The sequence below is a fragment of the Cervus elaphus genome, chromosome 21 (assembly GCF_910594005.1).
Source record: "Cervus elaphus chromosome 21, mCerEla1.1, whole genome shotgun sequence".
NCBI lineage: Eukaryota > Metazoa > Chordata > Mammalia > Artiodactyla > Cervidae > Cervus > Cervus elaphus.
This window is the reverse complement of record NC_057835.1, coordinates 61629797-61846828: the sequence shown is the minus strand read 5'-3', so window position 1 is coordinate 61846828 and position 217032 is coordinate 61629797. Positions and strand designations below refer to the sequence as shown.

Here is a 217032-nt window from a genome sequence, read left to right as displayed (position 1 = left end):
CGGGCGGGCCCCCGATGCTGGCAGGCTGTCCATGCACAGAGGTGGGGCTGGAGTCACCCCTGAGCCCCAAGGCAGGTGACTTAGGAAGTGGGGCTGAAATCTGTCTCCACAACTGCATGAGCCATTATTTTACACTTTTGCCATTGGCTTTGTAAACTCAGTGTCTGCAGGACATCTGAATGGACAACACGTGCTGCCACAGCTGGGATGGAGCTGGCCTTAGCAGCTGTGGGCAACATCGGGGTAGGGCCAGGGTTGGGTTTAAACCTCCCCCATAGCTCCCACAGGAGGTCAAAGTGCATGACTACTGTGGTCCTGAAACTGGACTTCAGTGCATCTGTGCTGGTGGCCTCATGAAAACCATGCCTGAGGGACACCAGGGCCAATTGCCGGCACTCCTAAGGCTGAGGTGGGGCTGAGGGCAGTGCAGCTTTGTGAGCGCATACAGTGATGAAAGGTGACGTAGCAGAGCACACCCACTGTGAACGGCTTGGCAGAGGCCCACTCGGCTTCCTTCTCCGTGGGAGCATGCCAAACCTGCCTACCTATCACTACAGCTCAGAAACGCATCTTAAGAGACTACTGCAAGCAACTGTATTCAATAAAGTGGACAATCTCGAGGAAAAGGACAAATTCTTAGAAAGTTATAATCTCCCAAGGCTGAACCAGGAAGAAATAGAAAATAGGAACAGATCAAGCACAAGTACTGAAATTGAAACCATGATTTAAAAACTCCCAACAAACAAAAGTCCAAGACCAGAAGACTTCACAGGCGAATTTTAGCAAACATTTAGAGAAGAGTTAACACCTAAACTTCTCACACTATTTCATAAATTTGCAGAGGAAGGAATACTCCCAAACTCATTCTATAAAGCCACCATTGCTCTGATACCAAAACCAGAAAAATAAACTCCACAAAAAAAGAAAATTACAGGCCAATATCACTGATGAACATAGATGCAAAAAATCCTCAACACAATATAGCAAACCAAATCCAACATTCCATTAAAAGGATCATACACCATGATCAAGTGGAATTTATCCCAAGGATGCAAGGATTTTTCAGTATCTACCAATCAATCAGTATAGTACACCATATTGACAAATTGAAGAATAAAACCAAGTAGTCATCTCAATAGATGCAGAAAAAGCTTTTGACAAAATTCAAAACCCATTTATGATAAACACTCTCCAGAAAGCAAGCATAGAGGTAACATACCTCAAAGGCCATATATGGCAAACCCACAGCAAACATCATACTCAACAGTGAAAAACTAAAAGCATTTCCTCTAAAATCAGGAATAAGGACTTTTCAGGTGGTTCAGTGGTTAAGACTCCATGCTTCCAATGCAAGGGGCATGGGTTTGATCTTTGGTCAGGAAGTTCCACAAGCCATGCGGGGAGGCCAAAAAATAAATAAAATCAGAAAAAGAACAAAAGTGCCCACTCTTGCCATTTTTATTCAACATAGTCCTAGCCATGGCAATCAGAAAAGAAAAAGAAATAAAAGAAATCCAAATTGGAAAAGAAGTAAAACTATCACTGTAGATGACATGATGCTATACTCAGACAATCCTAATGAAGGTACCAGAAAACTACTAGAGCTCATCAAAGCATTTGGTAAAGTTGCAGGATGCAAAATTAATATACAGAAATTTGTTGCATTTCTATATGCTAATAATGAAAGAAAGAGAAATTAAGGGAACAATCTCACTTACTATTGAATTAAAAATAATAAAATACCTAGGAATAAACCTACCTAAATAGGCAAAAGACCCATACTCCAAAAACTATAAGATGCTGATGAAAAAATTGAAGAACATATAAATAAATGGAATGAAAGATACATCAAGTTCTTAGATTGGAAGAATTAATATTGTCAAAATGACTATACTACCCAAGGCAATCTACAGATTCAATGCAATCCCTATCAAATTACCAATAGCATTTTTCACAGAAATATAACAAAAAGAACTTAAATTTTTTTTAATTTTATAATTTTTTTAAAACCTTAAAATTTGTATGGAGACACAAAAGACCCCTAATAGCCAAAGCAATCTTGAGGAAGGAAAATGAAGCTGGAGGAATCAGTTTCCCTGACTTTGGACTACACTAAAAGCTTCAGCCATCAAAACAGTATGGTGTTGGCACAAAGACAGAAATTTAGATCAATGGAACAGGGTAGAAAGTCCTGAAATAAACCCACAACTATAATCAATTAATCTTGACAAAAGAGGCAAGCATATATAATGGAGAAAATATAGTCTCTTCAATATGTCATGCTGGGAAAGCTTAACAGCTACACAAAAAAGAATTAAATTAGAACATTCTCTAATACCATAAACAAAAATAAACTCAAAATGGATTAAAGACCTAAATCTAAGACTGGATACTATAAAACTCTTAAGAGGAAAACATAAGTAGAACACCCTTTGACATAAATCGGAGCAATCTCTCTTTGGACCTAGTTCCTAGAGTAAAATAAATAGACACAAGAATAAACAAGACCTAATTAAACTTTTTGCACAAAAGAAACCATAAAAGAGGAAAAGAGAACTCATAGTGGGAGAAAATGTTTTCAAAACATGCAAACAACAAGGAATTAATATCCAAAATATACAAACAGCTCATGCAACTCAGTGCCAAAAAAAAAAAAAAGAAACCAAAAAATCCAATTAAAAAAAAAATGGGCAGAAAATCTAAACAGACATTTCTCCAAAGACACAAACAGATGGTCAAAAGCACATTAAAACATGATCAACATTGTTAAGTATTAGAGAAATGCAAAACCAAACTATAGTGAGGCATCATCTCACACCAGTCACAGTGGCCATCATTAAAAAGTCTACAGACAACAAATGCTGGAGAGGGTGTGGAGAGAAGGGAACCCTCCTACACTGTTGGTGGGAATGTAAATTGGTGCATCCACTAAGGAGAACAGTATGAAGTCTCCTTTAAAAACTAAAAACAGAGCTACCATATGATCCAGCAATCCTACTCCTGAGCACATATCCAGAAAAAAAATCATAATTCAAAATGAATACATGCACTCCAATATTCACTGCAGCACTGTTTACAATAGCCATGACACAGAAGCAGCCTAAATGTCCATCGACAGAGGAATGTGTAAGGAAGATATGGTACACGCATACAATGAAATACCACTCAGACGTAAAAAATGAAATCATGCCATTTCAGCAACATGTACCTAGAGATTATCATACTAAATCCAACAGAGAAAGACAAATATCACATGACATCACTTATATGTGGAATCTTAAAAATGATACAAATGAACTTATTTTATAAAACAGAAACAGACTCAGACTTCAAATACAAACTTTGGTTACCAAAGGGGAAAGGTGGGGGAAGGGATAAATTAGGAGGTTGGGATTAACATATTCACACTACTATACATAAAATAGATAATCAACAAGGACCTCTACTCAATACTCTGTAATAACCTAAATGGTCCAAGAATCTGAAAGAGAAGAGATACATGTAAAACTGAATCCCTTTGCTGTACATCTGAAACACAACATTATAAATCAACTCCATTCCAATATAAAATAAAAAAAAATTTTAAGCTAACTGCAATTACTGCCAAGGCAGAGGAAACTAAGCAACCAAACAAACAACAAAAAAAACCCCAACCCTACAAAGAGTAGAGTCCAAATTGCTGCAATGAAGAACAAGAAAATTCATCTATTCATAGATGAATAGATCAGAAGTTGTAAAAGAGGTATAATTTATACTTCTCTTCTTTTCCAAATCCACATATTTGACTCTTGAAAAAAATGTCACTATAGATTTTTATTGATGCAGATCATTTATTCCAAGCCCTTAGGATTGTCTCCCAGAAGGTACCAAAATTTGAGCATTTGGGAAGTATGATATAAATTAGTAGTAAATATATAAACATGAGTTGGTTGCCCCAAGTGTTTTGCTACAAAATGAGTTTATAAATTGCATTAGGTTCTTTCCCATATTTTTCTTTTATGCATATGTGTGCTTGACAGGGGTTTCCCAGGTGGCTCAGTAAAGAATCTACCTGCAATGCAGGAGACCCAGGCTTAATCTCTAAGGTGAGAAGATTCCCTGGAGGAGGAAATGGCAACCCACTCCAGTGTTCTTGCCAGGAGAATCCCCATGGACAGAGGAGCCTTGGGGGCCACAGTCCACGGGGTCACAAAACTGTTGGACATGACTGAGTGACTGAGCGCATGTACTTGACAGAGTCAAGAAATAGTCTTTTCCTACCAGCAGGGGAGTTCGGAGTGAGTTTATGGAGTCCTCTTTGGGCATGCTCATCCGTTAATGAGCATCTTTGTCTAAAGATGTTGGCTGCAGAGAGAGAATTAATGAGAGGAAGAAAGATAAGCAGAGGGGCAGATCTATAACCTTTCATTTTACAGATGACAAAATAAAGAGAAGGACTCCCATTGAAATACAGGTTTTCTGCTATATTAGTGCACTAGAATCATTGATATTATGATTACACTTTATTAGTTGTGTACTGGAAAGTTCTCATAGTATATTTGTATGAATACGAGAGTAAACAGATCTGGACTTCATGAAAAGGGCTAATGTTGACTGTTTTCATTTTAAACATATTTACATTGAGAAAATGTATTTATGTATTCTCTAGATGTGAAGAGAAAACCTAAAGTGAGGAGTTCAGAAACACCATCTCATGGGTCAACACCAGTGCGCAAAATGCACCACAGGAAACTAGGATTCTGATGATGCTTTAATCAAAATGCTGGGGAGGAGGTCAAAGGGGAAATACTAAATGCACTTTCATAATGAAGAACATATAGGGATTATGTCAATATTTTAAAGAATTTCCCATTTGCTAGGGAAAATCTTTTTCCCATTTCTACTGGAAAAAAAATTGGAGTTCAAGCAAAGTTTGGATTGTAAAAAGTGAGATATAAGATTGATACACATTAATAGCATTTTAAAAATTTGCACAACTAACTTTATACCAAATATAAGATAATACTGTATACCATATAAGCATTATATATCATATAAATATTGTATATCATATAAATATTTATTCATGTCTTATTTTTATATTTTATTGTTTGCCATTATGTTGTTATTTTCATAAAATATAAACATTTTAATAGCTATTTTGTTATATAAGGGGGCAAAGTCGTCTTAAAAGAGGTTCATTTACGATTTGACATTGAATGTAAAAAGAAATGCAAGGCATGATACTGATGCTGAAATGTTTATTAATCTATTTTTTAAAATGAACTAGTTTTGTGTTTACATTTTATAAATTAAAATAAATATATATAAAGTAACCAATAAAAACAAAAACAAAAAGAAACACAGGACATCATAGTTTCCATTCCAAAGCTTAACTCTGAATCGAGTACAACAATGAAAAACCCATCAGTTACTAAAGAAGCAGGATTAAAATGGAAATGGCAGCCCACTCCAGGATTATTGCCTGGAAAATCCCATGGACGGAGGAGCCTAGTAGGCTATAGTCAGTCCGTGGGGTCGCAAAGAGTCGGACACAACTGAGCGACTTCACTTTCACTTTCTGATAGATGGGACAAATCAAAGCCACCTTTCTGAATGACTAAACCCTTTTTAGTAATATCTATGGAAAACACACTTCTATTTCTATTTGTAGCCTTTGGTGATTTTAGGAACCAAGTGGAACTTTTCTCTTCTTCCTGGGAATGTCCCACTCTTGGACAAGAACAGCCAGGTTTATTTTTTTTCTGTTCCTTTCCTCCATTTGACATTAGTAAAAGTTTTAAATATCACAACTGATTTGGCTGCAAGTGGAGAAACAGTAAAGGACAAACAGATAATCCTAAATAAAACGTCAACTTTGGTCTTGGGTTTTACACATACCAACACCACGGGAGACCATAAACAACATAATTAACATAGCAAGCTTAGCAGCACATGATGCGCAGGGTCCCAAGATAACCCTGCTTAAACCCCTCGTGGAGATCCTCTGACCCACGGGTTCACGGTTGTAAATCATAAATCAGATCACTTATCCAAAAAGTGCCCCAGAAGACTTTAGTGATAGATGAAACATTCCCCATTTTTAAAGACAAGAAATTTAAGACGCACAAAACACAAACCTCATATGTAAAATGCTAGCATCCAAAGAGATAAATGAACCGGTTCACAAATTGGGTAGAAATTCAACTATTCCTCTCTCCAATAGGACACCCCACCGAAATGTAAAACAAACTGGCTTAGTCTAGCGAAAAACAAACAAACAAACAAACATAAAGTTCCCAGCTGTACACACTGGGGTGACTTACCCTACTATATGGAGTTCGTCAGCAACCAAATGATTTGTTGCTCCAAGTGTCAAGCACTGGGGTAGTCACTGCTACTTTGGGGAATTTTGAAGCAAAGATCCTCACGACAAGTGGTCCCAGCAGCTGCTAGGGCCTTACCTGAAAATTTTCCACTCCCAGCTGGCCATCCAGCCTCTGCTTGACAAGTGACTGGAGAGAGCAACTCAGCAATGCAGCCCATCCCATAGTCTCTAACAGTTAGACTCCCCTTCCTAACACCTAGCCTAACTCTCTCTTCTGGAGTTTTAAACTTGCTGGGCTTCAGTATTACCAAGTCCAAGCTCATACTGCCTGCCACACAACAGACCAAGCTGTTGGGGCAAGGAATAGTGACTTGATTCAGAAAGCGGGCAGACCAGCAAGATGGTGAACCTATGCCCCCAACAACCATCTTGCCTGAGTTAGAACTTAGGCTTCTTTTACTGAGGCTAGTGGTAAAGAACCCACCTCCCAAGACAGACATAAAGAGACTCGGGTTTGATCCCTGGGTCTAAAAGATCCCCTGGAGGAGGGCACAGCAACCCACTCTGGTATTCTTGCCTGGAGAATCCCATGGACAGAGAAGCCTGGTGGGCTAGAGTCCATAGAGTCGCAAAGAGTTGGAAACGACTAAACCAACTTAGCACATGCACACACTAAAAGGGGAGGGTGTAAAGTCAAGCACTTCCTAGTTCCCATCAGCCTCTGGAGGGAATGTGTTAATTTCTTCCTCCCTGCAGTCATTCACAGGTGGAACTGGTCAGGATGTTTCTCGTGAGCTAAACAAAGCTTTTTAGCTTAAAGCTTATTGCCTGGGAGGCAGGGTTCCCAGAGATGGGCCATTATGTATAATGTAAGCTTATAGGCAACATCCCTTTAGTAATTAACCTGTGATAGAATACAAAGTTTCCTTCCTATTGTATTAGCATTATCTTCCAGAACTATAGGCTTCTCTGGTGGCTCAACAGTAAAGAATTTGCATGCAAGGCAGGAGCCCCAGGAGATGAGGGTTCCATTTCTGAGTCATGAAGATCCCCCAGAGGAGGGCATGCAACCTCCTCCAGTATTCTGGCCTGGAGAATCCCACAGACAGAGGAGCCTGGTGAGCTACAGTCCATGGGGTCACAAAGAGTTGGACACAACTGAAGTGACTCAGTATGCATGCATGCTAGAACTATATAACCAAGGGCTGACCTCTATTCCACACGATAGAATATTTAAAGTTAGCTATTGCAATTTTCCCCAGCTCTTAGAAGGCAGCATAACAAGTTGGCTAAAAGTACACGTTCTAGATAAAATTTTTGTTGTTCTTAAGTTGCTGAGTCATGTCCGACTCTTTTGCAACCCCATGGACTGTAACCCACCAGGCTCCTCTGTCCACGGGATTTCTCAGGCAAGAATACTCTGGTGGGTTGCCATGTCCTTGTCCAGGGATCTTTCCAGACCATATCTCCTGCATTGCAGGTGGATTCTTTACCACTCAGCCACTAAGGAAGCCACTCTAGATAAGAATGCTTGGATTCAAATATATGCTCCTTCACTTCCAGCTATATAACCTCGAGTGAGCTGCTAGCCTCTCAAGTCTGCTTTATCGGCTAATAAATGGGAAAACAGGGATAACGGTACCCAACTCCCAAAGTATTTGAGAGGATTAAATGAGATAACAGATATTAATTCAACACAGTAAGAACTCAGTATTAACCATTCTGTGGTGATGGTGATTATAATTAGCACTACCACTATTTACTCCTCTTTCCCAGGCACCTCCAATCCTTTCAACTATTTCTCATTGACTAGAAATCAATGCTTGTCCCTTAAAATGGTCTCTAGAATTAAACAGAGGATCCCAAATGGATACTGGCCCAACAATAGTATGGATACTATACTATGGCCTCTACTTGTATAAGCACAACTTATAATTCTCTTGCTTTTTTATGCAGCCCCCTCACATAGCTCTTTCAGACTGGGCTCGAGGTCAGCCAACTCTCCCAGACCCTCCTTCAGTGAACAGCTTCCTCATTCTGTCCTTGTAGAATTTTGTTTTTGGCCAACCAAAGAAGCCACATTCTTTATTTATTTTTCACTGTGCTGAGTCTTCCTGGCTGTGCCTGAGCTTTCTCTAGTTGCAGCAACTGGAGGTGATGGGACCAGATGCTATAATCTTTCTTCCCCAACCAGAGATTGAACCTTGTCACCTGCATTGGCAGGCAGATTCTTAACCACTGGACCACCAAGGAAGTCCCTAAAAGTTCATTCCCGATGAGCTATTTTTTTTCAATTGGGTTTGTTGAATATTCCAGCCTAACTTTAGCATAAACTCTGAATTATTAAGACTATCAAATGTATCTGCTTTCATTGACTGCTCTGGGTTACCTGAAAATTTGATAAAAGTGTTTCCTCTGTTTTCTTCCATTATTAAATGTTGACTAAAAGAAGGTTAAGATCAAAGCTTTGACCCTCTACTGATAATATTGCTGGACATTAATATTTATTGACATGTAATACATTATAGTTTATGAAAGTAAACATGTTAGCCGCTCAGTCATGTCCAATTCTTTGTGACCCCATGGACTGTAGCCGCCAGGCCCCTCTGTCCTTATGATTCTCCAGGCAAAAATGCTCGAAAATTGAGTTGCCATTCCCTTCTCCAGGGGATCTTCCTGACCCAGGGATTGAACCTGGGTCTCTCACATTACAGGCAGACTACTGTTGGAGCCACAAGATGCCTTTAATATATGAAATCTAACAATCCTTGTGAAGTAAATCATGTTATTATCTTTATTTTGCAGATAAGAAAACTGCAGCTCAAAGAGCTTAAATAATGTGAACAAAGTTTCCCATCAGATAAGGAGTATGCTGTGCTGTGCTTAGTCGCTGAGTTGTATCCAACTCTTTGGGACCCCGTGGGCTGTGGCCTGCCAGACTCTGTCCGTGGAATTTTCCAGGCAAGAATACTGGAGTGGAATATCCCTTCTCCAGGGATCTTCCTGACCCAGGGATCGAACCAGGGTCTCCTGCACTGCAGGTGGATTCTTTACCAGATGAGCTACCAGGGAAGCCCTACTAAGTGGTATATCCAGATGCAAACCTCTGGGGTCCCCTGACAGCAGAGTTGTTCAATCAATTACGAGACCACTTCACCTTACCATCATCCACCATGCATCTTCCCTCTTTATCCTCAGGCAATCCACAGAGTCATTCTCAAGTGACTTGCTGAAATACAGATTTACTACTTTTGTTTTATGTGCCTCTTACTGCAAGGTGCTAACAAAGCACAGGGGTGAGAGGAGAGATGGGGAAGGAGGAAGGAATTGCTGGTTATAGTACCTCTGAGTTATTATTTGAGTCTAATGAGGACATGGATATGGGCTTGGCATGAACTCAGTTCAGTTCAGTTCAGTTCAGTCGCTCAGTCGTGTCCGACTCTTTGCGACCCCATGAATCACAGCACGCCAGGCTTCCCTGTCCATCACAAACTCCCGGAGTTTACTCAGACTCATGTCCATCGAGTCGGTGATGCCATCCAGCCATCTCATTCCCTGTCATCCCCTTCTCCTCCTGCCTCCAACCCCTCCCAGCATCAGGGTCTTTTCCAATGAGTCAACTTTTCGCATCAGGTGGCCAAAGTACTGGAGTTTCAGCTTCAGCATCAGTCCTTCCAAAGAACACCCAGGACTGATCTCCTTTAGGATGGACTGGTTGGACCTCCTTGCAGTCCAAGTGACTCTCGAGAGTCTCTCCAACACCATAGTTGAAAAGCATCAATTTTTCGGCGCACAGCTTTCTTCACAGTCCAACTCTCACATCCATACATGACCACTGGAAAAATCATAGCCTTGACTAGACGGACCTTTGTTGGCAAAGTAATGTCTCTGCTTTTTAATATGCTATCTAGGTTGGTCATAACTTTCCTTCCAAGGAGTAAGTGTCTTTTAATTTCATGGCTGCAGTCATCATCTGCAGTGATTTTGGAGCCCAAAAAAGTAAAGTCTGACACTGTTTCCACTGTCTACCCATCTATTTCCCATGAGGTGATAGGACCAGATGCCATGATCTTAGTTTTCTGAATGTTAAGCTTTAAGCCAACTTTTTCACTCTCCTCTTTCACTTTCATCAAGAGGCTTTTTAGTTCCTCTTCACTCTCTGCCATAAGAGTGGTGTCATCTACATTTCTGATGATGAACTAGGTACTCACTAATGGTAGTTCTTTTCTTTATCGTGGGCATTGGATCCCGCTCTTTAGCTGTTTTTGTTTTTCTGTTTTGTCCTGCCATTTCCCGTTAAAGACTCTTCTCCCAGTCTCAGACAAAAGAAACAAGAGAGAATTAGAAAATGCTTTCATATTTTTCCACCATTACCTCTGAGCAGTGAGTCTTTGAAATCTCCTAGTCCCCAAAGCCCTAAAAAAGCCATTTTTTTCCCATTTATTTTTATTAGTTGGAGGCTAATTACTTTACAATATTGTAGTGGTTTTTGCCATACATTGACATGAATCAGCCATGGAGTTACATGTGTTCCTCATCCCGATCCCCTCTCCCGCCTCCCTCCCCACCCCGATCCCTCTGGGTCTTCCCAGTGCACCAGCCCTGAGCACTTGTCTCATGCATCCAACCTGGGCTGGTGATCTGTTTCACCCTTGATAGTATACTTGTTTCAATGCTATTCTCTCAGAACATCCCACCCTCGCCTTCTCCAACAGAGTCCCAAAGTCTGTTCTGTACATCTCTGTCTCTTTTTCTGTTTTGCATATTGGGTTATCATTACCATCTTTTTAAATTCCATATATATGTGTTAGTATACTGTATTGGTCTTTATCTTTCTGGCTTACTTCACTCTGTATAATGGGCTCCAGTTTCATCCATCTCATTAGAACTGATTCAAATGAATTTTTTTAATGGCTGAGTAATATTCCATTGTGTATATGTACCACAGCTTCCTTATCCATTCATCTGCTGATAGGCATCTAGGTTGCTTCCATGTCCTGGCTATTATAAACAGTGCTGCGATGAACATTGGGGTGCACGTGTCTTTCAGATCTGGTTTCCTCAGTGTGTATGCCCAGGAGTGGGATTGCTGGGTCATATGGCAGTTCTATTTCCAGTTTTTTAAGGAATCTCCACACTGTTCTCCATAGTGGCTGTACTAGTTTGCATTCCCACCAACAGTGTAAGAGGGTTCCCTTTTCTCCACACCCTCTGCAGCATTTACTGCTTGTATACTTTTGGATAGCAGCCATCCTGACTGGTGTGTAATGCTACCTCGTTGTGGTTTTGATTTGCATTTCTCTGATAATGAGCGATGTTGAGCATCTTTTCATGTGTTTGTTAGCCATCTGTATGTCTTCTTTGGAGAAATGTCTGTTTAGTTCCTTGGCCCATTTTTTGATTGGGTCATTTATTTTTCTGGAATTGAGCTGCGGGAGCTGCTTGTTTATTTTTGAAATTAATCCTTTGTCTGTTGCTTCATTTGCTATTATTTTCTCCCATTCTGAGGGCTGTTAAAAGAGCCATTTTTATTACCATCAGCATTTTTCCTGGTTCACCATATTCCAGCCTCTGCCACCCTTTCCATAGATACTCGCCCAGATGCCCCTTGCCTCACTGATGGACGCCTGCCTCTTCCTTTTCTCATCAGAGCTCATCAGTGGAACCTCTCTGTAATTAGATTTTTCACTTACATGTTTGGTTTATATATTTCTGTTTTGTCTGTCTTTCCCTTCTTTCTTGTTGGAATATTAGGATGATTTGTTTTTCCTTGGTTTTTGCATGCTTCTTTGGCCATTACCACACCTGCCAGGGAATCATCCTTATATCCTCTGAATTTTTCAACACATCAATTAAAAGCTCTAGGGCACTGTCTGATCATGACCAGTATCTTCCTTCTTCATTGTGATAACTATGAAATGAAATAGTGACTTACTCCCAAGAGTGTAAATGACTAGCTTCTACTTAACAAACTAGTTTTGGGGTTTTTGTTTGTTTCTGTGTTTTAGAATTGCATTCTATTGGCTGGTTCCCAGTTCTGCCACTTACTTAGTGTTCGTCCTTGACAATATCATTTATATTCTGAGTCTCAGTACCACCACTGCAAAATAGAAAGAGTAAAACTATCCAATGCTTTGGGTTGTCATAGGATTAAATGAGAGTATGTATGTAGAACACACAGCACTATGAAAGTACAAAATAAGGGCTTGCAAATTTCAACTATTATCAGTTCAGTTCAGTCGCTCAGTCATGTCCAACTCTTTGCAACGCCATGGACTGCAGCATGCCAGGCTTCCCTGTCCTTCACCAACTTAACTATTATGAGTGTAAGCAATTAATTAAAATGTCTTGAAAATTGTTTCATTCTTAGCTGGTCTGTCTCATTGACGTTACAAGTGCTCCTAAGGAAACAAACAGGTCCGTCTAAATTCAGGGCACTAACTGCTGGATATGGAGGTGGTTCTGCTGAGCTAACAGCAGACTTTGTCTAATTCCCCTCCTGGAAATGAAGGTTCTCCCAATGGATTCAGCAGCCCACTGTCAGGCCTGCACGCAAGAATGATGACAGTGAGAAATCTCGAGCAGGAAGGCAGCTCAGGGCCTTCTCAGATGGGAGCAGCTGGGCCGGCAGAGCTGGGCAGTCATCCAAAAGCTAGGACTTTAAAAATACCCTGGGAGAGTTCACTCCATATGGGCTGGCTCTGTGTGTCCTGGAGCATCGGCAATGGGAGGGGAAGTCCCAGATCCTGGACGATAACTCTAGATGGGAGCAGGGCGACCTCGGGATCCCCGTGGGCAGATCCTCACTTTCCTGTTCATGCAGCTTCTCTGGATGCTTCCTAAGCAAGAAGTGGGTCAGGCTCTTTTTTGGGTCTCACCTCCAGAGTCTGGGCTCCCCTCTGTCATAAGTCTGGCTGATGGGCTGCCAGGGACTAAAGACTTCTTGGGTGCCCACTCAAGAACATCAGGATCCCTGAAGACTCCAGCTGGGCCCTGATGTAACAGCCAGGAAGCTTATGTAAGTTGCTTGTGACATAGTAAACAAAACTAACCAAACAGAAATCAAAGCAGCCGCCCCCCCCCCCCACCAAGTCCCCAATGATGTGGGGACATGGGGGCCAGAGGAAGGACTGGTTGATCCTGAATGTTTTGAGTTCTGAGAGGTGCCGAGAACTCAAGGTTGACCATGCAGTCAATCTTTAAGTACAAAATTGGTGCCTCAAGACTGTTAGAGAAATAATTCCAAACTCACAAAACTGAAGATCTAGTTCTTCAGGAGGAGTAAAGGGCACAGTCAGGTGGGGAAACACAGGCATCCTCCACTTGGTACCACTTCACCTTCAGGAAAAACCTACATTAGTACTCTTTTCATTTTTAGTGAAAGCAAAAATAGTGTTCAGCATTTGTTAGCAGTGCCCTTATACAGTCAGTGGGCTTCCCTGATAGCTCAGTTTGATAAAGAATCTGCCTGCAATGCAGGAGACCCTAGTTCGATTCCTGGGTTGGGAAGATCCACTGGAGAAGGGATAGGCTACCCACTCCAGTATTCTTGGGCTTCCCTTGTGGCTCAGCTGGTAAAGAATCCACCTGTAATGCAGGAGACCTGGGTTCAATTCCTGGGTTGGGAAGATCCTGTGCAGAAGGGAAAGGCTACCCACTCCAGTATTCTGGCCTAGAGAATTCCATGGTACAGTCCATGGGGTTGAAAAGAGTCAGACATGACTGAGCGACTTTCACTTTCACTTCTAGAGTCAGTAGGCACACCAAGCAGCAAGAGCGACCCTGCCAAGCTCCTTCCCCAGGAAGGAACTCACTCACCATCTCAGCATCAAGCTGCCACAGCTTCGAACTGTATCTGTGAGCACCTTGCTTTACCTACATTTATTCTGTGCATCCCTTAGCAAGACAGGTCCTAAGGTAATCACTTCTTTGCTTTAAGTCATTTTACAGCTTATAAGATTTCATAGGAATATTCTACTTTGTGATGGTGGCAGAAACTTCTATTTTGAAAGCTTTCCTGGAAGTCCTGCCCAAGACTTCCAGTCTTGGCAGGGGTAAGTATTCAATATTTACCCATTAAGTGCTATGTTAGCTGTAGGATTGTTGCACATGCTCTTTATCATGTTGAGGATGCTTCCTTTTATCCTTAATTTGCTGAGGGCTTTTGTCATGAATGGATGTTAAATTTTGTCAGATGCCTTTTTCCTTCAACTGAGATAGGTCTGTGCTTTTTTTTCTCCTATGTTCTGCTAATATAATGAACTACGCTGGTAGAAACAGAATAGAACTCAAGGGTCTAAGAAACATTGAGACATCAGCAAGCAGTGATCCTGGCGGGAGACTGAAGATTGTAAAAACTTCTCGGTTCTTGGTTTCCCAGTGGTAAAATTTTCCCCCGTTTGCCACTGGTTCTTGTCTCCACTACACAACTGGGTCTTCTTAACAGTGACAACTCTAGAGAATATACTACAAGACAGTGTATTCTCTTGATTTTACTTTTAAAAAATATACATTAAATTCTTCAGGCCCCTGCAATGCCATGGTGAATCAGATACCATTCCAGGCTGCAAAGCGATACTCTGATACGCCCCAAATGTCTTCTTCTATGTCTGTTTGTCAGTTGCTAGATAAGATATGTACTAGACAGGTGCATTCAGAGGAAGAACTTGTTAATTTTCTTTAGGAAGGTTGCATAAAAGAGATGAGCTTTTCTGTTTACTGTTCACTTTTCTGTTTCAGTTTACTTATCTGTAATCAGAGGCATAGAAAACTCACTTCTGGGCCTCGGGGGTTTAAATGACAAAAGAAATGACCACATCCAACATAGTTTAGTATATAATAAGTGCTCAACCAAAGTTATTTCCTATATTAATTGGAGATTGTGTTCAGTCATAGGTAACAGAGTCCCCCGTAAAAGGAGCCTTAAAATACAGGCCTATTTTTCTTCAAGGTTACTTCCTGGTTACAAAATGGTAGCTACTGCTCCTGCCATCACAACTACATTGTAGGAATTCTGTGTTTTGTTTTATACAACTTTAAGATATCATTCCATTGTCTTCTGGCCTCTGTTATCTGTGATGAGAAGTCAGCCATTATTTGTACTCTTCTTTCTGATTTTTAAACAAATTTTTAAAAATATGACTGCTTTAAAGATTTTCTTTTCATTTTTGGTTTTCAGTGGTTTGATTACATTCTACCTAGATGTGCTTTTTTTATATTTACATTACTGTTAAGTCATTGGTAAAGTCTTTGGGTCACATCAGGCTTGTCTCATTCTATGGTAGGCAGGTCTGTTTCAGTTTTGAGTTTAGTCTTAGAGCATGACTATCCTCCTTAAGTCATGATTTTTCTGGAATAACAACTGAATGTGCAAATTACTCAAGAAGAAGTCTCCACTCTGGCTGATCTACAATTCAACATCTCCCAGCATCATCTCTCAGCTAATCTCCTCAAAATATTTGTTCTCTAAAGTCTAGCCTTTTTATATACAGTAGTGTCCGCAGCCAAGGAATTGAGGTGAATTAACATGCTGACTTCTAAGGTCACCTCTCTGTACAGCTTCCTTTTCTCAGGTATCCTGTCCAAAAATTCCAGCTGCTTCAGCAGCCCAGAATGCTGCTTCTTGACTCCTTAGCTCAGCAGGATGATGACTGTGCTTGGTCTGTACCTCCTTATGCTGAGCCAGGAAAGTGTCCCCAGATAGAAAGCCAGAATGCCCAGGAATTTCTTCCTCTCAAGCTCACAGGTCTACACTGAGTGTTGTTTCATACCTGGAAAGTGTTGCTTCATATATATTGCTCAGTTTCATAGTTGTTTTTAGAAGGAAGGTAAGTCCAGCATTACTTTTACAACTAGAAGCAGAAATCTGCAGCTAAAATGTTATTTATTTATTTTAATGGTAGTACTACTAATAATAGCATAATAACATCAACTCTTTTGGAACTCCCTGGTGGCACAGTGGATAAGAAGTTGCCTGCCAATGCAGGGGACACAGGTTCAATCCCTGGTCCAGGAAGAGTACATATGCTGTGGAGCAAATAAGCCTGTGCAACTGAGAAGCCTATGTACCGCAAGGAAGAGTAGCCTCCACTCGTTGCAACTAGAGAAAGTCTGTGCAAAGCAACCAAGATCCAGCGCAGCCAAAAATAAAAAAATAAAAATAAAATTTAAAAAATCAACTCTTTTGTGTTTTATAAGGATAAGTATATAAACTAATTTTAAATTTATAGCACATAACGAACTACATTAGCTGATTGAACCTTTTTCTAATTCCTCCTTATACCTCGAGAAGCAACTACAATCCTGTATTTCTGTTTGTCATTTTCATGTATGTCTTTATACTTTTTCTATTCATTACCATATCCTCAAACAGAAGAATGGATAAGTGACTGGAATACTTAAACGTTGCAATAGAGAGATGCTTTGGAGAGAATATACAAGTTGTATCAGAGAGAAAGATTCTAGAGATAGGAAGATGAACTAGAAGGTTGTTGAAATGGTTCATGCGATGTTGGTGAGGCAGAGGTTAGGGCAAGAGGAATAGATAAGCAGACTCAAGGGCCAATTGTAAGAAAGCGACAAAATATTTAACTCAGAGCTTGAATTTTAAGTACAGGTATTATTTAAATATTTAGAAGCATAGTTTCCAAATTAAATGCCCTGATAAGCATTTAATGAGTGTCTACTATATGCCAGGCACTGTGCCAAGCTCTGTGATTATGCTACTGAGCAATAAAATCCCTGTCGTTTCTGCTTATATTGATCCTTTTGCTCTGCCCAAAGTCCATTCAAAAGGGACAGATCTAAGCAGCTCTTTTGCAGCCTGATATTCAGCAGGAATGCTGTGGTATGGCCATGCCAGGTGTTTTCAGTCAGCACGCATTCTAATCGGTTGGCATCTTTTCTAATATATTGATTCTCCAGTTTGATTGGTTTAGGTCTGCACAGTATCAGTTATGAAGTAAGTATTTGACTCTCACCAAAAACGACCAATAATGCGGGACCCAAAAGATAAGTTGATCTTGTCATGTCATGTCTTTCTCTCAAATGAAAAACACTGAAAGAATTAACCCTACAACCCAAAATTGTGGAGCACAAAAAACATGATTAAACAGAGGAAGTTGTTAGTAGGATTTTTAAAAAGCAAACCGATGAGACTGCAATTGCATCACAGTCATGGTGTGGTATTGCAGCTCTGCCAGGATACTTTGACCAAACTTAAACTCAGAACCATCAGTCAGCTACAGACTATGTGAGGCTTCATCCTGTTTTAGATCTCTTCTCCTGAGATATCCAAAGGATCTCCTACTCACTTCACCTGACTGCTCACAGTAATTCCCTCCCCCCAATTTAAGCTGCTTTGAATGAGCCTCTACTTAACCCAAGAGACAAGCTAAAACTGTGACATAATGTACAATTCAGAATATCTGTTAAGCTGTGACATCAATCTTTTCGTCAAAAATGTTCATATGAATACTTTCATTAAGCACACACGTACACACAAACTGTGTCAGGGCAGCAATAGGCCTAATATATTAACAACAGATAAACAATCTAAAACCCAGAGACATCTTTTACCCCGCTAGTAATGAACTTTACTCAGTTCTCTTGACTCTATACACACGGTATAGAGCACTGGTTCTCAAACTTGAGTGTCCATCTAACAGGAAGACTTTGTTAAAATACAGATGTCTAGACCCCATTGCCAGAGTTCCTGAGTTGGTAGGTCTGAGAATGGGCTCAAGAATTTGCATTTCCAACAAGGATCCATGTCCTACTGGTCTGGGGACTACACTTTAAAGAGCCACTGATGTGGAGAGTTCCCAGAGCAAGTTCAAGTTCATGGCTGTCTGCATTTGTGTTTCTTTAGAGAGTCATGAGCTCTGTGGTCACTCATTACTTTACAGTGTATGTCACCCATATTCCCAGGGTTAGATGGGTATGGTGAAAAGTTGATATCCAAGAGCAAGGAGAAGGTTATAAAGGAGTCATTTCAATAATAAGATTTTCTTTCCCCTGTAAACCAGTGACAGCAGGGAGATTTGAGGGTTTCCAGTTACTGCTCCAGTACTGACTGTGTTATAAATAAACAGCCTTAAGTATACAGTTGGGATCTGACAGTATTTCTTTAATAAACCACACTGGGGAAAGCTAATGATGGTGAGCCACAGATGTTTCTAATATTTAGGTGGTCATTACCACCAGCAATACTTCTCTAATTCACATCAAATGAAATTTCATAGCCCGGTGATGGCCCATTTTTGTATTAGATGCAGACCCAAAAAGACAACAGCAATAACACTGATTATTGCTTAGACTTGATACAGCTCTCCATTTTGTCAAACTGTGAAATTCCCACATGCATTCACTTTGCTTAGTCACACAACTTTTCTGTGAATTGAGGTAATGTCCTGGAGCTTCTTCACTCAACTAGTGTTTATGGAAAAACAATAAAAGTTAGGAACTGTGTTCTGTGGGGAAGTCAAAGGTGTCCAGGATATGGTGAGTTCAAAGAGGAAAGGTTACCATAGGACAGATGAGAATCCGGCAGAAATTACTGGGATAGTAAGAATTTGAGCAAAGCAAGGACCTGAGGATTCAGAAGAGAGGAGAGTCACTGTTGGTTGGAGTGATCAGGCATCTCGGCAGGATTTTGGAGGTGGATTTGGGTTTCAAGGACTTCCCTGGTGACCCAGATGGTAAAGCATCTGCCTACAATGCAGGAGACCCAGGTTCAATCCCTGGGTTGGGAAGATCCTCTGGAGAAGGAAAGGGCAACCCATTCCAGCACTCTCGCCTGGAAAATCCCATGGACGGAGGAGCGTGGTAGGCTACAGTCCACTGGGTCGCAAAGAGTCAGACACGACTAAGCGACTTCACTCACTTGGGTTTCAACAGGCATGTGGAAAGAAAGGCAAGGACAAGGAATTAATTCTAAGTGTACCAGAGGCAAACTAGCTCAGAGTATATTTCATTTATAGTGAGTTAAGTGGTTTATTGATAATGTAAGATCCATACAAAGGAGTAGTTAGAGAGCAGATTAGAGGTGAGAAAAAAAGGGGGTCTAAATGCTAGACCAAGGACTGAGAGTTGATTCAGTAGACAGTGGTGGCACATTGAAGTTTTTGAACAAAGGAATAATACAATCTGGATATTTACTTTTATCATACTCATGAATAGCCAATGATAAAGGGAAAAGAGTTGATTATAAAGTAAAGAGAATGGAAACAGTGAGATGACTCAAGAGGTGTACTAGTCTAGGACTGATCCAGTAATGTACCTGTCTAGGGTGGACCCTGCAGTGTACTAGCCAAGGTTAAGACCCGGGAGGGACCAGTGGGAACAACACAGCAGGGTGTAAATAAAAGATGGACAACATGTGGTAACTGATGGTATAAGTTTAACTTTTGAGAAGTGTATTGGTGCCATTAGCCAAAAAAGAAGTCAGGGAAGAAGGATGTTTCAGAGTTGGGGAAGAAAATGATGAATATAAATAGAGATATTTTAGGCTCATACTTCTCTAAGTAAAGCAGAAATCTTGAAGGCAGTTGGAGAAGTGGGCACTGAGCTTCCAAAAAAAGTCAGACTGAGTTGTTGTATTAGTCAGGATAGGCCAGGTTATGTTGCTGTAAGAAGCAGCACTAAAAATCCCAGTGACTTGAAACAGCAGTGCTTATTCATAACTCACACTCCATGGCCGCTGCAATTCAGCAGGGAGGCTCCGTTCACCCTAATTACTCAGGGATGTAGTTTCATGGTGGCTTCATTTTAGGGTGTTCTTGGTGATCAGAGACTGGGCAAGGGAAACACGGGCAATCAGGAGCCAGTTCATAACACTGCTGCCTGGAAGTGACACACGCCTTTCTTCCCTTCACATTTCATCAGCAAAAGTGAGTCACATGATCATCCTTGGGCTCAGGAGAATGTAGAAAAACCACCATACACGTGCTAGAGTAAAAGAAATGCCATCTGTGTACTGCTGTTCTGACTCCCGTATGTATTTTCCATGACTGAGACCTGGAATGAAGACAGCATAGTAGATACCACCTACGATGTAAAGAGGACAGAGGGTGGGAAACAAAGCCGTAAGGACAGCAGGTAAAGGAGCACTCGGGAAGAACAGATATATAGCAGCCAAGATAAAAACAGAGAGAAGAGCGGGGGCTCAGCTTACTAGGGCTTCATTCATGAGAAGCATCACAAGAAGGGTGTGGGTGCATGCTCAGTCACTTGGGTCCAACTCTTTGCGACTCTGGACTGTAGCCCACCAGGCTCCTCTGTCCATGGGGATTCTCCAGGCAAGAATACTGGAGTGGGTTGCCATGTCCTCCTCCACGGGATCTTCCTGACCAGGGGATCAAACCCGAGTCTGCCCGCATCTCCTGCATTGCAGGCAGATTCTTTACCCACTGAGCCACCTGGGAAACCTCTCAAGAAATGTCCTCACTGCCAAATCTGAAGATTAGTCAAATAAGCAGAGGCCAATGAAAGGCTGCTGAGTCTGACCATGAAGGAGACATAGGTGACCTTCAAGAGATCTGCTTTACAGAGGCAGTGGGGCCAGATATGAAGCCAGACTGAGGAAGGAGTTATCAAAAGTCCAGACAAAGCATTGGGCTGTGGGAAAAAAAAAAGGAAGGGAAATAAGATGTTCGCTTGAGGTAGCAGCAAAATCAAAGCTGCTTTGCTAAATGAAGTCTGACAGGTTTTCATTTGTTCATTCAGTAAATGTTTATTGAACGTTTACTCTTGCCAAACACTGTTTTAGGAGCTGGGGAGAGAGTGAGCAAGATAAGTTTTCTGTTCCCACGAAGCTTATCTTCTAGTGGAGGCAGGCATCCGATAAACAAGTGAGCAGAGGAATGGATGAGTGAAAGAGATAACTTCCAATTATATTTAGTTCTGATAAAATGAAATAAACTATATCTAGTTCTTCCTTTCCTTCAAAAAGGAAGTCACAGGGTGGATGGGGAGTCTGGGCTGAAGGGTATGTCCTAGACTAGATAGGAAAGGATTCTCAGAAGGGGGTGACATATAAGCTGAATTTTCCAGGCAAGAATTCTAGAGTGGGTTGCCATGCCCTTCTCCAGGGGATCTTCCTAACCCAGGGATCAAACTTGAGTCAGTCATATTGCAGGTACATTCTTTACCAGCTGAGGCACCAGGGAAGCCTCAAAGGACAAAAAGCATCAGTCAAGGAAAGATTTCAAGCCAGAGTGCTCCATGGCAAGCAGAATCTCTGAAAGAGGGGCTTCCCTGGTGGCCCAGTGGTTAAGAATCTACATGTAAATCCATGGCTGATTCATATCAATGTATGACAAAACCCACTGGAAAAAATAATAATAATAAAAAAAAAAAGAATCCATCTTGCAGGAGACATGGGTTCGATCCCTGGTCAGGGAACTAAGATCCACATGCCTCAGGGCAACTAAGCCCATGTGCCGCAACTGGAGAGTCCATGTAACACAACAAAAGATTCCACATGATGCAAGGAAGATCCTGTGTGCCACAGCTAAGACCAGACTCAGCCAAATAAATAAATAAACAACTATTAAAAAAAAAAAGTCTCTCAAGCTGAGATCAATTTCTCATTAAAAAAAATAGGTATTAGAAGAAACATTTTAAGTAGCTGGCTATGTGTGCATGTGTGTGTGTGTTTGCATGGAAGTGTCTCTAGCAAATGAAGGTCAAATATTTGTATAAAGTCCATCTTTCTTGCATGTGACCATGAGCAGAGGGCAGATTTTCCTGGGCCTGCTCTGGGTTTTTGTGTTTTTCTTTAAGAGAAGCTTAAACGATACTGCTGAAGAGTATGACCAGTCCCAGTGGTCTTAGGAGAGCAGCCATCATGGCCATGATGATCTGAATTAAGGCAAGGAGGATGTCCAATTTTCCACCTCCCTGCTCCAACAGGCTGGGCGCAGGGTCCTCATTAGCAGAGAAGGATGCCACTTGGTCTGCATGGGCCTGTATTCCCCAGGCTTAGACCACAGCCACACTCCTCCTGTCCCAGAGTCCTGCTGACCCAGGAAATGTCCCGGGCAAATTCAGGGGCCTCTGACCTAGGGCATGAGGTCCATTCTGTTGTCTTCAGCATCTTTCTCCTGCTCCCCTCAGAGCTGACATGCAGGGTCAGCATCTTCAGGGCCAGCTGTGCTGCTCCTGTGCCCGGGCAGAAAGCCTGCTGCTGCTTGGTGACTGACACTGGAGCTGGCTCTGAGCGGAGAGGTCAGACTCAGGCTTGTGCCGGGACGGCCGAGGGTGCTTCGTGTCTTCTGCTTGGCGAGCATGGTGTGCACTCACAGCGCTAATGCCCTGTGACAGATGGAGTCCTGCATGCGCCTCATGCTTGGCTGGTCACTCCTGCAGAGAGGAGAGTCAGTGGGTAAGTGGCTCCCAGAGAATTTATTTCCACTCGTCTGAAAAGCTACGGGGCTCTGGGAGCATTTGATGATTGAGGGAGATCAACATCATGTTCGCAGCTTTTCAGCTCCCTCCCAGACAACCTGAACTAATATGTGAGAACAGTGAAAATTGGTTTCAAGGGAGACAATTCAGTTCAGTTCAGTTGCTCAGTCATGTCTGACTCTTTGCGACCCCATGGACTGCAGCACACCAGGCCTCCCTGTTCATCACCAACTCCCGGGCTTGCTCAATCTCATGTCCATCAAGTCAGTGATGCATCCAACCATCTCATCCTCTGTCATCCCCTTCTCCTCCCACCTTCAATCTTTCCCAGCATCAGGGTCCTTGCCAATGAGTCAGTTCTTCACATCAGGTGGCCAAAGTATTGGAGTTTCAGCTTCAGCATCAGTCCTTCCAATGAATATTTAGGACCGATTTCCTTTAGGATGGACTGGTTGGATCTCCTTGCAGTCCACGGGACTCTCAAGAGTCTTCTACAACACCACAGTTCAAAAACATCAATTCTTCGGCCCTCAGCTTTCTTTATGGTCCAACTCTCACATCCATACATGACTACAGGAATACTCAGGGTCAGATGACCTTGGCAGCCCCTCCTTCCTCTTTTCCATCTTCCTGGATCCGTAAGGCCAGCAAAGCATTGCCTCTAGGAAGCATCTTTTGACCTTTATTCACTATGAAGTTCTCTCTTGTCTCAAATTTGATGCTACCTACTATTTCAATTCCATTCAACCTAAAGTTACTTACCTACTACTTTGTTCCAGGCAAATTAAAATGACAGTGACACCATCCTACCCTCTTGAGGACTTGGAGGGGATCCAGGGATCCAGGGATACAGTGATCATTAGATCACTCATAGTGCATTAATATATACTGCTTTAGAGTGCTTATTCAACTCAGCTGCATGTGTATATATTTGTATTACGTAGAAATAGATATTGATATACAATTGGTTTTTCCATAAGACTAAACATTTTGAGCAGAGGAGCTGTTATCTTGTATGATCATTCACAATGTTCAGGATATAAAGCAAATGTATAATAATTCCTTTAGAAATGGAAAGGAAATGAATTTGAAGCAGTAGAGTCCTATAGTCAGAGTACCTTTTGGAAGAAAAACAGCAAGTTATTCATGTTTGTTACAACTAAACATCCATGGTTGGTTTCACTTGCACTTTTTCTACTTGAAAATAACCCCACCACTTATGCAGCAAGGACAGAACAGATTCTTGCTGCTGACCTCAGGAATATACTGTAGGCTGATCATTCCCAGGCTTATCTTTTCAAGGCAGCCAAATAGGCCAGTAAGGAGCAATGAGGGATATTCATAAAGAGAAAAAAATTAAGCTGGATTCTTACACCATCCACAAAAATAAATTCCAGATAGATTAAAGATCAAGGTGTAAAAAGAAAACCTAGATAATTAGAGTACATCTTTGTAATCCTGAGATAAGAAAGGCCTTTCTAAACAAGAAAAACCAAAACCCAAAAATCTCTGGAGGCATAAAGAAAAAGACTGACAGATTTGAGCTTATAAAATTAAAAACCTCTCTAGTAAAAAAAATAAAAAGGTCTTTAAAAAAAAAAAAAAGTCACCAAGTTGAAGAATATTATCCAAATAGATGGAAATCAGTAACAGAGGTGAATTTTTAACAAGATAACCTAACATGGGTTTGGGTGGACTCCAGGAGTTGGTGATGGACAGGGAGGCCTGGCGTGTTGTGGTTCATGGGGTTGCAAAGAGTTGGACATGACTGAGCTACTGAACTGAACTGAACCGAACCTAAAAAAAAAAAAATATTTAAAAATGACATAGGAACTTCCCTGATGATCCAGAGGCTAAGACTCCGTGTTCCCAATGCAGGGAGCCTGGGTTCAATCTCTGAGCAGGGAACTACTAATAGATTCCATAAGCCACAACTAAAAAGATCCCCCACACAGCAGGAAGATTGAACAGTGAAAAGGAAAAAATAGAGGAATGAGTTTTTTTTTCTTTTCTTTTCCTGAGAACAAAGAAGATAAAGAGAATAAGAAGCAGGCCTGAATATTTCTATTTTTTTTTTTTTTTAACTTTTAACTGCTCCTAACATGTATGTAACTAAGTTTGCTTTTCTTTTCTTTTTTTTTTTTTTTTTTAGTGGAGTGCAGTTTATTACACCGGCGGGCCCAAGGCAGAGTCTCCTCTTAGCCAAGGACCCCGACCAGCATTTGTGAAAATCTTTTATACCCCATGTGTCCAAACCCACTACCCCAATTCCCTTGAGACTTACAGAAACAAAGGAAGGGTAAATACAACTACAATAACCCCATCATTCACGTGTTATGTGTTCAAACAGTCAATAATCAATAAGCCCGCAGTTACATTCCAAATAGTTAATAACTGATAAGCCTGTGCTTACATTCTGATAGATAGTGTCCAGAGGCAGGGGTGATTAGTGTCTGTTCTTCAAGATTCCCCTGCCCAGAGGGGGGTCTTATCCTTCCATTGTCATTCCCACAGGCGCTAAGCACAGAGTTCAGAGTCCACTGGAGAGGTGGCCACGCACGATCAGCACAGACAGGCCTGAGATGGAGTCCAGGCCCTATGAATTCCTTCTTCATTCCCCCCTCTTGATGCTCTTAGTTTCCATAACGAGCACCATTTATTGAGATATATTGTACCTTAGCCCTCCTGCCACCCACATGAGAGAATGCTATCAACCTCTGGGTTACAAAATTCACAAGGCATTGTAGGAAGCAGGGTCCACAAAGCAGTATGATCAAGATTACTATAACAACAGTTCATTAGACATGGCTTTTACTTGATTTTGCATATCCTCCAAGGCAGCAGATACATCTTCAGACAGGTCAGGGATGTACACACCATTTGCCAAAGTCCCTCCTTGGGCTGCTGTGAGTATGTCTAATGCCATCCTATTTTGAATTACTGCCTTCCTCATCTGAATCTGTTCTTCGTTCAAAGCTTGAATGGCTTTAGTACTGTCTAAGAGGGCCTGTTTAATGAAATTAGTTAAGGCCTCTACCTTAACCATGATATCCGTTGTCCCTACAGAGGGTATAAACAAGGCAGCAAGATAGTCATACCATTGGAACACAGATCGTGTCCATCTTGCATGCAGATAAGGCAGGTTTACTGGAGGCTGGTGTAGGCTAGGCTTAATTCTGCCATGGGCGAAAGCAAATCCTAATGTGCAACGCCCCACCCAGCCAACTGGTAACCATGGCCATAAGTTAAGCCCACAGAGCCACTGGGTCCCATTGGGGGCTACCCAGCGGATTCCAGGATTATATTTCCAGTCGGAACCGGGCCACTGAGCAGACTGATTGGGGTGATAGGTAACTTCCAAGATTTGTTTACTTTGTTCAGGGGACAAATAACAATTCTTTTGGGTCTAGGGGATGGTCTCCAAATCCAACTTTCTGTTCTTTTTGTTCCCAGCAAATAGTAGCAGGGGCAATCAACTGTCCTTTCTCAGGAGTCATCCAGAAATATTCATCCCAGACCTGGTAGTATTGCTCAAGGCACCGGGAGTCCTGTCCCTCTTTTGTAAGGGAGCCCTTTTCCTCTCTAATTCTCATATATGAGGTATAAGCCTTTGTTATCTCCGTAAGTCTGGTGTTCATGTTAAATGTAACTCTATGTCCCTGGCCCATTGATGGCTTCTTCTAACACCAGAGGGCAAAGAAAGGTTATGGTTGATGAGAGAGAGGAAAGTTCCTTTCTGTTGTTAAAGTCCCCATAACGGAGTGACGATACCCACCAGGGGAGTCTGTCTATTACTGACAGGGGCATAACCCCACATACCCAAGTTCAAAATTGCATTGGTGAGGCCTAGCAGCAGAAGTCGTTTACCCAGCTCCATCCTGTAGAGGGCTCGTCTGGGACCTAGTTTTCTTCTTCCTCCTCAGAATGATCTTGGTTTCCCGTGGGTCGTTGGGGTCCTTCTGGGTGGTCCACTCGGCGTCCTCCGGCTCAGTGTGGTATGTCTTCTTTGCTCTGGTGTGATGGATCAAGGGACAATACCTGCAACTTTAACTGCAGTAGGGGTAATTAGAATAACATAAGGGCCCTTTCACCAAAGGGCTAGCAAATCATGTTTCCAATCTTTGACCCATACTTGGTCACCAAGTGTAAACTCATGAATCTGTTCCCCAAGGGGGAACGGCACCCTTTCTTATACAAACTTAGTTACCCGATTTATTACCTTACCCAGTTCCATCTGCTGTGAAATCCTATCCCCCCTTACCTGAGGCAAATTTGTTGACACCTGTTTTCTTATGGGAGAAGGCCTCCCATACACAATTTCGTGTAGAGAATAGCCTTGGGACTGTGGGGTCATCCTGAGTCTGAGCAGAGCCATTGGGAGCAAGTCCACTCAGGAGCAGTCAGTCTCTCTGATCCACTTGGAGAGTCTCTTTAAGTGTCCGGTTGGTTCATTCCACCATCTCAGAACTCTGGGCCTCCTCTTTGTAGATCTGTGCCTTCTTCTTCGACACCCGGTAACCTGCTTCCATCAACAGCTGGAGCAGTGCATTTGTCCCTTTCCAGCATTTTTCCTTGGTCTCAGGCAGCCAGCAGCAGGTCATCCCCCTATTGTAGGAGCTGACATCCATACTCTTCCGGATGGAATGAGTCCAGATCAGAAGCCAAGGCTTCCCCAAAGATGGCTGGGAAGTTTTTAAACCCTTGTGGGGGAGTCCAGATGAGCTGTTGTTTGGTGCTCCCCACTGGATCTTCCCATTCAAAGGCAAAGATGGGCTGTGACGCTGGGGCGAGGCATATGCAGAAGAAGGCATCCTTGAGATCTAGGCAAGTGTAAACTTTAGTCCTTGGTGGGAGGAGGCTAAGCAAGGTATAGGGGTTTGGAACAGTGGGGTGTAAAGTCACAGTAGCCTGGTTGACTAGCCTGAAATCTTGTACAGGCCTACAGTCCTGTCCTCCTTCCCTGTTGACTGGCAGGATTGGCGTATTCCAAGCCGACTGGCACTCTACTAGAATGCCTGCTTGTTTCAATCTATTGATGTAGGGCAATATGCCGGCTCGGGCCTCCATCCATAGCGGGTACCGGCGCCCTCTAACCGGGATGGTGCCTGGTTTGAGTTCCATTATCACTGGGGCGTGATGTTTAGCCAGCTTGGGGGGAGCGGGGGTTGTCTTCCACCCAGACCTCAGGGAATAATTGAGTTAGCTCCCTCATGCTCTTCTGGCCCACCCGGTTCTGCCTTCAGAGGCTCATGCAACCTCCACTCATCTTGGGTTGGTATTGAGAGAGAGGGCAAATAAGTCATAGAGTCCGTCCAGAAGGTGGGCCTCTCTCAGGGGAGAAAGTCACTTGTGCTCCTAGTTTGGAGAGCAAGTCTCTTCCCAACAGGGGTACTGGGCACTCAGGAATGTAGAGGAATTCATGAATCACCTGGTGCCCACTCCCCGCCCCATCTGACATTTTCTGGGCTGGCAAAACGATTTAGTCATCTCTTCTCCCGATACCCCAGTTACAGCGGTAGTCTTTGTGGACAGAGGTGCCACAGGTTTTGTTACTACCGACAGTTCTGCTCCTGTATCCACCATGAAGTCAATGTTTTGGTCCCCCACTTTTACGGTTACCATGGGCTCTCAGGGACCTGATATCTCTGAGCCCTGGCAGCCCTAGTTAATTTCCAGGTCAGCAAGCCCCACAACAGCAGGAGCTTCCTCTTCCTTCCTTGCCTTAGGGCATTCATTCTTCCAGTGGCCAAAAGCTCGGCGCCAGGCACACTGGTTTGGCTGTAATGGGCCCAGGGCCTCCCTTGGAACCGGCTGAAGGACTGTCCTGTCCCTGGGGCAGATGAGGTTTTCCGGAGGGCCCGAGATAGACTTTCCCAGAGCAGCAGCTTGCACTGTAAGTCTCTTGTCTGTTCTCTTTTATTCCCTCCGGCTCTCTGGCAGAGTGCGGTCTCTGCTTAATTCCAACGTCTCCCTCCCCCTCTTGTCAGTACTCACCGGGAGAGGCGGGTATAGCTTGGGCGGTTCGGTTGGAGCCGGATTCTGGAAGTGTTGGCCAGAGGCTTCTGTCACCGGGATCGGAGCCTGCCCAAACGGTGGCTCTACGAACTCCGGGAAAGCTGGCTGTTGCAGAAACTTCACCTGGCCCTGGATCAGGCATTAAGGCAGCCTCCGGTCCTGGTGAAGCACTGGGAGGCAGGCGTGTCATTATCCAGTATGCGGGAGGGGTCAGGTCATCCCCGTCCAAATCCTGTAGAATTTCCTTTTTTATCATCAGTCAATTTTTGTGCCATTAATATTTTTCCCTTTCCCTTCTGGATACAGAAACTTGTCCAAGTAGGAGGGTCTCGAGCTAACCCTAGCCATGAGTCAATAGATGGATATTGATCCAGGTGTCCTGGCTCTCCTGTGACTACTGTGTGGATTGCTTCCACTATTTTTGAGTTCACGGTGTTCTCTGCTGGCCATCCTGCTCCCATAGGGGTCCATTCGACCTCACAGAGTATGTGGAGGCAGTTAGGCTTCATCTTCACCCCATAGTCTCCTCCTAATCCCTTCTTTAAATTTTTAATCATGCACTCCAATACAGTTGCCTTAGATTCACTTTCCCCCATCTTGCTTACCTTCTCAGACCTTCTTCTACTTTTCCTTTTCATTCTGTCTACGAAGTTCTCAGTACCCTATGTACTTCTGATATTTCCACTCGGTGACACTTAAATTGCCATTCTGCCTCCTTCCTAATTGGGGCGAGAAGAGCCTTACCTGCCAGACCCCAGAGGGAGAAGGGGAATCGGCGTGTCTTCACCTGCCAGTCAGCATAGCTGAACCAGAACATCACATGGTCCAAGACTGTTTCTCCCTTAAAGTCCATTCTGCCTTGGTGGGCTTGATCAGAAACACAGATGGGTTAAATATCCCATGTCCCAGGCCATCTCCGGAAAAGCCAATTCATACTCACTTCTGTATCCCCCTCCTTCTAGCCTAACAATTCCAAGGGGGTCAAGAATTTCACAGCAGACAGGGCACCTCCTGGGGGAGGGCAGAATACAAGCATACAAGGACCAGTTTCTTATCCTAAAAATCCCCTGGCGATCGCTTAGTAATAATTTTCCCCGAGACGGCGTGGAAACACCTCCTAAACGACCTTCACAAATTTCCTTCCTAAACCCTAGCACGCTCGTCGACCTCTGTACCAAGCAATTGCCGCCTGCCTATTCCAGGCTCCTGTGGGTCCCCGCTCCTTCTAGTCCCTCCCAGGGGGGTGATCGGGCCCCCTCTTCCACCCTGCTGGGTGGGTTCCTCCTCACCTGAGCGCTCAGTTCCCCTGCTGCCGTCCACTACCTGCTGACGTGAAAGGTCCGGGCGTTGAGAAGCAGAATCCTTCCAGAGGGGCGAGGCGCCTTCCCCCCTCTAGGAGATTCAAGCCACAAAGCCTCGGGGTGGCCTCAAATGAGACCTGTCTCCTCAAAGTGAGGAGTTTCCCGGCCAATGCACCAAATGTTATAGCCACGCTTTCCGGGAAACAAACTCACTCAGAAGGACAATGCAGATAGTGGAGTGCAGTTTATTACACCGGCGGGCCCAAGGCAGAGTCTCCTCTTAGACAAGCACCCTAAGTTTGCTTTTCTGCCCCCTAACTCTGCAGGAGTTATACTTCGCACCTCTTTTCCTTTGACTCTATGCTAAACACATCCCCTATCTGGTGTTTACCCTTAAAACACCCTTCCTCTCATAGTTCGCTGTAGTTACACATCAGAAAGAAGACCACAGAGCCACCAAACTGTCAGACCCAATTACTGGGTTACCGATGCCAGCCTATTACTGTCTTTGAAACAATCCTAGAAGAAGAAATCAAAATTCTAACACCTTTGTTCCTCGTCATAGACTCCTGACTACAAGCCCTTATCTTATGTAAGCCCCTAGACTCCTCATGCAGGTGGTGGGCACAGTTCTTGAGGCCGGAGTCTATTATGTTCCCCTCTCCACTGGTTGAGAATTAAAGCCACCTTTGTACTTTCTCCAAACTCTATCTCTGTACTTGTTATTCAGCTTCAGTGGGCAGAGAAAGCCAAGATTTTGGCCAACAACAAACCAAGTGCCATAACCAAGCCCCAGCGCAGCCAAAAAATAAAATTTTTAAAAGTAAAATAAAAAATAAAGATGACATAAACAGAGAATTTATAGAAGTTTACAAATGGCCAGTAAGGTTTATCTTTTTGCCTTTCAAGGTAAGCCTGTGCTTTATTGCTGTTAGTCTGTCTGTGTCTCCATTGTAGCAAAATTCATTTTGTAATGATTTCACAAAATATAGCGCCACTCTCTGATTAAAGTATTTCAGAAAGAGTTTTATATTTTTGAGATATTTTACCTCTTCACAGTCATCTAGAAACCAGGTTTCCTCTTTATGACCTAGAAAAAGAGAGGGAAAGTTCACCAGGGTTTCAGCTTTGAGAAGCCACAAATGGAACATAAAAGTCCTGGACCATCATCACCATAACAGAACCTCCTATTCATTGCCAACAGTGAAGCCTCTTTGATTGTCACAGGAACACAGTCTTCTCAACAGAGATGAGCTGAATGTGTGTTCCTTTGGGCTTGGAGTAAACAAAGAGTTTATTTCAGCACCAGCGATGGTTCAGACCTGTCTCACTCAAAGGCAAGCTGACTTCAAATTGCACATAAAGATAGGATGCCATTGTACCCCCAGGCACTGGAGGCCTTAGCACACTCCCTTTCTCATCATCTGACCCCATTTCAGGGACAGCCAATTCTATAGTCATGTGCTGCCTTGGTCACTTGGGCATACAGATCCAAGGAAGAACCCAGAGAAATATATCTATATATCTGTGAAAAGGACTGTCAGGAGAGTTGAGAAGAGAGATTCTGAGAACTGGAGACCAACTTTGAGAGAAACAGGAACAATGGCAGCTAAGATAATGAGCCGGAAAGGTAAACGGGCACCTTATCCTAAGTGTGATTGAAAACAGAGCTAAGAAGTGGATTAAGAAGTGTTGGGTTAAGAAGTCATATGCCTGAAGTTGCTAACATCACCTTTCTTTTAGTTTCCTGTCAAGGCACAAGTGCTGGCAAAGTCAGGAGCGGTGAGGGGTGGGGGAAGAAAATGCCCTCCCATCCTTCCAGCCTTTCTCTCCCCTCCCTTAAGTGAAAATCGTGACATCCATAAATTATTGCTGGCATGTTTGGAATTCTTTAGTTCTATCTTCTTATTTACCTTAAAACATGCCAAATGCTAAAACAGGTATCCCACTCATGTTCCCTACATCATGAGTGTAAATATATGGGGCAAATTATTGTTTCTTTTATTTTGCTGTTGCTGCCCTACTATGAATAAACTCATCCTTTTTTCCTTCTCCTTCTGTATCCTCTTCAGCATAACATTAATAACCATTCCATTGTATTCATTCATAAACATGTACATATGCTATATGTTATTAAAATATGTACATATAATATAAATGATTATATACTTTAGGGGCTGTTTTATAATAAATATAAGGTATATATATTATGTATGGTTTAGAGAGTATTGTAGTGGGCGAGGTACAGAACTTGGAATTCAGCACAATACAGAAGCAAGAAAATCCTAGGGGCACTGGTCTAGAACAGGGGTCTGCAACCTCTAGGATCTAATGCCTGATGATCTGAGGTGGAGCCAATGTAATACTAATAGAAATAAAGTGCACAATAGATGTAATGCACTTGAATCATCCTGAAACTATTCCCTGCCCCATCTCCCCTGATCTGTGGAAAAACTGTCTTCCATGGAACCAGTCCCTGGAGCCAGAAAGGTTGGGGGCCACTGATTTAGAACAACAGTGCTCAGAGGGGTGAGTTCCAAGTGGGGAGGCAGATCAAAGGCCATCACAGGTATTTATAGGTTTTTAAAAGAGTTACACCCACTGAGGAAGAGGAAATTAGAAAAACAAAACCCTTCATGGCACTCAGAGAAAGACAACAGGGACAACTGTCTCTCAGACCGAGATAAGTAATCCCCTCTCTCAACCCAAGTATTGTCACTTAAGGTGATTCTCGTCTGTAGTCCCTCCATTTGGCATAAGCGAACATTAGTCGCACTCTCAACCCAGGCCTTAATTGTCATTGATAGAGTTGTAGCAAATACATATTTTACAAAGGAAAAAAAAATCACAAAACAGAAGATGAAGCAATATTTTATGAATAAATCAGTATTAAAAATAAAGACCAAAATGACAAAGACTTCAGGTATTTGGATTATCAAATGTAGAACACAATATGTTTAAAGAAGCAAAGTAGGAGTTAAAAATACTAATAAAGAGAGCAGACAGTCAGTGATAAGATTCAGATAAAATTTGAAAGATATCCAAATAGAACTTATAGGAGTAAAGACTACTATAAATGAAATATAAAATACTAATCAATGGGCTAAACAGCAGTATGGACATTGGTGAGCTGGAAGATAGGTCTAAGTAAATTATACAATAGGTGTCAAAAGAGACAGAAACTATAAATAATGGTTGAGAGCATTTAAGATAGAGTAAAATGCCAATGTACATCTAATGAGAGTTATAGGAGAAGAGGACCAAAAGAACTGATGAGAAGCAGAATTTGAAAGCAAATGAGAATGCTTTACTAATGTAAAATGTTAATAATGGGGAAACTGGGTGTGGGGTATATGTACTACTTTCTATCTATACACTATCTATGTGCTTCTATAAACCTAAAACTGTTTTAAAGTAAAAAATTTATTAGCACGTTTTTGTTGTTCAGTTGCTCAGCTATGTTGGACTCTTTGTGACCCCATGGACTGCAGGACAACAGGCTTCCCTGTCCGTTACTATCTTCCAGAGCTTGCTCAAACTCATGTATATTGAGGTGATGATGCCATCCAACCATTTCATCATCTGTCGTCCCCTTCTCCTCCTGCCTTCAATCTTTCCCAGCATCAGGCTCTTTTCCAAAGATTTGGCTCTTCACATCAGGTAACCAAAGTATTGCAGCTTCAGCTTCAGCGTCAGTCCTTCCAATGAATATTCAGGGTTGATTTCCTTTAGGATGGACTGGTTGGATCTCTTTGCTGTCCAAGGGACTCTCAAGAGTCTTCTCAAGCACCACAGTTCAAAAGCATCAGTTCTTCAGTGGTCAGTCTTGCTTATGGTTTAGCTCTCACATCCATATATGACTACTGGAAAAACCATAGCTTTGAGCAGATGGACCTTTGCTGGCAAAGTGATGTCTCTGTTCTTTAATATGCAGTCTAGGTTTGTCATAGCTTTTCTTCCAAGAAGCAAGCATCTTTTAATCTCATGGCTGCAGTCACCATCTGCAGTGATTTTGGAGACCAAGAAAACAAAGTCTGTCACTGCTTCCATTTCTTCTCCATCTATTGCCATGAAGTGATGGGACCCGATGCCATGATCTTAGTTTTTCGCTTAGATTAGCACATTTCCTCCCCCATAAAAAAAGAGAGAGAGAGACAAAGTCATTTTCCAAATACTATGAAAAACACAAATCCTCAGATTCAGGAATTCCTATGACTTCCAAGCAGAATAGCTAAAAAGAAGGTAGACAAAAGAAGGTACTTAGACAACATCATAGCAAAACTGCAGAAATCAGAGGCAATGATGTCTTTAGGATAGCCACAGTGAGAAAGGAAAGATAACCACAAACAAGTTATAATTAGGGTGACAGCTGACTTAGCAGCAACAATGGAAGTTAGAAAATAGTAAGAAAGTATCTTCAAAACGCTAAGATAAGACAGCTGTCAAGCTAGATAGATATACTTCCCAGAACTACTTCTCAAGAACAAGGGCAAAATAAAGACATTTTTAGATAAACACTGAGGAAGTTGACCTCCTAACTCTTACTAATTGAAATTCTAAAGTCTATACTATAAAGAGAGAGAGAAAGAAAGAATCCTTGATAGGTCTGAGATACAAGAAAAAAGGGTAAGTAAAATTTTTTTAAAATTCCAAATTTGGAAAAATCTAACCTTGATGTTATGAAAAATAATATCTAAATTGTGAGGGAAAAAAACAAGCTAATGCTCCCTCTGAAAACTGTAAGGGAATCCTTCTGTGTTCTTCCCAGCTTCTGGTAGTTTACTGACAATCTTTGGCATTCCCTAGCTCATGAATTGGATTCCCAGGTGGCACAGTGGTAAAGAACCTGCTTGCCACTGCAGGAGACTCAGGTTCAATCCCTGGATCAGGAAGATCCCCTGGAGGAGGAAATGGCAACCCACTCCAGTATTCTTGCCCTGAAAATCCCATGGACAGAGGAGTCTGGCAGGTTACAGTCCAAGGTCAGAGTTGCTCACGACTGAGTGACTGAGCACACTCATAGATCACTCCCTCTAATCCTCCATATTTCCACCATTTTCCTTCTCTGTGTGTCTCTGTGTTCAAATTTCCCCTTTTATAAGGACACCAGTCAAATTTGATTAGGACCCATCCTAATAACCTCATTTTAACTTGATTACCAAATAAGGTCACATTCTGGAGTTGTTCAGTTCAGTTCAGTCACTCAGTCATGTCTGACTCTTTGCGATCCCATGAATAGCAGCATGCCAGGCTTCCCTGTCCATCACCAGCTCCTGGAGTTTACTCAAACTCATGTCCATCGAGTCGGTGATGCCATCCAACCATCTCATCCTCTGTCGTCCCCTTCTCCTCCTGCCCCCAATCTCTCCCAGCATCAGGGTCTTTTCCAATGAGTCAACTCTTCGCTTGAGATGGTCAAAGTATTGGAGTTTCAGCTTCAGCATCAGTCCTTCCAAAGAACACTCAGGACTGATCTCCTTTAGGATGGACTGGTTGGATCTCCTTGCAGTCCAAGGGACTCTCAAGAGTCTTCTCCAACACCATAGTTCAAAAGCATCAATTCTTCTGCACTCAGCTTTCTTCACAGTCCAACTCTCACATCCATACATGACCACTGGAAAAACCATAGCCTTGACTAGATGGACCTTTGTTGGCAAAGTAATGTCTCTGCTTTTTAATATGCTGTCTAGGTTGGTCATAACTTTCCTTCCAAGGAGTAAGCGTCTTTTAATTTCTGGAGTTACAGAGGATAGGATTTCAAGATATTTAGTTGCGGGGGCAGGGGCAGTAGGAACAAATCAACCCATAAAATAATCCCAGTTCTAACTGGTGGTTTTAAACTCCAGACCTCACCCTTGATTCTAATTGCTACTGTATCTTTCCTTTCCACCTCCCATCCTTTCAAACCTCCCAGGCCAGTGGTGCCAAGCATGGTTCCATGTTCCTACACTGCTTATTATGGGCTAAAGTGTGTCCTCACTAAATTCACATGTTGAATCCTGACCCTCAATACTCCTGAAGATGACTGCATTTAGAAACAGAGCCTTTAGAGAGGTGATTATGTTAAAATGAAGTCAATAGGTAGAAATTTCTAGGCAGTCAGTGTAGGACTCTGAGACCTTGGCCTTGTTTTCAATTAGCCTAAAACTATGCCCTTTGCCCCAAATTCCTGGAGTGTGCCCTTGGTCTGATAAATTATTAGCACTCAGATCCAGGGAAGGGGCAGTAATTAACTTCTGTTCCATATGCCTGAGGGAAAAACAACTGGTGACCATTAATCTTAAGCCCATACTCCTGGTCTACTGAAGCATGGCCAGGGGGCATAAAAAGGGGTGGTGACTTAATCTGAGGAGCAAAAGAAGCCAAAAAGATGTTAAGCATCTTGACCTTTAAACTGACTGGTTAATTATGACATATTTTAAGGACAGGAGCCAACCAAAATTGTACAGATTAATAGTGGTAAAGACATAAAGCTGCTATAATTCCCACCTTTGGGGGGACTGCTTATCCCCTCTCAGTGTCTATGCTGAGAAGTTTGTATTTTCCTTCTCTTTAATAAATCCTATTCATTTGCTACTGTGAGTGTTTGTGTGTTCTTGAAGTTCATTCTTCGGCTCGAGAACAAGAACTTGGATTCCCATTTCAACAGGATGGGCTATAATCCAATGTGACTGATGTCTTTATGAAATGAGGATACTTGGACACAGAGAGAAACACCAGAAGGTGCACACACAGAGGAAAGACCTTGTGAGGACACGGTGAGAAGGTGGCCATCTGCGAGCCAAGGACAGAGGCCTCAGAAGAAACCAACCTGTTGCTACCTTGATCCTCAAATTCTGGTCTCCTGAACTGAAAAATACATATCTGTTGTTAAATCCACGGAGCTGTGGTGTATTGTCATGCAGCCTGAACTGACTGATCCACTGCTCAAAGCCCCTTCTGTCTGTATATGGCAATGCCCCTGGGCACTGTCCTCAGGCCTCACCCCCTCTTGCCCGATATGGGCTGTTTCTTGACTTATAGCTCTAAAAATCATGTGAGTCCATGTAGCTGTCGCCTCAGTTTAGGTAGAAGGCATGGGCAACCATGAAGTTTGTTATGTTCCCAACACTGCCTAGCACAGCCACAGGACCTGTGCTTGTGATGTGGGGCAATGGGAACAGAAGGGAAGATGAATTCCAGCAGCTGGTCTGAGACTATGGGAGCCAAGAGTGCAAAAGACGATCACGTGAACATCAAGCAGCTTGCAGAAGGAAAAGCTTTACTGAAGAGTTCCGTTGAGACTTGAAACTACTGTTTATTTTTGTAGGTCCAGCGATGGAGAAAGGAGGAAGCCAGTTCTCCTAGCCTCTTCTACCTCCACATGGCCCTGAACCTTTCCCTCCTGGGATTTCCCCTGGAAGCAGCTTCCTTTACTTTGTAGATATCCAGATGCTCCCGTACCCCATGGGGCTCTCCTTCCTCTTATGGTTCTCCACTTGTTTCCTGGTCTCTCCTGCATATCAAGAGTTAATGCAGCAAAGAGCCTTTTGTGTTGAACAACTCACCATTCTGGGCTCTGTGGACACAGTTGTGGTTGAGGTTGACATCTTGTGCCCTGGAGACCGAAGATAAGCAAACAAGAAAACTATCAGGGAGTTATGTGCTGAGAAAAAAGATGAGAAAATGAGACTGCAATTGATCAGGGATGGCTTTAGATCGGGTGGCCTTGAGTGCAACTCTTGGGATTCAGGAGCAATTGACAATTTATGATTGACAACACTTTTACTAAGGCTCTGAAAGCTCAAGACATACCAAAGAGTTTTGCCCTCTTGTCTCTAAGTTACAAAAAAGTAAATAAGTTTGCTTATCTATACCAGACAGAAGGTATAACCACATCTGGTTAAAAAATGAATAAAAAGTTCTCCCAGGTCCCATTTCCTTTGTCTATATAAAGATGATTTTTAGTCATCTGGAAATTTTCTTATCAGACCTTTGATAAGGAAAGTCAGTTCAGTCAATTCAGTCGCTCAGTCATGTCCGACTCTTTGCGACCCCATGAATCTCAGCACGCCAGGCCTCCCTGTCCATCACCAACTCCCGGAGTTTACTCAAACTCATGCCCATCGAGTCGGTGATACCATTCAGCCATCTAATCCTCTGTCGTCCCCTTCTCCTCCTGCCCCCAGCCCCTCCCAGCATCAGGGTCTTTTCTAATGAGTCAACTCTTCGCATCAGGTGGCCAAAGTACTGGAGTTTCAGCTTCAGCATCAGTTCTTCCAATGAACACCCAGGACTTATCTCCTTTAGGATGGACTGGTTGGATCTCCTTGCAGTCCAAGGGACTCTCAAGAGTCTTCTCCAACACCACAGTTCAAAAGCATCAATTTTCGGCACTCAGCTTTCTTCACAGTCCAACTCTCACATCCATACATGACCACTGGAAAAACTATAGCCTTGACTAGACGGACCTTTGTTGGCAAAGTAATGTCTCTGCTTTTTAATATGCTATCTAGGTTGATCATGACTTCCCTGGTGGCTCAGATGGTAAAAGCATCTACCTACAATGCAGGAGACCTGGGTTCGATCCCTGCGTCGGGAAGATCCTCTGGAGAAGGAAATGGAAACCCACTCCAGTACTCTTGCCTGGAAAATCCCATGGACAGAGGAGCCTGGTGGGCTACAGCCCATGGGGTCGCAAAGAGTCGGACACGACTATGCGACTTCACCTTCACCTAAGTTGGTCATAACTTTCCTTCCAAGGAGTAAGCGTCTTTTAATTTCATGGCTGCAGTCACCATCTGCAGTGATTTTGGAACCCAAAAACATAAAGTCAGCCACTGTTTCCACTGTTTCCCCATCTATTTGCCATGAAGTGATGGGACTGGATGCCATGATCTTAGTTTTCTGAATGTTGAGCTTTAAGCCAACTTTTTCACTCTCCTCTTTCACTTTCATCAAGATCTTCTTGATCTTCTTCACTTTCTGCCATAAGGGTGGTATTATCTGCATATCTGAGGTTATTGATATTTCTCCTTGCAATCTTGATTTCAGTTTGTGCTTCATCCAGCCCAGCATTTCTCATGATGTACTCTGCATATAAGTTAAATAAGCAGGGTGACAATATACAGCCTTGACGTACTCCTTTTCTTATTTGGAACCAGTCTGTTGTTCCATGTCCAGTTCTAATTGTTACTTCTGACCTTCATACAGGTTTCTCAAGAGACAGGTCACATGGTCTGGTATTCCCATCTGTTTCAGAATTTTCCACAGTTTGTTGTGATCCACACAGTCAAAGGCTTTGGCATAGTCAATAAAGCAGAAATAGATGTTTTTCTGGAACTCTCTTGCTTTTTCGATGATCCAGTGGGTGTGGGCAATTTGATCTCTGATTCCTCTGCCTTTTCTAAAACCAGCTTGAACATCTGGAAGTTCACAGTTGACGTATTGTTGAAGCCTGGCTTGGAGAATTTTGAGCATTATTTTACTGGCGTGTGAGATGAGTGCAATTGTGAGGTAGTTTGAACATTCTTTGGCATTGCCTTTCTTTGGGACTGGAATGAAAATGGACCTTTTCCAGTCCTGTGGCCACTGCTGAGTTTTCCAAATTTGCTGGCATATTGAGTGCAGCACTTTCACAACATCATCTTTTAGGATTTGAAATAGCTCAACTGGAATTCCATCACCACCACAAGCTTTGTTGGTAGCGATGCTTTCTAAGGCCCTCTTGACTTCACATTCCAGGATGTCTGGCTCTAGGTGAGTGATCACACCATCGTGATCATTTGGGTCATGAAGATCTTTTTCATACAGTTCTTCTGTGTATTCTGGTCACCTCTTCTTAATATCTTCTGCTTCTGTTAGATCCATACCATTTCTGTCCTTTATTGAGCCCATCTTTGCATGAAATGTTCCCTTGGTATCTCTAATTTTCTTGAAGAGATCTCTAGTCTTTCCCATTCTGTTGTTTTCCTCTATTTCTTTGCACTGATCATTGAAGGAGCCTTTCTTATCTCTCCTGGCTATTCTTTGGAACTCTGCATTCAAATGAGTATATCTTTCCTTTTCTCCTTTGTTTTTCACTTCTCTTCTTTTCACAGCTATTTGTAAGACCTCCCCAGATAGCCATCTTGCTTTTTTACATTTCTTTTTCTTGGGGATGATCTTGATCCCTGTCTCCTGGACAATGTCATGAACCTTCGGCCATAGTTCATCAGGCACTCTTGCCTATCAGAGCCAGTCCCTTAAATCTATTTCCCACTTCCACTGTATTATCATAAGGGATTTGATACCTAAGAACATAAACCAGGAGATACATATTTAACCTATGCTGGTACCTTCTTGAATTCCCAGACATGCAAGGACATTTAAAAGTGACTTGGGTTGGGGGGCACTTCTCTGGTGGTTCAGTAGCTAAAACTCTGAGCTCCCAATGCAGGGGGCCTGGGTCTAATTAATTAATTGACTAGTTAATTAATTTTTTTAAAGTGACTTGGGATCCCCAAGCCAGGTACTGTCCCTTAGGCCCCAACACTAAGTCCGGGGAACCCTTTCAGATGGGTACACCTTTGCCCAGGGACCAAGGGCAAGGGAACAGAGCAACCCAAGCCTTGGAGGTGCACCCCGTGGGGCTCTGCGGCAGCACTTTGTGGGAAGAACTAGGGGGGCCGGATGGGGAGCCGAAGTGATGCCAGGGGCAGCTGGAGCCTCAAGGCCTTCCCCCAACCCCTGGCCCAAAACGGCAGGAAAGAGGTCTTGGCTCCTACCATTGATGTGTTGATATTCATTCCAGGGCCAACACACTGACCTTTAGCTCAGGAAGTGGCTTCTTGGTCAGTTGCTGCTTTGGAGGGCCCTGCCAGGATTTGGAAATGAAGCAGCCGTTCTTGTAACATCCAGCCATAAATCTAAATCCCGTCCCCCCGCCTCCTTTTTTTAACTGAAACAAAATAGTGAGATAACTTGACATTTTGCGTGATTAAATGTAGTACAGATTACAGACATTGAATACCCACATCATAAGCTGCTTCATTTAAGCACAACACACATACCCGGGCTCAGCTTCATGCGATTTGAATTTCGAGAGTGCTTCTTCTCTGGCCAAAATTTTTAACATCTTAAGGTGATTAATGAACTTCAGCCTGAGGATGATCAGCCACCTGATCTCCATTTCTGGCCTCACTTGGCCAAGCAAAGGTGCCCCTCTAACCCTCGGGGAGCCCCTCTCTGAGATCTCAGTGTGGTGTGCCGACACTATGTAGTGTGTGCACACGGTGTGGTGTGTACACACGGTGTGGTGTGCAACGCCCAGATCTTGTGCCCACAGGTAATAATCCCCAAACACACTATCTGTGTTTGGTATGATGTGAGTAAGGAGATCTATGAGATTATGTTATGAATCTATGGCTAATAATGGCTACTAATAATAGCTACTACTCACTGAGTACTTCCAACATGCTGGTCACTGTTGGAAGCATGCTTTGTTTGTCTTAATTGTCCTAATTCTCATTCCTCATTTTACCAGCAAGGTAACTGAAGCCCAGAGAGGTTAAGTAACTTGCCTAAGCTCACACAGCTCTAAGTGGGGAGCCAGGATACAAACCCAGGCATCGGCGTGCACCCCATGCCTTCCATCCTTCAGATATCAGCCTTGAGATCTCTCCACCATCATTGGCCAGGAGAGATGAGAATGAGATGGTGCTAGGGAGTGATGCTGACCCAGGGATGGCTCCTCATGGGGGTGGTTGTCTCTGGGCCTGTCCCAGAGCTGGGGAGAGAGAGAGGGTGGTGTCTGGAGGCAGGAGGGATGAATACAATGGATGAATACAGTACAAAATGGCTGATCTAATTTAGAAAAAAAAAAGTCATTGCCCCATGACCCCAAGTAAGATGCAGCATTTTTAAAAGTTCACTTTCAAGAAAATTGCTGCAGACCTTAGAAAAATGAATCTAATAGAAGAAGGAGGGGGGAAAAACACAATGGGAGTCCAGTGGTTTGAGTATGAATATTCAGGGTTAAAACATCTTTTCCCCTTGAAACACAACCTCATACTGTCCTTGGTGGAAGGTCCCGTTACGTTACGTTGGTCTCAATTCTCACTCCAAAGGCTGGCTGGGCTTGTCAGGTAGGACCATCTGTGCCAATGAGGTTTCTTCCAAAGACCTGATTATGATTTTCCAGGAGATACACCTTCAAGAAGAATGCCTTCACTTCTGCTTGCTGTCTCCCTGCCTGCTTAAATACATGCCTGCCTGATACTCTAGAGACAGAACAGTGGGAGGTGGGTTATTGGGTTGTCGGATAAACCATTTCCTTTTCATACACAGCTGTAGAATCCAGGAAGTACAGAGATTCAGCCAGAAATGTTTGCAGGCTTTGCCTGAGGGCAAAACTTGCAGACCAAAGTAAAAGGCTTTGTCAAAACCACTGGGTCTAGTCTTTCCAACCTGGTGTTTGTTTTTTTCTACTCAGAAGTGGCTTGAACGAATTCACCTTCCTTTTGGTGGGTTTTCTTTTGGATATTTGTTTGGACTGACAGCATTCATACACATGCTTCTCAGTAGTTTCAACTCTCTGTGACCTAATTTAGATCAAATTGATAAATATGTACAAGATAGGTGCTGTGATGATAAGGAAAGGGGTCAGGGTGGGCTTCAAAGAGAATCATGAGAATCTCTAACTTCGGAGGCTTCCATTCAAATGAAGTCATTATCTAATGTTTAAATAGATCCATTTAAATAAACGCATAAATGCATAAAGTACAACACTGTCATTCCTGTTGTTGGAGCTGGACAGTTAAATAAAGCTGAATTAGAGATATCATTATTGGGCTGTCCCGATAGCTCAGTTGGTAAAGAATCCGCCTGCAATGCAGGAGACCTGGGTTTGCTCCCTGGGTTGGGAAGATTCCCTGGAGAAGGGAAAGGCTACCCTCTCCAGTATTATGGCCTGGAGAATTCCATGGACTGTAAGGTCCATGGGGTCACAAAGAGTCGGACATGACTGAGCAACTTTCACTTTCACTTTTCAGAGATATTATTATTAATAATAATAATGTGTCATTTCTGTCATGTAATTGATGGTGGTTTAGTCACTAAGTTGTGTATGACTCTTACAACCCCATGGACTGTAGTCCAGGAGACTCCTCTGTCCATGGGATTTCCCAGGCAAGAATACTAGAGTAGGTTGCCATTTCCTTCTCCAGGAAATCTTCCTTACCCAGGGACTGAACCCAGGTCTCCTGCATTGCAGGCAGACGATATACCGACTGAGCCAACAGGAAAGCCCACAGTAATGGCGAACACCACCATTTATTGAGCATCTACTATGTGCTTGGTGACATCATCCTATGGGAGGCACTGTCCCTGTTTGGATGACAGAAAGCAGACCGTGTGAGGCACCCAGGTCACAAAGTAGCGGCAGGCCCATCACAGGTCAGAGTCTGGAATCTGTGTTCCTGAGGACCCAGGTGAAGAAGACAAAGCACGCATAGGTGACAAATCGTGACTCACTCATGCGTGGGTGCAAAACTTGCTAGTGAATAAATCAAAATGGTAAAGGAGCTGGTGTGAGGACTTAGGTTTGAGCTCTTTCTTCAATTTCCTCACTTGACTTTAGGAACATTCTACAATAATTCTTTGCACCCCACTTTCTTCATTTCTTCCAATTTTCATACTACCAACCAGTCCATGGACATGTTGGATGGAAAATAGATGTGGAAGGCCTTTGTTAACTCCTCCTAGCTTGTATAAATACCACAGACACTAATGATGTCCATTTTAACTGCTGGTGAAGCAAGGCCTAGTATAACAATGGGTGAGTTGAGAAACAGTGCATCTAGGAGGTGGTATAAAACAGCATCAGAGTCAACCTTTGTATCCTGCAAACAAAACCTGTATCTCATTCCTTGGACTGGTGGCTCCTTGGGTCCTCCAATGCCCTGTCCTGGCAGCAAGAGTCAGTCCATGAACTCTCAGCAGAAACCACTGAGCCCCAGGAATAAAACTGCTGTTTCTGGCTAAATGGTGCAAAGCTCTATTTTCCCCCATCGCTTCCTCCTTTAAATCACAGGGAACGACAGTGAGACTTATCTGACCCATAGAACAAAATTCATCTGTGTGCAGAAAGAGGTTCAGAGAGAAACCATCTTGCTTGCCTGCCCCCCCTCCCCTTACTGACAGGGGGCCCAGATCACGGTGGGAAGATTTATAAAGTGTAATGCTGGAGCTTCAGAGCCAGTGTGGCTGCCAATGACCCCTGACACTCTCAGCCTCACTTCCCAGCATGGGCTCCTGAGGACCAGGCTGGCGTAACCACCCACATCCATTCCTCTCTGCTTAACTGGCCCACAACCGTGGCTGAGCCCCAGGGCCTGTGGTGTTGTCCCATCTCATAAGGCATGCACCTTGTCAAAGAATTCCAAAGAAATCTCTCAGCTGTCTTTCTGAAGAGATATTAAGTACCTCTGTGCCTCAAGCCACGCACATCACAGCTTGGCAGGCCTGATGAATGTGCCAGGGGTACAAAGTATACCGAGTGTACTGAGGACTTCCTCTGTACCTGACTCTATGCTCGGTGCTTTTCCAGTCCCCCCTCCTGTTCCCCCAAGCAGCCAGCAACCAAAGCTTTATCCTTATCTTGCAAGGAAACAATTTCAGGCTCAAAGAGGTAAGGGGCAGGCCAAGCAGACAGAGCTGGGATTCAAACCCACGCCTCCTTTTCTGTTGACCTTTGTTCCAGATCAGCAAGATCAAGGCTGGGATTAATCAACCATCCGGCAACCTTGTAAGAAAGGCCAAGAGCAGCTGACCCTGACATCATTGAATCAGTGGATCAACTTGGTCAGCTACCTTGTCAAAGACTTCTTGGTGTGTGCAACAAACATATATTCCTTTGTGTAAACCTCTGTAAGTCTAATTTTCTGTCCCTTGCAGCCCAGCATACTCTTGGCTGATGCAGGTCCTAACAGGCAAGAATGAAGCAGTAGCATGCCTTGTGATGGCCTGGTCATGTTGCATCTATTAATTAGTAAGTACCAAAATATGAATTCATGCGTTTACCAGGAATTAAGCTCTTACATGTGACTATGAAACTCTTGGAAATGACTACTAGACTCAGATAAATATGGTGTTTCATTTCCCAAACTAAAATGTGTGAAGGGCAGATCAAGGACCAAGTACAGAATGTGAACTAAAGTGGATGGTCCTCCAGGGAGCACAGTTGTCAGGGGCTGTGGTTCCTTGCTGTGATCCCAGGAGATATTTGCCAGGGGGTGCCAAGAGATGTGGGAAGGTGGGCCTCACACCTCCTTGCTCCTCCATTCTTTTGTCTAATAGTTGGGTGTATAACTGGCAATTTAACGCAGGGGCCAAGAGTGTAGCCTTCAGATTGTCTGGGTTCACATCTGAGTTATGAATATAATTCCAATCATGAAACTGACTCTCCATATGACTCTGGATGAGTTATTTAAACCCTCTGAACCGCTACTTCATCTCTAAACTGGGCGAATAATGCTTCATTCACGGCATTGTGATGAAGCTTAAATGAGATGCCCAGGTTATGAGCTTAACTCAGCACCTAGCATATGGCATATAATTGCTAATGTTGGTTATTATCTGAGTCTTCAGCGAGAGCAAGTGGCTATTTGTCCAGGGTGCTTTTCTTGACCTTTTAGCATCATGCTTCCCAGCTCCACAGCTCCCTTCAGGAGTCTGGCAGCCTCCACCATTAGGTTCCTAGCTGTTAACTCCCCTTGAGGTCAGAGAAGCAGGTGGTTGGGGATGGAAGGCAGTCAGAACCTTGGCCAACTCGACAGTTGAAGTTTCTGGCCAATGGCCTTGACTTTGGCAGCACTAACTCTTTTATACCTGACAAGGCAAGCTACCAAGTATCAGGTCAAGACAAGAACAGGTGTGCAAGTAGAGACCTAGCCCATGGAATAGGAACGAGGGGGTTAGGTCAGAGATACCTTGGGCGTCCCTTTCAGCCTATTATTTTGATATTGGCATAAAACTGCATGCAATAAATTTAACTCTAAGTGAGACAACGTGCTTTCCCACCCCCAGCTGACCTAAGTCTGGGCAATCTTCCTGTTAGTCAGGAGAACAAGCCATAAATCTCCCCGTGGATGCGAGTGCTGGGGACGCAATACACTCGGCTGTCGTCCTTGTGCCCAGAAAGAGTTGATGGATCCTTCCCTTCACATTTATTTCAGTGCAGTAGAATTTCAACAAGACAGAAATAGAAGACAGAAAGGTTGGTCCTGTCAAAAGCCCTTAATATAATTACGAGAGTCCAACCTCTGCATTCCCACCTCCAGGAATAATTCGGGTGCAAGAGGCCGGGAACTGCACGGAGGCGGGGGCGGGGAGGGCCGCGGGCTGAGGATGCGGTGATTAGTGTAACGGCTGCTGCTTCCCCGCAGGAAGACGCTGGGATGCTGGAGGTTCATCAAAGCCCCACTTAGAGCTCGGCTCATCCCGGACAGCCATTAGTGGCTCTAATAGCTTCAGCTGATGTGCTATGGCCGTCCCACCCCCACTCCCTTCACTGAAGGTTGGTTCTGTAGAGCTATGCCCTCCTCACCCCCACCACGCCCACAGTTGTCTGCAGAAGGTGGCCGGGACACGTAGGCAGGCCCGGGCCCGAGCATCGGGCAACCAATCAGAAAAGAGTCCCTTTTCCCTTGAACATTTGCTTTGTGTTTAATTTTCTCTCTGAAAGGCAATCTGTGGGGGGGGGGGGGGGGGGGCGGGGAAGGAAAGCCAACAGTTCCCAAAGTCCTTTAGAGCTTTCTCTTCTCCAACTTAATTTCCATTCTAATGCTCACGTAGCTCCAAATTCGGAGGGAGGCATCCGTTATTCTAACTCTGCTGTTATTCTTCCCCAGACCTTGCGGTTTGTCAGGAGCCTGTGCATCTCCATTGAGGGGTTTGGAGCAGAGTAACAGCGCTCAGGGTCAATGTAAGGGTACAGGAGGGGCCCAACATCCGGGGGAAGGTGCACCCCTTGGATGCTTTCCTCCCAGCCCCAGAAGTAGGCTTCCTTTAGCTCTGCTGCCTGCCACCGGGGCTCCGGAGTGTCCTTTCTACTCTGGTGGCCAAGCGACAGAGCCCTGAGCTCTGTACGTGGAATAGACTTGGGTCCCCAAGACGAGCTCCTCCATGAATCTGCACTTGGCCTCTGTTGACCATGGTGCTCACTGCATCTTTAAGAGGCACCTCGGTTTTGTCCTTAAAAGCACCTTCTCAAGCCAAGCCGAAGTGCTTGGGTTTGAATCTCAGAACTGCCACTTACCAGCTATGTGACCTTGGGCAAGTTCTTAACTTCTCTGTTAACTTCTCAGTTTCATCATCTATAGATCGAGTGCCAATGGTACAAGGCTATTGTTGGCATTAAATGAATTTGTTGTTGTTCAGTTGCTAAGTCGTGTCTGCCTCTTTGCAACCCCATGAACTGCCTGCAGCATGCCAGGCTTCTCTGTCCTTCACTATCTCCCGGAGTGTGATCAAACTCATGTCCATTGAGTCAGTGATGCCATCCAACCATCTTATCTCCTGTTGCCCCTTTCTCCTCCTGCCCTCAATCTTTCCCAGCATTGGGGTCTTTTCCAATGAGTCGGCTCTTCGCATCAGTTCAGTTCAGTCGCTCAGTCGTGTCTGACTCTTTGCAACCCCATGAACCACAGCACGCCAGGCCTCTCTGTCCATCACCAACTCCCGGAGTTTACTCAAACCCATATCCATCAAGTCGGTGATGCCATCCAACCATCTCATCCTCTGTCATCCTGCCCTCAATCTTTCCCAGCATCAGGGTCTTTTCTAATGAGTCAGCTCCTCACATGAGGTGGCCAAAGTATTGGAGTTTCAGCTTCAACATCAGTCCTTCCAATGAAAACCCAGGACTGATCTCCTTTAGGATGGACTGGTTGGATCTCCTTGCAGTCCAAGGGACTCTCAAGAGTCTTCTCCAACACCACAGTTCAAAAGCATCAATTTTAGGCACTCAGCTTTCTTTATAGTCTAACTCTCACATCCATACATGACCACTGGAAAAACCATAGCCTTGACTAGATGGGCCTTTGTTGGCAAAGTTATGTCTCTGCTTTTTAATATGCTGTCTAGGTTGGTCATAACTTTCCTTCCAAGGAGTAAGCATCTTTTAATTTCATGACTGCAATCACCATCTGCACTGATTTGGGGGCCCCCAAAAATAAACTACTGTTTCCCCATCTACTTGCCATGAAGTGATGGGACTGGATGCCGTGATCTTAGTTTTCTGAATGTTGAGCTTTAAGCCAACTTTTTCACTCTCCTCTTTCACTTTCATCAAGATCTTCTTGATCTTCTTCACTTTCTGCCATAAGGGTGGTATTATCTGCATATCTGAGGTTATTGATATTTCTCCTTGCAATCTTGATTTCAGTTTGTGCTTCATCCAGCCCAGCATTTCTCATGATGTACTCTGCATATAAGTTAAATAAGCAGGGTGACAATATACAGCCTTGACGTACTCCTTTTCTTATTTGGAACCAGTCTGTTGTTCCATGTCCAGTTCTAACTGTTACTTCTGACCTTCATACAGGTTTCTCAAGAGACAGGTCACATGGTCTGGTATTCCCATCTGTTTCAGAATTTTCCACAGTTTGTTGTGATCCACACAGTCAAAGGCTTTGGCATAGTCAATAAAGCAGAAATAGATGTTTTTCTGGAACTCTCTTGTGTTTTCGATGATCCAGCATCAAGTGACCAAAATATTGGAGCCTCAGGGTCAGTCCTTCCAATGAATATTCAGGGTTGATTTCCTTTAGGATTAATGGATTTGATCTTCTTCCTGTCCAAGGGACTCTCAAGAGTCTTCTCCAAAAATGAGTTTATAATAGATATAGATTGCTTGCAGGAGTGCAGGGTGCAGAGTCTGTCAGCAGTGGTGGCTATAATCATTACTACTGTTACTAGTCTCTCCTGGGGCTTGTCTGGGCGCAGAGGCTGTAGCTGCAGTTCCCAGAATGCCCAGCAGGGTGTGCCCTGCACCTCAGCAGCACAGCGTGTGAGGGCGGCAGCCGTCGCTGCTGGGTTCTCTGAATGCTTCCTACCCACATACTGGATTCTCTTGGACCAGTGGGTGCTTCCATTCCTTCACAGGCTTCCGCCTTATCCCTCCAACCCACTCAGCCTGGTGACTCCTGCAATATGACTTATTTGAGGAGTGCAGGCAGGCAGGGAGGAAATCACAGGAATTTTCTCATCCTCAGAGGGTTTCAGTTGCTGGGACAAGGCCACTCCACAAGCCGGTGGCATTTCAGGGGCTCACGTGGACATTGGCTCGACTCCCCGGGGACGCACTTGACTGCAAGGCCCTTTGGGGTGATGACCCTTGTACCAGGGCCATTCCAAGGCTGTGGAGTGTTGAGTGATGCGGATGATTCCACCAATGAATCTCTGAAAACAGATGTAAGCCTGTTTCATAACCTTCAGAGTTTGGAGACGCTCCAGGAGCGAGAAGCTGGCCTACTTTAAAGGTCTCAGAGAAGGAAGCGCCCAACTGCTCCAGACACATAATAAGCTGCCACCTTCAGGCCAAGCATGGAGGACAGAGCCTCTTCCTGAAATGCCTGGCCACCAGTTCCACCCTGATGGAACCAAATGCCTCACCGATCCGTGCCCCTGCCCAATGGCCAGGGCCAGCAACCTCACCCCAGAGACTGCGCCCTGCGGAAGTGGCGTCGTTTGTGGGCGTGTGTGGATCCTCTGTCCCCACCACATGAGGTCCCAGGCAGGAGGACATGCAGCTGTCCCTGTCAGCCCCTGCCCCCGCCCCCACCGGCATTTTCCTAACTTGTTTCGTGGCACATCACCAACTGCCCAAGTTGACTGCTCTACGGTGTAGAAATGCCAACTGGAAGTCTGCGGGCACGTCCCGTGCTCCAGGCTGCACCTGGCTTCTAGCAAGCTGAGGTGGGTCTGGCGAACCCCAGGAGTGTGGGTCTCCTGATGGCTGCACTCAGCCTTAGTGTGATCCAAATTCCATGTCTGCAACCTGACTCCCAGCCCCACACAGGGCCTCTCATGGCCTGGACTTCTCTGTCAGAGAGGCCAGGCCCTGTGTCTGCCTGTAAGTCTCTCCCCGTTCGGTCTCTGGTTGTATCACCTGGAGCATGGCTGTTTTAGGCTGTCTTTCCCTCCATCAGGAGTTTACCAGCACTGTTTCCAGCAGGCCAGACACCCCCAGATTGATCTAAGGAATTGCCAGAGTCTTTGGTGTTGGTCACTTCCCAGCTATAACCTCCTTAGGTCCTGGCTTTCCTGAGAGTCTTACTTGCCATTATCAGCAAAGGTCAAGGATCTGGGCCCCAAAGTCATGAGCCTGTCCTTCTGGAGCCTTCTCTGCCCCTGTTAAGAGATTCATCTTCATCTTCCGAGGAAGGGTGGGGTAAGAGGACAGAGCCTGACTTTGGGGCCTGATCTGGGCTCCAGAACTGGGATGCTGAGCAGCCCTGTGCAATGGATAATTCTAGCCCTCAGAAGGCCCCCCTCACAGTAAGGAGAGCGACAGCTATGAGAGTGGGTGATGACCCAGGAGGCCCCAGTCCAGGCCACGGCATACACTCAGTGCTCCTCTGATGCCTGTGAAATGATTTCCTGTTATGTAATACCAGGCTGCGGGTGAGCTTGGGCTTCTTCTGAAAGGAGGCTGGGCTTGTTTGAATTTGGGAGAAAGGGAAGGTAATGGCCTTGAACCTGGATGCCTCCTGAAAAAGCAAAAAAAAGAAAAAAAAAGATTTATCCAGAGCTCCCTGGAGCAGAAAAGCAAGGCACTGAAGAGCATTGGCAAGAGAAAGTGAAGAGGAGATAACAAGAGAGCCACATATAACGTAACGAATTTCTTTTTTTTTTTTTTTTGCCCAAAGATGGCTTACCTTCAGGCAACTTCCGGATTGTGGAGTCTCCTGACCACCCACCTTCTGTAGCCCTGGCCCCTAACTTTGCACCTCGTGGCCTTGCTCTTTGCAGGGACAGCTGATTCCCTGTGTTGATCCTTGAGATTGCAAACACTTCCATGTGTTGGGAGGGTGGTTGGCAGAAAGATGTGGTTTGTTCAAGGCATTCTGGAGCTTCAAAAGAACGAGAATTCTATGGAAGTATTGGGGGAGGGGCAGGCAGGACTTTCAGCTAACAAGGCTCCTGGGGCACCTTGGAATCCCACCATAGGTCTTTCTGCTGGTCCACTTGGTGACCAGGAAAAAAAAAAGTGAGAAGATGAACAAAGAGGCTTGTGACTGAGAGATTGGGCTGTTGAATGCATGGATTCACCCTCTTGGATCTTGGGAGGAGGTGTGCTGGCTGGAAGAGAGGTTAGTCCCACAGAGAAACCTGGTCTACGACATATCTATCCTGTCATAGGGCCTATAGTGCCTCTCCCAGGGCTGCAGAAAAGGCAGGGAAGTCTCAAGGAAGAAGACAGATGAGCTGGACAGGCATGCAGAGCAGAAGGCAGGGCTGCAGGGGAGGCTGAGCCAGTGACACGCCCTGGCTCCTTCCAGTTCTGGGGAAGACTCCCAAAGTTCAAGCACTCCCTACCCCAGGTCCATCCCGTGAGAACATCCCAAATAAAATCACAGAAGAGGATGCTGGTGCATTTCCCATGCTACACTCATAAAGTAGGCAATTTCTGTGAAACCTGAACTTCCCTCCCCCGTGATATTTGATTTAATTATTCATAACCTCCATCAGTAACTACTGATCTCCAAGGCAATGAAGGAAGATGCCCAAGGCTCTGCTGAAGAAGGTGGGGCATGCATTGAGCCTGGCCAGAGAGGTGCTGAGCCACCAGAGCCACCAGGCGTCACTTACCCACTTAGTACTCAGAGCACAAGTCCCTCCCATGAGTTATTTCTGGCCTTATCTTATCGATCCTTTTAATAGCAGGCAGTAACAATTTATTAGCAATTTTCCAGAGTCTCTGCCTCCTGGCTAGATTTTTTTCCATCCCAAGAGCTGAAGTAATATTTTTTCTAAATCTAGCCCTCTTCAGGGCACTAAGGGAGGCCAGTCTGAGTGAGTCAGGGATGCTACAGAGAAGGGAAAATTAAGACATTTTCATCTTCCTACTGCTTATTGATAAATAACTTGGTGGTTTCAATTGAACAACTAACTGTATTGGGGAAGAGGTTGGGGCGGGGTGGGGGTGGAGGTGCCGGGGAAGGATTCAGAGACCAGATGAGAACAAGCCATCTTTGATTTCCTTTTACTTAATTTTGTTTGTACTTTTTTAATTTTTAAAGGTTACTTTCCACTTCCAGTTACTACAAAATATCGGCTGTATTCCTGTTGTTGTAGAGTGCATCTTTGAGCCTGTCTGACACCCACTCCCCACCCCTGTGTTGCCCCTGCCTCTCCCGATAACCTCTGGTCTGTTCTTTCTGTCTGTAAGCAGTTTGATTTTTTTCAGATGGGTTAGGGGGTGGAAGGACAGCGCAGGTTGAGGTGGGCCAGAGTTCCTGCAGCCTAGCCTCCCTGTCCTGCTCTTGTGACTCAGACTTTTGGTGTCTCAGTTTTATCCACGACCAAACCTAAAGAAAGAAGAAGCCACTTCCCTAACTCACAACCCACAAGTTGATTCACGACTCCTCTCCTTCCGGGGAATGAAGAACTAGCGGCTGGGAAGGCACGGGCGGTTCTGCGCCCTAGGGAGGGTCTGACTGGGAGAAGAAGGAGTCCCAACTATTGCAGGAAGAAGGAGAAATTCGGCCATGCGGAGAGGGCCTGAGCAACCCTTCTGGCCGAGAGAAGGCCAGGGACTAAGAAGGTCCCACAGTCGGACCTACAGTGAGGCATTTGGGCCAGAGCTGCCTTTGAAACCAGAAGGACTGCTTCCCAGAGTAGGGACACTGGTCCGAGGTGCTTTACTCACCCCAGGAGGGCTGTGTTCTGTTATCCTCTGGTCCTCTGCCCATCACCCCACAGAAAGTAGGTCCTGGCGCTGAGCCACATTCCAGCCACCAGCTCCCAGCGCATTCCCAGTGCCAGCCCTTGCACCAACTGTCCACTAGATTCTCTAATTTGCACAATAATAGACATGACTGTGCTCAAAGCAAAACAGAGACTCAGAATGGGTAAGTGACTTGTCCAAGAGCATGCAGCGAGTAACTGGCTTCAAATGCAAGTCAATCTGCTTTATTGTTTACTTATTTTTACAGTGTTAATATTTTAGTGTTATTGACATATACTTATATAAATATATTTTTATAATTAACAGAGCTTTATTTGTAAAATTGTGTAAGATATTAAATGATTTTATGGTTAATGACTTTCATTATTGTTGAGGTTTTGTGTTCTTTGTTTTTCAAATAGTAGTGCATTTGACTCAAAATTCAAAATATACCAAAGGAATGCAGTAAAAAGTCCCCACACCTCAATCTTTGTCCTTCAGCCACCCAGGTTCCTTCTCTCTTCAGGAGCAATCATGGTTAATGTGTTCCTTGTGTATCTTTTCAGAGACAGCGGGATAGATAAAAATAATATGCCTATTCTTTTTACCCCTATTTATACAAATGGTGCATACCATATCATTCTGCTCCTCATTTTTTTTCCGATCAGTATTTCTTGGAGATCATTCCACTTCAGTGCATAAAGAGGTGGCACATTTTCTATTTATGGATCCATGATATGAAGATGACATATTAAATTCAACTATGTTTTAATCTCAAGAAGCAAATGCTTCTCCACTCTGCTATTTTATGTATTTATGTTAAAAGTTTCTCTTCTGTCTAAGTGAACTTTCCATTTTGAACCCAGATCTTCTGGGTCTAGCGTAAATTTCCAGTGCTGGAGAGCTGGTTGGTTCTTGCTGGAGAATAACCAGCAGTGAGGTGATGGATGCCAGGGTTGACCCTGCATGAGTGACTGTTTGCAGTTTGCAGAGTTTCTGCCCAGCTTCAGTCTGGCTTGCTCTACAGACTGTAGTCCCAACCTTCTGCAGTGAAGGCTCCTCAGCTCCTCCCATGGGACTGGGTTCATTGCTGTCTCCATCTGGGAATTATCCTGCTTATGCAGAAACCAGGTTTTCAAGAGTCAGTGAGCTTCAAGACTGAAAGTCTTATGAGTTCAGGGAAAAGATATTGGGAAATAACCATAACGTTCGATGTTACTCAGAGCCATTTATTTCATGATTTCTCAGTAGTAGGGATTATGAAATAATAGAATTTTTAAAAATAGGTTTTATTTTTTTAGAATGGTTTTAGGTTTACAGCAAGACTATCTTCCATTTTTTGAATGGAAAATACAGAGAGTTCCCCTTATACCCTCCGCCTTCACACGTGCACAGCCTCCCCCACTAACAACATTCTCCACCAGAGGAGAAAATTTGTTATAATCAATAATGAACCTACATTCATATATCATGATCACTCAAAGTCTATAGTTTCCATTATAAATTACTCTTGGTGTTGTACATTCAATGGGTTTGAACATATTGACATATATCCACCATTGTAGTATCATATCGCTTCATTGGCCTAAAAATTCTTTGTGCTCTACCTACTCATGACTCCCTCCTCTTTAACCCCTGGCAGTCACTGAGCTTGTACCATCCCCACAGTTTTGCCTTTTCCAGAACGTCATATAGTTGGCATCATACAGTATGTAGCCTTTTCAGAGTGGCTTCTTTCACTTAGTAGTGTGTATCTAAGCTTCCCTCATGCCTTGTCATGGCTAAATAGTTTATTTCTTCTTAACACTGAATATGCTATTGTCCAGATGTACCACAGCTTTTTTTACCTGTTCACCTACTGAAGGACACCTTGGTTGACTTCAGGTTTTCGGCAATTATGAATTAAGCTGCCACAGTCATCCATGTGCAGGTGTTTGTGTGGACTTGGGTTTTTAAGATCTTTGGGTAAATACCAAGGATTGTGTTTGCTGGATTATATGGTAAAAGGATGTCTACTTTTGTAAGAAACTGTCAAGCTGTTCTCTAATGTAGCTTTACCATTTTGCACTCCCATCAGCAATAAATGAGAGTTGGTAGAGTAGAATTTTAAAACTGAAAATGACCCTAGAGATCATCTGGTTTTACCCTGCCACATTGCAAATGAAAAACAGAAGCACAGAATGTCTTGCTTGGCAGTCAATGGCAGAGGTATCTGCAATGACTAGAACAGTGATCATAGTGTTTCTTACCCTGGCTGCTGGACATGATGCTACCAGGCAGCTTATGCGGCTGAGGAAGCAAATACTAGGCAGCTTCTCAATGTGAGCTCAGGATATTCATTAGTAATTCTACCAGTGACCATTGTAAGACATCACTACAGCTGAATGTTAGTAAAAACACTCTGGTTTTGACAGATTCTGCTATTTGACAAAATGAGTAGCGTGGTGGTTCTTAATAAATGATAGCATGATGGAAACATAAAAAAAAAAAATAAGTGTGCAACCCTGGTGGGTAAACTGTTTTCCTCGCAACAGCTCTCTCTCTGTACTAAAATTCTCATTTCATGTGTTTGAGCTCTCCACCAGATTGGGAATGCCTTGAAGTCAAAGATGATAGCTTATTCGTTTTATAGCAGGGGTCCCCAACCCTAGGGCCATGGACCGATCTGCGGCCTGTTAGGAACTGGGCCACATAACAGGAGGTGAGTGATGGAAGGTGGGGAGGACCAAAACCATCTCCTTCTCCCATCTGTGGAAGAAGGTCTGCCACGAAACCAATCCCTGGTGTCAAAAAAGCTGGGGACCGGGGATCAAACCTGTGTCTGCTGCATCGCCAGGCAGATTCTTTACCATCGTACCACCAGGGAGTCCAAAACATCAAAATATAGTTCATTATTTTTCACACAGTATGAGGTGGCATCCCATCATTACACATCTCATAGGGCTTATATTTTCACTTTGGTGTCCCTTTAGAAGGCGGTCCTCTCATACAGTCGTATCATCTGCAGGATAGACAGGTCACTGTGTTACTAGGCACCCCTGCCTGTGGCTGGAGCCCAGGTCAGCAATGAGGCTGAGAAGAGGGACAGAAGTGGGCTGTGGAGATCTCCAGAGTTGTGAAAGGGGTTTGCAATGTGACCGATACTCATAGGGACCATGTACCCATGTTAGAAGAAATGTGTTCTAATGACCAGAGGAACAGAATAGAAAGTTCTGAAATAAATATGTCTTCTCCTATGAATTTCTTATATGATGAAGCTGACATTGCTAATCAGTAGAGAAATTATGGATTGATTATTTAATAAATAACATCGGGCCAACTGGTGAGCCATTTGGATAAAAAGCAATGTTAGATCCTGTGATGGAATAATGCTTCCCGCCCCAGAGTTGTCCTGACTCCTGGAGGCTGTGTGTGGGCTACTTCACAAAGCAAACAGATATGATTGAATCATGGGTTTTAAAATTGAAGGATTATACTGGTTTATCCAGGAGGGGCCAGTGTAGTCACAAGGGTTGTAAAAGGGAGGAAGAGAGGCTCAAAATCAAAGAACAAATGTGAGGATGGAAGCAGAGTTTGGCATGATGTGATTGCTGGCTTTGCAGATCAAGGTGGACACTGGACAAAGAATGTGGGCAGACTCTAGAAGCCGGGAAAAGCAAGGACACAGATTCTTCCCTGGGACCTCTAGAAAGAAAAACAGCACTGCTGACACCTTGATTTTAATCCCCTAAGACCCATTTCAGACTTCTGACCTCCAGGATTATAAGGGAACACATTTCTATTGTTTTAAGCCACTAAGTTTTTGTGGCCATGTGTTACATCTGTAGAAAACTATTACGAGTATCCAGTTTATAACTTATCAAATAATAGTAGATAGATTAAATGTTTCAATAGGCAAACAATACAAACAAACAAACCTGGTGGTGAGAGTCGAACTACATAATTATGGCTTCAATGACAAAGAGTGGTAGCATTTAAAAATCTCTATATATTAAAAAAATAGTCCTGTAAATGAAACTAACATGCAAATTGTAAACTGGAAAAATATTTGAAATGTAGAAGATGAACAGACAATTACTTTGAATGGTAAAGGTAAGGGTGATTTTCCATAATGAATGAGCATATTTTTGGTAAAGAAGATACATATTTTAACAGAAAGAAATTTTTACTGTGGCAGCTATATTAAAAATAAATCAGAGACAGGTATGGGCACTTCACCAAAGAAGATATAGGAATGGCAAACAAGTTCATGAGAAGATGCTCCACATCATGAGTCACTAGACAAATGCAAATTAAAACTACAGTGATATACCACTGCACGCCTATTAGAGTGGGTTAAATGCAAGAGACTGACCATACCAAATGTTAGTGAAGACGTGGAGCCACTGGGCCCCTCAGGCTTTGCTGGAGAGGGTGTAAAATGGTGCAACCACTTTAGAAAACTTGAAAGATAGACACACACCTACCACATGATCCAGCCGTATCACTCCTAGGTATCTTCCCAAAAGAAATGAAAGCTTGTGTCCATCCAAAGACTTATTTGCAAATGTTCACAGCAGTTTTATTTATAATAGCCTCAAAGTGGAAACTGCCTAAGAGTCCATCAACTAGCTTATGGGTAAACAAACTGTAGTGTGTCCATTCATTGGAATAATACTCAGCAATAAAAAGGAGTGAACTATTGGTATCTGCAACAACATGGAGAAATCTCAGAATAATTACACTGCATGAAAAAAGATAAAAAAATAAAGACTACATACTGTGTAGTTCCATCTATAAAATTCTAGAAAATACAAACTAATCTATAGTGACAGAAAGCAGATCAGTGGTGGCCTATGAATGGGGTGGAGTTGCGGGGGGAGGTGGGAGGATTCACAGGGCTGCACCAGGAAACTTCTGAGGGAGTGAGTTGTTCACTATCCTGACTGTGATGATGATTTCATAGGCGTCCCCATATGTTGGAACTCACCGAATTATACAGTTTAAATATGTGCAATTTGTTGTATGTCCATTATACCTCAATAAATATTTAAAAGTGATTTGACCTTGGAAAGCGATGGAAAAAAACTTAAGTACATAATACTAAGTGGAAAAAAAAAAACCCAATCTGAAAAGGTTACATATTATGTGATTACAGCTATATGACGTTCTGGAAAGGCAAAACTATGGAGACAGAAGAAAGAACAGTGGCTGACAAAGGCTGGCAGGGAGAGAGGGATTAGCAGGTAAAACACAGGGGATTTTTAGGGCAGTGAAACTATTCTGTCTGACCGAGTGTTCACTGTTATTGCAGACACATGTGTCCAAACCCATTGAATGTAGGGCCCAAGAGTGATTTATAACATACCCTACAGGCTCTGGGTGGCTATGACGTGTCAGCGTAGATTCATCAATTGCAACACATTTTCCATTCTGGTGTGGGATGTTGACAGTGGGGGCGGTCAGGGGTGCGTGTGAGAAATCTCTGCACTGTCTACTCAGCTTTGCTGTAAACCTAAACGGCCCTGAAAAGTAGAGTTCACTTTTTTAAAACTGGCTTGAACAACTGGGGTATGTTTGGTCTCTGATATCCGGGCTCTGGGAGCAGAGGGAGTCGAGGGCTTGTTCAGGGGCTTCAGATGCTACTGACGACACGGATTCCTCCTGTCTTTGCCTCCGTCTCTCCTTGTGTTACGAAAATAGATGCAGCTTTTCAAGAAGTCGCATGCAGGCCCAGCCAGGTTTAGTAAAGATGAACTTACTTCTTTCGTATGTGTTTTTAAGAGAGAGGAAAACTCTCCTGTGAGCTCCTCATAGATTTCCCCCAGGGTCCCACTGGCCCAGGTGGGGTCCCATATCCAGGGTCTGACTGTGCGGAGTCAGGGAGAGGGAAGGGAGCGTGTTTCCCCGTGGGCATCCACCCGGGCTCTGCTGGCACTGCCAGGGCAGTGTGGCTCTGCTTGTTCCCTTCCCACTTCTCCAACTGAGGCACTCAGCCTCAGCCTCCTCTTGCTGGCTCTCTCTTACTCCACCCTCTACCCCTGAGAGGGCTGCTCATCCAGGTTCCCGCAGGTCTTTCTATATAACATCATTGTCCTTCTGTCTAGACTGGCTTATACCTGCATCTGTCTTAACAGCCAGATGTGAGCTTTTAGCATCATGTCTCTTTCATCAGGGGAGTCCCAGGACCCAGCCCAGTTACTCTTGAAAAAGTGAACTTGAATAGAAGAAAAAGCGGATGGAGCCAGAAAAGGTCCCAGAGAAGACACTTAAGGCAAAGGTGGGGGTGGGAAGTGGGAGGCGAGGAACAGCGTCCTTACAGAAGTGAGTACTAAACGCTGAAAGACTCCAGTATTGAAACAGCAGAGATGATCGAGATCTGGAATTAGAAAGGACATCCTTGGGATGAGTGCAGTAAAAATAGACCTGGGAATATCACTGTGTAATGAAAAGGAGAGACTTAGAGCTGAGACAGTGCAGCTGGCCTCATGGGACAGAATTCTGGTTTTTTCAACATATGGAACTTATTACCTCTAATAGGTTGTTCAGCAGAGACTGTCACAATTTTTAAGAGGTTAAAAGCTACTAAATGGACAAACTGATTGCACTTGTCCATGCCAGACCCTGCAGCCTCACAAAACACCTTTCTGCAGAGGGATCCCTGGGCTGGATGACTCACATGGGTCTCAAGTGAACCCTGGAGTATCTGTGCTTCATGACTCATCCAATCAAAAATCACCTCTGTGGGGCAGACATTCTTGATGCAGGAGAAAGAACAGGAGATGCTGCTGACTCTAGGACTATACAGTCATTTCAGCAGTGACTGACTGTTCCACTCCAACCAGAATTCTAGAGACGCCCTGGAAGTTCAGGCCCCAGTTTTAGTTGGCTGGTGGCCGGCAGGCGCTAGCATTGAAATCAGGTGGTTTCTGCATATCAGGACCATGGCTGTTCTGAAGCCATTTATCTGAGGGATACAGACATTCCCAAAGAGTCCAGCCCACTAACTGCAGACTTAAAGCCACTGAGAAACATTTGAGCTGAATCAGGTTAAACTACCTAGCTGAGCATAGCTTTCCAATTCTCTAAGTTCACTAGATGCACCAGAAAGAAATTTTGCAGCAACAGCTGAATCTTATCTACCTACATTCCAGCCCGCCAACCTCAAGTTGCACCCAGTTTTAGGAGTCTGTAAGGTCTAAGCCCAGATGGCTGTTTTCTCGCACTCCTAGCTTGGGCATTGCCAGGCAGCTCTCCAAACCACATTCCCGGGCTCCCTGTGATGGCCCCTGGGGGCTGGGGTCCTCCCCTCCTCCCAGGGCTTCTTCCAGCACCTGCTCCCACATTTGCTCTCCTCAAGCCAGCAACCTCTGTCTCTTCCCCTCCTCTTTGAGCAGAAGGCCCCCTCTTCTCCTTCCCCAAGACGGCTGAGACCACCCTCATCAGCTTTCTTCCTTTTCCCCCCATCTGATCTCCTTGGTGAGCTTGATATGCTGAATTTTCTCTGTTCTTCCAAAAACCAAAGCCATTACCTCTCTACTACTGCCCTCACCTCTCTGTTTCCATCCTTAGTACTACATGATAACCTTCGACTTGCCTCTCCCTTCTTCATCTCTGGTTTCTGCCACCCCCTCTTCTACTGAAGGGCCATTTCTGGGACCTCATGATCTTCCTGCCCTCACAGTCTCTAGCCAGCTTCTCATTCTCCCTTCCCTAATGCATCCCTGTCTTGGAGCCCCTACATCGCTTCTAGATTACCCAACCAGGCATTCGCGCTGGGGTCTGGACCTTCTTGTTTGAGTGAAAACATCTTGCCTCGATAGCTCTCATTTCCTTCAGGTATAAGTTGGCTCCCTGACATGATGGGCTGTCAAGGATGTGGCCCTAGTGGGCTTGCCTGCATCATTTGTAGCCGCTTGTCCCTAGCCCCTTCCACCTCAGTCACATCCAGAGTTTTGGCAATCCTCTCATTGGTCTCCCTGTGTTTGCAGGCACGATCTCCTCTGTCTGGAATGCCTCCCTTCCCACTGCACTCGCCTCTCCTCCTCGATGCAGGCAGCCATGGTCCTAATGCTTTCCCTAGTGTATTCTATGAGCTTAATGACACAGCAGCAGCCCCGGCCCTTTGAGTACTGGGGAGGTACCATGTAAGCCAACACACAACAGAGATCCTCACTCGGCTTCCATATGCTTGGATGCAACCCTGCAAGCATGTGTGTGTGTGTGCATGCACACGCTCATGCGTGCACACGCGCACACTCAGTTGCTCAGTCCTGTCCAACTTTTGCAACCCCATGGAATGTAGCTCTCCGGGCTCCTTTGTCCATGGGATTTCCCAGGCAAGAATACTGGAGTGAGTTGCCATTTCCTTCTCCAGGGGATCCTTCCAACCCAGGGATCAAACCCACATCTCTTGCATCTCCTGCATTGGTGGGCAAATTCTTTATCACTGTGGCACTTGAGAAGCCCACCTACCCTGCAAGCATATGTCTGGCTAACTCTCAGCTCTGTCTTTCTACCTCATGTCCCCTCCTACGCCCAGGTCCACATTCCCGCCTGTTCAGAGGATGGATATTTCCATCTGGTCATCTGTCTGGGACCTTGTTTCTCCAACCACATTCCTTAGGAACCAGTGCTTCTGTGCTCTTCCTGGCTCAGGTGGAAAGCTTTGATCATCACTGATTCCTTTTTTTCCTCTCCTCCAACTACCAAATTCTGTCCATTCACCTTTTATAATCTAAACAAGTGAACAAGCAAAGCCCTATATTTTTGTCTTTCCTTACTATTACTCAATCTGGTTGTGATGATTCATTTTCTGTTTCAATTTGGCTAGGCCACAGTACCCAGATATGGGGTCAAACATGAACTAGACATTACTCTGAAGATGTTTTTTAAGACTAGATGGACAATGAAGTCAGTAGACTGTGAGTAAAGCAGATTATCCTCAGATGTGGGTGGGCCTTGTCCAATCAGTTGAAGGTCTTAGGAGTGAAAAGACTGAGGTCCTCCAAGGAAGAGGGAATTCAGCCTGCAACCCACCTTTGGACCCCGGCTGCAACATCACTCTTCCTTGGGGTCTCCAGCCTGCTGGCCCACCCTGCTGACTTTAGAGGTGCCCGCTCCAAAATCATGTGAGTCAGTTCCTCAAAATAAACCTTTCTCTTTCCACACATACAGCCTATTGGTTCTGTTTTTCTGGAGAACCCTGACTAATACACTGTCCTACCTCCTAACTCAGCTCCCTGTTCCTGTGTTCACTCCCCTCCAACCCTCTCCAGTGAGGCACACTGGCTTTTTGCAATGTTAATTTACAAAATTTGCTGAATCCCTATTGCTTATTGATGGACAGCTGTGTTTCCCAAACATCAGATGTTTGTGTATCTTCACTGAGCTTGATGTGAGTTTTCAATGTGCCAGCTACACAGTTACTTGTTTTAGATTTTCCTTTGCATTGACACTTCTCAGGAATGCTTGCCTTTTGGCCAGAATGTGTGCGTTTTTAAGATAAAAGTTCTTTCAGGTATATTGTGGGTTTTAGTGAATAGGAGAAGAGCACTTTTGTGGAAGGTTTTGGGCTTTGCTAATTCCTTGCAACCCCACAAGCTGGTCCTCTTGAATTGAAGCAAAATGTCTAAGATGGGATGTCCCAGCAAGATGGAGACATATGACACAGATAGATACAGCGGTCTTGGGTCATCAAAACCAGGTTGGATGCATGGGACAAGTGCTCGGGCCTGGTGCACTGGGAAGACCCAGAGGGACTGGGTAGAGAGGGAGGTGGGAGGGAGGATCGGGATGGGGAATACATGTAAATCCATGGCTGATTCATGTCAATGTATGACAAAACCCACTACAATATTGTAAAGTAATTAGCCTCCAACTAACAAAAATAAATGGAAAAAAAAAAACAAACCAGAGGCAGCTCCTTCTTGCCTCTTCATCTGTGGATGGGAGTGGGGATGGTGAACGTTTGGTCCCCTCTCTGGGGTAGGGATGGAGGTGGGGAGTGTGAGTAACAAAAGAAGAGGAAGAAGGCAAGAGACCAGTCAAGTTTTCGTAACTCACTCCCTGGTGTTTGAAAATATCCTATTTCATTATTTTCTAGAATTTATTTCTGCAACATCTATTCCGAGGAAAACATTAGAAAGAAATATGTAGTCCTTTTGCATCAGTTACTCCCTTTGTCAATATTAAATGACTTAGTCACTTCTGTGGAGAATTAAAAAGGTTGATTCATGGTGATGTGACCCTCCCGTTACTTCTGCTTCCTTTTTCCCTCTTGTATATCAAGACTCAGAGCCCTTGGGAAGGGCCTTGCTGCACTCAGAGAAGAACCTGAGAGGAACCTGTAAGTAAACTTTCAGAATAATCTTGATTTTTGAAATTGCTTTTTTTTTTTTTAAAGAAAAAATTAAGCATTAGTAAATTGGAATAAACAGATGAGACCAGAGGAAACTTGAAGTCCCAGTTTATACCCCTGACAGTTTACCGATGAACAGAAATAGCAGAAAGAAAGCTTTTTGTTAACAATGGTCTGAGGGATCTGAATCCCTCATCGCAGGGAGGACAGCAGCTTGAGCACCTTCTTAACAAACAGCCGCGTGGACTTGCGCCACCCCAGCTTTTGAAGAATTGATCCCTTAGCCAAGGCTCGGGTCGGGGAGAGGAGCAGGACTGGCTGCGAAAGGGCTGCCAGGCCTCACAGACAATGCTGAGCTGGACTGAATTGTCCTGTAGACGCTGCTGGGTTTACCCCGATAGCTTTCATTAATCTTTCCTTTCTTGTGTGAAGGTTGCTTTCAGAGAGGAAGGTGTTCACTGGCTTTCCCAAGGCAAGAGCGATGAAAACAAAATGATGAGGAACGCACTCCACCTCTTGGCGCTGCTGGAGCTATTTGGGCAGGCTCAGAGAACAGTGCGTTCCCAACCGATTTATGAAGTTTGCAAGACTTTGAAAAAAAAAGAAAAAAAGAAATGCTCCATTCTTCTCATGTCCCCCTCTGGGGGCTCCTGGGCAGCTGCAGAATGCCAGCGCCCAGGGCGGGCTCGGCCGCTCTCCTTTGCCTTCCTTCCCGAGACCGTGGGCTGGAGGACCCTTAGAACTGAGCTCAGCCAGCTCACGGCACCTCTGCGGCCCCAGCGAGGTCAGGGGACCAGGCCAGGCCACAGGTCTGCTGTCTCCCAGCCTCACGCTCTTTTTCTATGCCTCCTCTGCCCTTTTGCCAGATTCCCTCTAGAATGAGATTCCCACCAAGCCCTGAAGTCAGTGAGAGGCTGACGGGTGCAGACTAGGTTTCCGCAGCGGATTAGCAGAACAGGCTGGAGGGGCAGAGAAAGTGCATTGGCAGCGGGCCTGGTGGGCAGGCGCCATGGGAGATGGTCTCCCTTACTGGAGATCTTGTGATGCCAGGCCAGGCGAGTGCTCCCCACGCGGGGAAGGAGGGGAGAAATGGGAAAACGCTAAGGTGCCCCTCCTCTGGATCTTTCCCCAAAGAGGGCTGTGTTGGTTTCTCCTGAACTCGCAAAAGCAGAGAGCCTGTGCGTTTCTGTCTGTCAGCCCCAGAGCGGCGCTGGTGACGTGTGTGCGTCTTTAATACACCTCCACCCAGAAGACTCCCGGGGTGGGCCACTTCAGAGGCTCTAATGGTTTTTGTCAGGGCTGTTGATTGGGCCTCGTATCTGAAGCAAGGATGCATACTTTGTGCCTCGTGAGTTAATCTGGGCCCCAAAAAATCACAGGATAACACTGGAATGTTCATCTCCCCGACACCCCAACAAAGTGGGTAAACAGAGCTCTGGGGCTAGGGGCTGGGAGCTGGGAGCCCATGCCCTCCACGCCAGGGCTTTTGCTGCGATCCCTGACATTTAATAACCCCTGGGAAAGACCATCGAATCCACTGTGTATGCATCTCCCCGCTGGTGGTTGCTGGCGTGTGCAGGTTGATGGAGGAGCCTGGCTGCTTCTGTTTCCCATGGCAACGGTTCAGCTCTGCATGGAAGCAGATAAGTGGGCTCAGGCTGCGTACACAGACCACACATTCTGCATGGCTCCCTGCTTGGACCAAGTGCTTCTCATCATTGCCCCTGCTTCTTAACTTGTTCCCTCCTACCTGGTGGCTCAGACAGTAAAGAATCTGCCTGTAATGCGGGAGACCTGGTTCAATCCCTGGGTTGGGAAGATCCCCTGGAGGAGGGCATGGTAAGCCACTCCAGTATTCTTGCCTGGAGAATCCCCATGGACAGAGGAGCCCGGCAGGCTGTAGTCCATAGGTCGCAAAGAGTCGGACCTGACTGAGCGATGACTAAGCACAGCAACCCAGCCACACAAAAATGACTTTCACCCCGTGAAAGAGAGATGGGTCCTCAGTGATAGTCTTCTGTGGACTCCAGCTGTGGGTTCTTGGCCCCAGGGTGTGGTGAAACTGGCGTTTAGGGGTAAAGGCAGAAAAGTGGTCATTATTCTTGGGATATTGCTGTTGGTAAAAGCAAAGAACAGGTACATGGTCCTGGGGAGACACTGACAGGGAGTCAGGAGATAAACATTGTTGCTAATGGAGGCATGATACAGGGCAACCACAGGTTAAAGAGATCCGGTGAGACTTTTAGGTGCTGCCGAAGAAGCAGTGGAGGAGAGGGGGCGCTCAATCCAGCAGCACAAGAGAAGGGAATAAAATAGAGCTGGAGATCTTTGGGCAGAAATAAATATTCCCAAGGCATAAAGAAAAACATTTATGCATGAGACGAATCTGGCCTACAGCATGATTTTTAAAAATGTCTCAGGGGATAAAAAGAGAGAAAGGCAATTCAGATGACGGGAGAACAAGCAGGATAAGATGAGGAGGAAGGCAGAGCAGAGAGAGGAGGAGGAAGTCAGGTGCGGATTCCCCAAAGGCCAAGGATTGCAAATGGATGACCAGTGTCCAAAAGCATTGTCAGACTGCTTAAAAATAAAGTGAGCTAACTTAAAAGAGAAAAGAAAAACTCGGGAGATGTTACCCAAAGAAAATGAGATTTCTGGCTTCTCTTGGAAAAAATCAGAAAACCTGGCCATGCAGGGTCTGTGTACAACCTCAAAGAAAACCTGCTGCGGGGGGCGGGGGGGAGCTGCTGCTCTGGCAACTTCAACTGGGGTGTGGGCTTCATAGCCCCCCAAGACCCATGCCCCACACCCCTGCCCTCCAAGAAGTCTCTGTCTCCTGATTTCCTTCACTGTTTATGGTGCCTGTCTGACCCCTGCAGGCATTTGAAAACCTCAGTGCTGCCCACGCTGCCCTAACGTCCTAACTCAGGGACCACCCCGACCCTGACCTCCAGCCGAACAGAGAAGGCGGGGACCAACACCGAATGCAGGTCTCATCCCCTGACCCTGGGAAGACAAGTGCCTTGCAGCCTGGACCTCAGACCAGGATGGGCCTGACCTCCAGACGGAAATCCATTGTCAGCTCTGGAGGATTCAGCTAGTCTGTGCTGAGGACACCCAATGTAGATGACAAGGCAAGGAGAGCGTATACCTGCGTTGTTGAATATGCATTTCATGATATGCGTGTGATTGGGGTTTTGGGAATATAGTTCAACTAGACTTAGAAACTACTCTTTGAGGATCATGTGAAAGAGAATCTGAGAAGCTTGCCTATCCTGAATCCTCAGTACCTATAAATACTATCCTCATAAACATGAGATAGAATTCTGTTTCTTCTGCTTATTCGCTATGTGACTTTAGCCAAGTTATTCAGCTTCTCTGAGCCTGAGTTGTCTCATCTAAACTATATCAATATAATCATGCAGAGCTGTGGCGAAGATTGTGAATAATGTATTTCAGATGCCGTAACAGTGGCCAGGCTCTCGGTAACAACCTGATCACTATTAATATTATCTATTATTATTACTATTTTGCTTGTTCCTCTTTTCTAATTATTTATTTAGTAATAGCTGAAGGCAAATTTGGTATGTGGGAAATGTGATACTCTGTTGCTTAGGAACTCTGGTAGGGATTTTAAAATGGGCTTCATGAAGAGTCAGAGACGAGATGTTGATGGGATGGGAAATGTGTTGCCCTGTGGCAGGAAACTGGGGTCTGCCTCCCACCTCTGCCTCCAGTGTTGGAAGGGCCTTGGCAAGCCCAGCAGCCTCTCTGGATTTTCATTTGTTCATCTCTGGAAACCAGCTGGCCAGGTGTTAGTCATCTAGAGCTGTGTTGTTCAGGACACAGACACCAGCCACGTGAGACTATTTAAATTTAAATGATTTAAAACTAAAGTTAGGAATGCAACTTCTCAGTTCCACCAGTTCTAGGTCAAGTGCTCAGTCGTCACCGAGGGCCAGTGCTGACCTCGTCAGACAGCTCGGATACGGAATGTCTCCATCACGACTCAAGGTGCTGTCAGACACTGCTGAATTCTAGAGACTGCGACCCAGTGTCTGGTCCCCAGACCAGCAGCATCAGCACCACCCAAGACTTGTTAGGAATGTGGACTCTCAGGTGCCATTCTAGACGTTTGGGATCAAAATTGCATTTTGACACGACTCCCCCAGCGATAACACACTCAAGTTTAAGAAACTCTGACCTATAAGATTTCTTTCAGCTCTAAAAATAAAATTAAAAAAATCTGGTATCTGCCTGAAAAAGTCTTTGAGAAAAAATAAGCAACCGGCTTGTCCAAATCCTGATTCCCTGTTTGTTTGTTTTTTTTTCTAAAAAGAAATGATTGGGGCCATTGGAAGAAAGATGAGCAGAATGACTGCACCTCTGCAGGACCAGAGGATAGAAATCAACAGACATCTATTAATAAAGGCACCACGTCAAATGTCAGTGCTGGGAAGGCGGAGCAGTCCAGCTCCTGCCTCTGAGCCTCCCATCCTTAGGGCATTCAAGCCTTGCCTAAAGAGCTTCAGAGAACAGAGGTTCAATTCTCTGTGGCGGCAAAGAAACAAGAAGAAATGGATTGCATTTACTGGGTGCCTTATCTACAGGGTGTCTTAACCTGCTTGTGAAAGCTCCCCTCCATAAACCTCACCAGGAAGGAGCTCAGGCATGTCTTCTATTCAAGTAGGGAAAATGAGGAAGAGAGATTGGTGAAGAAATCAAGGCCACATTCAACAGTGATGGGAAGGGCAGAGTGGAAGACCAGTCCTGGGCTAGTGGTGCAAAGCTCTCCCCTGTGGCTTGAGATATTAATATAAAATGGGAGGGAAGGTATATGGTCTCTTGCTGCAGAAAGTTTTGGTGTCTTTTAGTGACATGCTGTTTTCAACCCCAAAACAAATGGGAATAATATTAGATCTGTTGCTTGTTAAGAAAACATGTGCCTCTTACAAGACAAAATTGCAGGCATATATCTTATATAATTGTTATTAGATTTTATTGGCAAATGTTAAAATTTTAATGGATCCATAAATCTGTTTCTCACTTGCAGAGAAATCTCTTCATTAAGAACATACTGTACAAGGATAAAGGCAAGAGAAGGGGAAAACAAATCTAAAATATGCATTATTAATTTTTTAGGAAGCAAGCAACATGGTACCTCATAAAGGATATTAGAAAACATAAAACAGCTGGGATTTGTGATTTGCTGTAGAGAAAAATCTGCTGATTTGAGAAACATGCTCACAGGGACAACTGTGCTATGCTGTGTTTAATCGCTCAGTCGTGTCCGACTCTTTGACACCCCATGGGCTGCAGCCTGCCAGGCTCCTCCGTCCATGGGGATTCTCCAGGCAAGAATACTGAGAGGGTTGCTTTGCTCTCCTCCAGGGGATCTTCCCAACCCAGGGATCGAACCCAGGTCACCTGCATTGCAGGCAGATTCTTTATTGTCTGACCCACCAGGGAAGACCACAGGGTCAACTATTTTGATGCAAAAATAAAAGAGCAGTTAGAAATGGGTTTGTGATACACAAACAGTGTCTGAAAGAGTCACTGACAGGAAGTGTGATGAGTTTCCAGCAGATAGAGTGAACTGAGCACCCTGTCACACAACAGAGCCCAGAGCCGTGGAATCTGGGCATGGTGCAGGGGGACAGGGAGATCTGGCCTGAATCCCCTTGTGCCACCTGCTCTGTGTGGCCACTGACACATTTCAGCAAGCACTCTGGGCCTCAGCGTCCATTATGTGAAATGCAAAGAACATCTGTCTCCAGAGGCTTCAGAGAGGATGCAGAGAGAGGCTATTTGTAAAGTGCCCCTAGGACACAAAAGGCAATTAATACCCATTAGTGCATCAATTACTCACATAATGGTTTGAGGTCAAATCCAAAGCCCTAACAAAGAAGGCAATGGGGCCACGCCTAGGAGGAGAGGCGGCACCTGCCAGGGGCTCTGGGGCTGGGTGTTGTGTGAACTCCCCACCTGCTCATTGCCGGCTGATCAAGTCCTCCCGCCCAGCAGTGAAGCAGGGCTGACTCACACGGGCAAGGCTGGGGACGGTTCAGGAGCACAGGGGCCATACATGATTTCTGAGGGTCAGAGAGGCGTGGGTGTGGAGTCGGTGCATGGGAGCACTCAACGTGTGTGTGTTAGTCATTCAGTCATGCCTGACTCGTTGTGACCCCATGGGCTGCCCCCTGCCAGGCTCTTCTGAAGTCCATGGGATTCTCCAGGCAAGAATACTGAAGTGGGTTGTCATTCCCTTCTCCAAGGCATCTTCCCGACCCAGGGATCAAACCCAGGTCTTTTGCATTGCAGATGGATTCTTTACCATATGAGCCACCAGGGAAGCATGGGATCACTCAGTTCAGTTCAGTTCAGTCGCTCAGTCGTGTCCGACTCTTTGCAACCCCATGGACTGCAGCACGCCAGGCCTCCTGTCCATCACCAGCTCCCAGAGTTTACTCAAACCCACGTCCATCGAGTCGGGGATACCATCCAACCATCTCATCCTCTATCGTCCCTTTCTCCTCCCGCCTTTAATCTTTCCCAGCATCAGGGTCTTTTCAAATGAGTCGGTTCTTCGCATCAGTTGTCCAAAGTATTGGAGTTTCAGCTTCAGCATCAGTCCTCCAGCCTCCAAACTGGCATTAACTGAGCAACCTGAAATGAGGAAATGACTTTCTCTTTGGGTTCAGGCAGAATGGGGTTAATGTAGGGCAGAAATGAGATGGGGAAGGCAGGTTAGGAACAAACCTGTGGAAATTTCTCCAGCAATAATATAGAGGGCTTGTGGCTCTTGGCATGTAATCTGAATGGGGAAGTTCACTGCCAGCCTCCAAACCAACCTCCAGTTCTGAAAGGAAGCAAGCTTAGGGGGAAAAATGACTCTGTTCTTTTGCTGGTTACCCTTCTAATGACCATTTACTCCCATCCCCTTTCCTCCAGATGGAGTTAGAACACCCTCGTGGGGAGGATCTTGAATCTCCCCTAAGGCCAGTCCCACACGGTAATACCCCTTCTTCCACACAATGTCTCCCCATTTCTCTTCTCTGCACTGAACTTTCCCATTCAGATTATGTGCCAAGGGCTGCAAGCTCTCTATATTATTGCTGGAGAAATTTCCACAGATTTGTTTCTAACCTGCCTATTTCCCCATCTCATTTCTGCCCTACATTAACCTCATTCTGCCCGAACCCAGAAAGCCATTTCCTCTTTTCAGGTTGCTCAGTTCATGCCCTCCAGCCAATGCCCCAACACTTCTCTCACATCATGAGTGTAATTCACTGGCTGGAATGATATTAAGTTACTCCATAAATCCAGCCCCACAATATTTGATGTGAGAAGGGATTTATTTGAGAGGGTTTAATAATTGATCAATGTCTTCATTAAAATTCCGTACATACGGTATAACGCTCATTAGATATTTTCATGTCAATCAAGAGAGCTCAAATTTATTTTATACTGTTCCAAGTGAACCCAAGGCTGTCTGAGTGCATCATGGACCTAAATCTGCATGACTGTCAGGGCAGTAGCAACCCCTTAGCACCTTCATTTTAGTTATACCAGATTTGGGAAAAAAGAAAAGATGATTAACTCAGTGACAAATTATTCTCGTTTTCCTTATAAGATTCTCAGGAGAGAACTGCACTTGGAGGGTAAGAGCTAGGGAGGGAAGGCACAATGTCACAGAGCTGACTACATCGGTCTCAGTCCAATGCCACCTTTGAATTTGGATGCCTTTGGTTTGCCTTCTTTTTTGTAAAATTAGAGCACAAGAAAACAGATGATTATCTGAAAGTGGTCTTACTTCATGCAGTTTGTGGAAACTGCAGCCTGTCCATCAACCTAAGGTTGGTTTCAATTAATAAGACCCACAGCACAGTCCCACTGCTCTTATCAGTAAACAACCACTGTCTAACAAAGCCGCGCAGAATTCAGGGGCTGAGTGTAAACAAGCATTTCTTATTATTGTTCAAGTATCTGTGATCAGCTGGTGGCTGAGGACTGGCTATGTGATATGTGATGTGTGGTATGTGACATGTAATACCCTGCTTCACATTCAGACAGTGGACTGGCTATTGGCTGAGTTGATGGAATAGACTGGTCATGTGCCTCTTGTTCTTCAGCAGTCCACCGTGTATAACAGGCAGAATGACCCTCCCCTCCCCAAGCCCCAACCAAAGATGTCCGTGTCCTAATGCCCAGAACCTGTGGCTATGTTATCTTTCGTGGCAAAAGAGATTCTACATGTGTGCTTGAGTTTACAGTCTTGAGATGGAGGGATCATCCTGGATTATCTGGGTGGCCCCAGTATAATCACAAGGGTCCTTACAAGAGGGAGGCAAGAGGATCAGAGTCCTGAGAGAAGATATAAGGATGGAAGCAGAGGTCAGAGAGAAAAGAAAATGAAGCATTTCTCTCTCCGAGATGGAGGAGAGTCCACAAGCCAAGGAATATAGGCTGCGTTATAAGCTAAAAAAAAGGCAAGGGAATGGATTTTCTCCTGGAAACTCCAGCCCTCTGGACCAATTTTAGACTTCTGACATTTAGAACTGTATGACAATAAATATGTGTTGCTATAAGCCATTAAGTCTATTGAAATTTGCTATAGTAGTAATAGAGGCAAATACATTTGGACTTGTTAACAAGGGCTTCCCTAGTGGATCAGACAGTGAAGAATCTGCCTGCAATGCAGGAGACCCAGGTTCAGTCCCTGGGTTGGGAAGATCCCCTGGAGAAGGGAATGGCAACCCACTCTTGCCAGTATTCTTGCCTGGAGAATCCCATGGATGGAGGAGCCTGGCAGCTATAGCCCATGGGGTCACAAAGAATCAGACATGACTGAACGACTGACACTTCCACACTTTCACAAGCCACTAGCTGTGGAAATTTGCTTCAGCAGTAATAGAAGCTAATACACTTGGACTTGTTAACAAGTTCTTAGCAGGGTTCCAAGAGAGAGGCAGGAGGGAATCATAAACTCAGAAGAGACACTGTCACTTCTGCCACATTCTCATGGCCAGTGGTGTCACAAGACCATCCAGAATTCAAGGGCTAGAGCAATAAACCCCACCACCGGATTCTATTTCTCTTACCTCTTGATGGGAGAAGCAGTAAAGTCACCTTGCAAGGAGGTGTTGAAACTGAGCAGTATTCTGCAGGGCCTTCCCAGGAACCAACCCCATGTGCCCCAACTCTTGTTTGTAGAAGAGCTTCACCCTCCTAGGCCCTCTCCAAGTCCAAAGAGCAAATTTAATCAGAAAAGTGAGAAACTATAGAAACAAAGGAAAACAGTCAAGCAAAACAAAACAAAATAATGAATTTAGCCATAAAACAAAGTCAGGGCCCTTTAGTTCCTCCTCACAGGCTATAGATAATATTCAGCACCATATCCTTTAGTTGTTTTGCAGACATTAAAATCTCCATCAGGTGAAAGAAGTTAACTGCAGGCTGACCACAGCAGGTGGACCTCAGACTGGTTGAAACCAGGTTGATGATGCTAATTCCCAGAATGTCACACTCACCACCGGGCAATCAAGAGCTACATGAGCTGATCAGGCACCAGCAAGCCTCTCCCCCATCTTGACTTTAACAGCCCTTCCCCAAAAGCCACTGGGGAGTTATGGTCTTCTTTTTTTTTTAACATGTTTTTTATTGAGGTTCAGCAAATCATCGGACACGACTGAGTGACTGACAGTTCAGTCGCTAAGTTGTGTCCAGCTCTTTTCAACCCCATGGACTGCAGCACGCCAGGCCTCCCTGTCCATCACCAACTCATGGAGTCCACCCAAACTCATGTCCATTGAGTCGGTGATGCCATCCAACCATCTCACCCTCTGTTGTCCCCTTTTCCTCCTGCCTTCAATCTTTCCCAGCATCAGGGTCCTTTCAAATGAGACAGCTCTTCGCATCAGGTGGCCAAAGGACTGGAGTTTCAGCTTCAACATCAGTCCTTCCAATGAACACCCAGGACTGATCTCCTTTAGGATAGACTGGTTGGATCTCTTTGCAGTCCAAGGGACTCTCAAGAGTCTTCTCCAACTGACTGACTGACAGTTAATTTATAATGTTGTGTTAGTTTCAGGTATATAGCAAAGTAATTAAGTTATATATATACAAGTTAAGCTTTATATATATATATGTATATACATAACTTAATGGCAGCCCACTCCAGTATTCTTGCCTGGGAAATCCTATGGACAGAGAAGCCTGGCACGATAGGGTCCTTGGGGTCACAAAGAGTCAGACACAACTGAAAATGCACATATATATGTATATATATACACACACACACACACACATATATATATATATATTCTGTTTAAGATTCTTTTCCCTAGGTTATTACAAAGACATTGAATACAGTTAATTGTGCTATACAGTAGGTTTGTAGTTTTTATCTATTTTACACAAGACGTGTGTATATGTTAATCATAAACTATTAATTTATCTCTCCTTCACCCCTCACCCCATGGTCCCATTTGGTAACCACGTTTGTCTTCTGTGTCTGTGAGTCTATCTCTGTTTCATAAATAAGCTCATTTATATCGAGTTTGGGTCTTTTAAACACAAGCTGCCAATTCTCCTGCCTGCCCCCCATGCTGGGGGTCTTGGGATAAACTCTGCATTCCCCTTCCCCACAATCTGGTGCCAGTAAGTTAGCTTTACTGCCTTCAGGCGAGTGGACCCAATTTAAGTTCGATAATAGTGTGGAGACTGAGAAGGGTAAAAAATTATGGCCATTCTTCTTGCAATCAATCTATCACCGTGCCCTTTGCAAAGTGAGAGAGGACATTTAAAAGCAGCATCTGACCCTGGTTTTTCTTCATTTCCAGGGACACAGGAAGCATGGGCGTCTGGACCTCAGGCACCAACATCTTCTTAAGCCTCTGGGAGACGTATGTGTCTCCAAGAAGCCCTGGATGGGTGGCCTTTACCCAACACGTGGGCGTTTGCTGTTTTGTCGCTTTCATTTCCGTGGGCCTCCTCTCCGGGGCCTTCTGCTGGTTTCTGTCCTCACTCATCGTCTTCATCACCTCCTGGATGGCCACGTGTGTTCTGCTGTGCTGCTCCAAGCACGCACGGTGCTTCCTTCTGCTGTTCTTCCTCTCGTGTGGCCTGCGTGAAGGCAGGAACGCGTTGATCGCTGCGGGCACCGGGGTGGTCATCTTCGGACACGTGGAAAATATCTTTCACAACTTTAAAGGGCTCCTGGACAGTATGACTTGCAACCTGAGGGCAAAGAGCTTTTCCATCCATTTCCCACTTTTGAAAAAATATTTCGAAGCCATTCGGTGGTTGTATGGCCTTGTCACTCACCTGAGTCTATTTGATGATCTTGTGTCTTGGAACCAGACCCTGGAGGTCTCGCTTTTCAGTCCCAGCCAAGCCCTGGAGGCTCAGCTCAACGACACCACGGACAGAGCCCTGGGGGTCTTGTACCAGATGGTGACGGCGACGGAGGTGCTGTGTTCCCTGGGGCGGCAGGTCCTTGCCCTCACGGGGCTGCTGCTGCTGCTGCTTGGCACCGGCCTCTTCATGAAGCGATTCTTGGACCCTTGTGGCTGGAAGTTTGAGAACATCTACCTCACAAGACAATTTGTCCAGCTGGATGAAAGGGAGAGGAGTGAACAGAGGCCCTGTGTCCTCCCGCTGAATAAGCAGGAAAGGAAGAAGTATGTCCTCGTCCCGTCTTTCTGGCTGACTCCTAAAGACAGGAGGAACCTGGGGCTCTTTTTCTTCCCGGTTCTTACCCACCTCTATATCTGGTTGCTGTTTGCAGCCATAGATTATCTGCTATACTGGCTCATTTTCTCCATGAGCAAACATTTCCAAAGCTTGCCCGGGCTCGAGGTGCACTTGAAACTGCACAGACAGGTAGGTGCTCATGGGCCCGTCTCACCTGGTACCTAGCTGTTTGCAAAAGATTGTGAACGTCCCAAGGAAGGGCAGTGTTATATTTCCCTCCTGGATCCCCAGTGCCTGGCACGGAGCCTGGAATGTAGGAAGAGCCCCAAACAAATTGGTTAAACTGAGTTGAAACCCCAGTCTTATATAATAACGTTCTGAACATCTTTGATCACTGCATTAGTTTCCTGGGGCAGCCTTGTCCCAACAGAGAGGACCATGGTTTTTGTTCATCCCATCTTTCCTCTTTTCCATTTTTTCCCTGTGGCAGTTTATGATTGTGTGGACATTTCAGGGGGCTTCCGAGGGGTTTCCCTTGCCACTTCCCAGGTGCAGTGGTTAAGAATCCACCTACCAATGCAGGAGATGCAAGAGACTTGGGTTCATTCTCTGGGTTGAGAAGATTCCCTAAGGTAAGAAGTGGCAACCCGCTCCAGTATGCTTGGTTGGAATATTTGCCATGGACAGAGGAGCATGGAGGGCTACAGTCCACGGGGTCACACGGAGTCAAACACGACTGAGCCCATTCTGGGCATTTCAGAGGATCTGCAGCCTGCCAGATACTTGTCTTACTTGTTTTTAACCCCAGTCACTGTGGAGCCGAGCTAGGTGGGATGTGCACTTGTGTGTCTAGTATGTGTGCACACAATGTGTAGAGCTGTATGTGTTTGCACATGCGTGTGTGTAGGAAAGTCACGCATGCTGGGTGGTGTGTACTAGCCTGGGGTGGTGAAAACACCATCCACTGTTTCCATGTGTCGGACTTTCTTTCCTCTTTATGGAGCTACAGTAAGTTATGCCTCTGCCGGGGGCAATCTCGGAGGGGAAGGGCAGAAGGGGACCTGGAAACCCTCCTCTGAAACCCCACTTCCTCCTGCGGTGTCCACACTCTCCCTCTCCCTCCCTTTTCTCCTGGTCAGCAGGTGCTATCTGGCCCCTGTCCCTCCCACTCCTGGGCTGCTTCTCCGAGCTGATTACTCTGAGCATTCCCTTCCCCTGAAGACTTCAGTTAATTACAAGAACCCCCCGTTGCTCAAGATATCTGGAGCAGAGTGGATAATAGAAGCAGTGTCTCAGATGGAAGCCAAACAAGACTTTTCAGGCCGGCTGGATCGTGGGGGGCAGCTGGTAAAAGGACCCTTCCCTTCCCTCCCCCACAGCCCACCCCCCTCCCATAGGTCCTTTTTTTAACCGGTTCCTCTCTTTCTTTCTCTTTTTGCTCCTCTCTCATCTGTTTCTCTCTCAGCCAAAACCCAGGCCTGGTTTGTGAATTCTCACTGTTTTAAACGGGGGCGGGGTGGGGAGATGGGGATGGGAGAGGGAAGCGATCTCTGCCTTTCGAAAAAGGCCCAGAAACTTACCAGTGACACTGTCCTGACAAATACATTTGTCGGTGTTGTTGCGGGGGTCCTGGGGATGCAAAGATGTCTCAAGCGTGAGGGCTGCCGTAGAGCAGCTCATGATCTGGCGCGGGGAGGCCACCTCGGACACTCACAAGGACAGCAGGGTGGTGGGCACTGGGACAGAAACGAGTTCGAGACTGCTGTTCCGGCTTCTCTCAGACTCTCTGCTGCAGAGCCTGGGAGACCGTGCCCCCAGCGGCCGGCTTCCACGTGACTGGCAGTGCCTCTCTTATTCCTGGATGACCTTGGAGATTCCTGGTCCCTCCGTTGGGGCAGATTTGCAAAGCAGTCAAGCAAGAGGAGAAAGACTGGCTCAAGTTTCCTCCCACTTTCAAATGATTTTAAATAAAGAAGAAAGATGGGAGACGATGTGACTAGACCTGGCTGGATGGCTGGGCACTGTAAGAAAAAAATAGCTACTAGGTCGCTACTTATTGAGCACCTACTGTGTGCCCAGCACCAGCCTGCATTAACTTTTCAGGACTGTCTGCTACCTGAGCGAATCTTTTCATTTGTTACTCGATGCCGTTCTGGCAAATTGTTTACTTGGGAGAGGCAAACACATTTTAAAACACTGGGATACCATTTAATACATCGCTCTGTATTTTGAGAGTTTGTCTTCCACACTGCCCTCTATCAAGCCCTTACAAAAGTGTTGACTCAACCCTGACTCCCAGCTGCAAAATCCCTGGTTAGATTCCTAAACTAAATAACTCCTTTCCAGACTGGACACCCGCTGCTTTCTTATTGCAGGATTTCTCATCACTGACTCAATCAATGTGTTTGTTTCTTCAACGGTATTAAAAAGAGTGCATGCCTTTGCTCTGGGGACTGAAAACTCTCTGTTTAATCACAGGCAAACTGTCTTTTTTTAATAAGAGAAAAGGAGAGGCAACAAGAAGGCTTTCTCCTGCCTAGCTACAGTGCTGGGGAAATTGCAGATTGGACTTGACATTTGTGTTAAAGTCCCAGGATTGGGGTTTCCAGATTTTTCACTGGTATTGGAGTGAATCCAAGGTGCATGGTGTTCTCTGGGTGTGGTTGGGTTCTTTTCAGAAGTCATTTCCAGCTTTTGGGCCCCAGGGCTCTGGGGCGCTGGGGTAATAATAACTTACTAAGTATTCCAGGCTATAAGGTTAATGCTCCATCCCCAAGGTGCTTAATTTACACTGGGAGTAGTTTATTCGTGGGCAGGATCTGGTCCATTAATTCCTGTTTTACCAAATTGGAAAACACATCCACTGAGAGATGATGTGACTTTCTCAGGTCAGGGAAAAGTAAGAGCTGAATCAGCACACACGTCTCCTGCTGGTGGCTTGTCTGGGTAGCCCAATGTCATCTGCCCTCTGGGTCAGTTTGATGAGGGCAGCTGGTTTTTTCTGTTGCCTTCAAACAGGAAGGAATGCACCCCTCCTAGCATCCAAGAGAGATGAGAAATTGTCCTATTTTGAGACCTCTATAAATAGGATTTTAGAGCCACTTTCAGTAAATATACTCTTTTTAGTACCCTTGCATCAAGAATAATTCCACCCCATCCCCGCCACTTCAAGCTCTAGAAGGGTGACTGAGAACATAATTTAATGCCTCTACATCTTTATGACCTTGTGGTCTGCTGACGGGGTGTTTGTCAAGATGCAGAGACTATGACTAGGTCTTGATGGGCTCTGCTACAAAAAATCTCCTCCAGTTGAGCTAAAACCATCTTTCATGAATCCCACATCCTCTGAAGTATAGAAACAGGTATTCCATACATGGGTTATGCAGTCAAAATTATTAGAAGAGGACTTCCCTGGTGGTCTGGGCTTCCTTGGTGGCTCAGATGGTTAAGAATCTGCCTGCAGTGCAGGAGACCTGGTTTGGTAAGATCCCCTGGAGAAGGGAACAGCTACCCACTCCAGTATTCTGGCCTGGAGAATTCCATGGACAGAGGAGCCTGGCAGGCTACACAGTCCAAGGGACGCAAAGAGTCGGACATGACTGAGTGACTTTCACTTTTTTCTTTTCCCTGGTGGTCCAGTGGTTAAGAATCTGCCTGCTGGTGCAGGGGACATGGGTTTGATCCCTGGTCTGGGAGATCCCGCATGCTGCAGGGCGATTAAGCCCATGTGTGTGCCACAACTACTGAAACCTCGGTGCCCTAAAGCCTGTGCGCTGCAACAAGAGAAGCCACCACAATGAGACGCCCAGGCATCACAACTAGAGAGTAGCCCCGATTTGCCACAACTAGAGAAAGCCAGTGTGCAGCAATAAAAACCCAGAGCAGCCAAAAATAAAATAAATAATTTTAAAATCCTTTCAAACATTATTAGGAGAAGGATTTGCTGAAGCAAAGAAATTTCTCTGCTTTCTTCTCAGACCCTTCAACAGTCTTGTGGGTATCATTTCTCTCTAAAGAAGAGGCAGAGCAAACAAGCTTACCTGATATCCTTCTCTCAAGGAAATCTATATTTCCCCAAGCCCACTTTGGAAAACACTGCAGTAGCTACAACTAAAACTCCTCCCTTCTTTACTCCAACCCTTGCACATAAAAAGAGTTGGAACAGCTCCTTCCACCAAAGCTCCCTGCGTGTTTTAAGATAAATGCTACCTGCTGCAGAGCAGTATAGAGAAAGACTAGGGCAGAGTATGAAAATGATATGGATCTTGATGATTTTATTCTTTCATTTTAGGAACAAGGGACTCAAGACATCATCCATGATTCTTCCTTTAATATATCTCTGTTTGAACCGACCTGCATCCCTAAACCGAAGCTCCTTCTGTCTAAGACCTGGATTCCTCTCAGCATCATTCTTGTGATACTAGTGACGCTAGGACTGTTGTCCTCCGTCCTGATGCAACTTAAAATCCTGGTGTCAGCATCCTTCTACCCAAGCGTGCAGAGGGAGCGCATGCAATACCTCCACGCGAAGATACTGAAGAAAAGATCAAAGCAGCCAGTGGGAGAAGTAAAAGGGAAACTGAGTCTGTACTTTACAAAGGTAAAGCTGAAATGGGGATGTAACCTGTAACTAGGGAAATTTTAAGCTTCAAGGGTAAAGCTAAAATGGGGTTGTAACCTGTAACTAGGGAAATTTTGAGCTTCAAGGGCAAATGGAATTTCTAAGCACTCTTTCAAGTTTACATTAAGGCTTATATCCCCAGCAACAGATGGGGAGACCCTGGGGGTGAGGGGGCGAGGATGGGGAACAGACACACATGGCTAAGTCCAGAAGATTCTACAATAATGCTGGTTGGTCCAGAAGATTCTGAAAGAGTAATCCTTCAAAACACTGATTCCAAGTGAGTTTTTCAGTCTTATCGTAGAGAAGCTACTGGGAATGACTCCTCTAATTGCTGCTAAAGGACACTGCCCAGAGAGAGTTATTTTACCAGAGTAAATAAAGAACAGAAGGGAAGTATCTGCAACAACTTGGTAAACTTCAAAGAATTTGCTCATTGTCCAGCATTGAAAGACATAGGGACTGTCCTTATAGTCCAGTGGCTAAGACTCCAAGCTTCCAATGCAGGGGACCTGAGTTCGATTCCTAGTCAGGGACCTAGATCTTATATGCTGCAACTAAGACCTGGTGCAGCCACATAAACAAACATTAAAGTTTTTAAAAAATATATGATGATATTTATATGATATATGTATGTTTATACATATATATGATAAAATAATGACTCTCACACACATATAAAATGAACACTCATCAAAGACTTTATTCAACTTATTAATTAAAAAGGGAACAGTAAGAAATTCCAACCAATTCAAAGAACAACTTAAATCACACACATATATACAAACCACTGAGAAGACCAAAATTAATTTGCTTAATAGATGTAAAACTGGCTTGTTCCAACAGGGTGGATGGGAGGATCAGTTGTATTCTACTGGGTGAAATTCATTTGCATGCCTATGGACAAGAATCATTTGTATTGTTGCCATCAGCCATCTACAACTTACAGAATCGGAAAATATTTCATAGACAATGAAAGACCAAAACAATTCTTAAGAACAAGCTTTTCTGGCCATTTTCAAAGTCTTTTGAAAAGTTTATGTCAGTGGCAACTGAAATAATTCTAATGCTCATTCATCCAACTTTGTGTCTTTTCAGATTCATTTCTGGCTTCCGATCTTAGAAGTGATTGGGAAGAAACAAATGGACATTGCCGGTGAAGACAACCCAGCAGAGACCCCACACAGCTCTTCGTCCACCCTGTGCCAGCGATTGTTCTCAAGGCTACTGACAGCAGCCCGTTCTCATCCCCAGCAAGAGAGAACTGCACAGCAGGGTCCTTCAGCGGCTTGAGTTTGCAGGGTCAAGCCACTTTTTTCCATAAAGGGCTCCCAGGTAAATGGTGAAGCTGTCTGTCTCACAGACCAGACACGTGGTCTGGACTGTGTGTCTGTGTAACAGGACAATAACCCAGGCCCTGCAAGGATGAGTCTCAGCATAGATTAATATTCAAAGAAAAAAATTGGAAAAAATCAAAATCTCTACTATAGACTCACAAGCAAATATGAAGGGGAGCATACATGTATGATGCCAGGAAAATATCTTTCAGTGCTTCTGTCCCTTCTCTGCCCTCCTTAACATCCTTCATGGCTATTTCCTATTCTCACAACTGTCTGTCTGCCTTCTGCACCCTTATTCAAGAACTCTTTCCAAAACCCATCTCCAGCAGCTCCCAAGTTCTTCCCACCATCTCCTCTCTCCTACCCTCTACTTTCCTGGGTCTCTTTGGTTTTTCCTCTTTTACCAAATCTTCCAGCCACATTTATTTAGAGAACACATTTATTAAAATCATATGAAAGACTGGTTACAATGTTCACCTTGGGCCTCTTTTTCATGATACTCAATGTATACTGTGTAGCACAGAGACATATTTCCCCGATATTACCTAAGGAAAAAAAAAATACTGATTCTGTTTTCTCTATGGTGTCCGAGTAGGAAAGAAAGAAACATCAAATTTTTTAAACTTTTCATTTTGAAAATTTTTCAGACTTACAAAAACATTGCAAAATAGTACCACGTTCCATCTACCCATCACCCCTCATCTCTGAAAGTTACCATCTTATATAACTGCAGCACAACTGTTGAAACCAGGTAACAGCCTTTGGAAAATGCAGAATCTATAAAACTCATTGGATTTTCACCAATGTTCCACTGACATCCCATTAATGTCCCAAGGACTGGTCCTTGATCCAGTCCAGGCTCACGCATTGTATTTGTTTGCTATAGTTCCTTACTCTCGTCTGATTGGGGACAGTTCCTTAGTGTCTCTTTCTTTTTCTTTCATGACCTTGACACTTCTGAAGAGTGCTGCCAGTTATTTAGTAAAATGTCCTTTGACTTGGGTTTGTCCGATGTTTCCTAGTAAGGAAACCCCGGAGACGTATTTTTTAGCAACAGTACCACAGAAGTGCTGACATGCTCACCTCAATGCACGAGATCAGGGTAGGTCGTGCTGACACGCCTCGTTACTGGTGAGGCAATCTTTCTTCGCTTAGTTAAGATGGGCTCCGCAGAATCTTCCACTGTTGAAGTCATTATTTTCCCTTTGTAATGAGTAAGTATGTTGTGAGGAAATGCTTCGAGACTAGGCAAACATCCTGTTTCTCATCCTACATTTACCCTTTAGTTTTTGCATTCAAGGATGCAAAACAGTGCCAGCCAAATAGTGATTTTCTTTTTTTTTTTTTAATGGTGATTTTCTATTTTCATAATATCTTCTACATTTTTAAACTGAAGTTCTACATTATCCCTAGAAAGAAATTTTTTTTTTTCAAAGACAACTTTCGTTTTGGGCACTGGAGTAGGCATTTTATACATATGATCTCATTTATGTTTCATGACAATCCTGTGAGGTTGGTAGTATTATTTCTATCTTCTCGATGGGGAAAGCTTACCCTCAGAAACCCTGACTTATCTTGCCTAGAATGGGGTCTTGGCTTCCGCATGTTTAAAGTTCCCAGATGATTCTAACGGTCAGCCAGCCCTGAGAACCATCATTCCAGGAAGTTTTACATTGCAGTTCTTTCAATACAGGTTGTCAACGGTGAAATTTCTCTAGCAGAAGGATCCGACATTAGAATTCTGAGTCAGCATTTCCCAAAATGTGTTCCTCAAACCACTAATCCCTTAGTTGTTTCATAAAAGAGATAAATGATGTTAATAAATCCATATCAGCTGCCTTCCAAACTTGAAGATCCATAAAGCATGTTGGCATAATTTTTAAGAATTAAAAGAAACCCTATAATAATAGATCTTTGAGAAACCCTATAATAAAGGAATATGTGATTTTGTTTCATCCCAAATTTTCTCAAATTATTAGACTTTGGTACGATTTTAACTGTAATAACTATTAATAACACGTAGGACCAGCTCTAGAGCCCAAACTCTGATAAGAGCTGATTTAATTAGTGTAACTTTTTGACCAAAAAGACCTGTGGTGAAGATAAATTTGTAGTTTTGGATTTTATAAATATTCTAATGATTTTATGCTTTACTGTATTTTATAGACAAATATATATATTAATAAATTGATATGATATGTGATATTTTTTTACTCATTTGGCACTTATTTCTCCTGGAGAAGGGATTTGCCCCACATTAACTAAGGCAAAAAATCAGCTGCTAAAGTTAGCATACACTCATACACAAAATAAACTCTAAATGGCCTAAACATAAGACATGATACCATAAAATTCTTAGAAGAGGTCATAGGCAAAGCACTCTCTGACATAAATTGTACCAATGTTTTCTTAGGTCAGTCTCCCAAGGAAGCAGAAATAAAAACAAAAATAAACGAATGAGACCTAATCAAATTTACAAGGTTTTGCATGGCAAAGGAAATGATAAACAAAACAAAAAGCCTACAGAATGAGAAAAAAATATTTGTGAATGACAAGGATTTCATTTCCAAACAGTTCACACAACTCAACAACAACAACAACAAAACAAACAACACAGTCAAAAAATGGGCAGAAGACGTAAATAGACATTTCACCGAAGAAGAAACACAGATGGCCAGTAGGCACATGAAAAGATGCTCAATATTGTTGACTAGAGAAATGAAAATCAGAGCTACAATAAGGTACCACCTCACACAGTTCAGAATGGACATCATTAAAAAGTCTACAAATAACAAATGCTGGACACGATGTGGAGAAAAGGTAACCCTCCTACTCTGTTGCTGGAAGTGTAAGTTGATGCTGCCGCTATGGGAAATAGTAAGGAGGGGCCTCAGAAAACTAAAAATAGAATTACCACATGATCTAGCAATCCCATTCCTGGGCATATATACAGACAAAACTATAGCTCAAGATATATGCACCCCTATGTTCATAGCAGCACTGTTTACAACAGCCAAGACATGGAAGCAACCTGAATGTCCATCAGCAGATGAATGGATAAAGAAGACGTGGAACCTAGATATCAGCACAATGGAATAATACTCAGCCATAAAAAAGAACAAAATAATGCCATCTGCACTAATGTGGATGCAATTAGAGATTATCATACTGTGTGAAGTGGGTCAGAAAGAGAAAGGCAAGTACCATATGATATCACTTTTATGTAGAATCTAAAATATGACACAACTGAACCTATCTATAAAACAGAAGGACAGAAGGACAAATAGAAGAGATATGTGGTTGCCAAGGGAGTGGGGGTTGGGGAGGGGTGGAGTGGGAGATGGGGGTGACAGATGTAAGCTCTTCTATATTGAATGGATAAGCAAGGTCCTGCTGACAGCACAGGCTTCCCAAGTGGCCAAGTGCTAAAGAACCCCCCTGCTATTGCAGCTTAGACATAAGAGACGCAGGAAGATCCCCTGGAGGAGGACATGGCAACCCACTTCAATATCCTTGCCTGGAGAATCCCATGGACAGAGGAACCTGGCAGGCTGCAGTTCAAAAGGTCGTCCAGAGTTGGACACGACTGAAAAGACTTAGCACACATGCCCTGTATAGTACAGAGAATTATATTCGATATCCTGTGCTGAACCATAGTGGGAAAGAATATTTTAACAAGAATGTCTATATATAACTGAATCACTTTGCCGTGTGGCAGAAATTAGCACACTATAAATCAATTATACTTTAATAAAAAATTAAAAATAATTGACTACTCAATTTTTGTAAAAAATTGGACCCTCAGCCTTTCTAAATTCTATTAATTAACTAGCTTACTTATTTACCTAAAAATATCACCTTTATCCACAGCAAAAAATTGAACAGGGCACATAGAAGGTGCTGGGGATGCCCAGATAACTCACCTTTGTCCATGCCTTTGGGATGCTTTCAGTCTACTCAGGAAGACAGATATATGCTTAGACAATAAACAACAGTATGTGGTAGCTTTTGCTAAGTCCCAAGGGCACGGAGCAGGCAGTGCCTTCAGGGAACAATGGGCTGTCTCTCTGCCCTCATCTGAACGCTGTAAACTGAATGCTCTGTTTACCCCCCTTCTCTATGAGGAGGACACTAGAGGGGTTGGTAAAGGGGTCTTAATTTCCTTGAAACCAAATTACCTTTCTGAAGTAGCAAAATCCGTCTTGTTTCTAATGGACTTTGAACAGTTCGCCAGATACCTGGAGAATGTCCTGCTGTTGTTATCTGTTAGGCATGCTTGCCCTTATTCTGAAGAGCTTGTCCCCACTGGAAGGACAGACAGGCAAAGAGGTGCTGGTCACCAAAGGCAATTTTGATCTTGAAAACAAGATTCAGGCTTGCTTATTAGGGCCAACCTAATGTAGGACATAAAATGCTTATTAAATTTCAGCTTATCCACTTTAGATTTAAATGAATGGTCAGTTAAATTTCTGGAGACATCTATTGTGAAGTGCGCTCTCTTAATCTTGTAAACAGGCAGAAAGATATTGTCCTAAGTAATTTAATACAACTTCCTTTCACCTCTAATTTTAATGGCTTATAAAACTGTATCGCATGGTCTAAATCACTATTTCCCATCTCATGAATCTGTACTTGGTGTCCATATTTTGCTATAAGTGTCATTACGATGCCCTCATTGACTCCATATTTGTTGTCAGTTGTGTTTCTCTTTGACAGTAAGATACTAATTCTAAAAATCTTCATACTAATACATTTCTTTTACTGTTATACTGAGGATGTTAAATATTGTCTTTCCTCTTAGATTCTATATCTGCTGCTTTTTCTTTTAGAACCTCATCAATCCTAATTATAATATAGGATATATTTACATCTTCACATATCATATATTTTTGTCTTAATTAACCTAAGAGAAATAAATAAAAATATCTAACACTTAAGGAAGTAAGAACTAACTTTTTAACCCAGTCAGTAATACTGACAAAGACCACTGAGGTCAGTTATTATTATTATTGCATTTAAGGCAAGATAAGTTTTAATGATATGGTTCACTCATTTACTTTAATTAATCTGATAAAAATGATTAGAGTCACCAATCCTTCACACTGCCTCCAAGTAAAGAAAGTTAATTGTTCTCTTAAAGATGTTGGGTACTACTTAAAAGAAACCTTTCATGTTACCCTAAGACCATAATCATTAAGCCTCATGATAACATAAGATGTAGTGGTGTGCATTTATATAAGTTCATATACCATATATAAATTCATCAAAGTTCATACACCAGAAAATTTATTAGGTCAGCTTTTTAAATCATTGCTTTCAAGAATGCCCAGTATCTTTCTATATTTATAAAATTGTTTACGAAAATTAAACTTGTCTTAAAATCTAAGCAAATTTGTTTAAAAATAATTATTGTAAAGATTTATTAGTACTATCAATGTATTTGGCAAAGTTAGGGAAACTCAAAAGATTAAAAAGCAGCTTTGAAAAGATTCTCATATAATTAGGGTACATGCATGCAGAACTTTTGAAATTAGAACTTTGTACTTTTAAATAAAATGACAAGCTAATTGCTTGTTCTTAATAATATATCGTGGTTCGGAACCACTATATCTGTGAAGTTTAGTAAGCATAAATTGAAGAGGTGAATATCTATTTTGACAAGCACCAATTAGCAAAGTCAGTCCAGGAACGACTGCAAAAGAGTACAAGAGAAAAAGAAGGTGGGTAATCCAGGATATTTGTAAATTTATCACTGACATACACATGAAAAACTAACGTTGTGTTTAGTAAGCACATGCATAACTTTTTAAGAGAGGTTTTTTTTTTTTTGACTGAATAAACATAGTATTTTAAAATCACCATATAAGAAAACAAAAGTCATTACAGATTCTGAAAATAAACTGGACAGATTAGGGCGTGTCATGAATGAAAAAGTCAATGATTGCTGGTGAGATTGTGGAAGATTATTTTTCATATTTAGAGTTTTCATTTCATGCAAAGATGGGCACAATAAAGACAGAAATGGCAAGGATCTAACAGAAGCAGAAGAGATTAAGAAGAGGTGGCAAGAGTACACAGAAAAACTATATAAAAAAGGTCTTAGTAATCTGGATAACCATGATGATGTGGTCACACCTAAAATCAGACATCCCGGAGTGTGAAGTCAAGTGGGCAGTAGGAAGCATTCTACAAACGAAGCTAGTAGAGGTAATAGAATTCCAGCTGAGCTATTTCAAATCCTAAAAGATGATGCTGTTAAAGTACTGCACTCAATATGCCAGCAAATTTGGAAAACTCAGCAGTGGCCACTGGACTGTTTTAATTCCAAAGGTCAGTTTTAATTCTAATCCCAAAGAAAGGCAATGCCAAAGAATGTTCAAATTACCATACAATTGTACTCATTTCACTTACTACCAAAATTATGCTCAAAATTCTCCAAACTAGGCTTCAGCAGAACCAAGACCTTCCAGATGAATAATCTGGATTTAGAAAAGGCAGAGGAACCAAAGATCAAATTGCCAATTTTTGCTGGATCATAGGAAAAGCAAGGGAATTCCATAAAAATGTCTACTTCTGCTTCATTGACCAAGGTAAAGCCTTTGACTGAGTGGATCACAGAAAACTGTGGAAGTTTCTTAGAGATTGGAATACCAATCCACTTTAACTGCCTCCTGAGAAATCTGTATGCAGAACAAGAAGCAATAGTTAGAATTGGACATGGAACAATGGTTCAAAAGTGGGAAAGGAGTACATCAAGGCTGTATATTGTCACCCTGCTTATTTAACTAGTATGCAGAGTACCTCATGTGAAATGCTGGGTTGGATGACTCACAAAATGAAATCAAGATTGCTGAGAGAAATATCAACAACCTCAGATATGCAGATGATATCACTTTGATGGCAGAAAGTGAAGAGGAACTAAAAAGTCTCTTGATGAAGGTGAAAGACGAGAGTGAAAAAGCTGGCTTAAAACTCAACATTCAAAAACGAAGATCATGGCGTCCAGTCCCATCACTTCATGGCAAATAGATGGGGAAACAGTGAAAACAGTGTCAGGTTTCACTTTCTTTGGCTCCAAAATCACTACAGTGGGTGACTGCAGCCACGAAATTGAAAGATGCTGCTCTTTGGAAGAAAAGGTATGACAAACACAGACAGTGTATTAAAAAGCAAAGACATCACTTTGCTGACAAAGGTCTGTATATTAAAAGCTACAGTTTTTCCGGTAGTCGTGTATGGATATGGGAGTTGGACTATAAAGAAAGCTGAGCTCCGAAGAATTGATGATTTCAAACTAGAAGCTCCAATACTTTGGCCACCTGATGCAACGAGCTGATTCATTGGAAAAGACCCTGATGCTGGGAAAGATTGAGGGCAAGAGGAGAAAGGAGTAACAAAGGATGAGAAGTTTAGATGGCATCACTGACTCAGTGGAGATGAATTTGAGCAAATTCGGAGATAGCGAAGGACAGGGAGGCCTGGTGTGCTGCAGTTCATGGGGTTGCAAAGAGTAGGACACAACTTAGTGACTAAACTACAACAGCGTGCTATATGGTGGTATGTGATTAAGAAGCCAGACTGCCAGGCAGCAACTTTAAAGCATGTAAGTCTATAGAGTGCTACAGGACTGCAAAGGTATGTCTCCCTGGCCATCATCTCGAGGTGTCCCCTGGGCAGCAACCCCCCAAACTGGGGCCCCAGATGAGCATATGCGCTTCCATCTGGGAGATACCCGCAAGCTACAGTGAGGCAGTGGGAGGGCGCAGAGATGCTTTGACTAGCCTACCTGCCCTGAGAGCACATCTTTATCCCCAGGGCCTTACAGGTGGGCCCTGTCCTTTCGGTCAAAGCTCCAGCAAAGAGGCCACCCAGACCGAGAGCCTCGTGTGGGATTGGGGGGAGCACCTCAGATCACCACCTGTGCACTGCCTCGAGTGGCTACCAACCAAGAACCGTCTCGCAGATTGCCACATTGCCCTGGGACCCAGGCATGCAAGCCTGGCTGCCTATGAGAGCCAGGTGATCAAGAAGTAGCCTCTGGACAGCAGCCGCAAAGACTTGGAGCCAGATGCCTATAAAAGTTCCACTGGGGGAATCCCAGGGACCAGAGGTGGTGGGCAGAGAGCCAAGACAGTGGCCACCAGACCCCTAACTTCCCTCCTCAGAGTGCCAGCAGGCCCCCAAATGCCTGTCAGATCAGATACCTGCCCCCAGGCCAACTCCAAGACCAGCACATTGGCCTCTCTCTCACAAAGTCCAAGCACCCTGTGTCTGCCCTTCACCCTGAGCTTTCAGGCTGGTGCGTCCCAGGACAGGAACCCTTTAAGAGCCCACCTCCCTATAGCCCCGTGGGGCTTGTGGACAGAGCCCTATTGGTTTTCAAAGCTAGATGTCTTGGGAGCCCATCTCTCAGGTGCAGAGCTTAAAAGTGGTGGCTTCCCACTATGAGGTTTAAACCTTTTGTTCCTCAGTGAGAAGCAATCTCTTCCGGTCTATGATTCTTTAGGAGACCGCAGTCTCCCGGAGAGAATCACCGATAACCTGTCACCCAAGTTTCAGCATTTGATTTGTTTGTTCTTTCATGGTTGGTCAATGAATCATAAAGAACAACAGATGCACTTGGGTCATAAGTATGATTCATTTGATGAAAGAGGGAAAAGATAGCATTTGGTCAAAATAAATGTTTTCTCCACAGACACAAAGAAACAATCAGAACAGTTATTATATTCTAAATGTCATAATTTCATAAGGTTTAAAGTAAGGCTGCAACGTCAGTTGGCTGAAAATGGAAAGTCTGGTTTTTTCAAAGCAAACAGTGCACTCACTCTAAATGCAATATATTAGTTAGAGAATGAAAGAAATTGATGAAAATTCTTTTTCTAAAAGGAAACCATTGTAGTGACCGTGCACAAAGAATAGGAGCACTATGCCTTGCAAGTAGAAATGCTAATACATACCAGAAAATAAATAATCTGCTGTTTTAAAATATGATACAATGAAAGAAAAAGAATGTTGAATTAGAAATTATAGGAACTGACTTCTAATTCTGGCTCTGCTACGAGCTAGCTCAGCCAAGGCACTTTCATTTCTAGAGTCAATTCAGTCCTCAGAAATCATGTGTGTGTGCTAAGTGGCTTCAGTTGTGTCCAACTTTGAATGACCCTAGGGACTGGCCTACCAGGCTTGTCTATCCATGGGATTCTCCATGCAAGAAAACTGAAGTGGGTTGCTATGCCCTCCTGCAAGTGATCTTCCCAACCCAAGGGATTGAACCCCCTTCTCTTATGTCTTCTGCATTGGCAGGCAGGTTCTTTACCACCAGCTCCACCTCAGAGATCATAGTAGCTATTATTTACTGAGCCCTTAGTAGATATCAGACATTGTTTGGGGTGTATAATTTCCATTAATCCTCCCCCAAATCTCAAGAGAGAAGTTCTGATGCTGTTGCTGTTTTATAGATGAAAAAGCTAAGGCACAGAAAAGCTAAGTAACTTGTGTGTTCATGAAGCAATAGTTGATCGCAGTTACTTTCTACCATGCTGCCTGCTACAGCCTGGTTTTGATCTGTTGATTCCCAGCTCAGAGATTTGGATCACAAATCCTGGGGAGTTAACATTCTCCTCACCAAGCATTGGGAAGACCCCCAGGAGAAGGGAACAGCTACGCACTCCAGGATTCTTGCCTGGAAAATTTCACGGAGAGAGGAGCTTGGCAGGCTACAGTCCATGGGGTCGCAAAGAGTCAGCCACAACTAAGCGCCTTACACATGCCAGGCATTTGTTTTTTGTTGCTCAGTCACTCAGTCGTGTCCGACTCTTTGTGACCCCATGGACTGTGGCACACCAGGCTCCCCTGTCCTTCACTATCTCTCAGAGTTTGCTCAAATTCATGTCCATTGAGTTGGTGATATCATCTAACCATCTCATCCTCTGCCGCCCTCTTCTCTTGCCTTTAATATTCCCTAGCATCAGGGTCTTTTCCAATGAGTCGGCTCCAGGCATTGGAGCTCCCCTCCAGTCTGATCCTAGCCTATTTCCTCACCTTATTTCTCACTCCCCTTCTGCCCCAACCCTCCCTTCAGTCAAAAAGCTCTTCCCACCTGGCTTGGGAAGAGTCACCTGCATTCCCCCTTCACACCTTTGAGCTCTGGGACCTCCCCACCTGTAAGGCACTCTCCAGTCTTCTCTCCTCATTCACTTCCTCCTATCGTTGAAGTCCCACCGCTTCAGGAAATGAGCACAGCAGGAAGAGCATGGGAGGGAGTTAGGAGAATGCGATCCATCCTGCCTTTGACACAGAATCTGTGTGGGAACTAGGAAATGTCATCTACTCTCCGTTGGCTCCAATTTCTTGATCAACTGAGTTGTCAGACTCCTGAAATTTGCAAATGTATCAACTACTATTCCTTTAAGCAGTAACCCCACCCCCTTCTAATTCATTCTTTTTTTAAAAAAGATTGTATATTTATATTCTGTATTTTTTATTGTGGCAAAATATATGTAACATAAAATTTGCCATTTTTACAGTTTTTAGATGTACAATTCAATGCCAACATTGGATTTTTTAAATTGAAATATGCTTAATTTATGATATTGTGTTAGTCTCATGTACACAGCAAAGTGATTCAGGTTTTTTTCAGGTTATATTCCACTATAGGTTACCATAATGGAATGTTGAATATAGTTCTGTTGTTGAATGTAATTCAGATGTTGAATATAATTCTGTGCTACACAGTAGTTCCTTGTTGTTTCCATTTTATACCTAGCTTGTATTTCTAATTCACTTTTTAAATCACCAATTCCAAACCCAACAAACACAGAGTTGCCCTGCTTGAAACTGAGGCAGGTGACTTGAAGCCAACTTTCCTTCCTCTCCACAGTTCTTGAGACAACAGAGGAGTCTGAGACAGGAGACACCAGACTGACTTCAGTCATTCATGCACATCCTTCCCTATTTTTTTTTATCATATATAGTATAATTTGTGTTCTATCATGTACTTGCATGTTCTTTAAATCAACCCAGCATTTTTTTTCTTAAATAAGTTTATTTTAAAGGGAAACTTTTTAACATTATTGCAAATAGAAAACCATTATCACCTTCTGTAAATAGAAGGTAACATACATAAACATCATATATTATATATATGATATATTATATATATATTATATATAATATATATATAATATATATAATATATATTATATATTATATATACACACACATATATATACATATGTACATGTATATATATGTATATATATACACACACATATATATCCATATATATCATATATATACATATATATCATATAATCATATGATTGTATATATAGCATATATATATGATATATATATGATATATATGATCTATAATATATATATTTATAAATTTATATAAATATATATATTTATAAATATATAATATATATATAATATTTATTGTATATATATACTTACATATATATTAATACTTAGTATATATATACATATATAATATATTATATATATATTATTATATATAATATATAAATTATATTAATATATAAATATATATTATATATTAATATATACAATATATGTTAATATATAATTATAAATATATATATAATTATATATAATAATATATAATATATTACAATATATTATATATTATATAATATTATATAATATAATTTATAAATTTATATAATATATATAATATTTATTGTATATATATACTTACATATATATTAATACTCAGTATATATATATATACACATATATATATACACATATATATATACACACACACCCCCCATACAGACATACACAGAGACTCATATACATACTTTGAAAGCAAACCAACATTATTACATTAGCTTCTGCCAACATCCACCCACCAAAGCCTGCAGCCCACTTTCTGTTTGTGTTAGCAGCTTGTAGCCCCCATACCTGGGGTTATCCCACTGAGGCTGAGGGCCGGGGCTATTTATACACCAAGTCCTGCCAGTTGCTGGCTGTGGGCTGGTGCGGCTTCTGGGTGGTATGTATTCCCTGGCACACCTGACTTCCTTCAGTTATGAAAAAAGCTCCCAGGCAAAGAGATGCAGAGACTGGCTGCTGGAGGTCTGCTAGAGCTTGAGGAAGTGGTGAGTCCGGGGAGGTAGGAGGAACCCGGTCCCCACAGCATCTCCGGCAGGGCCACCTCCCCCTCAGTACAATGGAGAAGAGCTGCCTTCCATGATGGTTCAGGCCTCTGCAGATGTTCAAGGACCGCCATCGTCACGATGTGGTTCTCATCCATAAAGCACTGAAAACCCTTTGCTTTCATTCCTGACTCCTTTTTTCTAATAAAATATCTGTTCCTGGTGTGGGGATATTTATACCACAAGATAATAGTTTTCCTGAAAAAGCAGTGTTCTTCTCCAGGTAATGTACTGAAAAACAGTCATCACTGTACTTTGGAATGTGAGAAAGTCATGGGACCACTAATTCAGCTTAAGTACATGAATGATTTCTCTTTGAATGTCTGCCTCATTCAGCCATGAAATCCTAGACAACTCCCAGAAAGCTGTGGCCCAGAACACTTCAATCCCACTCAGAAAACTATTTATAAGGACGTCCCATGTGCAATAGTCTTTAACAGTTTTTCCCCCTTCTCGAATGTTCTCTAGCATAGATGGCATTTATGCAATTCAGAGAAAGGCGTCTCAACAGGATTAGTCAGCAGCCAGTCCTCTGACGCAGCTTCTGTGATCTAGTTAAAAATAGGAAAAGAGGATGTTTTGCATAAGTCATCACCATTGTGCAGTATGGGAGAACTGACCACTTTTTTTTTTTTTTTTTGGTTTCCACATCCTGTTACTTTATCTAAAAATAGATGGAAAGTCTGTCCCTCAATCTTTGGACAAGACCTTAGCTTCTGTGACCCAGGTTCTCTGGTCCTTCTCATGCTTGGGTTCCTTCATAGGCTTCCCTTCACCCCTGCCATTAACGATCCCAGCTCTGGCCTCGAGCTTGGGCTCGGGCTCAAGGCCCCTGCCTTTCCTCCCCTCCCAGGGCTTGCAGACCCCACGGCGGGCAGGGCCCAGGTAGAGAATATGTAGGGAAGCCGACCAGGTGGAGGGGTACACCAGTGTGTGCCCACCTCATCCAAACCGAGGGCAGCTCTTCCTTCTTCCTCCCAGGCCAGCTGACCTGCCCAGATCTGCCAGACACACAGAGCTTTAGGGAAGCTCACTTTTATTTTAAAGCCTTTAAAAACTTTTAAATTAATTTTTATTGCAGTATAGTTGCTTTACAATGTTGTGTTCAGTTCTTCTACTGTTCAGTAAAGTGAATCAACTATACATATACATACATTCCCTCTGTTTAGGATTTCTTTCCCATTTAGGGAATTACCCCTTGTATGGTATGTACAGTATGCAGAACCAACTCTTTTAAAGATATCTCTTACTGGGTCATAGCTTAAGTACACATTTAGTATAAACTTTACATTATCCTCTGATGTATTCTACTGCTAAATTCAGATATGAAGAGGTTAGGAGAAACAAGAATTGAAATTTTTTTTCTTTTTTTTATTGAAGTATAGCTGATTTATAATGCTGTGTTAATTTTGGGCATAAAGCAAAGTGATTCATATATATTCTTTTCCCATGTCAGTTATTACAAAATATTGAGTTCCTTCTTCCATACAGTAGGTCCTTCAGAATTGAATTTTTGATGTACAGCCAGAGGAAAGTTGTTCTATGGAACTTGGAATTGTATCTTAGCCACAATAAATGGTCTGCTACATAGAGGCTCATTGAGAGTTGAGGAAAAGCTCTAGATGAAAGATCCCAGCAATCCACTGAGCTGAGGGACCTTATACGCGAGAGACACCAAGTGTAGCAATCCACCTGGTGTCCTATGGGAAGGCAAGGAGTGGTGAAAGGCCCCAAGTGAGGAATAGGATGAGCTGTTGGACCAAGGACAAGCCCACCCACACTGGCTACATGTGGCAGGTGTATAGCAGACAGCTCTCCTTGCAGATGTAAAAATCCACCTTGGAAAAGAAAAGATCATGTAATCCCAAACCACCATTAGTTGGCCTCCTCTGAGAGGTTCTTAATACAGGTGACAGCTGAGAAAGAGACTGAGGTCGTGACACAGGCTGCAAGGGGAACAAGATGGATACTAAGACCAGATCGGCTAGATCCATCGTCATTAAAGTGATGGAACCATGTCGGGAGCCTTAAGACACAAATGGACCAGTCTAATAAAAATGACACAATAAAATGAAATTAAATGTGCACTGTGAGTGGATAAGAATCTGCCTGCCAGTGCAGGGGACATGGGTTCAATCCCTGGTCCGGGAAGGTTCCACATGCTGGGGTGGGGGTGGGGAGGGAACTAAGCCCCTGAGCCTCAGCTCTTGAAGCCCACGCACCTAGAACCCATGCTCCACAATGAGAGAAGCCAAGGCAACAGGAAGCTGGAACACCGCAACTAGAGTAGCCCCCTTGTTTGCTGCAGCTAGAGAAGGCCTGCACACAGCAACAAAGACCCAGGGTGGCCAAAAATAAATAGAAGAGGTGGTCTTACACTCAAAAAATATATACATAAATTTTTTTAAAAATGGACCTTCTCTTGTACAAAAGGAAAAAAACATGTGCACTGTGACTCTTGTACCTCCTTTTTCTTGGAACGGTGTTCAGATTTTTCATTTGTGCCAAGGGTGAGGTCGCTGCGGTCTGATCATGGCAGTGACCAGCAGGAGGTAGAGTCTGCCGAGGTAGGTGAGGGTTTGAGAGCCATATGTTACTTCAGGAGCCAAATGCTTTTCCTGGAGACTCTTCCCAGGGCTTTACAATACACATGGAGAAAAAAAGTTTTGAAAGGAATCAATGAAAATGGCTGGCTGACAAGGGAACTTGTTTCTTGGCGAGGAAGTTGTTGAGAAAATTTTTATTTCTAGTTGGAAAAAAAGAAATCATGCCATAATGTGTTTAAACGCAATTTTTAAAGTTAATTTTCTGAGAAGACAATGTTCCCTTAATGTAAGACATTCTATATCAGGACAGGATGTAAACACGCTGGGAACTGCCACGGTTAGACATCTGAGAAAGATACAGCAATGCTTGGTAATGAGAGGCAGGGTGAGTGTGGCATAATGAAGGAGCAAGTTGCCATGGAAACAAGCCACTAAGTGGAATGTGGCCATCTCGAGCGCACACCCATCTCGAGCGCACACACCGCGTGAAGGGAAGGGAAGGAGACAGGCTAGATGGTCGGGAGTTCTCAGGAGGGATCACGAGGGTGGTTCCACATGAACTATGTGGCACTAGAAAGAAAGCCAGAGGCTGTCCAAAGCCACCAGAGAGGGGAATAAAATTCACGGCTTGTTGGGTGTTTTGAACTTGGCTTTATTCATTTGCCTTTCATTCATCCGTTGGTTCATGCCAACAGATATTGATCAGGTACCTTCTGAAGGCCAGGCACTACGCTAGGCGGGTAAGGCTACAGAGAGGAAGGCGACGTGGTCCCAGGTCACGAGGAGCCTGCGGTCTCTAGCTCTTCTCTGGATGAACAAGACCTCAACACTGTCCTCAGGTCCTGCTCCTGGGAATCCAGCCTCTCTGTGCCCGGCAACTCTGGTCCTAATCCAGGATGTCTGCCAAGCTTCCTTCCTGACCCAGTAGCATCCTTGCCACCTTGCCTAGGATTCCAGCTCCTTCTGACCTGATCTTGGCTTCCAACTCCATCCGTGCTTCAGATCTTTGTACTTCCTGGCAGCCTTTTGGGCTCAGATATCCACGTGCTTGTCCTAACCTCCTCCCTCCCATGGCCTCCTGTTGAGCTTTCTCAGAACTTTCCTGCAGCGTCCAATTCATTTCACTGTCCTGGTCCTCCCAGCTCCGTGAATCTTTTCCATGAGTTCTCGAATGCTATTCTAGCCTCCACTTGGCATGCCTCTTTTGGGATCTGGGTTTTACATGTGGCACTCAATAGGGATGGTACAATGATTCATAGTAAATGCTCACATTATAAGCTCTTTCCTAACCCCAATTTCTCCGTGTATCAGTGAACTATACCTCCCGCTTCCTCCAGTGGGACCCAGCAACACCTCCTCCTTCTCTGTGCCCTGTTAAACTTGTTCAGTTCTCAGTTATTTTCTCCCTTTCTTAGCACCCTCCCCTCAAAAGTGCCCTTCTGTTATTACAGTGATCTCACCAGTTTATTTTTAAGTCTCCCATGGCCTTTACAATCTCTCTCTCTTTTTTTTTTTTTAACTACAAACCAACTTTCAGAACTGGTTTGTAGCTCAGATGGTAAAGAATATGCCTGTAATGCAGGAGATCAAGTTCAATCCCTGGTTGGGAAGATCCTCTGGAGAAGAAAAAGGTAACCCACTCCAGTATTCTTGCCTAGAGAATCCCTATGGACAGAGGAGCCTGGCCAGATACAGTCCATGGGGTCACAAAGAATCGGACATGACCAAGCAACTAACACTTTCACTTTTCAACTTTTAGAATAACTGATGTTTTGGTCCTGAAATTGAGTTTATAATCATATTATATTCATTACATTCATACTGTTTTATTGTCCACAAGCTTCACTCAGTTTAACACAATAAAGTAAGCAGGGCAGATGTTGCCATTTCCACTTTATGGATCAAGAAATTGAGATTCAAAGAGACTTGCCCCAGACCACACACTGTGATGAAAGCTGTCCTTTCACCCAAACCCCGGGCTCCTTGTCCATGTCATGTGTCCTCTGGTGCATGAGACACAACTTCTGGGGCTCTGAGTCTTTGCCTTCACCACCCCCCGCCACAAATTATTCTAAGAATCTTTCCCTCTTAGTGTTAAACCACCGTCCTCCAATGAATTTTAATAAAGAGAAATACCTTCAATATTTCCTCTTTAATTAGATCCATGGCATAAAGGTAGATTCCAGGATTCAGAAACCTTCATTTTTCTGTTGTTGCTTATAAGGTGGAGGAGGAGGAGAAAAGGGAGGAGGAGAAGAAAAAAACCACACACACACAACAAGAAAATCCTTTTTTTTGCACAAGTCCTTCAAAATCCCAGCACTACTGGCATAGTATCCACTCCTAAGAATCTTAGTAATTTTTTGACTCCTCTCCCCATAACATTTTCATTATAAGCTCCCTGAGGGCTGTGTCTACATCTCCTTAATGTCCTGTAAACCTCTCTCCCTCTCAGCAGACCTACACCCAGTAAATATTGATTTGAGGGGGTGCAGTGTGTTCTTTCAGAAAAGAGAAAGCAAGCGGTCTTGTTACTAAAATTCCCCAGATGAGAGAATGCTTTATGGCAAGTTGACGGCGAGTTGGCCATAAGGTGTGAAGCAACTCAGAGAATTGTATACCATTTAAGAAAAGAACATAGGCCCTGAGAGAAGGGGGAGTGGAGAATAAATAATCCCCAAATGTTTGTCTGCAAAGTGAGTCTGTGCGTGGAGCTTGGCCAGCTCCCAGTGTGCCGATGGGAGGAAATGCCCCTGGAGGGGTCGGGTGGGCACTCTCTCGGCCCTGTGGACGCTGTACCTGGTCAAGAGGGTGAGCTGACCATCAGAGTCTCACTGGGTGATGAACAGGATGGGCACAAACACGAGGTGTGGGGGCGTCCCAGTGATGGTCTAGACATCTACCAGTGATGCTGAAAACTCTTCGTCTGTGAACCTGTACCTAAGCAAATCTTAGAAAGTAATGGTGTTATTGTTGGCCAGGCCAAGGGGAACACGGCGGTCTCATGCCTCAACACCTGTGTGCCCCAACCCGGAAGGATCTGGTGTGGAGTTTTATAGCAATGGTTCAAGGGTGGAGATGCTAACAAGGATCAGGCTATGTGCAGGGCCTACGCTCCTTTAATCTGGCTTGGGTGGTCACCTCCCTTGTCTCTGCATCCCCTCCCTTCCCTGATTAGCAACAGTTCCAATCTGCCCTTTGCAACTCAGGGAAGATCATGGGGGCTGGAATCTAGTCCCTATAAAGAAGAAATGGGGAGCACAGAAGGGCTTCTATGCCCAGGAGCCCTAGAGGGTCCTGCTTGGTTTCAATAAGGGCCTAATAAATATTACATTAATGACCAATTGAAAAAAAAAATGACCAATCGAGCATGTTTATAGAAATAATTAAAGAAAATGCTGAAGGTTCTGTGTTCTTGTGGAGACTACATCCTAATCTAAGGTGGAGAGCAATGCTTGAAAAAGCCCTGTTAATGCTTCCTAACTCCAACAGCTTGTTATGGAAACCTCCGTTGGCCCATAGAGCCACAGTGGCCTGTCCCCAGTGAACCTCTATGGCTGATGGCCCTGGATGAGCTGACCTGTAATCTTCCCATACTGTTTCTTTTCCTCGAACACACTTCTTTTTCTCCTCTGCCAAGTGTGACTGTCTTCATCAACAGGATTTAAAATCCTCTTCTTTCAGCAAGTCTTTCCAAACTCAGACATTTTCCTTTAAATCGTCTCAGCACAGTACTTTAATTTTCATTCACCAAGCCCATTGTGAAGGTCTGCCTTGTGGAAATCATTGTACTGGTGTTGTTTGAGGCATGAGCTGCTAAGAAGCCATCCCTGCCCTTGAAGAACTTAAAATTACAATGCAGTTGCAAATACTTTGAACAATAAACATAACATAGCTATTTTATCATGCTAGATTATTGTATAGGTTAAATTAAAAAGTGGGCAAATATATTTCACAACTGGTCATTTTTAATTTTACAAACTTCCCTGACACCCTATGGATAGCTCCTGAGATAAATGCCTTCCTGAATCCTGAACACAAATAATGATTTGCTCTACTGTTCATCTTCATTTGTGAATTATTTCTCTTTTCTTCCTCCATCACCATCATCTTCTTTGTCTTCTTTTCCCGAGATGAATTCATTGAGCACTTCTTTGTGCTACTCACTGTACATTTGAGGGACAGCGGCAGCCCAAACTGAGGGATTTGGGGGGACTTCCCTGGTGGTCCAGTAGCTAGGACTCTGAGTTCCCAATGCAGGGGGCCCAGGTTGGATCCCTGGTCAGTGAACTAGACCCACATGCTACAACTGAAGATCACACAAGCTGCAGCTAAGACAGACTCAGCCAAATAAGTAAATATTTTAAAACAACAAACAAAAACCTGAGGGGTTTGGTTTTGTGTTCTATAAGCAGTAGGTGTTTAATAGTAAATGATAGACCCACTGCCTTTTTCTTTATTTTAATTTGTCCACAGATACTGTCCAAAAAGAAGGAAAGGGGAAAAGTGGGCTTGATACAAAGAAATCTAATTAATCTATTTGTGCTTTCAGGGGGTTCAACAGCAGATACATGAGAAACAAGGCAAATAAAAAAGTAAAAACAGGTGTGGGGAAGGGGCAATGAGGACAAAAGTCAGCTTCTGTATCATCTCAATTAGTCCCTTCAAAAGCTCCCCAAATGAGGAATTATTATTAGCTGTTCCCACTTTACCAATGGGGAAACGGACTCAGGAAGGTCAAGTGTCTAGATCATCTGGTTCAAATCCAGCTCTGTGACTTTAGAGCCTGTATCAGGCCCACAGTCTCTCCCCCACAGGATGCTGCCTCCTCTGCGGTGGACAGGCAGAGGGGAAGAGAAAACGCTGAGAGAAGAGGGCCCCGGGTGGAGCCGCAGATGCCGACCCTGGGATCCGCTGGACCTACAGGCGTCGCTTGAGAGCCGGGCTCTGCTCATCCTCCATGTTTCCTCTTGTAGCTTACTGTGCTCAGCTGGTCCAGGCCTCGGGGCCGCAAGCCCACTGACCTCAGAGTTCTCTCCGGGTCTGTGCTGGTTCCTCACCCTGTGCCTGTTCACTCCGCCCTTCCAGTCTTGGCTTCCAGGCTCCTCCAGCTGCCAAAGATCTGGCATATCCTGAGCCTGGTGAGCTTCCCCACAGAAAGGGAACAGTCAAGACTTTGGCAGTCTCTGGGAAGTGTGCTGTTTATTAATTCATCATGTCCCTATTAGCAGTAGTCCTAGCTAGCCTGTGCTGACCACACAGTATGGGCTTTGTGACCCTCACAGCATCCATGTGCATTAGGAAGATGCTATTATTCTCATCTTATAAATGAAGGAACTGACGCTTAGTAAAATCAATTAAACTGCATGATGAAAAGGAGCTCGACCACATTAGCACTCAAGAAAATGCAAATTAAATCTCCAATAAGATAACTTTGACAGGATAAGATAACTTTGTTGATTGGCAAAGCTGGTAAGTTGGACAATATCTAACATTGGTGAGAATCTGGAGGAGCAGAAACCCTTAGCCTGTTATGGAGGGCATAAGTTTCCATATTGAAGAAGAATTTGCCAGTATCTAACTAACAGTCTTGCTCAAGGCATTCACCTTAGAGAAATGTCCAGTGAACACAAGGAAACTGGTACAAAAATGCTTATAGCAGTGTTGTTTGTGATAATGGAAACAACCTAAATGTCTATCAATAGGAATGTGGGTAAGTAGACTGGGGTGTGGTTATACTAGGAAATACTGGACAGCAATAAAATGGATAATAACTAGCGCTAGACTTTTCAGAACAAATAACTTCCAAATATGTGAACCAAACAATACATACTTTAAAAAAAAGGCCAGAAAAAACCTATACATCCTATATAATGCTTTTTAAAAATTTTTGGCTGATGTGTGATCTTATTCCCCAATCAGGAATTGAACTCACACCGTCTACATTGGCAGCACAGAGTCTTTACCACTGGACCACCAGGGAAGTCCCTATAATGCTTTAATGAAATTTAACTACATACAAAACAATGCTTAGAGATATGTACATATATAGAAAAGATATAAAAGTTGTCAGTTCAGTTCAGTTCAGTCGCTCAGTCATGTCCAACTCTTTGCGACCCCATGAATCGCAGCACACCAGGCCTCCCTGTCCATCACCAACTCCCGGAGTTTACTCAAACTCATGTCCACTGAGTCGGTGATGCCATCCAGCCATCTCATCCTCTGTCGTCCCCTTCTCCTCCTGCCCCCAATCCCTCCCAGCATCAGGGTCTTTTCCAATGAGTCAAGTCTTCGCATGAGGTGGCCAAAGCACTGGAGTTTCAGCTTCAGCATCAGTCCTTCCAATGAACACCCAGGACTGATCTTTAAAAGTTGTACATGGGGCTAAAACACCAGATTCAGGACACTGGTCACCTTCGGGGAGGAAGGGGAAATGAATAGAGAGGCACACAGGGCTCTTTAGCTGTAAACTTTTCTATTTTAAACAGGATAGTAGGTAAATAAATGTGATTATGTCTTTTTTTTTTTGCTTTTGTATGTTTTGATATATTCATATTGCATCTTAATTTTAAAAACTGCTTAAGTCCTCAAACTAGGAGACAGAAGTTTAGATCCCATACTTTTGTGCCCCAGTATATCACGCTGCTTATCAGAGGAAGTAGTGAATATTAAAAAAAAAAAAAGCTACTAATTCCATCTAGTCTTTGGACAAGACTTGAGAATGTAATCGTTTAGTGACTAAGGGACCCTTATTTTGTATACCAGAAGCAATCCTGAAAAACATGGTGTTATGTTTTCCCATTGCCTTACGTAATTATTTAGAACTATGTTTCTACAAACATTTTCATGACAAAACCTAATGAGAGCAACAAAGAGATCCTGACATTCATTTCAAATGATTTTGTTGATACAGATCCTATGATTATTTCATTCTCCCAAAGAAATCCATCAAATACTAGTAATGAATCAGTATTCTTCATTTAAAGCCCTCCCTGGTCCCTCAGGTGGTAAAGAACCTGCCTGCCATTGCAGGAGATGCAAGAGACTCGGGTTCGATCCCTGGGTCGGGAAGATGCCCTGGAGGAGGAAACAAAACCCACTCCAGTATCCTTGCCTGGGAAATCACACGGACAGAGGAGCTTGGAGGGCTACAGTCCACGGGGTCACAAAGAGTCAGACATGACAACAGCTAACTCAACTACCACCAACACACTAAAATACTACACAAAATTTATCCTTATTTTGTCAAAAGTTCACACTAACTTCATCAGCATCAATTTAGGAACTTAGCAGGAACTCTTTCATGTCTTCCAATCATGATCCATCAAATGCCCAACAGTTGACACTCTAGTAGATGCTGGGGAAGTAACAGTGGACCAGACAGTCCTTCCCTGAACAAGTTTTCAGCTTCCTGGAAGAGGCTAACAAGTAAAACAGGTAACTATGGTACTATGGGATCAGGTACATGGTGGCGCTGAAATGGAGAGTCAGAAAGTGGACCTAACCCTACCACATTGGGACTGGGGAAGCCTGGGTGATATTTAAGCTGAATTCTAAAGGATGAGCAAAAACTGGCTTCTAGATGAGAAAGTAACAATACTTTCTTTTCAGAGAATTTGGTCATCATATTGTTCAGTTTTTTATTGTCAACCAACGTGGAGAAGAAAAGTAGGAAGATATTTTAAGGTATCTCTTACTCGAGGAAAAAAGCCCTGTGATTCTTCTGTAGATGTATTGTTGCTGTTCAGTCAGTAAGTCGTGTCCAACTATTTGCAACCCATGGACTGCAGCGTGCCAGGTTCCTCTATCCTCCACTCTCTCTCAAAGCTTGCTCAAATTCATGTCCACTGAGTCAGTGATGCTATCTAACCATCTCATCCTCTGCCATCCCCCTTCTTCTTTTGCCTTCAATCTTTCCCGGCATCAGGATCTTTTCCAGTGAGTAGATTCTTCTCATCAGGTGGCCAAAGTACTGGAGCCTCAGCTTCAGCATCAGTCCTTCCAATGAATGTTCAGGGTTGATTTCCTTTAGGATTGACTGGTTTGATCTCCTTGCTGTCCAGGGGACTCTCAAGAGTCTTCTCCAGCACCACAGATCAGAAATATCTGTTCTTACCGGTTTGGCCAAAAAGTTCGTTCAGCTTTGCCTGTAAGATTTTACTAGCAAACCTGAACGAACTTTTTGGCCAACCCAATAGTTCATCATCCTTTTTGCTGTGTATTCAAGATAAATTACAGTTTGAGTAAACTGGATTCCCCACTTCATGGATCACAGCCTGCTGTGGCGAAGGGCCTTGTATACCTCAATGAGGCTATGAGCCATGCCAAGCAGGGCCACCCAAGACTGAACAGGTCATAGTGAAGAGTTCTGACAAAACGTGGTCCACTGGAGAAGGAAATGGCAACCCACTCTAGTATTCTTGCCTGGAGAACTCCATGGACAGTATGAAAGGCAAAAAGATATGATGCTGGAAGATGAGCCCCCCAGGTAGGAAGGTGTCCAATACGCTACTGTGGAAGAGCAGAGAATGATTCCTAATTTCAAGACAGGCTTCAGCAGTATGTGAACCAAGAATCTGCAAATGTCCAAGCTGGGTTTTGAAGAGGCAGAGGAGTCAGAGATCAACTGCTAATGTTTGTTGGATCATGAAGAAAGCAAGGGAATTCCAGAAAAACATCTACTTCTGCTTCACTGATTACGCTAAAGCCTTTGACTCTGTGGATCACAACAAACTGGAAAATTCTTAAAGAGCTGGGAGTATCAGACTCCTGAGAAGTACTGGGAGTACCTGTCTCCTGAGAAACCTGTATTTGGGTCAAAAAGAAACAGAACCTTACATGGAACAACTGATTGGTTAAAAATTGGGAAAGGAGTCCATCAAGGCTGCATATTTAACTTACGCACAGAGTACATCATGCAAAATGTGGGGCTGGATGAATCCCATGCTGAAATCAAGACTGGTGAGAAAACTATCAACAACCTCAGATATGCAGATGATACCACTTTAATGACAGAAAGTGAAGAGAAAGTAGAAGCTCTTGATGATGAAAAAGAAGAGTGAAAAATCTGGCTTAAAACTCAGCATTCTAAACACTAAGATCATGGCATGCCGTCCCATCAACTCTATGGCAAATAGAAGGGGGAAAAGTGGAAGCAGTGACAGATTTTATTTACTTGCACTCCAAAATCTCTTTGGTAGATGGTGACTGCAGCCATGAAATTAAAAGATGCTTGCTCCTTGGAAGAAAAGCTATAACAAACCTAGACAACATATTAAAAAGCAGAAGCACTACTTTGCCAACAAAGGTCCATATTATCAAAGCTATGGTTTTTCCAGTGGTCATGTACAGATGTGAGAGTTGGACCATAAAGATGGCTGAGCACTGAAGAACTGATGCTTTGGGATTGTGGTGCTGGGACTCTTGAGAGGCCCTTGGGCTGCAAAATCAAACCAGTCAATCCTAAAGGAAATCAATCCTGAATATTCATTGGAAGGACTGATGCTGAAGCTGAAGCTCCAGTACTTTGGCCACCTGATGCAAAGAGCTGACTCATTGGAAAAGACCATGATGCTGGGGAAGATTGAAGGCAAAAGGACAAGGGGCGGCAGAGGATGAGATGATTCTCTGGGTTAAATAGCATCACTGACTCAGTGGACACAAATTTAAGCAAACTCTGGGAGGTAGTGAAGGACAGAGGAGCCTGGTGTGCTGCCATCCATGGGGTTGCAAAGAATTGCACATGAATTAGCAATTGAACAACAGCACAAAACTGGATTTCTACCACCCTTTATCAAAAGCGTGAATACATCCCACATCTAAGTGAGTAAGTTGAGGCAGATTTGCCTACCATGAGAACATTAGTGCCTGGATTTTACCACATGTTTTTAAAAACCCTCTTGGCCTAGTTACCCAGGGGAAGAAATATAAGCTCAGCTTCTCTGCATTCATGAAGGATCACAGCATAGACCAGGAAGCATGGGGAGGGAAGGTTTCATTGTAGCATCTTGCAGCCACACGGATTCCATTTAATGCCCTCAAATCCTGTGTTCATTGGTATGGTTGGATAATTTGCCTTGGAGGTATCCTAAGGTTGAGTATTCAATTTGATTACATGGGGTTTGCTGAGAGATCTGATTTCCAGGAGTTTGGAAGCAGATGTCTCTCAGGAAATTATGCTTTCGAATCAAAACCAACCTCTCAGACTCCCAATCCCATTAGTTAGGAGAACACACGTAATTGGATAACAGGATATAAAATGAAGATCTAGATGTTTATTAATTGCAATAAAGATCTAAATGCTTATGAATTACAATAGAATGTAAAATCACAGAGTTAGCCATTAAATAACTACATTTATTTAAATAAATGTAGTCATTATAAAACTTTAAACGGAAAAGTGATTTTTAAAAATTCAAAGTAAGAAATTTGGTACAAGCAAAGATGACATTTTAAAGTATCATCTATGAATTTTCACACAGACTTTTTCTCCCACAATAATATTCATTTATATCTTCAATCTTACACAGCAACAAAGTCACAGTAAGAAAGACAGCAATTGCTTCTGAAAGGAAATCAAAGAAGCCGAGAGAGATTATTCTTTCAAAAGGATCTTAGGGAGTTGAAATAAGGCTTGCTTCTCCATGGGCTGACAGCATTTAACTGGGATGGGAACAGTGGCATCCTTTTCTCTGATTTTACCTTTGAACAGAATAAAAGGAACTGAGTGTAACATTCTCCCTCACAAAGAGATGCAGAACCGAAGCCTAACCCCCAAGAAATGTTATAATCAAAGTAAACACTAATCTCACTCCTACAAATGCTGGTAATAGCATGTTAGGGCATTCAACAGAATGTCTTCCTCTTGTTAATCTTCCTCTGAATTTTTAACACAATGTTTTTGGATTGGAAGAATAATTCCAATCGTCAGGAAATGACAACAAAGCTGGAACTGTTGGCTGTACAGTGTTATTAAAGACTTAACAACATTCAAATGAAAGAGAACACGGCTGGGGGAACACAGCATCCCATCACAGTCTCAGGGTTTATGTTAGGAAGCGTAGGTTAGCATAATGTGCAAACCAGCAATGCCTAACTGGATTTGTATGTAAAATGAGTCCTTTGACAGACAGTGTCCCTAATTAACACAAACATCTTTCCCTGTCCATCATGTCAACCTCTTCTGTCATCTTTTGCTGATGTGATGTGTTGCAAATCTGAAAACATATCATAGAGGCTAGTGAAGTTACAAAACATGCAGATTTCATGAAGTAAATAGAAATGATGTTAGAGAAATGTTTAAATCACAGCAAAGCCCAGCCAAATTGACACTTGGCAGAGTGGGACCAGAAAACAACTGAAAAAATAATAATACTTTTTTAAAAACCCAAGAAAAAGAAAAATGACAAAGATGATGATCATAGGTGCTTGAAGAGGACAGATTTGAATGTGAAAAGAAAAAACTGATGAAGCACTCAAATTTTTCTTAAAAAAATGACCATATCTGTCATGTTATTCTAAAACTGTGTGAAATAACGCTTATCATATACTATCAAATAATTTTCCTGAGAAATTACACCCAAAGTAACACTTGATTCATTTTTCATTCATTCTAACTTCTAGAACATGGTTGCCTTTACAATACAAAGACTCATTACTTTCAGATGAAGTCCTAACCAGTTTATACATTTTGACTATAAACTTGCACTCTTGGTATTAAGTAGTGGCAACCTTCCTCACAGCAGGTCCCTCTGTGTTATCAGCCTCTTTCTTAAATCTGGTTTTCCAAGCCTTTGAGCAATGTTTCCTAACATCTCAGAGAATAAACCTCCAGCTAGCTCAAGGCCTTCTTCAACTTGGGAGGCTCACCCATGCATTCTGCGTCAAGAGGCTCACCCAGTCTGTCCTTTGGCCAAACTATCCTTGAATCTTAAGTCACTTGGAAGTCTTTGACCTTGATCTTGGACTCTTCAACCATTCAGGAAAAAAGAGATAGGCTAACGTTATATGTTGTATGGCAGGAAGCCTTGCTCTGCCCACCATCCCTTACCGTCAGCATGTGGTCAGGGCTGGGCCTGTTTCCTGGTCCCATGCGTGGAGTCTTCTTTTGTCCCTCTGGATGTCAGTGTGACGACTTCTCCTTTATAGGGTTCACGCTTCACGGGGGTAGGTGTGCAAGTCTGAAAGAGAACATTTCATTTTTCTCTTGTGGTTTATTGGCTTCTTGAATTCAAAGCTTAGTTCTGCTATCTAAATGAATTGTGAGATCAAAAATGAGGCAGTGAATTTATCAAGTGCCTCGCACTCCTTATCCTTTTACAGAAGTTCCCAGCAACCAGGTACCTGTGTTATCCCACTGTCTCTTTCTGGGGTTAAACTGCATCAGACAAAGGCCCAGGGAACACTTCCTAACACCATTCTTTCCACTGCAACTTTCACCGGGATCTCTACCATATCCTCACACACTGGGTTCTATAACCACCTTAGAGGCTTATCAAACATTCTGTCTTTTCCTGTGGCTTCAATTCTAGATGGCTGTATTCCCAGAGTTCTTTGTTGCACATCTCCTAAGACTTTCAGCATTTTGCTGCAGATCCTAGCAGTCTGTGTGTACATTTCCTCATTTTCCTGATTGTCTCTGCTTGTAACAGGCCTTCCATAGAATTTTCCCATCTGGAACTACACCTCTTTGCTGGCCAACTGGGTAGTGGGACCCTGGATTCAGCCAAAGTTAATTCAGTGTTTGACCAGAGTTTTGAAATCAGGACTATCTTAAACAAAGGGATTCATAAGGAGTAAATTATATTGTTCATCAGTGTGGAAACAAATTCCCTGATAGTTTAGGTGAATTGTAAACCACCGTCATTAAAGGCATGGGCTCTGGAGCCAGCTTGCCTGGGTACATTATTTAACACTGTGCGTCAGCTATAAATTGAGGATGGTAACAGCACCTAATTTATAAGCTGGTTATGAGAATTACATGTTGAGAGGATTAAATATATGTAAAACATTTCAAATAATGCCAAGTGTATAATAAGCTCTTAACAAATAAATACATGTATGTGTGTACATTTGTCTTATTTTTACCATCAAAACTAATATCTTATAGTGATCAACCGGGTGGGCTTTAGAGAAAGGCAGGTCTAAGTCTGAATACTAGCTTTGCCATTTACTGGCTGTAGGAAACTAGCAAGTTAATAAGCCCCTCTGAGCCTACTTACTCACCTGTGAAATGGAGGGCATAAAACCCACGTCCCCAGCACATGAGATTTCCCAGATACAAAGCATTTTGTTCATTCATTCAATAGATATTTATTGAGCACACACGAGCCCCAGGCACAGAGGATAAAGCAGAGAACAAGATGGAAACCATCCCTACAGCTGCAGAATCTGAAGCAAGCTGATTACTCAGTGAATAGGAAGACCCCTGCCCTCTGCACGCAAGTCCAAGCCTCTGTCCATTTCCTGTGTCCCATGGGAAGCTTTGCTGAACCTCCATTTCGGCTCACTGTCAACTAAGTCCCTTCCTTCACCCTGGATCCTGTCATCACCTTGAACATCGACATGGAGAAATGAAATAGCAACCTCTCGTGGCTGCAAACCAGCCCCTGGACATTATGGTTACTTAGAGCCCATCCACACCTGAAACTTTAAACTCACGTAATTCCCCACTCTCTGATCACAACCTCCCTTTCAGGTGTTAAGTCTCCAGGTTTTCCTTCTCCTGGTTGACTTTCCAAGCCCAACTGTGTGTATATATACTTAAACCTAAGACATGCAACACAACCTGCAACATGCTCACGCTCAGTCCTGTCCGACTCTTGGCTCCTCTCTCCATGGAATTTTCCAGGCAAGAACACTGGAGTGGGTTGCCATTTCCTTCTCCAGGGGGTCTTCCTGACCCAGGGATTGAACTCGAGTGCCCTGTGTCTCCTGCATTGCAGGTAGGTTCTTTACCCCTGAGTCACTGGGGAAGCACACTTGAAACTAAAGTGACCATATAATTTACCATCCAAACTGGGACACTTCTGAGCGTGTAAAGGATACTAAACAATGAACAGGCATAATCCAGGACCATCCAAGCAAACCAGGATTTGTTTCCACCTTCCTTCAACCTTTCTCTTACCGACAATCTAAAGTCTTGCTTCTTTCTCTTTTCCAGTCGTTATTTGCACTTGGCAAAACCCGTGGCATATTTCAGTTCAATCATCAGCTTTTTCACAGCCCTTGGAGAAAATGACATCAGTGGGCAGATAATCTGTGTCACCCGCCTTTGTGCTGTGTATGCCTCATCAGCTCCCCCTCCCACCTCCCCGTTCCCACAACAGTGCCTTTGAAACCTTTCTGTCTGTGGCTTTCATCTGTACTTTTTGGTCTCTCCTGGACTCCTTAGGGACAACACTGGTGATTTAAACGGGACTGTCAAGCCTGGGCCCTACCCTCCTCATTCAGGACAGGGCTTGTTCCACAAGCTGGCTGGTCCCTTGAAGGATCCTTTCCCTGGACCCAACTGCAGGCTCAGGGATGACTCAAACCAGGTGAACCAGCATCCTTCCTAGCATCTTTCTGCTGAGGCCATGTCTTCTTCTACTGTGGCATGCCCACCCTTTTTTTTACCTAAATATCTGCAGTGGATCTTCAGTAACTCAGCCCAGGCAATCGTCAGCCCAGGAAGCTTTAACCCTCCCTGCCACATCAGAGTGTCTTGCTTACCATTTTCTGTTTTTGTGCAATAGCCTGCCTCCTCCAGCAGACTCGGGGACAGTGTATTGCTCTGTTTCTCCATAACAAGTACTCAGTAAATAGTTGACAAGTCCCTACCGAGGGTGGAGGGCATTGGTGGGGAAGAGATCCCCCATCTGAGCTTCTCTCTTCTTTGCATCTGTTGTCCTGGCCAGAGCTGACTCAGTTTCCCTCATCTTCTTTTGTTCTGCTTCACCATTGAGCTGCTCCCCAGGTTGCACTTGCCCTTTGCACTTGTCTTAAGACCGCTTTCAGGCTGCTCAGTCACTGTACTAGCAACGCCACGAGGCCCCTTGCAGCCTGGCTGGTCACTCTGGTCACACCGACCATCCAACAGCTCTGACCCGACTGGCCAGGCGTCACCTGCACATAGCTTCCCTCTGCATCTGCCGCTGAGGCTCGGGACAGGCAGGGACTGATTTCCCACCAGAATGGCCATGGCCATTAACCACTCCTGCCCACATGGCCACCTCGGGCACAGACTGACCTTCTTTGGGGAATTTTCTGCCACCCTACACTTCACAGCCTTCCCCTTTATAGACAAGTGGACAGGAATCAAAGACAATCCAAGCTCTGGTCTCAAGCCTTGCAGTCCTTTCAACCTTTTCATCTTTTCTTATCCTCGGACACGGTTGCATAATCTCTTTTAATGCTAGACCCAGGTCTTGCTCATCTTTGTACTGTTTATCACCCGGGGAACTGTACTCTGTGTACATTTTAGAACCTCAGTGATGTTCACTGTGATGAAATGGAAAGGTGACGGTGCTGGTGCTGCAGAATGTGAAGCTGTCCCTGCGTTATTCCAGAGTTCAGTTGCCCATTTGTTTTCTAAGTAGACTGACCCTGCAGCTCTCAGGAAGAGCAGTCATGTGGCTTCTCTCTGGTGACAAATGGCAAATCTCCGTCTCAGCCCAGATATGGGCACCAGCATCTGGCATGCCCTCAGAGGCTGTCCTAGGGGTGTCCCAGAGACTGTCCTGGGGCACCAGCATCTGGCATAATCTCAGAGGCTGTCCTAGGGGTGGGAATCAAAATCAAGTGGGTTTCTTTCCCAGGTATCCAGGATGAGTACAGTAATGACAGGGACTCCATCCCAAGTCTCCCAACTGAATGCACTCCTATTACTTAGAGGATGTTAATTCTGCATAAAGCTCACGGAAAGGCCAGGATGAAGCATAAGAGGGTTCTGGGTTGAATAAAGTAAGTAGGTCTCTTCTCTTCTTGTGTTCTCCTGAGTTTCTTCCGGCCTCACCCGTCAGCTTTCTTCGGCTCCCTTGCTGGCTCTTACCCTCCTCTCCTCAACCTCTGAAGGCTGACATCTTTCTCAAGTTCCCTTTCTTCTCTGGTGGCCTCAAACTTGTGGTTTTAAATCTTATATATGCCAGGATTTCTAACTCTTATATCCAGCCCCAATCTCTCCCAAATCCCAGACTTCTTTATCCCAGTGGCTAAGGACCTCCTCACAGGGAGGCATAATTAGCATCTCAAACAGAATGAGAACTTAAGCACCAACAAACTATAGCTGAAACTGAAGTAGGATCACAGCTCTTTGAGCCCGGGGACTGCTATTTTATTTGCACCTGTATTCCCAGCACATGGACGATGAAACAGCACCTGGGGCTTAATAATTTGTTAAGTGAAAGATTTCTTGACTGCAGGACACTTTTTTAAAGAACTTTTTAGATGATATCAGGCAATAGAATCACCTGAGGGTAGCATTATCTACAATCATTTGACAGCTTTCTCAAGGAGCACCTCAAGAGACTGGGGTTCTGAACATATACCTTTGGGAGACTGACCTGGGTAGTGGCATCTTCTCCCCCTAGAACAGGCTAGTCAAAATTAAATGATCACCCCAGGCCAGCAGTTTTTCCTGTCTTGATGTGTTCACAACCAAATAGAAAGGCTTGAAAGTAAAATAGTGTGAAAGTCTATCCCAAGTAATATAGGAAACGCGGATGGTACCTCACCCAGCAGGGTGCTGGTGGTTTACCCCTATAAATGAGAGTTCAATTTGAGTTCACAGTATTTAATGATGATTCTTACTATGATGAGTTAATAGAAAGATGAAAAAGAATTATATCACAATATGCAGTGCTATGAATAAATATTAATTGCAATCATTATACCTGCATAATTGCATAGCTGCATTTTGGTTACCTGATCAGGAGAAAGAGGAAACTTCAAGTTGATAGAAAATTTAACTGTATTGTCTGCAGAGAGTAGAATGCTAAGATGCTAGATTTTCTGACTAGCAAGACCATAGAAAAGAATCTTGAACCCCATGGAGTTCCTAATACAATGTTGACCATGGAGGCTAAGATATTAAAATAGTAATAAAGACAACAGAACTTCCAAATACCAAAAGCAGACTCTGACCTAACACCAAGCAGTTCCTTTGTTCCTTTGGAACAGCGACTCTCAGGATAAAATCCAAGCCTGGCTGGTGAATTTAGATAGGTACTCAGTACCTCGTGGACGTCGAGGTTCTCAGAGGTCTTTATGGAACTGAGTTCACCAAGGGATGGTGAATCACTAGACTCAATAGAGGTGATCTATAACAATGAAAATTCACATTTTGGTAATGTTTTATAATCCACCAAATGTTTCTATTTAATGTTCAAAATACTCTGTGAACTATTTCTCCAGAACAATGTGAGCACCTAATTGGTTTTCAGCAAATATTTATTGAGTGTTGAATGGTTAGATGAAATATGAAAAGAAAGCATTTAGAAAGTCCCTGTATACGGTGATGTGCTGGTAAATGTTGACAACCCACCTTCCCTTCTCTCCTCACTCCTAAAGCCCTGACTTAATGCACGTGTCTCTTTCTGTCATGCAAATGCTCCCACCATGGTTGATTTAAAGCTACCAAACTGACATCAGTGAATAAGGAGCTGGGATGGGATACATACATGTGGCTCCAACATACAGTTCACCTTTTTTAAGTGTAAGTAAGAAGAGATCTACTTACTTTATTCATTACTAGCCATCGATCTGGGAAAATTAGAATTATATGGCAGTTGATGATGACTTCAATTATTAATATTTTCCTTGAGTTATCACATTGAGAAAGACATTGAAAAACTGTTATTTAAGAAATGGAGGACACCCATTTCAAAGATTAGATCAGCCATTCACTCAATTTTATCATATCTAAATGGCAAATTATGTGTATAGATGCAAAGGTACAGCCAGTTTAAAAGCTTGGGCAGCAGTATTCTGCAACCATGCCTGGCTCCATGCAGCTATTCCTGCTTCTTCAGAAAATGCAACATGACCCTTATTTTACAAAAGAGATTGGGTTGCTTACTACTGAGAAAAGAGAAAAGGGGATGATCGGAAGAATGTCTATACTTCCAAGTTTTGGTAAAAAATATGTAACACTCTAAACACACACAAAGTCTAGAAATAATAAACCATTTGAGTTTAAAGAGCTATCTTTTGGAGGGGGGTGAAGAATTAATCACATGTAAATTGATTTTGTTCTTTCAAAATGTTCTTGAATATCTCAGTTGCTGTTACAGAGGCCTCCATAGGCATCATTGGTTGAATGCACAGATAGAAACGGACAACAGTATAAAGGACTAGAAAATCTGTGGATTTTGGTATCTGCCGATACTGAGAACAAAACCCCTGCAGATACCAGGGGACAAAGTACTTTTTTTCTTCCTCTTTTATTTTTGTTTTCCTGAATCCCTCAGTACTCTTCCATAAGTGACTTTTTATATTGAATTGAAATATGTATTTTATTATTCTGTTTATCAAATAAAGTTTGATATTTCATCTCCTGATCTAAATTTTTTCCCTTAAGGATCCGCTGTTTAAATGTTAAAGGAACAATTTCCTGAAGCTGTCAAACTACATCAAAATGTCATTTCTCTCCTTTGGAATTCCTCATAATATCTGTTAACAGTGACAAGTGCACAGCATGATACTAAGTTTTTTATTAAGTAATAAAATCATTGATAGGAATCAAGTTTACAGATAACCTCCCTGTTTGGGACGAGGCAGGGGACAATTTTCTGTGTAAATTTATCTAAATTCCTTTCCATGACCTCTGAAACTATAGTCTTTGTTCCTTCCATTTGCAATTTGTCTATTTATCAAACACCTACTAGATAGCAAGTACTGGGCATAAAAAAGTAAGTTCTTCAAAGAACTAACATTCTAGCCAGGAGACCAGCTGAGTTCTGGGACTGAGAAACCCTGGCATTTCTCTACAATCTGTGCTTTGGAGTCCAGAGTGGTAAGTGATTAATGTTCTTGGGAAGGATAACAGGTGAGCAGGAGAAGTGGTGTGGGCACTTCCTGCTTGCCTTCAAACTCTTATCCTCACTCACAAAGAAGTCTGAATATTTTAAATGAAAACCAAGCGAAGAGCTCTCATTACCTCCTGTGAATACAAAATCTAGGATTCTTAACCACTCTTTTTCTTAACTTCAGTGTGATATGTTTCTTCTATAAAATTATCTTTGCCTAATGGAGATTTAAAAAAAAAGATCTGAAACATCTCCACACAATCCTCAAACCTCATTTTATCCACTTTATTTGATACTTTTTCCACATTAACACTTTTAAAAATAATGGATTTCCCATGATTTGAGTTTCACAATTATGTTCTTTTTTCTTGTTCTATTGAAGTCCCATGGTATAGTGAGAATCCAGAAAGCATTACCATAAACCCTGGCTCTTATGATTCCTCACTGCTTAGCCCAGGGAAATTTTACCTAATTTTGCTGAGAGTCAGTTTTCTATTCTCTAAAACAGGGATGATACTATCTCACATGGCTTGCTGTGCAGATTAAGTGAAATAAAAACTATTAATTACACCAAGTACAATGCCTGACAGATCATAAGTGCTCAGAACAACATATTATAATGACAACTGTTACTTACTGTAAAAGCAATCATGGACTAAAATACCTTCAAAGTTGAGATCAGAAGAAAATATTAAGAAGCTAACTCACAAAACTGATGGTGAACTCTGAAAAAAATGATGTTGACATTAATTTTGCCAACAAAACACCGAACAACAGTTTGAAATAGAGAACTGATGAAGCCAATCATGTGGTGATCTTGGCTGCCTCAAACATTTTCCCAACAGGAGAAAGACTTAGGCAAAGCCAGTCTTCTAAATACTATCTATCAGGAAACCTGGCTTCGATCTCTGGGTCAGGAAGATTCCCCGGAGAAGGAAATGGCAACCCACTCCTGTATTCTTGCCTGGAACATTCCATGGACAGAGGAGCCTGGTGAGCTACAGTCCATGAGGGCGCAAAGAGTCCGACATGACTGAGAGAGACTAATATGAGGTGTTCTCAGTGAGTCTAGCACCCTTGCTAGTGAGCAGCAGGTACTGACAGCCAGGAACTGCCTCACCCTGGGCATGATCCCTGGGTCGGGAAGATCCCCGGAGAAGGGAATGGCTACCCATTTCAGTATTCTTGCATGAGAAATTCCATGGACAGAGGAGCCTAGCAGGCTACAGTCCATGGGATCGCAAAGAGTCCAACACAACTGAGACTAACCCTTTCACTTTTTCTGTTGGATCTACCACCACAGAAAGTCTATGCCTTTCTGTTTATTCCTTGTATTACTACTACGAGTGTCATGAATGAACTAGCTTCCATCAATGTCTCTAATTATTTTTTTCCAAACCTAGCACAGAATAATTTATCTCCCATTAACTCACTTAAAGGGTTTCCCTGGTAGCTCAGTTGATAAAGAATCTGCCTGCAGGGAGGGGGGATCGGGAAGGGGAACACATGTAAATCCATGGCTGATTCATGTCAATGTATGGCAAAAACCACTACAATATTGTAAAGTAATTAGCCTCCAACTAATAAAAATAAATGGGAAACAAACAAACAAAAAGAATCTGCCTGCAGTGCAGGAGACCCGGGTTTGATCCCTGGGTTGGGAAGATCCCCTGGAGAAGGAAATGGCAACCCACTCCAGTATCCTTGCCTGGAAAATCTCATGGACAGAGGAACCTGGTGGGCTGCAGTCCACGGGTCGCAAAGAGTTGGGCACGACTGAGCGACTGACACTTACTTACTTAAGTCAACCTTTATGTTTTACACTATGTGGTTTATTGCTTAAGTATATAGCTTTTGGAGTCAGATAATCAGAGTTTATGTTTTGGTCCTGCCATATATGACCTATATGACATGACCAACTTTATTTCCTGAAGCTTCCGTTTCCTAATATTTAAAGTGGGGAAAACAATAAATACTGCCTCACTCACAAGGTTGTTACAATGACAAGATCCCCTAGCACTATGCTTTGCCTCAGTAAGATCTCAGTAAGTGTTAGTATTGCTGTAATTTACCATATGATATTTAGAAATACATGGGAATCTTATAGTTTCTACCTACCTGTCACCTGTCAGTGTCAACATTTACAAATTAACCCCAGCAAAATAAATTGCAAACTTAAATATTTTGACTGAAATACAATAGATGAAGAATCATAACATTCTGAGAATTTACAGCATTCCAGAGTACTCGTTTACTAAATCAAAGCTTTAGGAAGTGATTTTTAAAAAAGAAGAAGAAAGGATGAATCTTATTTATAACAAAGTCTGAGAATCCACAAGCAAAAAAATTTCACAAGACATTAGGGAAGAAATCAAAGAGACTACAAGACCCAAATGAAATGAATCAGAAAACAGCTGGAGAACTTTGGAAAAAGAGAAATGTATTTTAAAATGAAAAAAGACAAGGAAGCATTAGAACTAACCCAAGGGTTATAAACTGTAATGGTTACATGATCAGGTTGGGAACATTAATGAGTGAAGCCTGTAGATCAAAGTCATAAAGGCTGCCTTTGCAGGACTCAGTCACCCAGCTCTAGCCTATTCTTACCATGTGAGATTAAGGGCACTGGTTGCCTTCCATCACTCCCAAACCAGCAGTTTAGATGATTTTAATCTGAAATTTTTGATATGTTAGTGTATTTAGTGAAGTGAATTTTTAAAATTGTTGAAAACACTGCATGAACTAAATAAACAAACGTGAAAATCCAAGACATATTAAAAGAACATACCTTTTAAGGCCTCTCTTATAACAACAGGATTATTACAAAGACTTTATTAAAAATTCGGTCATCAAAGGGGGAAAACAAAGAGACCGAACTGATATTTATAGACCTCCCGCTAATGCCTTATATTTTAAAATCTCACTTGACTCTTACAGTGTCCTGGGGAGAAAACACTATCCTCCTTTTCGAGATGAGGAAGCAGCCCAGACACGACAGAGAAACTTGCTCTTGGCCACACGGCCAGGAAATGTGAAGTCAAGGTAGAATTCATATTTACTTGACCCCAAACCCTGCCACGAATGCACCTTGAAAGTGAAAGTGCTCAGTCGTGACCCCATGGACTATACAGTCCATGGAATTCTCCAGGCCAGAATACTGGAGTGGGTAGCCTTTCCCTTCTAACAGGATCTTCTCAACCTAGGGATCGAACCCAGGTCTCCGGCCTTACAGGCGGATTCTTTGCCAGCTGAGCCACAAGGGAAGCCAAAGAATACTGGAGTGGGTAGACTATCCCTTCGCCAGTGGATCTTCCCAACCCAGGAATCAAGCCAGGGTCTCCTGCATTGCAGGCGGATTCTTTACCAACTGAGCTATCAGGGAAGCCAGGATGGCCTTGCAGACCTTCATCTACAAGAAGGATGGTTTTCCAACGGGCTGTTGTTGAGTTTGAACTTCACGTTTTTCTTCGTGAAAAGAAGGCCACGCCTCCCACTGCTGCTCCCAGCCAATGACAGCGTGCTACGTGGCTGGACGCAGGAACCGGCTCAAGGGCTGTTTGTAGGCCTTCCTCAACCTTTTCTAGTCTGCAAGAGATGCTTCTAGGGTGCTTATCACGCTTTTTTTTCTCTCCCTGTCTCATTCCTTGGGGCTGGGCTTGAGTTGCAGTCTGATGGCTCTCCACAGTCTTTCCCACTTTCCCTCCCATTTTTTCTCTCAGGTGTAAACTGGTGGCCCTTTTATCTTTCTGGATGGCTACTTGTGAGTGGACCCTGACTAACAGCAATTGCCAAAAGGCCCACAGGGGCCCTGAACTTGCCTAGGAAAACCCGACTTGGTCCATTAGGAAACCCTGAATAGGCACTAATCTGCAAAGGAAAATGCATCCATCTAGTAATGATTGTTTTCTTTGAAAACACTATTTGTCGGTAACCTTTTCTGACATCCCAGGAATAGGTTACCCCATTGTACGGGATAATAACAGCACCAACATCCAGGAGCACGTGACAAGACCACCCAGCCCATGGTAACAGCCCCTGCAGCCCCAAACTCACCTGGTCCCGCTGCTTGATCCGTTTGTAAATATATTCAGCAAACGGTTTACGAGGAATAAACTTCCCATCTCCTGCTGAGACACTGAAAACTCCAGCTTCATATACCACTTTGCCTCTTGAAATAGTCACCAGGGGCACCCCATGGCAAACCATGCCCTCGAAGATGTTGAAGTTGACGGCCTGATGATGAGTTTTTGCCGAAATGGTCCTGATGTAAAAACAAAGATGTTCCCAATCATGCCTGGCTCACTTGACAAGTATGAAATATTAAAATAATGGCTTAGAAGAAAATTTAGCAACTCTATTAAGCCATAGCTTTATTACTGGAACAAGTGACTTTAAGAATAGAACATAGCATTAACATTTCATTACAAAGTAATTACATTTTCTGAGAGAAAAACCCAATAGATCACTCTTTATGGTGATTAAAGACATGGAGAGGGTGGAAGAAGGGCATTGTCTCTCATGTCTTTGATTTTAAGTTATTTTTATGTATATGTTTAAAGAACAAAATATTAACTATAAAATATTTCAAATAGATGAATCCGATGAACATGCTGACCCAATACCCAACTCTACAGAATTTTAACTTTTTGCAGACACAGTTGAGGCTTCCTCAATACCTCTCCCCAAATTCCATTCCTAGAGGCAATGGTTAATGGGTAGCTTTCAAGGAAAATTATATCTTGAATTTCTTTCCCTTGTCTGTGGCAAAACTGGAAATTCGAGCACAATATACATAACAAAATATGTTAGCATGTAATCCCTTATTCACGTGTTTGTATATGCATCAGCTGTCTCGGTAGTTTATGAATACTTCTTAATCATATACAATGTGACTAATGACTTCCAGGCTGGATATTTGGAAATGCTGGGTGTCTCCTTTCCCTAAAGCACATTAAATGGGAAATGAAAAAGAAAATCTGGCAGCAGTGGACCATAAAAGCATAACCTGAAGTTTCTACAAATGCTTGCTCTCAGAAATGGATTAAAGAAAAGTGATTCGTTAAAAAAAATCCCAAGGTTAGGTGGAAGGAATAGCAGCTAACAGCTCCCCTGCAGCCCTAATCTAGAGGGTCGAGCTGGTAGACTTCACAGAGCCACCTCCAATGGAAATGAATGGGATCACACTGGCCTGGTCCTGGGTTCCAGAACCCTGTACCCAACTACCTGTTAGGTTTCCACTCCTTAACGCGTCCAAACAAATTGTTGATCTTCCATAATGACTACAGTCCACACACTTGAATTTGCTCCTCTCTTGAGCTTCTCATCTCAATAAATGATCCTCCAACCATGTTTCCTCAATCCTTACCCATCATCAAGCCTATTGATTCCACCTCTCGCCTCAAAAAATCCCAAACCTACCCAACCGTCTCCCACTCTGTTGTCCCACTGAGCCCACACCACGACCGTCTCTCATCTGGACAACCCCAGCACCTCTCGATGCTTCCACTCTATTTTTTTTTTTAGCATTTTGTCTGTACTGTGCTGCATGTGGGATGGTTCCCTGACCAGGGATAGAATCCAGGGCATGTGCAGTGAAACCACCAAATCCTAACCACTAGGCCACCAGGGAGCTCCCTCCATGTTTCCACTCCCACCCTCCTGCACTCCTCACCACTCCCCACAAAGCTGCTCAAATGATTTTTTTTTTAAATGAGTATCAGATCAGGTCGCATTTCTGCTTGAAACCCTCACTTGCTTCAGTCGGTTCCCCAAAAGCCAAATAGCTGTTAAAAAAGTCCAGACGATAATAACCACAAAAAAGAATCTGCTACCAATGAGAAACATCGCATGGAAAAGAAAAACAGGAGCTTCCTTATGCCAGGTGGATACTTTATGACATCCTATTTCATTTTTATAGCACCGCTTCAAGATAGTATTTTCTACACTTGACAAGTAAATAAATTGAGATTTAGAGAGATTAAATAACTTGTCAAAAGACCTATGACTACTTTGATGAAACTGCAACCTTTTTATATTTTTAAAATTAACATACAATAAATTTACTTTTTTAGTGTTAGTTCTCTGAATTTTGACACCTGGGTAGAAGTCTTATCCTCACAACACTCTGGACACAAAACAGTGCTATCACCTCCCAAAACTCATACTGTCCCTGTGTAGTCACAACTTCCCCTCACCCATAACTCTTGGAAAACCCTGGTCTGTTCTCGTTACTATAGCTGTCTCTTTTCAAGAATGTCATATAAATGGAATCATTGAGTAGGTAACCTTTTGAATCTGACTTCTTTCATTTGGCATAACTATTTTGAGATTTATCCAAGTTGTTGTATGTATCAGGAGTTGATTTCTTTTTAATTACTGTGTAGTATTACCTTGCATGGGCTTCCCAGGTGGCACTAGTGGTAAAGAAACCCCTCCCAATGCAGGAGACAGAAGAGATGCGAGGTCAATCCCTGGTTGGGAAGATCCCCTGGAGGAGGGCATGGTAACCCACTCCAGTACTCTTGCGTGGAGAATCCCATGGACAGAGGAGCCTGGCAGACTGTGGTCCATAGGGTAGCAAAGAGTCAGACACGACGGAAGCAACTTAGCATGCACGCATTCCATTTACAGATGCACGACTGAGTGTTTTTCCATTCACCTTCTGAAGGTCATTTTGGTTGTTTCCAATTTTTGATGATTATGAATACAGATGTTATAAAGATTCATGTACATGTTTGTTGTGAACTCTTTTCTACTATATATTCCCATGAGTGGCATTGCTGGGTCATATGGCCAGTGTATGCTGCCAAAAAAAACAGCTTTCAGTATCTTAGAAATCAACTAACTGATATAGAGAAACATTAAAAGATCACTAATGATTGGGAGGTGGGTACAAATACAACAACAAGAATTTCAAACACTAAGGCGGCGGGAAGAGTACTGATCAAATAGCAAGTGATATCATTAAAGTACGGAAATGAATAAAATAGTTGAAGGGTTAGTAGGTATAGAATGAGTTATGAATAAGTTATGAGTTGGTGATAAAAGATACAGACTTAAAGAAAAATAAATCTAGGAAACAATATAAAGGAGATTTAGACCTTCAGGCTACAGTGACTTTTTTATGACCATCACAATCTGTCTGTGATAATTCCATAGTCTAGTACTGCGTTCCTGCTTTTCATAGTTACATTGATGGCAGAAGCTCTTGGGCTTATACTGTACTTTGTTACATAAGCATGTCTAGACTGATGCATTAGTAAGGCTGCTATATAGAGAAAATAAAATGCATAGTAATTCATGCTGAAATGGTTATTTACATACAAGATTGGGAGGCAAGGAAGAGAAAACCCTAAATTATAAAACTATTTCTCTAAGCAGAAAGTTAAGAGTTACAGATGCTGTTAGGAAAATAATCTAACAAAAGAAATAAGTGCTATACACAAAAATTGCCATTACAATATCTAAACTATTGAAAAACTGAAGCATAACAATTTTCCAATGATTACTCAATGGAATATGGTATATCTACGAAAGACTAGAATTAAGAATACACTGGGAAAACAAAGAAAATGATGATTATATAATTTAAATGAGAACAAAAAGTTGGGTTTTCCTAACTTCCTAGAAAGCATGGGTGAACACATATGCATGTGGACAAATGCAAAAGAAATATACAAAGCAAAGTGCTTGTGTGGCCGAGGAAAAACAAATATGCAAAAAACAAGTAAGTATGAAAGCAAAAGATCTGTGGCAGCAAAATATCAAATCACATTTCTCTGCCTCAGCCAAAATAAAAGTCAGGTTTTTTACTTTCTCAGTGTTGCGGTTAGCAAGAGAAAGAGGGCAATTAGGCAACATCTAAGTGATTCACTATAATAAGGTATTATGTAAATGAGGCCAAATTAACACAAAATATAAATTCTTGGCATTATCACCAGCAGCAAAAAGTATGCGCTCCCACTTGCACATTGGAAGGTATCTGACAGGGTGTCATTCCTCACCCAACTGTTCCTTCCAGCTGAGCTGCGAGTCTGCAGTTCTTTAGGTGCTTTCAGACTTCTGAATCTTCTCTTTCCCTGGGTGCCCTTCTCACTGCTCACACCTGCTCTCTCCCTGCCCCTGCCATGCCAACTTCTTTTACCTTCCACTAGACTCTGCTCAAAAATCCTGCTCCCATTCAATTATATCTCAATAAAGCTGAAAAAGAAAAGAAGAGAAATGAAATGAAAAGAAACAAAACAAAAGGAAAGGAAAGAAAAAAGAATACTGGTCCCCCTAGAAGCTAACCCTGATGACCCACGGTAAAACTTTGCATATTCCTCTGTGGTTTCAGTTCAGTTTAGTTCAGTGGCTCAGTCGTGTTCGACTCTTTGCAACCCCATGAATCGCAGCACGCCAGGCCTCCCTGTCCATCACCAACTCCCGGAGTTTACTCAAACTCATGTCTATTGAGTCGGTGATGCCATCCAGCCATCTCACCCTGTCGTCCCCTTCTCCTTCTGCCCCCAATCCCTCCCAGCATCAGGGTCTTTTCCAATGACTCAACTCTTCGCATGAGGTGGCCAAAGTATTGGAGTTTCAGCTTCAGCATCAGTCCTTCCAATGAATACCCAGGACTGATCTCCTTTAGGATGGACTGGTTTGATCTCCTTGCTCTGTGGTTTAGCATTATGTAAATCAGTTACTATGTTTTGTATGTTTTGGAAATAGAATACTGATTTAAACGGAATGTAAACATCCAGTCCTACAGTTCTGTTGTGTACTTAAAATTTCTGGTGAACTGTACAAGCTCATTAGTAATAAATAAATAAACATTGTTACAATTATTATTCTTAGTTGTATTGTATCCAGTTATGTGAAACATTTGTTTATCAATACCTAACAATACTTAGCAATACCAACATTGTCAACATGATCAAATCCACAGATAAGTATTATCACCCCAAGTCTGGATGAGGCTGAAATACAGCTGTGTAAGAGCCTGCAAGGAGATCCAACCAGTCCATCCTAAAGATCAGTCTTGGGTGTTCATTGGAAGGGCTGATGTTGAAGCTGAAACTCCAATACTTTGGCCACCTCATGCGAAGAGTTGACTCATTGGAAAAGACCCTGATGCTGAGAGGGATTGGGGGCAGGAGGAGAGGGGGATGACGGGGGATGACGGAGGATGAGATGGCTGGATGGCATCACTGACTTGATGGGCATGAGTTTGAGTAAACTTCGGGAGCTGGTGATGGACAGGGAGGCCTGGCATGCTGCGATTCACGGGGTTGCAAAGAGTCGGACACAACTGAGCAACTGAACTGAACTGAACTGAAGAGCTTGCCCAGTTTGATATTGAAGGAACCTCTGAGAGGTTGGAATCACTGCCACTTTTTGAGTAAACTGGTATATCTGTAACCCCATCATATGAAGATTTTAAAACTTGTGGTACATTTTCAATATTTGTTTTAAACAAAAAATACAATATAGTATCATCACAAGGTTTATTAAATTATTACAGAATGTATTTAAAATCTACTTATTACCAGTGCAGTAGGGGAGATGCTTCCCTCATAGCTCAGTTGGTAAAGAATCTGCCTGCAATGTAGGAGACCCAGGTTCAATTCCTGAGTTGGAAAGATCCCTTGGAGAAGGAAATGGCAACCCACTTCAGTATTCTTGACTGGAGAATTCCATGGACAGAGGAGCCTGGCAGGCTACAGTTCACGGGGTCGCATGAGTCAGACACAGCTTAGCAACTAAACTACCACCATGAAAGATGTGGTCCACTGATGGAAGAAGCACAAGTTCAAAGTCACACAATTGCTTTTGTAAGGACGCTTCTCCCTTTGAGCATGCTTCGTCCAAGGCAGAGGCCTTCTGCTCTAAGGCAGAAGCCACAACACACTTCTCAGACACCTTTGCAGCTGACCCCGTCACGTGACCTGGCCTCCTCCAAAACGGTGCCCCCGCACCAGTCTTTGCATGGCAAGCTGGTGGCTCAGGAAACAGGTGCCACAGAATCCATGTTGGTGAAGGTAGAGATGGATCAATCCTGTTTTTCAGGCCAGCTGTGACAGAGGTTTAGCACTAGGGTTCAAGCCCTGCTTCAGTCAAACCATCCATGGTAACTGAGCCAGGGACAGTCCTGGGGTTCTCCATATCCTGTGGCAGACGTGGGACATTGGTCCCAGCTACACATCCTCTCAGCCTGGTCTTATGGCCCTCCTGGAGATTCTCTGAGCCACCAGTTCTTTTTAACACGTTCCTCTTTTGTTTTAACCACCTAGCTTAGAGTTCTTTTGCTTGCAGATGAAGAAACCTGCCTGATACACTTTTTTCTTTCAGCCATTTAAGAAGAAAGCAAGAACAACATGCCTGGGCTCTGACTAAGAGGGATTCAGTCATTGGACTAACATGTCATCATCCTAAGGTTCAGTGACACTGGGAGATTGAACTGGAGTAGGTGACAAATTGGAGCTTTGCAGTGTATTTCAGCCACACATGTGGTCCTATTCCGAGAGATGCAGTGTAGCAAGCACTGTAGTTCCAACCCTTGACATTCACTCTCCCTTCCTCTGGTTTTAGCCACCCCCAATTTTTCTTTAAGAAAACTCTCTCGCGAATTCCCTGGTGGTTCAGTGGTTAGGACTCCATGTGTGTCCACTGCAGGGGTGGTGGGTTCAATCGCTGGTCAGAGAACTAAGTTTCTGCATGCTGTGGGGTGTGGCCAAATAAAAAAGAAAGAAAGAAACATTTTTCCCCCATTGGAGTTAATCTGGCAAGATGGTCACACAGGGTGCCCTATTCTTCCCTGGCTAAGAGGTGGGAAACCACAATATTTCCCAAGAATTTGAATCTTTGGCAGGATGACCAAAAAAAAAAAAAGTGATTGGAGGGTACATCCCTGAACACAGATCAACTTCTGCCACAGTCTGTCCAGGGTTGCTCTGGGCTCTGCTCTTTCAAAGCCTGGCCCGTAGACTGACTATTCCTTTGATCTGTGAGCTCCCCATGACCTTCCCATAGACCATTTTTACTCACCTGAGTATAAGTTACTTGCTCTGGTTTGCAGCCAAAGACCCTGACTGATAAAAACCTTGGCCTTTGGAGAGTAATTCTTGTAATGAAGAGTCCATGGATGTCTCTGAGGCACAGTTCAAAAGGTCTGTTACTCAAAAAGAAATCAGAAGCTACTTTCCACCAAATCTGTCCACAGAATAGATGCGAATGTGGGGTGATGCTCTGATTCCATTCATAAGTCAAACCAAAGAGCTGTGAGATTCATCATCAAACATTTTTTTCAATTTAATGATATGCAAGCCAGCTCAGGAGAGGAATAATTATAAGAAATACCTTCTTTAAGACTACTGATTGGATGGCTAGGCTCTTGGTCTGTCCCGGTGGTGACAGGAAAGATAAGGATGATTAAAGCCTTCCCATCTGGGAAGTGAGGCTGGGATTCCTGGACCATTGACTCTTCATTAGCAGATTCTCCGTGGTCACCCTGCCCCAAGGGAAAAACTGCTCTGTTAAATGAGCTTTGAGCCTGTATCAAGCAGGCACGTCTCTCTGCAGAGGGGTGTCAAGGTTGTCTTAGCGAGTCCCAATTATACACATCTCCAAGGCTTGAGCTGACAGGAAAGCAGAAGCCCTAAAGATAACATTAAGCTGTTTTTCAACTGAGTCAATAACTTTGATACCACTGACATCACAGCCACAGAAAAACATTCTGTCCCTTTGCAAATAGCTTCCTATCAAAGAGCTGCGTGCTCCTACAGATGAGAAAATCACTGAAGCAAAGCCTGCGGGAGATGGCAACACTGTCCGTGTGCTTTCAGAGAGAACACTGGGGAGAGGATGAGAATTTCTGAGAATAGTTTGGGGTCTTCCTGACCCCAGAGAAGTCACTCTTGTAGGTATTTTCTTATAGTTTCTCCAACTCAGCTACTTCATCCGTGGCATGAATAGATTCTTACCATGAGAACCAAATGGAAGTTAAAAGAACGTATCATGTCTATTAGTGGTTTCTTCAAAAATATATCTTGTCTCAAAAAAAGGGAGGGGGTGGGAGGAATTGGGAGTTTGGGATTGACACATATATACTATTGATACTATGTACAAAGTAGGTAAGGAATGAGAAGGTACTGTATAGCACAGGGAACTCTACTTAATGTACTGTGGTCACCTGAAGGGGAAAGAAGTCCAAAAGGGAGATGGTATTCACACAGGTATGGCTGATTCTGATTCATTTTGCTATACAATAGAAACTAACACAACATTGTAATCAACTATACTCCAATAAAAATTAATTTTAAAAAATATATATACCTCATCTGTCTACACTTAGTTATGACACCTTATATATTGAACATGAAAGGATATTAATCATTTAAAGCTTCCCAAGAAGAACTAAAGAGACTCTTGATGAAAGTGAAAGAGGAGGGTGAAAAAGTTGGCTTAAAACTCAACATTCAGAAAACTAAGATCATGGCATCTTGTCCCATCACTTCATGGCAAATAGATGGGGAAACAGTGGAAACAGTGGCAGACTTTATTTTGGGGGGCTCCAAAATCACTGCAGATGGTGACTATAGCCATGAAATTAAAAGATGCTTGCTGCTTGGAAGAAAAGTTATGACCAACCTAGAGAGCATATTAAAAGGCAGAGACATTACTTTGCCAACAAAGGTACATCTAGTCAAAGCTATGGTTTTTCCAGTAGTCATGTATGGATGTGAGAGTTGGACTATAAGGAAAGCTGAGCCCACAAGAATTGATGCTTTTGAACTGTGGTGTTGGAGAAGACTCTTGAGAGTCCCTTGGACTGCAAGGAGATCCCACCAGTCCATTCTAAAGGAAATCAGTCCTGGGTGTTCATTGGAAGGACTGATGCTGAAGCTGAAAGTCCAGTACTTTGGCCACCTGATGCGAAGAGCTGACTCATTTGAAAAGACCCTGATGCTGGGAAAGATTGAAGGCAGGAGAAGGGGACGACAGAGGATGAGATGGTTGGATGGCATCACTGATGAAATGAACATGAGTTTGAGTAAACTCTGGGAGTTCGTGAAGGACAGGGAAGCCTGGCATGCTGCAGCCCATGGGGTTGCAGAGTCGGACACGACTGAGCAACTGAACTGACTGACTGAACAACACTATGAGGTAGATACTATTTTTTCTCCCATGCAACAGACAAGGATGATGACACAAAAAGGTGAATAACTCATGCTCTGTTACACAGCTTGTAAGTTCATGTATCTCACATGAGATAAGAAGTTGGACTCTTAACCACTAGACAATGTAGCCCCTTGAAAGCTCTATGAGAAGTTACTTGCAAAGCATGCAATCAATGAAAACATTCTTCCTCCACCAGGAAACAAATGAGGAGCAGCTCGTCCCATACTTCCTGGTATTTCTTAAGTCTATTTTCTGTTTAGCCACAAGAGATTTAGGATGCTATTAAAAATTCCTTAAACTGAGATTGGTTATTCTCCAGGTGATCACGATGGACAATTTTTTTTTTTTTGACGTGTGTTCCAAATGTCCATTTCAAACTACTTCTCTGTCAATTTCTTGGATGTGGCAAGTTATATAAATGGGGAGCAAAAGCAGTCACTTCTCTGGAAATGCTAAATGGTGCTGCTTCAAGTGCATTCTCATTATTAAGCAAAGTTGCTGCTCACTGCACCCATCAATCTTCCATCCTCTCTGCGGACTTCTGCACCGCCTCCCACAGAAGAGAAAATGGGAATTGCTTCAGCCACGTTATTAAATCTAAATTGGACAATCACTTGGAACTCTATTGGTGCTCCATGGATGACAAAACATTCAATGCAGATTCATAAAAATGCTGCCCAAACATTGACTTACAGAAATAAACTGATCAGGTAAACCAGCTATTTTGTCCTTGGAGTTATATTCTACAGGTCATGGATAGTGGTATAGACCGCAGTTAGATACACTGGATTTAGACTCTAGAAAGTTGACCTTGGGCTTCCGTGGTGGCTCGGATGGTAAAGAGTCTGCCTGCAATGTGGGAGAGATCTGGGTTTGATCACTGGGCTGGGAAGATCCCCTGGAGAAGGAAATGGCAATCGACTCCAGTATTCTTGCCTGGAGAATCCCATGGACAGAGGAGCCTGGCGGGCTACAGTCCATGGGGTCGCAAAGAGTCGGACACAACTGAACAACTGATACAACAACAAGTTGACCTTGGAAGGAGGTACCACATCTTTCACCCCCTCACACAGCACTGAGCAAACAGGAGACACTTTGCATACATATTTGTTTATCTGAAAATAAGTTATTAGCTAATTTTGACATTACTACTTAACATAAATATTTCATGTTTTATATAGTAGTTTTCAGAAAGTGGGGAACTAAAAATAATTTAGTGTCTCAAAGGAACAGGAGCTGAATGTGAATCAGCAAAAGTTTAGCATGATTCTAGGATGCACGTCTTATGAATGTTAAACAAGGAAGTGCTTATTGCTGAGGTTGATTGTTAGCTTTCAGAAGGTGAGGCTGTGGGCTCAATATATTGGTTCTGAGTTAGAAATAACTTTCTGGAGTGGGGGGCGGGGCGTGGACTTGGCCTTGTAATTACATTGTTACCCTTCCTGGGAAGCTGCCTTGCTCTTAACAAGATGACACTGATACCCTATCTATGGGTGCAACTTGGGCAGAAAAAGATGTGGATTTTCTACGTAGTAATGCATGCTCTCTCAGTCACTTCAGCCATGTCCAGCTCTTTGTGACCCTATGGACTATAGTCTTCCAGGCTCCTCAGTCCATGGGATTCTCCAAGCAAGAGTATTGGAGTGGGTTGTCATGCCCTCCTCCAGGGGATCATCCCCACCCAGGGATCAAACCCGCATCTCCTGCATTACAGGTGGATTCTTCACAGCTGAGTCACCGGGGAAGCTGTATAGGTTTTCCACACAGCAATACACTAGGTCAAATTCACATAATATCCTTCCTGAAAATCAGAATAGACCAGGTCCTTAAGATTATGTTCAGCTCTAATAACATATTTTAGGAACAAAACAAGGCTTACTGGAATATAAAGGGAAGACAGTAGGGTTCTCAATAAAGGGATGGAAAAAGAGAACGCTGGATAACAGAAATGTCAGAGGGACTTCTCAACTTTTTTTTTTTTTTGAAAGGAAAAAGATGACCTATTTTCCCTCCATCCCTGCTGAAGGGAATAAAAAGAGGTGGTAAGCAGAAATGCAGATGAAATGTGGTATGACACTGGAAGATAACTTCTTGACAACCAGGAGTGAGATGTGTTAGTGAAGAAGAGCAAAGTCTATGACCGGGAAAGAGATCCATGGATGTGGCTTCCAGTGAACTGTGTGAAGAAATCAGAAGGAATTTCCAGCTCCACAAACCTAAGAATGGACCCCTGGCTGCCAGCATTCCTGAGGCAAATAGAATGTCGAGTGATTTCATTTCCAAGTCACTTCAAATAGGGGCCCTCAGAAACTCCAAAACTGTCATTTGCTTATAATAACCATAACCAAAATACTTAGGATTTACTCTGGCATAGGCATTGAAAGCATTATCTCATTTAATCCTTGCAGTAAGCCTATGATATTGATGTATTATCATTATGCCTATTTTACGGATGAGAAAACTGAGGTCAAAAGAGGTTAAAATTTCCAGGACACAGTGAGCATGTGGCAAAGCTAGACCCTGAACTTCAGTCTGTGAAGTAAAAAGGCTTCCGCGTAATGATGAAAAACTTGATTTAATGGCAATGCAGGTTCTATACACTCAGACGTGGCCTGAGACAATCGGTTGTTAACTACGCAAAATGCTATGCTTATGTATTTCTGCCACGGCTAGCAAGTTTTTCCTCATGCTGACTGCTCAAATACCATCAGTCAGTTTTGAATGGATGGAGTTACTGATGATCCAAGTAGCTAAAGAGAATTTCCTTAGAATTTTTTAGACATGAATTGTGAATAACAAAGTAACATTTTCCCATCACTTTTTAAATTCTGTCTAAAGGTTGTGCTGTGGAATGATACTCCACAAGAGCCACTCAGGTACCAGAGGCTTCCCTGGTGTCATGGTGTGAACCAGAGTCCCAGGTGTCCAGAGAAGGCGCTGACCTTGGATGCTCAAGAAGAGTCTGTAATCTCCCAAAACCCTAAATCAGGGCTTGGAAAACTATCAGAGGTTGCAGATCAAATCAGGCCCACAGCCTGTTTTTGTAAATAAAGCTTTACTAGCATATAGCCATGTTCATTCAGCTATGTATGACTTGTGGCTCCTTTTGTATCACAATAGCAATGTTGAATAGTAGCAACAGAGGTAGCAACAATAGTAGCAATCATAAAGCAGCAGGTTTTATGGCCCATAAAACCTAAACTATTTTCTCTCTGGCCCTTTACAAAAGGAGAGTCCACTGACCTCTGCTCTAAATGCTGCTGCTGCTGATGCTAAGTCGCGTCAGTTGTGTCCGACTCTATGCAACCCCATAGACGGCAGCCCACCAGGCTCCTCCATCCCTGGGAGCCTCCAGGCAAGAACACTGGAGTGGGTTGCCATTTCCTTCTCCAGTGTATGAAAGTGAAAAGTGAAAGTGAAGTCGCTTGGTCATGTCAGACTCCTCGCAACCCCATGGATTGTAGCCTACCAGGCACCTCCTTCCATGGGATTTGCCAGGCAAGAGTACTGGAGTGGGGTGTTATTGCCTTCTCCAGTTCTAAATGCATTCAGTAGCAAAAAGAAAAAAACAAACAAAAAAAGACCTAAAATCTTGACAAGGGAGAGAGACACAAAAAAGAAAAAATGGAGGGACGGGGAGAAAGAGAGAGAGGAAAGAAGAGGGATAAATAAAATAATAATAATTTCAAAAGTGCAAAGGAGGACAAAAAGGGTGACCAAATCCTTGTGGGCAGAGGGGGACACACCTGTGACCATCCAGCAAATTCCAGGTGTGATCAGTGTCCATTAAACTATGTTCCAGGTTCTTCCATGGGCACTGCCTCACCTAATTTTGCAACAGCCCAGATTATTATCTCTGTTGAACAGCTGAGGACATGGAGACTGAGGGAGGCTGAGAAACTTGCTTGAGTCACACAGGAAGTATATGTGGCAAGGCGGGAAATAAACGCAGGCAGACGATCCCCTCCACTCCACCCTCCATCATCACACCCCACCATCCATGAGCACCCCCTGCCCCAAGGATGAGAGCATCACAATCTTCACTCATTGACAAGGTTACTAGAACGCTTGGACTTTTAACAGTGAGTATCTGCTTTCCATCTGGGCAAGAACGCTGGTGACAGCTAATCATCTATTTCCGTCCGGGTGCACCAGAGCGTTTCATCGACCCTCTGAAAATAGAGCATTCTGGAGGAGTTCGCACAACCCCAAAGTCCCAATTAGCAATACGGAAGTCTAGTTCCCATTTGACCGGGCCCAAAAGGCAGCTGCTTCGAGGAAGCACTGTCGGGTCAAAGGAGCAGGCGCCGGGGCTGATCGTGGTCACTGCAGCATCACCTCTGTCCTCCTCGAGCAGGTGCGAGGCTCAGACTCCAAGGTGGTGATGCTGAAAAGCTGCGCAAAGTGGAGCGGGCGAAGCTGACTGCGCTCCGCCGCCGAGCCCGCCTCAGGGCAGCTCATCCATAATGAAGCAGTGAAGGCAGCGGCGGCCCGACCAGCGCTCTGCCACTGCAGAGAGACAGGCAGAAACCCGCTGACTTGAGCAAACTGGGGTAACAACTGCCATCCCTCAGGGGTGCTTACAGCCCTGGGCACTGTTGCAGAGAATGCAGCTGTGTTAATGCCCTGACTCTGTATATAGTCTTTGACTACGGGATTATAATCAGGCCCATTTGAGGAGGAGGAAATTGAAGCAAACCAAGGTTAGGCAACTCACCCTAGGTTTCACCATCTGTAAGTGGAGAAGCCAAATTTTAAACCTGAGAGGTCTGAGTCCAGGGAGGTCTGAATCCAGAGACCACGTGTTCTATGCTGCAGGCACACCTTCCTTCCCTGCCCTCTAGGGAGGCTGTCACTTTGCCGTGTCTGACAGATGAGACACAAGCTAACCAGGCCTGCTCTAAATCCCAGCTCTGCCCTTTTCAGCCCTGTGATCTGAGGCTAATGAATAATGTCCCTGAAATGCTCAGTGTTTTTACCTTAAAACAGATACCTGCATTGTTCATGGTATCTAAGCTTAAGACAGACACTCACATTGATGGCATCTAGGTTTTAGAGGGTGGAAGTGAAGCAGCAACCAATTTGCAAGTCAAATGATCTGCCGCCTCATCTCCAGGTGTGAGAAGCCCCCCTGGGTTCTCCTGCTCCGTCTTCATCAGCCTCCATCAGCTACCCTGACTCCAGGCTCCTCTGTCCACAGGATTTTCCAAGCAAGAATACTCAAGAAGGTTGCCACATCCTTCTCCAGGGAATCTTCCCAACCCAGGGATCAAATGCATATCTCCTGCATTGCAGGCAGCTTCTTTACCACTGAGCCACCAGGGAAGTCCATGTATGTATATATACATGTGAGCATATAGCTATTGCTCATACACAAGTATATATGCATGTGTGTATACATCTGTATCTGTATCTATATTTCCAGGTGGTTCCAATTCTCTGTTTGAACCCTGACTGATATATCCTAGATGGGCTACTTCTGGGATCTTTTCTTACAGGGATCTCTCTGTCTTTCCTTGTCTTTTGCTTTGACATTTTCATTTGATTTTCTTATAGTCACTAATAGCACCTCAGTGGCTAGGAGCCATGGCCAAGCCATGTATGATGGACATAACAATGTTAAATAACATTCTGTTGCAGCTTCTATTTACTGCTTGCTTATTTGTCAAACCCTATGCCAGTATCTTTACATGCGTTATTTTATTTAATCCTCACAATCCAATGGGAGCAGGATTTTTAAAATACTTATCTTGTAAATGAATAAATTGAGGCTCAGGGAAGCTGAGTGACTCACCTAAGATCATAAATAAGAGTCTATGTGACTCAAACACAAAGCACTTAACCACCATGTATTGCCTCCATCTGCAAGTGATCCATCCAGAAAACAAGTCTGGAGCAAAATGCACATTTATAGGAAATTTTACCCCAGGTTCTTCCAGAAACACTAAAGCACCTTAAAAGGAAAACATAATGTGAGGTAGGATAATTAGAGATAAAAACAGAACAGAGAAACTTTAGGAAAGAAGATGGTCCCAGGCACCTGTGGGTAGATGAATTTTGGTCTATATAGGAGATTAAACTCATTAGCATAAATTTCTATGCAAAACCTTTCCCCCAAACTAGGCAACCAAAGAATGAATCAATTTTAAGGCATTCTGTCATGTTTTCTTTTAGACCTTGTGAACAATTTATTCTCATTATTGCCAGAAAACAACAAGTGAGGCATGGAAAGACTAAGAGCCTTGTCATATATTTAGGAATTAGAAATGCTCTTATATAAAAGCAAAGCAACAACTTGAGTCTTTTATCATATTGCTGAAAGCCATGCTTGGGTCATTAAACTCTTCTTGTCTCTGGTTTATCACTTAAATAAATGAGGTAGAATTGCTAATTAGGCCTACAATGTTACCATAAAGAAAGTTAGGTTCTAAGAAATGAGTTTCCTAAGTCCAGAATGATAAGAATACAATTTCACAGTTCTGACCTGCCAGCTATCCACAACTCCATTTTCTTCCAGCTTGAGGCGAAAAAGAAAATGAAATGAAGTCATCTTAGTGGAACATTGTAGAAAATCTCTATCCATCTATGTGTTTATCTCATACTCATTCATTTAACATATATTTATTGGTCACTACTCCATGCCATGGACTGTTTCAGGCACTGGGGCTACAGTAGTTGAATAAAATAGAAGAAAATTCCAACCTGAATAAAGCTCACACTCTACTCAAGCCTATTTCTGAATTTGCAAGGACCTCTTTGTTATAAGCATGACTCTAACATATGAACAAAGCCAATCTTTCAATAATAATAATGTGCATATAGGGCCTTACAGTTTATGCAAAGCACTTTCATGTAACTATAGATTTTATTTCTCAAAAGAAACTTGGGGGTTTTCAAAAAATAAGACAGACTATTTAAATAAAGAGACAAACAATAATATGTTACCAAATGAAAAATATACAAAGTGCATGAATGGATATTTCTTTATAAGGGAAAAAAAAAGCCCAATTCACAAACATGAAAAAATATTCAACTTCCTTAGTGCTCAAGCATATGCAATTTGTAGCTGAAAAGTAACAATTTTTACCTGAAAAAGCAGCAAAAATCAAAGAAAATAAAAGATTGTACTCAGAGCTGGTCAGCAACAATGAGGAGGTAACCACATATGCAGAGAACCCTTAAATTCATATATTCTTTGATGTAGTGATTCTGCTGTTAGTAATTCAGCCAATAGAAATAATCAGAAATTTGGATTTAAAACAAAAAGAGAGAGAAAGACTTAAAAACTGTAAAAGTGATCCAAGTTATAACTAACATAAAGAAATTATACAGACAGCCTTCTCTGGAGACACTGCCCCACATGATCAAACATCCATCGCTGCCTAACACTCCTTTGCAATGTGACATCTAAGGGGTTTTTTACGTAAAAACCACAAGAACAACTGCATCCCAGTGACACGCCAGTCAGAAACTAAATGTGTGGAAGAGGATTTGTAAACAGGATCAAAACTATGATTGACACAACAAACTGGAATTCTGAAATTATTGTTGATTCTTCTAAGCTTTTTTTTTATTTCCCATAGGTTCTCAAATCATAAAAGTCATTTACTTTGATACTTCTCTGCTAGTTGAGAAATCTCTCACCACTCTGAATGTGATAATGATAAAGCTATTGCTGTGTGGTGCTTAAGTTGCTCAGTCATGTCCAACTCTTTGTGACTCCATAGACTGTAGCCAGCAGGCTCCTCTGTCCCTGGGGATTCTCTCGGCAAGAATGCTGGAGTGGATTGCCATGCCCTCCTCCAGGGGATCTCCCTAACCCAGGGATTGAATCCAGGTCTCTCACATTGCAGGCAGATTCTTTACCATCTGAGCTACCAAGAAAGCCCGATAAAGCTATTAATGTGCTTCAAGTTTTACCTATGCACACATCATGTGAAAGGTATTATCTCCTTCTCCAACAAGCCCCAGAGCTTGGTACTATGCTTCGCACATCTACATTAGTGTGTCTGAGAGGAACTGAGACCTAAAGAGATGACTAACTCATCCAAGGTCACGTAGCTCATATCTGAGATTTGAATCGAGTGACCCAGTTCTGCTCTGAATCTGATGCCCCTTAACTACTGTGCCACACACCCTGACCTTTTACCTTATAGTAAATATGAAGAGTTTTGTTTTAATCTGTCCAATTAGGTTCTAAGTTCATAAGGGGAACACATTTCTCACTCAGCTTTGAGTATGATATCTTACACCCAGATGGCATTCAATAAATGCTTGGGTCATAAATGAACAAAGCTGCGGTTGTTTTGAAGTCATTTCTACTTCATTCAATTTTCAGTCTTTCTCTAAGTTGTCAGGAGACTTTTCTGTCCCCCAGGGAAAAATATCTTAAATCAATTCCTTTTCCCCCATTTTCTTTGCCATTATCTTGTTTGAGACCTTAATCCCTCAACCCAGCCTCCACCAATAGCCTCCTGACTATTCTCCCAGACTCCAACCCAACCTGTACACTCATGACCCTAAAATGCTATTTAATCAAGGTTTCCCAACAGATGAGCCCAGATGCAAGATTGAAACTCTGAGATCCCAGGGTGACCAGGTGTGGGCAGAGCTCCTAAGCTAGGTCACCTTTGACCAAAAGCATCCTCCCAAGTGACAAGCAGTCCTGGTGTAGGCTCAGGCTGAGGATTTTGTCTGGATGTGAGATTTTCAGTGTTACTGGAAAACTGGCAAGATTCCGGGCAAACCAGGACAAGTTGACTTTGCTATATTCTCCTTCCAGTCTCCAAATCCCCTTCTCTTTATTGCCATGTACTCTACAAATAACCATTTTCTACTTATGCCATGTAAAAATAGGGAGGCACAGATTTAGATCAATTCAAATCCTCACACAAAGACATTCAATAGCTCGTGCTGCCTAAGAGAAAATCTTCTGGACTTAAACTACCACTCAAAGCCCTTGGCAGTTTGGCCAGGACTAATCTTGTCTCCAGCTGCTTGCCCTCTTGACCCCTCTGCCCAGCCCCTTCTGTCTCTTGATTGCCTATTGAATTATCTTTTCCATTTTCCCTCATTTCTCCCAGATTCTTCATCTGGAGGGCTTTACTGCCCCCTGTCTACTCATCCAGATCCTCCCCTCAAGGTGATTCAGTTAGTTCTGCGCCCTCTTCCAAGCCCAGCTCAATCTTCTGTCCTCAGCTCAGGACAATTATTTGAACCATTCATTAGCAGGAATCAAGTGCATGAGACCCTGCCCTCTTCTTGAACTGATGTGTTGAGAGATTATAACTTTCCTCTTCCAAGAGTTACCTTATCCTTCCCCATGTTTATATCTTGTCTGTCCAACCAGAATGCGGCTCTAGATGGCAGTTGTTACACTTTATATTTATGTCCCCCACAGCGCTTAGCAATGCCATTTCTTACATCGAGTGAGCATACAATACATGCATGTTTATAGATAACTGGTCTGTCTTTCTCCCCCACCTCCACCGCATAAGGAATTCAGCAACCCTTCTACACAGATGAATGCTCCAATTTTGTGTGTGTGGCTAAACTGCCTTCTCATTTTTCTGCCTCCAGACTCTTAGCTTTTCTTAAATGCCTGGTAGGAGAATAGAACCAACAGGATAGTATAAACACTTCCTTCCCTGGTGGTCAAAAAAAAAAAAAAGGACAGAATCACACTGGAGGTGGGGTTGGGAAGGGAGACAAGAAGAAAATATTATCACAGAAATGTAAAGAAACAACCTTTAAGAAACTTTGGAGAGGCGAAGAGGATTCCAAATATAGGAAAAGAGAGAAAAGGTAGAGGGGAAAAGGGCTTCACAGAAAAGAAAAAAATCAAATAAGCTGTCTGTGTTAACGTATGGCCAGAGAATGTGCAGAGAGGCCTGGCACAGACACCACGCTCTGCCTGGAGGCACCACTCCTGTGACCCCCTCCAGAAGGCCGCCCTTGACGGGCACAGTGCAGATGGTGGGACGTGTGTCCATGCCCGGGGGGGCCCAGATGCCTGGTCAGCATGCAGCCCCAATTACAGGACCCAAGGCAGGCACAGGGAACTGATGGAAAATTTCCTTCAGGCAACATAATCTCGGCATAAAAAACAATATTGATCCATTTGCCTTCCAGCCAAAGAGAAATCAAGTTAGACAAAGGAAATTAGGCAGTAGGTTTAATGTGACTCCAGCTGCAGCTGCAAAATAAACCTAATGTACCCTGACTCTCCTTCCCCAGCCCGCTCTGCTTTGCACTGGCCACTCTTCTGGGAGGGCACAGAGTTTGCACAGGAGCAGGAAACCTTTTAAATGGAAAATGTCAACTGTCCTCTGGTGTTCAGAGAATCCCCCAGCCAGCAGGATGAGCTAGGAAGTGCAATCCCGGAGCACTGGCAGATTTGCAGGGACCTATATCACTCGCTGGCCAAGCGCACACTTGCCACTGAGGACAATACATGCAATCCGCTTCTCTATAGCCCAGCAAGGAAGCTGTGATCTTGAAGTCTGGGGCGGCCTGCTCTTCATGAACCTATACATATACATGTGTGTATATATATGAATATAAATTTAATCTCAGTTTACATGTGATGAGAGTGGGGGAATCAGGACCAACATGTATGTTTGCGCAAAGTATGTGAGGCTATAACCAGAGTCCCTGATGAACAGGAAACAGTTATATGTCTATGTGGATGTCTCCTGGGTCATTGCTAAGAGTCTATATTTCAAGGATGAGGGATGCAGTTAGAATAACAAAATAGGTACAGGGCCAGGTCTAAAGGTGGATATTTGCTGCGTCATCTCAAGGGACAAGAAGTGATCCTGAGCCCAACTTGTCTAACTCCACTTCCTCCCACCCACACGGCAACTCCACATTCTGTCCCACTCTGCTAGTGAGGGCTGATCCCTGGAATGTCACACTCACAGTTCAGAAAACAATAACTGTAGCAAAAAAAGCAAAAGCCACCACCTCTCCACTAGCCTTGCCCCTGCTCCACCTACCCCCGAGTAAAGAGTGGGATTATGTCTTACTTTTGTCTTCAGCTGCCTACTGTGGTCTTCGACACATGACTTATTGGAAAAGACCCTGATGCTGGGAAAGATTGAGGACAGGAGGGGAAGGAAGTGGCAGAGGATGAGATGGTTGGGTGGCATTACCAACTCAATGGACATGAGTTTGAGCAAACTCTGGGAAACAGTGAAGGACAGAGAAGCCTGGCGTGCTGCAGTCTATGGAGTCGCAAGGAGTGAGACAAGGACTTAGCGACTGAACAACAAAAAAGGGGTCCAATATACCATTCTTAATGACTGAATAAATGAATGTGGGACAAGACGAAATGTACAACAGACAAATGGAAAGTTCTGCATTTACTTACAAAGAATCATGCAATTTTATATCTTTCTACTGGCAAAAATTTGACAGCATTTGATATAAAACAAATCAGGGACTAGATGGATGTCCTATAGAAACTCTCCCAGTGTACCAAGGATGGACACAGTGTCTGAAATAGTGAAAGACTGGAAAAAACCTAAACATCCACCAGCATTGGAACATATATAATCAATCATGCTATATTCATAAAACAGAATATGATACAGCAGTGGAAATGAGTGAAGCACCTACGCATTTCAACACAGATGAGTGCCATAAACATAATACTGAGAAAGTGGCACAATGATAAATGTGGTACAATTCACATAAAGCCAAAAATACACAAAATACATATATTGTGCATATGCTGTGTTTGGGAATGCACTTATGTATTGCACAAATAGAAATAATGCATGGAAGCAATAAACATCAAATCCAGGATTCAAGTAGCTACTGGGGGGAGGGGAGAGATGGGTTTGGGAAGGTTAATACACAAGTGTTAATTGCATTGTTCTTTGTACCTTTTGTTTATGTTAAATATTGTGTCTTTGAAGGATTATGGACATTGTAAATTACTATCTGCTCAAGGGGACTTAAGAGTGTGGGACCAAAAACAACCATTCAGTATAATCTTATCATCTTAACATAAATATTAATACCAGAGAAGGCCCTACACAAGTTTCTACATTATTGACTGAATACATGTGATAAGATATTAAAACTCCATATAATTGCTCATATTTCACATTTTTAATCTTCAAATGGCAATTTCATAAGGTATTGGGTCAGCCAAAAGATTAGTTTGGCTTTTACTGTAAAATGTTATGAAAGAAATCGAATGGACCTTTTGGTCACCCCAATATATTCTAGAAAAATGTCATAAAGGTAATGAAGAGTTCTTTACTTAGTTATAAAAACAGTCATCTTCATAAGTTCCTGCTCTGGTGGTATTACCACCTGGTGGAAAGTCAGATCCAGTTCTAGGACTTGCATCTTTGTAGGATATGGACAGGTGTCTGTCAAGAGAAGGGTGAGCAGAAGTGTGCCCAGGATGTTGGGATTCTGCTAATTATGGTCCTCAGGATCCACTGAGGGATCTGAGGATGATTATCTGGTGATGGGATGACTTATTGGAGCCAATATCTTCAAATGTTTGATTGAATGAATGAATGAATGGACTATTATCTGAGAGTGTAGAAACATTCCTTATAGCTTCAGAGGCCAAACATGTTAGGAGCTGGAAGGAGGTAGTTTTTAATGCAACCAAAGTAAGAACATCCTAACAATTAAAACCATCCCAGGAAAGACTAAACACTTTGGTTAGGTAGTAAGTTCCCTAAAATGAGTAGTAATCAAACAGGGCTATAGAGAACTCCTTTGGGGAGTTTATTGGATTTTGAGTTCCAAAGTCTTCTCATGCACTCTGAGAACCTCTGCTGCTCAGACCTGAGCATCAGAAGTCCCTGAAGGGCTTGTGAAAACACAGGTTGCTGGGCTCCACATGTAGTTTTTGAGACAGTAGGCCCCAGGAGGTACCTGAGAATCTGCATTTCTAATAAATTCCCAGATGATTCTGATGCTGCTGGTCCAGGGACCACACTTTGAGGACCCCAGCTCTTGGAAAAAAAAAAAAAAGGTAAATCAGCTTACATTAAGGTCTGTGTGTGGGGGGGAGGGGGTTGAGTTTTGTTCAAGCCATTAAAATAACTTCCTAAATGACTCACTGCTTCCAAATAGACTTCCACTGCGATCATCTTCCACAGAGAACAATGCATTGTTACCGAGGCTTTCTCTGAAGGCCTTTGTAGGAAGCTAAGGCTCTTGGCTGTGCTTTAAGAGCATAAGGACCCTGGGGTTCTTTGCAGGTACTGATATTAAATTTCCTTCCACCCATTTTCACTCTATCTCCTGACCCCTCCATAACCAAGGGCCCATGTTTTTAAAATAACTAACCAGAATTAGGGGTGAGTCTGTGACCAAAACACAGAATCATTTAACCCGCAAGAGAATCCAATCTGGCTTAAGCCACATTCATGGCCAGGCTAGGTCTGGCAATGCTACTGGTCCTTGACTCTGAATGTCTCCTTGTCAAGCACTGCCTTGGGGAAGGAGAAGACAGAAGTGCCAAGAATCTTTCTTTTTTTCCAACTCAGATGGGAAAATGTAAAACCTGGATCTTGAACCTGTTTCAGGAACAGATAAACAAGGTCCAACCAAAAATTTAAAGTCACATTTATTCACTGGCCCAAGACAATTAATATCTGGTTTAGTCACTCAGTAAATAACTACTGAAGTTCTATGTATTCCCGCAACTGTTTTGGTACCTAGGGATATAGCTGTAAATAAGACAGGCAAATGCCAAAGACAGAAAAATGTATAATATATGTGTGGTAGGAAGAAAAATATAGCAGGTGTTTAGTTAGAGAAGACTATGCCTTTCATACAACTACCTCCCCTTGGTGCTTATTTTTTGCCCAAATCCTAATGCTGAAAATAAACTGCTTACTCTGGCAAAGGCAAACCATCAGTGATAGAATGGGTTACTGGGATCTGTTTCTAAGCTGCTTTTCTTTTATAATTTGAAAAAAATGCAGTTATTAGTAGTGAAGTCCTTGGAAATCATTTCTAGTTCACTTGAAAGGTTCAGTTGCATAAGAACATGTTTAAATAAACAACCTGGAATAAATAGTGGTGAAAATTTTACCCATATGTAATCAGGAAGCTAGCTTTTCTCACTCATAGCCCAAAACTGTTTTAAAAGCAAATATCTTCTGAAGGTCACAAAGTGGATCTTAGCGGATTGTTGAAACTGTTTCACTGCAAATAATCTCTTAAAGGAGTCAGCTCCGGGAGCACATGAGTTCTGATTTAATCATGTTATCTTAGCCAAAAGACTCCATCTAAGCGTCGTCATTTTGGTCCTTCTTGCTGCAAGTTGCAGGTGTGTAAGAAACACAAGAGATTGAGCTTTCTCATGATTTTAGTATAATTTCATATAATTTTAGTACTGTATGGTATATGATCTCATATAACTTTAGTACTGTTTGGTCTGCTTTTGAATCATAATTATAGTTAACAATAGCTCCCACTTATTTAATCAATTGACCATCTACTGCCACTGACTACCTACAATTACTGAACACCTACTGTATGCCAGGCACTACTGAACATTAATTATGTATGGAGCATTTCAGATAGTTTGTTTTTTATTTGGTTTATTATTCCAAGCATTTTATGTACACTGTCTTAAAGACAACAGTGCTATGAGATTAGATATCATCATCATCCCTATTTTACAAATAAAGAGACTGAAATTCGGAAAAACAAAATAACATTCCCAAGGTCACACCCAGAGAGTATGTGGTAGACAGAGGAGCAACTGAACCGCCAAGGCTTCTCTTTACAATCTTGTTCTGCTCCTGCCCCAGCAGGTAGGCTAGATTTTATGTGGGTTAGCAAAAGTCTTTTATTCCTCGAGATACTTTGCTATCATTTGACAGAGAATTGTCGTAATTGCTCTATAAATCTATGGTAAATCTACTATGTGGTGGGTGCTCGGATAGCTGTGCAAAAGCAGAGGCTGGACAACCTTCACCGGAAGCCATGTTGCCCCCATGAACGTCTGCAAGGCAACACGGTGAAAAATCATGGCGTAAATCATCCTCGTTTCCTGTCGCCCATCTGGTACAAGGCTTGGCTCTCTCTTCCCTCCTCCCACAGGATGTGTGCTGCGATAGTGTGGGTTTGGGGACTAGAGGAGGCGTGAGTTATAAACAGTCTTAGAAACAGGCATTAAAAGCAGAGCCTTCAGGCTGACCAGCGTTTACAAGCACAGACGCGGTAGCTGTGTCTGTGTGTCTGTGAGTGTGTGCTACTGTGTGGGCATGCTGACGCTTCTTTTGAGAAGGAAGGTCATAGTGTATACAAATTAGTTAAATGGTACACAGTGTGCAACTTCAAGGGGAAATGCCCAGTAGCTTCCATGAAATAGTCACTGGCAACAGAGCTGTAATAATCAACCACAGTCACCACCCTTTACCAAAGGGCACCTTACTCCCTATTTTTTGTTTTTCCCCGAGTCCCACAATCCCCATTGCCCAAGGATGAAATCATCATTCTTATCCTGCTTTCTTTCACACCCAAGGCCCTCTCTAGATCCAGGAGGGCACTTTCTTAAGCTGCAAGTCATTACTCTTCTCTGAATATAGTTAAATTCATTTATCTCTATCTTCAATGAGAAAGGGAAGGAAATTAAGCAGGAAAGACAGCACAATGCCTTCAAGAATGGCATATTCAAGGTCAAAACCTGCAATAATTGAGTTAGAAAAATAATACACACAAATAACTGTGAGCAAAGTATGCCTGTTTTGCAAAACACAGTCCAGCCTAGGAGTCTTCATGAAATGTTCCAGCGCACACAATGTGTTGGCTGTGTGTTTGTGTGCTTGAGATTCTGTGAGATACCCTGCAGCTCATAAATACTGAAAAGGGACAGTTGCCATAGTAACTAAGTGCTATTTAATGAATACAGAAGAACGGAAGCTCATAGGATAGTCTTAAACTGCCAGAACGTGAGTTACTGATGCTGCTATGGGCTTGCAAGTAACTTACATGCCATCTTCACTAGTAAGGTTTTTAACAAGTTGGCCAATTTGACTGGTCTCTGTCTTCGTGATACTGACAGATTTTGTCTTGACATCACATGAAAATCACACTCTTGATTTCGTCCTTCTGATTCTAAGTTCTAAGATATCCTGCAGAAATGGGCCAAACATTTAGATTGGCAACATATCCTTAAATTCGAAGCTCTGACTCAAGCTGTGACGTCTTAGGACACATACCTCTGTCACAAGCAATAGACCCTGGCTCCATGGGCCGTCACGCTGCATACAGCAGACTCTTTTTTACTTCCAAAAAAGGTGAATGCTCCATATGCACGAAATGCAGTTTGTTTTGAATGTGCACAGAATAGCACAGAAGAGCTATTGCACTTGATTTTTGCAGAAATTTTTACAGGCTAGCAACGTCTTAGGTAATCTTTCATCAGGATGTCCAAACCTTCTCTACAGACTCCCACTGCCAATCCTGTCTCACCATCCATCACCACATGTCAGATTCCTCACTCTGGAATCATCTGGCTTTTTACAGGTTTAAAAGAAAAAAAAAGCCTGGTGTACTGCTTTTCTTTCTCCTCATCTCCCTCAGTCACTTTAATGCAACCCATTTTTAAGGTTACAGATTGTGTTGCAAGCATACTTACCTCACATGCCATTAAAAAGTAATGAGAATTAAAAAAAGAAAAAAGAAAGAAAGGAAAACATCTATGTACCATGAAGCCAAAAATCATTAGCAAGTGCATCCATCCTCCAGGGGCTGGTTTTTTCTTGCATAACCAGCAGCTAGATTGGCCTCCTTTGGGCCCCTAGCTCAGGGTGGGCTGTGCGCGCCCCCTTCAGGTTCTTGGGTGAAATGCACATTGCTCCCATTTGACATAGTTGGGCGATTGCTTTTGCTAAAACCTTTCGGGAAATTTGGAAGAAGATTCTGTCCAATCTCTAATGGTGTGGTCAGACAGAAAGCTTTCACATCACCAGCCTTCAGATAATAATAAACTCATGTAAAATCATCCCTTTTTATAAAGGGATATGTTGAAAAGAAAAAAAAAATCTATAGATACATCTGTTTGTTCATTTAATTAAATAATGCTTCCCCACTAGATAAGCTCTATTTAAAACTGCCTCTATCTGTAATAAACAAAATTAAAACTGGAAGAGAGGCAGCCCATGGCCTCCTCATCCTTCTGCTCCCTTCCACATCTTGAACCTGTTCTTTCTGCCTTGTAACCCCAAAGCTTAACTGCCTCCACCCAGACAGACCCTCCTATCCATGCCTTGGTTTGTCTGACCTCCATGTCTTGACTCAGGTCAGAGGCTTCCCTGGTGGCTCAGACGGTAAAGAATCTGCCTGCCATACGGGAGACTAGAGTTCGATCCCTGGGTCAGGAAGATCAGGTTGAAAAGGAAATGGCAACCCACTCCAGTATTCTTGCCTGGAGAATTCCACGGACAGAGGAGCCTGGCAGGCTACAGTCCATGGGGTCACAAAGAGTTGGACGTGACTGAGCGAATAACACACACTCAGGATTAGAAGTCTCATCTTCTCTCCTCTCTTAATGGTGGGCCTTAAAGGTCTTTTGCCAATGGCGGCACTAATAGAAGAAGGATCTTTCTTTCTCTGAACTTCAGTGGTGCCTTGTTGCCTAGCATGTGATATTCTTAACACATTCCTTCTGAAACTGAGACTATTCGACTTTATCTCTTATCTCCTCTCTGTAGACAGTCAGCTTCCCAAAGGCAGTGCCTGGCTCTTATATAACCTTGACCCTCATGCCTGTCTCTCGGGGCTGCTCCTTGCTGAGTGACTGCGTGAATCAGAACCAGGAAGATAGCTCTCTGTTAACTTCATTTTCTTTTCCTGTTTATTATAAGAGTTGCTTAAAAAGCTCATTGCTTCCCAACCTCAAAATAAAGGGGACACAATGAAAAGAAGACCCGTAAAGCAGTTGTTCCTCCTTTGCTCAGAAAATCCTTTGTCCTTTCTTCATCTTCACTCATTCATTCTCTCAACAATTATTTATTGATTCTTGTGAGGAAATAATGTTCTCCTCACTTTTCCTCTCATTTTAATCTTTGCTGAAGAAAATCTTTCCCATTTTCCTCACCAGCCCTGGGATCAAACCGGGTCTCCTGAATTGCAGGCAGATTGTTTACCGTCTAGCCACCAGGGGAGCCCCTCAAAAACCAGAGAGAATTGAAAACACTCGAGTGTTGACTGTCTTGTCTAATTCCTAGCCGTGTGGACGGCCATAGGCAGGCCAGTCCCTGCGGATCTTCTCTTTAACCCTTCCCCTGGATAGCTCCCGTGGTATCAGCCTTAGGAGTCTCCTTGGTTCTTACAATGTCTGAGAACACCACCAGCTCAGGTGTAAAGCATTGTCTTCCTTAGACAACTGGACAAAGAAAAACGACCTGAACTCAAGGTTGTGAATAATGCGCTTCCTTTACTTACACATATATTGTTGCTTGGAAGATATTTATAGGCTGTGATTATGTCTCTTTGAGTCATGTTTTTAGACTATATAAATTTAGACCACTCTCTCACCAGTGTTAGCTACTGATCTCTGTAACATTCTTTGTCCTTCCTTTCCTATTCACTTGTTTCAGAATAGCCTGTAATGATCCAGATGTTAAGTTCTTATTCTTTTTAAAGATCTACATATTACTTGCTTAATTTCCCTAATTTCTAGCCTAAAATAACTAACTTAAGGTCAAGCCAAAAAGCCTCTGTGCTTTTAAGTTTCTCTCTACCACTTTTTTTCATCAGTTCTCTAGTATTTCTTATATAATACCTGTCCTTCACTTTATAACAATAATGATAACAGAAAATTAAATATTCACATTTTTATATACGTGCCTTTTGGGGAAAGGTTACATACTGGCCTTTGATTACTAGTTCTGAGTCTTCTCTCTTGATGTCTGCTTATTGTATATAACTAAGGGCTAAGCATAATGAAAACCAGCACAGCCTGAGAGCCTGCTGTGTAGGTCTGGTCCTAGCTCACCAATGCTAAGCTGCAGAAGCCAGGCATATCATTTAAGGTCTCTAAATGTCCACTCTCTCATCTGTAAATGAGATATGAATAATAATTATTAGATTATTATTACTTCAGATTTTTTTTTAAGAATCATATAAGAAATGTAAAAATGTTTTAGAACCTAAGAAAGTGTTACATAAAAATAAGATATGTATTACTATGGTTATTTTACATATATCTAGTTTGGCTGGTGTCATTCTTTGCAATACTCTTTCACTGTTAGGTGTTCTCAGCTATTTTGCCTGTGGTGACCAGGGAGGCAGATGAACTATTGGGTTCTATTTCTCTGACTCTCAGAGTCTTAAAAAAAAAAAAAAACCACAAAAACTTTTCTTATTTTAATGTCCTTTTGAAACACAGAGAAATGTTATCTTTACTTGGCAGGATATACTGAAATGATCTAGCTCTCTTTGGATTTCTTTGACTTGTATCTTACTTCTCCAGCCCTTTAAGAGTTTTCTCTAATCCACAGTCAGAATTTTTTGCACTATCATTATTCATCTTTTTCAATGTGAAAACTGCAGAATGTGAGAAATGGGGTTGAATAGGCGGTTGAAGAGGAGACTCCATGAATAATGAATCTGGAAGAATATAGGCATACCTTGGAGAGAGGGCAGGTTTGGTTCCAGAGCACTGGAATAAAGCGATTATCACAATGAAGCAAGTCATATGAATTTTTTGGTTTCCCAGGGCAAATAAAAGTCATGACAATATTGCATTGTAGTCTATTAAGTGTGCAATAGCATTATGTCTAAAGAAACACTACGCATACCTTAATGAAAAATTATTTTATTGCTAAAAAAGGCTAACCATCATATGCTGCTCCTGCTTCTGCTGCTAAGTCGCTTCAGTCGTGTCCGACTCTGTGCGACCCCATAGACGGCAGCCCACCAGGCTCCCCCGTCCCTGGGATTCTCCAGGTAAGAACACTGGAGTGGGTTGCCATTTCCTTCTCCAGTGCATCAAAGTGAAAAGTGAAAGTGAATTCACTCAGTCATGTCCGACTCTTCGTGACCCCATGGGCTGCAGCCCACCAGGCTCCTCTGCCCATGGGATTTTCCAGGCAAGAGTACTGGAGTGGGTTGCCATTGCCTTCTCCAAACCATCATCTGAGCCTTCAGCAAAGTCCTAATCTTTTGGCTGATGGAGGGTCTTGCTTGGATGTTGATGGCTGCTGGCTGATCAGGATGGTGGTTGCTGAAGGCTGTGGCAGCTGCAGCAATTTCCTTTTTATTATTGTTTATTTATTTTTGGTTGTGTTGGATCTCCTCTGCTCCACATGGGCTTTCTCTAGGCAAGCGAGCTTCTTGTCGTGGTGGCTTCTCTTGTTGCAGAGCATGGGCTCTGGGTGTGCAGGCTTCAGTAGCTGTGGTGCATGGGCTTAGCTGCCCCACAACATGTGGAATCTTCCCTGACCAGGTATGGAACCCGTGTCCCCTGCGTTAGATTCTTAACCACCGGACCACAAGAGAAGTCTGGAAATTGTCTTAAAATCAGACAACAATAAAGTTTGTTGCAATGATTGGCTCTTCCTTTCATGAAAAAAATGTCTGCAGCATGCAATACTGTTTGATGGCATTTTTACCTACAGCAGAACTTTTTTCAAAATTGGAGTCAATCCTCTCAAACCCAGTCTCTGCTTTATCAACTAAGCTTATAGAATATTCTAAATCCTTTGTTGTCATTTCAACACCTTCATAGTAACTTCATCTTAAGAAACCACTCTCTTTGCTCGCTCATGAGAAACTACTTTCCATCCATGAGATGGCAACAATTATTTCATAACCTTGGTTTCTAATTCTAGTTCTCTTGCTATTCCCACTACATGTACAGTTACTTTCTCCTCTGAAGTCTTGATTCCCTCAAAGCCATCCAAGAGGGTTGGAATCAACTTCTTCCCAATTCCTGTGAATGTTGATATTTTGACCACTTCCCATGAATCACAAATGTTCTTAACAGCATCTAGAATGGTAAATCCTTTCCAAAAGATTTTCAACTGACTTCCCGGATCCATCAGAGGAATCACTATCTAGGGCAACCATAGCCTCACCAAATGTATTGCTTAAACAATAAGATGTGAAAGTTGGAATTATTCCTGACCAATGGGCTGCAGAATGGATGTTGGATTAGCAGGCATGAAAACAACATGAGTCTCCATCAGAGCTTTTGGGTCACCAGGTGCAGTCACATTTCAAAAGGAATTTTTTTTTTTTTTCCTGAGAAACAGGTCTCATCAGCGGACTGAAAATACTCAGCAAACAGATGTACTGTCATCCAGACTTTGTTCGTCCATTTATAGAGTACAAGCAGACTAGGTTTAGCATAATTTTTAAGGGCCCTAGGATTTTCAGAATGGTAAATGAGCACTGGCTTCTACTTAAAGTCACCAGCTGCATTAGCCCCTAATAAGAGAGTCAGCCTGTCCTTTGTAGCTTTGAAGCCAGGCACTGACCTCTCACTAGCTATGAAAGTCCTAGGCGGTATCTTCTTCTGATATTAGGAATACTTCATGCATTTTCATTTACACTGACAATCTGTTGTGGGGTGTAGCCATCTTCATGAAATATTTTTGCTAGTTTCTCTGGATAACTTGCTGTGGTTTCTACGTCAGCACTTGCTGCTTCACCTTGCACTTTTTTCCTGAAACTTCATGAACAAATCGTTGCTAACTTCAAACTATGAATATTCTTCTGCAGTTTCCTCACACCTCTCAGACTTCACAGAATTGAAGACAGGTAAAGCTCTGGATGAGGCTTTGGCTTAAGGGACTGTTATGGCTGGTCTGATCATCTATCCAGACCACTAAAACTTTCTTCATATCAGCAACAAGGCTGTTTCACTTTCTCATCATTCATGTGTTCACTGGAGGAGCACTCTTAATTTCCTTCAGGAACTTTTTCTTTGCTTTCCCCACTTGGCTAGCTGTTTGATGCATGAGGCCTATCTTTCAGCCTATCTCAGCTTTCAGCGTGCCTTCCTCACTAAGCTTAATCATTTTGAGCTTCTGATTTAAAGTGGGAGACATGACACTGTTCCCTTTCCTTGAGCACTTAGAGGCTGCTGTAGGGTTATTAACTGGCTTAATTTCAATGCTGTTGTGTTACAGGGAATGGGAGGTGCAAGAAGAGAGGGAGATACAAGCGAATGGCCATCTAGCAGTGAGAGCACACACAATTTCTGTCAAGTTCATCGTCTTACATGGGCTCAGTTCAGCCCCAAACAATTACAACAGTAACATCAAAGATCACTGATCAGCATAACTGATATAATAACAATGAAAAAGTTTGAAACATTGCAAGAATGACCAAAGTACGATGCAGAGACACTAACTGAGCAAATACTGTTGGGAAAATGGAGCCAACAGACGTGCTCCAAGCAGGTTTGCCACAATCCCTCAATTAGTTAAAAACACGCTGTCTGAAGTCCAATAAAACAGGGTCTGTTCGCGTAGACGTTTGTTTTCCACAACATAAAACCTTTAAACAAATGTCTCTTTGGTAATAGTAGACAGATTCACCTATCCCCATTTACACATACACATGTGCATCCACACTCACTTGTGCACACACACATGCAATGTGAAAGTATGTGGAGTTTTCTCTATTAACAGCTGCAGAGCTTATGAAAAACACAACCAGGATGCAGATGTCGTCTGCATCAACATCCTATCAGGAGAAATTAACAAAGCTTCAGCCTCTACCGAACGCTTTTCTGAGTTGGTAGAATTGGCCAAACCTGCAATACTAACATAGAATTATGGAAATTGGAAACAAAAAGCCGGCGTCTACTGGGAATGACAGGCTCAAGATGAACTCAGCTGGAAAATTTGGCTAACTAAAAGTGACATCCTTTGTGCTGGAATTTTTCTATCTGAAAGCTTGAAAAAGGCTATAATTATTTCCAGTTTTCAATGCAACCCATTTTAAACTAAGCCTTTCCTTTTCTTCACGGCTCTGTACCTTTCCTCCCTGTGAACTCAGGCGCTTGCCAAGCACTGAATTGGGAAATTCATATTGGTTTTATACACATATGCATTTCCACAGAAGGTAAGCAACACAACTTTTGCATCTTCTATGCCAAGGAGAACAAAAGAATGTTTGTACAGTCAAATCTGTACCCTGTACACAGGCTCAGATTATAATACCTGAGCCTGCCTAAATAAATCACCTAAGAAGAAATGGCTGATTAAGGCCAATGAATAATTTCTTTGCAAGTTAGTGCTTTTTCTCCATGGAGAAGCCAAGTAATACAAAACCTTAGGCTTACCTTGTGGCTTTTGGGTCCCAAATCACAATGTCAGCATCTGAGCCCACAGCTATTCTTCCTTTTCTTGGATAGAGGTTAAAGATTTTAGCTGCGTTTGTGCTGGTAACTGCCACAAACCGGTTTTCATCCATCTTGCCACTGTGCTGTAAAACAATGCAAGGAAGAAAATACATTTCTTTTTCTGATGAATCATAAAACACTAAAAATCTCCTATCAATAAAAGTAGGAGACTTGTATCTCTTAGAACCAAATAGAACCACACCTAATTTTGTATACTGTGAGGCCAAACACATCTGTGAATACTGATAAATCTTAAACAGTCATAGTGACAATGATGGGGATGAATGAGGTTAAATATGGAAACCTGAAAGGAACTTTTCAAAAATCTATTAGCTTAACAAAACACCTGCACAAATTTTTCCCATTCTTCCCAGAATCAGAGAAAAGAGCTAAATGTTGGTAACAGTACTTTCAGTTTTTTTACTTCCACCACCTACTACATTTATGATCTGGATTATTTATTGCAGACCTAAGATTTATAGATAAGATTTATAAGACAATCATGTAGATATTATATAGAACACTATAGAATTAAAATAAGATAGGCCTATAAGTCTGGTGACAACACTTTTAAAAAAGAAGAAAAATCAGCCGAGAGGTTCAGTTTTTGCACTACTAAAATCTACGTGAACCAACAGTCATGGACAGTCTGCTGCAAGAGACTTTAATATAGACAAACTTCAGTGGGATGTGATCCCTCTAAAATGATTTTTTTTTTAAATGTTGAGAGTTTATTCCTATACACACTTATATGGCAAGAGCATCCTTAAGGTCTATTTAATTATCAAAGGTTCTCTGCCTAAAAAATAAATAAATAAAACTTTAGGAACCACACCCTGAAAGTAACATTCCCATAAATAAATCATCCTAAAATTTCAGAAAATAACATAGATTCCTGTATGTTATGAAGAAATCTCCGATCACTTTAGATCCACTTATACACTTTAAGATCATGGCATCAGATCCCATCACTTCAGGGCAAATAGATGGGGAAACAGTGGAAACAGTGGCTGACTGTATTTTTTTTTTTTTTTTGGCTCCCAAATCACTGCAGATGGTGATTGCAGCCATGAAATTAAAAGACACTACACCTTGGAAGGAAAGTTATGACCAACCTAGACAGCATATTAAAAAGCAGAGACATTACTTTGCCAACAAAGGTCTGTCTAGTCAAGGCTACGGTTTTTCCAGTAGTCATCTGTGGATGTGAGAGTTGGACTATAAAGAAGGCTGAGTGCAGAAGAATTGATGCTTTTGAACTGTGGTGTTGGAGAAGACTCTTGAGAGTCCCTTGGACTTCAAGGAGATCCAACCAGTCCATCCTAAAGGAGATCAGTCCTGGGTGTTCGTTGGAAGGACTGATGTTGAAGCTGAAACTCCAATACTTTGGCCACCTCATGCAAAGAGCTGAGAAAAGACCCTGATGCTGGGAAAGATTGAGGGCAGGAGGAGAAAGGGATGACAGAGGATGAGATGGTTGGATGGCATCACCAACTCAATGGACATGAGTTTGGGTAAACTCCGGGAGTTGGTGATGGACAGGGAGGCCTGGTGTGCTGCGGTTCATGGGGTTGCAAAGAGTCGGACACGACTGAGTGACTGAACTAACTAACTAATACACTTTATATATTATGAAAATCTGCTGTAATGAAGTTACTCATTGTAGTTAACACAAATTCAAAGTGAAAGGTTGGACTGTTGTTATCAAGAAAGTCTAAGCAAGGAGAAAGAGAAGGAAAGCCGTCTGGGATGATTAGAGTTAAGGTAGAGGTAAAAGGGGGTGGAGAGGACAAATGGCAGAAGATAGGGCCGTAGAGATGTTTTGAAGATCCTTACATGTGAATGAATTGTTCAAATATCATCCAAGAAGTAATGCAGAAAATGAAAGGGTTTTAGGGAAGAAAGTAGCATGACTATACCCTGGTGTTTGAAATGCAATGGTGGTCCTAGAGTATAGGATAGATTGTAGCAGCCAGAGAGTGGAAACAGGGACACCAGCTGTGAGACTACCATGATGGTCCAAACAAGACATGGGACTCCAAGTAGAATGGTAGAGATGAAGGTGGAAATAAGGAGGCAAAAAAAATAAAGAGGCAAAAAAAAAAAAATTAGAGCTGGCAGTGAGTGGTATGTGCAAGGGATTCTGGGTGTAGATGTGATTATTCCTTTTCTTTTTTTCTTTTTTAAATTTTTTTGGCTGTATCATACTTAGCACGTGGAATCTCAGTTCCCTGACCAGGGATTGAACCCATACCCCTTATATCAGAAGCTCGGAATCTTAACAACTAGATCACCAAGGAAGTTCAGACATGTGATTACTACATCGTTGAAGGGAGGGGTTCTGAAAGATGGATGGGAATGACATGCCAACGGGGACCTGAGGTCCCACTGAGCAAGTCTTCACTGCTGATCTTTACAACTACACTCGTCAGCTGCCTGGATAGGCTTATGTATGAACATTTAGCCATGTGATTATCCTTCATCTTCAGGTAGAAACTTTTAAACTGTGAAATTAAAAGAAAATCTCTGTGCTTTGGATTTATGATTTATGTGACCTCATACAGTAGCTTTTAAACCATAATATTCAAAGGTTCTTTAAAAGGGACATCTATATTTTTATATGAAAAAGAGGTACAAATGTAATTTTAAAAAAACCCCTTCATGTCTTTTCAATCATTCCAAGTGTTTATATCAGTGACACATGAGGAACTGGGATTCACAAACATGGAAATCAGATAGAAGGGCTATTACATTTCAAAGACTTCAAGAATAATCCTCTTGGTACCCAATCTAAATTTATACTCTGGCACAAGGCATCCTCTAAATCATGTAGAGAAGAAAAGTATTTTTCCTTATTATCTTGGGAGATGGCATGGTGTTGGTGATGCGGTAGTATTCTCAGTGGCCACTTTAGTGAAAATAATCAAGAAGCTTCTCATGAAGGTTTCTGGAACTTTGGTCCTAAAATAGACCAGATCCCATTGAAGAATTCAGCAAAACAAACTGAATTCTGTGATACTCACCACGCCTTTTTCCCATATTATCGACATCCGGTCCTCAACACCATTCACTCCATTGGGAATCTTGGTAAAATCATCCTTCCCAAGAGCTTTCTGGCAGCTGTTGAAAGTACAGTTGTCAGACCCTGTTGTGGTTAGGTCATCGCTGTAAAAGAGACACACATGAGGGCAGAGGTGGGTGAGGAGACAGAAAATGTCAGGAGGAAACTACCATACCTTTCCCTGGTCTCCTGACCCCATTCTCAACTGAAAGTCAGAAGACCACAATGGAGAAGGAGCAGCGTTTCAAGGCTAGAAGGAAGTGGCAAGTGAGCTCTTGTACAGTCTGTTGTGAAAAGCTCTTTGTTAACTTGGATCTGAGTATCTGTGAATGGGGAATATCAGAATGTCCGCGAATGGTATATTCCTCAACAAAAATGATCATAATGTCCCCCCTAGATCCCCACAAAAAACGTATATAAATGGTCTGAATGGTCTTTCATGGGGATAACCTGCTCTGAGGGCAGGATTTTGCCTTTTACCTGTGGCTCTTCCCTAGATCATCATCTTTTGTGTTCCTACCACAGGCATATCTGGATCCTGGGTTATATCAGCATGGAAAATGTTCAAGAATATTCTGTCTGATAAAAATTAGGCATACGGATGTGATGCGGCCCTAAGCAACAAGAGATAGGAAAGACAGCAACAACAAAAAAACCAAAGCAGAGGAAAACTTCAGGAAAAATGATCTGATTTCACTGTGGTCAGGAGAGATTTTGACACCACATCATAATGTGATTAAGCCAATGCCTTTTGGTCCCCAGATGCAGGACTCCCCAGGGCCTGTCAGGTCAAGTAGAACAGAGGACTAAGAGGTCAATGGAAGGTCCAGATGATATCACACGATCTCCTACACTCAAATCCTTCATGTTTTGAGACTTGAAAAACATCTTAATTTTGCAAAACATGTAACAATCATCTGCTAATTGATTACTTAGCCAACAGATTCATGAGGAAGTCAGGCGTTGAAGGGTCCGGTCGCAGCGGTGGACCCATAACATGGTGGGCGGCATGGAGCCATTCTCTATCCCAGTGGTGGGTGCCATCTGTGCCGAGACCTGCTGCGATGGGTTCTCCGTAGACCACCTTCCCTGGAAAGTTCAAAGGAAGTGATCAGTACCTCCATTTGCTCTTAAGAGAGCTGATTGGCAAACACCTAAGTATTAGTCTCTCTGTCCTAGCTAAACTATCATTTACCTTTGCCTTTCACCTCTCCAGTGGCTCTGGATTGAAAACTAAAATCTCCTATTTACTGAGCCTTTACTACGCTCCTGTCAAAGTGCATTGCAGCTTGTGGTAAATGATTGTACTCACTCACTGCTACTAGGCTTGGCCTCACGACTTTGTTTGGCCAATTAAATATGAATAGAAGTGCTTGGAAGTGCTGCTTCCAAGCAGAAGCTATTAAAACCACGATGAGTCTTGCCTCTGTCATGAGACCAGTGGAAGCTGCTTCTTCAGGTGTGTCTCAGAATGAAGAGAATATGGAGCAGAGGCAGAGCCAACTGATGATGGACATGAGCATGAATGAAAAAGAGATCTCTGCTGCTGTAAGCTATTGATGTTTTAGGTTAATTTGTTATTGGAGCATAACCTAGCAAAAGCTGGTTGATGTATATGCCATTTTAATGGAATCTTCTCAAAAACCCTATCTAGAAAATGCTATTATTATCTCCATTAAAGGAAGAGTCTTGGGCATATATTTAGAGAAAACTATAATTCGGAAGGATACATGCATTCCAATGTTCACTGCAGCGATATTAACTACATCCAAAGCATGGTAGCAGTATAAATGTCCACCGACAAATGAAAGAAGAAAGATATGGTACATACATACAGTGGAACGTTACTCAGCCATAGAAAAGAATGAAACAATGCCATTTGTAGATGATGATGATGATCTAGAGATGATCATACTAAGTGAAGTAAACAAGACAGAGAAAGACAAATAGCACATGATGTTGCTTCTATGCAGACTCTTCAGAAAAAATATACAAATGAACTTATTTATGAAACAGAAATAGACCCACAGACATAGAAAGCTTACAGGTTACCAAAGGAGAAGCAGGGGGAGGGATACATTAGGAGTTTAGGATTAACAAATACATACTACCATTGGGTTAACCAAAAGATTCATTCAGGTTTTCCCTAACATCTTATGGAAAAACCCGAATGAACCTTTTGGCCAACCCAATATATATAAAAAATACATAAACATCAAGGACCTACTGTATAACACAGGGAACTATACTTAATATTTTATAATAACCTAGAAGGGAAAAGAACCTGAAAAGAAATATACATACATACATACATATATACATATATATATATATATATGACTAAATTACTTTGCTGAACACCTGAAACTAACACAATATTGTAAATCAACTGTATTTCAATAAATAAATAAATTTTAAAAGGCAAGGCTAAGGCTTATAGGGTTAAACTCTATACAGTTAAATTACACTTAACACAAATGGGGGGAGGACGTAGGATCTGAATCCAGGCATTTTGATTCCATCAATCCTAACCTAACTACACTACTCTGATGATAATGATGACATAGAGCCCAACCACAAATAAATTCATCATCTTTTCGCACTCTTAAGGTAAAAAACCTCCTCTAAAAGCACATGTTAAATAAAAGAACACTCAGATAATAAAATTGTAGCCAGAAATGCATATTTATAAAATCATGCAAATGAGACTATCAAAAGCACACAATGTTAGAGAAGTTAATAGCACGTAGTGAATTTAAATTTAAAATCAGGAGCCTATCTCTGATTAGCGTTTGTCAGCACTGTAATAGATTCACCGGCATCCACCTGATCACATCCAAGCTCTCTTGAAGGAGAATAAACAGAAGAAAGAGGCTGGCATCTCAGTTACTTCACTCTGGCTAACCAGATGCCAGACCTTAGTTAAAACTCTGATATACAGCTGAAATCCACTGATTTCCGCAGAGCGTTCTGACAGTGGATGGCCACCAGCTGCCCGAGTCGTGCTGAATTGGGACGTAGCAGCCTATTATCACACAGCTCATTTCTCCCCCAAACAAGCCATCTTCCTCCAGTGAGCCTAGGAATTTGAAAAACCCTGAAAGCAAAGCTACTTGAAGCCTAACCGACTTTGCCTCTTAACTAACCCAGTATCAAACCACGGTCAATGAAATTTATCCTCCAAGAACTTTCTGTTGTTTAGTTGCTAAGTCGTGTCCGACTCTCTCGCAACCCCATGTACTGTAGCCTTCCAGGCTCCTGTCTACATGGAATTCTCAAGGCAAAAATACTGGAGCGGGTTGCCATTTCCTTCTCCAGGGGATCTTCCTGAACCAGGGATCGAACCCAAATCTCCCGTGTCTCCTGCACTGCACTGCAGGCAGATTCTTTACTGCCACTGGGGAAGCCCCAGACTAAGAGGAAATGCACTCTTTATTGGAGAGATAACAGGACAGACATGGTATTTTATTTGCAGGTACAAAGAGACCTTCCTAGTCCAAGAGAACTCTTTACGGATAGTTTAGACAATGAGAAACTCAGATACTTGATCTGCAATAACTTTACAAGTTGCCAACTCAGGATTTTTCATGGTGCTTCATCACAGAGGAAAGATTCTTATCACATGTTCTATTCGATCATTTGGCCCATCAAGGGGGTATGGGAATATAGTTCCAAAAGTTCTACAATTTTAATAGCTCTCTGGAAAAATTAAAAGTGTCAGCATCTACCAGGAGTCTGCCAGAGTCGTTTTGAAACCAGATGACAGGCAATTTCCTTGGAAGGGCTTAGCACCTTTAAAATGTGATGTGCCACTTTACAAACTCTCCATTAATAGGGCTATTTTCAACTGACTCCCCGTTAAGTATCTGTAAATAGTTAAAAAAAAAAAAGTAAAAATTCTTAACTACACTTTCCTGTATTTCACAATGGTTCTAAGACACTTTCAAAAGACTAAACAGCAGGAAAGCAATGACAAGAAAACAAGGGGCCTAGGTAATCTATAAATTGAAGAATTAAACTAGATAATTCAGCATAATGGTGGGTTCTTTTATTTGGGGGCCAAAAATAAAGTAGTAATAAAAAATATAACTGATGTATAGCACTCTGGAGTTTGCAGATGTAGCTTCAAGATCATATATCTTATTTGACCTTCATGGAAACCCAAACACTGGTTTGACAGATAAAGAAACACATTCAGGACTTCCCTGGCAGCCCAGTGTTTCCAATGCAGGGGGTACAGGTTCAATCCTTGGTCAGGGAGCTAAGATTCCACATGAGTCATGGCCAAAAAACCAAAACATAAAGCAGAAGTAATATTGTAACAAATTTAATAAAGACTTTAAAAATAGACCACATAAAAATTGAAAAAATTGTCCATGACACAGGAGTAGTAAGTGGTCCATGAGAATTATAGAACCCTAGTACACTGATAACATACTACACATAGGCACTATGTTAGTAGGGAAAAGTATTATTTTTCATTTCTTGGTAAAGAGCATATATTTTCAAAAGTCAACCATAAGATCTGTGGACTTGGTTAAGCGATTTTCCAATTTCACTTACTGGTTTGATTTACTATACTTAACAGGTTGGTAATGAGAAGTCTTAGATCTGTTCTCTCTTGATTATATTCAAGACCAGATGGTTTCAACAACCCTTGGGAGATAGTACATCTCCATCATTAATGTCCTCCCACTGTCTCAGCAAGTTTCACAGTATGTTGTACCCTGCCTCCCCATGCATGTTCTCTCCTTTCTCCATCCTTTGGCTCAAAACCAACAAAGAATCTGCACTTATGATGCAATCTCCCAGTTGAAGGAGTTCTGCTCTCTGAGAGATTCTTAAGATTTCTAAATAATGAAACATGTCAAATCAACCCAAACTGCCCCCATCCCTGACCAGACAACCCTAATAAAATAACTGTTTATTAAATGAAAGTGAGAGAGCAGACATTAACATCTTGTCTGCATTTGGGAGCTGCATTTAATCAACTCACAGCATCTTTTAGAAAAGGTTGAAAGATGCAGAAAAGCTGGCATAGGTGCCCAAGAGTGGAAGCATTGGTTACTAAACAGAAGACCAAACACTCTCATGAAAAAAAAAATTTCCCAGCTTGAAAGACAGAGTAGAACCTTACTGGACTTCAGATTCAAAACATTACACTTACAAAGAAAAAAAAATTGAGAAGAAAAATACACAGAAGGGGTATAATAAAGTAGATCACACAGATTTAGATTCAAATTCTGATTTTGTTCATTTTAGTTGGTGACCTTGTGCAAGATGAGCCTCAGTTTTGCTCATCTGCAAAATGGGATTGTAGTGTCCCTCTAGTGTGGCAGTTTGGGTGAGGATCAAATAAATTAACATATATGAAAGTACTTAGCATCTTCCTGGGATCCTGGAATCACTTCATGTTATAAGCTGAATCGTGTCCCTTGTCAAAATCCACACGTTAAAGTGGTTGAAGTCCTAACCCCCAGTATCTCAGAATGTGACTGTATTTGGAGATAATGATGCTTTAAAGAGCTGATTAGGTTAAAATGAGGTCGTTAGAAGTGAGCACTCATTTAATAAGAATGGGTTCTTGTGAGAAGAGGAAATATGGACACAGACACACCGAGGGAAGGCAGTGTGAAGACACAGGGAACAGACCCGCATTACAAGCCAAGGAGAGGGGTCTGGAACACATCCTTCCTTCAGTGACCGCAGAAGGGACTAACCTTGCCAACACGTAGGTCTTAAACTTCCAGCCTCCAGAACTGTAAGGAAATTAATTTCTGTTGTTTAAGCCGCCCAGTCTGTGGTACTTTATTGCAGCAGCAAACATTAGTTTTCTTATGGTCAATTCTCTCTCTTTTTTTAAATGTTTTAAACTGGGCAGTCTAGAATTGGTTTGCAAATAGACATAAGGTAAATCACCATGTTCTAAATTTAAAGGACAAGGAGGGTTCAGATGTTCACGCAGAGGAAAGAATAAAGGAAGTCTGAGATTCAAATCCACCTTGGCTCAGGCACACATCCATCTTTTCTTAGGAAAAGCACTGGTTCCCAAGCATCAGCTCATTGTACTTGTGTAAGTGAAATTCGGTTCACTCTACTCACCAACAAGCAGGGAACAGCATGAACACACGGCAGAGAGAGGCCTCTGTGTGGCCCTCCCTCCCCCTCAGTCCCAAACACAAGAGGAACACGTGAGGAGGGGAAGGTAGAGTTTAAATAAAATGGAAAATGGGACATCTAAACCTCTCTGGAAGAGAAGTTTATATTTTATAGCAATAAGCCTGAAAAATGAAGCTTTCTACCAATGTGAAACCAAAATCAAATCAAACGAACAACAAAAAAACTCAACCATAATGTAGCCCAGTTCATTGTAAGTTGCTTGAGAATCAAAATTATCTTAATCATCTTTGCAAATTGAATGCCAAGAGCAGTGTCAAGCATATATTAGGTATCCAATAACTTCACTTTTTATGAACTATAAACAAAACATTTTATTAAAAAGTTCAAGTGAGAGTCATATTTATACCCAAAAGACATGAATACAGATGTAAAACAGAATTAAGCTTTATTAAGACAAATTGACACAAGTTATATAGAGAAATTAGTATTGAAAATTTCAGTCATTAATTGGTAAACAAATTATAACAGATATACACCAAAGAGAGCATCAAGTAAGCTGCAGAGAGAAATCACCACCATTCTAAATAAAGCACAAGAAAAATACTGAATTCATGTGCATCCGTGTTCTACTGGGAGGTGGGAAGGAGAGGTGAACAATAATTTTTAAACACTATTAACAATCTCATATGTCAATATGTGGCAAAAAAAGGAACATGGATAACCAAAGCTACTCAAACCAAAGTAAAAAGTACCTCTGTCATTGAAGCAAATGACATATAGTGACACATGTACCATTTGGACAAAAGAGTGAACAGTGAATGAAAGAGATCTGAGAGTAGGCAGATGGGAACTTCTATACGAGGTACAATTTCAGCAGGTTCACCCAACTTTTTACTGGAGGTATGGAGCAACGGAGGGGGACTCTACTTCTGGAAGAAAAGGATAACACTCTAGGGACAGCCTTCTGACCCCCTTGCCTCATTTTTGCACTAGTGGATGGGAGCTAGCCTAGATCTAGTTGCTCAATTTGGATTAACTGAGACTTGAAATAACCACGAAATTGAAATTCCTTGCCAACTGTCAAAGGCAACTCAAGCTTTCAATGGCTTGCATGGGGAAGCTTTATTCTTTTTCCTATAACCTGCTTTTCACTTTTTATTGAAGGTGCTGATCCCTAAAAGGAAATATCAAGGTCTGAACAAGGGGAAATGTCAGGCTTTGAATGGAAGTTAATTCACTGAACATGTATTCCCCTCTCTTCCTTTCCAGCTCACATCAAATGCTGGTAAAGATGTACAACAGATGAACAAAATCCAGAGCTGTGCTGAGAACAAAAGAGGGACCATGGCTGACCAGAGGTCGTGACAGACTGCAGAAGACAGAAAGCAGACGGGATTGCAGTGCTTATAACGGCAGGTAGTGGCACCAACAGCCTGAACTCAAAGGAGCAGAAGGGTCATGACGGACATTCTTCCTGGGGTGGGGAGGGCAGTGAGCGTGCGGAAGGGGTTGAGATGGGGCCGTCGTCCCCCATCCACACCTCTGCCCGGGGAACTAAGCTTCCTAAAAGGTGCTGGTGCTCCAGAGTGAAGCACCCGAAACCGAAGCTCACCAGTGACCATGCCCCACTTACACTCACAAAGCTCATAGTCTCATTGCCGGCGCTCTCATTTGGGGGCAGAGTTTGCTCAACAGCGGAGGAAGTCCACACCAGCTCCCTGCTCTATCACCTGGACTGTCCAGTCATGAACACGGACAGCCCAGGATCACCAGATACTTGAAGAAGAAAAAAACAACATAAAAAGAAGGGCCAAGATGTTAAAAAAAAAAAATACACACACATTGAAAAATGGACTCAGTAAGAAACAGAAATAATCCAGGAAAAAGTGCTAAGTTACTCAGTCTTGTCTGGCTCTTAGTGACCCCATGGCCTGTAGCCAGCCAGGCTCCTCTGTCCACGGGGATTCTCTAGGCAAGAATACTGGAGTGGGTTGCCATGCCCTCCTTCACGGGATCTTTCCGACCCAGGGATGGAACCCATGTCTCCAGCCCTGGCAGGTGGCTTCTTTACCACTAGCACCACCTGGGAAGCCCAATTACAGAGCCAGCTACAAATGCTGGAACTCCCGTCCATGTAAAGAAATAACGGAACTGATAGAAGTCAGGAGGAGACAGAGAAGGTAATACTGGGCCTCTCAGTTTCTTTTCAACACAGTAGATAATAAAGAGATCCCACACAAAAAATTAGCCAAAACACATAAATTTAAGAAATATTATTTGAAGTGACATTTACTACTAACAAAACTCAGGAGGCGAGAGGTAAGATTTATGTAAGTTAGACTGCTCCTTTTCCACCACTCAGAATCAAGTGATACTGTCAAAAATTTTTAAGTCACTACTTACAAATTTAAGGTTTAGAATTTTGGAGGAAACCACCACCACCAACAACAAAAAATAGATGTGGTTAAAAATTTCTAGTTCCAAGACTGAGCTGAGAGAGAGAATGCTTACTTCTGACTTAATACAGTCTTCATCATTTCCATTTCTGGCATTTTTTTCTTTTAACAATGATAAATAACAGAATGATAATAATATTTTAAACATGTTTTTAAAAATGTAAGGCCAATAAACAAAACCAATTAAATATAAACTTGACATCTGTATTTCCCAACACTGTAAACTAATTTCTTCTTGAACAGAGTAAAGAGTAATAAAAAATGTGGACTTTGGGGTTGAACAGACTTGAATCCCAGCTTTAGCACTTACTAGTAAAGTGAACTTGGGCTTAATTTACCAAACTTTCCCAGTCCTCAATTTCATCAATCACAAAACAGTGATAAAATTTTGCCTGAAGCATTGTTATGACAATTTGAAAAGATAACGTATGTTAGAGTGTATTAATGAGATAATATATAATAAAACTTGAAACAAGATATATTGAAATATGTGCCAAGCGCTTATTAAGCACTCAACAAAGTTGGTTGTTATCATCGTTAACCCTCAGGTTGCTATCTTCTGGGTATATAGTTGGCAATGTAACAATACAATCCAACATAATGAGAGTGTTGTATTTCTAGGCAACTACAGTAGAGACAATTAATAACTGGATCTCTTTCGTGCCTCCGGGAGCAATGATTCTCACATTTAATATGCATATGAATCACCTGGGGTTCTAGTTATAAGGGCACATTCCAACTCAGTGCATCTGGTATGAGGTCCAAGGATCTGCATCTCTAACGAGCTCTCAGGGGATGTCAATGTAGTGTTCCAGGGACCACACTCTGAGTGGCAAGGCCCTGGATGACAGAATGGGCTGGCAAAAGGATTTACTGATAGGAGATCTTCATATTACAAATTTGTAAGGCTGAATCATTCCTTTTTTAAAAAAGATAATGATGAATAGATGTGTATTGCTCTTTTACATTCAGAAATTATGTGAGATTACCCTACTTATTTAACTTACATGCAGAGTTAAATGCGCTGGGCTGGAGGAAGCACAAGCTGGAATTAAGATAGCCGGGAGAAATATCAATAAACTCAGATATGCAGATGACACCACCCTTATGGCAGAAAGTGAAGAACTAAAGAGCCTCTTGATGAAAGTGAAAGAGGAGAGTGAAAAAGTTGGCTTAAAGCTCAACATTCAGAAAACTAAGATCATGGCGTCTGGCCCCATCACTTCATGGCAAATAGATGGGGAAACAGTGGAAACAGTGATTGACTTTATTTATTTATTTTTTTGGCTCCAAAATCACTGCAGATGGTGATTGCAGCCATGAAATTAAAAGATGCTTACTCCTTGGAAGGAAAGTTATGACCAACCTAGACAGCATATTAAAAAGCAGAGACATTACTTTGCGAACAAAAGTCTGTCTAGTCAAGCCTATCATTTTTCCAATGGTCATGTATGGATGTGAGAGTTGGACTGTAAAGAAAGCTGAGCACCGAAGAATTGATGCTTTTGAACTGTGGTGTTGGAGAAGACGCTTGAGAGTCCCTTGGACTGCAAGGAGATCCAACCAATCCATCCTAAAGGAGATTAGTCCTGGGTGTTCATCGGAAGGACTGATGTTGAAGCTGAAACTCCAATACTTTGGCCACCTCATGTGAAGAGCTGACTCATTGGGAAAGATCCTGATATTGGAAAAGATTGAGGGCAGGAGGAGAAGGGTACGACAGAGGATGAGATGGTTGGATGGCATCACTGACTCAATGGACATGGGTTTGGGTGGACTCTGGAAGTTGGTGATGGACAGGGAGGCCTGGCGTGCTGTGGTTCATGGGGTTGCAAAGAGTCGGACACAACTGAGCGACTGAACTGAATGAGGACGGAGTAAATGAATCGACTGTAAAAGGTCACTGTGTCCACCAGCTCTTGTCACTCTGTACTCCCCATGGATCTGCCCTCGGGTTGGCTGACGCGGTCACCATGTGACTGGTTTGACACCGCTTGGTCACCTGTGAGAGGTCACATGCCAGTGATGGAATAATCTCTCATGCTGGTTTATTCTAGACTTCTGCTGGCCCTGACAATTGCATGTTGGAGTATCTTCATAAGTGTTATTACAGTACGTCTGACTCAACTAGAGCATTTGGGTTGAGATTTTAAGTATTTCATACTTATAACCACCTTGCAAAGGGATTTAGCAATATCCAAAATGTGTTTGAACTAGCAGTCCCGTTTCTAGTGAGGTTACCCTTTTATGGGAGATAGAATAATGGTGCCCCAAAGATATCCATGACCTAATCTCTACAACCTGTGAGTATTTTACCTACATAGCAGAGAGACTTCAAAGATCTTAAAGATCTTCGGATAGGGAGATTATCCTGGATTAAATAGGTGGATTCAATATAATCCAAGGATCCTTAAAGAGAGATCAGAACAAAGGAATGTTCTCCACCCACCACAGCTGGCTATGAAGAAGAGGCAGGGAGATAGGAACCAAGGAATGTAGGTGGTCTCTAGAAGCTAGAGAAGGAAGGGCATTCCCCTTGGAGCCTCCGGAAGGAATATAGCCCTCTGACACCTTGGTTTCAGCCCAGTATTACCTTTTTCAGACTTCCACCCTCCAGAACTATATGATAATAAATTTACGTTGCTGTAAGCCATTACGTTTGCTGTAATGCGTTACAGCAGTAATAGAAGACTACTATACCTTCCACATATATGAAATAACGTATGCATAAGGCCGTCACTGTGGTTTTATCTGTAACAGCTAATAATTGGAAACAACTCAAATATCCATCATTAGAGACTAGTTCAAAAATATAGTGGGATGCTTTGCACCTGTGAAAAAGAGTGAGGAAGCTCTCTATATCTAATATGAGCTGAGCTTCAGGACATATTTTCAAGTAGGAAAAAAAGATAGAGAACACTATGTATTTTACCTTTCAAGTAGGAGAAAAAGAAAAATAAGACATGTATGTTCTTTTTCCAAAAAAAAAAAAAAAACCCCAAAACCAAAAAACACTACAAGGGTAGCCCAGAAATAAGTTAATGAAATAATTAACTATGGGATGTGGGATGAAGCAGCTAGGAAGGAAGCAAGACATCTCTGAGAATACATCTTTTAATGTATCACTTTGACTTTTGGACCAGGTAAACGTTTTATATATTCAAATTATAAAATTATATTTTAGATAATATTAAGATATTCATAATTAATTTTAATAATTTTCTACCTATGATTTACATTCTAAAATCTTTCCTAGACTTATTCTGCTGCTAATGGAATTCTATCCCAAATCAAAATAAATACTCAGGATCCAGAAACTGTTTCCTGACAGAACGGTCAAAATCATAGACTGCTGGTGGGTTAAGATTGACCATTTCTGCTGACTTTGCTGTTTCTTAAATCATATTTTTACATTACAGACCTCACTGACAGGCTATAGGACCTGGTACACCACTTAACCAAAAAATAGAGAAAACCAATTTCATAGAGCTAGCAACAGCGCCATCTGGTGGCAAAATTTAAAGCTATAACAATTAATAAAATTGAAGTAAAGTTCTTTTTGTTTTTTTTTGTTTTTTTTAATTTTTTTTTTTAAAGATTCTTTTTGAAGTGCTGTGTTCTTTAATGTTGAAGTTATATATGGCAGAAAAAAGCAACCAGAAATGGCTGGTACTGAGATCTTTTTTTCTTATGAATACAAGATTTATTTGTCTTCCTTCTTTCAAGCCCTGAGCCAGCCATTTCCCCCAGGTTGCCTGGAGAAGTACAGAAGGAGACATGAGAGAAAGAACTATGGGAGGTGGAAATGGCTCCTTCACAAGGCGAAGAGGATGACAAAGGCCACCATCAGGCAAAAAGAGCCCCATGGCCTCAGAGAGGGCAAAGCCCAGAATGGCGTAGAAGAGCTGCTGCTTTAGAGAAGGGTCCCTCCCATAACCAGTGATGAGGCTCCCAAAGGAAAGCAGAAAGTGTGAGTTGCTCGGTCGTGTCCAACTCTTTGCAACCCCATGGACTGCAGCCCACCAGGCTCCTCTGTCCATGGAATTCTCCAGGCAAGAATACTGGAGCGGGTTCCTATTCCCTTCTCCAGGGGATCTTCCTGACCTGGGATCGAACCCGGGTCTCTGGCATTGCAGGCAGATTCTTTACCATCTGAGCCCCCAGGGAAGCCCGAGACTCCCAAACACAGTCCTAATTCCAGTCCTGGAGCCAGCCACCCCTGCTGTGGCAGCCCCAGCTGCAATGAACTTGACCACTGTGTCAATGTCCCTTGAAAGGGCACTGGTCTGGAAGCCGTGGCTAGGAATAAATGAAGTGGTCAGGGAACGTGGGGCTGCCGAGCTACTGAGGCCTTCAGCTGTCAGCGTCGCTGGCCTTTTTAGTACCACTGCAGACAGTGACCGGCTCAATAGTGGAGAGATTCTCCTGATCCGGGAGGGCGTGCCTGCGTGCTAAGTCGCTTCAGTCGTGTCCGACACTTTGCAAGCTTATGGACTGTAGCCACCAGGCCCCTCTGTCCACATCCACAGGATTCTCCAGGTAAGAATACTGGAGCGGGTTGTCATTTCCTCTTCCAGGGGATCTTCCCGACCCAGGGATCGAACCCCCGTCTCCTGGGTCTCCTGCACTAGCAGGTGGGTTCTTTACCACTAGCGCCACCTGGGAAGCTGATCAAGGAGGGAGTGGAGACAAACTTGGCACAAGTGTACATTTTCAGGGGATGAAGGGCTGTTTCAGGAGAGCTGCTCCCAGTGCAGAGAAGACAGAGAGGGGTGGGCTGGTAGTCAGATCTTATCAATTCCTGTGTAAAACTGAAGTTACTCTTAATTTGATATATTACATTTAAAAATGCATTTAGCTTGCCCCAAATTCTTACTGAAATTCAAGCAATAAGAAGTAATGTTGAAAAAATTTATCCTAGTGTCTATTATGGACATGCCAAATCTATTTTCATAGTTTTAAAATCTATATTATAAAAATGCAGCCAGGAGGAGTTACACAAATCTTTCTGGTTATCTGGTTTCCTAAAAGTGAGAGAAACCACAACCATCTCCCAGGAGCATCTAAAGTGTTGAATAAAATACACCTTATTTGTTTTTCATCTTTCCTTTCCCAGTACTGGCCAATGAATGTAATTATTTCCTTCCTTAAGTCTCACCAAAAGCAAATTTTCTCTTTCTTTTTAGACGACTACATAAGACCTGGGTTTGATTCCTGGGTTGGGAAGATCCCCTGGAGAAGGAAATGGCAACCCACTCCAGCATTCTCGCCTGGAGAATCCCATGGACAGAGGAGCTTGACAGGTTACAGTCCACGGGATCGCAATAGTCAGATACGACTTAGTGACTCAACCACCACCACCACCACATATTAAATTAAACTATAGAAGAGAGGCAATTAAACAATTTGGAGTAAAAATATCTTTGTTCAAAAAATCTTAAAATAATTATCATAAAAACACTATTTGGATGATTATTTCCTTTGTGCCAATGCCTAAGTTGCTATGAGACAAATTAATTTGGTTCAAAAGAAATGTATTGAGCACCTACTATGTGCCCTGCATGACCCTGATTCAGGTATTGGAAGGGCTAATGGAGGTGCCTAAGAGACAGGGAAGTTTCTTTGAAGTTCACTAGAAAACTGGTCTGACTCTGTGCAACCCTATAGGCTGTAGCCTACCAGGCTCCTCTGTCCTTGGGATTCTCCAGGCAAGAATACTGGAGTGGGTTGCCATGTCCTCCTCCAGGGCATCTTCCCAGCCCAGGGATGGAACCCACGTCTCATATATCTCCTGCATTGGCAGGTGGGTTCTTTACCACTAGCGCCACCTAGGAAGCCCTAGAGAACTGGTAGTTAGTGGTGTGAAGGCTGGGGCTTGTGACTGAAGGAGGGCAAAAACAGACAGACCTGTGTAAGACTGGGGGAAAACAGAAAGGATGCTAATAAAAAGGCAGGAAGAAAAATTATGGAAATGCATGGACAGCTTTCTCATAGGGGTTGCCATTATTTCACCTTACTCTTTAGCTAACAGTATCGAGTCGTAAGGGAGGGTACAGTTCAGGAATTACCATCTCTCCGGGCATCCGCCACCACCTTTGCCGCAGACTTGCTCATCACGTGCACGATGTAGAGAGGGCAGTTCACGGCGCTGGCTATGGTGATGGCCCTCAGCGTGGCTTCTGCCTCCACCGCTTCTGGACGGCACAGCTCATGGCCCTCGGGACCCGTTATCCCCAACGCCAACATCTTCTTTGCTCCCTGAAAAGACAGCAGGAACGTACAAGGGAGAAAGCTTTGCTAATGACAAATCCCATCATTATGTTGTGAAATAAATACACTGCCAGGTTTTTATTTTAGATCTGTTTGGCTGAGATGGGTGTGAACGTGTGTGGATACAGTGTGCATTTTTGGTGAAAAAATAATCTACTAAGTCTGATTTGTTGCTGTTTAGTCACTAAGTTGTGTCTTACTCTTTGTGACCCCATGGACTGTAGCCCACCAGGCTTCTCTGTTCATAGGATTTCCCAGGCAAGAATACTGGAGTGAGTTGCCATTTCCTTTTCCAGGGGATCTGCCCAACCCAGGGATAGAACACACGTCTCCTGCTTGGCAAGTGGGCTCTTTACAGAGCCATCTGGGAACCCTGCTACTCTGATAACATGTTGTTAATTTTTCATATACATATTTCACAATTAACTTATTTTGATTGAAAAGATGAAGAAGATATGAGGTCTGTTCTAATCACATTCTTTGAAAAGACCCAGGAATCGAACCGGGGTCTCCTGCATTGCAGGTGGATTCTGAATTACCAGTTGAAGCCCCTTTGAAAAGCAGTGTCCATATTTAAGACATTGGTTCAGAACAAACAAAACGAAGAATCCCAGTCCCCCACATTAGATTCTTGTTGAAATGACTCATGCTATTGTGTAGTTAGTTCTAGTCTTTACCGATTCATACTCTTCACTGCCTTCTCCTCTAACCCACAGAATGATATTAGGCTAGTATTTCTCCTCTCCAAAAGTGTTATTTCTTCCTTACAAGAAAGGCAGGAAGTCAAGACAGAGTGTCAGAATGACTTGCCCGGTATCATACAGCTAGGACGTGGAAGAGTCCAGTTTAAATCCCAGTCCGTTTGAGCTTACAGCTCATGCTTTCCTCGTATCACCCACCACCCCCGCCTTCTGGCCATGTGGCCACTCTCTCACTGACTTTAATGGGAACTGAGCCCACGGAGAGAGAAAGACCAACCAGTATAAAGGGTAAGAGGCAGCTCTTTAAACCTTGCAGGTGGTGTACCCTTTGGGCATTAATGATGGAGCTAACATGAGAAATAAATATCATCTAGATTCCTCCAGAGCACATTTTAATACCCTATTTCTGAAAAGAGTGGGGCTTAAAACAGCTACCTAATGCTCTGCTTAAGTCATCAGGTTATGCTGATGCCCACACTTTGGCATTCTGAACCAGCAGCTTGAGCATACTTTAAACGAAAAAAAAGTGCTGGGGACACAAAGAAAAATATCTGTGCTTTTAGAATAAACTTTGTTTGAGATCTAATGGCTGCTCTGAAAAAGGGAACTCCTCATTCCAGTGCATATACCACCTGCAAAAAAACTCAGAGCAAGGACAGCAAGTAATTGGAGTCAAGTGTTTCCAAGTCGCAGAAAATTAGTTCCTGAATTTCCTTTCTTCTAGTCCTTTAAATGAATTTACCTACTTGGGGCCAGTCATCTTCACCTTAACTCATGGGCAGTTTCCCTTCTGTGGAAACTCTGAACGGTAATTACCTACCTCCGCAATTAGGTCTCCATTTTCGGCATGAACTTGAGCAATGGCTCCGATCTCCTTGCACCGAGAGAAGGCCTCGTACAGCTCCACATCTCTCACCATGTACATATCTTTATAAGCCATAAACATCTTGAAGGAGTTCACACCTTTATCCTGGGTGAGGATTTTCATTTCTTCTTTAACCTAAAAGGGCACCACAATCACAGCAAAATGTCACCCTTTAAAGATAATACCAGCATTCTCCAAAATGCTGCATTCAGAAGAAAATAAAGTAAAATGAGGACATCAGTTGAACCCCAGAAAAATGTAATTAAGGAATCGATCATTCCCCTGGGTCAGACTTCGTCATCTGATGAACTGCTGTGAAAGAGTTAAATCATGAAAGAGTTAATAGTACTCTCCCTCCCCCAAATACTTCACTTTTACACTTAGATATGAAATTCTCAGTATCTAGAGAAACAGATACTGAGGTGGGAAGAAATTATTCTAGAACATGAAAAGACAACCGTTTGGCAGCAACAGAAGCAGTCGTATCTCTAGAAAGAATCAGAGCTAATGTGAAGTAAGGTTTGGGGTCAAATCTGAACCCCACAGGAAGATGGAGGCGGTGGAAGATGTGAACTGACCCACTGGCAGCTCCTGGAGGTGAAAGATACTGAACCAGTGGGAAGCCCCAGGAGCCTTCTGGGTCGCCAGCTCAAAGGTTCTGATCACCAATTCCAGTGTGTGAGTGGGAGACTGGGGGTTCCTTCACACCGCCGAGCAGGTCTCCAGACATCAGCCAGGAGGCATCTTACAACTCAACTCAATTTTAACACTACCTGGAGACTGCACCATGCTCCACAGGTTAAGAGTTCAGTCCTATGGGGGTGTCCAGGTTGTCACCTGCACTTCTGACCAACCAGCTACAAATCAGAGGTTTCCACAGCCCCCTCCTCAGGTTCAATTAATCTGCTGGAGTGGTTCAGAGAGCTCAGAGAAACGTTGTACCTACTGGATCATGGTTTACTATAAAAGGACATGACAAAAGATACAGACGATCATCAGATGGAAGAGGTGCCTCATAGGCGAGGGAATGGGGAAAGGGCACAGGGCTTGTGTGTCCTCTGAGAGCGCCAGAGTTCCCAAGCCTCCACTCGGTCACCATCCTTGAAGCTCTCCAAATCCTATCCTTCTAGATTTCGTGGAGGCTCCATTACACAGGCAAGACTGATGAAAGCATTGGCCACAGGCAACTAACCCAGGCTCCAGCCCCTCTCCCTGCCTCAGAGGTCAGTTGGGTGGGACTGAAATTTTTAACCATCTAATCACACAGTTGGCTCCTGGGTCAATCAGCCCCTGTCCTTAGGTGGTGTCTAAAAATCACCTCTTTAATTCCTTGTAGCTCAGATGGTAAAGAATCTGCCTGCAATGCGGGAGACCTGGGTTCGAGCCCTAAGTTGGGAAGATCCCCTGCAGAAAGGAAAGGCTACCCACTCCAGTATTCTGGCCTGGAGAATTCCATGAACTATACAGTCCCTGGGGTCGAAAAGAGTCAGTCACAACTGAGCGACTTTCACTTCACTTAATACAATAGACCCTTTCATTGCCCTCATCATGTAGGAAATTCCAAGGATTTTAGGACCTCTGTGCCAGAAATGGGGACAAAGACCAGATGTGAATTTGTTCTTATAAATCATAATATCATACCAATGATAAGAGATAAGATAGGATCAAAACTAGTTTAGTAATTGCCTTTGCAGGTCCATTTTTAGTCTCAACAATGACTAATAACTTCAAAGGAAAAGTCAGAAGATTTGACCAAATAAAACTGCTTGAATTTCTACAAGTTGAAAAACACACACATACACATAAAAAATATACACATATAAATATAACATAAAACAAATATATATAATAAAACATAAAAAATATGTAACAAGGATAGGATTATTGCTTAGTTAACAAAAATGTCAGAGTTATTGCTGCTTCTACTTGGTAAGAAAAACCCTAACATTCTAGATGAAAAATGTTATTTACAGTTCAAACAGTAAATTCAAATGACTAATAAACATGGAAAAAATGTTAACCTTCCTACTCATTAAAAAGTGCAAAATAAAGCAAAGCAATCTTTTCCCACTGTATCAGCAAAGTTTTAAAAATGACAATATCAGATGTTAAGTTACTCGCTTCCATCACTGTTTACTCTTTTACTAATTTTTCTCACTTTTCTCCATGGCACTTTATCAGCTGGCATATAATATATTTACTTGTTGATGACCTGCCTCCTCCTCTAGAATTTTCACCCCATATGAGGAGGTGCATTGTACAATTTGGGCTTCCCAGGTGGCTCTGGGGTAAAGAATCTGTCTTTACCCCAGCAGGAGACACATGAGATGTGGGTTCAATCCCAGGGTGGGGAAGATCCCCTGGAGAAGGAAATGGCAACCCATTCCAGTGCTCTTGCCTGAAAAATCCCATGGACAGAGGAGCCTGGCAGGCTACAGTCCATGGGGTCGCAAAGAGTCAGACACAACTGAGCATGCATGTAAGCTAAGCTTGTATAGTTTATCTGTTGCTATATCCTAGAACAGTGCCTGGTCCATAGTGGCCACTCAAAAACTTTCTGTTGGATGAATAATGAATGAAAAGGAGCAGAAAACACCAAAATGTTGAGAGTGAACATCACTGACATGATGAAATGAGTTTCAAGATGCATTAAGTGACAACAGCAAGGGTAGAACTTGGTATAATGTGCTTCATTTTTAAAAACTTTTATAAGTTCGAATTTTCTGCCGTGAGTCTATTATTTTTATAGCGGGGAAAAAAATGCTTTAGACTGTTAGAAAATTCACACAACGGGCTTCCCAATTACAACCCACATTGCTCAAGTGACTCCCAGAGTAGAAGAGCCTTTCTGCAGATGGCCTTGTTAAACATCCCTGTCACCCATATCCGTGTCCGTGGGTAAGTCCCACTATCTGAGTCAGGCATGGTAGTTTAAACCTTGCTATTCCAAAAGTGTGGGACCTCAATAGCAACAGCAGCAGCACCCGGGAGCTTACTAGAAATGCAGAATCTCAGGCTCTACTGCGGAACCCCAGACCTACTGCTATGGGTTGACTGTGTCTCCCTCAATTCATAGGTTGAAATCCTAACCGCAGTACCAAATGTGACCTTGGGCATGCATGCTAAGTCACTTCAGTCGTGTCCAACTCTTTGGGACCCTATGGACTCCCACCAGGCTCCTCTGTCCACGGGATTCTCCAGACAAGGATACCAGAGTGGGTTGTTATGCCCTTCTCCTGGAGTCTTCCTGAAGGGCAACCCATGCCCTTCTTATGTCGCCTGTCTTGGCAGACAAGTTCTTTCCCACTAGCACTACCTGGGAAGCCCAGTACCACCTTGGACTTATAAAAAAATTAATAAATAGAAGGTGGCTCAGATGGTGAAGAATCCCCCTGCAGTGCAGGAGACCTGGGTTCGATCTCTGGGTTGGGAAGATCCCATGGAGAAGGGAGCGGCTACCCACTCCAGTATTCTGGCCTGGAGAATTCCCTGGACAGAGAACCCTGGCAGTCCATGGAGTTGCAAAAAGTCGGACACGGCTGAGTGATTTTCACTCACTCAATTAAGTAGAGTCAAGAGACCAGAAGGGGGAGCTCTCATACCTGCATGTACACACAGAAGAAAGGGTCCTCTTGTTTCTTGGCAAGGACCAGAACAATGAAAAGTCATGGACTCTGTTTACTGGAGCCCTCCCAATTTCCTTCTCCCCTCTATGAAAGCCTGCCCCTTCCCTTGCCCTGTGGGGACTTGCATGTGGCTCAACATGTTTGTAGACCCTGAACTGCAATTCTTCTGTTGATCTCAAATATGCCCATCTCTGCTGGAGAAATATCAAGCAGTCTCCTTGTTTCAGGTCAACATTTGGAAATAGGGCATTAACCAAAGTAATCAATTAAGATGAGGTCACTAGGGTGGGCCATAATTCAATGGGTAGCCATGCCCTTCTCCTGGAGTCTTCCTGAAGGGCAAAAAGCCCTTCCTGAATTCAATTTATAAAAAGGGGTGATTTAGCCACACACACACACACAGAGAACATCATGGGAAGACAAAGGCAGAGATTCAGGTGATGTTCCTACAAATCAAAGAATACCAGAGATTGCCAACAAACCACCAGAAGTTGGTGAGAGGCTTGAAAGAGATTATTCCTGACAGCTCTCAGAAGGGATCAACCGCACCAACACCTCGATCTCAGGCTGTGAGTCTCCTAAACTGTGAGACAGTACATTTCTGTTGTTTCAGCCACCCAGAAATTTGTAGTTCTTTGTTAAAGCAGTCCTAGCAAACGAATACACTCACTAAACATAATCTGTACTTTAACAGTATTCACCAGGTGAATTATTTACATATTAAAATGTGAGAAACACTGGTACGCGCAAGCATTTTCACCTTTGCTCAATATTATAAAACAAGAGTGGGAGGAAAGGAGGAAAGGACAAGGGAAAGAAGGAGGGGCCGGAGAGAAGGAGGAAGGCAGGAAGACCTTAAATGCAAAAAGGAGGTCAGATGCCTCATTTAGAATGCTGTTTCTGGAAAAAAATTAACTTTTTCTCTGGACTCTAAACCTTGCTAATACATTTGCTGAACTATCTGATTACTTGTTTTATATTAACTTAGTGTCTACAACCCAAATTTTGGGAGGAAGTAGGGACAGAAGTTACATGGTGACTTCAAATAAAGTCACCCCTGTGAGCCCTTTCTAGCAAAAAGATTTCTGAATTAAGTCCAATGTGGAAAACATGCTATTGATTTAAATCACAAGTAAAACTTTCTTTCCAAAGTACACATACATGTTTTCATGGGAAAAATAAGCTTATTTTAACATCTCACAAAACTATCTTTTCTATCTGAGTCATGTTATTTCTGCCATGGTCTAAATAGTGAGCAGATACAGAAGACTGTGGAAACTCTATTTTGAAGTGATCTGACCAGGAGTTGATATTAACAGAGCATCAGCTTAGCACACAGCTTGGAGAAGGCCTTGAAAACATTCCTGGTCTGTCCCTTTCTTGTTTTTTTTCCAGATATTAAAAATATTTATCTAACTGAAGTCTAATCTGTGGGAAAAGACTCCTTAAAAGTGCCTGGAGATGTTGAAGTTGAAAAGTCCAGTACTTTTAAAAATTGCTTTTAAAGTATTAACAATTCATGACTTAAATATTAGGAAAGACTATTGTGAATGAGTATAAGGGATTTATCCTATTATCTTCATATGCTTTTTCTTTTTTTAGTTTTCTCAATTGATAATACTTCACAGGATTTAAAACTCAAATGGTACAAAAGAGTAGGCAATGAAAAGTCTTCCCTCCAATTGTGAGTTCCAGGAAGCAACCAACATCACCGGTTTCTTATGTTTTGATGTTGCCCGTTCCTTGATCTTTGCACAGAGCAATGACTAAAGGACTAACTAGAAGAAATTGGACCCCTCCATGGTTCACCTGGTCACTCCACCACGTCACCGCCACATGAAGGCTATAGTCGCAGCAGACTTTGGGATCAGCCCAGCTTCGCCAGGTGTCAAAGGCCTCAATGAGGGAGTGGCCTTTGTGTGGAATAGCAAAATCAATGATCATGGTGGTGCCTCCTGCCAGGGCAGCCTGAAATCACAAAGAGAGTTTCAACAGGTTAGCCATTGGTTTTCTAGTTGAGTCATTTATCTCCTTGAACTGCACGCATTTACAAGCACTTGGGCAAATTTGACGGGCCCAGGAATTTGCACAAAGATGCTGCCTGTGTAAAAGATCCAGAGAGACATGAATAGATGTTCCATAAATTAAAGTGTGAAGCATTAAAAGAGCTAGAATGGCTTCTGCAAAAAGAATGACACGTCTGGTGAAATGAAAATGGCTTTGATCCAAAGAAAACAGAGTGAAGGCTGTAAAGAAAAGCCAAAACGGAAAAACGGAGACGATTCAAACATTTTTCTTCTCAAGAGAACTATATTCATCACTGTAAAATCCACTTCATTAGACTCAGTCTCGGAGAACTGTATCTCTAATGACACTGGGTTCCACACAGACTCTCAGAAGACTCACGTGATTCCCAGCTGGTCTTCGTTCAGGCAACTCCTGAATGGTTCCTTAATCCTCAGCTGTCTCCCCTAATCCATCTCCAGTGCTCTGGCCTTACTGTTACCCCTCGGCTTGCTCCTCATGCCCCCAGTTTTGCTATTACTTCTTCCAATACAAACCCCTTTATTGCAATTAGAAGGAAATTTCAAAGCACAAGTGTGACCTCTTGACTCCAAGACATAAAATTGAATGCTTCCCACTGCCCCTGGGATAGCCTTTAACATAAACATGGTCTACAAGGCCCTGCATGATCTGCCTTGAGACTTCTAGTCTCTTTGGCATATTATACTATGGTACATTATGACTGGATTAAAAACTATTAAGTTATATCAAATGTCTTTGACTAATTATTTACACTGCTTTTATTACAAGATGGTTAAGTATGTTTTTAACTGTTGTATTCAAACAATGATTGAATACTCACGTACAGTTGTGGGAGCCGGGCCATAAGGAAGGCAGAATGCCAAAGAAATGATGCCTTCGAACTGTGGTGCTGGAAAAGACTCCTGAAAGTCCCTTGGACAGCAAGGATATCAAACCAGTCAATCTTAAGGTAGATCAACCCTGAATATTCACTGGAAGGACTGATGATGAAGCTGAAGCTCCAGTATTTTGGTCATCTGATTCGAACAGATGACTCATTGGAAAAGTCCCTGATGCTGGGAAAGATCGAGGTCAGAAGAAGAAGAGGGCATCAGAGGATGAGACGGTTGGACAGCATCACCGATGCAATGAACATGAACTTGGGCAAACTCCGGGAAGTGGTGAGGGACAGGGAGGCCTGGCGTGCTGCAGTCCATGGGGTTGCAAAGAGTCGGACACGACCAGGTGACTGAACAATAACCACAATTCAAATGAAGAAAAACAACAGGCAGAGATACACTAGCGCATGGGTTAAGGGCACTGACCACACAGACTCACTGGTTCCAGGGCACAGCTCAGCTTCAACATTACACTCCGAGTCACTCCTTCACTCCCTCACTCCTTCCTTCCTTCCTTTTTAAAATTAAATCTATTTAGTGTTTATTTTTGGCCGCTCTGGCTCTTCATGACTGCAAGCGGGCTTTCTCTAGTTTTGGAGAGCGGCGGCTGCTCCCTAGCTGTGATGCACAGGCTTTCTCCTCGCAGAGCCCAGGCTCTATGGGTGCGTGGGCTTCAGTCGCTGGCGGCTCCTGGGCTTAGCAGCCTCTTAGCACAGGGACTCTTCCCAGACCAGGGATCAAACCCGTATTCCCTGTATTGGCAGGTGGAGTCTTTACCACTGGACCAGCAGGGAAGCTCTTTCCTTTGTTAGTTCATTTGTACCTCCCTTCCTTGTACAGTATTGCGCTGTGTATCAGGTCCTCAGAACTTATACATCTTGTAACTGAAGCCTGTGTCTTTTGAACCACAGCTCCCCTCCCGCCCCCCACCTGCTTCTCAGCCCCTGACAACCACCATTCTACTCTTGGGTTCTCTGAGTTTGGTTTTTTTAGATCCCACATATAAGTGAGTTCATATTATTTTACTCAGCACAATGTCCTCAAGGTCCGTCTCTGTTGTCACAAATGGCAGGATTTCCCTCTTTCTAAATGATATTCCATTGTATATACACAGGTTTCCTTTATCCACTCATTCATAGATGGACACGTAAACTTATTTATATCTTGACTTGTGACTAATCCTGCAATGAACAGGGGAAAGTAGACAGCAACTTCTCAACCTCCGGGTGCCTCTGATTGCTAACCTGTGAAGTGAGGACGATAATTGTACCTAAACCATACAGTCGCTGGGAAGATTATACTGAAGTGATGTATATAAAGTGCTTAATATGGTGTTTGGTTCATGGTAAGTGCTTCGTAAACTTCAACTCACAATGAGCCTTTGTGAATTAGGCCTTTTCCCACTTTTCATATGTCAGCTCATCTCACCATCAGAGACAAAGTTACATGTTGTCATGTTACAACAAAGAAGGGCGTGCCACCAGCTTCTCTCCCAGGTTTGCCCACATGTCACCTTCCCCTACCCCCCACCCCACAGCCTCCCTCCCCAGACATAATGAGTGCTCCCAGGTTCCAGCAGGTACACCAGCTATATTCCATCTCTGTTTTCGTACTTACTTCAGTGGATTTTTACTTTTTCCTTAAATCATTTGGTCCCACTCCAACTCTTTTTGCTCTCAAAAATCTCACTATTTATACAGGATTCTGTACTTTTATCTCTATCTTTAGATAACAATTGCCTTATGCATGGTGAAACAATACATATTTGCATTTCTTAAGACATCCCTATGGGTATAATGAGAGTACCAGAAAAAATTCCTTAGGCTCTGGATTTTTATTTGAATGCAGATTAATCTTCTCACCTTCTTCCTTCTAAAATATCTTCTCACAAATATCCCTTGAGGATGAAAGGCATTTTTCTAATAGAAAGTGCTGTTAATTAAAGTGTTGAAAGAAAATACCTTTTTCCTGTCTATTGAACTAGAAAATCAAGCTTAAAGAACAATTCTTCCCATATTAAAAGTCTCATCACATGCAGGATGTGGGAAACTAAATACAGTGCTGGTGGGAATATAAATAAAACGATGCAGCCACTTTGGCAGTTCCTCATAGAGTTATCATGCGACTTAGCAATTCCACTTCTAGGTATATACCCGAGAGAAATGAAAACATGTCCACACAAAAACTTGTACACAGATAATCAGAGCGGCATTATTCATAATAATCAAAAAGTGGAAACAACTCAAATGCCCATCTACTATTGAATGAATAAACAAAAGGTGGTGTGTTCATACAATGAAATACTATTTGGCCATTAAAAGGAATGAGATTCTGATACACCTGCTACAACTTGGATGAACCTTGAAAACATGATGCTAAGTGAAAGAAGCCAGTCACAAAAGGTTACATATTCTATGACTCCAATTACATGAAACATCCAAAAGGGATAAATCACACATTAGGAAGACTAGTGGTTTCTTGGGGTTAAGGGGGTTGGGGAAAGTTGGGATGAGAGCTAAAGGGTACTGGGCTTCTTTTGAGGGAGATAAAAATGTTCTAAAAATGTGGTGATGTTTGCACAGCTCTGTGAATGTACTAAAAAACATTAAACTGCACACCCAAATGAATAAATATTATTATATATGAATTACATCTTAATACAATTATTACCCCCCAAAAGTCTACCCTATGTAAGTTATTACATGGAATGAAAGGGGTGGTTACACACAATGCAGTGAAAAATCTTCCCTCCAATTCTGACTTCCAGGAGGCAATACACATCACCAGTTTCTTGTGTTTAGACATTGTCCATTCCTTGATCTTACACAGAGCAAGGACTAAGCAACTAAACAGAAGAAACTAGACCCCTAGTGGTTCACCTGGTCATTCCACCATGTGAAACACAAATGATCAGACACACGAATAATCAAACAGTCTAGAGGGGGAGACAGAAATACAAACAAACAATTATAAAATAATCAGATGGTGATAACAGGTAGCAAGTACACTTCCATAGTAAGCACAGTATAGGGACTGTGAAAAGGAAGTTAACATTGCTAAGCTCCTAGAAGAGATGGGCTTCCCAGGTGGTGTTAAGTGGTAAAGAACCCACCTGCCAATGTAAGAGACATAAGAGACGCTGGTTCAATCCCTGGCTTGGGAAGATTTCCCTGGAGGAGGGCATGGCAACCCACTACAGTAGTCTTGCCTGGAGAATCCTATCGACAGAGGAGTCTGGTGGGCTACAGTCCATGGGGTCGCAAAGAGTCGAACACAACTGAAGTGACTTAGCATGCATGTTAGAAGAGGCAGAGGGAAAAGACTGCTGGAAAATTCAGAGGAGGGAAACAGATCAGAGGAGGCTGGGATTTGAATTAGTATCAGGACATACACTCGAAGCTGCCACTAATGGTAATAAAATCTAGCTGGTAGAGAGCACCTATTATGTTCCAGGAACTATTCTGATGTTCTAAGAGTTTAAACCACCTCAGCAGCAGGTCATATCATTAACCCCGTTTTAGAGTTGAGGAAACTGAGAATAGCACCATGAAATAACCCCCTAGTTCTCACAGCGAGAGAATGACAAAGGCTGGACGGGACCCAGGTCACTGGGTTCCAGAGCCTGTGCTCTCGGGAACAGCCAGGAGCAGGCAGAAGTGCTGAGAAAAGGGTCCGCGAGGAAGAATCAGCAGAAAAGTGGTAAAGGGCAGAATGTATCTGCACAACAGACACCGGCTCACAGAGAACACAAACTCGTGGTTATCTAAGGAGAGCAGGAATCGGGGAGGGACAGTCAGGATTGAGAGATACAAACGACTGTGTGTAATAAAACAGAGCAGCAACAAGGATATACTGCACAGTACGGAAAATTATAGCCATTATCTTGTAATAACCTATAATGGAGTATAATCTGCAAAATCATTGACTCACTATGCTATACACCTGTAACTGACATAATATTGTAAATCAACTAACTGTACTTCAAAAACAGGGGGAGGTGGGAGGGAGGTTCTAGAGGGAAGGAACATATGTACACGATGACTGATTCAGGTTGACGTATGACAGAGACCAACACCGTGTTGTAAAGCAATTATCCTCCAGTTAAAAATAAATGAATTTGAAAAGATGACCAAGACGTGTGAAGCAGTGATTCCCAGAGGCAGGCAGGGCGGTGGTGGCTGCAAGGGTGATGGGGGTCTGTGAGCTGCGTTTGCTTGGGGTGACTGAGGTGGTCGATGAGGGGCAGAGGAGGGCGGCACAGTTGGGAGAGAGCATGAGATGCTCGGGCGCATGTCCACTCTGCAGAGAGAGAGAGACGCAGCCCTGATACTGAACAACACTCAGGAGGAAGATAGGAGAAAGACGTGGCAGTGACCTTGGAAAGGGTGCTAGAGGGGTCCTGGGGTCAGTGGAAATAACCAGAGACAGAGAGAGAGAGAAGCCGCAGCAACACGCTCCAGAACATATCAGCCCTTGGCAAGAAAACAAAATAGGACGGAGTCAGGACGAAACGTTTTCAGTGGCTGTTTCTGAATGGCGTGCTTACGGGTCTTCTTCATTTTCCTCCAGTTAACTTTTGTCTTTGTAGTTGCTATATTTTCTAGAAAAAGCCTAACTTTCGAAAGATGAAAAAATAAATTTTACATGGTTTTAGTGTGAGTCAAAGTCGTTCAGCGGTGTCCGACTCTTTGTGATTCCATGGACTATAGCCCACCAGGCTCCTCTGTCCATGGAATTCTCCAGGCCAGAATACTGGAGTGGGTAGCTGTTCCCTTCCCCAGCGGATCTTCCTAACCCAGGGATCAAACCCAGGTCTCCCGCATTGCAGGAGGATTCTTTACCGTCTGAGCCACCAGGGAAGCCTGGTGTATTATATTAAGTATAGGTTTTACATAATATGATACAAACTCATATATGCCATATAAATTAAGTAATGACGAGGCTCATGAAACTGAAGATGTGATGGTCAAACAGCCGCTTTTGTTAAAACTACAGCAAATTTCCTGGGGCTAGCTATAATTTAATCATGAATAAATATTTATCACAAATGCTTCACATCCCTAATGAACTGAAAAGGAGCAGACTTTTGTCTTTTTTCATTTCTTCTTGTTCTGTTTCTCTTTCCCACTTTCCTCCATTTCCTCAAATCTCAAAATGGGAACAAAGTGCCTGGGAGAGGACGGCCCGGGCCAGAGTGCGCAATGGATGGAAAACGGAATTTGTCTTTTTCCAAACCACTAGGGCATCATCCATCCATCTGCCGCAAGGATCCTAGCTGCTACCCTGGGATCTGGTGAACAGTGATTGGGCACCGTCAGCGTCCCTCCCTGTATCCCTCGAGCCTCTTTTCGGTCTCTCTAGTCACCCAGGGTCCTTTGGCAGCCCAGAGTTTTCTCAAATCCCTGAACATGATTTCAAGAGCTGAAATACTTCCTTCTTTCCCCTGGGTCCAGGGAGCCATGTGTCACAGCGGCAATTCTGTAATCTCAATTAAAGGGGACATTCAGACGTGGGAAGGAGACCTGTACTTCCTACTAAGTATTTGCCTCACAAGGAAGAGCTTGTTCAAACACTCAGTCCTGCGTTAAGCATCTTTTTTTTTTTTTTTCGGTCTTCTAAATCCCTTTTATTTATTTATTTTTTAATTTATTTTTTATTGAAGGATAATTACTTTACAGAATTTTGCTGCTTTCTGTCAAACCTCAACATGAATCAGCCATGGGTATACATCTATCCCCTCCCTTTTGAACCTCCCTCCCATCTCCCTCCCCACCCACCCCTCTAGGTTGACACAGAGCCCCTGTTTGAGTTTCCTGAGCCAGGCAGCAAATTCCCGTTGGCTATCTATTTTACACATGGTAATGTAAGTTTCCATGTTATTCTTTCTATACATCTCACCCTCTCCTCCCCCTACATCCATAAGTCTATTCTCTATGTCTGTTTCTCCATTGTTGCCCTGTAAATAAATTCTTCAGTACCATTTTTATAGATTCCATGTATATCCATTAGAATATGGTATTTATCATTCTTTTTCTGACTCACTTCACTCTATATAATAGGCTCTAGGTTCATCTACCTCATTATAACTGACTCAAATGCAATCCTTTTTATGGTTGAGTAGTCTTCCATTGTGTATATGTACCACAACTTCTTTCTCCATTCACTTGTCAATGGATATCTAGGTTGCTTCCATGTTCTATTGTAATAAACAGATATTGTAAATAGTTCTGCAATGAACAATGGGATATGTATGTCTCTTTCAATTTTGGTTTCCTTGGGGTATATACCTAGGAGTGGGATTGCTGGGTCATATGGTGGTTTTATTCCTAGTTTTTTAAGGAATCTCCATACCGTCTCCCATAGTGGCTATATCAATTTACATTCCCACCAACAATGCAAGAGCCTTCCCTTTTCTCCATACCCTCCCCAGCATTTATTGTTTGTAGACTTTTTGATGACAGCCCTTCTGACCAGTGTGAGGTAATATCTCATTGTAGTTTTGATTTGCATTTCTCTAATAATAAGCAATGTTGAGCATCTTTTCATGTGTTTGTCAGCCATCTGTATGTCTTCTTTGGAAAAATGTTTGTTTAGGTCTTTTCCTACTTTTTGATTGGGTTGTTTGTTTTTCTGATATTGAGCTGTATGAGCTGCTTGTATATTTTGAAATTAATCCTTTGTCAGTTGTTTCATTTGCTATTATTTTCTTTGATTATCTTGCTTTGATTTATGTCATCGAGTGTTCTACCTATGTTTTCCTCTAAGAGTTGTATAGTGTTTAGTGTATAGTTTCTGGTCTTACATTTAGGTTTTTAATCTATTTTGAGTTTATCTTTGTGTATGGTGTTAGGAAGTGTTCTAATTTCATTCTTTTACATGTAGCTGTCCGGTTTTCCCAGCACCATTTATTGAAGAGGCTATTTTTTCCCCATTGTATATTCTTTCCTCTTTTGTCAAAAATAAGGTACCCATAGGTGCATGGGCTTATTTCTGGGCTTTCCATCTTGTTCCATTGGTCTATATTTCTGTTTTTGTGCCAGTACCATACTGTCTTGATGACTGTAGCTTTGTAGTATAATCTAAAGTCAGGAAGGTTGATTCCTCCAGCTCTGTTCTTCTTTCTCAAGATTGCCTTGGCTATTCAGGGTCTTTTGTGTTTCCATATGAATTGTGAAATTTTTTGTTCTAGTTCTGTGAAAAATGCCATTGGTAATTTGATAGGGATCCCATTGAATCTGTAGATTGTGTTTGGTAGTATAGTCATTTTCACAATATTGATTCTTCCTACCCAGGAACATGGACTATCTCTCCATTTGATTATGTCGTCTTTGATTTCTTTCATTATCTTATAACTTTCTGAGTACAGTTCTTTTGTCTCCTTAGGTAAGTTTATTCCTAAATATTTAATTCTTTTGTTGCAATGGTGAATGGCATTGATTCCTTAATTTCTCTTTCTGGTTTTTCATTATTAGTGTATAGAAATGCAAGTGATTTCTGTGTATTGATTTCGTATCCTGCAGCTTTACTAAATTCACTGGTTAGCCCTAGTAATTTTCTGATACTATCTTTAGAGTTTTCAATGGACAGTACCGTGTCATCTGCAAACAAAGAGAGCTTTACTTCTTTTCCAAGCTGGATTCCTTTTATTTCTTTTTCTTCTCTGATTGCTGCAGCTAGGACTTCCAGAACTATGTTGAATATAGTGGCAAAAGTGGACACCCTTGTCTTGTTCCTGATGTTATGGGGGATGCTTTCAGTTTTCACCATTGAGAATAACGTTTGCTGTAGGCTTGTCATATATGGAGTTTACTATGTTGAGGTAGGTTCCTTCTATGCCCATTTTTTTAAAGAGTTTTCATCATAAATGGGTGCTGAATTTTGTCAAAGGCTTTTTCTGCATCTATCGAGATCATCATATGGCTTTTATCTTTCAATTTGTTAATATGGTGTATCACACTGATTGATTTGTGTATATTGAAGAATCCTTGCATCCCTGGAATAAACCCAACTTGATCATGGTGTATGAGCTTCTTGATGTGTTGCTGAATTCTGTTTGCTAAAATTTTGTTTAGGATTTTTGCATCTATGTTCATCAGTGGTATTGGCCTGTAGTTTTCTTTTTGTGTGTTGTCTTTGTCTGGTTTTGGTATCAAAACCAGATGGTGGCCTCATAGAATGAGTTTGAAAGTGTTCCTTCCTATGCAATTTTTGGAAACAGTTTTACAAGGATAGGCATTAGCTCTTCTCTAAATGTTTGATAAAATTCTCCTGTGAAGCCATCTGGTCCTGGGCTTTTGTTTTTTGGGGGATTTTTGATCACAGCTTCAATTTCAGTGCTTGTTTGGGTTGTTCATAATTTCTATTTCTTCCTGGTTCAGTCTTGGAAGATTGAACTTTTCTAAGAATCTGTCCATATCTTCCAGGTTATCTATTTTATTGCCATATTGTTGATCATAATAGTCTCTTATAATCCTTTGTATTTCTGCATTGTCTGTTGTAACCTCTCCTTTTTCATTTCTAATTTTGTTGATTTGATTCTTCTCTCTCTCTCTTTTTTTTTCTTGTTGAGTCTGGCTAAAGGTTTGTCAGTTTTGTTTATCATCTCAAAGAACCAACTTTTAGTTTTATTAACCTTTACCATTGTTTCTTTCACTTCTTTTTCATTTATTTCTGCTCGGATCTTTATGATTTCTTTCCCTCTACTAATTTTGGACTTTTTCTTTGTTGTTGTTGTTGTTGTTCTTTTTCCAGTTGTTTTAGGTGCAAAGTTAGGTTGTTTATTTGGTGCTTTTCTTGCTTCTTGAGGTAGGATTGTATTGCTATAAACTTTCCTCTTAGAAGTACTTTTGCTGCATCCCATAGGTTTTGAGTTGTGTTTTCATCGTCATTGTTTCTATAAATTTTTTTATTTCCCTTTTGATTTCCTCAGTAACCTGTTGGTTATTTAGAAACATGTTGTTTAATCTCCATGTGTTTGTGCTTCTTACAGTTTTTTCTTGTAATTGATGTCTAGTCTCATAGTGTTCTGGTCAAGAAGATGCTTGATATGATTTCAATTTTCTTAAATTTACTGAGGTTTGATTTGTGACCCAAGATGTGGTCTATCCTGGAGAATGTTCCATGTGCACTGGAGAAGGTGTATTTGTCTGCATTTGGATGGAATGTCCTGAAGACATCAATGAGATCCATCTCATCTAAGGTATCATTTAAGGCTTGTGTTTCCGTATTTTCTGTTTTGATGATCGGTCCATTGGTGTGAGTGGGTTGTTAAAGTCTCCTACTATTATTGTGTTACTGTCAATTTCTCCTTTTATGTCTGTGTTTGTCTTATGTACTGAGGTGCGCCTATGTTGGGTGCATAGATATTTACAATTGTTATGTCTTCCTCTTGGATTGATCCCTTGATCAACCCAAGGGATTGATCTACACTACATAATGTAGTGTCCTTCCTTATCTCTTTTAATATTCTTTAAGGTCTATTTTGTCTGATGTGAGAATTGCTACTTCAGCTTTCTTTTGCTTCCCATTTGCATGAAATATATTTTTCCATCCTCTCACTTTCAGTCTGTATGTGTCTTGAGGTCTGAAGTGGGTTTCTTGTAGACAGCATATATACGGGTCTTGTTTTTGTATCCATTCAGCCAGTCTGTGTCTTTTGATTGAAGCATTTAATCCATTTACATTTAAAGTAACTGTTGGTATATATGTTCCTATTGCCACTTTCTTAATTGTTTGGGTTTGATTTTGTAGATCTTTTTTCTTCTGTTGTATTTCTTGACTATATAAGCCTCTTTAACATTTGTTGTAAAGCTGGTTTGGTGGTACTGAATTTTCTTAACTTTTGCTTGTCTGAAAAGCTTTTTATTTTTCCATCAATTTTGAATGAGATCCTTGCTGGGTACAGTTGTAGATTTTTCCCTTTCAGTACTGTAAATAAATCCTGCCATTCCCTTCTGGCCTGCAGAGTTTCTGCTGAAAGATAAGCTGTTAAGTGTATGGGGTTTCCCTTGTATGTTACTTGTTGCTTCTCCCTTGCTGCATTTAATATTCTTTCTTTGTGTTTAGTCTTTGTTAGTTTGATTAGTATGTGTCTTGGCATGTTTCTCCTTGGGTTTATCCTGTATGGGACTCTATGTGCCCCTTGGACTGGATTGACTATTTCCTTTTCCGTGTCGGGAAAATTTTCAACTATAATTTCTTCAAGAAGTTTCTCATACCCTTTCTTTTTCTCTTCTTCTTCTGCGATCCCTATACTTTGAATGTTGATGTGTTTGATATGGTCCCAGAAGTCTCTGAGACTGTCCTCAATTCTTTTCATTCTTTTTACTTTATTCTGCTCTTCAGAAGTTATTTCCACCATTTTATTTTCCATTTCACTAATTCATTCTCCTGCTTCAGATGTTCTGCTCTTGATTTCTTCTAGAGTATTTTTAATATCAGTAATTGTGTTGTTTGTCTTTGTATGTTTATTCTTTAATTCTTCTAGGTGTTTTTAATTGATTCTTACATTTTATCCATTTTGTTTTCAAGGTTTCAATCATCTTTCCTCTCATTATTCTGAATTCTTTTTCAGGCAGTTTGCCTATTTAGTCTTCATTTATTTGGAGTTCTGTGTTTCTAGTTTGCTCTTTCATTTCTGCAGTTATTTCTCTGTCTTTTCATTATTTTTTTTTAAGCTGTTGTGTTTGAGGTCTTCTTTTCCGAGGCTTCAAGGAAAGTTGAATTCTTTCCTTGAAGAAGGTTGAATTCTTTCTTCCTTTTGGTTTCTGCTCCCCTAAGGTTGGTCCAGTGTTGTGTGAACTTTATATAGGATAAAATTTGTGCCGAGTTTTTGTTTGTTTGTCGTTTGTTTTTCCTCTGATGGGCAAGGCTGAGTGAGGTGGTAATCCTGTCTGCTGATGATTGGGATTGTATTTTTGTTTTGTTTGTTGTTTAGATGAGGCATCCTGCACAGGGTGCTACTCGTGGTTGGGTGATGCTGGGTCTTGTATTCAAGTAGTTTCCTTTGCGTGAGCTCCCACTATTTGATACTCACTACGGGTAGTTTTTTGGTAGTCTAGGGTCCTGGAGTCAGTGCTCCAACTCCAAATGCTCAGGGCTTGATCTCTCCCTAGGATGTCCTCCAACACTGCTGATCTCTGGATCTGCTGTGGGACAGATTCCAATCTGGTTCTACTCCTGTGTGTTTTTGCCTCCAATGTCCACAGCTATCAGAGTTAGTGCGTTTTCTTTTGTGGGAGCTCTCAATGGCCTTTTATGTATTCCATAGACACAGAGTCTGCTTAGTTGATCATGTGGACTTAAGTTGCAGCTTATATAGCTGGTAGGAAGATTTTGGATCTTCTTCCTTAGACACATTGCCCCTGGGTTTCAATTGTGGTTTTATTTCCACCTCTGGGTTTCAATTGTGGTTTTGTTTCCACCTCTACATGTGGGTTGTCCCCTGGAGTTTAGCTCCTGAGGCTGCCCTGGATGGCTTGGGTTTGCCCCTGTGAGGGCCAGGTGTGGAGGTGGTGCAGCTGCTTGTGTCTCAGAGGTTCTGGCAGCACCAGGTACTCAGGGGGTTGGTGGCTAGGATAGCAGGAAATACAGTGCTTTAGAAAGGTATGGCAACCAGAATTGGCCAACATGCTCCAGTATTCTTGCCTGGAGAACCCCCTCTCTGACAGAGAATCCTGGCAGGCCACAGTCTACAGGTTCACAAAGAGTTGGACATGACCGAGTGACCCTATGAGCATAGGTGCAAGACTTATTTTTTGCCCGTGGCAGCTCTGCCCCAGTGAGAGTTGAGCATAAGATGGTGCAGCTACTTGGCTTGCAGGGACCCTGGCGGCATAAGTGTGTAGGGACATAGACTGCATCTGCCACAGGAGTTATGGCCCTATCAGAGTCTTTTTTCAAGCCTTTTTTAGTTGGCAATCAGTAGGCCTCTTTGGTCAGTCTTTCTCCGTAGCTCCACCTTATTCAGGCACTTAGAGGGCTCCCTTGCCTGGGGAGTGCTGAAGAAGCTGAAATCAAATGGTTCTATGAAGACCTACAAGACTTTTTAGAACTAACACCCAATAAATGTGCTTTTCATCATAGGGGACTGGAATGCAAAAGTAGGAAGTCAAGAGATACCTCAAGTAACAGGCAAATTTGGCTTTGGAGTACAAAATGAAGCAGCGCAAAGGCTAACAGAGTTTTGCCAGAGAATGCACTGGTCATAGCAAACACCTTCTTCCAACAACACGAGAGAACACTCTACACATGGACATCACCAGATGGTCAATACCAAAATCAGATTGATTATATTGATTAATCAGATTGATTATATTCTTTGCATCCAAAGATGGAGAAACTATACAGTCAGCAAAAAGAAGATGGGGAGCTACTGTGGCTCAGATCAAGAACTCCTTAGTGCCAAAATCAGACTTAAATTGAAGAAAGTAAGGAAAACTACCAGACCACTCAGGTATGACTTAAATCAAATCCCTTACAATTATACAGCGAAAGTGACAAATAGATTTAAGGGATTAAATTTGACAGAGTGTCTGAAGAACTATGGATGGAAGTTCATGACATTGTACAGGAGGCAGTGATCAAGACCAACCCCCAAAAAAAGAAATGCAAAAAGGCAAAATGGTTGTCTGAGGAGGCCTTACAAATAGCTGAGAAAAGAAGAGCAGCTGAAGGCAAAGGAGAAAAGGAAAGATATACCCATTTGAATACAGAGTTCCAAAGAGTAGCAAGGAGAGATAAGAAAGACCTCCTCGGTGATCAATGCAAAGAAATAGAGGAAAACAAGAGAATGGAAAAGACTAGAGATCTCTTCAAGAAAATTAGAGATACTAAGGGAACATTTCATGCAAAGATGGGCACAATAAAGGACAGAAATGGTAGGGACCTAACAGAAGTAGAAGATATAAGAAGAGGTGGCAAGAATACACAGAAGAACTATACAAAAAATATCTTCATGACTCAGGTAACCATGATGGTGTGATCACCCACCTAGAGCCAGACATCCTGGAATTCAAAGTCAAGTGGGCCTTAGGAAACATCACTATGAACAAAGCTAGTGGAGGTGATGGAATTCCAGTTGAGCTATTTCAAATCCTAGAAGATGATGCTGTGAAAGTGCTGCACTCACTATGCCAGCAAATTTGGAGAACTCAGCAATGGCCACAGGACTGGAAAAGGTCAGTTTTCATTCCAGTCCCAAAGAAAGGCAATGTCAAAGAATGCTCAAACTACTGCACAATTGCACTCATCTCACATGCTAGCAAAGTAATGCTCAAAATTCTCCAAGCCACGCTTCAACAGCACATGAACCGTGAACTTACAGATGTTCAAGCTGGTTTTAGAAAAGGCAGAGGAACCAGAGATCAATTTGCCAACATCTGTTGGATCATCAAAAAAGCAAGAGAGTTCCAGAAAAACATCTATTTCTGCTTTATTGACTATGCCAAAGCCTTTGACTGTGCAGATCAAAACAAATTGTGGAAAATTCTTGAAGAGATGGGAATACCAGACCACCTGACCTGCCTCCTGAGAAATCTGTATGCAGGTCAAGAAGCAACAGTTAGAACTGGACATGGAAAAACAGACTGGTTCCAAATCAGGAAAGAAGTATGTCAAGGCTGTATTTTGTCACCCTGCTTATTTAACTTATATGCAGAGTACATCATGAGAAATGCAAGGCTGGATAAAGCACAAGCTGGAATTAATATTGCCAGGAGAAATATCAATAACCTCAGATATGCAGATGACACCACCCTTATGGCAGGAAGCAAAGAAGAACTAAAGAGCTTTTTGATGAAAGTGAAAGAGGAGAGTGATAAAGCTGGCTTAAAATTCATCATTTAGAAAACTAAGATCATGGCATCTGGTCCCATCACTTCATGGCAAATAGATGGGGAAATCAATGGAAATAGTGAGAAACTTAATTTTTTTGGTCTCCAAAATCACTGCAGATGGTGACTGCAGCCATGAAATTAAAAGATGCTTGCTCCTTGGAAGGAAAGCTGTGATCAACCTAGATAGCATATTAAAAAGAAGAGACATTACTTTGCCAACAAAGATCTGTCTAGTCAGAGCTATGGTTTTTCCAGTAGTCATGATGGATGTGAGAGTTGGATTACAAAGAAAGCTGAGCACCTAAGAATTGATGCTTGTGAACTGTGGTATTGGAGAAGACTCTTGAGAGTCCCCTGGATTGCAAGGAGATCCAACCAGTCTATCCTAAAGGAAATCAACCCTGAATATTCATTGGAAGGACTGATGCTGAAGCTGAAGCTCCAATACTTTGGCCACCTGATTCGAAGAACTGACTCTCTAAGAAAGACCCTGATGCTGGGAAAGATTGAAGGTGGGAGTAGAAGGGGATGAGAGAGGATGAGATGGTCGGATGGCATCATTAACTCAATGGACATGAATTTGAGCAAGCTTTGGGAGTTGGTGATAGACAGGGAAGCCTGGCATCCATGGGGTTGCAAAGAGTTGGACACGACTGAGCAACAACTGAATTGGACTGGTCTGGGGTCCTTCTCTTGTTTGGCGCATCAGGCACATAGAGAGGACCCCCTGGCTGGGTCCTACTCTGTAGATTGGCTCTTCAGGCACTTAAAGGGGCACCCTGGGTGGGGTCCTACTCTGTAGATGGCTCTTCAGGCACTTAAAGGGGCACCCTGGGTGGGGTCCTACTCTGTAGTTCTTGTGTCAGGCATTTGATGGGCCAGCCTCCCTATTGTTCAGCTGCCGATGCCGGCGTGTGGGAAGAGAGAGGCTATGGTGGAGGCTCCACCCCTGACGCATGACTCAGCAGTATCGCCTTGCTTACATGGCTGCCTGGCTTCCCTCCACTGGCATTTTCCACCACAGTCTCCTCCCTCACATCCCCTCTATCTGTCTCTCTGCAGTCAACAGCAGCCCTCACCCTATGATTGCTCCACAATCCCTAAACTCCAGCTCCCAGCTGCTGCACCTTCCGGGAGACCAGTGTTCCTGTCCAGGGTATGTATGGCTGTGGCAAGAGCTGATTCTCATTCCATTTAGGCTGCCATAGATCAGCTATTTCACTCTCAGCCTTAAATGTTTCTCCTCTGATGCAGACAATTGCCCGCTGTGGGGATTGGACCCCTGCTTCAGTTCCCCCACCCGCTGAGGGCAGGTCCAGTCCTACTAATACTCCTGTTTTTCCCCCTAGTTCCTTCGTCCTACTGAGTTTTGCATGGTCCTCTATCTTCTTTTCTGCTGGTCAGGTCCTCCTGTCCGCTCTCAGATGGTGTTCTGCATGCACTTCTGTGTCTGAAGGTGTATCCCTGATGTATCCATGGAGAGAGATGTACTCCACCTCCACCTACTCCTCCACCATCTTGTTCGCTCTGTGTTAAGCATCTTATATACATTAACTCATTGAATGATGCCTTGCTACAGTCCTGAGAGATAGAAATTGCTTTTCTTATTTTACAGTTGAGGATACTGAGGCTCAGAGATGTCAAATGGCTCTCCAGGGTCACACAGTTGGCAATTCTAATTGGGAATACGGAAGAGGCTGCAGCTTTGAGCAGGAGGTCTTACATTCCACCCACACTGGGCCTCAACCCCATGCAGGCCTTTTCCCCTTACCCAGTCTTCAATTTAGTATGATGATTTCCAGCCTATTGTCCAAGTTCATCAGTGAATCCTTACTTGAAGAAATGCATAGGTTGGTAAAATAAATTAACCATTTAGGAAACCCAAGACCATACCAAAACAAAACAAATCCCATTGAACTATGAATTGTAAATTCACAAAGGAAATGAAATTTTATTAAGCTCATGTCATGTTCATCATTTTGAGAAATGCCATTGAAATATTGTGCTCCTGAAAGAGTTACAAGGAAAAGCCTTATCTTGATGCTTTTTGCCTTCACACAGCTACTACTCACGGGATAATTAACTTTATCCAGCAAATCAACTCATCAGAACATCGCATTCCTAGCTCACCTTGTAGATTTTCAGTATTCACTGATTTGCTTTTAACATCAGATGCTTTTCATTCATTTCACAACATGTTCACCAGGATCAACATTTGAAGAATAAAAAGAGTTTAGGGGAGGGAGAACCAGGAAAGAGGGAAAATTCCTTTCATATTTTCGTACAAAACCTAATTGTTTCTTTTGTATTTACTGCTGATTGACTTCACCCTTATTTATCAGTTAGCCAAACAAAATGCAGTTACCTCTTCTAATCTTGGCTCATAAATCAATTCTTTCAGCTCCTAATTACTTTGCCTGTTCTCCCTTGAAAACCTTCTAATTTGTATAGAACCTTCTCTTAGGGAGAGAAGAGCATGTACTTGCTATCTTATGTGCAAACCTTGTTGTTCAGTCTCTAAGTCGTGTCTGACTCTTTGAGACCATATGGACTGCAGCATACCAGGCTCCTCTGTCCTTCACCATTTCCCGGAGTTTGCTCAGATTCATGTCCATTGAGTTAGCGATACTACCTATCTCATCCTCTGCCTCTCTCTTCTCCTTTTGCATTCAGTCTTTCCCAGCATCAGGGTCTTTTCCAAAGAGTTGGCTATTCACATTAGCTAGTCAAAGTATTGCAGCTTCAGCTTCCGCATCAGTCCTTCCAATAACTACTCAGGGTTGATTTCCTTTAGGATTGACTGGTTTGATCTCCTTTCTGTGACTGAACATAAATTGGGATAAACTCTAACCAACAGTAGGGTTATAATATTACATAACACAAGGTTTTACTTAAGACTGTATTAGACTGTAAATAATTATTGAAAGCATCTCAGGTGTTTTCTTTTATGGCCTCGCTGAATTTTCATTTCTAAGCTCATCCTGGAACAAGTGACTTTGTTTCACTAAAATTCATCACAGGACTTGCTCAACCCAAATGATTCAAAAAGAAATCCAACAGGACATTTGAGCCTGACGGAGAAAAACACTTGGCTGAATTTTCAACTTTCTCATAGTCACTAAGACTTAGGAAAGCAAATTTCATGATTCCAGTTTATGTTCTAACTTCAGAAGCATAACCAGCTTTGTAAAAAGATGTCTTCCACAGGGACTTCCCTGGTGGTCCAGTGGGTGGGAGTCCACTTGCCGGTACTGGGTACATGGGTTTGATCCCTGGTCCTGGAAGGTCCCTCGTGCTGGGGGGCAACAGAGCCCACGCACTCTAGAGCCGGTGCTCCACAACGAGAGAAGCCAGCACAGTGAGAGCCCACGCACGACTAGAGAAAGCCCGAACGAAGCAATGAAGACCCAGCAAGGCCAAAAATAAAACATAAATAAATCAAATTAAAAATAAGTATAAATACTTTAAAAGAGATGTCTGACAGTACCTTGCCTTACTCTTTGCCTCCCCAAGTGTGAAATATTAATCACACCATCACCCATCCAACCGGGCAAACGACAGACTCAAGAGGTACCCTTGACGTCTACCTCTCTCCCTGCTATCACCAAGTCCAATCCATCAGCAAACGTATCCCCTCCCCGACATACAGCCTGGGTCACCATCCTTCCATCACTGCTCCGTGGGCTACCTGCATCTCCTGACCAGGCTAGAGCAGTTAGCCTATGTACGGTCACCTTGTCCCCAGCCACGCTGGCCACTTTCCACCTTTTATTGACTTCCCTCCGCTGTTAGGAGGAAGGAAAAACAGTTATCACACAGCTGCCTAAAGCTCTGCATGATCTGAGTTCCTTTCCACATCAGAGAGTCAAGTCACCCACATTCTTCTCTCCTTGTCCCTTCTCTGGTCCAGGGACTCTTTTTTTCCTTAAGATTTTTTTTTTTTAATTGACCATTTTTTAAGTCTTTACTGAATTTGTTACAATACTGCTTCTGTTTTATGTTTTGGTTTTTTGACTCTGAGGCATGTGGAATCTTAGCTCCCTGATTAGGGATCAAATCTGAACCCCCTGCATTGAAAGGTGAAGTCTTAACCACTGGATTGTCAGGGAAGTCCCCAGTTCAGTGACTCTTAGCCCTGGCTGCCTACTGGCCTGCTTTTAGGGAACTTTTATCCCATCCTCCAGAGATTTTTTTTATTTAGTTGATGTAGTTTCATTGCCATATGCCTCATGCCTGTTATAGTCCATAAATATTCTTTAAATGTTTAAGGGAGAAAGGAAGAGAGACCAATGAATTTCTCCCAGAAATTATGAGGTAGAATAATTAGGATGGTTCACTTCTCCAAGAGCAAAGTGGGAAAGCTGTGCAGATTGCATATTCATGAGCAATTCTGTTTCTCAACAACATTGCTAGCCCTGGCTGTGTTGTTTCCAAGATCCTTCTATGAAAATGTTAACATGGAATGTAGACCCTAAGCACATTTGAAAGCTGAATGCTCAGTTTTGTCCCAAGCCTATTACTTAATCAGTGTTAAATAGGACTTTTAACAAAACAGAATTAGTCTATTTTTATATCTATGCCTCCAATAATTTCCTGTGTTTTTTTTTAAAGATTATGATCTGCTTTATTTTATTTTAAGCATTTATGGGTAAACAGATCCTCAGGGCTGAGGAACTCATGACTACTACACTGTAACACAGAATTTCTCTATTAGAGGCAGTGAAATGTAACAGAAACAGTGAGGTGTCCTCCCTCAATTGTGATTGACATCTGAAAAGAAGAGGACAGAGCAGTGTTGGGGGGAGGCTCTGGGCAGGTGCTGAAACTCACTTATCAGAAATGTAGCCCAGTGATGTCAGCAATTAGGACTGGTTACTAAGCACAAGGGAAAACGCCACATTGCAAGTGTTCACTCAAAAATAGTCACACAAAATTCAAGTTAAGCCTACACATCCAAAAGTTCACTGCGTATAATTTATTACCAAAGCCGAGAAAAATTAGAGCCCCATATACCTCCAGTCTGTCTGCCATTGAGAACAAAGATTACAGTTTCATCTCTATAACCCCAACCACAATGCCTGGCACTTAGGGGGTTTCCAAGAACTATTTGTTGCCTGAATTCATGGAACCTAATTATGAACTTTAAAAATCCATCACTTAAGGCTATTCCATATTAAATGGCAGTGATGAGGTCCAGAATATGCCACTGTGGCTTAAAAATCATTTTGAGCTGAAGGCATCTGAGAATAGATGCCTTTTTTTTTTCTTTGCCTGAACCTCCTTTACCTGCCTGAAAGCAGAGCCTTTCAAAAAAGAAATGAATTGTCATAAATCCCCTTCCAGGAAGATGACTCTTACTACCTGAGACTAGAAACTTGCACCACACCTAAATAGATCTTGTCATGAAATATCATATCTCCATCTATTCTCTTAAGAGCCCATTGGTCTCTCCTAAAAGCCATTTGTTTTCCCATAAGTGCCCTTCCCATGTTAAGGTTATAGGCATGCCTGTGCTCAGTCATATCTGACTCTTTGTGACCTTTTGGACTATAGCCTTCCAGGCTCCTCTGTCCATGGAGTTTTTCAGGCTAGAATATGAGTGGGTTGCCACTTCCTCCTCCAGGTGATCTTCCCGACCCAGGGACTGAACCTGCAACTCCTGTGTCTCCTGCACTGGCAGATGGATTCTTTACCGTTGAGCCATGGGGAAGCCCCAAGGTGATATAGAAGCCCCTAATTCTAACTTGCCTTCTTGAATCACATTTTTCTGTGAGCTTGGACTGAATTTACATGAATTTTAAAAATCTATCTTTCCTCTTTCGAATCTGTCTTTTGTCAGTTCAATTCTTGGGGGTGGTTTTAGTCGCTAAGTCATGTCCGACTCTTGCGAGTCCATGGACTGCAGCCCACCAGGCTCCTCTGTCCATGGGATTTTCCAGGCAGGAATAATGGAGTGGTTTGCCTTGGTTTCCTTCTCCAGGGGATTGTCCCAACCCAGGGATCAAACTTGGGTCTCCTGCACTGCTGGCAGATTCTTTACCGACTGAGCTACCCACCAAACTAAACATAAGTGGTTAGAGGAAAAGTTTTCCTTCCTGATGGCAGTATCAAGGAAACTGTGATTCCTGACTACCTCTGTCAGACACTGAAGACATGCGGTCCAGATGAATGAAGAAGAAAACAAGTGGGAGTGAAAAGCATGCAAAACACAAGTATGAAAATGGAAAGAAGGCAAGTCCCAGATTCTGTAAAATTCAATGAAAGGCTTCCTAACACACAACACCCTCAACAGAGCCAAAGCCCTACTTCATACCAAGTGGCTTCAAATTAATCTTTGAGATGGTTTTATTTTTGTCTTCTGATTAGTACAAAGATTAAATTTGTAATCAGTAAATAGCCACTGATGGAAATCATAGAATTACACACTTTTACAGCTGGACCATGGAAGCTATTAACACAAGAATGTTCAAAGCTCAGCCTTACCAGCAATGAAAGAAATTCTTGTTTAAAAACAGTAAGAAATTCTATGCTTTTCCTATTAAATTAGCATCAATTTTTAAAAAGTCAACATCCACAATTAGCTAGGATGCAGTGAGATGGGAATTAGGATGTATTGCTGTGGAGGTGGGTGGGGATTGGGGCATAAACTGAAAGGCAATCTGGATGTATGTGTTAGACTCTTTTAAGATGGGTCCAACGCTGGCCCAGGCATTTCACCCTGAGGGGTGATTTCCACGTCAATTATCAAGCATTTGAGTGATGAATTACGTCGTACTGTTATACACAAGCCAAAAAAAGCTGGATGCCACCAAAACGTCCCACATGAACACGGTGAGAGTGGAGGTGTTAACAGTAGGGGAAACAGAGGAAGAAAAACGGGTCAAGTACAAGGAAAAACGTTTATATGTCCCTCCCAAAAAAGAAAAATCTGAAATGAAAATGTTAAAAGCAAAATGTTGAAACTGTAGGCGATCTAGCTATTATTTTTCTTTATACTCTTCTGTATTTTCCTTTTTTTTTAAAAGGGGTTTCTTCATTCAACTCACATATATTAAGCGACTATAATTTCCAGCCTTTTCCTGAATGATGAATATATATTTTCCACTACTTAAAAACTTTGTTTAATCGAAGATGTTCTCACTATTATTGCCTTGTTTTACAGATAAGGAAACACTGACAACACCCAGAGAGGAACTGACTTGCCCAAGGTCACAGAGTCAGCCCGCACTCCTTCTGAAACCCATCCTGGAGCTCCGAAAAAGAGGCAACAGAAAAAGAGGTTTGGTTTGCAACCAAACTCTCTGAATCACAGCTCTTCTACAAGGTGAGGAAGCTCTATAAATACAACCGTGAATGTGTGCTTAATCATATACCTTCCACTCCCTTATTATAAGTAATCACCGTCATGGCATTTTACCAAAAAGTTCCAGAGCAAAGTATAATTTTCTCTCTTGATAATTTTGAGGACTTTTTGTCCTTCACATAAAAGGTGTTCTGCATTCTCTCAATTTAAAAAAAAAATGATTTTTTTGCCAGCTACAGATGCTGCCAGGTTTTTAATGTGAGTTCACCCACTCCAAGCTGTGTCTGTGTCTGAATACAAATATATATATATATTTGAAAACTGACTAAGTTCTTTTAATTCACTTTCTTATCACAGGATGTTGTAAAAGCAGTCATAATTCCTTCAAGTTTATCTAATTTACAATACCCATTTGAATGAAGAATCCCATTGTCTTTCACAACAGATATTAAATTATTGGAAGACTACTGTATATCTAGTACAGAATAACAAAATGAAATGTGGTTTCTTTAAAGCAGGAGCTATTACCATTAGTTATATCAGAAAGAAGGCTTTTACCTGTAATTAAGTAAATCAATTATAAGCTTTAAACCTACCTCTGACATGAATTAGATTTCCAACATATGTAACCTTTGGTTGACCTATATTTCAGTTTTTAAATTTGGCTCCATCACAACCTAGTGATCAATACATAGAACACCACAAACAGTATCCCTTCTGTTTGTCAGATATTATAAATGATCAGCCTGGTGCTTGCAGGAAGCACACACTGGTCTAACCTTTTGGGACCCATCTTCTGAAAGCATGATATATCATTCTTACTTTATGGCTTTCTGTACTTAAGGTACCCATTTATGTACCCTTAGAGATGATGTGGCTATAAATGCAGGTACAAATGTCTCACAAACGCACTCCCTGCAGTGTATATTTATTTTGACAACCTTAACTGTCTCCAGCACTGGGAAGGTGAAGGGCTACTGTATATCTTAAGGTTGACTTTGCTCTGTCTTTGACAAAAGCCATCTCACAGTAACATACCCCTTACTTATATAGGTTTTTCATCTACCTATGGCCACTTTGGTGAATCTAAACATTAGATTTTTTAAAACAATCATCATTTCAGAAAGGAAGAGAACCTAGTATAGAAGGCAGGTGGTCCTGAATTTGCAGAACGACTCCGCCACTTACTAGGTGTGCAACCATGGCCACCTGACTTACATTTCAGCTTCTTTAACTGCAAAGGGTAGACAGTGGCACCTGGGATGGTTGGAAGACAAAGCTAGTGCCTAAAACATAGCATAGACTTGATGAAGCAAAGGCTGCTCAACAGTACTCATGTCTTTCAAGTTTAGTATAAAATATGACCAGCATTTACAAAAGACTTCTTTGTCCCTATTTCCCCAAACCCAAAACCACCAACCCTGCACTGGGAATTATCGTGAATATAGAGGACAAAATAACTTCATAATGGCCTTCTTTCAGAACTCAGGCCAATACTTTAATGCTCATGTTTATCTATATTTACTTGTCTGGTTCCCTGTTATGGAGTCTCATCTGTTTAGGGAGTGGGGGTGGGAGGGTGGGTATCTCCTGGGATCCAACCAGCCAATTTAAAGTAAACTTTTGCAACTTTGCCCTTTTGTGAGTACTGTTTAATGTTCAACATTCATTTAATCTTTGCTCAATCTTTGACCTTATCTCTGACCATATCGTTTTCTGCTCGCAATTCTAAGCTCATGAAAAACATGTTTTCCTTTAATGTCTTGACAACCTTTAAGTGAGAAATGCCTAGAGAATCAACCAGAAAGTTCTTTAAATAATATGCTACAAAAAGCTGTCTTCTAAGTATGGAATCATGAAGTGAAGTGAAAGTGCAAGTCACTCAGTCATGTCCAACTCTTCATGGACTATACAGTCCATGGAATTCTCCAGGCCAGAATACTGGAGTGGGTAGCCTTTCCCTTCTTCAGGGGATCTTTCGAACCCAGGTCTCCCACATTGCAGGCGGATTCTTTACCGTAATGGAATCGTAAACCTCTCCAAACTGGAATCCCAGAATGGACAAGAACATGTAGAAAACTGAGAACTACCTCCCTGGATCTTCAGGCATGCACCAATCATCTTGAGAGAGAAGGAACGTCCCTTCCCCACAGCAAACTAACCCTTCTTGGCTGCTTCATCTGGGATGAGAGAAAGGGAAATAATGAAGGGGAATGATGCTGGTGGGCCTGGTGACTGACTGATGATCAGCAACAGCAGCTCCCTACTTGGTAAATGGGGGTGTCAATGAAATGCCCTGCCATCAGCAATGCATCAAGTGAATGATGAGTCCGTGACAACAGAAAGTGCATGTACAATAACCGAATAGAACAGGATACATAATTTCTATACACAGGTACACACATGCACAATACCACCTCAGTTATGTAAAATAAAGCATACGAAAACCATAAAGACATTAAACCACAACATTGTCACCAAGTGAGAAATTATGGGTAATACTGTTACTCTTTTTATTTTTCTATTTTTTCCCCCCAACTTTCTACAATCATGTATTCCTTGGATATCTGAAAAAATGTATTTTACATGTCAACATAAATAAAGTTGTTGAAATTTAGCAAATTTCACGTTTTAGCAAGAGAGAAAAGTGAATACTCTTCAACAGATACTGATCTTTCCTATAAAAGACCTTGACCATTGTCCTGGTAATTAGTAACTAGGAGGAAGCTTTGCAAATGTTGGTGTCAGCAGCCTGCCCCAGACCTTCTCTCTGGGTCAGACAGTTCTTTTTTTCTTAAACATTTGGGTCAATTATAGAGGATTGGGAACGTGGAGGAAGAAAGGTGTAGAGAGAGTAAAGCTGTTAGAAATCGGTAGGGTAATGGATAAATCCTCAAAACGGCTTTGAAACCGCACAGCCTGTACTTGGACTAAACGGCCCGATTTGCTTCATACACATCAGAGCACGGTCAATGAGAAAAAAACCCGCACAGAGAGCTCAGACCTTCAGGATATCACTACTTGCATTTTGCAAGGAGCTGGCTGTCCCACCACAGCTCCAACGGGAGCCTCGAGAAGGGTGCAGGTCAGGCTCCAGGCAAAGTGGCTGCGTGCAGTTTTAACTGCAGGTTCCTATAAGCTGCCCTGTTTATCTTCTAATTTTTATTAATTTTTTTTCTTCCGGGAGCTTTGGAGATTCGTTTCAGTTCTTTTCATAGGCTGAGTCTTTAGGCCTTTGTGTCTAGAGAAACCCAGGCCTCCCTCACCTGGGGAGATCTGTAATCTGATCCTTCTACCCCTCTGTGAAAGCCGCAGGTGCTCAATCAGCAAGAATCAGGGTCTGAATTTGATGTCCCCAGGCAAGCAGGTAGGAGAAGGGGTGGGGTCAGGTCGAGAGCTTTCGCTGGGAGACCGCTTCTGCAACAGCGCTCTTGGAAACCCTCGTCGGCCTTGCATGAATACTTTTTCTGCTGGAGGGTGGCAGCGACGATTGTGGATGTGGTGGGCTCAACACCATCACCCGCCGTGCGCTGCTAACTTTTGAGTCAAGGCGGTAACTACTGGGTGAATGGATTTTTCATTTGGTTTTGGCTGAGAGCGTCGACTACAAAGAGTCTAGATATTAAGGAGGACTTTCGGAGTTTCACAGAACACCCAGTGAAAAGGAGGGGTTCGGGGGAGGGGGGTGGAGAAACGAGGGTGAGGGAATAGGTTGCTTTAAACGAGTCAGATTACCCAAAGAGAGGCGCAGGGGGCGTCTGGTTCGGCCGAAGCAGAGCTGATGCCCCCCCGAGGAGGACCACCCAGAAGAAAGGAGCTCAGCGTGGGGGCCCGCATCCGGCGGGGTCGCCCCGGCTCGCTCCTCCGGGTCCGGGGACCGCCGGAGAGACGGCCGAGGACTGGGCGGGCGTCCGGCGTGTAAGGGCGCGCGGGGGCCGGGTACCTTGGTGCCCAGATGGAAGTCGTCCACGGAGCGCGAGCCCATGAAGGGGAACTGCATGTGTGTGTGCGTGTCGATGCCGCCGGGCAGGACCAGCTTGCTGGCGGCGTCGAGGACCCGCAGCCCGGCGGGCGCGTCCCCGGGCGGCAGCAGGTGGCGCCCCACCGCCCGCACCACGCCGTCCTCCACCAGCACGTCGGCCTCCTGCGAGCAGTCGTCGTTGACCACGCGCCCGCCGCGGATCAGCAGGAGAGACCGCGCAGCCATGGTGAGGGGCGCCTTCCTCCTCGGTGCCCGGGGACAGCCCCAGGGCCCCGCGTCCGAGTTTATCAACTCGGCCGCGGGACGGCGTAGGGCGGGGAGAAGGGGCATATCCACCTCCAACCACCATCCCGCCAACCCGGGGCTGGGCCTGCACCCAAAGGATGGGGGTGCAACCAAAGGATGGGGGTGCAACCAAAGGTCAGTGCAACGCAGACTCTGCTGCTCCGAATCCTGCTCTACGTGTGGGTCTTGGTCATTAGAAGGGAAACATCTTGAGGGTAGTTTTATTAATTTATGTTTTAAAGTTTATGAACTTTTATTGGATACATTCATTTAATATAAAAGTTATTTATATTAACATATTTATATGAACTTTTATTGGAGTGTAGGATATTTACAATGGGAGGGGGGGAGGTGGGAGGGGGGATCAGGATGGGGAGCACATGTAAGTCCGTGGCTGATTCATGACAATGTATGGCAAAAACCACTACAATATTGTAAAGTAATTAGCCTCCAACTAATACAAATAAATTTAGGAAAAAAAGAGATATTTACGATGTTGTGTTAGTTTCTGCTCTACAGCGAAGTGAGTCAGTTATACATGTATCCACGCTTTTAGAATCATTACACAGTACTGTTAGTTCCCTGTGCTATACAGTAGGTTCTTCTTGATTGTCTGTTTTATATATAACGGTGTGTATATGTTAATCCCAGTCTTCTGATCCTCCCTCCCCACTTTGGTAACTCTGTTTATTTTCTAAGTCTGTGAGTCCCTTTCTGTTTTGTTAATAAGTTCATTTGTAGCATTTTTTTTTAGATTCCACATATTAGTGATATCATATGTTTGTCTTTCTCTGACTTCACTCATTGTGACAATCTCTAGATCCATCCATATTGCTACATTTGTTTTATGGCCGAGTAATATTCCATCATATATATGTATATGCCACATCTTCTTTATCCATTCTTCTGTTGGTGGATGTTTAGGTGGCTTCCATGCCCTGGCTGTTGTAAATAGTGTTGCAATGAATTGGGGTACATCTATCTTTTTGAATTATGGTTTTCTCTGGCTGTATGCCCAGGAGTGGGATTGCTGGATCATATGGTAGCTCTATTTTTAGTTTTTCAAGGAACCTCCATACTGTTCCCCATAGTGGCAGTACCAATTTAAATTCTTGGTAGGAATGTAAGGAGGGTTTCCTTTTCATGGCGTGTAGGAGGGTTTCCCTTTCATGGAGGTAGTTTTAAAGGCGAGGGATATTTGCTTTCCTTTATAAGAAAAGGCACTTTTGGGAAAGAAATTCACCTCATCTCTTCTCTTTATGAAAATGTGTCTGTACCAAAACACAGACAGAGGCAGAAGGAGGGAGGAAGGGAGACAGACAGACAGACATCTCTGCAACAATGAAAATACCCATGCCTGGAAGACCCACTTGATCTGTATTTCTTTTTAAATATTCTTAATTATGTGAGGAACAACGATAAATGACATCCTCACCCTCAGGGAACTAGGAGACAACAGTAACACACATACATATTTCAATTTATAACTACATAAACCAGAAGTTTCTACTTTTGAGAGAGGGTACGTATATGAGTTTAGAGGAAAGGGAAGGTTTATTTCTGCCTTGAAAATTAGAGATGGAAGATTGACAAAGAATATTTGATTTCAGACATGTGCCTAGTCGCTCAGTCAGTCCGATTCTTCATGACCTCATGGGCTGTAGCCCACCAGGTTCCTCTGTCCATGGGGATTCTCCAGTTAAGAATACTAGAGTGGGTTGCCACGCCCTCCCCCTGGGGCTTTTCCCAACCCAGGGATCAAACCCAGGTCTCCCATGTTGCAGGCGGATTCTTTACCATCTGAGCCACCAGGGAAGCCGAAGAATACTGGAGTGGGTAGCCTATTCCTTCTCCAGGGGATCTTCCTGACCCAGGAATTGAACTGGGGTCTCCTACATTGCAAGCAGACTCTACCAGCTGAGCTACCAGGGAAGCCTGAACTCTAGCGTAGAGGACATGAATGTGGAGAGAGGAGGGGTGGGGAGAGGGCTGGCTTTCTAGGTGAAGGAACAAGCCAGGTAAAGGCACAGAGGAGACGACGGCACGTTGAGTCTGAGCCCCATGTGGTTAAGCTGAGGGGTTAGGCTTGGACAAGAGGGGACCAAAAGGGACAGTCAGAGAGAAGGGAGTTCAGGGAGCCCTGGGTGAGGGAAGACAGCAATGCAGGATTTTCAAGGGCACCAGGATCAAGGGCCCTTGTAAAGAAGTGGTGGAGAGAGGCCGACGTGTGCTCTTCCGCCATCTATTCTCATCCTCCTCCTGCTGGTAGTCGGTGGAGTTTCTTCGGCAGGAAATCCTCCACATGCATTCTCAGAACACTTGTCTTGGTGGAACTGGTGGTGCCTTGGGCTCTGGGACTGACCTCCGTACCTCAGTGCTCCTGATCACGGCAGGAAGCGATCACAGCCACAGTGATGTGCTCAGAGATGACGTGGGTCCCAAGAAGACTGACTGTGCTCAGTGAAAGCAGACCCTAACTTGTTTTTGTTGAGCAGAGGGGAAGCCTTTTCTTTCCTGTTGGACTTGAATCCTGGAGGGAGTAAACTACAACAGGGAATAGTCCCACGAACAAGCCAACAGAGATAACAGGAAGGAGAGATGGAGAGGGACTGTGTTCTCATGACGCGCTGCCACTCCTGAAACCAGCCGTGTCTGATGACCCCTCTTTTCAGACTCTCCAGTGTTTGCTTCAGCGGGTTTCCTTTGGATTTTTTGTCATTTTCAACCATCAGCTGACAGAGAAAGGGAAGACCCTTCAAGTTTGGGGACTAAGTAGTCACATATGACCTCGGAGATGGCGTTTTTAATAATGGAATATAAGGTATTATTAACACCAGATTTCCTCAAGTCTCAGATTACACAAACCTCACAATGATTAAAAATTAGGAAACATCAATAAAGTGCCATAGATTTGGCAGTCAAGCCAGGAACAAGAAACCCAAGAAGGTAATGCGATTTTTATCCAAAGGCCATTGTGGAAAGGTGAAAAGAATAATTATAAATATAATGTAACTTCACCAAGCTACACACATAACAACACTCTAGGAAGATAAGATTGGTTGGTGTCAGGGTGGTTGTGACATCTTTTATGAAACTACTCAGATGGGTGACTTCAAAGTTGTCTTTATCAGACACTTGATATCACAAAGCGCTCTGTAACACAACCCAATGCAAATGCTCCACATTTCATTAACTCAAACTTGTATCAGAAAAGGGGGTTTGTAGAATGTCACCGAAGCAGGAGGAAATAGCTCAGAGAGCGCCACTGACCGCACAGAAGGGTTGGTGAGTTTAAGGAGAAAAGCCAGCTCGCAGAAGGGGTCTTGCCCTGCTCTGGTCACTGCTGTCCAGACGCCGGGCTGTGTCCACCATCCTGCCTGCTGGAGGCTGCGTCTGAGCAGGTGTTCTCAGAAGGGAAGCTTGTCCTCAGAGACCCCTTGCCTCCCTTTTCTCTGCCCTACTCAGACCTGCGGGCCCCCAGTGGACAGGAAACAGCACCCCCAGACTCGATGGCGTTGTCACTGGAGGACGGTGGGAAGCAAGATTCCTGCTGTTTTGCCTTCTTCTTGCTGGAGGATCAGTCTGACTGACTAATATACCAAAGGGTGTCTGAGGAACCATTACTCCTCAGAGGACTCACTTTGAAGGAGGACTGTGGATGCTTAACCCACAGAAACACATTGTTGTTCAGTCGCTCAGTTGTGTCCGACTCTTTGCGACCCTGTGGATGGCAACACGCCAGGCCTCCCTGTCCCTCGCCATCTCCTGGAGTTTGCGCAAGTTCAAGTCCATTGAGTCGGTGATGCCATCCAGCCGTCTCATCCTCTGTTGTCTCCTTCTCCTCTGGCCCTCAGTCTTTCCCGACGTCAGGGTCTTCTCCAGTGTGTAGGTGAGAGCAGTCAGAAAGGAAGGCATTCTCAGCTCTGACTGATTGTCTCAAGGGACAGAAAGGCTGAGCAGCAGAGTGACTTCCTTCTCTGAACAGCTCGGGTTTTGGGGGAAACAAACCCCCCAGGTCCAGGCATATTTAGGTCCTTCACAACTGTGGAGTTGCTGAGTTTGCTTTCCCTGTTCTCCTGAGCCTTCCTCACTCCTGCTCCAGGCCCCTGTGGCTATGAGGGGGTTTCAGGGTGTTGTTTCCAGCTCAAGGAAAAGTTGTCCATGGGGCAGAAAGAGGAGATGATGAGGGTGTGTGAGCCAGAGTGAACAAGGAGAGAGCGGGGCAGAGCTGGGCGTCTCCAGTACGCCCCAGCCGGGAGCTGTGGGCAGCCCTGGCTGCCTGGCCCTCACTGGTATCAAAGTCCCTGGCAGGGGAATGAGGTTAAACCTGAATCAGCGATAGAAGAGGCGGGTAGGTGGCATGGAAGGGAATCAGGAGTCTAGTGCAGCTCTGATGCCAGCTTCTGGTGTGAGTCTGGGCAAGTCACTCTCAGGCTCCTCAACTGAAAAATGAGGAGCTAGGTTGACGAGAGCTTGTAAGGCTTCCCTGATGACTCAGACAGTAAAGAATCTGCCTGCAAAGCAGGAGACCCAGGTTCGATCTCTGGGTCGGGAAGATCCCCTGGAGAAGGGAATGGCTACCCACTCTAGTATTCTTGCCTGAGAAATCCCATGGACAGAGGAGCCTGGTGGGTTACAGTCCCTGGGGTCACAAAGAATCAAACACGACTGAGCGACGTTCACTACTACTACATGTACTATTACAGTCCTGTGATTCTGCGAACAGGGACAAGTCGCCCATCCAGAGAGTGCCGGCCATAGGTCTGAATTAGACTCTTCTTGGGTTGAGGTAAGTGAATTACAGACCAGGAAGCACTTGCCTTCTAGATTTGGGACTGCTTTATTTCTGGGGCCTCTACTGAGGCAGAGGGGATCTGCTTGGAAAGAGTTCCACATACAGAGTGTAAATCCAGATGTAGGTTATTGGTGGGAACTTTTGGTGATAAGCGAGGACAACGTCTTTCTCTCCGCTCAGCAGTAGTAGGCATGACAGCTGGAGTGGTCCCCTGACTCTGCAGGGCCAGACAGAGAGAGCGGACCACTGCTCACCTCTAGAGGGCGCTCTTCCTTGAACCTCCTGGGCAGAGGGAGGAAATACCAGCAGAGGAAGCTGAGATTTACTGAGCACTGGAATCAAGTCAGTCCTGGGCCAAATGCTTCATGTGCATTATTTTACTTTGTCCTCCACAACACCTCTTTGAGGTAAGTACTATTTCCCCCTTTAACAGATGGGCTTTTTGAGGTAAAATGACCTGCTCAAGGTCACATAACAGTAAATGCTGGAGGTAAACCTCTCATTCTGGAACCTGGGCTTCCCAGATGGCTCAGCGGGTAAAGAATCTGCCTGCAATGCAGGAGACACAGGAGACTTGGGTTCAATCCCTGGGTCAGGAAGATCCCCTGGAGAAGGAAATGGCAACCCACTCCGGTAATCTCACAGACAGAGGAGCCTGGCAGGGTACAGTCCAGGGGTCGCAAAGAGTTGGACACGGCTGAGCAACTAACACACACACAATTTACTCACAATGTGAGACCAAACTCTAATGCCGAGTTCAAATCCTGGCCACACGTGGGCTTCAGGTTACACAGATAGATGAGCACTGACTCCTACAATCACAAAATTCCTACATCCATCACTCTTTACACCTCTAGCACTTCTGACTGGGGGCTGCAAAGCTCATTCAGACTGTTAGCTAAATATTGGGGAGTCATCCATTTTTCCTCAGATAGCTAATGGCGTGAGCTTGAACAAAAAGCTCCTTCCTCAAACAAGTTAAGAAATTTGGGGGAATCCAGGTCTAACACACCAACATTGACCTGCCCTGGGGAGAAACTTGCAGGACGTGCCACTGAGATAATCCAGGGTAATTTCTCCATTTCAGTAAATCCTTCACTTTGCCACCTCTGCAAAGTCCGTTTTGCTATAGAAAGCAACATTCCAGGGACTAGAAGGACATCCAGGTATCTCTGGGGCCCATAATTCAGCCAATGACAGTGTTTATCATTGTCCCCCTGAACAAAAAGATGCCGCAGCTCAGAGGTTTCTTCTGCCCTTTTGCCAGCAACACTAATATGTACATCCAAAACTCCTGCCCTTTGACCTCACTCATACTGTGCTGTGGCTTCCAAGTTATTTTGAGCTTTCTTAGCAAAATATTTTTCAGCAATATAACAATACTTAAGGAAATAAAGGAAGTGCTCCCTTGATTAGAAAGAATATGAATGTGTGTTAGTTGCTCAGTTGTGTCTGATTCTTTGTGACCCCATGGATTGCAGCCCGCCAGGCTCCTCTGTCCATGGGATTCTCCAGGCAAGAACACTGGAGTGGGTTGCCATTTCCTTCTCCAGGGAATCTTCTTGACCCAGGGATCAAAGCCGGGTCTCCTGCATTGCAGGAAGATTCTTTACTGTCTGAGCCACCAGGAAAGAATATAATAAAATAAAATTTAAAAGCTTGTACTTTGGAGCCAGATTGCTCTAGATTTGAGTTCTGGCTTTATCATCTCTCATCTGTGGAATCTTGGTTAACCTTCTTACTAGTTCTATGCCTCTTGATTTTTTTTTTTTGAATAGTGGTAGCAAACTATTAAGGGCTGTACACTTTAAATTAGGTAGTTCATGTAAAGTCTGTAGCATTGTGCTTGTTAGATATTGTTTTTAACCAATGGTTTCATTTCTATTCTAGCATTTTCTTATTAATAGTTTCACTTTTAAAAAGGTTATTTGTTTATTTTTTATTGTGTTGGGTCTCCGCTGCTGCTCTGGCTTTCTCTGGTTGCAGCGGAGGGGGCTACTGTTCCTTGCGATGCTCAGGCTTCTCGTTTCAGTGGCTTCCCTTGTTGTAGAACACGGGCTTTCGGGGTGTAGGTTTCAGTAATTGTGGGGCGTGAGCTCAGTCGTTGTGGCGCATGGCCTTAGTTGCCCCTCAGCATGTGGGATCTTCCCAGACCAGGGATCAAACCCATGTCCCCTGCATTTAGACATGGATTCTTTACTGCTAGACCACCAGAGAAGCCCCATGGCTTTGCTTTTTAAAATGTGAGCTCCACAAGCTTATGAAATTATTATACTGATCTTGAGGAGAATTTTTTCCAGCTTTATTGAAATATAATTAACATATAACCATTGTATAAGTTTAAGGGCTACACGGAATGATTTGATGTATGTACATATTGCAGAATGTTTACCACAATAAAGTGAGTTAACGCATCGATCACCTCCCCATAGTTACAGCTTTGTGTATGTGTATATGGTGAGAACATTTAAAATTAATTCTCTTAGCCACTTTTAAGTGCACAATACAGTATTGTTAACCATAGTCACCATGCTATAGTTAATGTACATTAAGTCCCCAGAACTTACTCATCTTATAACTGGAAGTCTGTAACTTTTGATTGTCTTCACGCATTTACAGCCCTGCTCATGGCATCCATCCATCTGTTTTCTGTTTCTGTGAGGTGTTTCATTAGATTCTACCTATGAATGATATCACACAGCATTTGTCCTTCTCCGACCTGTTTCACTTAGCATAATATCCTCGCAGTCCATCCATGGTGTTGCAAATGGCAGGATTTCCTTGTTGTTCATGTCTGAATACAATTCCATTTGTTGCCGCTTCCCTGGTGGCTCAGACAGTGAAGAATCTGCCTGCAATGTGGGAGACCTGGGTTCAATCCCTGGGTCGGGAAGATCCCCTGGGGAGGAGAATGGCAACCCACTCCAGTATTCTTGCCTGGAGAATTTTATGGACAGAAGAGTCAGACATGAGTGAGCGAATTTAAAATTAAAAAAAAAAAAATTCCATTTGTTGTCCTGTAACAAATAGGCTGCCAGATGTTTCTTTACCAGAGACAGGTTTATTTGGGATCAAAAAGATTGCAATTTCCGTCTCCAACCATGGTGAGCCACAGGCAAGTCTCACAAGGCAAGGGAATGGGAAGGCTTTTATAGAGAAGAAAAGGAAGTTGGATTCAGTAAACCAAACGTCCATGGCTTTTCATTGGCTGAGTTCTTGACTGGAAAGGAGAGGAGTCTTTGCTGCCCTGGGCTCTGCTATCAGCACAGGACGTCAGAGCTCCCTTTCTGGTTTCCCAGTTCTATTTGATTGATGTTACTGCTTATTCATTTCTTATACATTGAGTATATATATGCCACACACACACATATGAGGTCACAAAGAGTCAGATTTAGTATTTGACACACACCTACATACACATGGGGTTACAAAGAGTCAGACTTAGCGGCTGAACAACAATGACAAGTATATGCCAAACTGTTTTATCCATTCGTGTGTTGATGTCTTGACTTCTGTGTCTTGCCTATTATAGACAATGCTGCAATGAACACGAGGGTGTAGAAATCACTATCTTTGAAATTTCATTTTGAAAAAGTTTTTCTAAAAAGCAAGAGGAAATAATTTTTATTGCACTTCATATATTTAGTTTCTTAACAAACATAAAGCATAGAAAGTAAAATCCATCTTTTAATGTGTACAGTGCTATGAATTCATGTAACCATGCACCACAATCAAGATAGAAAATATTTCCATCACCCCAAAAAGTTTCCAGCTGCCTCTTTGCAGTCAGTCCTCTCTCACCAGCCTTGGCCCCTGGCAATAAGGATCTGCTTTCAGTCCTTTGTATTTTGTTGACTTGAGACTTGGATACAAAGTAAGCTGCAGGGTATCTTCAGGAAAGTTCACCTTCTTTGGTTCTGCAACTTAGTATAAAACTCTTTCTATGCCCAGCTCTTGATGCTGTCAAGGTCTAAAGCTAAAGAGATTCAAGGCGACCCTTACTAGCATTTACCTCAACTTTCCGAGGAATCCTGGGCAGTCCTGAGCATGACCTCAGCTGGGGCTAAAGCAGGGATAGTAGGTTCTGTTCTGGAGTCCTCAGGACACTGTCTCCAGTTATGTAGATGGACTGATGCCCTGAATGTTGAAAGAATCAGGGTTCAAGGAAAAGCATGAGATATAGAGAGACAGTAGTCAAAGGGCAGCTCCTTTTACCTGCACATGTCCCGCCCAGGAGAAGGGGCGACAGAGGATGAGATGGATGGATGGCATCACTGACTCAACGGACATGGGTTTGAGCCAACCCCGGGAGATGGTGAAGGATGGGGAAGCCTGGCATGCGGCAGTCCATGGGGCCGCAGAGTCGGACATAGCTTGGTGACTGAACAACAGCAGTCCCACCCAGGCCCACACCCTCTGAAATAGAACCTTTCTGTGTCTGTCCTGTCTGTGCCATCTTGTTTTATACTTTATTTCTCTGATGTAAATCAGAAGGGAAGGGAAATAACGTTGTATGGTAAAATCTCCCTTCTGTATTAAAACTTTTATTCATCTTACAGACATCTCAGGAGAAAAGTTACTGTTTTGCTGTGAGAGGTATTGAGCATCAGACAAGGCAAACACAGTGAAAATGTGGTTTAAGGTCAAGGATAATACCAACTACCTATCTGTTGCATAACTGTGTACCTAAGGGCACTAATCTGTGAGTTTCTGGGAAATGAAAACTGCATGGCATTTATCCTTGTATTCCAAGACCTATTACAGACCACAGCGGTGCATAAGGAGTTCACTAACTTCATTTTCACCCTGTCAACATCACATGCAAGACTCTGTGGAGGGACTTTTTAGCACTTGGTTTGTATCAATAAGAATTCAAAGTTCATTTGAGTGTTATGAAGACAAGTATTCAATTATCCGTTACAAAATAAATAACTATAATGCTGAAATAAACCACTAAGGTGGTTTCTTGTAAAGACCGGCTATTTCTTTGGTCTGCTCAGCAATTTGCTATAAATAAGCAGTAAGCCACTCTTTCCCAGGTGACTCAAATGAGAAAGAATACACCTGCAATGTGGGAGATCCGTGTTCAATCCCTGGGTTGGGAAGGTCTCCTGGAGAAGGGAATGGCAACCCACTCCAGTATTCCTGCCTGGAGAATTCATGGACAGAGGAGACTGGTGGAATATAGTCCAGGGGGTCACAAAGAGTTGGACACAACTGAGTGCCTAACACTTTCACTTCTTTCAAGCCATTCCTGGTGACCTTTTATCTCTGTGATAGACAGCTGTTATCCTTTCTTTAAAGTTGGAAAGGCAAACAGCTTGTTACTTTGTTCTCTTGAATATGACTAATGCATCCTTGGTGGACATCTGTAATGTACAATTTCATATTACAAAATGATGACTTTCTAGAGTTATGAAATATAGTCTTCACATTAAACCAAGTTTTCACATTATGATTTAAAGAGCATATAGCTTGAGCATGATTTCTGAGTGTACAGTACTCTCTCCATAAATATTTATGGACTATTTAGTTGTTGAATTTTAATACACTGGGCATTGGGCTAAGCAAGGCCCTTGTATGTGACATCTCATCTCTACAGAACTCCGTGAGGTAGGAAATATTACTGCTGTTTTACAGATGTAAAAACTATGGCTCAGAGAGATTCGTTGCCAAAGTAACATAGTTACTCGGATCTCAAAGCCAATGGTGCCCCCAACCACTTCATTATACTGTTAAGTAGATGAAGATGATACGTTCTGTCTTTAGTTTAATAAAACAACTACTTTTCTGAAAAATAGGGAATATTATTTGTAGAGTAATAGCTTGTGAGTGCTAAGTCACTTCAGTTAAGTCCAACTCTTTGCGACCCTATGGACTGCAGCCCGCCAGGCTCTTCTGTCCTTGGGGTTCTCCTGGCTAGAATACTGGAGTGGGTTGCCATGCCCTCCTCCAGGGGATCTTCCTGACCTAGGAATCAAACGATACCTGGGTCAGGAAGATTCCCTGGAGAAGGAAATGGTAACCCACTCTGGTATTCTTGCCTGGAGAATTCTGTGGACAGAGGTGCCTGGCAAGCTACAGTTCATGGGTTCACAAAGAGTTGGACACAAGTGAGTGACTAACACTTTCAGAGCTTGGAAAACTAAATCTAAAAGCCAAATTAGATAAGGGATTTCTATGTTCCTTGAAGTCAGAACTCACTTTATGAGATAAATATAAGTATTCAAGTAAAATTTGATACTGCAGTGAAATGGAGAAAAGTTCTTGAAAATTGCTTAATATGTTACCATAATTTTTGAATAGAAATAGTGTCTCTGTATTTCTTTTATTTATACTTGCTCAACACATGTTCTAAGTCCATAGCATGCAACCATATATTTCTTGGTCTGGGTTCTATACAAGTTCATAATTTTGGCCTTTTTTTTAATAATAAAATAAAGAGGTCTGTGCTAAAATGTCACTCTTTTGTTTAGTGAATCTACTTTTCATTGAGATACAGCCGTGTAATCAAGAAAAACAGGACATATTTCTTACTGTAAGAAATATGCTCTTAAAACTCTACTAATATACAAAATGCATAACACTCAGTGGAGGGGAGTTTGGGAAAAAAGATCATTTTAATTTGGGTAATGAGTCTGTGATAATGACAATTAAAATTTACTTCAACCTCTTATTTCTTTCATTTAATCCTTAAGCATGTATGCTATCCCACTTTCCAGATGACACAATAAGATTTAGTGAGATCAAGTGATTCATTCAGCTCTAAAACATCAAAATTAGCAGAGCCAGGATTCAAACTGTAATGTGTCTGACTCCAAAGCCCATGCTTTCCCATTACACTCTATTATTTTTCCTTAGTAAAGCTTACATGTTCCTTTCTGGGAGGATATTAAGCTTTTTTGGGTTTTAGCCTCTCTTGAGCACATGGGAATATTCCTTCCAAGGCACATATGCAGGTTAAGAAGCACCAGGTAGAACTGAACATAGAACAATGGACTGGTTCAAAATTGGGAAAGGAGTACGTTAAGGCTGTATATTGTCACCCTGCTTATTTAACTTATATGCAGAGTACATCATGAGAAATGCTGGGCTAGATGAAGCACAAGCTGGAATCAAGATTGCCGGGAGAAATATCAATAACCTCAGATGTGCAGATGACACCACCCTGCAGAAAGCGAAGAGTCTCTTGATGAAAGTGAAAGAGAAGAGTGAAAAAGCTGGCTTGAAACTCAACATTCAAAAACTAAGATCATGGCATCTGGTCCTATCACTTCATGGCAAATAGATGGAGAAAAATTGGAAGCAGCGACAGACTTTCTCTTCTTGGACTCCAATATCACTGTGGACAGTGACTGCAGCCATGAAATTAAAAGACACTTGCTTCTTGGAAGAAAAGCAACGACAAACCTAGACAGCGTATTAAAAAGCAGAAACATTACTTTACCGACAAAGGTCCTTATAGTCAAAACTCTGGTTTTTCTAGTAGTCAGGTACAGATGTGAGAGTTGGACCACAAAGAATGCTGAGTGCCAAAGAACTGATGCTTGTGTTGGAGAAGACTCTTGAGAGTCCCTTGGACAGCAAACAGATCAAACCAGACAATCCTAAAGGAAATCAACCCTGAATATTCATTGGAAGGATTGATGCTGAAGCTGAAGCTTCAACTTTGGCCACCTGATGTAAAGAGCCAACTCACTGGAAAAGACCCTGTTGCTGGGAAAGATTGAAGGCAAAAGGAGAAGGGGGTGGCAGAGGATGAGGTGTTAGATATCATCAGCGACTCAGGGGACATGAATCTGAGCAAACTCTGGGAGACAGTGAAGGACAGGGAAGCCTGGTGTGCTGTAGTCCATGTGGTCACAAAGAGTCGGGCACGACTTAGTGACTGAACGACAACAAACCATGCGTCCCCTAGATTAGGGCAACTTAGTCTTGTCATGTTCTAGTACTGGTTTCCAAAATTTATTAATTCTCAAACCACTTCTTTCAAAGAAAACCTTATAGGAAAGTCCAAGATATAAACATTTGGTGCTGGAAGACAGCAGGGTGAGTAGTGCATTGATAACATGATCGTGTAGCCTCCTTTATCGTTTATGGAGCACTCACACTGCACTTCACAGTCACTATTCTAACTGGCTTTTACATATATTGTGTCATTTAATCCTGTCAACCACTGTTGTTATTCCCAACTTAAGAACCTGCAGAGGAGTTAGGCATGTCATACTCCATGGGTGAGTGAGACTCCTACCACACTTGCTTCATAAAACAGGAAGTCAAAGGAGTCAGGCCAAGGCTGGTGCAGTTGCTCAGAGACAAGACGCCTGTTTTATTCTTTCCCCAAACCCTCAGGAGGAGGCTTCCCTCCTTCTGAATGTTGAGTACACACATTTGCTCCAGTGAGGGGACTGAAAGTGAAGTGAAAGAGTTAATCGCTCAGTCGTGTCTGATTCTCTGCGACCCCCATGGACTGTAGCCCACCAGGCTCCTCTGTCCATGGGATTCTCCAGGCAAGAATACTGAAGTAGGTTGCCATGCCCTCCTCCAGGGAGGAGGGACCCAGGGATCAAACCTGGGTCCCCTGCATTGCAGATTCTCTACCACCTGGGCCATCAGGGAAGCCACTAATGATCCTTCCACAGGGGACTAAGTGATCTAAAAACTACTGCTGTTCTAGGAGGCCCGTGAAGACCCTTCTCCAGATTCAGTCACTATGGCAACTTCCTCAGATCCCAGGCTCAGCAAGGTCCCGTCTCTTGGGTCTTGGAACTCCCTTGAACTCATCACAAATGGGCTGCTACTGTTTCTTTTCCCCTTTTCTTGCTCCCATTCTGACGTTTATTCTGGGTTCCTGGTTCATGTCCACGATGATCCCAGGGGAAGTGGTTGCCCTCAGAAGCACCCAGGAAGCACATCTTCATGATCTTCAGAAACCATGAATATTTCTGGACTTTTCACATACAAGATCTCATCTAATTCAAGCTTCAGAGATGTTTTCTGTTTAACATTCAATGACAGTAATAGCAAAGATGTAGTCCTTACGATGAGCCAGGCACTGCTTCAAGAACTTTACATAATCTTCCATGAGGCCAGTCATCCCCATTGATAGATGAAGATCTAAAGTGCAGAGTGATTAAAGGACTTACTGAACATTGCATAAGGAGTAGGACAGGCAATGTGGCTGTTTTTATCCACGACATTGCCTCTAAAAATTTAAAAATATTTTATAGACTCCTACAAGTCCATGGACTATAGCCCACCAGACTCTTCTGTCTATGGAATTCTCCAGGCAAGAATACTGGAGTGGGTTGCCATTTCCTTCTCCAGGGGATCTTCCCGACCCAGGAATTGAACCCGGGTCTCCTGCATTGCAGGTAGAATCTTTACCAACTGAGCTATGAAGGAAGCCCATAGGTTACAATAACAAATATAAACTTAGTTGAAAAATATTAATAACCTTAACATTCATACTGCCTAAATGTGCTTATCTAAATTTGCATCAATGCTCTGATTTCTCATCCAAATATACTAAGGCTAATTGTCACACTGTTGTATTTCTAATAACCAATATATGCATGATTAATGTACTTGGACATATGATAGAGGAGCTGAGTTAATGTGATATCTTTTTAG

General features: G+C 42.8%; 2 protein-coding genes across 5 annotated transcripts; one reads left to right on the top strand and one right to left on the bottom strand.

Annotated features, from left to right (window-relative positions):
* The first annotated feature begins 63222 nt into the window (after window positions 1–63222).
* LOC122679401 (dendrocyte expressed seven transmembrane protein) lies at window positions 63223–80886 on the top strand. Its single transcript, XM_043880048.1, has 4 exons — window positions 63223–63266; window positions 74120–75161; window positions 79264–79572; window positions 80692–80886. The coding sequence occupies exons 2-4, from the start codon at window positions 74133–74135 to the stop codon at window positions 80884–80886; spliced, it is 1533 nt and encodes a 510-aa protein (XP_043735983.1). The 5' UTR covers window positions 63223–63266; window positions 74120–74132.
* On the bottom strand, window positions 80272–202660 carry DPYS (dihydropyrimidinase). Of its 4 annotated transcripts, none has more exons than XM_043880045.1 (10): window positions 202281–202655; window positions 176085–176243; window positions 170605–170784; window positions 168882–169071; window positions 155170–155326; window positions 154200–154341; window positions 151117–151259; window positions 118722–118929; window positions 107714–107843; window positions 80272–82138 (listed from the first exon to the last, which is right to left on the bottom strand). In XM_043880045.1, the coding sequence occupies exons 1-9, from the start codon at window positions 202647–202649 to the stop codon at window positions 107727–107729; spliced, it is 1665 nt and encodes a 554-aa protein (XP_043735980.1). In that variant the 5' UTR covers window positions 202650–202655; the 3' UTR covers window positions 80272–82138; window positions 107714–107726. The 4 variants fall into 4 exon arrangements, with proteins under 4 accessions (XP_043735980.1, XP_043735981.1, XP_043735979.1 ...); XM_043880046.1 differs by lacking the exon at window positions 80272–82138 and adding an exon at window positions 92728–93669 and having other exon boundaries at window positions 202281–202660; XM_043880044.1 differs by lacking the exon at window positions 80272–82138 and adding an exon at window positions 105919–106365 and having other exon boundaries at window positions 202281–202653.
* Between the last annotated feature and the right edge of the window lie 14372 nt (window positions 202661–217032).

Bases quoted from the DNA above. Each gene is read 5' to 3' on its own strand.
- LOC122679401 (XM_043880048.1), top strand. From the start codon at position 74,133: ATGGGCGTCTGGACCTCAGGCACCAACATCTTCTTAAGCCTCTGGGAG. The intron at 75,162-79,263 runs GTAGGTGCTCAT...CTTTCATTTTAG, and splicing joins ACTTGAAACTGCACAGACAG to GAACAAGGGACTCAAGACAT. The intron at 79,573-80,691 runs GTAAAGCTGAAA...GTGTCTTTTCAG, and splicing joins TGAGTCTGTACTTTACAAAG to ATTCATTTCTGGCTTCCGAT.
- DPYS (XM_043880046.1), bottom strand. From the start codon at position 202,649: ATGCCCCTTCTCCCCGCCCTACGCCGTCCCGCGGCCGAGTTGATAAAC. The intron at 169,072-170,604 runs GTAGGTAATTAC...CTGTCTTTTCAG, and splicing joins ATGGAGACCTAATTGCGGAG to GGAGCAAAGAAGATGTTGGC. The intron at 154,342-155,169 runs GTAATCAATTAG...TCTCTTTTACAG, and splicing joins CTCATGAATCTGTTGGCTAA to CGATGACCTAACCACAACAG.